The sequence below is a fragment of the Balaenoptera acutorostrata genome, chromosome 14, assembly GCF_949987535.1.
Source record: "Balaenoptera acutorostrata chromosome 14, mBalAcu1.1, whole genome shotgun sequence".
In the NCBI taxonomy this organism is placed as follows: Eukaryota; Metazoa; Chordata; class Mammalia; order Artiodactyla; family Balaenopteridae; genus Balaenoptera; species Balaenoptera acutorostrata.
Window position 1 is genome coordinate 82,828,767 of NC_080077.1, and position 277,572 is coordinate 83,106,338.

The 277,572-nt window shown below is 39.6% G+C and overlaps 1 protein-coding gene across 2 annotated transcripts; it reads right to left on the bottom strand.

Annotated features, from left to right (window-relative positions):
• Positions 1-110,708: 110,708 nt before the first annotated feature.
• On the bottom strand, positions 110,709-240,795 carry CD109 (CD109 molecule). Of its 2 annotated transcripts, XM_057528034.1 has the most exons (33): positions 240,465-240,795; positions 238,991-239,163; positions 220,530-220,558; positions 212,779-213,009; positions 206,285-206,410; positions 179,735-179,774; positions 177,134-177,218; positions 172,329-172,425; positions 171,915-172,056; positions 171,118-171,227; positions 168,722-168,946; positions 167,796-167,897; positions 167,648-167,710; positions 166,024-166,200; positions 162,360-162,512; positions 150,931-151,005; positions 150,322-150,379; positions 146,692-146,821; positions 145,304-145,421; positions 143,446-143,559; positions 141,833-142,051; positions 140,960-141,104; positions 138,322-138,498; positions 129,075-129,156; positions 126,732-126,960; positions 126,011-126,176; positions 124,332-124,522; positions 123,685-123,840; positions 122,615-122,680; positions 119,481-119,623; positions 115,268-115,415; positions 113,162-113,264; positions 110,709-111,181 (listed from the first exon to the last, which is right to left on the bottom strand). In XM_057528034.1, exons 1-33 carry the CDS (start codon positions 240,536-240,538, stop codon positions 111,006-111,008), a joined length of 4,323 nt encoding a protein of 1,440 aa, XP_057384017.1. In that variant the 5' UTR covers positions 240,539-240,795; the 3' UTR covers positions 110,709-111,005. The 2 variants fall into 2 exon arrangements, with proteins under 2 accessions (XP_057384017.1, XP_007166705.2); XM_007166643.2 differs by lacking the exons at positions 220,530-220,558; positions 240,465-240,795 and having other exon boundaries at positions 238,991-239,123.
• Between the last annotated feature and the right edge of the window lie 36,777 nt (positions 240,796-277,572).

Below are 277,572 nucleotides of genomic sequence, written 5' to 3' on the forward strand. Positions count from 1 at the left end.
TTATTTATACCATACTGGGAGATCTAGGTTCCCCTGTTCCTGATCAGGCTTTTCCAGGTTCTTCCAGTAGGGAACAGTGCATTTTATTGCCTCAAAGTCATAATATACAAAGGTTGTTGTCAGCAAATATTTGTTTAAGAGCTACTTGTTCTACATGCTGGGTATACTAGAGAAGGAGACACACAATCCCCCTGTCCTGAAAGAGCTTACATTTTAGTGGGGTAGATAGACAAGTGAACAAACTATTACAATGGTCTATTAAATGCTATGATGAGGGAATAAAAAGAGGACTAAAATAAACACATGGAATATCAGGTAAGGCTTTATAGAACAAGTTCAATGCAGGCTGACACCTGAGGATGAAAAGGAGAAATAGGAACTGGACAGCCAAAAGGGTAAGGCAGAAATAAGACAGTGCCTAAAACGCCAGCAGTGAGTGTTATCACAATGAATAAAGGGCAGAAAATGATAGAAAAAATCAATAAAACTAAAACCTGCTCCTTTGAGAAGATAAACAAAATTGATAAACATTTAGCCAGAACCATCTAGAAAAAAAGGGAGAGGACACAAATCAATAAAATAAAACATGAAAAAGGAGAAGTAACAGCTGACACCAGAGAAATAACAAAGGATCATACAAGACTACTACAAGCAGCTCTATGCCAATAAAATGGACAACCTGAAAGAAATGGGCAAATTCTTAGAAAGGTACAACCTTCCAAGACTGAATCAGGAAGAAATAGAAAATATGAACAGACCAATCACAAGCAATGAAATTGAAACTGTGATTAAAAATCTTCCAACAAATAAAAGTCCAGGACCAAATGGCTTCACAGGTGAAGTCTATCAAATATTTAGAGAAGAGCTAACACCCATCCTTCTCAAACTCTTCCAAAAAATTGCAGAGGAAGAAACACTCCCAAGTTCATTCTACAAGGCCACCATCATCCTGATACCAAAACCAGACAAAGATACTACAAAGAAAGAAAATTACAGACCAATATCACTGATGAACAAAGATGCAAAAATCCTCAACAAAATACTAGCAAACAGAATCCAACAACACATTAAAAGGATCATACAACATGATCAAGTGAGATTTATCCCAGGAATGCAAATATTCTTTAACATACACAAATCAATCAACATGATACACCACATCAACAAATTGAAGAATAAAAGCCGTATGATCATCTAAATAGATGCAGAAAAAGCTTTTGACAAAATTCGACACCTATTTATGATAAAAACTCTCCAAAAAGTGTGCATAGAGGGAACATACCTCAACATAATAAAGGCCATATATGACAAACCTACAGCTAGCATCATACTCAACAGTGAAAAGCTGAAATCATTTCCTCTAAGATCAGGAACAAGACAAGGATGTCTACTCTCACTGCTTTTATTCAACATAGTTTTGGAAGTCCTAGCTAGAGCAATCAGAGAAGAAAAAGAAATAAAAGGAATACAAATTGGAAAAGAAGAAGTAAAATTGTCACTGTTTGCAGACAACATGATACTATACATAGAAAATCCTAACGATGCCACCAGAAAACTACTAGAGCTAATCAATGAATTTGGTAAAGTTGCAGGATACAAAACTAATGCACAGAAATCTCTTGCACTCTTATACACTAACAACGAAAGATCAGAAAGAGAGATTAAGGAAACAATCTCATTTACCATTGCAACAAAAAGAATAAAATGCCTAGGAATAAACCTACCTAAAGAGGCAAAATACCTGTACTCAGAAAACTATAAAATACTGATGAAAGAAATCAAAGATGACATAAACAGATGGAGAGCTATACCATGTTCCTGGATTAGAAGAATCAATATTGTGAAAATGGCTGTACTACCCAAAGCAATCCACAGATTCAATGCAATCCCTATCAAATTACCAATGGCATTTTTCACAGAATTAAAACCAAAAAATGTACAATTTGTATGGAAACACAAAAGACCCTGAATAGCCAAAGCAATCTTGAGAAAGAAAAACGGAGCTGGAGGAATCAGGCTCCCTGACTTCAGACTATGCTACAAAGCTACAGTAATCAAGACGGTATGGTACTGGCACAAAAACTGAAATATAGATTAATGAAACAGGATAGAAAGCCCAGAGATAAACTCACACACCTATGGTCACTTAATCTTTGACAAAGGAGGCAAAAATATACAATGGAGAAAAGACAGTCTCTTCAATAAGTGATGCTGGGAAAACAGCTACATGTAAAAGAATGAAATTAAAACACTCCTTAACACCATATACACAAATAAACTCAAAATGGATTAAAGACCTAAACGTAAGGCCGGACACTATAGAGCTCTTAGAGGAAAATCTAGGCAGAACACTCTTTGACATAAATTGCAGCAAGATCTTTTTTGACCCATCTCCTAGAGTAATGAAAATAAAAGCAAAAATAAACAAATGGGTCCTAATTAAACTTAAAAGCTTTTGCACAACAAAGGAAACCTTAAACAAGATGAAAAGACAATCCTCAGAATGGGAGAAAATATCTGCAAATGAAGCAACTGACAAGGGATTAATCTCCAAAATATACAAACAGCTCATGCAGCTCATTAACAAAAAACAAACAAACAACCCAATCAAAAAATGGGCAAAAGACTTAAATAGACGTTTCTCCAAAGAAGATATACAGATGGCCAAGAGGCACATGAAAAATGTTCAACATCACTAATTATTAGAGAAATGCAATTCAAAACTACAATGAGGTATCACCTAACACCGGTCAGAATGGTCATAATCAAAAAGTCTACAAACAATAAATGCTGGAGAGGTTGTGGAGAAAAGGGAACCCTCTTACACTCTTGGTGGGAAAGTAGATTGATACAGCTACTATGGAGAACAATATGGAGGTTCCTTAATAAACTAAAAATAGAACTATCATATGACCCAACAATCCCACTCCTGGGCATATACCCATCATCAGTGTAGGAGAGTTCTTGTTGTTCCACATCTTTGCCAACATTTGGTATGGTCAGTCTTTTTTTTTTTTTTTTTTTTTTAATTTTAGCCATTGTAATAAAGGTGTGGTGATTTTAATTTGTGGTTTTAATTTACATTTCCCTAACAACTAATAATGTTGAACATCTTATCATGTTCTTCTTTATCATTCATAGATCATCTTTGGTGATGTGTCTGTTCAAGTATTTTTGTCTTTTATTGGATTGTTTTCTTATTATTGTCTCAATAGTTTTAAAAAATATGTATTTGGAACATAAGTCTTTCATAAGATATGTAATATGAAAACATTTCTCCTAGTCTGGGGCTTTTCTTGTTATTTGCTTCACAATGTCTTTTGGGGTGAGGGAGAGGTAAGAAGGAGGGTTCTTTTGGGGAGCAATGGATATGTTCACTATCTTGATTATTGTGATAATCTCACAGGAGTATAATATGTCAAACCTCATCAAATTGTATACTTTAAACGTGCAATTTTATATGTAAATTCTACCTCAATAAAGCCATTAAAAATAAAAAGAAGAAAAAACTCAGTCGCCCACTGTGCTAAGACTTTCTGATAAGCTGACAAGAAAAGTCAGAAAGTCTTATGAGATCATCACCTACATTGGAACTGGTCATCTAAATAAATTGACCCCCCAAATATGAGCAGAAAGTGCAAGAACAAGCCAGGCCAAAAAAGCGGTTTTAAGTAGAGTGATCATATATCCCAGTTTGCCAAGGACAGTTCCAATTTTCACCTATTGTCTGGCATAATTATTAATTAAATGCCCTTTCATTCTCAAAAGTGTCCTGATTTGGAAACAACCAATTATAAAGTCACTCTACTCTCAGGCAATCTAGGAAGTTGTGATCACCGTCCCAGGTAGTTAAGGCAGAAAACCAAACTGAAAATCACCCAGCTAACTGTTTCAAAAAGAATTTCAAATTTGGTTTCAGGGCATCTAGGAAGATCTGTTAACCAAAATAAAATTTGATTTCCAAAATACAAATAAAATTTAAAAAGCAAGACATAGTTAGACTTTAAATGAAAAATCAAAATATGAACAAAAGGCTCAACATCCATTTCAAGGACCCATAGCATGTACAATCAGTCATTTAGCAACCACAAACTGTCAGAGACTGAGCTGACTGCTGGGAAAACATATGAATGAGAAGCATGGGCACATAGGATGGCTGTAAAGCAGACAACCTTTATTCTTTTTTTTAAATTGTATTTTATTGGAGTATAGTTGATTTACAATGTTGTGTTAGCTTCAGGTGTACAGCAAAGTGAATGTTATACATATCCATATATCCACTCTTTTTTAGATTATTTTCCCCATATAGGTCATTACAAAGCACTTAGTAGAATTCCCTGTGCTATACAGTATGTCATTATTAGTTATCTATTTTGTATATAGTAGTGTGTATATGTCAATCCTAATCTTCCAATTTATCCCTCCCCCCACCCCTTACCTCCTGGTAGCCATAAGTTTGTTTTCTACATCTGTAACTCTATTTCTGTTTTGTAGATAAGTTCATTTGTACCCTTTTTTTTTTTTAGATTCCACATGTAAGCGACATCATATGCTATTTGTTGTTCTCTGTCTGACTTCACTCAGTCTGACAATCTTTTAGTCCATCCATGTTGCTGCAAATGACATTATTTTGTTCTTTTTTATGGCTGAGTAATATTCCATTATATATATGTATCACATCTTCCTTATCCATTCCTCTGTTGATGGACATTTAGGTTGCTTCCATGTCCTGGCTATTGTAAATGGTGTTGCAACGAACATTGGGGTGCATAGTGGCTGTACCAGAAATGTAAAAGAATGAAATTAGAACATTCCCTAGCACCATAGACAATCTTTAAAAGACATGCAGAGATTGGGCCAGCTAGATCTAATGGTGAGATTATTTTTTTCCATTTTTAAAATTAGGTTGTCCATCTGTTTCACATTGATTGTAGCTTTTGTTATTGAAGCATACATACAATATTGGTTTCAGGTGTACAACATAGTGGTTCAACATTTATATATATTATGAAATGATCTCCACAATAAGTCTAGTTACCAACTCTCACCATACAGAGTAATTATTCCCTATGTTGTACATTATATCCCCATGGCTTATTTATTGTATGACTGCAAGGTTGTACTTCATAATCCCCTTCATCTATTAATATTTTGTCCATTCCCCCATCCCCCTTCCCTCTGGCAACCACCAGTTTGTTCTCTGTATCTATCAGTCTGTTTCTGTTTGAGTTTTTAGTTTCTACATATAAGTGAAATCATATGGCATTTGTCTTCTTTTGACTTCTTTCCCTTAGCATAATACCCTCCAGGTCCATCCATGTTATCACAAATGCAAGATTTCATTCTTTTTTATGGCTGAGTAATATTCCATTATATGTATACCGGATCTTCTTTACCCATTCATCTTTTGATGGACACTTAGGTTGCTTCCATATCTTGACTACCATAAAAAATGCTGTGATGAACAAAGGAGTGCAGATATCTCTTCAAATACATGTTTTTGTTTTCTTCAGAATAATACCCAGAAGAGGAATTGCTGGATCATATAGTAATTCTATTTTTAATTTTTGAGAAATCTCCATACCATTTTCCATAATGGTTGTACCAATTTACTAAGAGTGCATGAGAATTTCCTTTTTTCTACAACCTCACCAACACTTATTATTTGTTGTCTTTTTTGATAACAGCCATTCTGACAGGTGTGAAATAATATCTCATTGTGCTTTTGATTTATTTTTCCCTGATAATTAGTGATATTGAGCATATTTTTTCTTTTTCTTTTTTGACTTATAACAAAAACTTATTTATTCTCTCACAGTTCTGGAGGTCAGAACGCTGAAATCAAGACATTGGTAGGGTCATACTCCCTCTGGACTCCATTCCTTGCCTCTCCCACCTTCTGGTGGTTGCTGGCTTCCTTGCCTTGTCACATCACTCCAATCTCTTCTTCCATCTTCTATCACTTTTAAGGAACTTTCATTGAATTTAGGGCCCCCCTGAATAACCCAGCCTGATATCATCTCAAGATACTTAAATCAATTACATCAGTAAATAAGGTAACATTTACAGATTCCAAGGGGTAGGATGCAAACATACCTCTTGGCAGGGGACAATCATTCAACCCATTACAGAGAGCATTCCATTCAGAGGATCTCTGGAAGAAAACACAACTTTTTAAATTAAAGTATAATTGACCTACAACACTGTTTTAGATCCAGGTGTACAGCACAGTGATTCATATGTTTGTACATTACAAAATGATCACCATGATAAGTCTAGTTACCATCTGTCACCAAACAAAGATGTTAAAGTAATATTGACTGTATTCCCCATGTTATACACTTCATCTGTGTGACATTTATTTTATAACTGGAACTCTGTACCTCTTAACCTCCCTCACCTATTTCACTGATCCCAACATCCCCCTCCCCTCTGGCAACCACGTGTTTGTTTTCTGTATCTATAAATCTGTTTCTGTCTTGTTATATTAGTTCATGTGTTTTGTTTATTAGTTTTCACATATAAGTGAAATCTTATAGTATTTGTTTTCTCTGTCTGACTTATTTCATTTAGCATAATACCCTCTAGGTCCATCCATATTGTCACAAATGGCAAGATTTTATTCTTTTTATGGCTGAATAATATTCCATTTATATTTGTATAAAGAGTGGTATATATAAATGTATGTATGTATGTATATATATATATATATATATATATATATATATATATATATACCACTATTTTTTATCCATTCATCTAACAATGAACATAGGTTGTTTCCATATCTTGGCTATTGTAAATAATGTTGCAAAGAAATAGGGGTACACATATAAAAACATAAACTTAGTGTTTTTATTTTCTTTGGAAAAATCCCCAGAAGTAGAATTGCTGCTTCATATGGTAGTTCTGTTTTTAATTATCTGAGGAACTTCCATACAGTTTTCCATAGTGGCTGCACCAATTTACATTTCCACCAAATGTGTACTAGTGATCCCTTTTCTCCACATCTTCACCAACACTTGTCACTTGTAGTTTTTTTGATAATAGCCATCTGACAGCTATGAGGTGATATTTCATTGTGCTTTTGATTCGCATTTCCCGGATGATTAGTGATATTGAGCATTTTTTCATGTGTCTGTTGGTCATTTGTATGTTTTTTTTGGAAATATGTCTATTCAGGTCCTCTGCTCATTTTTTAATCAAGTTGTTTGTTGTTTTGATATTGAGTTGTATGAGTTCTTCATATATTTGGGATATTAACCCCTTACCTGATATATCATTTGCAAATTTCTTCTCCCATTCAGTAGGCTGTCTTTTCATTATGTTGATAGTTTCCTTCACTATTCAAAAGCTTTTTAGTTTGATGTACTCCCATTTGTTTATTTTCGGTTTTGTTTCTCTTGCCTAAGGAGATAGATCCAAAGAAATTATTGCTAAGAACAAAGTCAAGGAGCACACTGCCCACTGCCCATGTTTCCTTCTGGGAGTTTGGTGGATTCAGGTCTTACATTTAATTCTTTTATGTATTTTGAGTTTATTTTTGTATATGGTGTGGTAAAGAAGTTAGATTATTTTGCATGTAGCTGTCCAGTTTTCCCAACACCATTTTTTGAAGATGTTTTCTTTTCCCCTTGTATACTCTTGCCTACTTTGCCATAGATTAATTGACCATATCAGTATGGGTTTATTTCTGGGCTCTCTATTTTGATCCACTGATCTATGTGTCTGTTTTTGTGCCAGTACCATATTGTTTTGATTATTGTCACTTTGTAATATAGATTTGTAATAGATTTCTGTATATTAATTTTGTATCCCACAACTATACTAATACATTAGTTCTAATAGCTTTTGTGTTTATACTTTAGGGTTTTCTATATAGAGCATCATGTCATCTGCAAACAGTTTTACTTCTTCATTTTCAATTTGGATTCCTTTTATTTCTTTTCCTTGTGCAATTGCTGTGGCTAAGAATTCCAATACTATGTTGAATAAAAGTGGTGAGAGTGATCATCCTTGTCTTGTTCCTGAGCTTAGAGGAAATGCTTTCAGCTTTTCACTATTGAGTCTGATGCTAGCTGTGGGCTTGTCATATATGGCCTTTGTTATGTTGAGATATGTTCCCTCTATAACCACTTCCTGGAGAGTTTTTATAATAAATGGATGTTGAATTTTGTCACAGGCTTTTTCTGCATCTATTGAGATGATTATATGATTTTTATTCTTCAATTTGTTAATGTGGTGCATCACATGGATTTATTTGTGGATACTGAACCATGTTTGCATCACTGGGATAAATCCCAGTGGGGTATAATCTTTTTCATTTATTGTTGACTTTGGTTTGGTAATATTTTGCTGAGTATTTTTGTATCTGTGTTCATTAGTCACATTGGCCTGCATTTTTCTTTTTTTGCGGTGTCTTTGTCTGGTTTTGGTATCAGGATGTTGCTGGCCTTGTAGAATGAGTTCAGAAGTGTTTCTTTCTCTTTAATTTTTGGAGTAGTCTGAGAGAGAGACATGTTAACTCTTCTTTAAATGTATGGTAGAATTTACCTGTGAAGCCATCTGGTCCTAGACTTTTATTTTCTGGGAGGATTTTTTAATTATTGATTCAATTTCATTACTGGTAATTGGTCTGCTCATATTTTTTATTTCTTCCTGATTCAGTCTTGGGAGTTTGTACATTTCTAGGAATTTATCTATTTATTCTAGGTTGTTCATTTTATTGGAGTATAATTGTTTGTAGTAATGTCTTATGATGCTTTTGTATTTCTGTGGTGTCAGTTGTAACTTCTCTTTTTTCATTTCTGATTTTTTTTTATTTGCGCCCTCTTTTTTTTTTTATGAGTCTGGCTAAAGGTTTATCAATTTTGTTTATCTTCTAAAAGAACGAGCTTAGTTTCATTGATCTTTTCTACTGATTTTTTAGTCTCTATTTCATTTATTTCTGCTCTGATCTTTATTACTTCTTTCCTTCTACTAACTTTGAGTTTTGTTTGTTCTTCTTCTAGTTCTTTTAGGTTTAAGGTTAGGTTGTTTATTTGATGTTTTCCTTGTTTTCTGAAGTATGCTTGTATTGCTATAAAATTCCCTCCTAGAACTGCTTTTGCTGTGTTCTATAAATTTTGGATCATTGTGTTTCTGATTTCATTTGTCTCCAGATAATTTTTGATTCCCTCTTTGATTTCTTCAGTGACCCATTGGTTGTTTAGTAGCATATTGTTTAACCTCCACATGTTTGTTTGGTTTTAGGCTTTTTCTTTCTGCAGTTTTTTCTTGTAGTTGATTCTAGTCTCACAGTGTTGTGGTCAGAAAAGATGTTTGATATAATTTCAATCTTCTTAAATTTATTGAGCTTTGTTTTGTGGCCTAGCATGGCTAGGAGTATATCCTGGAGTATGTTCCATGTGCACTTGAAAAATGTGTGTTCTCCTGTTTGGGGTTGGAATGTTCTATTTATATCTAACATGTCATTTAAGGATGGTGTTTCCTTATTGATTTTCTGCCTGGATGATCTGTCCATTGATGTATGTGGGTTGTTAAAGTCCCTACTTTGTTACTGTCAGTTTTTCCCTTTATATCAGTTAATATTTGTTTAGGTGCTCCTATATTGGGTGCATATATATTTACAATTGTTATATCTTCTTCTTGGATTACTCTTTTTATCATTATGTAATGTCCTTCTTTGTCTCTTGTTACAGTCTGTGTGTTAAAATCTATTTTGTCTGATGTAAGTATTGCTTTCCCAAGTTTCTTTTCATTTCCGTTTGCATGGACTATCTTTTTCCGTCTCCTCATTTTCAGTTTGTGTGTGTCTTTAGATCAGAAGTGAATCTCTTGTAGCATCATGTATATGGGTCTTGTTTTTTCATCCATTCAACCATCCTATGTCTTTTGATTAAAGTATTTAGTCCATTTACACTTAAAGTAATTATTGATAGGTATGTACTTATTGTCATTTTGTTGTTTTCTGGTTGTTTCTGTAGTTCTTCTCTGTTTCTTTCTTCTTCTCTTGCTCTTTTCTCTTGTGATCTGAAGACTGTTTTTAGTGCTATGTTTGGGTCCTTTCTCTTTTATTTTTTATGTATTTATGAAAAGGTTTTGTTTGTGGTTACCATGAGGTTCATATATACCAACCTATGTATATAGCTGTCTATTTTGATGATTCCTTAAGTTTGACATTCTAAAAGTCCTAAATTTTTATTCCACCTGCCACATTTTATGTTCTTGATGTCATATTTTATATCTTTTTATTTTGTGTATCCCTTAACTACTTATTTTAGATATAGATGATTTTACTACTTTTTACTTTTAACCTTCCTTCTAGCTTTATAAGTGGTTAATCCACTACATTTGTTATATGTTTGCCATTACCAGTGAGATCTTTTCTCTCATAATTTTCTTATTTCTAGTTGTGGCCTTTTTTTCACTTGGAGAGGTCTCTTTAACATTTCTTGAAAGGCTGGTTCAGTGATGATGAATTCCTTCAGCTTTTGACTTGTATATAAAATTCTTTATCTCTTCTTTAAATCTGAATGATAATCTTGCCAGGTAGAGTATTCTTGGTGGTGGGGGTTTTTTCCCTTTCATCACTTTGAATGTATTGTGCCACTCCCTTCTGTCCTGCAGTGTTTCTGCTGAAGAGTCGTATGGGACTTCCCTTGTATGTTTTTCTCTTGCTGCTATTAAGATTTTCTCTTTGTCTTTAACTTTTGACATTTTAATTATAATAGGTCCTGATGTGGATCTCTTTGGGTTCAATCTGTTTGGGAATCTCTGTGCTTCCTGGACCTGGGTGTCTGTTTCCTTCCCCAGGTTAGGGAAGTTTTCAGCTATTATTTCTTCAGATAAATTCTCTGCCTCTTTCTCTCTCTCTTTTTTTTCTGGGACCCCTATAATGCAAATGTCAGTATACCTGATGCTGTCCAAGAGGTTCCTTAAACTATCCTCATTTTTCTTAATTCTTTTTTCTTTTGTCTGTTCAGCTTGGATGATTTTCACTCCTCTGTCTTCCAGATCACTGTTCTGTTCTTCTGTATCATCTAATCTACTGTTGATTCTCTCTAGTGTATTTTTCATTTCAATTATTGTATTAGTCAGCTCTGATTGGATCTTTTTTTATGTTTCTAGTTCTTTGTTGATGTTCTCACTGTGTTCATCCAGAGTTATGTGAGAGTCTTTATGATCATTACCATGAATTCTTTATTGGGTAGATTGCTTATCTCTATTTCATTTAGTTTTTTTTCTGAGGCTTTGTCTTGTTCTTTGATTTGGAACATATTCCTCTGTTTCCTCATTTTGCCTAATTCTCTGTGGGTTTTTTGTTTTTTGTTTGTATTAAATATGTTCATTACATCTCCCTATCTTGGAGAAGTGGCGTTATGTGTCCTATGGGGCCCAGAAGCACACTCCCTTCTGGCCACCAGAGGCAGATGTTTCAGGGGTCTTTCTGTGTGGGCTGCATGCACCTTTCTGTTGTGGAGGTCCTGACTGCTGTCAGCATGTTGGAATGCAGGGCTGGCCCCTGGCCTGGCTGATTGCAAGGTCTGGCTTTGTGCTCTTGCTGCAGGTGTGCTGCAGGGGCAGGGAAAGCCCCTGGCACAGCTGGTTTTTAATCCCAGGGGCATGTGACTACTGGGGGCTAACTTGTTGGCGAGCAGAGCCCCAGCGCAGCTGGCTGAGAGTCCCAGTGTCACATGACCACTGGTGAGTGGTATAGGCCCCCAGCCTGACTGACTAGCCCAATGGCATGCAACTGCTACAGGTGTACTGGTAAGTGGGGTAAGCCCTGGCATGGCTGGGTATGAGGCCTGGTGGTGTGCAAGTGCTGCAAGCATGCTGGTAGATGGGACAAGCCCCCAGCACTAATACTCTAGAGGGAGGATTCCAAAATAACACCCACCAGCACCTGTGTGAGCATGGTAGAATGAGATCACAGAAATGGCTGCCTCCATTGTCTCAGTCACTATGAGGAGTCCCAACTGCCTCCTGCCCCTCCAGGAGGGCGTCCAAGTCAACAAGTAGGTCTGTGTCAGTGCCTTTCAAACTGCTGGCTCTGCACTGGAACTCAGAGCAAGTGAGTTTTTGCCCTTTAGGAGTGGAGCCTCAGTTTCCTACAGCCATTCGGCTCTCCCAAGCATAAGCCCTTCCAGTGTTCAAAGTCAGCTGTTTTGAGGGCTTCTCTTCCTAGTGCAGAAGCCTCAGGCTGAAGAGCACAATATGGGGATTGGACTCCTCACCCTTAGGAGGACCTCAGTGGTTATTATTTCCTCCTGCATGTGGGTCACTACCCCCAGGGTGTGGGTACTGACTAGACCATGTCTCTGCCCCTCATTTCATTGTGACTCCTTTTTTATATCTTTAGTTGTGGAAAATCTTTTCTGCTAGTCATCAGGTTGTTCTCAGAGATAATTGCTCTATAAGTAGTTGTGGTTTGCCTGTGAGAGGAGGTGAGGTCAGGATCTTCCTACTCTGCCATCTTGATCTAATTGTGAGATTCTTTCCAATGGTGTCAAAAAGTCTTGAGGGCCAGGGTGGAAAATGGTGCAAGAATTTTGAGTTCATTGCCTTCCATTTCTTTCAAGGATCTATTTTGTTTTGGCAATATCAGACACTAAGTAAATATTTACTAAAGAACAAATTGCTTAATTAATTTTCACTCAATGTATTTTCCTCCAATGACTCCTTAGGCTAAATTAACAGGTTTTCGCCAAAGGCCAGCTTTGGTTGCTGCCAGAACAAAACCTCTTTAGTAGGTCTATGTACAAATGCAGTAATAATTACAATCACTTGTTTGTTTTATTCTACTAAATAAATATCCTCAGATACGGGGAAAATTTTTAAATACATTATACATTGAAAAGGTAGAAATTAAATGCATAAAATATAACCAATTATTGTGGTTAATTTACTGGATATGATTGGGTGGGACCAAATCAATAATCCTGGGCTTTGGTCTCTTCATATCCATCAAAAATTCCTAACAGCTGAAGAGGTGCTGCCCTTGGGTAAGCAGATCACAAAGTTGTACAACGTATGTGTTGTTCATTTCTGTTCTTACGATAGTCAAAATTTGTCTGATGAGGAGAGTTTAGTCATTATGTCAAATTTTCTTAATTTCAAAATTAATTTTCTAAAATTTCAAAAGGCTTATTTATCCAGCTATTGTTAGAGACTTTCATTTTCCGCTAACTAGACAAGATATGGTTGCTAATGTTGGTGACAACAAACATAAACCTTGTAATCAGCCCATTTATAGTAATATCTGTTCAGTAGCTTTTTAAATATAACACATATAAATTCTAAGTGATAGTCTGAATGCCATAAATTAATTGGTGAATTAGTTAATTCACCGTAAGTGTCATTTATAGTGATGGGGAATTCCGTGACTCTATGGAAACTATGGGAGCCCGCACAGTTGAATTGGTCTCATTTATTTCACTTAATTTAGAGGTGCAGGTAGAGCTTTCAGAGCTCTCTCTGAATCTTATTAACATCCCTAGGAGACTGACATATGAAAAATGTAGCCAAGAAAGATGAAAATACATATAACTAAGGTTCCGGGAATCTCACCAGGCTTGTCAAGATGTGCAAACACTGTCACACTTTTCTGACTTCTTTAGGAGGTGAGCACACAGGTGGAATGGAGAGTTCTCTGACAGGGTTCATGATCATCTCAAACTTTCACAGGTCTAATGCATGTGCTGACAAACATGAGACAAGGTTTCCCAAGCTGTCTCAAACAGCCCTTAGACACTTAGAGACAAAACTGTATTTCACTCTATTGTTTTGAAAGGTAATAATTCAAAATAAACTTTAACCTGCAGGTTTCTTATAAGAACTTATATAATTTCTCCATTTCTCTGAATAATGCATTTCTGTTCATTATAAATTAGTTGAATTCCCATGGCAGATCAGGACACCATTTATGGTTTCAGAAAATTAGGGGGAATAAAAGGTCAAACTAGAGTTAAACGTGGTAGTGGAAAAATATCTGGCTGGTATATTTCATGGAATGTTTTGCAATCGCTTTTAAAATCTCTGGAAAGCTAATGCTGAAGAACTTTATAGAAATTAAGGAGTTATTGGCAAAGCCTGTTGACTGAGACAGCTCAGTGGAAATATACCAATCCCCAAAAATAATAATTCAGGCTCTCCCTCTTCTTTCTCTAACAGTCGCCTGCCATCTAGTGGATGTATTACAGTGTCATCATGAATTGCTTTCTTTGAAAAGAATGAACAGTACTCACTGGAATAAAGTAATAATTTTTAAAAAATAAGAACAGGGGCAGGAGCTTGTACTACTACCCATCCCCCCAGAATAAACCATATATGAAGGAAAGACTTAAAAGATCCATGGTGGAGTCCTTTCTTACCAAGACTTTTGAAAAACAGATTATTTTTGTGCTGGACTAGTCAAAAACCAATCACACTAAATCAAGGCAAAACTAAAGTAAGTTAAAAGAGAATTGCTCTTTTTCATACTTTCTTTGCATGTTATTTTTGTGCTAATTCAATAAATAAATTTATTTTTCTTCAGCATACTATAATATTAACACTTGTGCCAAAAATCATGGAATCAATAATTATTTATAGAGCACCTCCAAAGATCTACACCATGGGAAGCACAGAAAAAGGAAGAGATGTAAGCCCAGCTCTTACGTTTACAGTCCAGTCAGGGAGAGAAAAATAACCCAAATGCAACAGTTAGCAACTGTGCTAACTTATGTGGCCCAAAGGAAGGAGAGATCAGTGAGAACAGGAGAAACTGGGGAAAGTTTGTAATGAGACTTTAGGTGTATTTTGAATATAATTTGGAAACAAGTGATCAAATCCCTGGGGCTGGAGACAATGAAGAAATTTTTTTTGTAGGAATGGGGATTTACATCTTAAAATAAGGGGAAGGAAAATGGATCTTAATGATATAGACTCATGGAAGTGACCCACCGATCTGGGCCATTTTGTACACTGATCAAATATCACCTGAGCAAAATTTGCAACATCGTGAAGATCTTTATGAAAAAGTTAAATTATATTGCTACTACCATCTGAGTCATTAGACCCTTCCTTATTTGCCCTCAGTTTAGCAACAACTGGCTAATCGTAAATGGAACTAAATTCCTGTAATTGGACTCGAAGAACACTCCTGCAAGCCTTCCTATCAACCAAAGAGAGGTTCCTGATTGTCAGACTCTTGAAACGTCTGGGAAGGGAAACACAAGTTTATAGAGCCCGGTGCATTCATGAACTCCCTACTCATCCCTCCCAGGGTTCCCTCTGCCAAAGGATGGGGCTAAGCTGCCCTTTGGAGACTCAGGCTGCTCCCTGGAGGGCACCCTAACCAAGGGCCACCAACTATTCTTTCATTCCCCATAAAATGGATTTTGTTACTATAAACTACTGTTCATCTCATTTTAACATGAATTTTAGCATACCTTATATTTTAAAGGAATTCTTGATCCTAGAGTTTAATTTTTCTGTTCTCACCCACCTATTCTTTGACTTTGGGGTCCCTTCTTATTTATAGGACCTAAATAATAATAATTAAAATTACCATTTTGTGTCCACTGTATACTTCTTACGTATGCTCTTTTAATTATGAAATAAATTTTCCTAAACATAAATTAGGACTTTTATTAATGAAAACCCTATAAGATTATTGTTGTCTCACTTTTGTAGATAAGAAAACTGATGTTCAGAGAGACTATGCAAATGGCGCAAAATTACACAGAGAGAAACAAGGTAGGGATTTTATTTTAGATCTTTCTGATTTCAAATCTTGCATGTGTGTGTTGTTTATTTTATGGACTCGACTGCTTCCTACTAAAGAATATATTCTAAAGTAATATTTGATCTTTTGACCTTCCTCTGTTGGAGCTGTAGTCTCTAGATACATTTCCTCACAAGTCATAAGCCTTGATTTAATCAGATGTATTAGATAAGGAAAAAGACCTTTTAGGTCAGGGAGTACAACTTCCTGCAAAGAATAGGATTTTTCCCTATAAAGCGTTTATTGCTCCAAACACATTTATAATAAATATCACATTTTCCTATTGCACACCCCCCATGAAGTCATCTTGCCAGTATCCAAGATTGTCTCATAAAGACTATCAAATATTTCCCATCTCCCATCTCAAGCCTCTTGCCTCTATAGTTTCCCATCCTCCAACTTCCCTACTTACCAGATGGAAATGTTCTGTCATTTCTACTCAGGAGAATCATTTCTTCAGTGGTTAAGCTGTCACTTGACTCCAGAGGAGGGACAAAGTTAACAGAGACTCTGTCACCAGTGAAGACTTTGACAAAGAACAAAGTGACCTGAACCCAAACCTGAGGAGAGGCTTGGTATCCTCAGGAGCTCTGTTAGCACTCACGTTTCTGGCAAGCACTTGCTCCTAAAGATTTTTAAGAAAGAGGAGTAGGGAAGGGCCCATGTGAGTACTCTGGTCCTCAAGAAATTACTGGCTGGCCCATTGAAATAGTGTAAGTCATTCCTAAGGAAAGAAGGAATTCCTAAGGACAAGGATTCTTAAGGAGAAGAAAGTTCTGGTTCCCTTTGGGTGTCTCCCAAACATTAAAAGAACATTTCACTGGGCCACAGAATCAAGAATTACCCTGAAAGTCAACCTGTACCATGTCCCAAGCAACTTCTTCCAGATCGAGGGTAGTTCAAGGTTCTTCTAGGAAGTGAACCCAAAAGTCAGAGAAACAGATTCTACCACTGGCTTTTCCTAATTAAGCAAAAGATTTACAAAAAGATATCGGATATTTAGAAGACTGAATTAAAACTTTCAATCATGTTAAATACACACTTCAATTTGAGAGGGCTACTAGGTCAACTTGGGGGGTTGATGGCTTTGGTGATACTGGTCTGTATGGAGACAAACCGGAGCACAGAAGGCAGAGGCTGTTACCTCTGCCATGGTGCAGGGAACATCCAGGAAAAGCAGGTACCCTGTCTACTAATGATCTAGTTTGCAATTAAGAAAAGTTAAAATGTTTTTTTGAAATATAACTCTGGCAGGGGTTAAGGGGTAAGGTAGGGAGAACCCACAATTGAAACCTGCCATAGTGGGTGCTACTGAAAATCTGTAAAGAAACAGCTTTACAGAGTCACACAACCCCTAATTTCACAGAGTCACAGAGTCACACAACCCCTAATTTCAAATACTAACTCTGCTACTTATGACCCAGGAGAAGTAACTTAACCTTTCAGAACCTCAGTTTCCCTATCTGAAAACTGGAATTTTGTGAGGATATCCCAGAAATAATGTCTGGAAGGACCTAGCACACTGCTCAGTGCATTCTACTTGCTCAATCAATGGAACCTACAGAAATAGAGGGGCTGTTAGATTTATGGCCATAACTAATTGTCCATTGACCAAAACAGAAGCAGTATCTAAAAGTGTTAAGCTAGTAAAGCAGAGCCTTTTTGCTCCATCTTCACCAACCAAACCCCCCTTCCGACACTCCAGAGGCTGCTTGCTATCTCACTCATCTATTGACCCCAGAATCACATCAAATAGGGCATTCCAATCTTCTCATGCACAAGGTCAGCTCCAAATCCCTAAAAGGTACCGCAGATGCCACCAGACCTCCTATTGTACAAGTTGTTAAAGCCTCAGCAGGCAAAAACCACCAAGGACAAGACTGTGGTCTGACAAACTCAGACTTATTTAATAGATGCAGCAAGGAGGTGCATTCCAGAGCTACCATGGAACAACAGCACTGCTCAACAAGACGGAGGGAAGAGAGAAGTCTTTTGTAAAGCTTGACTTCTGTGAAAAGAGAACCTAAGGGAAGTAGGGACCAGCTCTGGGTTAGTTGCTGTTTCTGGGACAAGATTAGGGAAAATGGGTAACTAAGGACCGGATGCAGTCATGAAGCAAGGTCGGCTTAGCAATTAAATATCCCAAGTAATAGATGGGTATAGAAAGCAGGTCTGGGGGCATGATTCATAAAAGGCAGTCACTCAAAGACAGGGTCACGGCAGCACATGACAGCTGTTGTAGGACCTTGGGAGCTGATTTATCTGGGTGTGCCTTCCCAGCCTAATGAATGGCAGGGCTGCTTTTCCCTTTTTCACTCTGAGACAGTTTTCACTCTTTCAGTCCTGGATAGATCTTTCCTCTTTTGAAGTTGTCCCTAGAAACTGTGAGTGGGGTTGCTGAGAATCCTCTACTATTTCTGCAGCTTTTCGGTAAGTCTAAAACTATTCTAAAATAAAGTTTATTGAAAAAAACAAAAAGTGGACTCTACACAAGCCCTGATAATGCTTATTCATCTTCCCACAAGCACTGCATCACAGGGATGTAACTCCAAGTCATGTTTTAATGCCTAAAATTCTTGATTCTTCCTCATTTTCAGCCAAAATCTGCTTTGTTCCAAAGCTTCCCTTCCAAGGTCCCAGACAGATCTCTGTGAAGCTACAAGTTTACCTTTTTTTCCAGGATAGTTTTTTTTAAATATTATAGTTTTACCCCTAAGACTCTTCTCCAAAGTAAATCTCTGCCTCAACCCCCTCCTCCCCAATCTCTGGTTTCACATCAAGTGCCCAGTGATCCTCTTGGAAGAGGCACCCTTTGGACAGAGCCCTCCGGTGTGGCCAGACCCCGTCGGTCTGGGCGTCCCTGGCGGTAGTAAGGGCTGTGCCCATATCACCCATCTCAGCAATGGCTCGTGCTGTTGACTCATATTGCACTTGTGGAACTAAAATCCCCTATGTCTTCCCTGTAGGAACGGGGGTCAAGCCAGCCGTCCTCTCCACCTTCCTAAAGTCACATAGTTTAAGCCAACATAGAACTTTACTGGTAATATACATCTTGTAAGTTTCTCCTACCTGTCAACACTGCAACAAAAGAGAAGAGGACTAAGAATGAGAAATTCTGGGTGCAGATTCTAGTTGTCTAACTACCTGCATAACATTAAGCAAGTCATTCTATTCCTCGGGGTCTTGTTTCTTTGCTCATAGAACAAATGTGTTGCCATCAGACAACCTCTAAGATCTCTTCATGTCTCCTCAAGTCCTTATATATTAGGATCAGTCTATTTTACTATGTTTCATCTTCATTTTACTGATGAAGAAACTGACTCAGGGGATCGATTAACTTGCCCAAAATGGTATAGTTGCAGGATTCTAGCAAGAACTGTCAGGGTCTAAATCCTGTGCCCTTTCCCCTGCTCAAAACAGCCTCCCCTTGACCTTGTTCAGTTCTCTTGCATTGTTGATCTCTCCTCTGCTTCAGCACACAAGGCTACCAAGAACCTTCTTAGTCTGGGGAAAAACTGTCTGCCCCTTGGTAACCTGCGCTGGCTCTCCCATCCTGTTTCTCCCCTTCACCACCCACCTGCCTAAGAAGCCATCTGTACCCTTGTTTGCATCTCCCCATTCACTTGTTTCTTCATCCCTTGAAAATCAGGTTCTTTTTTCTTACACACACTGAAACTGGTCTCTTAGCAGGAGACCCAGTATCCGGTCATTATCACCATTGACCTCTCTGGCCCCATTTCCTTCTCTCCAGAGTTTCTTAAGGTTTTTGTTTGAACTCTTCCTTTTAGAAATCTTCAACTATCATCTCTACACAAATGGCGCCAAAATCTGCACAACTAGCTCAGACCTTCAGACATATATGACAGGATCATTTACTGTGATACTAACTCCCTGTGTTTCCCTCTTTCTGCTACTCCAAATGGGCAGTGTGGCCCTTAGAGATCCCACAGAGGATTTTGCTGTGTGGAAATCTGAAGGCCCTACTCAGTCCAAATTCTGTCCAATGACTGTAGGCAGCCCTGGGGTAGCCTTTGTCCAAAGCACTATTAATAGCTAAAAAGTCATAAAGCAGGTAAAAGCCCACAGTGATATTTAGCAGGAAGTCAGAGAGCTAGCAGGTATTTTGCCAATCTCTCATAAAAGTACAAAAATATTCTCTTTTCAGCTAGAAGAAGAGCAAGTGATGATAAAGTTTAAGAGGAGGTCTGGTTACCTAGATGTGTAAATAAGTATGGTTTGTTTTAGGGCCAAGAACATTTTTTAAAATCCTTGTCCTTTTGCATGTCATGGAAACAGTCAAAACAATCCGTATGACAACTTTTTACTGCAAACAAGAATGTGCTGTACACATCGCTGAAACAAAACAGAAACAGCAAGGCTAAAGTGAGAAGAGAGCTCAACAAAGGATTCAAAACGTGTAAAAAAAAGAAGAAAAATCCACTTCATTCAAAGATGTACTTGTGAATGCTATTTAAACGTCTTTCAGTGTTTTGTGAAACAGATGGGAACTTTACTTGGCGTGAGGGTTTAGATATAATATGAAACTGAAGGACCAAGCTTAGAAACCCAGAAATCCCACCACAACAATTTACTCCACCCCTCAAAATTGATAGTCAATAAAAAGCTAAATTTAGACTTTTTAAGAGACCACATCAATTTAATTTTATAGTACTATAAAAGCTAAATATTAAAATATTCTATAAATTCTCACATAAGGCCCAGAACATTTTAAAGATCTTCTCTTTTATATTTTCTAGAATATCCATGCCTGTGGAAGACAAAAGTTTAGTTTAAGATCTGTACTAAATGCAGCAGTGTAATAGCTTTTTTTTAGTTAGGTCACGTACGGATTATTTAAGGACAGTTTCATATTTCATTTCACTTGAATTCAATTTTTCGCTGGGAAAGCACGTTCGTGGTAAGGGTGACATCATCAGTGAAGCACTTCCGGTGTCTCCCTGCTGGCAGAACGCTTCCTGCCGGAAGTGGGCCTTGTTTTCCAGTCATGGGAGTGCATTTCAGGATGTCACATTGAAGGGAGTGTGGTGTGAATATGAAAATATTTTTTAGCAAACCAAATTACATCAGACCTAGTAGAAATTACAAAATTTGACTCTGCCCATCCTGGGGAGAGAAAAAGTTGTGAGAGGTGGTAAATTCAGGTTAGGAAAGTAAGAAAGAATTTGTGATGTATGCATTCAAGCAGGGAGCAGGTGGAAACATTCAGAAACTACAAGTGGTCCCTGATATCCATTTTTCCCTTCTTCCAAGTAACCTATTTTTAGCTATGCACGTGGCCACAGTGAATAAACATTACGTTTCCAGGAAGCTGTAGGTGGCTGTGTGACCCTTAAGCTCTACCCAATGAGACTGATGTAGAAGTTCCTGTGACAGCTTTCAGGAATGTTAGTTAAGAAACAACTGGTATTAGCCCAATTCTGCTGTTGGAAGTTGCAGGTTTTCGGTGTCAGATCTCCATCTATACTATGAGCACAAAAAGCACACCCTCCAGCTGGCAGAACAAAAACCTAGAGGTCTCAGACTTGAGGATTTTGTGGAGCAGAGCTGCCATACCTGCCCTCGAAGGATGGATCTGTCTCCTAGGGCTGCCGTAACACATGACCACAAATTGGGTGGCTTAAAACAGCAGACATTTATGCTTTCACAGTTCTTGAGGCTAGAAGATGGAATTCTGTGTGTCACCAGAGCCACGCTCCCTCCAGAGCCTCTAGGAGAGAATCCTCCCTTGCCTCTTCCTAGCTTCCGGTGGTCGCTGGTGTCGGGAAAATGTAATTAAAAACAAAATCTCCTCCCAACCCAGAAAATGCCTCTATAAAGCAGAAGAGAAAGAAACAATTTTATTATTAATTAAGCATTAAGCCAGAATGTGAGGCCCATTACCAGCAATCCACTAAGAAACTGCAGAGACAGACACAAATCTCACCCTTTATAGAGCCAAGCAGATACAACCCATTCCATACATGTTCTCAAGATAAACAATGACTAGTCCTCAACTAAAAGGACTTAACAACTCCACCTGTCACACACAGTTCATCCTAGGTTCACCTGGTAACTAGGGTGGCCATCTCTGTTTGTTAATTGACTTTATCTGAAGGAAATTTAAACGTCTCATGTCCTTATGGCAAGAGTGAGGGGCCTGCAGAAGTTAGGCTCCCAAGGAAACTGGGAGGCAGGGATGTTATCTTCCTTAATGATTGTATTTCAAGTCCTTGAGAAAGACATTCCTGGGGGTGGAAGGGGGGGACTTATTTAGCTTTTAAAGAGATTTACATACATTTGGAAGAGTTAGAAAAAGAATTTATACTTAATAGCTTTCTGTAGTAAGTAAGAAAAGGGAAGAATGAGGAGTCTCTTTCCTTAGTTTCAAAGGAAGCTTTGTTTCTAATCTGTGTTTCCCTTACACTGGGCAGTCCTTGGCTTTCCTTGTCCTGTAGATGCATCTCTCCCGTCTCTGTCTCCATCATCTCACGCCATTCTCCTTGTGTGTCTTTGTGTCCAAAATTCCCAATTAAGACACACGCTAATCCAGGATGACCTCATCTTAACTTGGTTATGTATGCAAAGACCCTATTTCCAAATAATGTTGTATTCAAAGGGGTCAGGGCAAGGGGATTAGGACTTCAACATATCTTTGGGGGAGGGGATTTACACAATTTGAGCCACAGAAATGGCCCACCTGAAAAACTGTATGTTGGAGAAAAATGTCTGACTTGGGGTTTTTGTTACGCACAGCCAAGTAGTTCTCAGTTCTGAAAGAATCTGGTGACAAATTAAAGACTCCCAACATCCTCCAGTGAATCAGTGACCTCTCCCACGGGGGTGTGGGGAGCACTCTGGAAGGTGCCCTGGCCACCTCCTGTGTCTCTTATCCTTTACCATCTCAACCTCCACCCGGTTACCCTTCAAACACCAGATTGATTGTAACCTTGAGGTGGTGTCTACATTTTATCTCTTCATCTAGCTTATACCTAAAACTGTTTAAAAGGAAAGATAAAACCTTTTAATTTTTTAATTAAAGTGAAAGACCTAACAGACATATGCCAATTGTGGTAATGCTTTAAAGCAAATGAGTTTCAGTCAAAATGCAATCAAACTATCAATCAACAGATAAAAATTACTGACGTTAAATCCTTGGCTCCTTTTTCTAGGAAGGAGCAAGTGTTGAGAGCAGGAACGTTTTTTATAGGTTATATCTGGAATAATATGATTAAAGTAATTTTTGAAAAGATAAAATGGAAAATTGATTTAAACTTCTAAAATATTTAAATATTTAGAATTTATTACTAGACCAACTAGTGAAATCCCGAACATGCCATGACAACAAAACGAAAAGCCCTTTTGTTTTGGCCTTGTGGTAATTCCAAACTGCTCGAGACAGAGGTCATCTACAGCAAGAACTGGGAGAGGACACATCTGAGCTGAGCTCAGTTGATTAAGAAAATCCTTTTTAAGACCCAAAGTTTTCAAGAAAAAGAATCTCAGAAATCTAGATTTGCACTGAGTTGAACACCACCTGTGTAAGGTCCAAAGGGGTACAAGTAATAAAATCTGACGACTCTTCTCTATCCCAAATGCCCAGGGATTGTTAGCAAGCAGGTAGCTGGTGAACAATCCCTGAGCAGTAACACACAACACACGCTGTGGCAGAGATTCTGAAACTAGATGCACCCCAGGCAATGTTAACAAATCTGCCAAACACATTGTGAATGCTTTCCAAATATTTGATATTTAAGCAAATAATACAAAAGCAGCCATATTTATATACAGCTATGTAAGTCTGGTATTACTACCAATTCTTTATAACTGGAATATCAGTGAAATACTGGAATACAAGTACTTAAGCCAAGATCACTCACAGCTTCTGCAAATTCTAAGCATCACTTACGTTTAATCCTTTCTTGGGTGAAAAACAAAGGAATATCATTTGTTTTGTCTCATGTGAGAAGTAAGTGCATTGGAAGAACATAAACTTTCCTATCACCTGTAGGTCATTTATTCATTCAACAAAGATTTATTGAGCACTAACAATGTCCCAGGCAATGTGCTGTGCAACTGGAGATTCTAGACATGAATAAGAGACAAACTTATTTTTTGCTTGGGTAATATTTCAGGAACATCCATCTTCACTTCTTGGTCAGGAAACAAGGCTATGTGGCATCCTGGAGGTCATTATCCTGAAGGAATTCAGTACTTAGAGGGCCCTCCCAACCTCTCTGCTCCCTGACCTCTTCTTTTTTCATAACTTTCATTTCCACCCTCCTTCTCCCATTTCTTCCCGTGGCCCTGCCTGGTACCCTGTCTTCACCTAGCCCTTCCCCAGCCCTAAGATGTTACATTTCAGGGCACTGCTCTCTTGTCCACCTTGCTCTGTCATTCCCTTTTTCCTGCTGAGCTTATTCTTCAGCCTAAATGAGTCTTCCAATGTGGCTTATTCCTTCACTTTCTATTTTTCTTCCCTGTTTATTATAACCGTCACTTAAAACATGCTTTTACTAAAAGCCAAACTCTCTTCCTATTTTGCCTTTCTAAAATTACTCCAACTCTGGGCCAATCCAGCTGTTCCTCCTCTTGGCTCCATATACAAGTTGCTAAGTGCCATTGGATAAAAAGATTTCACAAACTATGAGATGAACTAATTTGAACACCTACTTATTTATGGCCTAGAACCCCAGTTGGATTTTCAATGCTGACAGAGAATTCTCCATCCTTGAGAGGCTTCTTCCCATATTCCATTCTGAGGCTGTTCCATATCTTCATCAGTTTTTTCAAGTATTCAGTCCTGCTGCCTCTCCCTCCTTTCTTGGGTGGATGGCCTTAACTACTTCACCAGAAAAATGAGTCACTGACACAAGCTGCTATGAGTGGGTTTTCTGACTCTATCTGAGTTGATACTTATACATAGGCAGGAGCAGATTGGAAGAATGTCCTAGTCCCTAACTTTGCTCTGCCTGGCCAGTGTTCGGGGTAAGAAATTTATCTCTCCACATTGATCTGCCCATTTTTCCCTCTCATTTCCATACAATTGTCTTTCCTCCTGTTTGCAGTGAATCTCTCTGCTCTATTCTTTACCCCGACCTCTTACCCTTCTTTAAGAACCCTATGACATTTAGACAATCTTATACTTCTTTCTCACTTCTGCATTCTTCTCCTCAGCCTGTACCCACAACCAAGCTTATTCCATGTTAAAGACCGTCCCCTTGACCCCAAATCTTCCTCTATCTACAGTCCCTCTGCTCCTTCTCTTTCTTAGACAATTTTTTAAAAAGAGCAACCAGGAAGCACACACACCTAAACACACACCTACACACACAAACATGTACACACACACACAAACATATATCTCCATGAGACAGCAAGCAAGAAAGAACAGCCTAATAGATCCAGTGAATTGAAATGTAACTAAGAATATAATCCTGAATTTCAACAAAAAATCACTGAATTGAACTGGATTTTCTTGGAAGAGTCTGAATAAGCTTTCCACAATTAGTGGCAATTTATCTGAGCAGCTAGTTAATTGCATTCTGCAATTTTTGTGCTCAAATGTAACAGGGTGCGTAGCTAAATTTATATCCAATAAATAAGAAAAGCATGTGTCAAATTAAAAGTTCCTTACAGAGGAAACTGAAGAGATAAATCGAAACCTGTGGCTCTACCAGACGGGATTCCAAACCATGGAGTCACAACGCCTCAAGTATTTTACTATAAATCTAAGTATATTAAATTAGATGAACAATTAGATTATTAAAGTTTTTTAAGCCCGAATCATAAAGAAGTGATCAAATTATAAGAAAAAAAACATAAGAAAATAGAATTTTAAAATTCATCCCCCTACCTAGCAGCACATGTATTATGTTGGCTTACTCTCAGTCAGCTCACTGACAGAGGTGGATGAGACCACGTTTCTAAATTACAGTGGGTTACCTTCCACTTTATAGCACAAGCATGCATGGAAACTGTGAATAACAACGCGAATCTGCCAAAGTCAGGAACGATGTCAGAAATGCAGACAAAGGAGAGAGTAATAAGGTCTGATTAGCAAGGGAAAACTTCATAAAGGACAGAGAAACCAGGCTGAATCTTGAAGGAAAGGCTTAGGATAGTTCTGAAACAGCCAACACACCACACAGAAAGAATTAAAATCAAGGATGTCATCTAGCTGTAGGGCAATATTCATGTAAATAAGTGAAAAATAATAAATAATATTGGATATCATTGACATTTTAATACCTACCTCGGTTCTACAGACGTTAAATTAAAAAATTTAAAAAGCAAAGAGAGAGAAAAGCAGGGTAGCTGCATGCAATGCAGAAAAGCTCTAATTCTAATAGAATTTATAGGAGGGAGTTTATTCAATTAAAAGTCCTAGAGTATGAAAATCTTAAAATAGGAACCAAGTCAAAATATTACTCCTATATCTATTCTTAAATTTTTTTATATGGGAGTAAAGTATGTCTATAATGGGAAAAGAAGAAAATTTTCCTATGTGAGGCCTCTTACTTTGTGTATCATACCCCAAGGGAATATTGCAAATGCTAGTGCTTAAAACTTTTTAAATGAACCAAGATTATTGCTTGCAAATGCATTATGGAGACAGCTCTGGCACTAGGTGGGAAGATGAAACCAGATAATCTAGTGTGGGTCTTTTCCTTTTCCAAAAATGATGGGTCTGTAAAGTGGGTGAATCATTTTTAAATATACTTTTTTTAAAAATAGTGGAGATGAGAAGAATGAAAGTAGATGTTATGCTATGAGAGTGCAGCTGAATTTGAGAGGTACACAAGGGACAATTACACTCCAATAAAAGCCAAGAGGCCATAACTATTTTTTTTTTCTTTTTGCTTGGGAAAGAAAAAAATGAAGATATCTAAAGGCAGTTCTGGTTTACATGCTGTCTGCTAACATCTCAGCTGGGGTGGAGACAGGAGGGATGCAGGTTTGGGGGAAGATAAAACCATGAAGAACATAGGAAACAAAAGAAAAATTCAGGGATGTTCCTATTGTCAATAACTGCTTAGATAAGTGGATTTAACAGAAAGTAAATGTTCTAAAGCTTGTGGTGAAAATGAATACAGTACGATAAACGTAAGTAAGCCTTTTGTATTTGAACTTGGTCCATGTGGGTATTCGTGGTTGAACTATTTTAAAGCTGGCATTCTAACAACAGAAGTCCCAAGACCGACCGGAAAGAGGCTCAGTGGATATTGCAGCCCTTATCCTCTTGAAATGACTCTAAGACCAAGGTGTTTTGTTTGTTTGGGTTTGATTTTCCACTACTTGCCTCTTCCTCAGAAAGATGGTATAAATTATGGGCAGCAACACAACTTTTGAAGCATGATTTGCTGGAAACTATACTCTATCACAGAAGATAGCCGATTATTTTATTGCGTAACCCTGAATCAGCTTCAACTCTAACGGCTCCCTTACTTGAGTATTTAACACCAAGGCAGGGCTAGCTGCCAGCGGAAGTAGCTTGCCCTCCCAGGTCTAAGGTGACTAATCATTCCTTGCTTGAAGCTCAAGTAATGCCTCCCCTAGGGCAGATGTCTTGCAAAGGGGTGTCCATTCTTAACAAGACCCACCGTAACTATCTCTTGTTCCCATTAGACCCATAAGTTGGGTCATAACTCATCATGTTCCAGAGAGGGAAAGACAAAGTTTGACCCCAGAAGGAAATAGCTTACATACCAAAAGATTGCAGATTTTTACTAATATATACATACATATGAACCTGAGACCAAAGAGAACAGACTATAATATTGAATCAGTCTGAATTTATTGATACAAGTACACTTACCTGAGATTTGGGGTTCAGTGCTGTAACTTATGCTGGAAGTGACTCCAAATGTTTACTTGGTTCTTGGCTAAATCTCTTTTTTCCAGCTACCACAATCACAATGTCAATCATCACAGTTAAGGTCTGAGTCAAAGGCTTCTTCATGGACAATGTCCAATGATTCTTCTGAATTGCTTCTGACCATCACAGTTGGTCAACCCAGAGAAGACACCTGGTTGATTCCTCCTGATTTTGTCAAAGTAACATCTTGCCACTCCCTTAATACATTATTTTACCAACTGATGAGCAAAAGAGTTTAAGAATAAATCATGGGTGGCATATTATACCATTCTTTTTTATATATAAATTTATTTATTTATTTTTGGCTGAGTTGGGTTTTCGTTGCTGTGTGCAGGCTTTCTCTAGTTGTGGCGAGCGGGGGCTACACTTCATTGCGGTGCGCAGGCTTCTCATTGCTGTGGCTTCTCTTGTTGAGGAGGACGGGCTCTAAGTAACTAGGGGAAAATAGATGCTTCACAGAGGAGTAAGGGAAAAAATATGATCAAGAACATAGCAGAGGGAGTAACTCTATCTTTTCACTTATAAATGTCTCACAATTATTGAGAACCTCATCAAAATTTGAATACCCAAATACAAAGAAATGTTATTTTTTTAAGTCACTCATCTAATGCCAGATGGTTCATTTGAATTGGACTGAAAGAGTACTACAAGCCTAACTTCCACTAAAAATTGTATGATTTTATTAGTAAAGTCATTCCACTTCTTACAGACTCAGTTTCCTCCACTCTCTAAATGAGGAAAGTTAGGCTAGATCAGTGGCTCTTAAACTTTTGGGGGACATCAACTTATCTGAGAATCTGATGAAAGCTATGGACTCTTCTCCCAGAAAAATAGACCTAGAAAATTTTGCATACCACTTCAGGGATTCTCAGACTCTTTGAAACTCATCCATGGTCCTTCAGATGGTCCGTGAACTGATGGTTTTAAGCCCATGGACTAGATCCTAGACCTCTCCAAAGGTCCATATAATCCTTAAGTTTTATGGATTTTTCTATATCAGGTCAGGAAGATAAGACAGAAGGAAAATGATTTGAGAAGACTGTCATGGTTATCTTTGATGTTTCCCAATAGACTGAGCTGACAAAGATTTTCCCAGTCCTAGGACACATACTCTTTCCCAAGTGCCTAAGATGAGATCAGCTTCTTGGAGTTATCAACTTGCTGGCAGGCACACAGAACACGAGGGCTGGAGATGCAGGCTCGCTGGGACTGACAGTGGAACAAGGCTGCTTGCCATTGCCTCCCTTGTCTGTGAAAAAGCTGGGGTGAACCCCAAGGGGAAAGCAGAATGCTAATATTTCCAAATTTCAGGACAGAAACAGGAAACTTTAATAAAGCTCAGGTTTGACTCAGCTCTTCCTACATCATTCATTTGGAAGGCTCTTTCTCCATCTCCACTCTCTGACTCTCCTGACTCCAATTTGTAGACCTCCTGGTCCCCATCTGTTTCTGAATTGCCTTCTGCATGGACAGACAATGCCAAAATATAATGGTAACACTTTCCTCTCATGAAAAACAGGCATAGTTCTGATCAAAAAGAAATGCTAACAACTCTAGAGAGTGTTATTCAGAAAACAGAAAGAGCATCAGTTTTGTTTTGTTTTTTTACTATGTAATCAGTATTTTATTAAATACAATAGCATTAATAACACTTGAAAAATAACAGTATACAAAGGAGTTGGGAATGTAATTTAATCAGGCTGCAGAAAATGCTTGGGCACATGTGAATTAAAAATTGGGCTCCTCATGAGATGGTACTTATGAGAATTTGACCCATCAGTTAGGGACTAGAAGAGCATCAGTTTTATATTTAATTTAAACTTGAAAATTACAGGCTTAATTATTTTGCTTTGCCACAATAAATGTATGTAATTTTAGGAGCTCTGTTTTTAAGTGTAAGTAAGTTGTACAAAATAGTTGACAGTGACGATGTTGGGCTTCAGAAGACCTGAGTTTCAAGTCGTTCCATTAATTATTTGTGACTTTATAACTTAAAGTCTCAAGAATGTGATAAATTTCCTCCGAATTATTTTCCACCCCCAAAAATCCTATGATTTGGTCAGCATTTCTCAAAATATAGTTTGGGAAACACTGGCCCTCAAGATATTTCTTCAAAATAAAAAATGTAGTATCTAAATAACTTTGGGAGATCCTGTAAAACTCTCCCCATCTTCATCTTATCCCTTAAAGATTCCTTATACATGTGAACATATTAAAAGTCATGAGAAATTTTATAAAGAAGGAAGAGAGGATAAACATGCTTAGCTTTGTTTGGTTCACCATTTCCTAAATGAATTTGGCCTAAGAAGCCTTTCACTAAACTCTACCTTTTGATGGTCCATGGAACATACGTTGAAAAACATTGTTCAATATATTAGCAAATATGTTGATAGTACAAAATTATTCTCAAGAAAGTGAAGTTGTTCAAAGTTGGAAGGAGGTAGACATTTATATATAATGTGTAAATAAATGGGAAAAGATCTAGCATTTTTTGAACCAAAGTCAGTGTTAATCAAGTTAAAGTGTCTCAAGTGGATACCTTGATGAAGTATTAAACTATTAATTGGGATCACACACACCTGAAACTGGAAGGACTGGCTGGGAGGGGAGGAGCATTTCTATGAGAAAACCAGCCACCTTCTACTCTGCGGTTAGCAGTTAGCTAAGCTCTGTGGTTTGACTGACCCCTTGCACATAATACCTTCAGACCATATAAAGCCAGATGCAAGTAAGTCAGACTTTCTAAACTCAGTAAAAGCCTTAGCAGGTATTAGTTTCCTAGGTCTACTGTAACAAAATGCCACAAACTGGGTGAATTAAAACAACAGAAATTTATTGTCACAATTCTGGATGCTAGAAGTCTAAATCCAGGTGTTGATAGGGCCATGCTCCCTCTGAAACCAGTAGGGGAACATTAAATGCCTGCCCCTAGCTTCTGGTGGTTTGACAGCAATCTTTGAGGTTTCTTGGCTTGTAGATCCATTACTCCAATCCTCCAGCTTCACATGGTGATCTCTCTGTGTCTCTTTCTTCACAAGGCTGTAAGGACATATTGAATAAGGGACCCATCTTACTCCCATATGACCTCATCTTTAATTATATTTACAACAATTCTATTACCAAATGGGTTTACATTCTAAGATATGGGGGTTAAGACTTCAATATATCTTTTGGGGACACACAATTCAATCTATAACAAGACTCTAGGACTTGCTCATAAAGGTCTTAGATCTTCTTATGAAAGGTTTTCCCAAGACCTCTAGTCTTTTACTTATGGTATTTATTGTCTTCTAAGCCTATTTATATATAATTATATTGCAAGTTATTGACTTAGACTCTCATCTAGATTATGATGCACCTTAAATTCTACTGATTGTGAGAGCAACTAAGTTTATCACCTTTTTGTTCACTAAGCAATAAAGCACCTTATATTTTCCATATTGACTTTCTACACCTAGAAATTATGAAGAGACTTGAAGGGAGTAGCAAGAAAGGGCATGGAATGCCTTTGCTTTTGCTATGCACTTAAGTAACCATCTTCTGAATTATATTAAACTGGGAATGTTCGGATGAGAGATAAAGCTTGTGCTGCAAAGCCTCAATAAGGACCCAAAGAGAAGAGAAAAATTCAAAAAACTTTCTAAACCTGTGATTTTATGCTTAGTCACAGGATGTAAACATCTAGCTTATGATAGCCAACATTACTGAAATGAACAATTGAGCACAGAGCATCAGGACAGGAACAATTACCACAGAGCAAACGCAGCACTGCCATCGCCCTTTTGCTCTGAATGCACTTTTGCCATTTGTTTTAATCTTGTATTGCTGCATAACAAATCACCACAAACTTTGTGGCTAAAAGCAACACAAGTGTCTCATCTCACAGTTTCTGTTGGTCAGGAATCCAGGAATCACATAGCTGTATTCTTTGCTCAGGGTTTCACTAGGTTGAAATCAAGATGTCAGCCAGGGCTACAGTTCTCACCTACAGGATCCTCTTCTAAACTCATTAGTTGTTGGCAGAATTCATTTCCTTATAGTTGTAGGGTTGATAGCCCAATTTTCTGATAGCTGTTAGCTAAGGATGATTCCCACCTCCCAGAGTTCACCCCGTTCCTCACCATGTGACCACCATTGACACTTCACAACATAGATGTTTACTTCTTCCAAGCCATTCAGAGCACTTCTCTCTGACTCCCTACTCTTTAGCCAGTCAAAGAAAACCCTCTGCTTTTACTGGGCTCACATGATTAGGTCAGACCCACTCAGCATAGTCTTCCTTTTGCCATATAACATAACATCATCTTGAGTATGATATCGCATAACACTCAGAGGCTCCACCCACACTCAGAGGGGAGGGGGCACACCTCTTTTAATTATACTTTGCAGATGCTGTATTTTTTACAAATTGAGGATTTGTGGCCATCCTGCATCAAGCAAGTCTATTGGCACCATTTTTCTAACAGCATTTGCTCACTTTATGTCTCTGTGTCACATTTTGGTAATTCTCACAGTATTTCAAACTTTTTCGTTATTATTTTATTTGTTATGGCATCTGTGGTCAGTGATTTTTGGTGTTACTATTGTCATAAGTTTTGGGGTACCATGAACCACACCCGTACAAAATGGTGAACTTAATTGGTAAATGTTGTGTGTTCTGACTGCTTCACCAACTGGCCATTCCTTCATCTCTCTCCCTCTCCTCAGGCCTCCCTCTTCCCTAAGACACAGTAAAATTGAAATTAAGTTAATTAATAACCCTACAATAGCCTCTGAGTGTTCAAGTGAAAGAAAAATCCCATATTTCTTACTTTAAATCAAAACCTAGAAAAGATTAAGCTTAGTGAGGAAGGCAGGTCAAAAACTGAGATGGACAGAAAGCTAGGCCTCTCATGCCAAACAGACAACTTGTGGATACACAGGAAAAGTTCTTGAAGGAAATTAAAAGTTCTACTCCAGTGAACTCATGAATGATAAGAAAGCAAAACAGCCTTCTTGCTGATATGGAGAAAGTTTTAGTGGTCTGGGTAGAAGATCAAACCAGCCACAACATTCCCTTAAGCTGAAGCCAAAACTAGTGCAATGCCCTAATTCTCTCCAATTCTGTGAAGGCTGAGAGAGATTAGGAAGCTGCAGAAGAAAAGTTTAAAGCTAGCAGAGGTTGGTTCATGAGGTTTAAGGAAAGAAGCCATCTCCATAACACAAAAATGCAAGGTGAAGCAGCAAGTGTTGACGTAGAAGCTACAGCAAATTATCCAGAAGATCTAGCTAAGATTATTAATGGTGGCTACACTAAGCAACAGATTTTCAATGTAAATGAAACAGCCTTCTATTGGAAGAAGATGCCAACTAGGACTCTCATAGCTAGAGAGGAGAAGTCAATGCCTGGCTTCAAAACTTCAAAGGACAGGCTGACTCTCTGATTAGGGGTTAATGCAGCTGGTGACCTTAACTTGAAGCCAATGCTCATTTACCATTCCAAAAATCCTAGGGCCCTTAATTATGCTAAATCTACTCTACCTATGCTCTATAAATGAACACAAAGCCTAGATGACAGCACATCTGTTTACAACATGGTTTACTGAATATTTTAGCTCACTGTTGACACCTACTGCTCACAGAAAAAGACTTCTTTCAAAATATTACTGCTCATTGACAATGCACTTAACCCCAAGAATTCTGACAGAGATATACAGTGAGATTAATGTTGTTACCAGGCCTGTGAACTCAAATCCATTCTGCAGCCCATGAATCAAGAAGTAATTTCCTAGATAGCCTCATCCATCAGAGGGCAGACAGCAGAAGCAAGAAGAACTACAATCCTGCAGCCCGTGGAACAAAAACCACATACACAGAAAGATAGACAAGATGAAAAGGCAGAGGACTATGTACCAGATTGAGGAACAAGATAACACCCCAGGAAAACAACCAAATGAAGTGGAGATAGGCAACCTTCCAGAAAAAGAATTCAGAATAATGATAGTGAAGATGATCCAGGACCTCGGAAAAAGAATGGAGGCAAAGATCAAGAAGATGCAAGAAATGTTTAACAAAGACCTAGAAGAATTAAAGAACAAACAAACAGAGATAAACAATACAATAACTGAAATGAAACCTACACTAGAAGGAATCAATAGCAGAAGAACTGAGGCAGAAGAACGGATACGTGACCTGGAAGACAGAATGGTGGAATTCACTGCTGCGGAATAGAATAAAGATCAATAAAACTAAAAGCTGGTTCTTTGAGAAGATAAACAAAATTGATAAACACTTAGCCAGACTCATCAAGAAAAAAAGGGAGAAGACTCAAATCAATAGAATTAGAAATGAAAAAGGAGAAGTAACACCTGACACTGCAGAAATACAAAAGATCATGAGAGATTACTACAAGCAACTCTATGCCAATAAAATGGACAACCTGGAAGAAATGGACAAATTCTTAGAAATGCACAACCTGCCAAGACTGAACCAGGAAGAAATAGAAAATATGAACAGACCAATCACAAGCACTGAAATTGAAACTGTGATTAAAAATCTTCCAACAAACAAAAGCCCAGGACCAGATGGCTTCACAGGCAAATTCTACCAAACATTTAGAGAAGAGTTAACACCTATCCTTCTCAAACTCTTCCAAAATATTGCAAAGGGAGGAACACTCCCAAACTCATTCTACAAGGCCACCATCACCCTGATACCAAAACCAGACAAAGATGTCACAAAGAAAGAAAACTACAGGCCAATATCACTGATGAACATAAATGCAAAAATCCTCAACAAAATACTAGAAAACAGAATCCAACAGCACATTAAAAGGATCATACACCATGATCAAGTGGGGTTTATTCCAGAAATGCAAGGATTCTTCAATATATGCAAATCAATCAACGTGATACACTATATTAACAAATTGAAGGAGAAAAACCATATGATCATCTCAATAGATGCAGAGAAAGCTTTCGACAAAATTCAACACCCATTTATGATAAAAGCCGTGCAGAAAGTAGGCATAGAGGGAACTTTCCTCAACATAATAAAGGCCATATATGACAAACCCACAGCCAATATCGTCCTCAATAGTGAAAAACTGAAACCATTTCCACTAAGATCAGGAACTAGACAAGGTTGCCCACTCTCACCACTATTATTCAACATACTTTTGGAAGTTTTAGCCACAGCAATCAGAGAAGAAAAAGAAATAAAAGGAATCCAAATTGGAAAAGAAAAAGTAAAGCTGTCACTGTTTGCAGATGACATGATACTATACATAGAGAATCCTAAAGATGCTACCAGAAAACTGCTAGAGCTAATCAATGAATTTGGTAAAGTAGCAGGATACAAAATGAATGCACAGAAATCTCTTACATTCCTATACACTAATGATGAAAAATCTGAAAGTGAAATTAAGAAAACACACCCATTTACCACTGCAACAAAAAGAATAAAATATCTAGGAATAAACCTACCTAAGGAGACAAAAGAACTGTATGCAGAAAATTATAGGACACTGATGAAATAAATTAAAGATGATACAAATAGATGGAGAGATATACCATGTTCTTGGATTGGAAGAATCAATATTGTGAAAATGACTCTACTACCCAAAGCAATCTACATATTCAATGCAATCCCTATCAAACTACCACTGGCATTTTTCACAGAACTAGAACAAAAAAATTCACAATTTGTATGGAAACACAAAAGACCCCGAATAGCCAAAGCAATCTTGAGAATGAAAAATGGAGCTGGAGGAATCAGGCTCCCTGACTTCAGACTATACTACAAAGCTACAGTAATCAAGACAGTATGATACTGGCACCAAAACAGAAACATAGATCAATGGAACTGGATAGAAAGCCCAGAGATAAACCCATACACATATGGTCACCTTATCTTTGATAAAGGAGGCAAGCATATACAGTGGAGAAAAGACAGCCTCTTCAATAAGTGGTGCTGGGAGAACTGGACAGGTACATGTAAAAGTATGAAATTAGAACACTCCCTAACACCATACACAAAAATAAACTCAAAATGGATTAAAGACCTAAATGTAAGGCCAGACACTATCAAACTCTTAGAGGAAAACATAGGCAGAACATTCTTTGACATAAATCACAGCATGATCCTTTTTGACCCAGCCCCTAGAGAAATGGAAATAAAAACAAAAAAAAAACAAATGGGACCTAATGAAACTTAAAAGCTTTTGCACTGCAATGGAAACCATAAACAAGACCAAAAGACAACCCTCGGAATGGGAGAAAATATTTGCAAATGAAGCAACTGACAAAGGATTAATCTCCAAAATTTACAAGCAGCTCATTCAGCTCAATAACAAAAAAACAAACAACCCAATCCAAAAATGGGCAGAAGACCTAAATAGACATTTCTCCAAAGAAGATATACAGATTGCCAACAAACACATGAAACAATGCTCAACATCATTAATCATTAGAGAAATGCAAATCAAAACAACAATGAGATATCATCTCACACCGGTCAGAATGGCCATCATCAAAAAATCTAGAAACAATAAACGCTGGAGAGGGTGTGGAGAAAAGGGAACCCTCTTGCACTGTTGGTGGGAATGTAAATTGATACAGCCACTATGGAGAACAGTATGGAGGTTCCTTAAAAAACTAAAAATAGAACTACCATACGACCCAGCAATCCCACTACTGGGCATATACCCAGAGAAAACCATAATTCAAAAAGATTCATGTACCAAAATGTTCATTGCAGCTCTATTTTCAATAGCCAGGACATGGAAACAACCTAAGTGTCCATCATCGGATGAATGGATAAAGAAGATGCGGCACATATATACAATGGAATATTACTCAGCCATAAAAAGAAACGAAATGGAGTTATTTGTAGTGAGGTGGATGAAGTTAGAGTCTGTCACACAGAGTGAAGTAAGTCAGAAAGAGAAAAACAAATACAGTATGCTAACACATATATATGGAATCTAAGGAAGAAAAAAAAAAAGGTCATGAAGAACCTAATGGCAAGATGGGAATAAAGATACAGACCTACTAGAGAATGGACTTGAGGATATGGGGAGGGGGAAAGGTAAGATGTGACAAAGTGAGAGAGTGGCATGGACATATATACACTACCAAACGTAAAATAGATTGCTAGTGGGAAGCAACTGCATAGCACAGGGAGATCAGCTCTGTGTTTTGTGACCACCTAGAGAGGTGGGATAGGGAGGGTGGGAGGGAGGGAGATGCAAGAGGGAAGAGATATGGGAACATATGTATATGTAAAACTGATTCACTTTGTTATAAAGCAGAAACTAACACACCATTGTAAAGCAATTATACTCCAATAAAGATGTTACAAAAAAATCATCATGTGACTCACTTTATTGCAGTACTCACTTTATTATGGTGGTCTGGCCCTGAACCTGAAGTACCTCTGAGGTAAGGCTGTACAAGAATGAGGGTCATGGAAGGGAGGGTCTTCTTAGAATTCCGCCTACCATGTCATTCAAGGTTTCTTTTTTGTGTATCTTGGACACTTTTATGGCTTTGGTGGTACTTTATTTTAGAAGTATAGACAATGTTTTTAAAAAGTATCAGAAGCCATAAATTCATCAGCAAGGAAGTGTACAAAATGTTTCTAAAACTAACATGTTTTAGTTGTTTACAATTATCTGGAAATCTATCATTAGGCTGGTGCTCTTTTTGCTGGTCTTTGTCTAAAATATAACTTGGGGAGAGGGAATATTTTCAGAGAAATAGGTTCTGTTAAGTTCTATAACCCAGCAAAAGTAAGAGTAGGAGAGTAGGGAGAATGTTGGTTTTAAATATTTTTTTAACTTTTGCATAAATTTAAATAGAAGAGAAAGCCAATCATCATGAGATTAAGAACAGCTAGAGTAACATAAAAAGAGTTTAAAATGACAGGAAACAATATTTTATGCATGTACACATTATCTATGATAAATTTCTTATATCTAAGAATAAATATTTGTTATTTACAGTGAGCTTCTATACTATCTCTTGATCCATGAAATCCCACCACCAAAGTTCTCAGCTAAATGGACTTTGCATTCTGCTAGTTCAAAATTCCATCTTCCAGACTCTAGACCCCTTCCTCCCACCCGAGGCCCTGGCATTCACAAAAGTTGAAAGTAGAAGTTTACCAGTCCTAGGACTCAAAACCAATGAGCACAAGCCCTGTAATTTGGACTTTGAAACAAACATCTCACATCAGAGTCAGAAAAAGTATTAGGTGCTGCAAAAGACAAATGTTGGCAAGGATGTGGAGAAAAGGGAACTCTTGTACACTGTTGGTGGGAATGTAAATTGGTGTAACCACTGTGGAAAACAGTATGGAGTTTTCTTAAAAAACTAAAAATAGAACTACTATATGACCCAGCAATTCCACTCTTGGGTATTTATCAAAAAAAAAAAAAATGAAAACACTAATTCGAAAAGATACATGCACCTCAATATTCATAGCAGCACTATTACAATACACAAGATATGGAAGCAATCTAAGTGTCCATCGACATATGAATGAATAAAGAAAATGTGGTATATTACACAATAAAATATTACTGAGCCATAAAAAGAATGAAATTTTGCCATTTGCAGCAACATGAATGGACTTGGAGGGCATTATGCTAAGAGAAATGAGTCAGACAGAGAAAGACATATAATGTATGATATCATTTATATGTGGAATCTAAAACATACAACAAACTAGTGAATATAACAAAAAAGAAACAGACTCACAGATATAGAGAACAAACTAGTGGTTATCAGTGGGGAGAGGGAAGGGGGAGGGGCAAAATAGGGAGAGGGGATTAAGAGGCACAAGCTATTATGTATAAAGTAAATAAGCAACAAGGATATATAGTACAACACAGGGATTATACTCAATATTGTATGACTATTAAAGGAATATAACCTTTAAAAATTTGAATCACTCTGTTGTACACCAGAAATTCATATAATATTGTGCATCAACCATACCATACCATAAAAAAAAAAGCATTAGGTGCTGCATACCAAGTTCTGAAAACATATCAGAAGAAAATACAATTCCTCCTATTAATAAAGATGATACAAATAAATATGCTTTATTATGTATTTTAACATTACATTTTGTTTATGTCAGCAGTTGCTATGTGATTAAAACAAGGTTTTGGAACACCATTCTGATTTGCATTTTTCTGAGACAGAGGTTCTAGAATACGGACCAAAACATTTTCCCACAAAACCAGTCTTACCTACAAGTACAGTGGGGTATCCAAAGGAGAAGTGAAAATATGGTGAAAAGGTAAAAGTTCATGTATTTGGACTTGTGTTGGCTAGCTGACATTTTATTTGTGATAAAAACTTACTAAGCGGGCTTCCCTGGTGGTGCAGTGGTTGAGAATCTGCCTGCTAATGCAGGGGACACGGGTTCGAGCCCTGGTCTGGGAAGATCCCACAAGCCGCGGAGCAACTAGGCCCGTGAGCCACAACTACTGAGCCTGCGTGTCTGGAGCCTGTGCTCCGCAACAAGAGAGGCCACGGTAGTGAGAGGCCCGCGCACCGCGATGAAGAGTGGCCCCCACTTGCCGCAACTAGAGAAAGCCCTAGCACAGAAACGAAGACCCAATCAATCAATCAATCAATCAATAAATCTTAAAAAATTAAAAATAAAAATAAATTTAAAAAAAACTAAGCATGTTAAATCAAGATGGGGATTGAAGGAAACATGCTTTAATTTACTTATTAGATAGACTTGGTTTCATTTGGAATCTATTTGGCTGCAGTTAATAGAATACACAATTCATGGTGGCTTAAAGTGTAAGGATATTTACTATTTACCCTACACCTCATTGGCCAAAAGTGGCTCCCACTCCAACCAAGCTGCTTAAATTTCATCCATTTTTAAATGTATTTCCTAGATGTTATTTTGGGAAAATTTAAAAAGGTGGAGGTTTTGCTACTAAATATCACCGGCAAATTGAGGCTTCTTGTTCGTTCTAAGAGAATGAATAGGGGTCCCCACCTGCCTGAATGATTGACTTTTCACAGATTGAAAAGAGGTTGGCTTCTTGAATTTGCTCCCAAACATTTACTCCCTATGCTCTGAACAGCTTTTAATGGAGGCAGGACTATGGGAAAAGAAACTGCAAGATAGCCCTGGTTCCTGCCAAGAGTTAATCTAGGACAAGCTGCTGGCTCCATCCTCCAAATCAACTCTAGAGAAATTATAGATGCTTGAGGGGAACACAGATTGCACCAATTAATAACAAATAAAAAAATAAGAAAACCCAGAGACTGAAGCCCAACATAAACTGACTTGTGTGAGGGTTGGGTAGCTGAAGCCCAGGGGCCAGTAGTGAAAGAATTGGCAGGAGGAAAGCCTTTTAAATTCTGCTCTTGCCTTACCCCAATTTGTCTTGAGAGACTCTGAGCAATCGCTGAGGCCATTTGTGATCACCAAGAGGAAATATCAGAGCAGCACACAAACCCAGATGGGGTAAAGAAGTTTGGAAAAAAGATAGCACCACGCATCCTAAATTCTTCAAAGGACTATAATCCAGAAGGCTGTCTCCTCTGATGCTGCTTCTCCCCAAGGGCTTCAAGATAAGTCCCTGACTAGACAGTGGGTAAGAGGATGGAGCAAGCAAGAATTATCAGCGAGGGCTCTGTAGTTCCTGGGCTCCTCCCCTCCCCTCTCCTTAGTCTGCTGCTACTGGCACTGACTAGGGACTTACCCTCATCCCCTCCCCAACATTCATTACCATAAAGAACAGCTGGTTGCCCCAGAGGAGCAAGAACACACAGGCTGAAATGGAAAACAAAGCATCTGAGGAGTATAACATCTATTTTTTTAAGTGAACAAACTGGAAAGGGATCTTCTTCTACCACTCGAAGAAGAATTACTGAAACAAACAAATCAAGATTTTAAATTAGGCATGATAGATATTCTTTAGGAGATAAAGGAAGAGTAAAATGAAACAAGGACAGAAAAAAAAAATTTAAACAGCCCAATGGAAATATTAGACATGAAGATAAAGTAGTCAAAATAAAGAACATAGTGGATTGGGGTAATAGGAGGCAAATACTTTAAAGATGAATTATAAGAAAACTTAGTTAAGGCAATCTCCCAAAAAGGATAAAATGGGAAAAACTGAGACAAGAAAGGCTAAAGTAGAAGTAGCAACATCCACATAAAGAGTCTTAAAAGGAAATGAAATTTTAAAATGATAAGATTAGAACTTCCAATTTTTAATTGGAAGAAATAATGGAGATAAATGTCTCAGTATTAAAGAAAGGTGAAAGACCTCATATTGAAAGGGCCAATTCTGCGCAAACAGGAGAAACCAGAAAACCACACATTGATATGTAAATGAAATTAGGATATTAAAAACAGATAAAACTTTTAGAGAGTCCAGAAAGAGCAGATCACCTATAAAAGAGGAAGATTCATATTGACATCAAATTTCTCAGTAGAAGCAAATAGTAATGTCATTTCTTAAAGTATTGGAGCAAAAGATTTGAACCTGGAATTTTATATTGTCAAAATGTCATTCAAAATATTTTAGTATTGGTTTTCCTGTTTCCATGTCAGCATCTTGGTGGCATAATACATCCCTCCTTTTTGTCCCCCTTCTTAACAACTAATTCTGCATCCATCCATGAATAAAAGTACATCTGTGGTAGTTGTAGGATACAGCACCTTGTGGCAAGAGACCCAGGAGGAGTCTTGCTCACCTGTGCATCAGGTAATAAGCAGACTGACCCCAGTCGGGACTGCATGTGGAACCAGCAGGAGCTTGTAAACTAACCAGAGCCTCTCTTAGTCATGGCCAGGAAAAACGAGAAGAGTGGTGATTTGGGTAGACACCCCTAGATGAGAGAGCTTTTGTAGAAGTCCAGCCTTCACGAGGGGAGATACCACCATTCCACTGGAGAAAAAAATATATGTGAGTTTGGATGCATTGGAGAGAGAAAAAGGAACTTTGCCAGTGCTTCCCCTCTCCCAAGGCAGTGCAGTGTGGGGCTGAACTAACCAGAGGAACCCCACCCTACAGGAGAAAGGGAGAGTGGGGACTGAGTGTGCAGCTACCCAGCTGTGCAGGACAATGTTGGGAGAAACCTATTTCTCTCTCCCAGCAGCATCCAGAGTATTGAGGTGGGAACTCCATAATGAAGGGGAGGGAGGAGATCAGGAAAGGGTCAGATAAGAATGTCAAAAGGCATTAAAAGGACACGGTTTCTGCTAACTCCAGCGGGAAACTCACCCACAAGCCACTGAGCGAACCTCACACAAGGATCCCCCTACCTAACCTGTGGGCATCCCTGATGACCCAAGTGCTAAAACCACACCTCCTTCCCCACTGTTCTGCCAGCTCCTTGTGCGGCTCCTGAGTACAAAGGCCATAGTGAGTTCCAGTAAACAGGGAGTCCTTTCTGGAAACAGGCCAAGATCTGTGGGCAAGGGAGAATCCACAAGCTTGAGATATAGTGCCCTGTTCTAGAATACAAAAGAGAGGTTTACAGCATCAGCCTGGAAAGTTGTAAGAACCAGAGAAAACATACATGCCTAAGAATTCTGCCACAGGAGAGAGAAGACGTACAGAGCAAATGTATCCATGCAAGGTTGGAGAAAGTCCCAGATACAAGAAGGACCAATGAAAAATATCTTCCACCCAAAGACAGCAAGTAAAGATTTGAGGAGGTATCTGCTGCTTCAAATGAGAAGACACCCATGCAAAACTCCAAGGAACATGAAGAAATGAGGAAACATATCATCACCAAAAGATAACAATAATCCTCTAGTAACTGAATTCAGAGCTGTGGAGTTTTGAGATTTAGTTGATAAAGAATTAAAATAGCTGTTTTAAAGGAACTCAAAGAGCTATAAGAAAACACAAAGACAAAGAAATCAGAGAAGCAATCCATGAACAAAATGAGAAATTTCACAAAGAGATAGAAATCATTTTTTAAAAGAACCAAGCAGAAATTTTGGAGCTTAAAAATTCAGTGAATAAAATTTTTAAATGCAACAGAAATAATCTATAGCAGAATCAATCAAACAGAAGATAGAATCAGTGAGCTGGAGGATAGAAACTTTGAAATAACCCAGGCAGAGAAAAACAAAGAAAAAAGAATGAAAAAGAGCAAAGAAAGTCGATATGATCCCATAAAAGGTACAAATATTTGAGTAGTTGGAATTCCACAAAAAGAAGAGGGGGAGAAGGGCACAGTGAGTCTATTTAATGAAATAATACCTGAGAACTTCCCAAACCTGGGGAGAGCTATGGATGTCAGTGTTCATGAAGCTAATAGATCACCCCATTATTTCAATGAAAAGCTACCTTCTTGGGCTTCCCTGGTGGCACAGTGGTTAAGAATCTGCCTACCAATGCAGGGGACATGGGTTCGAGCCCTGGTCTGGGAAGATCCCACATGCCGCGGAACACCTAAGCCCATGCACCACAACTACTGAGGCTGCGCTCTAGAGCCTGCGAGCCACAACTACTGAGCCAATGTGCCACAACTACTAAAGCCTGCCCACCTAGAGCCTGTGCTCCACAATAAGAGAAGCCACCACAATGAGAAGACTGAGCACCTCAACGAAGAGTAGCCCCCACTCACCGCAACTAGAGAAAACCCACACGCAGAACAAAGACACAACACAGCCAAAAATAAATAAATTAAATAATTTTTTTAAACTACCTTTTCCAGTACATATGATAATGAAACTGTTAAAATCAAACACAAAGAGAGAATCCTAAAAGAAGCAAGAGAATAAAAGACTGTAAACTACCAAGGAACTCCCATTAGGCTATCAGCAGATTTCTCAGCAGAAAACCTACAAGCCAGGAAAGAGTAGAATAATATATTCAAAGTGTTGAAAGAAAAAATTGCCAACCAAGAATACTCTATCTGGCAAAGTTATCCTTTAGATATGAAGGAGAAATAAAGACTTCCTCAGACAAACAAAAGTTGAGTGGGTTCATCACCTCAAGACATGCCTTGAAAGAAATGCCAAAAGGAATTCTTCAAGCAGAAATGAAGATATGTTAATTAGTAACATGAAAACATACAAAAATGTAACACAAACTTATGAAGGTAAATACACAGTCAGATTCACAAAATTCTAATTCTGTAATTTGTTGGTGTGTTAACGTTAAACTATAGTGTAAAAGTTAAAGGAAAAGTATTAAAAATAACTATAACTACTATAAGTTGTTACCAAATTAACAATATAAAAAGACAAATTGTGACATCAGAAACGTAAAAGGGGAGAAGTAAAAAGGTAGAGCTTTTGTATGTGATCAAAGATAAGTTGCTTTTAGCTTAAAAGGGACTGTTTTATCTATGTTTCATGTAAGCCTCATGGTAACCACAAATTTAAAATCTATAGTAGATTTACAAAAGATAAAGAGAGGAATCAGAGCATACCACCATGGAGAATCACCAATTTACAAAGGTAGGGAGAAGCAGAGGAAACAAAAAACAATGGAACTACAAAACAGCCAGAAAGCAATGAATAAGATGGCATTAGTAAGTTCTTACATATCAATAATTACTCTAAATGTAAATGAACTGGATTCACCAATCAAAGGGCAGGGGGTGGTTGGGTGGATTAAAAAACAAGATCCAACTTATATGTTGTCTAAAAGAGACTCACTTCAGTTTTAAGGAAAACAAAGTCTTAAAGTTGAAGGATGGAAAAAGATATTCCATGCAAGTGGAAACCAAAAGAAAGCAGGGGTAGCTATAATTAAATCAGACAAAATATATGTTAAACAAAAAATAGGAACAAGAGACAAAGAAGATCATTATCTAATAAATAATTCATCAATAAGATAAAACAATAGTAAATATATATGCACCTAACTTGGAGAACCTTAATATATTGTATATTAAGCAAAATACTAACAGACCTGAAGGGAGAAATAAACAATAATACGATAACAGTAGGGAACTTCAATACCTCACTTTCTTCAATAGATAGATCATCTAGACAGAAAATCAACAAGGAAACATTGGACTTAAACTATACCTTAGACCAAATGGACATAACAGACATGTACAGAACATTCCATCCAACAACAGAAAAATATATATTCTTCTTAAATGCACCAGGGACATTCTCCAGGATGCATTATATGATAGGCTACAAAACAAGTTTTAGCAAATTCAAGAAAGTTGAAATCATACCAAGTATATTTTCCAACCACAATGGTATGAACCTAGAAATCAACAAGAAGAAAGCTGGAAATTTTTCAAGCATGTGGAAACTAAACAACACACTCCTAACAACAAGTGGATGAAAGAAGATATCTAAAAGGAAATCGAAAATATATCAAAACAAATGAAAATGGAAACAACACACAAAAACCTATGGAATGTTTAAAAAGTTCTTAGAATCTCATAAGATAAATACATATATTAAGAAAATAGAAATATCTCAAATAAACGGCCTAACTTTGCACTCAAAGAACTAGAAAAATGAGAAGAAAATGAAGACCAAAGTTAGCAGAGGGAAGGAATTAACAAAGATGAGAGAGGAAGTTAATAAAATAGAGACCAGAAAAACAATAGATAAGATCAACTAAACTAAGAGCTGGGTTTTTGTAAAAGATAAAATTGACAAAACTTTAGCTAGAATAGCTAAGAAATAAAGAGAGAAAGCTCAAATAAATAAAATCAGAAATGAAAGATACCATAGAAATATATAGGATCATAGGTGTCTACTATAAATAATTATATTCCAATAAGTTGGATAATCTGAAAGAAATGGATAAATTCCTAGAAACATACAACCTAACAAGACTGAATCATGAAGAAATAAAAAATCTAGACAGACCAATAACAAGTAAGGAGATTGAATCAGTGATCATTTATCTCCAAACACAGAAAAGCCCAGGACAAGACGGCTTCACTGGTGAATTCTACAAAACATTTAAAGACGAATTAATACCAATCCTTCTCAAACTCTTCCAAAATTTGAACCAATCTCAATTTGAACCAAAATTTGAACCAATCTCAGTTTGAACCATTCTCACTCCCAAACTCATTTTATGAAGTCAGCATTACCCTGATATGAATGCCAGTTAAAGACACTACAAGACAAGAAAACTACAGACCAGTAAACCCTGATTAATATAGATGCAAAAATTCTTAACAAGATATTGACAAACAGAATTCAACAGCACATTAAAGGGATTATACACTATGATCAAGAGAGATTCATTCCTGAGATGCAAGGATTGTTCAACATATGTAAATCAATAAGTGTGATATACCACATTAACAAAATGAAGGATAAAAATCACATAATCATCTCAATAAATGCAGAAAAAGCGTCTGACAAAATTCAACATCCTTTCATGATAAAAACCCTCAACAAATTGGGTATAGAAGGAACATACCTCAGCATAATAAAAGCCATATACGATAAGCACACAGCTAACATTATACTCAACATTGAAAGTTTGAAACCTTTTCCTCTGAGATCAAGAACAACTCGAGGTGGCCTATTCTCACAACTCTTATCCAACATTGGACTGAAAGTCCTGGGCAGAGCAATCAGGCAAGGAAAAGGAATAAAATGCATCCAAATCAGAAAGAAAGAAGTGAAATTGCCTTTGTTTGCAGATGACATAATCTTATTTATAGAAAACCCTAAAACTCAACCCCAAAAAAGTGTTAGAACTAAAAAAAATTCAGTAAGTTGTATACTTCAAAATCAACCTACAAAACTCAGTTGCATTTCTACACACTAACAATAAACTATCTGAAAAAGAAACCAAGAAAACATCTCATTACAACAGCATCAAAAACAATATAATTCTAAGAATAAAATTAAAAACACTAATTTGAAAAGATACATACACCCCAGTCTTCATAGCAGCATTATTTCCAATAGCCAAGATATGGAAACAACCTAAGTGTCCACTTACAGAAGAAAGGATAAAGAAAATGGGAGATATGTATATATGTGAAATATTATTTATCCATAAAAAAAGAGAAAATCTTGCCATTTGTGACAACATGGATGAACCTTGAGGGCATTTTGCTTAGTGAAATGTCAGACAGAAAGAGAAATACTGTATGATCTCACTTGTATGTGAAATCTTAAAAAGTTGAACTCACAGACAAAATAGATTGGTGGTTGTCAGAGGGTTGGGGTTGGGAGAAATGGAGAGTTGTTGATCAAACTTTCACTTATAAGATGAATAAGTTCTGAGAATCTATCATTGGTACAGCACGGTGACTATCATTAACAATAATGTACTGTATGCTTGAAAGTTGCCAAGAGTAAATCTTAAATGTTCTCACCACACAACACACAAAAAGGTAACTATGTGAGGTGATGGATGTAAAAGTATCCTTCTTCTGGTAATCATTTCAAAAAATAAATGTGTCAAATCATCATGTTGTATATTTAAACTTATACAATAATATTTATCAGTTATATCTCAATAAAGTTGGAAAAACCAAACAAGACAAAATCATTCAATATAAGTTTTCGTGGGGCCCTTAAATTTTCTAGGTCAGTGGTTTATCCCCCTAGATTGTCTTAGTTACTTCCATTGGTTGTAGCTGTGTTTTAGTGACATGAAGCTATATATTTCTTTTTTTGCACTGTTTTACCTGGTTTTGAATTTTTAAAAAATTGTTTACACTCTTTTACTATTTTCTGGAACAACTTGTATTAATGCAGAATTTAATAATTCACTGAAAGTTTGGTATAACTGACATACTCTATTTGGGCTTGTTTTTTCTTTCCCTTTTTTTTTTTTTTTTTTTTTTTTGAGACATGGAGGAGTGGGGCAGAAGGAACATCTTTGACTATATTTTCAGATTCTTTAATTTAATGCTCTTTGGTTTATTCCAGTTTTCTATTTCTTCTTGAACCTATTTTGACATCTTGAATTTTTCTAGCAATTTAACATTTTTATCTAGGTTCTCAAGTATATTAATATATAATTGTTCATAAAATTTTTTATTTTCTAAATTTCCAAAGTTTCTATAGTTTCCATTTTTCATTCTGGATTTTATTTGCATAACTTTTTTTTCTTAAGTCTTGCTAGAAGTTGGTCAACCTTACTAATCTGCTTACAGAATCAGCTTTTGGTTTTATTACTTTTCTCATTATTTAATATTTGTTCTCTATTTTACTGATTTTTATTGCTGTCTTTATTATTTCTTTCTTTCTTGCTCCTTTAAGTTTACTCTGTGACTCTTTCCTGAACGTCTTGAGTCAAATGGTTCACCGATTTATTTTTAATCTTTTTTTGTTTCCTAATAAATGCATTTAAAGTTAAATTTCCTTTTAACTGTTTTAATTATATCTCACAGAGTTTGAAAACAGGGTTTTCATTATCAATCAATTCTAAATATTTCTTGATTTTCTCTTTAATGCAAGGATAATTTGGTAACATATATTTCCAAACAGATGAGATTTTAAAATAACTATTTGTTTGTTATTAATCTCTAATTTTATGTTATTACGCTAGAAGATTCAGTATGTAGAATATTGATACTGTGGAATGTGTTCAATATTCCATTATGGCTGAATATAAGATTTAACTTTTTAAATGTTTATTGTATACTTGTAAATGTTGAATATTCTCTATTAGGTGCAAAGTTCTCTATGTATCTAACAGCTGGAGCTTATTATTTATATTGTTTAGGTCATAGATATTACTGCATATTTTTTCCCTGCTTGACATGTAAACTTCTGAGAGGATCTGTTAAAATCTACAGTTAAAATTGCTGATTAGTCAATTTCTCCTTATAGTACACTCATTTGTTGATTGACATATTTCTCGATTATTCTAGGGGTCTTTTATAAGTAACATTCTTCTTTGTCCCTTGTGATAGTTTTATCTTACATTTTAAGTCAGTTTTTTTTTTGACTCCACATATCATACAGTATTTGTTTTTCTCTAACTCACTTATTTCACTTAGCATAATGTCCTCAAGGTCCATCCATGTTGTCACAAGTGGCAAGATTTCCTTCTTTTTCAAGGTTGAATAATATTCCATTGTGTGTATATATATATATATATATATATATATATATATATATATATACCACTTCTCCTTTATCCATTCATCCACTGTTGGATGCTTAGCTTGTTTCTGTGTATTGGCTATTGTGAATAATGCTGCAATAAACAAGGGAGTTAAGATATCTTTTCAATTTTTCATTTCTTTTGGATATATACCCAGAAGTGGGATTGCTCGATCATGTGGTAGTTTATTTTTAATTTCTTTTTGTGGAAACTCTAACTGTTTTCCACAGTGGCTCAATCAATTCACATTCCCACCAACAGTGCACAAGTTTTACCTTTTCTCCACATTCTTGCCAACACTTGTTGTCTCTTGTCTTTTTGATGATAGCCATTCTAACAGGTGTGTGGTTATATCTCTTTGTGGTTTTATTTACATTTACCTGATGATTAGTGATGCTGAGCACCTTTTCATGTACCTGTTGGCTGTTTATCTTCTTTGGAAAAAAGTTTATTCAGATTCTTTGCCCATTTTTTACCTGAATTGTTTGGGGTTTTTTCCTATTGATTTGTAATTCTTTATATACTTTGTATATTAACCCCTATCACATATATGGTTTGCAAATATTTTCACCTTTTTATTTTTTTGATTTTTTTCTTCTGCTGTGCAGGAACATTTTAGATTGATGTAATTCCATTTGTTTATTTTTGCTTTTGTTGCTCATGCTGTTGGTGGCATATCCCAAAAACCATCACCAACACCAAATTTAAGTAGCTTTTTCCCTATTTTCCTCTAGGAGTTTTTATGGTATCAAGCCTTATGTTTAAGTCTCTAATCCATTTGATTAATTTTTGTGAGTGGTGTAAGACAGGGGTCTGATTTCATTTTATTGCATGTAGCTGTCCAATTTTCCCAACCCACTTTATTGAAGAGATTGTCCTTTCACCGGTGAGTATTCTTGGTTCCCTTGTCAAATATTAATTAACTGTATATGTAGGGATTATTTCTGGGCTCTTTATTCTACTTAATTGGTGTATGTGTCTGTTTTTATGCCAGGACCATACTGTTTTAATTACTATAGCTTTGTAATATAGCTTGAAATCAGCCACTGGCTGTGCTCCATTTCAGTGAGGTTTTTGTCCAGGCTCCCTGGCCAGGCAAGGCCTCCAGCTATACCCCATGGTTGGATGGGGCTGGAGGCTGTGCTTCATCTTTGAGTGGGGTTGCTGTTCAGGCTCCCTGGTCAGATAGGGGCACAGGCTGTGCCCTGGAATTGGCCATTGTCACGGGCTGGGCTACATCTCTGGGTGTGCTCAGCAATCAAGTAGGGCTGTAGGCTGGGCTCTATAGCTGGGCAATACTACAGGCTTTGTTCCAAGGCTACTCGGTCACTATTCAATTTCCCTGGTCAGGCATGGCCAGAGTTTATGCTCTGCAGTTGGGCAGAGTTGCTGACTAGGTTTTCTGCCTGAGTGGGGCTGTAGGATAGGCTCCATGGCTGCCAGAATCTCTGGCCAGCCTTTCCGGTCAGATGGGACTGGAGACTATGCTCAGCAGTTGGGTGGGGCTGCTGACTTACTACCCTGTACAAATGGGGTCATAGAATGGGCTCTACAGCCAGTATGACCCATTGGCTGAGAGCCCAAACAAGCAGACCTGCTGAATCAAGCTCCTTGGACAGACAGGGCCACTATCTCAGCTCTGCAGATGGGCAGAGCCACTGACAGGGATCTATGCTAAGGCACCACTGCAAGCAGGAACATAATCTACCAAGATCTGTAGGCTGATTGCTATAGGCCCCTCCTCACTTCTTTATCTCTGTCTAATCTCCAGTGGTCCAGCCCCACCAGTTCCCTCAGTGGTCCCTGTGAGGCCAGACCCAAGTGAGTTTCCCAGAAAGCATGCAGGGGAAACTGGATGTCCACTTTAGGATCCTTTTACCCTCAGAGGAACCACAAGCCCAGGGAGGGCTTCTCCATGTGGAGCTGTTCCATCCTGCAGGAGGAACAATGCAGTCAAAGTGAAAATGCTCCTATTACCCTTCTAATGCAGGCCTTGGTCTCTGTGGTCCATGGTACTTCAGTCTCATCCCTAGGCTCTGGGATTTTCACAAAGGTGTCTTGGGCATGGACAGTTGCTAGTTCATCTTTCTGTGAAGGAGACTGAAGTTGAAAACCACCTATTCTACCATTTTGCTGAAGTCCTATGCTTTGCTAATTTAAGAATATCATAAAATTATTGAAAATACCAGTAGCCATTCATATCTGTAGGCAAATCATACAGCTATATTGTTGTGATTTGATGGACATTGAAATAACATGATATAAGAAATATCACCTCAACAACTGTGTAATTCTAGGTAAGTGCAATAACTAATTTTAAGCATTTTATTACACAGAAGGATAGCATACAGCTAACATATATAAGTGAAAGGATTGGTTTGTTGCACTCATTCCACTTATTCCAACACCATCCATTTTCCATGGGGTAAAATCCAAGGAAAAGAAATGTGGAAGGGCAATTGAGAGGTGTAGGCTTTGTTCCCAGCAAGACTGGATATTACAGCAAGGTCAGCAGTCCTGACTAGGTCCCTGGAGTGACAATCCTGTTGCCTTTGCTGTAGACGGACCCTGCTCATGTTCCAGAAATATTAATCCACTAAAACGCATTCATCACCTTCTACCAAAATAGCTCCTGGGGGCCAAGATGTGCTTAATGTGAGGACTTTTTTTTTATCCTAGTCAGTCTGAGTAATTCTGGTTTTTAAGGAAAAGAGAAGGCAGTTTTCTAAGAAGTCATTCCATAACAAAGAAGCTTTATAAGTCCCTTCACTCTATCCAGAAAAAAAAGTGGAGCCTGTACTTAGATTAAGTATCAGACCACATCCTGTGTCACATGGAGTGGTATGGAGTAATGCTTGATCACTGGCACCGAATGGTAACTCTTTGGAAAAGAGTCTTATTCATTTGTACTTTTGGGGGGGAGTAATTAAAAATCTAATGAAGGTAATTCTTCAAGAAAGAAGGCCAAAACCAATCTATCCTGCCAGGCACACAAAGATGAATTTCTCATCCACCCTCTACCCACCCTCTAGACACACATACACACACACACACACACATATACACACACACACACACACACACACACACACACACTAGACCACAGAGGCTGTACCAGAGCATGCTGCTGGCACAGTCCCAAAGCCACACAGCACAGAGCCCAGAAGGCACCAAGGTTTGGGACTGCCAAACCACATCTCAGGACTTTCTAGTTTATTCTCCAGTTTCTTTCTGCCTTTCAGGTAGAGGCCAAGGGAAGAGCACTCTTTAGTTGGATGATGGTTCTCACTAGGAGCACCATTGCCAGGACAAACCAACTCTACCCCTCACCTGGGTAGGAAAAAAGTATATTTTTCCCTAAAGCTTATAAGGAGTTTGTGTTCCCTTGTAAAAAGATGAGGCAAGAATTAGAAAATCCTAATAAAATGAATCAATGGCAATCTTAAACCATTGTAAACCGATTTCATTCTCATTTCCTCAAATTTGGTTTTATAAAGATCAATACAATTTTTACATAAATCTTAAAATCCATACATTTATATGGCAGGAAGAAGTCCAAATCAGGACATTTTATAAATAAGTAAGCTGCAGGAAGACTCATAAGAAGTTCCCGTTTTGGGGGGCAGAGCCAGGACTTGAACCCACATGTTCTAACCACCAGTCCAGAATTTTTCCCACTCAACTACTTTGCTTTTCTGATAATGATGCATATGCATATTTTGAAGATAAGTTTTTAAAGAAAATCTCATTAAAGTCATCCTGTTTTAATTCACAAACAAATAATTTTGTTGAGCAATTAGAACACATCTGTGTCTCCCTATAAAACCATCTATGGTGTTTACAGATTTACTTAAATAAACACAGAGGAATAAATGAAATTAACTAATCAGAATTTCCTGCCTGGGATTTGTACTGTATAAGCCAATTTTTTGTCTTTTATTCAGAGAAAAATCATTTTAATGCTTATTAACATTTAGAAGCATAAGAAAGATGAAAATTTATTTTCTTATATGGTAAAGGTAATATGTTATAGAGAAAGTAGAAAAGACCTGTTATCTAATCAAATTGATTACCTATGTCCAGAGACCTTCCATCTAAGTTAGACATCATATCACGTCTTCATTTGTCATGTTGCTGTCACAATCCACAATGATGCCACTGTAAATGTTTTTTCAACTACTCTGTTCACTAAGCATTGTCATTGTTTTGTTTATTCATTGTGGTGGATTTAAAAAGAGGAGGGGTAAAATATCTGCATCTATAAATGAAGCATTAGCCTTCCACTATCTTCTACTTCAAATTCTTCTGTTAGCAAACTTACCACACCTAGTGTCAGTGCCAAGATAATAAACAGATAAAAGGAAAGCAATGGCCTGTGGCTGGAAAGGAGAGCAGAAACAATGTATTCTTTGACTTAGAGGCAGGAGTTCTGATTAAAACAAATGATTTTTTTTGAATCTTCTAGGGCTTGAATCTTCTAGGGTGGCACAGTGGTTGAGAATCTGCCTGCCAATGCAGGGAACACGGGTTCAAGCCCTGGTCTGGGAAATTCTCACATGCCACGGAGCAACTAGGCCCGTGAGCCACAGCTACTGAACCTGCACGTCTGGAGCCTGTGCTCGGCAACAAGAGAGGCCGCGATAGTGAGAGGCCCGCGCACCGCGAGGAAGAGTGGCCCCCACTTGCCGCAACTAGAGAAAGCCCTCGCACAGAAACAAAGACTCAACACACCCAAAAATAAATAAATAAATTTATTTTAAAAAAAATAATAAAATCTTCTAGTTTAGCACAAATTTCCCAGTATGCTTAGATTAGCCAACTTATGTCATCAACTAGAATCTAAATTAAAGGAAAATTCCCGTATTGACTAGACAGTTGTCTATTCAATAATGAAAGCTGTTGGAAATTGCCTCCTATCTCATATTCCCTGTAAGCTCTTCCTATAAATAACTGAGCTATAATCAGCTCATCAATTGATGTGCTTCACAATGGCTTAAAAGGATGTCTTATTTTTTCTAAAGAAATGTTTCAACATGTCTGTTTATATGCACGTACCATACTCTCTCTACTCTTTCTTGTTTCCTCTTACAAAGAGCTCACAGAATTAGAGAGACCCCTTGAGACCATCAGTCCTCCAACTATGCCACTTGACTGTTGAGAAAACTGAGATAAAGGAGTCTTAAACCTGGTCCTTTTTTTGTTCCCTGATGTTGTATTGCTTTTACCCATTCTCATAACCACAATAATTTGTGGTCATCCAGCAGTAACGTAATAGGAACCATAATAAAAAATAGGTCAAGTTTCATTACCCTACAAAAAAATTATACTTAAGCAGTTCCAGCTCTTAACCATATGCTCCAATTCTAAATAAATATTTAATAATAAAATTTTAAATGCACAAAATATTTGGATGTCTCCTTATAGCTAATTGAGATTGCATGTAATTCATTTGTTTATTTATTCAACCACCACTTTTTGAGTACTAGGTATTGTTCTAGGAGTTGACAACCTTACTATGAACAAGAAAGTAGAACACTGAGGTAAGTAAATTAATAAAGGAATTTGTATCATTTCAGCTAATGACAAAGACCGCATAGAAATAAAGTAACAATGCAACAGAAAGGGATTGCTTCAGAGATGTGGAAGAGAGAAGTAGCTGTGGGGGGCAGGGAAGGGCTGGGCAGTGCAGGCGGAGCAAGGGTGGGAGCCGGGCCAGAGCCAGAGCCAGGGCTGGAGTCATGGTCTCAGCCAGAGCAGGTTGCACAGCATGTCAGGAGGTGAGCACATCCAAGCTTGCAGCATGCGGGAACTTCCCTGACCATGCATCAAACTTGTGGACCCTGCAGTGGAAGTGCAGAGTCTTAATCACTGAACCACCAGGAAACTCCCTTAAAACACTTTTTATTCAGGTATAAATACATTACATAAAAGTGCACAGACCAGTCCTTCCCATCAGGAAGCTTGCACAACCCTCCTAGATAGCCTCAGCCACCAGAGGACACACAGCAGAAGCAAGAATATCTACAATCCTGCAGCCTGTGGAACGAAAACCACATTCACAGAAAGACAGACAAAATGAAAAGGCAGAGGGCTATGTACAAGATGAAGGAACAAGATAAAACCCAAGAAAAACAACTAAATGGAGTGGAGATAGGCAACCTTCCAGAAAAAGAATTCAGAATAATGAGAGTGAAGATGATCCAGGACCTCGGAAAAAGAATGGAGACAAAGATCGAGAAGATGCAAGAAATGTTTAACAAAGACCTAGAAGAATTAAAGAACAAACAAACAGAGACGAACAATACAATAACTGAAATGAAGAATACACTAGAAGGAATCAATAGCAGAATAACTGAGGCAGAAGAACAGATAAGGGACCTGGAAGAGAGAATGGTGGAATTCACTGCCACAGAACAGAATAAAGAAAAAAGAATGAAAAGAAATGAAGACAGCCTAAGAGACCTCTGGGACAACATTAAACACACCAACATTCGCATTATAAGGGTCCCAGAAGGAGAAAAGAGAGAGAAAGGACCCGAGAATATATTTGAAGAGATTATAGTCGAAAACTTCCCTAACGTGGGAAAGGAAATAGCCACCCAAGTCCAGGAACCTCAGAGAGTCCCAGGGAGGATAAACCCAAGGAGAAACAGGCAGAGACACATAGTAATCAAACTGACAAAAATCAAAGAAAAGTTATTAAAAGCAATAAGGGAAAAATGACAAATAACATACAAGGGAACTCCCATAAGGCTAACAGCTGATTTCTCAGCAGAAACTCTACAGTCCAGGAGGGAGTGGCACGATATATTTAAAGTGATGAAAAGGAAGAACCTACAACCAAGATTACTCTACCCAGCAAGGATCTCATTCAGATTCGACAGAGAAATCAAAAGCTTTACAGACAAGAAAAAGCTAAGAGAATTCAGTACCACCAAAACAGCTCTACAACAAATGTTAAAGGAACTTCTCTAAGTGGGAAACACAAGAGAAGAAAAGGACCTACAAAAACAAACCCAAACAATTAAGAAAATGGTAATAGGCCTCAACTTAATAAAGACCATATATGACAAGCCCACAGCAAGCATCATACTCAATGGTGAAAAACTGAAAACATTTCCATGAACATCAGAAACAAGACAAGGATGTCCACTCTAGTCACATTTATTCAACATAGTTTTAGAAGTCCTAGCCACAGCAATCAGAGAAGAAAAAGAAATAAAAATTGGAAGAGAAGAAGTAAAACTGTCACTGTTTTCTGATGACATGATACTATACATAGAAAATCCTAAAGATGTCACCAGAAAACTACTAGAACTAATCAATGAATTTGGTAAGGTTGCAGGATACAAAATTAATGCACAGAAATTCTGTCATTCCTATACACCAACAACAAAAAATCAGAAAGAGAAATTAAAGAAACACTCCCATTTACCATTGCAACAAAAAGAATAAAATACCTAGGAATAAACCTGTCTAAGGAGGTAAAAGACTTATACTCAGAAAACTATAAAACACAATGAAAGAAATCAAAGATGACATAAACAGATGGAGAGATATACCATGTTCTTGGATTGGAAGAATCAGTATTGTGAAAATGACTATACTACCCAAAGCAATCTACAGATTCAATGTAATCCCTATCAAATTACCAATGGCATTTTTTACAAAACTAGAACAAAAAATTTTTTAATTTGTATGGAGACACAAAAGACCCTGAATAGCCAAAGCAATCTTGAAAAAGAAAAACAGAGCTGGAGGAATCAGACTCCCTGACTTCAGACTATACTACAAAGCTACAGTAATCAAGACAATATGGTACTGTCACAAAAACAGAAATATAGATCAATGGAACAAGACAGAATGCCCAAAGATAAACCCACACACCTATGGTCAGCTAATCTATGACAAAGGAGGCAAGGATATACAATGAAGAAAACACAGTCTCTTCAATAAGTGGTGCTGGGAAAACTGGATAGCTACATGTAAAAGAATGAAATTAGAACACTCCCTAACACCGTACACAAAAATAAACTCAAAATGTATTAAAGACCTAAATGTAAGACCAGACACTATAAAACTCTTAGAGGAAAACATAGGAAGAACATATGTTTGACATAAATCACAGCAAGATCTTTTGTGACCCACCTCCTAGAGTAACGGAAATAAAAACAAAAATAAACAAATGGGACCTAATGAAACTTAAAAGCTTTTGCACAGCAAAGGAAACTGTAAACAAGGCAGAAAGACAACCCTCAGAATGGGAGAAAATATTTGCAAACGAATCAACGGACAAAGGATTAATCTCCAAAATATATAAACAGCTCATGCAGCTCAATATTAAAAAAACAAACAACCCAATCAAAAAATGATCAGAAGACCTAAATAGACATTTCTCCAAAGAAGACATACAGATGGCCAAGAGACCAATGAAAAGCTGCTCAATATCACTAATTATTAGAGAAATGCAAATCAAAACTGCAATGAGGTATCACCTCACACCAGTTAGAATGGGCATCATCAGAAAATCTACAAACAACAAATACTGGAGAGGGTATGGAGAAAAGGGAACCTTCTTGCACTGTTGGTGGGAATGTAAATTGGTGCAGCCACTGTGAAGAACAGTATGGAAGTTCCTTACAAAACTAAAAATAGAATTACCATATGACCCAGCAATCCTACTCCTGGGCATATACCCAGAGAAAACCATAATTCAAAAACACACATGCACCCCAATGTTCATTGCAGCACTATTTACAAAAGCCAGGTCATGGAAGCAACCTAAATGCCCATCGACAGATGAATGGATAAAGAAGGTGTGGGGGCTTCCCTGGTGATGCAGTGGTTGAGAGTCTGCCTGCCAATGCAGGGGACACGGGTTTGAGCCCTGGTCTGGGAAGATCCCACATGCCGCAGAGCAACTAGGCCCATGAGCCACAATTACTGAGCCTGCGTGTCTGGAGCCTGTGCTCCGCAACAAGAGAGGCCACGATGGTGAGAGGCCCGCGCACCGCGATGAAGAGTGGCCCCGGCTCGCCACAACTGGAGAGGGCCTTCGCACAGAAACAAAGACCCAACACAGCCATAAATAAATAAATAAATAAATAAAATTTAAAAAAAAAAAAGAAGATGCAGCACATATATACGATGAAATATTACTCAGCCACAAAAAGGAACAAAATTGAGTTATTTATAGAGACGTGGATGGATCTAGAGACTGTCATACAGAGTGAGGTAAGTCCAAAAGAGAAAAACAAATATCGTATATTACTGCATATATGTGGAATCTAGAAAAACGGTACAGATGAACCGGTTTGCAGGGTAAAGATAGAGACACAGATGTAGAGAACAAACGTATGGACACCAAGGGAGAAAGCGAGGGTGGGGGGGGGGTGGTGGGATGAATTGGGAGATTGGGATTGACATGTATACACTAATATGTATAAAAAAGACAACTAATAAGAACCTGCTGTATAAATAAATTAATTAATAAAATAAAACTCAAAAAAAAAAAAAGAGATGTAGAGGATGGGACAACCTTAGATTGAATGGACAGGGAAAGCCTTTCAGAGAAATGACATTGAGCCCAGAGCTGAATGACAAAATGCAGGCAAGATGAGCATTCCAGCAGAGGCAGCAGGGCAGAGTGACCTGTGAGATGGTACACATGCCCTTCTCTCTAAGAAGCTCTTCTCCAAACAGCTGAATGTGAGGCAAACTCTCTACCTCCAGGCCTGCTTCTGAGCAAACTTAGATGTAGGCAAAATTTGTCTTGGGAGTCTGAAGTCCTTCTACCCATCCTTCTGTTCCCTCTTTACCCTTTATTGATGCCTAAGGTTGTATCCCCAAATCACTCATCGTCACCATCCTCTTCCCACCACCCAGCAAGCCCTGCAGGTAAAGTTATATTACTATGCAGGGCTTTGCAAACTACTCCACTGAAAACCCCACTGCAGAGGGGCATGAACTCATGCACATGGGGCTCTGCATGTGCTTGATCTGTGCTGTATCCATCAAGGCATAGATGGAAAACACGATTAACAGATCAGACTCTGCAGAAATGTAGAGTCTGACTAGGAAGACTCAATGCACAAATAACCATGAGAGAATCCTCAAGAAGGTGTGCCTTAACCGTGTGGTAGAGACCAGCTACGTGGTTAAGTCACATTAATGGGATCTCCTAAAAAGGAAACATCACCACGGATACACAGTGGCGGTATGAACTTAGACACATTAATTTGACCATGTGTTTTTCAGTTGTGCCTTCCTTCCTCAAAGATGAGAATCACATCTAATGTGTCCCTATAACTTTAAGCTCCTCTTAGCATTTTAAACATCCTGGTTGCTCTTATTTCTTACTAACTAAATAATTTTGAGAAAAATTCTAACTTGCCATCGTAAAGGTTATCCAAGAACTTCATTAGTTTCATATAAGAGCCATAATTGATCTTATTATCTCATTATCATTATTATCCCATTTTACAGAGATGGGAACTAAAGCTTAGAGAAATCTGGTGATGGCCCAAGATAAAGGGCAGACTCAGATTTTGTTCTGAGCTTGTTTTTCACACCAAACTGAAGCATGACTTATTGCAATTTATCTTTCTAGGTATAATATATGCAGTGTTAGTTAGCATAACATCAGATAACCTTTAAAAGCAGTTGTTAAGGGTGAGTTGGGGAAAATACATTATAAGATCGAACCAAGAAGAATTAGAATGAGACCTCAGAGGCAGAGAGTCAGAGCTACAAAGACTTGCAGACAGCATACACAGCTTATAACGCAGCCTGAAGAGGCCGATTTTATAATTTTCCAACTTACTTTAAAGCATTATTGAAATTATCAACGATACCAACTGAAGGGTTACCAAACAAGGTTACAATGGGTTGTGTAACCACTAGCAAGACACTTAATTGCCTCCAGAGTTTCATTATAGAATGCGCAAGGTGGACTGATCGATCACTGAATTCAATTTTAGCTCCATAATTGTATGATCAATCAGTTTAGCACAACTGAATGCAAGAATGTTCCCCTTGAAAAAAAAAATGGTAGAAAATAAGTGGGAACTGCCTTTTTCAAATGCATTAAATGTACCAGAAGTTGATAAACCAATAAGTGAGCCATAAATACTTGTGATGCTAGGATTACACATGATCTACTTTTCCTTCTCTTTCTTCTTATTCTTTCTCTTCATAATTTTCTTTGTTTTCTATATTTTAATAATAGAACATTACTTTTATAATACAAACGCGTTTTTAAAAATACAGGCTTCGTTGTTGAGTACGTGTGGCAATAAGGGTAAGACCCCTCCCCCACAAGATCCATTGTTCTTTGAGCCTCATGAAAGCCCAGAGTTACGGGAGGTGCCCACTTTTACCAGGAAGGCTGTTCACCTCAAGTCCAATTTCCTCTCTGGCTTTTTAAGACAAGCTCGCAGTTTGCACAATTTCAAAGCTATCTGAGTTATTTCTGCTTAAAAAAAAAAAAAACATATTGGAAAACGCAATAATTAATAAACATGGGGGTAAAAGGTTTACACAGAAAGCATTAAGTGAAACTATCAAAACTGGCTGGTTGGGGAGGGGGTTGAGGAGGAAGAGAAGCTTATGGTGTCATTGCTTTCCCTGCAAGAGGTCAAGGGCTCCGAACAGCCCAATGTGAACCATGTGAACTGAGCGCTCCAAGCAGAGCATTTAAACTTGTTTACAAGTGCCTGGTAAGGAACAGGACTTTGAAAGAGCCTTTGATGAAACTTGGCTTGCCTTTCTCAGGTCTGAGAGAGTGGCATCTGGGGCTTGTTTACACGGATTGGGATAAGGAGCTATTTACATTTCAAATACATATTTGCTTTTGAGAGAATCAACTTCAGATGGTTTGGAGGTTTTATCTGGAGACCTAGCCAAAGAAGCACTCCCGTCCCTCAGTTTTGACTATCACAAGACAGTGGTGTTTCCTTAGGTGTCCCAGGGTCCTAATGTCCCAGGGTCACACAAGGCACCAAATATCATGCAAGGGACAGTTGCACACAACCAAGAATTGTTCCATCCAAAATGCCAATGTCCTGAGTAAAATAAACCAGTCACAAAAAGACAAATACTTATGATTCCACTTATATGAGATGCCTAGAGTAGTTAAATCCATAGAGACAGAAAGCAGAATGGTGGTTGCCAGATGGTAAGAATACAGAAGAATACGGAATTATTATTTAATAGATACAGAGTTTAAGTTTTGCAGGATGACTAGTTCTGGAGGTAGACAGTGGTGACAGTTGTACAACCATGTAAATGTATTTAATACCATTGAGCTGTACACTTAGAAATGGTTAAGATGGTAAATTTATGCTACATGTATTTTACCGCAATTAAAAATAATTGTTAAAAATGCAGTGCCACCTCCAACTGAGATACATTAAATCCCAGCCCAATCCTGAATCTGCCAAATTGAACGTCAAAGCCAAAGAAGAGGCTCCGTTCTCTTGATCACTCAGCACTGACCAGGGGTAGAGTTCTAGCAGCTCACCCCATGCAGGACCCAGGGCCAAAGAGGCTAACATCCCATGAATTACAAACAATAACGATCCAGTGCAACTCACATCCTGTGAGATATTTGAAGAGACTTCATTCCATTTGGTTTAAGAACTCAGAGAACACCTCATTTGGTTCCAAATGTGATGGCCTGTATAAAAATTCTTTTTAAATTGTAAAACAGTATATAAATAAGGTATTGTACTTCTTATTCAGTACAGACTCTCTATCCTGTTCCTCGGAATTAAGACATTCTACCATGAACAGAATTGGAAGGGCTTTATCTAGAAGGGCCTAAGTTTCTCAGGACACAGTAGTTACTGTACATTAAGGAGGAGAAAACACATTCACTTTGAATGATAGCATGCACTATCAAAAATGTAGACCTTTACACATTAGTAAGGAAAATATGACATGCCTACAGGAAAAATGGGAAGGTACTTGAACAAGCAATTTCTAAAGATATACTACTGGGCATACAAATGTATGGAAATGTGTTCAATTTCAGTGGTAATCCAAAAAGTGCTAATTAAATAATTAAGATATTTAGGTTTACTGACAAGATTAGAAATGATGTCACTGGACTAGTGGCCTTCTTCTTCCCTTCTTGAGATGAAAACAGAGAATAAGCTCGTTGACTAAGAAAAGTCTCTGTTGAAACTGTCGTCTCACAGATGACCTTTGTATCCGCAAAAAAAGAGACAGAAAAAAGCATGTAGATACTTTCTTATTCCTGCAGTCCCTAAAGTATGTTGATCTGGAGACAGGAATAAATATAATACTATTCTGCACACAAAGACAAAACAGCCTGCAAATTATAAGACAAAAAAACAATTTTATCTTCTTTAGGAGTTTAGACTATCCAGTGCCTGAGAATTAAAGCTTAACATTGGGAGATACGTGAGTACTTGCTGGGTTTCACAGGAGTAATGGGGAGAAAATCAGGCCACTGCCCATCCACCGTCCATCACAAAGGACGCAAGGCTGGAGAAAGGGTCTCCCCACCCACCCTTAACCCACTGAGAGAGACTTGTGCTCCAAACCTTCTCGGGAAGAAGGCCTTAACCTCTTTCTAACTACTTGCACTTTGAACTTTAGAGAAAGTCTTACAAAGTACATTATTTTACTTTCCCCTTCTTTTGATTAAATTCCCTTTTTCAAATTGCCTGGGTCCTTTAATAAAGTTGCAAATAGCTAGTTTGGTAGGGTTTGGGGAGACTGAGGCACAGGATATACAAAAACGGTCTCCACTGAAGGCTTTGGGGGTTAGGTATGGGGGTCAGCAGCCGGTCAAGGGGATCGTGTCCTAAAGGTCCAGCCAATGGCAGACCATAGGGAGGCCCCACTGACACTGCAAATTTCCTCTTGGCAGGGACTAGATCCACTTCATTTCCTGTACCTTCTTCAGAGTTAGACCCAAAGCCTTATCTGTAAGCATGGCTCAGTTCTTCCTCAGGCCCACTTTGATGGTAACTATGAAGTGACATTTTCCTTTAAATAACGTAAAAAACGAATTTTGTTTTCCTCCAGATGTTTCCCTTCTAACTAGGACTTTAGTAAATCATGTTATTAACAAAAAAACTCAGTGATGGAGGCAGAGTCAAGATGGTGGTGTGGGAAGATGCAGAGTTGGCGTCTCCCCACAACTAGGGTGCCTGCCAGCCACTGGTGGGGGACTCTAACGCCCAAGGAGACGGGAGGAACCCCAAAGTGAACCGGTAGGGCATAGGGGGACTGAGAGGGAGGAGAAATGGAGGTCAGACAGGATCGGCACCCCAAGGCCAGGGAGATCAGGAGAGGCAGGTGGGAGGGACTCTCTGGGAAGGGCGGGAGAGGGGCAGAGGGTGATCGCCTGGCCCACTCAGGCTGGGGAGCCTGCTGAGCTCCCAAGCTGGTACCCCCACACCCCAAAGCCCTATCCGGGCCACATAGGTACTGGGGGCATAGGAGGGAGGCAGGGGAGATCAGGAGAGGCAGGCAGGAGGGACCCTCCAGGAGGAGTGGGAAAGGAGTGGAGGGTGATTGTCCCACCCACTCCAGCCCAGGGAACCTGCTGAGCTCCCAGGCTGATCCCCTGCCCTCCAAAGCCACCTCCAGGCTGCATGGGTCCTTGGGGGCATAAGTGGGAGTCTGGGGAGATCAAGAGAGGAAGGAGGGAGGGGGCCTCCCAGACCAGAGGAGCAGGAGAGGAGAGGAGGGCATTTGTCCCGCCCACTTGAGCCCAGGAAGCCTGCTGGGCTCCCAGGTGAGGTCCCCTGCCCTCTGAGACCAGAGGCGGAAGGCACACCTGGGCCCCTTCTGTTCCTTGAGCCTAAGCCTCACCCCCCACAGCCCCCAGGGCCTTTTCCAGCCCTGTGGGTCATGAGCATTGGCCCCACACACTGCCCAAATCTTGCCCTTGCTTAGGCCCTGCCCTCCACAGCCAAGGCCTTCCCCCTCCTTTTTATTCTTTTCTTTTCCCTCCTCCTCTCTTTTTTACTATTGTGGTACTCACGTACCTTCTGGCTGTTGATTCATCTATATATTTTTTTTATATTCATCCTAACATATCTGTTAGTTTCCTAGTCTAATTTTATTTTTTACTTTGTTATTGTTCTCCTTTTTCTTTTTCTTTTTCTTTTCTTTTTTTTTTTTTTTTGCCACCCCAGGCAGCTTGTGGGATCTTGGTTCACGAGCCCAGGATCGAGCCAAAGCTCCTGCAGTGGGAACCCCAAGTCCGAACCACTGGACTAATAGAGAACCTCAGACCCCAGGGAATATTCATCAGAGTGAGGTCTCACGTCGTTCCTCATCTCAGCACCAAGACCCAGCTCTACCTAATAAGCTACAAATGCCAGTGTTGGAAGCCCCAGGCCAAACAACCAGTAAGACAGGAGCCCAATCCTCCTCATTAAAAAAAAAAAAAAAGAGATGGCAAAAATATATATCACAGATGAAGGAACAAGGTAAAAATCTACAAGACCAAATAAATGAAGAGGGAATAGGCAATCTACCTGAAAAAGAATTCAGAGTAATGATAGTAAAGATGATCCAGAATGTTGGAAATAGAATGGAGGCACGAATTCAGAACATACAAGAAATGTTTAACAAAGATCTAGAGGAACTAAAGAACAAACAAACAGAGATGAACAACACAATAACTGAAACGAAAAATATGCCACAAGGAATCAATAACAGAATAACTGAGGCAGAGGAACAGATAAGTGACCTGGAAGACAAAATGGTGGAAATAACTGCTGAGGAGCAGAATAAAGTAAAAAGAATCATAAGAATTGAAGACAATCTCAGAGACCTCTGGGACAACACTAAATGCACCAACATTCGACTTATAGGGGTCCCAGAAGAAGAAGAGAAAAAGAAAGGGTCTGAGAAAATATTTGAAGAGATTATAGTGGAAAACTTCCCTAACATGGGAAGGGAAATAGTCACCCAAGTCCAGGAAGCACAGAGTCCCATACAGGATAAACCTTAGGAAAAACACACCAAGACACATATCAATCAAACTAATAAAAATTAAATTCAAAGAAAAAATATTAAAAGCAGCAAGGGAAAAACAAAAAATAACATACAAAGGAATCCCCATAAGGTTATCAGCTGATTTTTCAACAGAAACTCTGAAGGCCAGAAGGGAGTGGAAGGATATAGTTAAAGTGATGAAAGAGAAAAACCTACAACCAAGATTACTCTACCCAGCAAGGATCTCATTCAGATTCGATGGAGAAGTCAAAAGCTTTTCAGACAAGCAAAAGCTAACAGAATTCAGCACCACCAAACCAGCTTTACAACAAATGCTAAAGAAACTTCTCTAAGTGGGAAACACAAGAAAAGAAAAAGACCCACAAAAACAAACCTAAAACAATTAAGAAAATGGTAATAAGAACATACATATCAATAATAACCTTGAATGTAAATGGATTAAATGCCCCAACCAAAAGACACAGCCTGGCTGACTGGATACAAAAACAAGAACCATATATATGCTGTCTACAAGAGACCCACTTCAGACCTAGGGACACACACAGACTGAAAATGAGGGGATAGAAAAAGATATTCCATGCAAATGGAAATCAATAGAAAGCTGGAGTAGCAATACTCGTATCAGATAAAATAGACTTTAAAATAAAGACTGTTACAAGAGATAAGGAGGGACACTACATAATGATCAAAGGATCAATCCAAGAAGATATAACAATTATAAATGATTATGCACCCAAACATAGGAGCACCTCAATACATAACACAAGTTCTAACAACCATGAAAAGAGAAATTGGCAGTAACACAATAATAGTAGGGGATTTTAACACCCCACTTACACCAATGGACAGATCATCCAAACAGAAAATAAATAAGGGAACACAAGCTTTAAATGACACAATAGGCCAGAGAGATCTAATTGATATTTATAGAACATTCCAACCAAAAGTGGCAGAATACACTTTCTCCTCAAGTGCACATGGAATATTCTCCAGGATAGATCACAACTTGGGTCACATATCAAGCCTCGGAAAATTTAAGAAAATTGAAATCATACCAAGTGTCTTTTCTGACCACAACGCTATGACATGGAAAATCAATTACAGGAAAAAAAACTGTAAAAAACACAAATACATGGAGGTTAAACAGTACACTACTAAATAACCAATAGATCACTGAAGAAATCAAAGAACAAATTAAAAAAATACATAGAAAAAAATGACAATGAAAACACAACGACCCAAAACCTATGGGATACAGCAAAAGCAGTTCTAAGAGGGCAGTTTACAGCAATACAATCTCACCTCAAGAAACAAAAAAAATCTCAAACAATCTAACCCTACACTTAAAACAACTAGAACAAAGAAAACCCAATCAGTAAAAAGAAAGAAATCATAAGGATCAGAGCAGAAATAAATGAAATAGAAACAAAGAAAACAATTGCAAAGATCAATAAAATTAAAAGCTGGTTCTTTGAGAAGATAAACAAAATTGATAAACCTTTAGCCAGACTCATTAAGAAAAAAAGGGAGAGGATGCAAATCAATAAAATTAGAAATGAAAAATAGGAAATCACAACTGACACTGCAGAAATACAAAGGATTATAAGAGACTACTACAAACAACTATATGCCAATAAAATGGACAACCACAAAGAAATGGTCAAATTCTTGGAAAGGTACAATTTTCCAAGACTGAACCAGGAAGATTTAGAAAATATAAACAAACCTATCACAAGTAATGAATTTAAACCATAATTTAAAATCTACCAACAAACAGAAGTCCAGGACCAGATGGCTTCACAGGTGACTTTTATCAAATATTTAGAGTAGAACTAACACCCACCTTTCTCAAACTCTTCAAAAAAATTGCAGAAGGAGAAACACTCCCAAATTCATTCTACGAAACCAACATCACCCTGATACCAAAACCAGAAAAAGATATCACAAAAAAAGAAAATTTTAGACCAATATCACTGATGAACATAGATGCAAAAATCCTCAGCAATATACTAGCAAACAAATCCAACAGCACATTAAAATAATCATACACCATGATCAAGCGGGATTTATCCCAGAGATGCAAGGATTCTTCAACATATGCAAGTCACTCAAGGTAATACACCACATTAACAAACTAAGGAATAAAAACCACATGATCATTTCAATAGATGCAGAAAAAGCTTTTGACGGAATTCAACACCATTTATGATAAAACTCTCCAGAGAGTGGGCAAAAAGGGAAACTACCTCAACATAATAAAGGCCATATATGACAAATCCACAGCAAACATCATTCTCAATGGTGAAAAACTGAAACCATTTCCTCTAAGATCAGGAACAAGACAAGGATATTCACTCTTGCCACTATTATTCAACATAGTTTTGGAAGTCCTAGTCACAGCCATCAGAGAAGAAAAATAAATAAAAGGAATCCAAATTGGAAAAGAAGAAGTAAAACTGTCACTGTTTGCAGATGACATGATACTATACATAGATAATCCTAAAGATGACACCAGAAAACTACTAGAGCTCATCAATGAATTTGGTGAAGTTGCAGGTTTCAAAATTAATGCACAGAATTCGCTTGCATTCCTATACACTAACAACGAAAGATCAGAAAGAGAAACTAAGGAAACAATCCCATTCACCATTGCAACAAAAAGAATAAAATACCTAGGAATAAACCTACCTGAGTAGGTAAAAGACCTGTACTCATAAAATGATAAGACATTGATTAAAGAAATCAAAGATGACACAAACAGATGGAGAGATATACCATGTTCTTGGATTGGATGTATCAATATTGTGAAAATGACTATACTACCCAAAACAATCTACAGATTCGATGCAATCCCTATCAAATCAGCAATGGCATTTTTTACAGAACTAGAACAAAAAAAATCTTAAAATCTGTATGGAGACACAAAAGACCCTGAATAGACAAAGCAATCTTGAAAAAGAAAAACGGAGCTGGAGGAATCAGACTCCCTGACTTCAGACTATACTACAAAGGTACAGTCATCAAGACAATATGGTACTGGCACAAAAACAGAAACATAGATCAATGGAACAAGATAGAAAGCCCAGAGATAAACCCACGCCACTATGGTCAACTAATCTATGACAAAGGAGGCAAGGATATACAATGGAGAAAAGACAGTCTCTTCAATAAGTGGTGCTGGGAAAACTGGACAGCTACATGTAAAAGAATGAAATTAGAACACTCCCTAACACCATACACAAAAATAAACTCCAAATGGATTAAAGACTTATATGTAAGGCCAGACACTATAAAACTCTTAGAGGAAAACATAGGCAGAACATATATTTGACATAAATCACAGCAAGATCTTTTGTGACCCACCTCCTAGAGTAATGGAAATAAAAACAAAAATAAACAAATGGGACTTAATTAAACTTAAAAGCTTTTGCACTGCAAAGAAAATCATAAACAAGACAAAAAGACAACCCTTAGAACGGGAGAAAATATTTACAAATGAAACAACAGACAAAGGATTAATCTCCAAAATATACAAACAGCTCATGGAGCTCAGTATCAAAAAAACAAAAATTCCAGTTAAGAAATGGGCAGAAGACCTAAATACACATTTCACCAAGAAAGACATACAGATGGCCAAGAGGCTCATGAAAAGATGCTCAACAACACTAATTATTAGAGAAATGCAAATGGAATATTACTCAGCCATAAAAAGAAACGAAACTGAGTTATTTGTAGTGAGGTGGATGGACCTAGTGTCTGTCATACAGAGTGAAGTAAGTCAGAAAGAGAAAAACAAACACTGTATGCTAATGCATATATATGGAATCTAAAAAAAAAAATGGTACTGATGAACCTAGTTGCAGGGCAGGATTGAAGAGGTAGACATAGAAAATGGACTTGAGGCTGTGGGGTGGGAGGGTGAAGTTGGGGAGAAGTGAGAGTAACATCGTCATATATACAGTACCAAATGTAAAATAGTTGACTGGTGGGAAGCAGCTGCATAGCACAGGGAGATCAGCTCGGTGCTTTGCGATGACCTAGATGGGTGGGATAGGAAGGATGGGAGGGAGACGCAAGAGGGAGGGGATATGGGGACATGTGTATGCATATGGCTGATTCACTTTGTTGTGAAACAGAATCTAACACAGTATAGTGAAGCAATTATACTCCAATAAAGATCTATTAAAAAAAATAAATACTCAGTGGTGAGTTACAAATGGCCCTGCATACAGAAGTGGGAAAATCCCTTGAGACAAAAACATCCCGTCCCCATTTCTTCTGGAGTGAATTGCATGCTGCCCAGTTTCGGCCAAGATACTCCACAGCACTTATGGATTGTAAGGCTGCAATTCATTAGGAGATGGCTGGGAATTTATGTCTATCTGGATGCTGGTCAGGTTCTAAAAGCCAAGTGCTGACAGTGGGTGAGACACTTCATGCCCAGCTCTCCTGGAATGAAAGAAAACAGCTGTGTCGAAAGAAAACAGGTGGACATCATTAACATGATAGCCAAATATTCACTGGACAAAAAGTAACTTCTCTCCTTTCACAGGAGGCAGGAGATGAGTCCGGCAGGGAATGCTCTGTAAATTAGGGCTTAGAAATTTGGAGAAATTGCAAAATTCTCTTCATTACTACAACCTCTCTAAATTCCACAAGACCATTTAACAATGACACATCTAGTGGCTTCGGTGTCATCTGGTTTTGAGAAATACATGGAATCCCCTGATGTAATACTTTCCTTTATTTAAAATGTTAGCTATTTGTCAAGAGTGCTGTCTTAGCACCAGATGTCTAGAATTACCTTTAGGATGGATCATATCTCAGGCCAGGAGGGCATCATTCAACTACTGAGAGGGAAAACAGACACGCATTCCAATGCTGTACATCAGAATAGCTCAGGCATGCTAACAATCTTCCATGACATCTGTTATAACCACTCCACTGTCACCTAATAAATGTTTCTCCTTTGACCCCCTAGGCAATGTGCCCTAACCCCATCAACAGCCATTAGGGCAGAGAGAAGGGGATGAAGAGTATTCCAAAGTCTACAATCACAACTGCTCTGCAGGATACTTGGGTCCCACTGAGCCTGGCACCTATCCATTCTAATTACTGAAAATGTCTCAAAAATATGTCCTTTGTCCCTGCCACCTCTCTGGCCAGCATTATTGGAATAGCCTCCAAAAAGTTCTGTATCCACTCTAAATCAAGCCACATATGGCCTTTGCCTTTATTTGTAAAAAGAAAAAAAATTTACACAGTTCATTTTGACACTCTCCAGCTCAATAATAAATAATGTATTAACTAATTAATTAAATAGACAGTAACAATAAAAACGCTACTTATAAAGTCCAAGTGCCTCACCACAATACCCAATTGAGCCCCAGCCTTTGTCTCCTAAATGCCTGCCCACAAGATACTAGGGTTGGAGCACCGCACAGAACTCACTTCAATGCAGCTGAACACAGACACAGTTTGGCCTGGACAGCGTGAGGTGGGATTGGGTCTCTTTAGGCACTGGTGGGCTATTGCCTCAGTAAAGGTGAGGGTCTTCAGCAAACCTGGCCTTGAGCAAAATGAGGGGCGAATAAGGAGCAGCCTGAATAGGGCTGTGAGCCACTTGGACAAGAATGTGGGGCTTCCAGTTTGAATCAAAAGCGAGATACGGGGATGGGCTGAGCCAAATGAGAGGTGAGCCCTCAGAGGCAACCTCAAGACCAACTGCCGAACTTAACCTTAAACTTGTGCATCTGAGGGAACCTGCAGTGGGACGAGGGGTTTGTGCCACAGGTGTGTCAGCAGGAGCCAGTGAGCCTCAAAGGCAGGATGGCGTGAGGATTCAGCAGTAGGTTAGAATCGATTCTCACCCAGTGCTTTAGCCTGTTGTGTATCTCAGCCAGGTCTGCAAGGCAGCAGAGTTCTACGTGTGCTGCTGAGAACTCTCGATTTCTAGATCTAAGCCTTTAGTGCCAGAACTAAGTAAGCAGCCTTGAACTGGCTGCACAGGATGTCATTTTGCATTTCGAAGAAGGGAGCTGTAGCATGACCAACCACAGTTTGTCAATATGTCTGCAGTCACCCACTAGCAAGGGCTAGCAAGTGGAATTTGAACGTAATTACACATGAGAAAGAAGCCTTCCCCAGGAGGCGGATTTTACAGGCTTAAGTAATTCTGCATGAAGAGGTAGTGGAAACAGCCCCTGGAGCACAGGACCAAAATGTTTGCACACAAGAGAAGGTGGCGGGGCTGCCACCACTGAAAATTCCTAAACTTTGCAAGAAGACAGCAATATCTTAGGTACCACTTTCTACGAGTGCAAATAAGATGGATTTTTTTCCCTCCAACAAACCTGGTGAGAAATTTCTCCCAGTTGACCTTATGTTCATTCATTGCTGTTCCTGGACAGCTGGTATTAGTTGGTATCCTGGAGAAACTAAAACCAAGTTTTTGTTACTGTTGTTTGGTTGGTTGGTTAGTTGGTATTGTTTTGTTTTGTTTTATCTATACTCCTTGCATCAGATACTATTCGGTTTCTGCCACGACCTTTGTCCATACTGCCCACTGGGTTCTGAGAACAAAATTTTGCCTAGGTTACTTGCTGAAGTTGTTAGGAGCAGCGCTATAAGGCTGTGTTGACCCCTTGGACTCGTTTTGAAAGGGAGATTTGTCAAAGAGTTGGCATAGGATTTTCTGAAGCCCTGAACCAACTGTACTCATTCATGTGAGTGACACATAAGGTCTAGGTGTCTACGCAGGGGCCAAGAACCTCTGAGATGGAGTAAAATGAGAAATGGGAAGGACTGTAGTTTCTTTATACTTTTAACTCACAAAGCCAAGAGTATCTAATTTTGGACTTTAATGTCTTTTGATATGGGTCTTTAATTTCAGGGAATTTTATAATTGCAGGAGTTTAAATTCAGATTTTGGACATCTCTATATGGTTGTGGAAAGAACAAAATTAATACCTGCTTTAGAGGCAAAGGATTTATGCTGGGCTTTATTATTGGATTTATTTAAAAGTCTTATTTAATCCCCCTGAAAGCTCGATAGATGATGGTGGACCACACAGCTGGATATAAGTTAGAATGGGAATAAGAAGAGGAAATGATTTGCACCCTTGGACACCAAGTTGTCTGCTTATTTAGTTAATATATTTTTAACCCACTTCTGTACCTTCTGGGTCAAAATGTTATATTGCCCACCAGTGGTCCCAGAATAAAACCTAAAAGAGCAGCAGTTGGTCATAAGGGGTGGCTATGTGAAGGTGGGATTAGGACTGCCCTGAAAGACAGCAGACTGTCTCAGTTAAGGGGGATAGATATGCCCCCAGTGGACCCTGAGCTCAATGGCTAAGCCCACTAATGAAGAGAACACAAAGCAAAGGGATGCTAGAAGGAGCATTTCTTCCATACTCTTGTTTCCTCCCAGGTGGAGGGAGTACCACTGGGCGGACACTTCTGACCCCTCGCTGCCCCTTCCATCTCTCAAAGCAAGGGAGATGCAGTGACTTACAGCAGCTTGGGAGAGCATGCCCAGCTCAGTCCTTTCCTCTTCCTAAAACATAAGCCATCTGTGGACATCATCCATTGTGCTAGTCCTACAGGAATCAGTTAGCAGAGCTTTTGGCTCTCACAGTAAACTAGAATCTGGAATGTAGCCGTTATCGGAAATGGAGATGCAATCTTGGTTCGTCCTCTATTTCTGTTCGTTCAGCACTGAGGCAGGGAGGAGGCAGCACTATTTATTGAGATTCCCACAACCTCTCTAACACAGCCTGCCTGCTAAAGCCACGCTTGTTGTTGATTCCACTCTCATTTTCCAGTTCTTCAAGATCCAACAGCCCCATAAATCCCTCCCTAAATAGCCCTACCCCCAGTACCCTGCCTAACTGTCGCTCCAGCATTCGTATTAATGCAGACCTATTTCACATGGCTTTATCTTATTTTCCCAGGATGTCTAGTTCCTGAGCAACTGAAATCCAGCTTACATTTATTTGTAATTCCTCTATCTTTGTGGCACCCAACATAATGGATGCATGTTGAAAGTACGTGATCAATTATTTTCAAATAAATGAGTACTGTCTTTGCAATTCTCTGACATCTAAACCATGCTGAGAGGTTTCCTTTCTATTTGAACAGAATACAGTAATTTCGGAAATCTGAATGTTTGGGCTACAAAAGGCAGAATTTCTTAGGAGTGTATTGCTCTTTGTAATATGTATAAATTGTGTGTGGAAAATCAAAGCCATTATATATTTCTACAAACTGAACTTCAGAAAAATGTTGGTGTTCATTAAGTACTTGTCAACTGAGCACCTACTATATGCCTAGCCCCATTCTAAGTAAAGGGGACACAAAGAAGACAATTAGAGCCTGGTTCTCAGGGAGATCACCCTTGAGATGAATGATCTCTCAAAGTGCGGTCCAAAGAGGTCTCATCAGAATGCCCTGCTGTTGAGGACGCAGACTCCCAGGTCTCAGGCGCTACTGGATCAGGATTTCTGTGAGGAGGCCCAGTAACCTCTTACTAACTGAGTTCCCCAGGGTTCTCAGGCACACAGAGAACCCCTGCCAAAGACCGAGACAGAGACAAGTAAGTGCTGTGACTGAGTGGTGAGTGCAGTACTGATCTAGACTGCTCTTGAGGGGAAGCAGAGGATCTTCTGGAGGAAAGTGATGTCTGAGCAGAGGTTGATAATGCACGATGAGTTAATTGAACGACAGAAGGGGGGAAGTAGTTCCGGCAATCAGTAGAGTTTTGTTTTGTTTTTTAATTTTAGTCTGCAATGGTTCCTACTCAGAATAAATTCACGCAACAGGACATTGTTGCTGGGATTGTTGTGACTGTTCCATTTAATTCTCACAACAACCCCTCAACACAAGCAGAGCTAATATTTTAAAACCTATTTTATACATAAAGAAACAGAAGTGAATAGTTTGTGTGCTGTCATACACCTGAAAAAATGCCAAAGCTGGGGTGGTAACAGAACTACCACTGTTCTGATCTCAATACCTGTGACTTGTATTTCTCCATGGCATGCTATCCCTTACTGAATTTATACCAACTTCAAAATACACATTACCATCCAATCTCCCCTTCCCATTAAGGATCCAAAGGGATTTATACATGCTAGGTTATCTTCGATGTCCACCCAAGCACTAAAATTCCACAGATCTGTGAAAAATTTAAACCTTGTTAAAGTAAGAGTTAAGGTCACCACTAACAGATTCCTTCATGAGACACTGCCCTTAGTTTTCAAGCATGTGTTTATTTTCAGGCAAAAGCCATGGTCGAATTGGGAAACACCAGCTGGAAAAAACATCAAACATTAATGTTATGATTCAAATAAGAATGCAAAGATAAAAGGAAAAGGCCACCATGACTGAATAGTGTGACATGACAGGATGTCATATGAATATTATTCAAATACCTGTACATTTTTAAAAGGAAACTTGTAGAATTGGTTCTGGTTTTGGAATCATTTGTTGGAATTAAGACACAGCCTTTCTTATCTTGACCTTTTTCAATCTGACAAATGAATAGTGTAGAAGACACACCCAGGTCTGTCTTTCAAAGAGCATTGATATTTGCTTCAGGTGTGAATATTTTTAATTTGTGTTCACTTTTAATTTTTAATAATTTTATTTGTTTCCATAAAGTGATCTTAAGATTGGGGGTGGGAGGAAGAAAGCAGGATAAGGCATATCATTCAATATGCTTTCAACTTAGGTAACTAAAAACTTTGGCTCAATTGATTCAATCAATAACGAATTTATTATCTCACATAGTAAAAGTCAAAATACAAAATAGGTCCAGGACTGATTGATTTAACAGCTCACTGGCACCATAAAGGTTCAGGTTCTTTCCCCTTTTTTTGCTCAGCTATCTTCAGCAAATTCACCTCATCCACAAGCAAATGGAAACCACAGTTTCTAGTCGTTATATTTTTATCACAGTGGCCAGACACAGACAGGAAATTGTTTCTTCTCATTTTATCAATAGGTTAAACTTTTCCCAGAAGCCCTCCCCAGACACCCTCTCATCTCACTGGCCAGAATTGTGTCCGATCCCATGCCTACAGCAATCACTAGAAAGAGGAAAGAGACCTCTGTGATTGCCTTTGACTGACGGTTCTCCCTTGAGACTACGGCTACCCACCTCCTCATCACGCCCTCTTCTACCCCTCCCCCATCCCCTGCTAACAAAGGGCAGCTAGAAATGTTTGGGAACATTTTTAGCCATCATAGTGAAAGGAGGTGCTTTGGAATTTAGACAATGAAGATCAGGGATGTTAAATGCCCTGCAATGCATGAAATAGTCCCACAAAATAAAGAATGAACCTACCAAAAATGCCTAAAGTATCCTCCTCCCAACTTTGAAAATCACCAGCATTGACCCCTGGGCTGGATACGGGTCCTGCCCCTTCCGAGGCGCATAGCCCTGTGGTGGATGGATCCTGGAAGGAAATCAGTGTTCTGCTAGGCGGGCAGCACTCTTAGCTCTTGTTTTGCAGTGAGACCATTAAGAGAAGGAGAATACTGGAAGCAAATTCAAGATACACTTTCTTCCTGAGCTCTTAGATTCACACATCATGTCTTACACAGTTTTTACATGACTTTAGAACAATCGGCACTTCAGACGTGGTACAATGTTCTAATCAAATGAAATGATGGAAGGAAGATACTTTCAGCATCTTCAGTAGGTTAATTCTCTATTTTGTGGGACTATTTCATGCACTGCAGGCCACTTAACATCCCTGATCTTCATTGTTTAAATTCCGGAGCATCTCCCATCCCAATGACAGCTTAAAAATGCTTCTTCACACTTAGTTCCTCCTGTTTTGTCTAGAATGATAATTACCAGTGCCCTGCTTAGTTGTGAAACAGCAAGTTATGCTCATACCTGAATTGCTACAAGGGAAGTATATATTTATCCATGAGTGCCAACATTTTTCCATTAAAAGCAACAAAGCACTGTGAGGGTTGGCTGTGGAATTTGGAATACACCTGCACTCATGACTGACCATAGGGGCTGGGCTGAACGGAAGCAGTAGGGTGGGAAAGCTACACCTGGCTGGCAGAACTAACAAATCTTGTTCTGATTTATGGCGTGGGAGAACAGGTCCGAAACTCTGCCAATTCTCTTTGTTTTCCTTTTCTGCAACTGTTCTGTCTCTTGAACTGAGCCCTGGGTTATACTGATGAAAGATTCCACTTTATGAAAATGAAATCATGTTGTCTTTAAATATTTGAAATCTGGTCATGATTAGAGATAAGACATTTCTCTATAGCTCCAATGAATTGGACCAGGATAAGTGGGTAAAAGCTATAAGGAGATCATTTTCTAGCAGTCAGAGTTTTCTAAAGATGGAATGATAAGCCTTAGGTAAGAATGAGGATGTAGGTTTGGCAATCTCTGTAAGACACAGTTAAAGAATTTTGGACTAGATGATCTTTAAGGTGCTAGGGGCCTTCTGGCCCAGTGATTAAGTGGCTTAATGAAAAACTTGCTTTGGGGAACCAATTCTCACTTCCCACTGCCTGGTCCTATACTTCACAGTGGATTTCATCAGAGTTCTTCAGTCTGAATCCAAAAGATAATGCTAATTTATATCACCTTAAAGAACTAGTACAAAGATAGAAATAGACCCACAGACATAGAAAGCAAACTTAATGGCTACCAAAGGGGAAGGGGGGGATAAATTAGGAGTTTGGGATTAACATATACACACTACTATATATAAAATAGATAACCAACAAGGGCCTACTGTGCAGCACAGGGAACTATACTCAATATTTTGTAATAACCTATAAGGGAAAAGAATCTGAAAAAGAATATAATTATGTGTATATGTGTGTGTGTGTGTGTGTGTGTGTGCATATATATATATATATATATATATATATATATATATATATATAACTGAATCACTGTGCTGTACACCTGAAACTAACACAACTTTATAAATCAACTATACTTCAATAAAATAATAAAATGGGCTTCCCTGGTGGCGCAGTGGTTGAGAATCTGCCTGCCAATGCAGGGGACACGGGTTCGAGCCCTGGTCTGGGAAGATCCCACATGCCGCGGAGCAACTGGGCCCGTGAGCCACAACTACTGAGCCTGAGCGTCTGGAGCCTCTGCTCCGCAACAAGAGAGGCCGCGATAGTGAGAGGCCCACGCACCGCGATGAAGAGTGGCCCCCACTCGCCGCAACTGGAGAAAGCCCTCACACAGAAACGAAGACCCGACACAGCCAAAAATAAACATAATAAATAAATAATAAATAAAAATTAAAAAATAATAATAATAATAATAAATAAAATAAAATAAAATAATAAAATAAAGAACAAGGACATTGTAGTAGAACTGAAAATTTTTTAGCTGTATAAAGAGAAAGGGGGTGCTTAGAATGTCTTGCTCGTATTTAACTAGTGCTCAAGCAACTTTCACTATTACATGATAAATACACAACTGAATAATATGTTAAGAAAACTTTTCACAAATCAAATCCAAATTTGTTCAAATACTCTGTCTAGTGCAGACTTTGGGAACCCATCCAAAAATCTTCTGAATCACATGCAGTTCCAAAGTGTCTGTCTTTTACAATCTTCAGTAATTTTTGGCAACTCTGGTCAATTATTAAAAGCATCACCTCATATATTTGGAACACTCCAGTAGAAAGTTAGATATTTCACATTTCAATATATCCTTCTGTCCTATATACACATAGATGTGTAGATATATGTGATATTTCTTCTAAAATGATTAAGTGACTTTTTAGTGCTCCAGTTAGAAAAATATGACATAAAAATCATGCTTATCTGGGATAGTTTTACTAACTACTCACAAACTGATTTATCCCTTTTCTGTTTAAGAGGAATAGATCTTAAATAATATTCTCTTTCCTAAGTACTCACACATCACAGAAGAAAAAAATAATAAGTGTCTTCAGGAAAAGTAGGTGAGATTCATGTTACCAAGGCCAAGTATTTATTATTTAGTGAAACCGACAAATATTTTTAGATACCAACTTACTTGATCAACACTTCAACTATAAAAAATATACCTAAAAGTTTCATCTATTTCAAAAAATGGCATTTGTCAAAAAAGTTTCAACTTTAATAAAAATCTGTTACATAATGCTTCAAAAATACTCCTACTGAATTCATGATTTAGAAAGAAATCAAAAATAAAATAAACCAGTCACAAAAAGACAAAAACTATATGATTCCACTTACATGAGGTACCAAGAGCAGTCATATTCATAGAGGCAGAGACTAGAATGGTGGTTTCCAGGGGCTGGAGGAATAGCGGAATGAGTAGCTCTTGTTTAATGGATAGTTTCAGTCTCGCAAAATGAAAAGAGTTCTGGAGATTGGTTGCACAACAATGTGAATGTACTCAACACTACTCAACTGTATACTTAAAAATGTTTAAAATGGTAAATATTATGTGTATTTTACCACAATTAATAATTTATAAATTTAAAAAAAGAAAGAAATCCATTTCTAACCCTGTCTGCTGAAAAGGTCTAGAAGCCAAGCCACCCCAGTCAGGGCACACCTGACACCAGATCTTGTTTTCTAAATGCCATTTCCAACTAAAAGGAGAGAGGCTGATTCCAGGGAAAGTGATAAGTTGAATCTGAAATATATTATTGTGCCAGCAAGCAAGGTAGGGCTCAAAAACTGATGAGAACATATCAGAAGGACACAGGAGCCAGCCTAACAGGGTCCCCAGTGCCCAAACTTTCAATAATTTTAGCACCAACATGAATCATGAAAGCCATGGATTATAGCACATTAAATAAAAACAATCCATGACTTCATACCAATACCAAAACAAACAACAAATTAATGAAGAGACTATATTCTTTAAAGTAGAAAGCCAACTAACAAATGTACAGGGAATAATAGAGCTAGAATGTTACTTTTTTGCAATCTTTAACCCAACAGTTGGTTCAAGCAAGAACCATCACTGGATGCTAAAATCATTGGTTGCAACTTTGTGTGGAACAGATTACTTGCACAATTTTAAAATATCTCCCCACAGACAATTTATTAATTGCAAAGGGAGCAAATTATAATTTAATAATGGAGAAATCTGGAAGATACCACCCTAACCTAATGATCAAATATCATTAATAATAAACCATAATGGAAAAGAATCTGAAAAAGAATATATATATTGTATATATGTAAAACTGAATCACTTTGCTGTACACCAGAAACTAACACATTTTTTTCATAATGAAGAGCATAGTTTTATTTCATTTTGTTTTACTTAAGAACAACTGTTCCCATCACCAGAATAATTTTTATTATGATTTTTAATAGATATTTATAAATCAACTATACTTCAATAAATAAATAAATAAATAAAATAAATCTGGAAAAAATAATAATATGACAAGCTGACATTAGGTACTTCCTGTATAATGCAGTGAGGACACAGCACCATTTACATAGTAGTACCCCTGCAAAAGATGCATAACCTGAATAAAAATGCAGGTCAGACAAACCCAAATTGAGGGATATTCTGCAAAATCACCTGCCTGTCTTCTCCTGAAATGTCAGTCATAAATGACCAAAAATACCCAAAAAAGCAGAAAATATTCCACATTAAAGGAGATATGGCATGCTATAAATGATAATACTGACACAGTGGCAAATTTTGAATAAGGGCTATATTTAGATAATATAATGATTTTAACTTTTCTTAATTTGATTATACTTATTTTTTTAGAACTATCGTTGACTTTAGGGGGAAGTACAGAATGAAGACTGAGATTTAAAAGATTGATAAAGCTTCAAATTGTTTTCATTTAATTCAATGCACAAGTTCTATTTTGAATAATTGTAGGGAAATGACTTTTGTTCTGAAAATTTTCCCCAGCTTTTCTGAGGTATGATTGACAAATAAAAATTATATAGATTTAAAATGAAATGATTACATACATATATATACATTGTGAAATAATTATATAATCAAGATAATTAACACCTCCATCACCTCACATAGTTACTGTTATTTTTTGTGGTGAGAACATTTGAGACATTCAGCAAATTTCAAGTCTACAATACATTCTGTTAGGAAATTTTTTTAAAAATTAAGATATCTAACAGGAAAAAAAAACAAGAAAATAACAGAATTAAGTACATTCTCTTTCTCTCTTTCTTTCTTTCTTTCTCTCTTTCTTTTTTCTTTCTTTCTTTCTTTCGTCAGTCTACATCATTGTTTCTCAAATGGTGATTATGGTTATGTAAAGAATTCCTTGTTCTGGGAATTCCCTGGTGGTCCAGTGGTTAGGACTCCATGCTCTCCCTGTTGAGGGTCTGGCTGTGCACAGCGCGGCCAAAAAAAAAAAAAGAACTCCTTGTTCTTAAGAGGCCAAGAAAATATGTAAACATAAAACATATACATACATACGTATTGAGAGAAGAGAGAAAGAAAATGGGTGAAATGTTAACAAATGGTGAATTTACAATGAAGGGTATGCATGAATTCATTGTTCTATTCTTGCAAGGTTTGAAATTTTTTCAAAATAAGAAGTTTGAAAGTCTAAAATCTGATAACAAAGTCACAAGGCTTGATGCAAGGCTCAAGCTGCTCATTTCTAAACTATGACTTCAAAATCAGTACAACTTCAGGTGGACTTTCTAAGAGCACTTTAAGAATATGATCACCGCTTCTTGTTACTTTTTAATTATTAAAAGTTTACCTTGATAAAATAACTATAACATTATTATTTAGAGCAAATACTATATAATCTTTAGGCTGTCCTTCCATATAAAAATTCAAATTTTATAGTTCCAGTTTTGTGGAACCCCAGTTATACCTGTGACGTGAGCTAACTAACTAATGGTTTTCGATTACATTCATGCTGTTAAATTTCAGGAAATATGACAGAAACAAAAGTATATCTAAATAAAGAGAAAGAGATACTACAGATTCCATAATGTCCTGAAAACTTAACTCCAAAGGGCATTCTATATAATAACTACACGTGATGTTATACGTGCCAAAAGAAAATTCAGGTAATCACCCAACTCTTTCAAAAAGACTAAGCACTGGAGTCACAAACTTAGTTCAGTGTTCTGCCCAGGGTATGCCCTCCACATGTGTGCACCAGGGCTTCTCCACCTCAGCACTATGGACGTTTGGGGCCAGATAATTCTTTGCTGTGGAGGACTATTTTATACGCTATAGGATGTTTAGCAGCACCCCTGGCCTCCACCCACTAGATGCCAGTAGCACAAACCCTCCACCCTTCCTAGTTATGACAACCAAAAACATCTCCAGGCATTGCCAAGTGTCCACTGGGAAGGAAGACAAAAAATCACTATATTTGAGAACTAATGATATAGACTGACTACAGAAAAAGAAAAGAGAGACAAAAGTTTGTTTGCTAATTCTCGACGATTTTCTTGGTTTTACCTACTAAACATCCTGATTTTTTTTTTTAAGGAATTCCTTTTTTTTTTTTTTAATTTATTTATTTTTAGCTGTGTTGGGTCTTCATTTCTGTGCGAGGGCTTTCTCTAGTTGCGGCAAGCGGGGGCCACTCTTCATCGCGGTGCGCGGGCCTCTCACTATCGCGGCCTCTCTTGTTGCGGAGCACAGGCTCCAGACGCGCAGGCTCAGTAATTGTGGCTCACGGGCTTAGTTGCTCCGCGGCATGTGGGATCTTCCCGGACCAGGGCTCGAACCCGTGTCCCCTGCATTGGCAGGCAGACTCTCAACCACTGCGCCACCAGGGCAACCCCATCCTGATTTTCTAAAATTTCAAAACACAATGTATTGCAGACTTGAAATTTGCCAAGAGAGTATATCTCAAGTGTTCTCACCACAAAAGAAAAAAAAAGTAGTAACTATGTGAGGCAATGGTATGTTTTGTTTTGTTTATGGTTCTTTTTTTTAACATCTTTCTTGGAGTATAATTGCTTTACGATGTTGTGTTAGTTTCTGCTGTATAACAAAGTGAATCAGCTATACGTATACATATATCCCCATATCACCTCCCTCTTGAGCCTCCCTCCCACCCTCCCTATCCCACCCCTCTAGGTGACCACAAAGCACTGAGCTGATCTCCCTGTGCTATGCGGCTGCTTCCCACTAGCTACAGGGGATGGTATGTTAATTAGCTTGACTGTGTAATCATTTCATAATGTGTATGCATATGAAAACATCACCTTAAATATATACCATTGTACACCTTTAAATATATACACTTATCACTTTAAATGTACATATATTTGTCACAGGTTTTTTTTTTTTGGAGTAAATACATTTATTGATACCCATTTTATATAGTTCAATGAAATAATCTATAAATATAAAAGCATTTTTTTTTTTGGATATCACCATGGTCCATGTAAATACTCAACAGTCAGAATCGTCTGCAGGAAGCACTCCAAGTCACACGGTTAGGTTTACAGACCTGAATATACATATTTCATTAAACAGTGGCACTTATGTACTCAAGTGGTCCAGTGGCTTTGGAATATATGACTACTGGGCATGTGGAGTAAAAATAACGTGTAAGTTTAAGTCAATGGAAAAGGGTATCAACCTTCTGTCACAGTTTTTGTTTATCAACCATACCTCAATAAATCTGGGGGAAATTTTTCAGAACAAAAGTCAGATTTCTACAATTATTCAAAGTAGAATTTGTACATTGAAGTAAATGAAAACAATTTGAAGCTTTACAATCTTCCTAAAGTCCAGCCCTCGTTCCATACTTCCCCTAATCAAAATTCAACAGTAATTTCTACCAAAATAACTTTAAAATCCCAGCCTTGTATTTGAGACTCAACACAATTTCATACCAACCTAACTCTCTAGGCTTATCCTGAAAAGCACCTACTTGATCAAATCATCCTAGAAGGGGCACTCAGGTGTCATATTCAATCCCAAATCCCCAAACCAGTAACTTTGCCCCCTGAAATGGTATTTCTTCTCCTTTGGGTTGTGTAGGTAGCCCTGCAATTCCAGCAAGGGATAAAAATAATTACAGAGATGGTGAAGAAATTAATCACATAGTATTAATTTGGAGAGGTGGATTAAGCACAGGTATTCATAAGTTTTGTAACCATTGTATTACTTTGTGTATATCTCATTATTTAAAGATTTTTTTAAAATACCAAACATGATCTGATACACCTAGTATGTGAAAATTTTAAGTTTGGTTTACAATATTTATTAGATACTTATAAACCTACTGTAAATTTATATTTATAAGATAGCTTGTGCTTTTTAAACGTATATCTTGCACATGGAAATTGTAGCATGTGCTATTTAGAAAGGGATATCTCATTTGGGAAATGGGACTGAAAGATTCCCTTTCCTAGGTAATAGAAATGGAAATATTTGCTCTAAAGTGGAAGACATTCTTTAATTTTGGCTTATTCTACTACAGAGTTTCTCATAATTGAAATGTGTATAGCAAATTTTATTCCTTACTTTTTCCACATAAAAAGTAAAGAAACTTCATTAAGTAAATGGGTAATAAAATTAGAATTAATGCACTCCAGGCAAAACATTTTATTTTACTTGCATTGGAGCACTAATTTCATTTCCAAAGTTCCAATTATTGAGAATAATTCACAATATTTCCCACTCTGATATCATTCACAAGCTCTGGGAACTAAAGAAGACAAATATAAATTTGACAAAGACTCTTTCCTGGAACTTGAAAAACATACATTCAGTACAATAAGAGGAGACATAAGGGACTTTCCTGGTGGTGCAGTGGTTAAGAATCCGCCTGCCAATGCAGGGGACACGGGTTCGAGCCCTGGTCCAGGAAGATCCCACATGCCACAGAGCAACTAAGCCCGTGTGCCACAACTACTGAGCCCACGAGCCACAACCACTGAAGCCCACGCGCCTAGAGCCCGTGCTCCACAACTAGAAAAGCCACGATAATGATAAGCCTGTGAAGCGCAACGAAGAGTAGCCCCCGCTCACCTCAATTAGAGAAAGCCCAAGCACAGCAACAAAGACCCAATGCAGCAAAAAATAAATAAATTTATTTTTAAAAAAACAGAATCATCTTATTAAAAAAAAAAAGAGACACAGCTGGACAAGAATGAGATCAATTCAATGAGATACAATGTGTGAGAGAATGTAGATAAGTTTAAAAGAATGTGACACCATATTATATCATTTTAAAAACATGTATATGATTTCTCCCTTAACTATTCTGATATAACTGAATTTCCTCATCTGGAAAGTGCATAATGGTCAGTACCCTAATGGACATTGACTTGCATATTATGGAAATTGCTCTTCATAAAAAATTTAAATAATCAAATGTAGAATTTGGAAAATATACACTTGATTATGTTTGCCTTGATAACAACCTATGCACCTTTTTTCTCCTTAATACATGGAACTAGGAGGCACGTTACTTGTCTCCAGAAACAATATCTAGAAGCAGTATGATTTGTCATAATTACTATAGGATTGTAACCATGCTTTAAAAGGTAAGTATTCTATTTCCAGCATTTCAAAGGCTCATCTTATGACCCTGGTTGAATAGTTCTATATTTGGTTGTAATAAGGTGTGAGCTCACTAACCTCTTCAATCATCTACAACATCTCACAATCTTATACAAGGCAAAATGAACACTTAGGGCAAACTTGAAGGAGAAGACGAATAACAAGGAGAAGCATAAGAGAAGGGCAGAGTTGGAAAAGGAAAGGGGAAGTCCCATGCATGTTTTGTGGATTCTTTTATGGTAACACCTGGAAGAATCCACTGCTTCAGGGCATCTCTGCCCAGCCCCTGTCTCCACCCACCACGCCACTTTGATACTACCCATTAATGCATTTTATTGAGCACTTCGTTTTAGATAATATTCCGGCAGGTACCAACTATAAAGGAAACAAACCCTCATCTAAGCCTCACTGTCACACCACCTCCCTTAGGATGTCACTCCTTGGTGGGCCAAATGCTATCGTTATCTAAACATTTCCAATCTCATATGGAAAACATAACCTCCCTTATTCATACCTGCTTCCAACTTCTGCTCATATCCTGAATGTAAGGTACATCCATAGATTTCCTATATCTTCTTTATAATTCCAGCTTACAGAAGCCTTAATGGAAATGAAGACTGTTGCCCTGTCACATTCATATTAACCTTAAAAGCCCAGAAACCCACCTAGTCTGCTAAGTAAACTCTAGTTGATTGGTGGTAGGTAGAAGGAAAAAAGCACAGTAGAGTCAGTGGATTGGCAAGTCCAAATAAAAGTCACAGGGAAGAATATGGAAAGCATTTGAGCCAAGAGTTTTAGAGATGGAAACACCAAATAACAATACTAGATTCAAAAACAAAATCAGAAATACACATACGACTACAGCAGAGATCTCCAGAGCACCCTAAGGGTGACTGTGAAAGGCAATGGCAGCTAATTCACATCAGTTCTGCATTCCATGTGTTGTCATTCGTGCAGATCTCACAGGTGTCTTTGCTTAGGTAGAATCCACCATAAAGAAATTGTTTGGTATTCTGATATTATTCATTCTCCTCACATTTCTTGCTCATGAAAGCCAACCTTCTATGATTGTAATTTCACCAAGCTAAAGTTCTTGCCTCCCAGATTCATTGCTGGAAATTATAAGGCTAGTCACTTCTCCTTCAGCATATCACCCAAAACCAACTAGGAGAATGAAGAACAGAGAGTTAAGCTCCACTTTTAATAAAATTCAGAGACTTTTATAATTCCAAAACATAGTACGTGAGAATGGGCTGCCAAATACATTGCAAGCCAGAGGTATGGGAAGACACCCAGCGACGAAGTATTTAGCTAAAGATCTCAAACAAGGCTGTCAGAGCACAGGTCTCCAGGGCCAGTAGGACAACCTGAGAGGGTGTGAAACCTGTGTCCAGGAGGAACAGGGAAGGTAGGGGTAAACCAGGAATTACTCACATTTTTAGGAAGCTTTCAAAAAGTAAGGCAGAACAGAGTACATTATGGACAGTGTGTCCACAAGAAATGGATTTGACAAAACTGTGACTAGAACACAGGAGAGAACCAAGAAATCCACTCTCTAGCATCTCCCTCGTTCTTCCTCTTCAGTGAAGTCCTGGTTTATATCTCCTCTGTTTGGGAGAACAGCCAACTGTCTAGAATCTCTTGGTCTCAGAGATTTGAGAAGGGACATATTGGCCCATGTCTGCCCAATGAGCTGTGAAAGCAAAGACATGTTGTGTGAAACTTGGCTGTTCCCACTATCACTTGAATGGGGGCTGGGGTGTTGGCAGGGAGAAGGGGGCAAAGGCAAGGGTTACCAAAGAAAGGGAAGTACTGTGAGCTGGGCAGTCGACCACGGGGATGTGTACCACAAGTCCACACACATATGTAGCTCTTTCTGCTTCTTCAACTTCCTCTTTTTTTCTCCCCGCCCCTTGCTCCTACTGACACCCACTTACTTCAAGACTCTCATACCTGCCATGCTCTCTGACCCATCATACATGCCTTAAGAAAATGCTTTATGTTGGGGATGAATTTACCCGTCTCAGACCTCTTTTACCAAGGGTCCTGCCTCACTCTCTGCAACTAGAAGCAACTTGTTTGGCTATTACAACACAGTAAGTTAATACACGGTCCTTCTGGGAAGACCTTTCAGAGGACTTTCTGGATATAACACTTTATTTCTCTATGCCATTAACAAGTATTTAAGGTAGACAGTTTTCTACACCCCTCAAATCGTGCCATGTGGAAAAAGTGACATCAGCAAGCGAGTTTGACAAACAATTCATAAGGATACTTGTAGGGCCAAAATTGTATAAATTTAAAATTATATACGTACAGATAATTTTTACTGAAAATATCTGTCATAGTGCTATATAAATTCCATTACTAAAGTGAAAGAATAAGACTTCAAAGTAGTAAAACATGTATTATTAAGTTAACTACAAAAAAAAATGGTTTCCATAGAAAAAGAAACTAAAACAATACAAATCGCACAGAGGACAGAGTTTGAGCAAATCAAAGCCAGATGATGAGAGCTAAATACTAAAGAAAGAAAGAATGGCACACAGATAGCTCAAGAGCAGAACAGAATTAGCAAAACAAAATTCAGGAACACAGAGGCCAAATTTATCCTGCTCCCAAATTTTCAGGAAAGCTAACTAGTTGGAAAGATGTCCACCCTGAACCGCAAACCAGCCAACTAGGGCACTGATATAACTCAGTGGCGAAGAATGTGGGCACTGGAGTCATAGTGTTGGCTTTGAAGAAGCTCTATAACATTGGGAAATTACACAGTAACCCTAAATTCATCTTTAAACCCAGGACAATAATAGTACATTTGATTGCTGGGTGGATTAAGAGGTAATACGTGTAAAGCACTTGCTTTACATTTAGTTAAGTACTAAATAATATTTCAATAAACATTAGCTGTATGACTTGAAAATAGTATTCATTAGTCAAATTTAGGAAATGACACTCCAGTTCACATTATTCTTGAGTACGTACCAGAGTGATTTTTTCATTAAACTCCAGTTTTTACTATGGATTGCTCTCCCAAACAAGAGTAAATTCCATGTATGTGATCACACCAGAACCTGAGGGATTGTGAATAAAATCTGCAGGATTTAATCTAGGTCCGTAGGGCTCTGTGGAAGTCAGGTGAATGCTAGCAGGGGGCAGGGTTGTGTAGAGGTTAGGAGCCCACACTCTGGAACCAGGTTACTAGAATGTGAGCTAGGCTCTCCACCTACTCTCATGTGATGTGTACTTAACCTCATTTTGTCAGGGTCTTCATCTGTAGATTGCACCTATCTTACAAGGCATATGGAAGGATCACCTGCCGTAAAACGTGAAGAATTAAGAGCAACGCTGACACACGGTAGGCGAGTGATCGATGTTAACTGCTGCTCAGAGACATGGGCTGCCCCAGGCAGCTCCCTGCTGGAGCGAGGCCAGGAGCTCGGACAGTGCTACACAATGGTTTTCCTTTTCACAGGAACACGTGACGTCAATAATCTGTGATGACTCAGTGATCGTCATCAACATCTTGGCGTCTCTTTCCCAGGAGATAAAGTGCGCTGGGGAGGAGAAAATGGAATGTCTAGATATTTCTGTTCAATGCCCCTTTGTTTGGAACTGAGATGACATCCTTTGTTCACGTCTGACTAACATTAAAGGGGACTTTGCCTTTCAGTGTACCGTACAAAGAGAAAGGGTAACGATTTGATGTCTCACACACACACACACACACACACACACTCACACGCACTCCTCTGAAGCACTCACCTTGTCACACCCTCGGGCTTGGCTGTGGGGCTAGCAGGAGAATCTTTCTATGACTGGTCCTTCACCCAATGACCCACACAGCTCGGGGTCCCAGAGTCCTTGAAAATACTCCTCTTTCCACACAGGGCTGCAGACTATGCAGTTAATGTCTAATATCGTTTAGCACTGTCTTGGGGAGAAAATAAAGAGCTAGTAGAAACCTTTAGTGACTGATCTCTGTTTCCCAGTACCCTGCAACTTCTGTCTCATTGCAGAGGAACACTTGGCCAAAAAAGTGGGATCCTCCCTACTTGGGGCAGCGTCAAAACAACCTGGACTCAGGAAACCGGAGTTTTAGCCCTCACACCGACTTCAACCCTGTGACTCTGGGAGCTTCACTTAATCTCTCAGAACCAGTTTTTGGTTTCCTCACCTGAAAACAGTTGGGTGAGGCAGTCAATTCTGAGTTGATAGTAAATAAAGATAAATCACCTAAATGATCTTCTCGGCCTAATAACTGAGAGATTTGAGAGAACTTTGTCAAGGGCGAAGCTTTGAGGGTAGCTCTCTTTAGCATTTTGTGTGGGAAGGAAACCCCACTGTCCCCTCTTTCCTCATGTCCTATTCTGAGTGAGAGAACTCCATCAGCCTTCTCAGTGGCAATGAACAAGGACCCTGGTGGGGAGGGTGGGCTAGTCCTGTGACCCTGACATTCAAATTCCTGCTTTCAGTGCCTCGTCTATGAAGGTTACCACTTCCACACGGCCTCACAGGGAGGCATGGTTCTCACCTGAAAGTTTAACTCTTCCTTAAATTCCCTTCAACTGAAATAAGGCCAAAACTTTTATAAACCACTAATATCTAAGAGAGAACAGGAGGAGAATAAATGGGCAACTAGATACTCCAGTTTATGTGGTATAATTCACCCATCTTCAGCCCCCTTCCTGCCTCCCAGCCTTCCCCTCAAGCATGTCCAAACACCCCCAAGTCCAGCCCAGGAGAACACCACCCAAAGAAAGGCAGGAGTTCCCTCCCACACCTCCTGATTTCTGTCTTGCTGTCTGAGGACCCACAACTTGCCCAGATTACGGCCCAGGGGATGACTGCCACCTTTGAAGAGACGCAACCCCCCTCTAGGACTTTCTTCACCAGGAAAATTGTCTCACAGACAAGCATGCACTTTAGGGAAAGGAAGAAGAGAAGGGGTGGTCCCCTTAGAGGGAAGGTCCCTCCATTACCATATCAGACCCAGTAATGCACTTCCCTATTAGACGATCCTCCCAGACGAGGATTCTCATAAGACATTTTTATACAGATAAGCTAGTCCAGGATGAAGAAGAGCATGGCAGGGTCTGGTGCCCTAAGCAAAGACAGGCTCTGAGAAGCCCACCAGGCAACCAAACCTCCACTAGCAAGTCCATTTTGCTGTCTTTTCAGTTATATTTGTTCTTCTCCAACGGTGATTATAAAAGAAGAAACATTGAAAGGAAAAAATATACTTCAAGCACAAAGCAAACTAGGCAGGAAAAGATCATAATAAATATACGTTAGAGGATTAATGGAGACCCTTTCATTCCATTAGGAGATTAAAATTCCACAAATTCTAGGTCAAGCTTTACTTATGGTAACAGTATCTCTTTCTGAACTGTCAAAAGGTTAATGAGCTCTCAGGTTTTGAAAATCAGGATTTACTTTTATAAAATCAAAAAGGAGCTCCCGCTCTGGATATGCTTTTTACTCTAAAACCAAAAAAATTTTATGCATAAATTATGCACATACCAAAATAAGCATCCTTCTATGGTGATAGAAGTAAGAAGAATATTTTAATAACTTGATTATCCGTTTGCACAGAAAGGAGAAAAAGCTCTCAGATCTCATTTCATTTTCAGCACATAAAAGGCATTTTTTAATTAGGCAGCAATTTGGGGGAGGTTTCCCTTTGCTCCGATCCTCTTCTGCCCCCTAGTGGCAGCATATTTTATGTAAATTTTTTCCAGCTTTACGGAGGCACTGATAAATACAAACTGCATGTATTTGAGGCAGCGGTCCCCAAACTTTTTGGGACCAGGGACAGGCTTCGTGCAAGACAGTTTTTCCACGGACGGGATGGTCGGGGGGTAGCAGCGAATGACGCTTCACTCCCTCACCTGCTGTTCACCTCCCGCTGTGCGGCCCGGTTCCTAACACGTCACGGACCGGTACCGGTCCTCGGCCCCAGGGGTTGGGGACCCCTGATTTAAGGTGTGCAATCTGATGATTTGATATATGTATACATTGTGAAGTAATTACCATAGCCAACTTCATAGAGTTACCTTCTTTTTTTTTTGGTGTGGTGGGAACACAAGATCTACTGTCTTAGCAAACATCAAGTATACAGTACAGTATTAACTATAGTCACCGTGCTGTATATTAGATTCCCAGAAATTATTTACCTTACAACTGAAAGGTTGTACCCTTTGACATCTCCCCATTTTCCCACCCCCAGCCCTTGGTAACCACTGTTCCACTCTCTGGTGCTATGAGGTTTGGGGGTTTTTTTTGTTTGGTTTGTTTTGTTTTTTGCCTTTAGGAATATTTGATTGTTATATTTCCACCATTAGAGTAACTCTATTGTATTTTATACCTATTATAAACCTTACAATCAACTTGATAAACACATTTGACTGTGTGATAAACTGCCTGGTTATTTCAGAATTTAAATATTGTGTATTAACTTACAACAGCTCTACCCAAAATACTTTCCCTGGAAAACCACCAGAGAGAAATATTCTATGAAAAGGACATTAATGTGCTGGTCTAAAAGTTTGGAAAGTAGAGAATATCATGTCCTTCTTCTAGAATTCAAAATATGCATTACCATGTTAAAGATCCATTCCACAGTAGTGACAGTTTTTGTGATTTTCTAAACTTTGCCATTAAACACTTTTTTCACATTAGACCTGCTGGCATTCTGTAAATTCACCTTGGGAAGTGTTGGCATGTAGGCATTGTTCTCAACCCATTGTTTTCTGCTGAGAATGGCTAAAAATTTCCTTCCTTGTTATTCTTCTTCCTTTATCACACTTATTATTCCCCATCATATTGACTTCAGTTATTTCATTGATTATATCATGTTGGCAAGGTGATGTACACTCCAACCTAAGACTCCAGCAGGTTCTCAAGACCAAATCTTGGAACACTGTTCAGCAGTAAGAGGGAATGAACATTGATACACATGACAACTTGGATGGTCTTAAGGGCATTATGCTGAATGGAAAAAAGAAACCTCAAAAGGCCACATACTGTATGATTCCATTTGTATTACACTCTCAAGATGACAATTATAGAGATAGTTGCCAGGGACTAAGGGAGGAGAAAAAGGCTGTGACAGTAAAGCAGTGGGGAGAGTTCCTTCGTGGTGATGAAAGGGACTTGTATTTTGATTATAATAATGGTTATTCAGTTCTACATGTCTTAGTCCCTTTGGGCTGCTCTAACAAAATACCACTGATTGGGTGACTTATAAACAGCAAACATTTATTTTTCATAGTTCTGGAGGCTGGGAGGTCCAAGATCAAGGAACCTGTAGATTTGGTGGCTGGTAAGAGCCTGCTTCCTGGTTCATAGATGGCAGGTTTTTCTCTGTAACTTCACGGGGGGATGAGGGTAAGGGAGCTCTCTCGGACTTTTGAGATAAGGACACTAATCCCATTCATAAGGGCTCTGTCCTCCAGTCTAATCACCTCCCACAGGTCCCACCTCCAAATACCTTGGGGGTTAGGTTTCATCACAGGAATCCTGCGGGGACAAATTCAGACCATATACGTGCGATAAGATGTCCTAGAATTATACACAAAGACATATAACAAAATGAATGCATGTGAAACGATCATGAAAACAAAGTCTGTACCCGAGTTAATTGTGTTGTGCCCATTAGCGTTCTGGCTTCCAAAGTGCACTATAGTCACTTAACATGTTACCACAGGGGAAGCAAGGGGAGGGGCATATAGGACCTCTGTGTACTATTTTACAACTTCTTGTGAGTCTATCATTATTTCAAAATTAAAAGGTTTTTTTAATCAAATCCTGTGGTCCACACCAAGGAGTTTGCTATATGAATTCTGTAGGAGAGCAGAATTTGACGCCCCAAAATATGTCTCTTTGGCATATTAATTATTTTAAGCTGGTTATTTTCTAAGAAACAGTAAACATGGAGAAGACTCTGATAATGGAGTATAAGTTACCCTTTTGTAAGAAACGTTTACATTTATTTGTAAGGGTATCATCCTCTATACCAGAAAGAGGTGGATGACCAAATCTCTAGAAATGCTTATCAATGGAGAAAGCAACTGACTTAAATCTGTATAACAACTTTACCCTTGTTTACTGTGCTTTTCCTGGTCACCTCCCATAGCTGTCCCCACCCTCAACATCCTCTTTTGTCTCTAGCTGAGGATGGTATTTAAGGTGAGGGCTTCAGCACTTTTGATGAGTTAGTGAGTCTTCCTGGGTCTCTCCCATGTACACACGCCATTAAACTTTTGTTTCACTTTCTCCTATTAATCTGTTTCATGTCAATATAATTCTTAGACCAGACAGAAGAACCTAGAATGGTAGAGGAAAATTTCTTCCTCCCCAGAAATTCCTTTGGAGTTTTCTAAGTTCCTCTAGATTACAAACAAAAGCAAAAGCAAGAGCAGAGTATTGTATAGGAAAAATTAGGTAATGTATTGTTATTCTTTGCATTGGCAGATTAGTTGAGGGCCATAACTGTATGTTGTTTCTCTTCACTGAGAATTCAATGAGATAAAATGACCCAAGTGGAATACTTGACAAACACACACACACACACACACACACACTTTCTCTTTCTCCAGTCTTTCTTCTTTGTCTCAATAAATGCCTCTGCTTCATCTCCTAGATATTTTAATTTTTATTTTTTTGTTGAAGTACAGTTGATTTACAATGTTTCAGGTGTACAACAAAGTGATCCAGATATATATATATGTAATATTTTTTTTTCAGATTCTTTTCTGTTATAGGCTATTACAAGATATTGAATAAAGTTCCCTGTGCTATACAGTAGCTCCTTGTTGTTTATTTATTTTGTATATAGTAGTGTGTATATGTTAATCCCAAACTCCTAACTTACCTCCTCCATCCTAGTTTTTGACTCATCTTTTCCTCACTTCCCACATTCAATCTATTCTGAAGTCTTCCTGATAATGTCTCCAAAATACCTCAAGTCTGCATTTTAAAAATATACAGAGGGAAATAAGAATTCAAAGGATACTGAGACAATGTATTTGACAGGTAGGAGAAAAATCAGGAGGGTGCACAGACACAGAGGTTGAAGCAAAAATAAGATTCAGAAAGAGAGTGGTCAATAGTATCAAATGCTACTAAGATGTCAGGAAGAGAGGAAGGAGACCGTCCTTTAGACACAGAGAAAAAGAAGGTATCTGACAACTTTCTTTAGAGTGGCTTTGATAGAGTAAGTCCAGGCTTCAGTGGTTTGAAGGACGAACAAGAAGTAAGGAAGTATAGATAGTAAATATAGAAAATTCTATCAAAAAGTTTGTCTATGAAGGGAGAAGAGACAGTAATAGCTGACAGGGAAACAGAGTTTTGCATATGTGGAAGACTCAAGATTTTTAAAAATTCTCCTAGTAAGGAGTCATAATTACTATTCTTTCACAATCGCTTTTATTTTATAATTATTTTAATACTCCAGAAGTATATTTAGTTATTCATAACTCTGAAAATGTCATTTGAAAGTAAACTAGACTTTCCAAGATGGTGGAGGAGTAGGAGGAGGTGGAGTTCATCTCTCCCCACAAACGCATCAAGAAGACATCTACAAATGGAACAATTCCCACAGAGCACCTGCTGAACACTAGCAGAGGACCTCAGACACCTAGAAGGACAAGAAAGATACCCACATAACTGGGTCAAATGAAAGAAAGAAGAAGGGAAAAGGAAGAGGAGAGGAAGCGGGACAGAACTTGCACCCCCAGCGGGGAGCTGAAGGTGAGGAGAGGGTCCCGCATGTGGGAAAGCCCCCTCACCAGTGGGGAAATCAGCTGGGACAGAAGGGGAGTTTCAGGGGATCACAGGAGACCTCAGCAACCAGTCTGTGGCAGGCAGGACAGAGAGGGACCTCCAAAGATGGTCCGTGCCACAGCCCTGCATGCCCCAGCCCTGCATGCCCCAGCCTGAAATGGGTGTCCGCCAGTGCAGACGGGGTCTGAGTGCTGGAACGTGGGGTTTAGAGAGCAAACCCAGGGAGGGGACTGATGTTGACTGTGAGGAGACAGCCTGAGGGGATGGGAGCGAGGAGCTCCACAACCGGGATTGCTCATGGAGGAAGCCCAGACTGCCACAGAAGCAAAGCTCCATTGTTGAGTGGCACACAAAGAGTGGGGTCGCCATTGCAGCCTCTCTCCTTTATGCGCCAGCCCCTGCCTCCACGGGCACAAGGGAGGGCTCCCACTAGAGCCAGCTCACATGCCCCTGCCATCACCTCCTCTGCCCCCCACAACCCCCAACCTGGGCAACCCACTCGCACCGATTGCCACCTGATGGACTCGTGCATTCCAATCGCTACCACAGCACCCTCCTGCCTGGGTGGCCCACTGGCCTCGATCACCACCATGGCTTCTACCTGCCTGATGGGCTCAGGTGTTCTGGTGACCTCTAGAACAGACTCTGGTGGGAGGAACACACATATAGGTGGGGCTGAAACCACAGCTGAGCCCCAGGGGTGGTGTGACTAAGGAAGAAGAGCTGAAATCTCTCCTCACGGCTGGCAAGCCTCAGAGTTACACCTCCGCTGAAATCTTCCTAAATTCAGCACCTGCAAAACATCTGAAAGGACAAGTGCTCCTTTAGCTGGGACGGGTCTGGCTTTAGCAGCTGTGGGTTTTGTGGGCATGTACGCATGGGGGTGGGGCCAGGCCAGAGTCTGAGCTGCCTCCACAGCTCCCACAGTAGGTCCACGTGCATGACTGCTGCAGTCCTGGGACGTGACCTCAGTGGATCTGCACTGGTGGCCTGGTGAAAACAACACCTGAGAGTCACCAGCACCAATTGCCAGCATACCCACAGTTAAGGTGGGACCAAGAGCAGAGCCAACAACAGTGTACTTTGTGAGCCCACAAAATGGTTGAAAGGGAACACAACAGAGCACATTCACAGGTGAACATCTCCAGAGGAAGAATACTCAGTGGCTTCTCTCCCAGTGGGAGTACCCCAATCCCACATACCTCACATCAGAGATCAGAAACACAGCTAAGAAACAGATCTGGAGGCCTCTACTCCAACAACTAGGGAGCAGACCCTGCCCCTGACAGGGCAGTGACAACCACAGAACAAAGGGGAAGCCCTGCTCAATATCCAGGCAGGCTCTGATCACCACAAGAGCAATCAAACTCCCTATCAAGAAGATAATGCCACAAGCCTCTGGACCAACATCACCCAGCAGGGGGCAGACACCAGAAGCAAGAGGAACTATGGTCCTTCAGCCTATGGAAAGGAGACCACAAACACAGTAAGTTAGACAAAATGAGGCAACAAAGAAATATGTTGCAGACAAAGGAGCAAGATAAAAACCTACAAGAACAACTAAATGAAGAGGAGATAGGCAACTTAACTGAAAAAGAATTTGGAGTAATAATAGTAAAGATGATCCAAGATCTTGTAAAAAGAATGGAGGCACAGATTGAAAAGGTAAAAGAAATGTTAAACAAAGATCTAGAAGAACTAAAGAACAAAAAACCAGAGATGAACAATACAATAACTGAAATGAAAAATACACTACAAGGAATCAATCGCAGAATAAGTGAGGCAGAAGAACAGATAAGTAACCTAGAAGACAGAATGGTGGAATTCACTGCCACAGGAAGGAATAAAGAGAAAAGAATGAAAAGAAATGAGGGCAGTCTCAGAGACTTCTGGGACAACATGAAAGGCACCAACATTCCAATTATAGGGTTCCCAGAAGAAGAAGAAAAAGAGAAAGGGCCTGAGAAAATATTTGAAGAGATTATAGTCTAAAACTTCCCTAACATGAAAAGGAAATAGTCACCCAAGTCCAGCAAGTGCAGAGAGTCCCATACAGGATAAACCCAAGGAGAAACATGCTGAGACACATATTAATCAAACTAACAAAAATTAATTACAAAGAAAATTATTAAAAGCAACAAGGGGAAAGCAACAAATAACATACAAGGGATTCCCCATAAGGTTATCAGCTGATTTTTCAGCAGAAACTCTGCAGGCCAGAAGGGAGTGGCATAATATATTTAAAACGATGAAAGGGAAAAACCTACAACCAAGAATACTCTACCCAGTGAGACTCTCATTCAGACACAACAGATAAATTAAAAGCTTTACAGACAAGCAAAAGATAAGAAAATTCAGCACCACCAGAACACCTTTGCAACAAATGCTAAAGGAACTTCTCTAGGCAGGGGGGAAAAAAGAGGCCACAACTAGAAACAAGAAAATCACTATTGGGAAAGCTCACTGGTAAAGGCAAACATACAGTAAAAGCAGGAAATCATCCATACACAAATATGATATCAAAACCAGCAACTGTGAAAAGAGGAGAGTACAAATGCAGGAAATGGGAATTACATGTGAAATTAAGAGACCAGCAACTTAAAACAAGCTTGTATATATATAGACTGCTTTATGAAAATCTCATGGGAAATGCAAACCAAAAAACTACACTAGATACACACACAGAAAATGCAACCCACACACAACACTAAAGATGGTCATCAAAGCACAAGAGGAGAGAACAAAAGAGGAAGGGAAGAAAAAAGATCTACAAAAAAAAAAAATTAAGAAAATGGCAATATGAACTTACATATGTATAATTACCTCAAATGTAAATGGATTAAATGCTCCAATCAAAAGACACAGACTGGCTGAATGGATATAAAAACAAGACACATATAAATGCTGTCTACAAGAGACCCACATCAGACCTAGGGACACATATAGACTGAAAGTGAGGGGATGGAAAAAGATATTCCATGCAGATGGAAATCAAAAGAAAGCTGGAGTAACAATACTCATATCAGACAAAATAGACTTTAAAATAAAGACTGTTACAAGAGACAAGGAAGGACACTACATACTGATCACGGGATCAATCCAAGAAGAAGATATAACAATTATAAATATATATGCAACCAACATAGGAGCACCTCAATATATAAGGCAAATGCTAACAGTCATAAAAGGGGAAATCGACATTAACACAATAAGAGTAGGGGACTTTAACACCCCACTTACACCAATGGACAGATCATCCAAACAGAAAATTAAAAAGGAAACACAAGCCTTAAATGACACACTAGACCAGATGGACTTAATTGATATCTATAGGACATTCCATCCAAAAGCAGCAGAATACACTTTCTTCTCAAGTGCACATGGAACATCCTCCTGGATAGATCACATCTTGGGTCACAAATCAAGCCTTGGTAAATTTAAGAAAATTGAAATCATATCAAGCAACTTTTCCAACAACAGCACTACGAGATTAGAAATCAATTACAGGAAAAAACTGTAAAAAACACAAACACACGGAGGCTAAACAATATGTTACTAAATAACCAATGGATCACTAAAGAAATCAAAGAGGAAATCATAAAATACCTAGAGACAAATGACAATGAAAACACGACAATCCAAAACCTATGGGATGCAGCAAAAGCAGTTCTAAGAGGGAAGTTTGTAGCTATACAAGCCTACCTCAAGAAACAAGAAAAATCTCAAACGAACAATCTAACCTTACACCTAAAGGAACTAGAGAAAGAAGATCAAACAAAACCCAAAGTTAGTAGAAGGAAAGAAATCATAAAAATCAGAGCACAAATAAATGAAATAGAAACAAAGAAAAAAATAGCAAAGATCAACAACACTAAAAGCTGGTTCTTTGAGAAGATAAACAAAATTGATAAACCATTAGCCAGACTCATCAAGAAAAAGAGGGAGAGAACTCAAATCAATAAAGTTAGAAATGAAAAAGGAGAAGTTACAACAGACACCACAGAAATACAAAGCATCCTAAGAAACTACTACAAGCAACTCTATGCCAATAAAATGGACAACCTGGAAGAAACGGACAAATTCTTAGAAAGGTATAACCTTCCAAGACTGAACCAGGAAGAAATAGAAAATATGAACAGACCAATCACAAGTAATGAAATTGAAACTGTGATTAAAAATCTTCCAACAAATAAAAGTCCAGGGCCAGATGGCCTTCTCTAAATTCTATCAAACATTTAGAGAAGAGTTAACACTTATCCTTCTGAAACTCTTCCAAAAACTTGCAGAGGGAAGAACACTCCCAAGCTCATTCTATGAGGCCACCATAACCCTGATACCAAAACCAGACAAAGATATCCCAAAAAAAGAAAACTACAGGCCAATATCACTGATGAACACAGATGCAAAAATCCTCAAAAAAATACTAGCAAACTGAATCCAACAACACATTAAAAGGATCATACACCATGATCAAGTGGGATTTATCCTAGGGATGCAAAGATTCTTCAGTATACACAAATCAATCAATGTGATACACATTAACACACGAAGAATAAAAACCATATGATCATCTCATTAGATGCAGAAAAAGCTTTTGACAGCATTCAACACGCATTTATGATTAAAACGTCTCCAGAAAGTGAGCATAGAGGGAACCTACCTCAACATAATAAAGGCCATATACAACAAACCCATAGCAAATATCATTCTCAACGGTGAAAAACTGAAACCATTTCCTCTAAAATCAGGAGCAAAACAAGGATCTCCACTCTCGCCACTATAATTCAACATAGTTCTGGAAGTCCTAGCCATGGCAAGCAGAGAAGAAATATAAATAAAAGGAATCCAAATTGGAAAAGAAGAAGTAAAACTGTCACTCTTTGCAGATGACATTATACTCTACACAGAAAACCCTTAAAATGCTACCAGAAACTACTAGACCTCATCAATGAATTTGGTAAAGTTGCAGGATACAAAATTAATACACAGAAATGTCTTGCATTTCTATACACTAACAATGAAAGATCAGAAAGAGAAATCAAGGAAACAATCCCATTTACCATCACATCAAAAAGAATAAAATACCTAGGAATAAACCTGCCTAAGGAAACAAAAGACCTGGACTCAGAAAAGTATAAGATACTGATGAAAGAAATCAAAGATGACACAAACAGATGGAGAGATATAAAATATTCTTGGATTGGAAGAATCAATATTGTGAAAATGACTATACTACCCAAAGCAATCTTCAGATTCAATGCAATCCCTATCAAATTACCAATGACATTTTTCACAGAATTAGAACAAAAATTTTACAATTTGTATGGAAACACAAAAGACCACGAATAGCCCAACCAATCTTGAGAAAGAAAAATGGAGATAGAGGAATCAGGCTCCCCAACTTCACACTATACTACAAAGCTACAGTCATCAAAACAGTATCATACTGGCACAAAAACAGAAATATAGCTCAAATGGAACAGGATGAAAGTCCAGAGATAAACCCACGTACCTATGTTCACCTAATCTATAACAAAGGAGGCAAGAATATACAATGGAAAAAAGACAGTCTCTTCAATAAGTGGTGCTGGGAAAACTGGACAGCTACATGTAAACAAATGAAATTAGAACACTCCCTAACACCATACACAAAAATAAACTCAAAATGGATTAAAGGCCCAAATGTAAGGCCAGATACTATAAAACTTTTTGAGGAAAACATAGGCAGAACACTCTTTGACATAAACCGCAGCAAGATCTTTTTCAATCCATCTCCTAGAGTAATGAAAATAAAAACAAAAATAAACAAATGGGATATAATTAAACTTAAAAGGTTTTGCACAGCAAAGGAAACCATAAACAAAACAAAAAGACAACTCTCAGAATGGGAGAAAATATTTGCAAATGAAGCAACCAACAAGGGATTAATCTCCAAAATATACAAACAGCTTACGGAGCTCAATATCAAAAAAGCAAACAACCCAATCAAAAAATGGGTGGATGATCTAAATAGATATTTCTCCAAAGAAGGCATACAGATGACTAAAAAGCACATGGAAAGCTACTCTACATCACTAATTATTAGAGAAATGCAAATCAAAACTACAATGAGGTATCACCTCACACTGGTCAGAATGGTCATCACCAAAAAATCTACAAACAATAAATGCTGGAGAGGGTGTGGAGTAAAAGGAGCCCTCTTGCAGTGTTGGTGGGAATGTAAATTGATACAGCCACTATGGAGAACAGTACGAAGGTTCCTTAAAAAACTAAAAATAGAACTACCATATGACCCAGTAATCCCAGTACTGGGCATATACCCAGAGAAAAACATAATTCAAAAAGACACATGCACCCCAATGTTCACTGCAGCACTATTTACAATAGCCAGGACATAGAAGCAATCTAAATGTCCATCAGCAGAGGAATGGATAAAGAAGATGTGGTACATATATACAATGGAATATTACTCGACCATAAAAAGGAATGAAATTGGGTCTTTTGTAGAGACATGGATGGACCTAGAGACTGTCATACAGAATGAAGTAAGTCAGAAAGAGAAAAACAAATATCATATATTAACTCATATATGTGGAATCTGAAAAAAATGGTATAGATGATCTTATTTACAAAGGAGAAATAGAGACACAGACATAGAGAACAAATGTATGGATACCAAGGGGGAAAGGGAGTGGGTGGGATGAACTGGGAGATTGGGATTGATATATATACACTACTGATACTTTGTATAAAATAGACAACTAATGAGAACCTACTGTATAACACAGGGAGCTCTACTCAGTGCTCTGTGGTGACCTAAATGGGAAGGAAATTCAAAAACTAAGGGGATATATGTATACGTATAGCTGAATCACTTTGCTGTACAATAGAAACTAACACAATATTGTAAAGCAACTATATTCCAGTAAAAAAATTCTTAAAAAGAGTAAAAATAAAATATCTGCAGTGTTTGGGAATCAGCTGAAATTCTCCACATCCCCTAACTGAAATTTAATAAGGGACACAACGTTTATGCTCAGAACAATTCCATATTTCTCCATCTCCTGCATTTCTTTCTTTCCAACCATTCCCCCTTTACTTCCTCTAACTCAAGTCCTATATCTTTCATGTGGAGACATTCTTAATTGCAGGTAGTTCAAATTCTATCATTCAGTTAAACATTTCTGAATACTTAGCGAGTTAAAAGTAGTGTTAGGGGCTGTGAGAGATAAAGCATGAGTGTGATATGCGTGTAATTAGTATCTGTGATATTGTTGTTTAGAAGAATGCCAGGTCCTTTAGTACATAACTTTATTAGCATTATTTTCTTATTATTTACAAGTCTACAGTTCAGAGCCTACAGAATACACTGGGTACATCAGTCAGATAGCATTTACCATAAATATGGAGACAGAGAGAGAGAGAGAGAAAGTCTATGGTATAGGATGAAAGTGTTGGCTTACAATGTGGTATGTGAATCAAGACCAACACCAATAAAAACAATTAGTTCAAGTGCAAGGCAATATAATTAAAGGCTAAATTGTACAGTGAGACGCTAAATCGGGAATGGTAAATTCCCAGCTCAGATGACACCACCTGGCCCTGCCTCACCTATGCAGACATTCACCACTGATTCTAGCTCTTGTGCCCAGTGGGTCCAGAAGTGGTCTCAAAATCCCTGGCAGTCATTATCAAATGATTGCAGCTGGTATTCAAGAGGCACTCTATCTGTCATCACTGCCTCGAATGGACAGTGTCTCCAGTACCCCTCCCCCCACTGGGAATGAAGGCTTTGGGGCAGGGATGCTGAGAGCAGAGGGTAACTGTGGGCGCTTAACCATCAGTGTTCGGTCCACAGCCTGGTACTGAATGCCTGGTACTTACCAGGCAGAAGTCCCAATTTTCCTCTTGACCTGTGGAGGTTAAAAAAAAAAAAAAAGAAGTTGTAGAACTTGTACACAGCTCTTAACCTTTCTGGGGAGTTGTATTAGTTTCTTAGGACGGCCATATCAAAGTACCACAAACTGGGTGACTTAAAACAACAGTAAAATATTGTCTCACAGTTCTGAAGGCTGGGAGTCTGAATCCAAAGTGTCAAAAAGACCCTGCTCACCTCTGAAACCAGTAGACGAACACTTCCTTGCCTCTTTCCGGCTTCTAGACTGTTGGCAATCTTCGGCATTCCTAGGCTTGCAGCCGCGTAACTCAAATCTCTGCCCTTGTCATTACGTGACGTTCTCCCTATGTACCTCTGTCTTCACGTAGCTATCTTCTTATTATGCAACAACCCTATTTCCAAATAAGGTCACATTCTAAAGTACCGAGGGTTAGGACGTCCACATATCTTTTGTGGAACATGATTCAATCTGTAACAGGGGCTCAACTAGAAAACCACTTAACCCCTACTATTTTTACCAATTTAAAAAGTGTCGGCCCCTAATGATCATGAGCTTTGCTTAACAACTCCAGGGACTATGTAGTCACCAGCATCTGAGTTAGGGATGTTCTATTTGATTCCCCTTGATATTGTGCCAAAGTCTACCCACTTGTAACAATTCTGCAACATGAGCTTGCAGCTGGCAGCCTCTGGGAAATTGGAAGAACAGTGTCAGAGTCTACATGGTTTCTTTCACCAACTATGCGTCCCCCGCATCCCTTCATCTTTCATCCTGACACCCTTGTGGTTGCTCTGCCCCATATGGACTCCAGTTGGTCTTCCTTCTTAAACTGTGACATTAGTAACCAGGCAAAACACCCTGAAACATGCAGGCTCTACTGAAGCAAATCACCTCCCTTGTTGAGAAACTGGAGGCATTTCTTCTCTCTTGTCACTGACTCATACTTTGTTTAGCCATCAGGTCTTTTTCACATGTTCTGCCAGTTAATGTCTCCCTCATCCTGAACTCATGCCGTTGTCTAAACTTCGAGAAGACTGAGATAACATAAAAGGGAATAAAAGCCAACTACCAATCAGAGCAGAGAATCTTCCAAAGTCCTCTCATCACTCCTCCACCCTGGGGACGTGATCTCAGAGCAGAACAGACAGAAGAGAGAAAGCTCTGGCTGCCAGCTCACGGGAGACAGAGAGGAAGCTGAAGGCAAAAGGAGAGATACAGCACTTGCTAATTCCTGAGGGGGAGTCACTGACAGACAAAGTGGAGATGATGGGAACTTCAGAATGGAGAACAGAGATGAAAGACTGCAGAAGAAGAGGGAGATGGCCTAAAGAGAGCCTTGGGGATCCAGCCACGTGTCGCTCCGCCAGCACAGGAAGTGTCCTCGTGGGGACAATGCAAAGTTCTGGGAGGTGGTGCCTCTCCTTCCTGTACAGCCTGATGGGGCAACGTACCTAGATCAAGGGGCACAATTCCCCCATATCTGAATCTCCATAATCTGGATTCAACACTGGTAACCTTGAATACATTGTTACTTGAACCTTCTTCGAGGCCCCATTTTGAATCGCCTTAGCAGAAATGATGACCAAGCAGGAGCAGAAAGGAGAAGAGAACCCATCAATCCCAGCCAAGCACCCACTCCGGTCCACTGTGAGCATCAGAAATGACGTCAGAGCAGGCTGTGGGCTTCAGAGGGACCCACCCAGAGGCCACAACTCGGCTGGAGAATTCTCTTCCCTCCTACCCTAAGTTATGCACGTAAATACAGCCAAAGCTATCCACTGACACATACAGATGTAGAGTCACAACCATAACTTATTAAGCACCTCATACGTACCAGATATTGCAAAACCTGCCCAAGATCACACTCTTGGTACAGGTGCTGGGGTCTCTGGGAATGCAATAAATAGCACCCTCCATCGCCATTTGGTGGGGCAAAAGTCAGCAATGAAGGAACCAAACTATCCACTCTATCCCTGATAAAGTTCAAGTTGGAGGACACAGCTTGGTGCAAGAATCGAGTGGACTTGCCCAAGGAAGACCATTTCTGGCTGGACTTCCTCCCCCATCCCAGGCAGGACTGGGCCCTGCAAGACGTGGTCAGCACAAGGGAACCAAGCAGGGTGTCCGTGTGGGACCCCAGATGGAGGAGCGATGGGCTGCATCCACTGTGGCCGGTGCACTCTTCCTAACATGACAGATCAGAAAGATCTCTGTCTCCTTTGGGGTGGAGTGAGTTTAGGGAAAGAGAGAACCTGAGAACATCTAGGGAAAATTCCACCCCACGAACACCAGAGGGGAAGAGGGTCTCCCCTCTGACAAGAGGCAAAGTCAAGATTGGAACCCAGGTCCACCTGGCACCAAAGCCCATGCTCTTACCCACTGTGTATCTATATCTGATTGTGTCTAGCAAACTACTTGCAGGGAGGGCTACCAGGATTCCATTTTGCTTGAAGATTTGGGGGAGATGAGAGAAAGAGATTGTGTATGTCAGAAGGAAGGTACATTGGGAGGACAGTACAGTGTCTGTACCTCACGGCGTGCAGCCCAGCCGCCTGGACTTAGGTTTGAGCCAGAGAGTGAGAAAGAGAGGCAGCTACAAGCAGACATTGAAAGAACAGCTTCCAGTGAACGCTTTGTGAGCTCTGTGGCACAAGCAGACCCTCTCTGTCCAAGGGACAAAGTATAGACCAGAGTCAGGGGGAAAAACTCCCCACTTCAGTGTGGAAATGAGTGTAGCTTTGGAGCAATGAGGGCTCCAGAGAACACAGCTCCACTTTGGTTCAGTGACAGAAGTGGCAGGGGCAGTGGAGGCGTGCTGGGCACCAGGGCCGACACCACCGTGCTCACAGCCCCTGAACTGCAGAGAAGACGGCAACTCCAGGTGTACCAGTTAAGAAGAAGTTGGCTGAATATCATAGAATTAACTTACTTTAAAATTTGTGTATTGGTTTTCTATTGCTGTGCAGCCAATTACCACAAACTTAGTGGCTTCAAACAGCATACGTTTGTTCTCAGCTTCTGTGGGTCAAGAGTCTGGGCACGTAGCGGGACTCACTGTCTCGTCTCACATGGCTATAATCAAAGCATCAGCTGGGGTTGCAATCTCTACTAAGGCTCAACTGGAGAAGGATCCACTTCTGTGTGCAGAACTCAGGTCCTTACAGCTATAGGGGCTCCATTCTCTTGCTGGCTGGAGGCTGGAGGCTGCCCTCAGCTCCTAAAAGGTGCTCTCAGTTCCTTGGTGTCTGGGCCTCCCACCATCACAGCCCACAACATGGCAGCTCACATCTTCAGAAAAGGCAGGAGAGACTCCAGCTAAAGAGGCGCTACCGTCTCAGACACATCCTGTCACCTTTGTCATATTCTGTTGGCTTGAAGCAAGTCACAAGTCACATTCACACTAAAGGGTAGAAGATCCACAATGGCATGAAAACCACTACATATTCCAGTGGTTCCCAGACTGAAATGATCATCAGTCAGGGGGAGTTCAACAATCAGATTCAGAACCTAATCCTACACCTTCTGAATTAGGATTTCCTAGAAGACCAAGGTTTTTTTGTTAAACCAACTCCTTTAGGGGAGTCTGATAACCATCCGAGTTTGGAAACTACTATTATAGACATTTTTTTAAAAATAGTTACTACATCTTTCCCCAGTCTCCAACCTAAGTTTCCTAGGGTTGCGGTAACAGATTTATTTGTTAATCTCAATATCTGCCCAGTGATTCCAATGACTTTTTGTTTAAGGATGTCATTAAATTCATCATATTAAATTCATTGACATTACCAGGTGATGGAGAAGTGCCCAGCAGCATTTAGCTCAGGAGTTTCACAACCTCGGAACTATTGATACTTTGCCCCTGTTGATACTTGGCCTTTGCTGTGGGTGTGCACTGCAGGACGTCTAGCAGAATCCTTGGTCTCTACCCACTAGATGCCAGTAGCACTACCTCCAGCTGTGACAACGAAAGCTACCTCCAATCACTGCCAAGTGTCACCCGGGGTCAAAATCAGCCCCAATTGAGAAGCACCATACTATCTTTAACGTTTCACAGAAGCTCAGAAAGTTCATGGCAGGAAAAGTGTTAACACTGAGTAGAATATCAAGAAAATATACCTGAAAGGTTAGGCTGTGGTTACAAGAGTCCATGCCTCCATTTTCCTGGGTACACATACTGTGCATTCTATATTTCTGTACAATTTCCAGAAGTTGAGTGAGCCCTCACCTCACGTTTTTTATTTGTGTATCATTTACCTCTCTACCAACCCCACTCCAACACCAAACACAAAGAATGAGGAAGGAGGGACTTCCCTGGTGGTCCAGTGGTTAAGACTCTGTGCTGCCAATGCAGGGGACGTGGGTTCAATCCCTGGTCGGGGAACTAAGATCCCACATGACACGTGGCCAAAAGATAAAAATAATAATAATAATAGGGGAGATAATAGGTGTGGCATATATGGAAACTCTGTAGTATTTTCATAACATTTCTGTAAATCTAAATCTATTCTGAAATTTAAAGTTTCTTTTAAAAAAACAAAAATGAGGCAGCGGCTGGTGGTCAAGCTTCTCTCCTCTCAGTCATATCAAACTCTTTAACACAATAATCCCTCCTCAAACCTACCTTCAGACATCCCATGCCTCACCATTAAATAGGTTTAGGTAAAGGAGATGTGCTACAGATGTGATTTAAGCTAAAATAAAAACAACACTGGTAGTAATAGATGGAAATTTTCATTTTTATTGATAAACCATGATTTCCTATTGAATAGATCATCAAGTACAATTAACAACAACACTCTAACATTTAAAATTTAAACATTCAGAATCACCCTGTTTCAATATACAAAGCTTTAGTTTCTGGGAAAATGATGTTTTATTTCAACAGTATCCTTCTTATATGCAAAACAGCTACTCAAAATAGAAGATTTATGAGTAAAATCTTATAAAGCTTCCTGTGTACAAAAGAAATCAACTCTACTGTATCAATTGCACCTTAGTAAAAATCCAAAACATAAAGGCTTGAAGGACCAGAATAGAGCCACATTCTATTAAATCTATCAAAGACAAATCTTAATGATCTATAAATGGAACATGGAACTATCCTCTACCACGGATTCAATACCCTGGCAGAAGAGTGGTAAACCGTGGCCTCATGACAACATGGACAGAATTATTCTTAAATATGTAGTAACATATATATCAATATCATCCCTATTACAAAGACACACATACCAATGTGTAAGTGTCCTGTGAAGTGCAAAACTCGGAAATCATCTAGGAAATATCTGTTTTCCTGTATTACAACCACTGAAATGAAATGGCAACATTTTAGTGAATGATTCAACGTGGCACTGTTTTTTGATGAGGCACATGAAAACACACCTCAATGGCTAGAAATAGTTTTGAAACAAGCCTACTCACAACCGATATATACTTAATTAAAAATGTATATTTACTGCTTAGTTTCCTAAAGAAAGTAGTATAACAGTTCTCTATTCAAAGTAGTGATAAAAAAAAATTGCACCTCAAATTACTCCCAATGCAACTTAGGATATTTAACATTAACACGAATATCATTTGAATAGATGATAGGAAATTTTTAAGTTCTTAAAGATGCTATGCTTTAGTGGAATTTGAAAAAAAAATCAGAATATTCTTCTGTCTAACAGAAGTCTCTACTGAGAGTACATAAAGTTCTGAAGCTTATCCAAGAGTGAGTCCACTTACTGTAAGTGTCTCAAATTTTAAAAGTGCAAGTAAATGATGCAGCCAAGAAGAGGTAATGGCACCTGGACCCACGGGAGCCACTTGATGAACACCAAATTAAGTACTGTCCTTATGTGAAGGAACCTTGTCAAGGAGGTATTTACAACATATTTTTATAGAAAACAGTATTAAACTTCAATCAAGCAAATTAGAAAACGTGAGGCTGTTAAAAAGAACTCCAGATTACATGCTGGAAGGCTAATAAAATGGCTCCTTTAAAGAATGACAAAGAAACATCATAGTTCCAATTTCTTACAATGTCATAGGACAGCCAGAAATGTTGAATGATATCAAATTGAATTATATCAAAATAATTGAATTGTATCAAAATAAAGATAACTAGCATTATATTGCCAGAATATTTATAACTAAATTTAACGTAAAAAGAAATTACAGTTAAATACAACTTTTTAAAAAAATAATTACACCCAGACTCCAAAAAAAATGGGAGCAGGGAAAATTACGCTATGTACAATTCTGAAAATTCCCACGTGTGGAATACAGCATTGCATATGTAAGTAACAAACTGTTAGGCAATAAGCGTATATCTGGATTTTATATTAACACAATGCTCCACAGATTATAATATAACCAAAATACTAAACCAAAGATATTATTGTTAGAATATTTTTAAAAACATAAAGTATAATAGGACCACACAATAAAAGGAAGCATTTCATTGACCCAGCGTATTTTAATGGGCTTCAACTTCTTTTTTAGAATTATAACTGAAGGCAATAAGATGGTGAAACCAAATATAATAGCGTTGTTTTGTCCTTGAATTATGTGGCAAGTCAAAACTGGAAGTCACACATGCTGGTGTCTTAATGAGGTCCCCACTCAGTGGAAAAGAAGTGGGGACTTTAAATTAGTTCATATCAGAAAATGAAATTGATGGCATTCTAAAGGAAAAGTTTCAACATCAGCAAACTTAAAGGTAAAAAGAGATTTTTAGTATTATTACTCGTAGCATGTGAAGAAAAGAAGAGTCGATACTGTCAATTATTACTACTATGTGTCCTCCTTTCCCCCTAATGCCCGTGGCTTTTTGGTCCCTTTTAATCCAAGTGCACTGCTGCAGCAGAGCCAGCGCTCTGAAAGGCGTGACAGAGGAGGACGCCCGCGTCCCCAGTGCCCCACGCACCTTCAGCTGCGCTGACTGACCCTCTTCCCCTTCCTTCTTCTCCTCTTCCTCCTCTTCTTCCTCAATCTCCTCTTCCTCCTCATTTTTAATACATTTATAATAAAAAGAGATGCATTGCAATATGAGTTACAAGGTGAATTTTTAACCTGAAAATCTGAAATAATTCACAAAAACTATTAGAGTTCTAGTTTTTAAATGAGGAAATATGGTTTTTAAAAAGCTACAAACATGGTTTAAAAAAGCTACAAACTGTCTTCCAATGGCTTTCCATTCTGTAGTTTCCTAAAATACTACACTAGAAGTCCGGTAGGAACAGAATATAAGCTACAGAATATAAACTATTTACGGTTAGTCCGAGGCTCTCTGGGCAGCGAGGGGGTATCCTTTGCCAATACTGTCCTCCAACTTCGTTCTAAGATACTTGCATCTCCAAACAAGTCCTAGGCGTATAAAAGCCGAAACCCCGCACAGGAAAGCCCAAACCCAAGTGCCTTTTTCAGATCAGATTGTTTCAAAGGTGTAACACAATGAAAAACTTTTCCCCACTTGAAAGTAAATACAAGAAAATTATGTGTTTGATATTTAACTGCTCTCTCTCCATAGACCACCCTCTGAGGATCTATTTTCTACATTTAGGTCTCAAGCTTTAAAAATCTGAACGTTAGTAATTCCTACCTTTGTGTCCAAAATATCCATAAGCATTCCATGAACATCCACTCCACTGTAATTTAAGTTTACTAAAATAAAAACATTCTTTTAAAAATTGACTTTAAAATATATTATTTGCATATTTTATTTTTGGATTTATTTTTAAACAGTTGAAAATACTGCAATGCAGCTTCTTTGGAGCCCATGACGATTACGTTTCTACATCCCCTTGAGAGAAATGCCGAGTTCAGGAGTGAAATTAAACCAATTTTTAGATTTAGTAAAAGATCTTTAAATTTTTTGGATATATCTAAAATATTTCAATGTATTTCAAGTGAAAAGAAGAAGGGAAGGAAAGGCAGGATGAAAAAAAGGTGAGAAAAGAGGAAAAACAGGGAAGGGGGAAGAAAGGAATCTTTCCTTAAAATTTCACCCAGATAAATGAATATTATCCTTCCGAATACAGGGTAGCCAATGACCCAGGTGCTCAAAATTCAAGAATCTTCTATAAGATTCAGAGCAAGTGTTAGATGTCACTGGACAGCTGGTGGTCTGACACTCAGACACCTGAATCTAGAAGGTTCCACAGGACCCTGCTCAACACCGTACAGTACTTCATATCTCTCTGATCCCCGTCAAACCCCAGCTTCTTTCCCAGACCATGGGGAGGTCCAGTTCTGCTACATCTCATATAAGATTTTGTTGTGACCCTGGCTTAGCAACCCCCATGACTCACATGTGCCTCCTGGTCTAGGATCTTCTGGTCCAAGTCACGTAAGGCACGTGTTGCAATGCCCTCTGACCCCCAGCCTGAACAGAGCCCACATGCGGGGCTTAGGACGCAGAGGAGGGCACCCAGGGCCCCTCTGGGCACTTCCCAGCAACCTCAACCTCTGAGCCGCCAGCAGCATAGCGAAGCCGGTCTCTCTCTGCTTCTCTCCAGAGGGAAAACAGAGGAAGAGTAAGGGCTGGGGTATGTGACTACACCTGGTGTGGAACAACACCATTTCCCTTTAAAAAAAAAAAAATCACCACCTCCATCCTAAAGAAAGAAGTTATATCTGATTAAGGATGTACTGAGACCACTGGGGTGGGTGGTGTAGGTGGAGGGTTAGGGTGGATACAGAAGGGACAGAACAAGCTCCGCCTGCAGGTTTGTTTCCTCCCAGTTCCCAGGAAATCCATCGTTAATACTAAAGCAGACACTGATGTATAGCAGTGCTTAAGAACCCAGGCTCATTTCCTCTAGAAAATGAAAAGAATCATCTAAAATAACACATTTATTCTGGAGAAAATAAGACCTCCAAAAGAATCCTAAGAGATTTTAAGAGGGGGAAATAAAAGAATACAGCTGCAAGAATTCTGGTTTTTTGTTCCACACAGAAGTCAGGGGAAGAAATCTATGCAGCTACACATACAAGGACCGGTTGTACACCCCCATCCCATCCCATAAAAAGAAAAACATTGATTTTCAAAATAGAGGCGATATTTGCTTATGAAAACACGACAATCACACGTGACTTCTGGAAATGAAAGTGTTACGCGGAGTCTTTAAAAAGATAAATCACAGCCAACACGGCAAAGAGAACAGAAGCGTGAAGCAGACAAGGAGGCAGGCGTTAGGGTGAGGAAGGGAGGCCGAGGCCGCGCTGTCACAGGGGCCGCAGGTGTGTGCGTCCCCGCAGAGGTCACAGGAGGACAGTTGTGCTCTGGAGTTGTAGCTTCTCACCGATTGCCGCCCTGTTCAAAGAAGCAGATGTCGGTTTACATGCCTCCTTTGTTTAGAAACATTTACTTTGCCAAAACTTAAGAGCATTTCAATACACTTTTCTGAGTTTTCCGTTCTTCACATAATTTTATTTTTCTTTACAAGAAACAACTGAAATACTCAAGAGGGGCCCAAACGACCAAGTCCAAGAGAGAAACAATGCTTTGAGTCCAGTTTCTGTACCTCCAGCAGCTGGCCAGCATTAAAAGAGAGAAAATAGACCACAGCTGCATGCCGCAGTTCAACCGCAACCTGAAACGCTTCCTGGAACAGGAAAGACTGTAAATTGAGGGTGTTTTAACCTCCTTGAGAGTTTATTTTAGGGTGACATTTTCTATGCATTCAAGTAAGGTTCTACTCATTGGAACTACTGAAGAGAAATATTTACCATGGACTTCATTTAAAAATGCAAAAGTATGAAGAGAACTCTGCCTGTGTGATGCCTTGGTTCAGTGTTTTGAAACGTTAAGCACAGTCTCTAAAACTATTCAACTTGGGTAAATTTTATAGTACAAGCTAATATTTTTAAAAAACTATATAAAGCACCAATAGCACTACAGTAACCTTACTATAAAGCATAAATGATTTTTATTTTTACAATTTTTAAAAACTTTCTATTTTCAAATTTCTTCACAATTTTTCATTGACTTTTTTAATATTTTAAGTATGCTTTCTAACTCTAGGGTTCTTCAAAATGGGTTGGTTGCTTTATTCTGATCTTTCCCATGTTTTCATTTTAAATGCACCCCCTCATACATAAGTTGTTTTTCACAAAAAAATCTCAGAGACTGAATCTTTTTTGCTTTTCAAATGTTTAAAATGTTCTCCATACACCTAAGAAACATCAACTGGAGAATGTTTCAACAATCATGTCACGAAGTTGGATAACTAGGTACTGTCACTGAGTCTCCACAGTGGATCTCATCCTTCCACCAGAAAAAAAGTGCTGCATCCGTGTGTCCCCAGAATGTCCCACAAGAACTGGGGGTAAACTCCAACAGGAGGCGCAAGATGAGAGGACCTGGCTTGTTGACTTAGAAGGAGAGAGAGCTGGTGCTACCGTCGTCTTGCATGAATACTCCACCAAACACTCCCAACCACGAGGACAGGTTCCTCGTACTTTACAGTGTAATTATCTACAACCACCTAGGACATGAACATGTTCACGATTCTCATGTGTTCTAATGACTCTGAGCGCCAGGAGTGCTTATTCAGGATGAATGTGATGACACGTAGAAACATTAGCCTGAAGATCACACGCCGACAAAAAGTCACTCCGTGATTGAACGGACATTCGTCCTGATCAACTTAGATGATCTCCAGACTAGATCTCTACTTTCACATCCTAAATTTCTAACATTTTATAAAGTAAGAAATTACCAGTAAAGTCAAAGAAGCTCAAGTTATTTTCCAAACAGACTACAGTTTTCTTGAAATGATAAAAAAAATCTGTTACAATAAATAAATTTTAGCAAAACAGGACTCCCTCAGTGAAGAAACAGCTAAACCCAGTTGAGGCTCGTCCACTGCGGACGCTGTTCATTTCTCTCCTGAAGAAACCCCGTTTTAAAACCAGAACCCGATAGAGTGGGTGCTTGGAATAGGAGCAGAACCTTGGAAATTGAACATAAATGGACTCTCTGCGTCACTTTTTCTTTGTAAAGTTTGTAGCTGGGAGTTAAAAACCTAAAACATTATGAGCAAAAACATCACTTTTTAATATATGCTAAATGCTATCACGTGATTTTTTTTTTGTAAATTATCAATTGTCTTTGTTTAAATGTAAAGCTCACCTCCTGCTCCACCACCTCCTTCACTACCCCCAACAACACCCGCCCCCCACAAAGTCAATCCAGCAGAAGACCACTCTGAATGAAGGAATGAATGAATGAGTGAATGAATGAATGCCTGGCGTAACTCCCAAAGTATCACGAACCCCAGGACACACTTACTTGGTTCATAGTAATCCATTATGGACACTGAAGCATCTTGTGTATTTGACACTCTAAAGTTTCTCACAGAAGGAATATCAACACAAAATTGGGTTTCATTTACCTTGAAAAATACAAAAGACTTTTAAAGGTGTGGCAAATTATGTGTTCAAGAGAAAGTAAAAGACATTTCTTTCTCTTATCCTTTTATCAAACAGCTATAGAAATGAACATTTAGGGAGCATTTCTACACACCCGGTACTGGGGTAAGCACTTTATAGAAATTACATCATTTATCTTGTAAAACAGTCCTTGCACGATTGGTAGGTATTGTTCTTACTTCCATTTTACTGAAACAGATACTGAGAATTGGAGTGGTTAAGTAAGCAGGAGCCCAGAAGTGCATGCCCCTGGCCCTGGTGCTTCACCAAAATCCCCCGTCTCAGCTTTGCACCCCATCCTGGTTGCTGCTACTGACTCACACCAGCCCCCTTCTCTGGAGAATCACCCTCAGCTCACGGAAGCCACCTCATCCAGTAAGTGAAGTAACCTCAGAGTGCGGGGTGCAGCCCACAACCAATAACTGACTGATATGGGTACAAAAGGCCAGCCTCCTTGCCTCCAGGGGTACAAAAGGCCAGCCTCCTTGCCTCCAGGGGTACAAAAGGCCAGCCTCCTTGCCTCCAGGGGTACAAAAGACCAGCCTCCTTGCCTCCAGGGGTACAAAAGGCCAGCCTCCTTGCCTCCAGGGGTACAAAAGGCCAGCCTCCTTGCCTCCAGGGGTACAAAAGGCCAGCCTCCTTGCCTCCAGGAGCACAAAAGGCCAACCTCCCTGCCTCCAGTGGTACAAAAGGCCAGTCTCCTTGCCTCCATGGGTACAAAAGGCTAGTCTCCTTGCCTCCAGGAAGGACACTTAAAGCCAATTTGGCCAATTATACTGGTTAAGGAATCTGAAATTGATAAATTCCTTTAAACATTTCATTACATACCAATTAGCAGTAAGTGAAAAGACAAATTAGTCAGTCAAAATGTAATGGACACTCAAATTAAAATAACCGTGAACAAGAACATCACAGATACAGGACAAACTCCAAACCTAATTACATTATTTTAAAAAACCTTTAATGTATTTTTCAAACCCCAAATTAGGCCCATGGCTATCAAGCAGTATTTAATATATGAAAATCACTGAATAGCAAAAGAATCTAGAAACTTTGAATTAGTTTTAACAGCTTTTTAACCAAAGTGGTTTTTGAAGTCTTAAAACAAAGAGAACATTAAGGAACTAGCTTTTCAAAAGTAGATTCACTGCTAAAGCAATATAATTGATTCACACTTGGCAAAACTGGAATAAGAAACATACGTATTCCCCCCATGTAACATGAAATCCTAAGAACACTTAGAACTCAATTTCGATTCCACATATGAATTTCATATGGATGTCAGAAGAATAAACTTACATGCCAGCAGTTTTGAGACATAACAAGTAGAGTCTTAAATTCCACACTAACCTTTCTCTCACATATTTTATGCACCTTATTCTTGGATCAGTAGCTTTCATACAGTAATGGGAAGAGTACATGAAAATTATATAATAATTTTGTGTAAAGACCAAACCTCTGAGAATATTCTATGATTTAAGCACCTAACTTTTCAATGCAGGAATATTAACCCTTTTGGGATACATTAAAAGCCTTTTTTTATGAAAGCATTTTGAAACATGTAATTAAAGCTTTCACCGTCAGCATTTTTTTTTCATCAGCAGCATTTAAACAAATATGTTTAGCAATTCCCTGAAGCAAAGGAGTTCTCCAGTGGACATCTGGACTGCATTTTGGAAATTACATCACAGCAATTTCTATATGTTGAACATCTGGTATGAAATAATAATTTTGTTATCAAGACTTCCATCAGGCTCACCATTAATAGTAATTCTCCTTAAACTAATTTTATAATAATGTCTTTTTGGTGAGGACAACAGATAGTTGCCGTGTGAAAGTTGTTCAGGGACACAAAAAGCCAAAATAATGACGTAAAGAAAATGTTTAAAGTAAAGGTAATTTTGAACACAATAAATAGTGGCTTTGTCCGTGGTTACCAACGTGAAACTTAGGTTTTACTACTTACAGAGTCTAAGTAGAGGTGGAGTTTTCCATGGTCGTGTTCTACTTTTTTCACGGTCTCACTCAGGGAAATGGCATCTGAGGACACGGTAAAACCACTGAGGAGGTTAATTTCCATAAGGGCCATGCCACTTCTAGCTGGGCCCAGAAACCTAAATCAAAGAGGAGAGGATAGAAGAAAACCCTTTAGGAAAAACCTAAAGCTGTTGGCAAACTATCTTCATATAAAAATTAAAACTGCCAAGTGTTATTCCAAACATTTACTGTTTCATTGAAATAAAAAATTACTGTAGAAAACTGTAAAAAGGTAACCCTTTCCTTACAGGTCTGAAATTCTTATAACTTTCAACCACACGAGGAATAGAACAACGGGTCCATTTGTTAGTCAGCATGGAATGCCTGCAATGCAGCAGACTTGGGCCCCTGGGTTGTAAGGAAGGCAAACTTTGCCCCTTCGATGGGCAAATCTGTTTTCCAGTGGTTGATACCAAACCACATTGCATTTTTCATTTTCCCAAAAGTTGATGGCACTAAGCTCTCCAACTCAAAGCTAGGAACCGAAAAAGAGGCATCACTTGACCACTTAGCAGGAGACAGCGGCCAAGTCTTCAACAACCTTTTCTTCATCTGGTTTTAGAAAAAAGAAGACCAGTAGGCAAGGTCCTTCCCTTTCTTCTCCCACACACTTGGAGCACATTTTGTGTTTTCTTTAGCCACCTCGGGAGAATGACAAGCCTCGGAAAGTTTTATTACGCTGCTCGTTCTCTAACCCTGTTGTACACGTCGTGAATATCAAAGCATCTGGGCACCAACAACATTTTGTCTCCTTTAAAATAATTATTTTTCTAAAATCAATAGATGGCAAGAGCTTTTTGTTTGGATCTGAAACAGCCCAATGTCATTATGGAGAGGAGTTTGTCTCCAACGTGAAAGTGTCTTAGCATCATTAGTTCCTCTTGTCCTTTAAACGGCAAAAGCAAGAAGGGCGCGTAGAAAATCTTGCTTTTTAAAGCAGCCAACTGATGCCTGCCAAACGTGATTGAAAAGCCACACAGTACAAGTGCTGACTGCAGTGGGTTCGGTGATCCCAGGCAGCTGAAACCATCTGCTGGTGAGGCACTCAGCCAGAAGAGACGCTACAGAAAACCAATACGGGCATTAAAACTAGAGGGGTTTTAGAGATGAGAAAAACAGCCAACCTGCTTAGATATGATGACTTCAGTGCCTCATCAGAAGTGCTTTGGTTGACCTGGTCTTTCCACCAGCCAGGGGCAGAATGTGTTAAATTACCATGCCACAGAGAAACCTTTTCTGAGGTGAGTAAGGGCTTGGACCCTACTGATGAGAATAAAGTGCCTGAAACACCAGCTCTTCTTTTTATAAAGTGCCACTGAAAGAATTCATTTAAAATGTATTTTGTATTTCATAGCAGATTTTTCTCAGAAAACTAGTAGCAACATCTAAATCCTTTTTATAAAGCCCCCAACCCTGACATTAAAACACTTCCCTTCTCCAGGTCCTCCAAAAAAAAGAAAGAAAGAAAAAGATATAGATGTCCTCTACCTAGCAAAGTCTATTGCCTGTCTGATTTCCTGATGCTGGATTAAGATTTGGAATCCTGCATCTTTACATGAGCCCCTATAAACAGTGAAACCCCATTATGGTCTGAATCTCAGCTTCACCTCATTTTCCTCCTCTGTGTCTTTACCTGACCTCCCTAAGAGGTAAAATCCCTCTCATTGCTCCATAAGGCTATTCTTCTTTGCCCTTTTCAAAAGTAGAATTTTAGACCTGCTATAAGCAGCTCTTTGCAGGAAATCACCCTCATGAGGAAACCCCTTTTCCTGTCACTTCAGCAAAGCTATGTTGTAACTAACCTTAAACCAGGAACCCCCATGCTCTTCTCATCTCCAGCCCAAGCACACTTTTCAAATCTTTTGATCACACAATACCTTGCCTAACCTGTTGGTTCTTTCTGTAGATCAAAAAAGTAGAAATGAAGAATAAGTAATTAACAGATGACCAGATCTCTTCCCCAGCTTTCCCTTTAGTAATCTTATGAACAAACTGTGTGAACAAGATAACATGTAAAGAAAGATCACAAGAGGTCCAGAAGCCTGCAAACGGGGGGTGGGGGGGCGGCGATGGCAATGGCTCTGACTCCCATCTCAATGATCAACTGAGATTACTCCCTTTTTTCCCTTTAAAAACTGTCACAGCTGGACTGAATCTTCAGAGTTGATCTCAGGACATGAGTCCACCTTCTCCCCAGATTGCCGGCTTTTCTGGTTAAAGCATCTTTCGTTTCTACCAACAACTGCCTCTCAGTTATTGACTTTCGAGCGGCAAGCAGCCAGACTTCAGTTTGGTAACATTGTTTTCAGGATTTATTTTTATTAATTTCTGTCTCCTCTTCCAAATAGTAAGTTCTGTGAAGACAGGGCTGTGCCTTTTTGGCTAACCATTATATTCCAAATCCTAACACTGTGCCTGGCACATAATGGAGACTAAACCAATATTTACTGAGGGAATGAATGACTGAAGGAGTAAATGAGAAAAGCAGGCATAATAATAGCACTTACTTTATAGAGTAATTCTAAGGATTAAATGAGACATGTGTGCAAGTCATTGATACAATGCCTGGCATGTAAGTTTGTGATAAATGTAGGTGGTTGTTGTTTAAATAATAATAACTTGATGTTGTTATTCTGGAACAGAGCCCAGCTGCAATCTTAGTAAAGTATAATGGGAGTCCTACTTTCTTCTCAGCTGAAAAGGAAGCTACTGCAGAGATTCTGATATCCCCAAGCTGCTGGTTCAAAATGCCCAAACAGGTGAGGAAGGGGGCAAACACATTGACAATTTATACCAAAATCAGGAACAGGAAGGCCCTGGGACTTCCCTGGTGGTCCAGCGGGTAAGACTCCACACTCCCAATGCAGGGGGCCCAGGTTCAATCCCTGGTCGGGGAACTAGATCCCACATGCATGCCGCGACTAAGCGTCCGCATGCCACAACTAAGAAGTTCACATGCTGCAACCAAGAAGTCCGCATGCTGCAACTAAGAGCCCACATGCCTCAAAGAAGATCCCTCATGCCACAACTAAGACCTGGTGCGGCCAAAATAAATAAATAAATAATATTTTTAAAAATACTTTCAAAAAACAGAAAGGAACAAGAAGGCCCAAGATAGTAGGGATGGTAGCAGTAATGGAGGAGACTGGGTTCAGGCAATGGCTAAGAAGGTTGACCATCTGGAGGAACACCTACAGATGACCTTGAGAGGATGTGGCAGCTCAGGACCACATCAGTGACCTCCAGCCCAACAGCCCAAGGTCAACCAGACGCTACGGGATATTTAGAAAGGGCAGGCAGCAGCTCCTCAATATCAGTGCATCTTGCAGTAACACCCAGCTTAACACCAAATCAGGCAGAACTAAGAGGGGAGATTGACAAGGAAGAAATTTTAGTCTCTTGATTCAAGAACTTTCTGAAGGACTTGTTCTCAAACTTACGTGTGCATTAGAATAGGCAAGAAAGCTGGAGGCGGCTTCACAGACCCTGAATCTATGAAGTCAGTAGTCTTGAAACGGATACCCTTTTCTTATCACTTAACAAGATCCTCAGATGCTCTGGACACAGATCAGATTTAATAGTCACCTTATTAAGTACTCCCAGAAGCTGTTAAGTGCCTAATTATCCAATGCAAGGATCTTCTAAACTGGAATATTTTCACTGTGTCTAGAAAAAAACTATGCTCTTCATTGAACTTGCACACTCTTATGAGGTTTTGAGTTAAGTGCAAAAAACTAAAGGTTAAATATGAACCTGGAATAATTACTTAACAGAAAAATGACCAATAAAAAGAAATAATCAATTTTGGAGTATTAAACATGATTCGTTAAAGTTTTTATAAATTAAACCTGAGTTTTATTAAACTTTTATATTCAAACTTGTTATAAATACAAGGAAAACTTGTAAATAATTTGGGCATGTTGAGAAATGCTTAAATATAATTAGCAGTATTTCTAGTTTGTAATCTGAAGTGTAATGCATAACTGAAATCTTTGTTAAATGTAACTCCTTATATTGATATAGTTTGATAACTATAGAGTTATATTGAATATAATTAAATATATAAACGATATATATTTAATTAAATCTTCAAATCTATTTTTTTAAGGAGAAGGAGAAAAAGGAGGGACTTAGATACCAACCTTGTGCACACATTCAAATTCAAGTGATTGATATCATCTTTATCATCTTTTACAGCAACGTCTAAATCAAAGGCTTCTTGATCTTGAATAGATCTTTGGATTATGGAAGATCTGGAATCTTTCACATTATAGATAACATTAAGCTGTAATAAATAACAAATAAGCATAAATAATAAGTTACTAGCAATAAATTGCCTTCATTATGTATCCTAAATATTAGGTAATGATTCTCTTTGGGATAAACCCAACTAGATTGGTAATCTTCAACCTAAAAAAAAATTAGTTTTACTAGCTAACGAAGTATCATTAACAAATATAATTATAAAAGTTTATAAACAATGATGTTTAAAATTGAGAAAATTGTTAGGTAATATTCCAAGTATCATAGACCATCATGGACAATATTCATGTGTATTTTTTTTTTCAAATAATGTAAAACATTCCCTTGAGGGAAAAAGTTAAACTATTGCCAAGTTTCCTGAAAGCATCCACTAATTTCTAAGCTCTGCTGCCCAACTGGAGTTATTTTTCACAAACTGGAACTATCAGTAACATACATCAAAATGTTTTCACCCAAGAGCCTTGGTGGAACAAAAACCTATTCAACTGCTAAGGCTTCTTTTTCGATCACACAATGTTGCTCAAAGAGGATGAAATAAATGATGGATTTCAAGTCAACTGGGTCTTTTTCAGCATATACTCTGTGCCCACCACCAATGTGAATGGCGCTGCGGGGACCCTGAGGAGGCGTAAGGACCAGTATTTTCCTCAAAGGTACCCTAAGATCAGAAGCTTGGAAATGTCCTCTAAATTTCCTAGGCCTGCCTCATGTCAAGTTGAATCGGGATCTATTTAAATTCTTTACCCCTTCCACTTTTTTTGATACTAAGGTTCATAAACCTTACTATTACTATGTAATATTGTATTTTCTTTTGCTAATACTTAAATCTCACACACACACACACACACACACACACACACACATACACACACATGCCCCTCCGACCTAAACGTGTAGTACCCACTGTGGATTTACATACTTTAAAAAAAAAATCCTCTCTCTAAGCCTTCATCTTTCAAACCTAAGAGTTCCAACTTTTTATTCTGCCACACCTACATCATATAATCCTTCCTCCCCTTGATCATTCTGGAATATCTCAGTCTGGACATTCTCCAACTTTTTCTTAAACTACAATTAAAAGTGTAGAGTGTTCTTGGAGCAGTTGAAGAATGGTTCCATCAATTGGAGAGATAGTCTCCGTGATTTTCATTACCCCCTTTCCCGTGGCACGCATTTTCCTTTAGAGACCAATCTCATCACAGAACAAACACGACTACTAGATTTGTCTCCTGGGTCATAATTAATATTCATCTATAACTAAGTGTTAGTTTATATTTGGTCCACAATAAAGCTCAACTGCTCACTCAGAGAACGTCAAGAAATCTTGCAGTTTATTTCCAACAGCTTTGTTTTTTATCATTTACTGCAAACCTGAGAGTTTTCCTTGCCCTCCTTTATCCAGAGCACTTACAAAAATATCAACTAAAGGAAATGTCAATACCTATTTCTGGGTGACCAGCTTTTTTGCAATTTTTTTCTCCATTACAAGAAGTACCTATTGGTCCCTACGTTTCACTTTCTGCATGTTGATGCAACATAGGACTGGTGAACATTCTGACCACTAGGTACCATATTTACTGCTGTGTCCTTCAAATCTCAAATAAAAATCATCTGACTTCAGTAATTTATCTACATTTGGTTTATCAAGAATGAGTTCCAACCAATTTGGTGGTTTAAGTACATAAAATTTTTCAATCGTATCTAAAATATCTTATGTATTTACTTTTGAATTTACTCTTCACATGAAAAGACAGCTTGGGAGTGAGAATTTTCACATGGTCTTTGTTACTAAAGACCAATACAAAGGGACTTCCCTGGTGGTCCAGTAGTTAAGACTTCGCCTTCCAATGTATGGGGGTGCGGGTTCGATCCCTGGTTGGGGAGTTAAGATCCCACATGCCTCATGGTCAAAAAACCAAAACATAAAATAGAAGCAATATTGTAACAAATTCAACAAAGACTTTAAAAAAAAGACCAATACAAATTACTCTTTTCTCTTTCTATCCTTTTCATTGAATACTGTTCTTTTTAACTGTGATTTTTCCTTGATTTTAAAAAACATTTACTGTGTTTTGAGTATCGTACAAAATAATCTTCACATTATTTCTAAGTTTCCAAATTATACCTGACCATGTGCCCTTCACATTGTGCCTTAGAAAGTACATCTGTTCTCTCAACTAGAATAGTTGTTCTGGTTTTTGAAAAAGTACTTTTTCTCTATAATAGTCTTTTTTTTTAACTTTCTCAGTAAATCTTTCAGGGTTTGTTTGGGTTTTTTTTTTCTAACCAAGCACATAATCTTTTTTAGTACTATCACATATTATTTTGCATCCCAATAACACGGTTTCAGGTCACCATGATTTTCATGTATTATTAAGCATAATAACTTCCATTCAGTATTTTACATACTATTTCCATTTTATTGTATCCCAATTACACCATAAAGGGTAGATTTCTTTAGATTTTCTTCCTAGAGCAGAGCACTGAACATATCATACTCTAATTGTTTTATTTACTATAATATAAAATTTTACAGCAAAAGGACACATTTCCTATCTTCAAGTCAATTACTTATAATACCATGTTGACCTTTATACTGTTAAATGAATATTAAGAAATGGTAAGTAAAATGCTATATGGTTATGAAGTCACAGTAGAAACTCTACCCAGCATTACAATTTTTAAGCTGTATTTTTACAAAAAAAAGGTGGGAGTTCCCAACAATTCACATGAATCATATTGGAGGATTTTAATCCTTATTTCAAAAAGCATATAATACTCAAGAAATATTATCAAACTATAGATTATCAAACTATATAGTTGCTGTCTACTCACTAGCTAGTAACATCTCTAACACTTTTTGTTAAAGATAGTGATTTATCTTGCCTAAGTCATAGAAATAAATCATTAAGAATTTTATATCATCTAAGTTAAAGATTTAGCAGTGCCCCAAACCAAAGAATTAGTATAACAAGTCCTATTTAACAAAACAAAAATAAACATTATGACATACCTGACAAATAGCAAATCCAAAACCGCTTGCAGAAATATTAACTGCAGTTGGCTGTACCACAGCAAGCTGAAGAAAGGTGAGAAAAGGTGAATAAGGTTAATTGTCCATATCTAGGTCCTTCCAACCAGCACAAGAGACCACTGTTATCCCTCACTGGGAGTGTAAGCTGTGTGCGCTGTAAAGTTCTAAGAACTTTACACGCCTCACATGTCAAAAGTTATGGGTCAACCAGATAAGGGGGGTGAAGGCAGAGGAAGTGCACATTAGTGCTGCGGACAGGTCTGCCCTTCTGTAGGGGCTGAAGCATGAAAGACAAGAAATGAAAGTCATCCCTCCCTCCTCAAGCCTCCCTCAGCCTCTAAGTCCCTGGCCTTCCTGAGAACACAGAGGCACACCATCACTGACTGGGACCAACACTACTCCTTCTTTTTCCTTTGCCATCACCCCTCTCCCTCAGGTTCTAGCCTTAAAGTTACCACTTTCACCCATTACCCTCAACTTCCTACAAGGTTAACCAAGGGAATAAAGTTAGGGTCTAGCATAGTCCTTTACTCCATTTTAAAGAAAGAGTTCTACTACTGGTTCTACCAATTCACTTAAGAGGACATGTGGTGCAGCCTAAAGGAACATGGTCTTCGAAATCATGGGTTCAAATCCTAGCTCTACTCTTACTAGCACCATGATCTTGGGAGAGTTAGCTAAACTCTCTTAGCCTCAGTTTTATAATATGTACAGTGGGGATAAAGGTACTTGGTCTGAGAAGTAAATGCAATAGCACATGTAAAGAAATCTGGCACAGGGCCTGCAAAGAATAGGAACTCCACGGGTATTCATTCCTCTCCCAGTAAGACAGGGCCCATGTTTTCTCCTTTTCCAAATCTGTCCAAAGTTCTCAAGCCCTCCTCCCTTCCCCAGCTCGGCAAATTCAACCAAGGGAGGGTACTCCTTCCCGCCAGCACAGAGCTCTGGGAACAAGTCTTTGTTGAAGTCGACAGAAAGGAAATAAAGCAGTACTCCAGCAGAAGGAATCATCTACACAGACATTCGGAGAACCACGCCCTTGTCCACACCTCAGCCGTCTGAAGGAGAAAGCGGTTCTGTGTGCTAATCACAAACTTCACAGGACTCAGTGAACCGGACCCCACCACGGTCACTTGGATATTTGTCTCTTCTATGTTCATTAGGGCTGCAAACTCAGACAGGGCCTTCAAGGCCACAATGGTGTCCTGTTGGGAAAAGAAAAAGATGTGTGCACATAAGGCTATATTAAGGCCGCCAAAGAGTAAATTTCAGTCGTGTTTAGGATGCCACTGCACACTCGTCCACCTTCCTTGGGAGTGGAACTCTCCTCGATCCACCTTTGAATCTGCTTGACCTGGAGTCCAGGGAAGACTCAGAAAACATCCGCTGACTAGAACTGAGCTCCATTTGTACCGGGTACCAGAGATGACAAATGGCTAGTGAGAGAGGGAACTAATTTATCCCATATGGGTATCAGATACGATGTTTATATCAAAGATGAGAAAAAATTAAAATTAGTAACTTAAACCTTTGATTTAAGTTACTAAATTTTTAACTGCCATGTAATTTTATGAAGTCATGAAATAAAGCAACCACATATAGCAAAAAATCTATATATATATATTTAATTTTATAAATAGTTTTACATATATATATAATTATTTTTATAAAGAAATTTAAAGCGATCATCACTCACCTGGGTAGATGCAAAACCTCCCAAGCTATTTCTCTGCCTGCTTAGCCACCTCATAATCGTGATTCCCTCAGAAATCTGATGCTGCAGAAAGTGTGAGAGCAGTGCATAGGCCGCGACTTCAATATCCAGGGAGCTTGGTTGCCAGGATTCAGAAAGTCTGGATACTGATGACACCCAGAATTGCATGCCTCCTGCGGGAGAAAAGTAGTAATGGTCTGGCCAAATACAGAAAAATAACGCTTGATACCATTAAACATTCCTACACTGGTCCAAGTTCTCCTTGACTAGCATATACATATTTCTATACATGTGTATATTGATGCCAAGCAAATATACGTATATTCACACACACACACACAAATGTGTACTTACATGTCACTTCTTAAACTATTAAAACTTATAAAATTTCATCCTTGTCCTATTACTTATATTTGAGGACATTTTGATAAAAATATTTTCCCAAGAGAAATTCCATATGTTTGGCTCAAGACCAAAAAGCTATAAATTATTTTTTTAAAAAACCATACTCTATTCCAGACCATCCCAAAATATATTAGGACATATTGGAAAGAACCCTGTTCTGGGAATCTGCCATTAACCAGCCCTAACGGGAAATACTCCTTTTTTCATTATCTGAACGTTGGTGTTATAAGTTCAAACTCCAAGACTCCAAGAAAAAATGAGGGACCCTGGCCAGCTCAACAACCTTCCTAGAGATATTCCTGCTAGCCCCCAGATGAACATCCTAGGTGGTACCCCCTCCCCATTCTCTCAGATATTACTATTTAGATGATGACTGCATTTCAGTGGAATGTGAAATAACTACCACTTAGCCAAGCAGAGAAGCAGAAATGTCAAGGACTACTTCAGCTTCGATGCAGTAATCGTCAAGTCCCCAGCACTGCAACAGGTAATAAGGATGTAGTCTAACTTACTGCTAATAATAACACACTATTTTTTACAGTCTCAGAAGTCTCTAAGCACTTTCCATAACTACCCCTTCTTGAATTAACAGAGCTTTAAATAAACTGACATGACCTAAAATGTTTCTGCCCACCCAGCCCCTCTGCCACACAGAGGCCATTTGGAAAGCAATAACACCTGTACTTTTTGTCCTGTTGTAGCCCATAAGCAGTGCCCATTCCAAAACTGTTAAAAAATCATACAGCTCACTAACAGCATTTTTTGACATTTGCATTTCTGTTAGCATTTTAATTCACATTTTCGAACACCTGCGACGTGGTAAGCCCTGCACATTATCTCATTTAATCCTCACAGCAACCCTAAAGCAGGTGTTACTCCCACTTTACAGACAGGGAAACTGAAGCTCCTAAAGGTAAGTAACAGAACCAGAATTTGAGCCCAAGTCTCTCCAAAAACCAAGGCCTTAATGATCACTCAAGGCCACCAAACCAGAAATGGCATCAGACGATTCAAAGGGTAACTGACACATGGCAGAATATATCTAAAAGAAGGAAAAACCCAAGGCCCCAAAGTTCTCTAGAAAACTCTTGGGGAGAGTAGCAGCAGGATGGCCACGTCAACCCTTCCTGATCTTACTTGCATCTCATTTTCATCCCATTCAGAAGATATAAATGTAATCAACCTCGCACCTGGTGTACAAACCTTTCTCACATCATTTACACATTTCATAATGCAGAACGGGTTGCACACATTACCTTCTCGCTCTGCTCTCCAAGTCAGCATATTCAAAGCGTCCTTGGCTTTAGGGCTTCTCACAGATGATAGCGCATAAGTTACAAGAGCCAGGGTGTAATTGTCTGAAATTCCTCTATCGAATTCAGACTCCAAAAAGTTGATAGACTCCTGCACATCGATATTAGGCTGGAAAGAAAAAATATATATTTTACTATTCAAGATAACATGTCACCAACATATTTAAATAAAAAGTATTTTCAAACATTCATTCAAAAACAATTTCAGTGTCTATTAAGCACCTGACTTTGTCCTAGGCAATGGGAATCACCCCTGATCACTGACATTTAATGATCTGCCATGTATTTTAAAAATAACATTGCTTTTCAGGTTCTACAAGCAAATAGGCACCATTCCATAGAGGGAATAAAAAATAAGAAGTGGAGCTTTTGCTCGTGTTTCTCCCACTGACTATCACGAACTAAGATGAGGGCATAAGATATAGCCTGAGAAAGATACTTCTCTTATATGACCTCAGGTGTTGAAGCTCTAAATTGAGGGGAAAGTTTATATTCTCAGCTTTTGGAATGTGGCCACAAATGCAAAGCAAAAGAGTACTCAAATTCGAGACTTCAAATGTGATGGAATATTGCAAAATCCTTTAAGTTTCCAGACATGTATTTGACCCATCAAGACCTACCTTACTTGTGATTTTCCACCCATTATTTATTAAAGATTAAATACCTGATACTTTTTATATCCCAGGAGAGAAGTCACAATATAAGCCGTAAGAGTTACTGGACTTTTATTGCCACCTTGAAGCTCACTGTGGATCACTCTTCCTGGCTCCCAAAATTCACCATTGGATTTTTGATGTCCTTTGAGCCAAGTATATGTTCTGTGTAACACATTCTGATCAATATCTATGTAAGGATCAGCTTCAAGGAAACATCTTAAAACAAAAGCTGACAACCTTGGTGAAAAGGGGGGGAAAATTACATAAAATACAGTTTATATAGTCCTCCAAATTACACTGAGCAAGAAAACACCAACAATAACAACCCTTTTCCCCCATCAGAAGATTCACCAAAGGGCCAATCACTGAAGAAAGAGCAAAAGGAAGAAAGATGACAAAAAGACAACAAAGTGAACAACTCAGCTGGGCCAGTGGGCACGGTTTCCCCTTGCGTGTGGCTGGGAAATTCCAGGTCAACTCACAAAAGAGCAGAGTTGGTAAAGAACTTGGGAATCATCTAATCCCGCCTCTTGATTTTAAAGGCTGAGAATTCGAAACTCAGAGAGAGTTAAATAAACTGTCCAAGGTTATTCACCTTTGGACTGTTCCGGGTATTTACCAAGGAAGATCTCATCACACACTTAGCTCAACCTTAAAGCAGTGGATGAAGTATGTTTAGTTCACAATCAAACTGTCGTGATTTGAGTAGAAGAAATGGATATTTTCTCTCCTATTGACCAGGAATCAGCAAATTACAGCCTGTAGGCCAAATCTGTCTGCACCAAACACAGCCCACAGTCTGTTTATATGTGCCTCTCCCCACTGCACAGTCCCCAATCTCCACCTAAGAACAGTTTTTAAACGGAGAAAGATAGTGAGGGTGGGGACTTCCCTGGTGGCGCAGTGGTTAAGAATCTGCTTGCCAATGAAAGGGACATGGGTTCGATCCCTGGCCCAGGAAGATCCCACATGCCGCGGAGCAACTAAGCCCGTGAGCCACAACTACTGAGCCCATGTGCCACAGCTACTGAAGCCCACATGCCTAGAGCCCGTGCTCCGCAACAAGAGAAGCCACCGCAATGAGAAGCCCACGCACCGCAACGAAGAGTAGCCCCAGCTCGCCACAACTAGAGAAAGCCTGCGTGCAGCAACGAAGACCCAATGCAGCCAAAAATAAACAAATACATTTATTTAAAAAAAAAAAAAGAAAGAAAGAAAGCGAGGGTGGAGGGAAAAAGGAAAAATATGCAACAGAGGCTCTATGGGGCCTGCAATGCCTAGCATATTTACTATCTGACCCTTTAAAGAAAAAGTATGTCAATGTCTGCTACAGAACACTAAATACTGAGGTGAAAAGAACATCAAGCAATAAAACACTGAAGCCTTTCTATTTATGGATCTACATCCTGACTCGTGCCAAAAGAAAATCTGAAGCAGATCTGTTTCATCCTATAAAAGATTTAGTGTAGCAAACGTTACTAATATTCAATACGATGCAGTTCTCTTTCACTTTGGGTATGCAGAAGAATTCACTTCCTTGCCCGCCTGAAGTTAGGCATGGCCATGGGGCCAGCTCCGGTCATGGTAAAGTGATAAGAAATCTTATACCGGGCTGAAGCTTCTAACTGCCACTGCTGCATACTCCAGCCTTCTGTCCCCAGGCTGCAGCAAGCCTAGAGGCTCAGGGTGAGTTGGTGGCCGAAACAAAGACTGCAGAGCCCCCTGCTGAGACACAGTGGAAACGCAGCATGAGCACAACCTTTGTTAATAAACCACTGAGATTTAGAGGGTTGTTACCACGGCCCACCTTATCTAACCCTACTGATACAATTAGCCAATCTTTTTCTGAGTGAAAAGTGAACTTGAAGATAGTACAAGGAGAGAGTAATCATCCAAAATCAGCCATATGGAGATTTCATTCTGGAGGAAACTCTGGAGGTTCATTACTTAACCTCATCACTGTTTTTTCACAAAAAATAACCTTAAAGAAACTACATTGACTGTATTAATACAAAATTAGTGTTGATTGTGTCTGATTAAAAAAAGACCTATGTCACAATACTCTGTATTTCTAACCAATTTTTCTTACCAGCTGCACCATCATCATATTTTATTGCTGCTTTTCCCACCAAAAAAGAGGGGGATTTATGACTTATCTTTTCTAAATAAAAACATCTGATATACTAGCATTTTAAAACCATATTTTAAAAGGAGAATCTCTTTTAAAGCCAGGCTATGGAAAAAGCAGCCTCCAAGCTGATACAGAGACACATCTGTCAATTTCATGGCCATCGTGACTAGTGAGAGCCCATTCGGTGACATGGATTTGTTCCGTTAGCAGAAACACTTACCAAGTGCTCCCAGAAGGGTCATCATTCCCAAAAGCACTGAAAGAGCCATCTTCTCTCCGATAGAGAAGTTCTCTCTGGTAACCTGAAGACACCAAAATAGACAGATAATCAATGTAATCAAGTTGCAATGAACGGAAGTTTCTAATCATGACTTCATATTGAGGAAACATGGGCAGAGAATGGGAAAGAAGACATGAAATCAACTCATGCTGAGTATTTTCTATATTACGTGCTGTGGGAGATTAAGAACATCAGGACTTTTCAAGTAGAATGCATAAAATAAGAACCGCGATAGCCCCAAATTGGAATAAAGTCAGAAGAACACCATCACACAGACAACAATTCTATCCATTCAAAAGCAAGTAAATTAAAAAGCGGAGTATTTAACTCTGTAGTGTTAACTACAATGGTTTCAATGCTTAGTCATCTAAAATTGTTTGCTACCTAAGAAAAATACTAGCTACAGTATCATAATTAAAGTTTAAAGCTAAAACGAGAAGTAAAAATACTTTCCATTCTTAGACCACCAGCAGAAGGGAGAAAATTGCTAAATAATCTAAGACAGTAGCTCTAGAATTTTTTGGTCATGACCAACTGAGGTAAACCCCCAAACTGACTGGTCTGCCCAAACGTCAACTCCAAGTTCTCACTAAATAAAAAGAACATGGTGGTGGTAATGAAGTCTCAGTATAGAACTAAATTGGGGAGGGCTTATGGCTCATAGATCTGCTTTAATAAAAGCAGATGTTTCATATTTGCAAATAAATGGTTGCAAATAGAGGCAGATGTTTCATATTTGCAGAGCAATGCATGCAGGTCTCAAAGTCCAGTGACTGAGGAATCATAGGCCAAACACTGAAAGAGTCACCAGACAAGCCCAACAAATCAACTCGCTAAAAATGATATTAGCCATAATTTATCATTAAAAAGTAAGCATAAGCAGGAACCAAAAACATTTCCAACTCAAGGCTTTATCAGTGATTCTCTGATAACCAAGAATTCTTCCTGAAAACTACAGGATTCTACTATAGGAGGGGAGGGCACATAGAATGAACCCAGCAGCATGGTCATGTAGTGCCTGGCAACCATAATCACTGGTAAAATGTTGAATTCCATGCCCAATAAACTCTAGTAACAAAAAAATTTTACTTTATGAATACCACATTTTAGAAGCATCAGTAACTGTAATTAATTATTCACATTTGACTAAAAAAATATGAGCATTAGTCATTTAAAAGTCATTAATTTGCTCTTGCCAGGTCCCAAACTTTTCTCATTGAGCCTTTCCACAAGAAACCCCAGCCAGATCTGAGTATCTGATTTAAGCTACAGTAAGACAAAATGCATAAAAGACAAGACACTGTTTCACGGTGATCTGTAAGACCTATGGTAAAAGAGATGTAAACAGGATTTAAGTGATGAGAGAATTTTCTTAATTTGAAGAAGGGAGCGTTAGGTTATACTCTTTATGTTTTAAACTGAAATATTACAGCATGGTAACTAACCAGCCAACTTTTATCCAACTGTGACTAGGTGTCAGGAACTGGTCAAAGCCCTTTTCAGGTATTAACTCAGGTAATTCCACAACTCTATGATGTAGAGGCTATTATTATCCACTTTTTAGAGATGAAGAGACCTGAACTTAGAATATATCATGTGCAAGGTCACACAGCTCATACGTACTGAAGTTAGGCACTAGCCAAGGTCCATCTGTCTCCAAAGCTGCTGCTTCCTACTAATTCATAGAGCTCTTTCAATGATTAATATATGAAAAGTCCTTCGCACAGTACCTTTTACATTCTCTCAGTAAACAACAGATATCGCTCTGTAACACAGGTGTAGAAAAAGACTTTCTAACCACCAAATTTTTAAGAAAAAATAACTGACTACAAAAAAATTGTTTCAAACTTTTCCAAGGCAAAGCACTATAAGCAAAGTTGAAAAACAGATGACAAATTAAAGGAAAATATTTGCAACATATAAGATGGATAAATGGCTAATCTTCCTAATATTAATACTATATAAGTCTATGTATATGTTTTTATATATTAATACTATATATCTTTACATATAGATTATATAAAGAATTTTTTTAATTTAGAGGAAAAGATAAAAACTCCTATAGAGAAAAAATGGACAAAAGACAAATACAGACATTTCACAAAAAACAAAGAGAGAAAGACAGACCTTAAGACAGGAAAAAATGTTCAACTTCATAATAGGTGAAATGCAAATTAAAACTACATATTGAGATACCATTTCTTACCCATCACTTTAGCAAATATTCAAAAGCTTGACCATTCATCCTGTTGGGGAGACTGTAAAGAAACCAGTACTCATCCATTGCTAGAGGGAATTCCAAATGGTACAACTCCTGTGCAGTAGAATGTCTATACCTTTTGACCCAGTAATCCTACTTCTAAGGATATATCTGAAGATGTACCTCCAACAACACAAAAATATATGTGCAGAAGACTATTGATTGAAGCATTATTTGTAATTGCAAAAACATTGGAAACTACCTAAATGCCACCAAATTGGAGACGGGTTGAATAAACTGTGGTACATGTGTACAATGGCATACTATGCAGCTGTGGAAAAGAATGAGGACTCTCTCTGAGCTGATGAAGAGCCATTTCCTGAATATACTGTTAAGTGAAAAAGGCAAAGTCTAAAATAGCACACATAGTGTACTACCTTTTGTGTAAGAAAAAGAGACAATAAAAAAACATATGTTAATTTCTGCTAAGGGAGAAAAAGCAAGAGAGAGACAGAGAAGCTAAACAAGAAAGTAACGCAGAACGTTACCCCCAGAGGGTAGGGAGAAGGGATCCGAGAGGGAAAGATACCCCTTTGCATACACCCTTTAGAATAAGTTTGACTTTGGGAAGCATGTTAATGTTTTACATATTCAAAAAGTAAAATAAACAAGAATGGAAAAAAATTAAATGACAGGCACTATTAACACAACCTTAGTTCACTCTAACATGTTTTAGTTAACGTTGAAAGAAACGCAACATATAATCTCTTCCTTTGTCAGAGCTGGTCAAGGATCACAGAGAAGCAGAGTAATTTTCTAATGTTCACAAAGGAAGTGAGCAAAAGAGGCCAAGACATTCTCCTTCAATTTCCAATTCAGGAGTACATCTACCAGGTAGCAGAGTTTACCTGTGAACTCAATCTGATAGAGGAGGAAGGGAAGGGAAGGCAAGGGGAGGGAAGGGAAGCTCCAGGTCCCTCCATCACTAGAGGAGGTGCATCTGTGGGAAGATGGACCAACCTCCGGTGAGGACCAAGTGCCTCCAAGGCCCTGAATCACATCAACAATGGCAGTTCCAAGTATGAGTTATTGTAAAACCTTCAGAGAGATGAGCTCATGGAGATGAGATCAGTGTTTATGGAAATTACCCCTCAGGTGGCTGTCCTCCAAGAATTGCCATTAATGTCAACAATTAGCACAGTTCTTCCACCAGGAGGAGCGAGCCCAGAGGAGGAGGAGGACTTGCAGACACAGTCTCCAGGTATGGAGTGCATTTCCAGAGCTGGTTTAGATGAAACTGAAAATCCAAACCTCCAGCTCTGCTCCCTGGGCAAAACAGGAGGGAACCCAAACCATGTCGGTCTCCTGTGAGGCGTCCTTCCTTGTCTTAAGCCAGACATGCATCATTAGAGAACCCTCGGCTGTGTGCCCTCCAAGTCACCCAGTTCCATAAGAGAAGCAGACAGCTAGCTCAGCTATCAGGTTTACTGTTAGTGCAATAATTCAGTGTTCCAGGGTAATCACCTAAATTGGAGACTTCATCATGATAGATGAGATAGGCAAAAACATGGTTTGCTCCAAAAGTTTATGAGGAAATTAGAGTACGGCCTTCAAGTTCATAGTCTTATGAATAGCCCCTGAGTTACAGAGTAACAGCATAATCAGAATTAACAGACACTTCTAAAATTTAAAATAATGATTCATGAAATGTTGTTTATAAAGGGTCAGACAAGATACATGCTTAGTGGGTCATGAATTTTCTTTGAAATAGCCATGAATGGAAAATATTTACAATTTATCATAATAAAGAGGCAAGTACCACTCATAGAAACACATAGAAAAGTAATGTTCTAAACATAATTTGACTTAGTTTACCACAAGTGTCAAAATTGCATACAAATAAATGAAGTAAAATTGGCTGCTTGTGGCTGTATCAATCACTTTCTCTGGTTAAAAGCTGATAAAAATATTCTCTGTACTAAAAGAAGAGTATTTGTTATCAACTTCCTTACTCTCTCTGACATGAAATGGAAAGTGAGAACTTCACCAATGTTTTCTTTTTTAGCATCTTCACTATTGCCTCTAGCCATTCTTGTGATGGCCAAATGCAGCATCAGAATTCTGAAACCTACTTTTTTCCTGTTTTTATTCCAATAGAGAAAATATAATGTGTTTTCAACTAAGTTTGGTCTGAGTCTTACTTGAAAAACTGAGCCACATGCACTGCAGTTTAAATATTTGAGAAAAACAGGTGGTTTAACTCTCCAATTAACAGGTCTGGGATTTTCTAGTCCTTATCAAAAACAGTTTCCATGTTATGGTTCTATTTTTCTTTTTGACAGTGAAAGACACTTCATTCAATGATGTAGCTATTGTTTTGACCAAAAAAACAATAAGTTAGGTTACTGGGCTCCTGGGCCAAGCATGATTTAAGGAAAACCATGTGCTGTTCATAACTGACATTTAAGTAATATAAATCATGACTTGTGCCAAAGCCACTTTAATTCCTTAAAAAATAAAAACAATTACAGTGTATTTGAAAAAAAAAATTTTTTTTGGCAAATGTAATAGCAAAAGAAAAAACAGAGTCTCTGAAATGAGACACTGATTTCATCATGAAAATCATTACACCGAGAAGTTTTTGTCCACTACTTTGAAATATAATTTAGTTCAGCATGTGAAAAGATACATTTTGAGGAGCTCATCGGACTGACTCCCATCAGCCATTTCACCAGCTCAGAATGTAACACGTTGAAACCTCAGGTCAGATTTCCTAGCTCATAAAAACGTGCCAAAGCCAGGGAGCAACTTCGGTGTTTAGAAACAACCATGTATCGTGGAAACACCGGAGAGATCTTCTAGACCCGATCTCCACGTTAGGATGATCACCCTAAAGCCCAAAGAAGTGAATATTGATACGAATGCATTCACCCATTCTGCACCTACTGAGGGGCCCATATGGTGATCCCATGGAGAAGGGATTCAATACAGTCCCCTCTGTCAGGGCGCTTACCTTCTTGTGCAGGAGACAGTCAGATAACCGAAAAACAAGAACATTTTAAATAATGTTAAGTGTGATGAAGAATATACAATGGAATAACTTAAGTGAGAGCTGCTGAAAGGTCAGGGAAGGCCACTTTGAGGAAAACACCACCTGGATGATGAGAAGGAACCAGCCCTGGGAAGATCTGGGGGAAGAGCATCCAGAAGGCAGGACAGGTGGAAAGGCCCTCAGCGCCATGGGGCTGAGAGCATGCCAGATGCAGGCTGACAGAGCCCTGAGGGGGCAGCTTCAGGTGAGGTGAAAGATGGGGCCTGGCATTCACTCAGGGCTTTGCAGGCCCAGGCGAGGAACCCACTGGAGAATTTAAGGAAGTGATGTGATCTTGACATTATCAAAAGATCCCTTTGATTATAAAATATGCAGAGACTGTATTGAAGGAGGGTGAGTATATTGGCAAAGGGTCTATTTAGGAAGCTGCTGGAGTAGGCAGGTCAGCAATGGCATGTCAGAGTAGATCAATCAGCCTGGGATGGAGAGAGTGGGGGAATTTCACACTTGTTTTTAGAGGTAGAACGGACAGAATTTACTTGCTGACTTTAGACCCTATCTCCCTCGTTAGATGCCACTCACTATATTACAGCTGACAGTTACTGGGCATTTACTATGTGTTAAAATACCTCCTTTAGTCTTCAAAACAGCCCTAGGAAGTGGCTACTTATTTACCCATGTCTTATAGGTGGAAAGACGAGGCTGCGGAAACCAGCCCAGAGCAGGAGGCAGGATTCAGGGCCCAGGCCTCACGGTCTCCACCGCCGGGGCTGTAACCACGGCTCTACCTCTCCCCTGGTGGGACTCGCCCACCTCACAGCTGCAGTGCTCTTCTTTCTGCCCACAAAGCTTTTTCTGCCCTCTGGCTGCTCTGTGCCTTCTGACAACCAGCAAATGTGATGAAGGCTCCCAAGCAATGCAGGGTTGCTTTGAAATTGCATTCTGGCACCTACCTCGCCAGGATGGGCCTGGGGACCAGCGCTCCTTTTAAAAAAAAAACAGATACTGAGGATTTGGACTGTTCATTTTTTAGGGCATCTACTAACCCAGAGCAAAGTGTCTAGGACAGAAACTCAAATTATTTTTAAGGCATGAATTATTGTTCCTTAAATGGTTCAAACTATAAAATTTATTCTGTCTCTTTAAAGCATTGATATTTGATTAGCCAACATTATAGTTCATAAAGCATATAAAATAGGCAATCAATGGCATTTTCTAAAATATTTTACTTTATTTTATTAAAATATCCCAAAGAATGTGTATCAAGTTATAAAGCACCAGTCTAGGTCCTACATACTCCCTACCTGAAACTAGCCAAACTAAATTTCAAATACAAGTCAGAATCTTGTCTTAAAAAGGTGCTGAATTAAATTGTGAAAATATTTTTTACTCATCTCTTTAAATATATGGCAATGTGCAAAGATCTCACCCGATTTTAGCGTGACACACACTATACCAAACAGAGCCCCTGGTACCACTGCTTAAACTTAATTATAACCAAACTTGGAAAAAGCAGCTCTTGTATTTACATAAAATATGACTGATTCACTTTAATAATCAGTAGATTTTATCAAGCAAACATAGTTCACAGTTCATGAAGACCATTCCAGGTAGAGGACATGCAAAGACGCATTATATGAAGACCATAAGTACCTGGAAATCACAGGGGAAATATCTTAGTATATAAGTACCATTTTTCTTGAAAAATTAATAACATATGTTTTCTACGTATATGATAAAACATTTGATTTTTTACCATTCAAATAAATTAATAGCTAAACTGAAAAAAAAATGACTGATTCACAAACATACACAGAAAGGAGAATAATTTTTAATGGGCAGCTCAGTATAGAAAGTACCAATTGCTAGATCTTTGAGAATTTCCTAGAGGACTTAAGGACCTGGGCCTGAGATGTCATAAATGCCTGCAGGGCCTGGCTCTAATCTGAGGGAAACTATACCACTATCTCCTACACAGCAGAACTCCGGTCACACCCAGCCCTGATCCCAACGCTGGCCTCCCTTAAGTGTGGCCTCCCACACAGCAGGCGAGTCCTGACTCACAGCTCCCTTACTTGCACTCAGCCCTCGTCTGCCAGCCTAGCCCAGGGGGCACTCAGGACACTGACTGCAGCTCAGCCCCTTGGACCCAACATCTTACAGCTCCCTCTGGTCTAACCTGACACCCAGATGCTAACCTCTGGTTTCTCCTTCCCTACGGGACCCATGGTCCTCTCCTACTATTTTATCAGAACACCCATTGAGACCTCTTGCACTTTGGTCATACTGAAGCATCTTGGCCCAATTCCTGCCCCTCCTGCATCCTCTCCTATTGCTTCCAACAACCTAAGAACGTTGCAAATTAACGCTATCTCATGGCATTCTGACCATGAACTACAGTCAGACCACCAGGGGAACCATGGGTAAGTTATTTAGCCTCCCTGTGCCTCAGTTTCCTCATCTGCAAAAGGGAAATAATAACAGTACACCTACCTCCAAGGGTTTTTGTGAGAATTAAATGAAAACATTTGTAAAACAAATAGAGTTAGTTATTATCATTATTACATAGAATTTAGTTTAGGATAAACATGTCTCTACATAATGAGGGAACCTAGAAAAAAAGTCCACGTTAAAATAATGTCTTTACTAAGCTTTCGAATTCTTAACTGTGGAAAAGTTAGCCAAACCACTAACAGCTTGCCTCTATTGGCATTTAACCCATTCATTGTAAAAAAAATAAATTTAAAAAAAATTAAAAGTTAGGGTGGAAAGTGTTGATTCAATTTGTAGATTATACTGAACAAGCATTTTCTTATTATTTTGCCTGAACCATTCTAATCTTCATCAGTTTGATGGACAGCAAGTCCCCCAGACTGTGCAGAATGATGAACTCAGCTACACAGAGATCTTGCTAGAGGTCCCCTAATGGAAGCACAAAGCTTCCAAACTGCGACGCACAAAGCACAGACTGTGACTTTGGGTGGCTGGCTTTTGCAATATTCGAGGAAATCAAGTCTACATCATTATTATTCAAAATGCCTCACAACTGTCCATTTTCTCCTAAGTATGGACACAAATAGAGCATGGACTCTGGGGCCAGAGAGTGAGTTCAAATCCCAGCTCTGCCATCACTTGTTATGTGACCCTAGCAAGTTAGGTAACTTTTCTGTGCCTGAGTTGCTTCGTCTGTAAAAATAGGAAGATGATAGTCATACTGATTGTGACCAGTAAGTGAGATATTATGCAAGGTGCTTAGAACACTGCCTGCCACATAGTAAGCGTAAACCGATGTTATCTGTTGTTATTAGCAACTTGTAGACACAGAGCCTGGTGTCTGCAAACAGAATCAGCCTCTACAGGAGCAAGGGCAGAGTTGTCACCGGTGTGGCGTTTCCCGAGTGGCCAGCAGGGGCCCCCATACACACCCTTCTCTCCTAACCCCCCAACTACTTGAAATGTTAAATGCGCTGAGGAGGTCCCCACCACAGGAAGCCTCGTGTGTTTACCAGTGGCCTTTCTCCACTGAACAGGGACTTCCCTGGGAGGAAAGGCCTGACTTCCTGCTTCCTCAGCACTGGAACTGACCCTGGCCCTAAGAGGTGCTCTAGAAATGTGGAATGAATACTCATTCCTTCAGATCTTTAAGTGGCTTTAAATTTCCAATCCCTTATGAAGGTACAAACCCCTCCAGGAACAAACTCCTTAACAAACATCTTAGCAGCCATCAGTGAGCCCTGAGCTGAGGACGAGTGGTGGCAGCGTCCCACTGCCCACACTTCTAGCACATTCCACACCATCCAGTGCCACAATCACAGAGCAAAGACAAAATCTGTCTATTTTGAAATATGGTATAGAGTCAACTCGGACCGAAAAAAAAAAAAAAGAAAAGAATAAATGTATTTTTACACATAAAAGTGTGTTTCTAAAATGCTTACCTTGTCTCATAAATGAAAGGGCTTTTTCTTTTAAATTCTCAGTCAGTTGTTTCTTTTTAGTCAGGTAATCCAAAACGTAAATATTTGGAGCAAAATTTATCATGTTCTGTTCGCCACAGCCATAAGGCATTCGAATCAGTGAGGTTAAGCCACTGATGGAAGAACCAAGAATATCTCCTGAAAGCACAAGATATTCATGACATGCAGCAAATCCTCAGTAACTGTACCTCCTGGTGGCAAAGAGATGTCCACTGAGAGCAGAAAGCATCTGACACTGAAGCAATATGACTATTCCACTGCGTGGAACATAGTATTTATAGAAACTTTACATCAAGCTTTTAGGAAGACTGGTCAAATAAATGACAATACAGTGGTACTGAACTTGTAGATTATGTGACAAATTAGGAGACTTTTAGCTCAAAGATACAGCACATATAAGCAAAAACCAAGTTTAAAATAAAATTTCTGAACAAAAATGTCAGGAATTGCATTAGGAAACCATCATTCTTACATGGGAAAGAAATGTTTTATTCTTAATATTCTTCACGTAAATAGAACTTTATTTTGATTTCCTTACTAATACACTACAAATTCTTGAGAAATGATGTTTTTCAGGGCAGGGTTGTGGTATTTTTCAATGTGCTCTATCTATCAACAACAAAGTAGAACTAACAAGTATAAGCGTTTCAATAAATCTCAGGATCAAAAGGATTAAAAATATTCTTCAAAGTTAGTAATATAAAGTTAAACAAAACACATGCTTACCCACATTCCTCTAACCACAGTCTAACACCATAACTCAAGAAAATAAGTAAGAATTTAGAAATGTAAAGGCTGAGTTCTAATTCTGACCTCACTATGGTTGAACTGTATAGAGAAGAATATTGGTCAATGTGGTTTATTTTAGAAACTTACACCATTCCAAGTCCAAACACCTAGTAAAAATCTGCTCCAAAAAAAACGAATCCAAAAAAGAGGGGAAGATCTTCAGGTAGGTAGGCTACAGCCATGCTAGCGTATGATGTCTCAAACTTTAGATATTAACACAGAGAGATAAATACCACTGCAGGTTATGTTTTTTATTTTTATTACTACTGCAGGGTATGTTTTTAATATTCAAAGTGAACATAAACTTAGACTCTCAAAATCCAAAGAAGCAAGCTAATATTCACACATCTGGGCTACCAAATAGGTTTTTTTAAAATATATAAATCCCATATAAAAATAACACTTGAAAAACCATTATTTAAATCAAGCTTGAAAATTAAACCTCAGAGCACTTCAATAACAACAGCAGACTCATTCCAACATAAGGAGCGATGGTACACACTTAAACTTCAAGGCTTCTTCCCTCCGTGCGTGTGTGCATGTGTACCACATCATCTCCCAGCATCCTGGCACTGTGGGAGGTTCTTAGGCAGAATGTATTCCCCTAAATAGAAAGCTTATTTAATTCTTTTTAAGAATTATATCTAAGTCTCCCAAAAAAGTCCTCTCTAGGGGAACTGGTTGTTTGAGGTTATAATAAAAAGCATTACACTTGCAGGGGAGATTTAAAAGAACCTCTGAAAAAGTGCCTTAGGTCCTGACACCTCAAAGATCTAAACTATTGGGTTGGCCAAAAAGTTTCGTTACATCTTACGGAAAAACCCTAACGAACCTTTTGACCAACCCGATAGTTAGATGTCATTCATCTAAATATTTCTTTCAGTTATTTGCAAAGCACAACCACATAAATAAACCATCTGTGTGGAAGCTCTGTCTAATAGTTGAAAGGACTTTGGGGTTACCAGAAGGTACCTAGGAGAGGGTGACTAAGTCGGTGGGTAGCTTCAAACTGTAAAGGGTACTTGTGTCTGCACAGGGAACTGCTAGAGGCAGTGGTCCTCAACCTCTGGTTACCAGAAGCACTCGTGGAAGCTTTTCAAAACATACATGCCCTAGCCACAGCCCAAGAGATTCTGACTGAGTAGCTCGAGAGTGGATCCCAGATATTTGTGTATTTCCAAAGCTCCACAGAAGGGATATTCACCAGTGGTCGAGAGCCACAGAGGCAGGATAACCATACGAGAGTGTGGTCTGGCTACTCGAAAGAGTGGTCTGCACAGCGGAAGCACCGGCATCGCCTGGGAGCTTGTTAGAAATGCAGAATCCAAGGCCCCGCCCCAGGCCTCCCAAGCCAGGATCTGCCTTCACACAAGCTCCCCAGGTGATTCACATGCACCTTGAAGACTGAGAAGAACTGGTCCAGGACATACATCTTACCTGCCTTCCTACCGTAATCAGTGGTCGGCACCAGCTAAAAACTTTTTGTAACTTCTTCTCATTAGGATTAAATAAGAAAATACACCTAAATATGGACCTACTTATAACACAGGGAACTATATTCAATATCTTGTAATAAACTATAAACTATCTTGTAATAAACTACTCTTTTTCAGAAAAGAATCTGAAAGAGAATATATATACATGTATGTATAACTGAAGCACTTTGCTGTACACCTGAAACAATGTAAATCAACTATACTTCAATTTGAAAAAGTAATTAAAAAAAGAAGAGATACCTACAAATAAATGAAAAATATATAGTATCATATACAAATAAACCAGTAGTGATGGTGATATAGTCTGTTCTTACCAATTGCAGTGATCTGAACTCTCTCACTGCCACTCACTATATGAGGAGGAAAGGAGAAACTCAAAGTTTTCAGGGTAGTTTGTAGCTTGCTGTCGGTCAGGTCTAATAAGATGGATTGTGAATATGATTTTTCTATTCCTTCAGCCTGTTGATAAAAAGGAACATGATTAACATGGTCCCTACTCATCTGTTTACAGAGAACTATATGCAGATAATAAGTCAATCATCTGGCCTGTATATGGTTAGATAAGTACCTACAGTGTCTTGATTATTGCTTCAAATCTGTTAACAAATGTTTCCTTTCTAGTTAAATTAGTCAAAACATTTCATAGAATGGCAATGGAAATGATAAAGGAGAAGATGAGAAACCCTCTGAGGTAGGTCCTTTTATTATCCAAAGACAGAGGTTAAGTACCTTGTGCAAAGGCACCCTTGACAAAGGTGGGATGAAACCCAGAGCTGTCTTACTCCAGAACACAAGTGCTTATCTACTGTGCTGAGTTGTCTTTTTGTGCATACTGTCTTCTCTGAAAAAACCTACAAAACCTCTTCTACCTGTACTGAGGAATTCCAAAATTCAAAATCTACTTATCAACTTGGCATGATTTAATAGGATCCCAATGCCACACAGACTGTAAATGTAACTTGCCTTATAGTCATACTATAAATTTAAAGAAGACGTTGGCAATTACCTTTAAAAACATACGTGATATATTTTTACATTCAGATGAGAAAACCATTAGGCATTACCAGGAGGGTGGAGAAGATGACCTACTCCGTCTTGAAAACAAATTTAACCAAGAGAAAAACCACCTTCTGTTTCCTTTTCAATTATATATTTCCATTCTATTTATTTAGACTTCAAGTATTTACCTTCACTAAAATCCTCTGGGTGACAGCATCGGAAGCAGCAGGTGAAACAGCTGTGACTGTGATGGGCATTTCCCCCAGATGTGTTGGCCTGACCGGGAAAAGAACAGTTGCCCCATCCTCACTGGGAACCAGAACCGTCTGCTGGTGTCCTGTGGCATTTATTTCATTCGAAGCCATTAGAATATCAAACGCGTCACTTTTCTCAATGATTACCTTAACCTAGAAGAAAAAAATCATCACAGCTTTTGTATAATAAATTGCTCCCCAGTAAAATGTTGCTCTAAGTGCGGTTAAATCTATGAGGCCCGACACTAGAGAAAAATGAGACAGAAAGGTTCAGCCAAGGGGAGGGTGAAAGGGTGTCAGGAAAAACCTAGTTTCTTTCCTATGCTTTCTCCATCTACCTCAAGACATGTGGGGAAATGGCATTCTTCAGTTCCATTTCTAACATTAAACTCCCACTAACATTAAATTCTCTCATTTTCCGAAGTCTGAGTGAAAGGAGGTACCCAAAAAGGTTATTTCATGTCATGGTACTGCCACCAGCCTGACTCATCTATGTCATCCTGGGACACTAGTCCCATCAGAAAAGCCTGAGGCAAACAGGATGAAATGTTATTACATTCATGGAGAGTCTCTGCTAAAATTATTCCAAGAAAAGTATGACTCAGACACTAGTCCTGAAACACATGTCGGTTGTAAACTTTCATAAAATATGTCAAAGTTGCCAGGCTCATCAAGAATCGCATTCCTCTGGGTCTTAGATTTTATGAATTGTTTTCCCATTTATTTTCTCATCTGTTTCTCAAAATATTTCCTACCTGACAGATGAGTAAACTGCAATTAAGTTATTTGCTGGTAAGTGGAGGAGCTGGACATTGAATGTGGACCTTCTGACTTTTGCTCTCTACACTGGACCATGTTGACAAGATTAAAAAGTAAAATTAGAAAATAAGAAACAGTTTACTCTCTAGACATAGTGCTTAAAGAGGTTATGGCATTTTCAGGTAATAAGGTTAATCACAATCCCTACCTACTCCGGGAGGAAAAATCATTTCGTTTACACTACTGTAGGCACAGGACAAACAGTGGGCCTACCCCTGCCTTACAGGGAACTGACTAGCTAAGGAGACACCGGGCCATGACTCAAAAGACAAAGCCTTGAAAACAGAATATAAACACAGGCACAACAGCATGGGTGAGATTCCTCAGGAAAGACACCTTAGTTTCAAACCGGGTCTTGAAAGGAATAAATTCTTGCCACCTGCCGTGGGCACAGAACAGCAGTGAGAAGCGGAGACACATTCTAGATGTGGGAGGAGAGTAGGGCAAAAATGCAGGGGAGGTGGGGCAGGAAAGAGAAAGATATGCCACAGAGACGAAGTTGCATGACTAAAGCAGAGAACCCATGCTAGAAATTAAGGCAAGGATGCTTGGACATGCTAGCAATATCCTTCGACATTAACAAGCAGAAGAAATTGTGGGCCAAGTCTGGCTATTTTCAATCTCCCAGAAATGTATAGAATGCTTAGATGCCCAAACACTACATAACCCAATCTCCGCATGTTTTCTTCATTTTTTTCCTGAATTGTAAATGATGATTAGTATATTACCTCAGTGACATCTTTCAAATAATTGAATATGGTTACTTCCAAAGCAAATTCTTCACCTCTGACAACAGAGTAGGGAAGATTCAAAAAAATGAAAAACGGTTGGAAGGATTGGAGCTGAAAAGAAGACAATGAATACAGATTTTATTCAAGTCCAAGTGCTTCACACTTTACGCAATTAAAAGCAAATCTCACAAAACCTGTGACGCTTATAACTAACTTCACATAGAAATGTCCACTTGCCTACCCACAGAAAGCACACAGCAACCTACCCCAAACGAACGGGGGCACGTTGATCTGATTTATGTTATTTAACACAGTAACCACTACATTTTATGAAATGGCTACTAGGAACCAGGGACATTACACAAATTATTTCATTTAGTCATTACACCTACGTAGGCAGGTGTTATGATCATGTTTTACAGAAAAGAAATCTGAAGCTCAGACATCTCTGTAACCGGTACAAGATCACACTGCTGCAAAGTGTAGGAGCCAGAACTGGATCCCAGCGTGTCTGAGGCCACAACTAAGTCTCTCTTCTTCTACTCTGCCATGTTGGTTCTACCATTCTTCTTCTAAAGCCACTGGCCAAATGAAACAGCATCTGTTTTGGACTCATGTGAAAAGTCTAAATGATGTTTTGCCTGCTACCCTGTAACATATACATACACATACTTGTGCTTCCTCATTGGTCACTCAACTCTGATAGCACTGCCCAAGCTTCTCACTGGCAGCAGTTAATCCCCTCCTAGAGGTTTATTTGGACATTTGTGGAAGTGTCAGACTGTCACAATAGTGTGCTCTTGGCACTTAGTGGGTGAAGGTCTGTGCACTCAGGACAGTCCCAGACAAGGAAGAATTGTTCCGTGTCCCTCATGATTCTTGACTGTTCCTTCATGTAGATAAAGTACCTGCTTAAAATGACCTGGGCTTACAACCTAATTCCAACGTATATATAAACCCAAAACATCTGTCAGTATACAACTATTTTGTAAATCAAGAGGAAACTACACTTTGTTTTGTAACTCTTTCAAAACTTGTTCACTATTTCAAAACTTTACATCACCTCAGGCAGCACCACTCAAGGTTTTTGAGTTGCTAAAACAATACACGTATATCAAACTGCATGTGCAGCTGTTACACATAGGGTGATTCTATGCACGGTGTAAATATTCAAATATGGTACTATGCCTTCTAGTGTAACTAGGCCTGGCCACTTACATACTGAAAAGTATATTATTTTATTATACAGTACTTTCCTTTTATTTCTCCTCACTATTTCACTTAGGGCATCTTATTGATTTTTTTTTAAATTGAGTGTGTAGGTATATTATATTTTCTATGCATTTCATTTTGCATAGATGGTAGAGGGACAAAAAGAATAGCTGTTATAAAAAGCTGGCTTCAGGTATGACAGAGGTGAAAGCTACTGGTCTAAGACCAGTCACGGCCATTACATTCCTCTTGTCAGTGAAGGGTTTAGGAAGCGACATGAGATGAAATTTGATCTAAGAGATGTGAAGGAATGTTTGCTAGGGGACATTTTGAGAAGTTCTGCTTGTCCTTAAAGAGGGATGCACGGAAATATTCTCTCTCTTCTGGCCTTTGGAAGTGGTTGGACTCAGTCAATAATAAACTTTCTATCCAAATCTTAATACAGAGCTAGCATATTTAGCAGTTTAATACAGCTCACATTCTAAAGTGTAAAACAGATGAAAAAACAAAAAGGAAACGCCAAGGAATCTCTAAACTGTGATCAACATCATCAGCAATCACTTTTTTAAAATCCATTGAGGAGCTGACACTTTCTTTGGTTCGTGGCACTTTACCATTTATCAGCAGCCCTTTAATATACTACCTCCACTGGAGTAGTTGTGAGTCCAAGACCTAAATCCTCAGAGATCACAAAAGCAGTTGCAACCCAAGAAGTGATAGAATCAGGTACAGTAACTTCAAATTCTTGGGAAGTCCTGGAACTGAAGTCAAGATAAACATAAAAGTCACCAAACCGAGAACTGACACATTTCAAAATTGGCCAACATAACCTGAAACCATGTTTTGGAAGAATTTTAATTTTCCAAATCATTTACATATCTAAATTGTTTTAAAGATTTAAGCATAAGGGGCTTCCCTGGTGGCGCAGTGGTTGAGAATCTGCCTGCTAATGCAGGGGACACGGGTTCGAGCCCTGGTCTGGGAAGATCCCACATGCCACGGAGCAGCTGGGCCCGTGAGCCACAACTACTGAGCCTGCGCGTCTGGAGCCTGTGCCCCGCAGCGGGAGAGGCCGCGACAGTGAGAGGCCCGCGCACCGCGATGAAGAGTGGTCCCCGCACCGCGATGAAGAGTGGCCCCCACTTGCCGTAACCAGAGAAAGCCCTCGCACGAACCGAAGACCCAACACAGCCAAAAATAAATATAAAAAATAAATAAATAAATAAATAAAGTAGCTATAAAAAAAAAAAAAAAAAAAAAAGATTTAAGCATAAAACAGTAGACCCCAAGTTCTCAAGGAATAGGTCATAATAAGGTCATAACACTGCAGACTGATCCATATTCCAATAAAATCTTTCTACAATGTTTATATCTTCAGAATAAACATGATTTTTCATAAGTTTTGTATAGATAATACACTTTTTCAAATTTAACTCCAATTTGTTTATCTCAATATGCATAAAAGTTTCCCTCTGTATCCTAGTCTATGCTGTTGTTTTCTGAGGTTTGACTTGTGTCTTATTTCAAGTTTCTGTAAATAGTTGACTCACAATATGTGTAGATTTCATGATTTACCTGCTCAGTCATCACACCAGGTAGCACAGAGTTTGTCAGCTAAGCTGAATTCCTTTCAACGTCCACACCCCTTCTTCCTGTGGCTCACAGGGATGTTTTATGAGGAGCCACAAGGCAGAGGGAATAATCATGAGCGCTTCCCATCTCAAGGCAACAAAGGAATTCTCAGCAATCTTTCCCCAATGAGAACCACAAGACTTCAGGGAAGTTAAAATCACCCTTCATTAGAAAAATGGCCAGTCTTCTCCATGATGGTACTCTCACTGCCACAATTCACATGCAGCTTTATTAAGTACTATATTTAAATACAATAAATATCATTCTAAAAAAAACTCTTGGTCCATTTAGTTCTTTATCACTCTATGTTTGTACTTAAACATCAGAAACAGGGCAAAACTTACTTAAAACTAAGGCCAAACACAATATATATGAGCAAAGAACTTTATAAAAGTTTACCCCATGCTGGTGTCTAGCCAAATCCAAGTCTCTGGAAAATGCTTTCTGACACGTGGACTGCTACCCAAAGAAAAGTCATGAAAATCTACCAAGTATCCTTCATTTTCCTCCAAAAACGCTATACGGTCATCTAAAAATAAACATAGACAACTGTTAGGAAAACGCCACTGTAGAGAATGTTCATAAATCTAGTCCACAGAATCACAGCACCTCTCAGCTGACGGGCCTTTAGAGTTTGTCTTGTCCAATCCTCTCGTTTTACAGAGGCACCTGAGACCCACAGAAGTCACGTGACTTACCCTAGCCACATGGCCACTATGGCAGAGCCAGAAAAAAAAAAAAAAAAAAAAGTTTGATGGCCCTACAACCAATACCTGAAAAACTACTTAGAGTTCAGCTGCTAAAAAATAACTTAAATCACATTTTTAAAGTTATCTCCAATTCTGCTCTTCTCCTCTTCTTAGATTCCTAGTGCTGATTGCCTTTGGCTACACCATCCACAAGATGCTAAAATCATCCAGTTTATTAGCTTTTTTCTTATAAAAGAGGCATGCTGACATATAGACACACCTGTCTCTATTCTTTCAACTTTTCTGTAAGCCTAAAATTATTTCAAAAAAAATTATACTGTAGAAGGTACCAAAGATACCAAGATGAATGTGATGAGCTCCACCCATTGTCTATAGAGGAGGCAGACAAATACATGCTAAGAGTGACAGCGCACATAGGCCAAATGCCCACCATGCAGAGAACAGGTGATTTTACAGCCTCTGCACGGTGGACAGGGTATGGCTAGAGGAGAAAACCCATTCTGCGCTGTCTTCTGCATTCCATTTCCTTACGCCTCCAGATAAAGAGTATCTCACACAAGAGAAAAAAAAATAAGCCAAGTACAAAGGCATGTCTGGAATATGACAATGCGTATTAGGGAAGAGTGGCATGAAATGAGAACAGAACAAATGCTTGGGTCCAGATTTTAAAGTATCAGTTATCCCACGCTGAAGGATTTGAACTTGATCTTTTAAGTAATGATGGCCTACTGAAGGTTTTAAAACAAATTAGAAGCACAATCTAACCCATGTTTTATAATGGTAACTCTGGTCTCAGTGTGAACAGTGGTTTAGAGCTGGGGCAATGAGGCAGGAGAAACAGGGGGCTCCTGTGGCACCCAAGGAGGCATGCTGATGAGCGAGAGGAGAGGAAGGACAGCCTTGAGAAACGACCCTGCTCTGCCTCTCAGCTGGATGACCTCTGTGTGCACCCACGGCAGGCTGTACCTCCCATCACAGCCCTCAGCCTACTCCTCTGTGTGCTGGCTTGCCCCAGTAGACCAAGCTGGAATCTCCATTGCCTCCTACATGCCAGGCATGCAATTAATATCATCTACTAAATAATGAATGAACAAACTGGATCTGAGGGATAAGACAATAGGTAATTGCAGACTTGTGAGTGCCAAACATGTGCTACGCACTTTACATCCTTTTGGATGTAACCTCCTAACAACCCTGTAATATAGGTAATATTATTATTCCTATAATTCAGGGAGAAACCTGAGGTTTAGGGAGCTTAATGAATTTTCTCAGGGTCATAAAGCTAGAATTCAAAGTCAGAAGTATTTAATGCCAAGTTCCTTTCTTAACCACTATGCTGTTCCACATCTGACAGAGAGAGAGGAAAGAATTAAGGATGAGTTCCAGGTTTCTGATGCGGACATATGGGTAGATGATAATTTCATTAACAGAGATATGGAATCATATCAACTCAAGAGCTCATATATCAGTCAAATCATATTAGGGAAAAGTGATGGTTTGTGACATATCAAATTTAAGGTAATTTTTGGGGCATCAGGGTGCATAAACAGGGGTAAGATAAACAGTCAGGGTGTTCCAGAGTTGAGTTTAATGGGAAAGATGTCATGCAAGGACAAGGGACTAGGGAAGAATTCTACCAAATTGACTGACCATGTTGTTCAAGTACTAGGGGCAAATAGGGGCAGAAGGAGCCAGTGACCCAGAATAACCAGGAGAAGCCAAGACCAAAGAAGACATTTAACAGAATTAGGGGAGTGAGGGCACATGCAAGGTAGGAGGACAGGCACTTGAAATGTTAGGGGTAGGGCAGTGGTCGGGTGATGACGTGACCTTATGACTACTGTTGCCACAGTGGTGATCACGGGACAGTGCCCATTAGATGGGCCACCCACATGGACATTCAAATCCCTCACAAAGGAGTAAGACTGAATCTTCCGTGAGAGTCATCAATGTATACAGAGGGAAAGGGAAAGTAGGTGACTGAATGTTGATTAAAGGATCTGTAATTGAAATTTTTTGAGCTTCAAATGATAAGGGGCTCTTAACTGAGGATTGTTGAACAATGGTCTTGAAGTAGCTGAGAAAACACTGAACCCTATGCACCTACTGACCCTGAACCAGAAAAGAGGAAGAGAAATTAATGTCAATCACTTGAAGGTTTCTAGCAACATAATATGCTAGTAAGAGTATCAGGTTTCTTCTGTTACAGTGAAAAGGTAGAAGGGTCTCAGAAAAGGTAAAGATTACAATAAGTATTACAAACAATAGAATGAGTATTACAGTGTGCACCAGGATTCGATAAGCAAACATCAACAAAGATGGGTAAAAGCTGAGACTGACAGAGAGAGAATGGAAAAGCATAGATTGGTCTGGAAGGCTGCCTAGGATAGATTATATGAAGAAAGCTAAATGTGCCACGTGTCTTTAATACATAGAGATCATAATGATTTCATAAAATCTTTAAGACTATAAAATTATTCTTATAACTTCAGGACAGAGGGTCAGGTGTCCTGTGGTGTCAAGAAACAACCCAAAGCTGGAGAGCCTGGGGCTTAGTGTGGACTAACTGGGAACACGTGACAGAAACAGGGAATTCATGGATAGAAACTATGATAGTTCTGTGGCCTTTCAAGATGATTTCGTATGATTTTACCTGAAAGAAAAGAGAACAACTTCTAGAATTAATCAGTCTCATTTATACATTTCCTTCAGTCAAAATGTTTTATGACTTCTTCCTAAAAGCACACTTCTTTTAATTAGTTGGGTGGTCAACTCTATTTAGCAATCCAGGGAACTAGGATGTACAGATGTGACTCTGCCCGCGAAGAACTCAGATTGAGGAGACAAGTGCGTGCGTGCGTGTGTATGTGTATGTGTGTGTGTGTGTGTCTTGACAGCACACTTTATGACATCTGGGCTATTTTCTAGGTGAACAATGAAAAGCTAGAGAACAAAAATGTTTCAAAAATACATTGCCCCTTTTAACTGATTCCAAAATAACACCACAGTTTACAACACAAATTGGAGGCATAAGATCTTCCAATATGTCCAAAAATATAACCATGTCAAAAAATTACAGAGAGCAAATGGAAAGCATTCATTACAAAGATCTAGACAGGAGGTGAAAAACACTCCATGTCATGGTCCAGATGTACTTTCAAGTACATTAAACTGCAAACACTGTAGGATAAGAGAACAGAAAATGAAAATTACAATATTCATGTTCAACCAGAAAGTATTCATACTTACATAAGTAACTATAAACACTTGAGATGAAAGACTTAATTACTTTAAAAGCACTTTGCCAGATTTCACTTACAAACATCAATGAAATCCTTCACAAGGTTTGCATCTGTCAACACCCAGAGGCCACACTCCTAGAAAGAATAATTTTAATTTTCTTTTAAATAAAACTTTAAATGTCCTCTAAATTGTCAGACTCCCATACTCCTAACTCACTCTTGCTCATTTGTTTTTGTGTAGCATGTGAAAGTAGTTCCCTTTTTTTTTTAACTCTTGCTCATTTTTGAGAGTTTAGGTACATACATGAGTATATATTCTCTCTCATACCCAGACACAGATACACACACACACACACACACACACACACACACACACACACACACACACTCTCACATGAAGAAAGAGACATTTCAAGGTCAAGGGAAGTGATATAAAAGAAAGAAATTATAATGACAAATTCCATTATTTCTCTAATGGTGAATTTATTCATTTGCTTTTAAAACTAGAAGGATGACTATCTTTCCATTTCAAATTACACTTATATAACACACTTAATAAAAGGTTAAATTAAATAAATTTAATAAGAGGTTAACCTTTCAAAATTTAGATAATTAATTCTGAAGTTAACTTTGCAGCAGTAAAATATATTAATATCTTTTCGAATTATATAGCAAACTAAACATACCTGAAAGACTGCAAAAGAATTCATGAACATGCCTAAATAATATCCTGTGTTATAAAGTTCCAGTTCATGGACCACCTAAGGAAAGATAAAATATACGGAATGAATGCATTCATATCAACCTGTTCTGCCCTCTCAACAGTTCTGATATATACCTTAGATAAGAGACAGCCCATATGCTTATCAAATTTGAAAATGACACAAATGGAGGAATAATGCATATGTAAATGTCATGTTCATAATTCAATCAGCCAAAATTACATTTCTTTTTTAAACTTATTTTTATTCTGTTCAGCAATCCAGAATGCCTAAGAAGTGTGGGCTTGTTGACAAGACCAACACGTAGAGATCAGCATTAAAAATGACTCATATTTTTGACAAAGATAAATGGGTTCAATTTAATGGCTAATATAAGTTCTAAAAAAATGTCAGTTAGGGACTTCCCTAGTGGCACAGTGGTTAAGAATCCACCTGCCAGGGGCTTCCCTGGTGACGCAGTGGTTGAGAATCTGCCTGCCAATGCAGGGGACATGGGTTCGAGCCCTGGTCTGGGAAGATCCCACATGCCACGGAGCAACTAGGCCCGTGAGCCACAATTTACTGAGCCTGCGCATCTGGAGCCTGTGCTCCGCAACAAGAGAGGCCACGACAGTGAGAGGCCCACGCACCGTGATGAAGAGTGGCCCCCACTTGCCGCAACTGGAGGAAGCCCTCGCACAGAAACGAAGACCCAACACAGCCATAAATAAATAAACCCCCCCAAAAAAAATAAGTTAAAAAAAAAACTACCTCTTTAAAAAAAAAAAAAAGAATCCACCTGCCAATGCAGGGGACACAGGTTCGAGCCTTGGTCCAGGAAGATCCCACATGCCATGGAGCACCTAAGCCCGTGTGCCACAGCTACTGAGCCTGCACTCTAGAGCCCACAAGTCACAACTACTGAGCCCGCGAGCCACAACTACCGAAGCCTGCGCACCTAGAGCCCGTGCTCTGCCACAAGAGAAGCCACCACAATGAGAAGCCCACGCACCACAACGAAGAGCAGCCCCCACTTGCTGCAACTAGAGAAACCCCACACACAGCAACGAAGACCCAACTCAGCCAAAAATAAATAAATAAATTTATTTTTTTTTAAAAAGTCAGTTAACTAAATTCTTTAAAATAACACAAAGAGACAATTCACAAAAGCGGAAACACAAATTATGAATAAGCAGAAAAATATTCAACCTTATCGATAATCAAAGTGATGCAAATTACATCAATGAGATAGCTCTTCAATAACGAGATATTTGCATGTATCCCATAAGCAATGCTATTTTTTAAGAACCGTACTCATTGCTAGCAAGAGTGAGTGAAATACACTAAAAGAGTAAAACTGGTACATATAAACACAGAATTAGAATATGACCCAGCAATTCCAATCCTACATATATACCCAAAAGAACTGAAACAGGGACTCAAAGAGATATGTGTACACCAGTGTTCATTGCAGCATTAGTTACAATAGCCAAAAGGTAGAAACAACCTAAGCATCATCAATAGAAGAATAAACAAACTAAATGTGGCATATATATACAATGGAATATTATTCAGCCATGAGAAGAAATAAAGTTCTGATACATGCTACAGCATGGATGCACCTTGAAAACATTGTGCTCAGTGAAATAAGGCAAACACAAAAGGACAAATATTGTATGATTCCACTTATATGAAATATCTAGAATAAGCAAATTCAGAAAATCAGAAGTAGATTAGAGGTTACCAGGGTTGTTAACGGAAGGGGGTAATGGAAAGTTATTGCTTCATGGTCACAGAGTCTCTGTTTAGAGTGGTGAAAATTTTGGAAATAGACAGTTATGATGGTTGTACAATATTATGAATGTAATTAATGCCACTGAACTGTACTTCTGAAAATGGTTAAAGAGGCAAATTTTATGTTATATATATTTTACTATGGTAAAAAAAAGTTAAGATATTACACGCTTTTTGGCAACTATTTTGATACATTTCCCTTATTTACATTAGCACTAAGACTGACAAACTAAGACAAAGACAGGGAAAAAATTACTAAAGGTTCTAAGTGTAAGTTTAAAAACACACCAAGTTTAAAATTAAACACCCAAACCACTGCTTCTGCTATACTAACAACACCACTGCTACATCCATGTTAAGTAAACATGGTGCTAGAACAGGTACAAAGAAGAAAACAACGGAATGAGAAAACAGAAAATTTCATAATATCTCAACAAGCTAGCCAATATAGTTAGCTCAACTATAGACAACGGAGCCAGAGCCAGATAGGATGGAGAGAAAAGGTTTTCGTTCCATAACTCCAACTCTGCCACAGAACACCAATATGTGCAAGATGTCCTTCTGCTGACACTCAGGTGTGAATCAATGGAATTATCTAGGAAGAAGCATCTCTTGCATAAAGAAGTCCTCCTTTTCTCACTGGCTCAGTGAAAGGCACTGTCAAAGCTGCAGCAAGGAAAGTCTGGTATCTGAAAATTAGTTCTGGAAGATCTAGGATCTAAGGCATTCAAGAGTCTCTGGGCATCACCTATAAATTTAACAAGAATGAAAGCAACCAAAACAGTCTATTATCATAGGCTCTTGACTCCCTCCTCCAGAGCCAAATCTGGAGAAACAATAAAAGCAAGCAAGAAACTTGGATGAGTAGAACAAGAAAGCCCTCAGAAGAGGGAAGGGTATCTCAATTTGGAGTGCTGGAGGAAGCAGATGGCAGAAAGCTGCTACAAGCAGCAGTCAGATGACGGTTGGAGGGAGGTTTTTAAATTCTGCTAGTGCTTCTCTTCAGAAGGTAGCCTCAGGACAATCATTCCTTGCAATTTCACTGCCAAAACCAGCAGCCAGCAGGCAGGCAGTGTGGCCAGGATAATACAACGTGAGCACCTCTGCCTTCTGGTGTGAGAGGGCGAGGAAACGTGAACAGACCCCTGGCCTTCAAGCACTCACTCTTCCTCCTCTACTCCTCCAAACCCTCAGGGCTGGGGTCATCACCTCAAGAGACCGCCTCTTCCTGGGCTGCTTTTCCCTAAGAGCTTAAAAGTGAACCGTTGAGTGGAAGGGGACAGCACACAGGGAGGATCAAGAGTAGTTCTCGAGTCCCTGAAGCTCAACCTCTCGCCTCTCTTTAAACTCACAAGACATACACAGATTGGAGCTTGGTGTTCAGCCTTCCCCAACAGACATTATCAGAGTAGCAGCCAAATCAACTAGCCATCCAACGAGTATAATTTCCATAAAAGACATCCAACTGGACAACATACAACATGTGAAGCAGAATACTGAAAAGTCAGCTCAAGAATTTAAAATAAACATAGTAAATATAGGTAAGGTAAAATATTAGCAATATAAAACAAGAAAAAATATAAGAACCAAATGAAAATAATAGACATTAAAAAGTATAACAGCTGATATAAAAGTAGGATATCCATCAAAGTAGGATAGATACAGCTGATGAATAATCAGTGAGCAGAAAGAGTCAATTGAGGAACTCTCCCAAAGAAATAAATAAAAGACAAAAGAGACAAAAAACATAAAACAAAAAGCTGAGATATGGAGAAAAAAAGTAGAAGTGCCAATCTCTGAAAAGGAGAAGAAATGGAGAGAAGAGAACTATAGGAAGAAATAATGGATGTAAATTTCCAGAATCAAAAAATGAAGGGAGAGTATATATTGAAAGGGCAATTCCTCATGACAAAGAACGAAAATTCTGTACAACAGCAACATGATCTGGCCAGGGTTGGGGAAGGAGGTGCAGACAGGGAGACACAAAAAGAATGCATAAGAATATGAGAGCACACTAAAATGCTTGCCTTCTCAGATGAAGATACAAATATTGATAATCTTAAGAAATCAATAAGGATAAATAAATATAAGCACAATTCATGAGTTAAGGGCATCTATCATGGAAATAAAAATAGAATGTATAACTTCCAAAACCACAGGAAGAAGAACAAAAAGAAACAAAAAGGAAGTAGTCTAAATTTTAAAATATGAAATAAAAAAGCAGAAATAAGTCTTAATTAGAGCAAGGACTAATTTGTAAATGGGTTAAATAAGCTTATTAAAAGACACTATCAGATTAGATTAAAAAAACAAAAGCAAAATATAATAATATGCTATCTACAAGATATAGGTAAAACAAAAACTTACAAAAGGTTGAAAATAAAAGGATGGAAAAATATACCAGCCAAGTATATTTGAATCAAAAGAAAGCTGGGATAGCAATCTTAATATCTGACAAAATTTAATGTAAATGTACAGCGAGATATAGAGACAGAGACAAAGAGAGCACGTGTGTGTGTGTATTTGTGTGTGTACACATATACATGGAAGGAAAAATGAAATAATATATTTATTAAGATATTTAGCAAGCTGTAAAATGAAGGATGCTATATGCAGTTAAATCAAACGCAAAATGCTACAGACTTTTTAGAATATAATGTGAATATAAGTGAAGGCAAGAGAAAAAAAGTGACCAATTGGTTTTAAAGGAGTTTTCTTAAAAAAGGAATGAGAAAAATTTGCTGGATAGACTGAAGAAAAATGTATAATGTTTCTCAAATGGATTGATTTTACAACAAGATGACCAAATTAGCCTATACATATATATCTTTCTTCCTGATGTGTTGTTAATCACTGTAGTTAATCAGTCAATGGATGTAGGTTATACAGTCTAGATTTCACTGACAAGGACATATAAAGAACTTACAGAGATTGGTTAAAAATGGCAGAGTAGAAGGACGTGCGCTCACTCCCTCTTGTGAGAGCACCAGAATCACAAGTAACTGCTGAACAATCATTGACAGGAAGACACTGGAACTCACCCCACATCCAAAGACAAAGGAGAAGCCACAATGAGACAGTAGGAGGGGCACAATCACAATAAAATCAAATCCCATAACTGCTGGGTGGGTGACTCACAAACTGGAGAACAATTATATCACAGAAGTCCACCCACTGGAGTGAAGGTTCTGAGCCCCACGTTGGGCTTCACAACCTGGGGATCCGGCAATGGGAGGAGGAATTCCCAGAGAATCAGACTTTGAAGGTTAGTGGGATTTGATTGCAGGACTTCAACAGGACTGGGGGAAACAGAGACTCCACTCTTGGAGGGCACACACAAAGTAGTGTGCACATGGGGACCCAGGAGAAGGAGCAGTGACCCCATAGGAGACTGAACCAGACCTACCTGCTAGTGTTGGAGGGTCTCCTGCAGAGGCTGGGGGGTGGCTGTGGCTCACCGCAGGGACAAGGACACTGGCAGCAGAAGTTCTGGGAAGTACTCCTTTGCAAGAATCCTCCGGGAGTCCACCATTAACCCCACCAAAGAGCCTGTAGCCTCCAGTGCTGGGTCACCCAGACCAAACAACCAATGGGGAGGAAACTCAGCCCCACCCATTAGCAGACAAGTGGGTTAAAGTTTTACTGAGCTCTGCCCAATAGAGCAACACTGAGCTCTAGCTACCACCAGACGCTACCATCAGGAAGTTTGCACAACCCTCTTAGATAGCCTCATCCACCAGAGGGCAGACAGTAGAAGCAAGAAGAACTACAATCTTGCAGCCTGTCAGGAAGAACTACAATCCTGCAGCTTGTGGAACAAAAACCATATTCACAGAAAGACAGACAAAATGAAAAGAAAGAGGACAGTGTACCAGATGAAGGAACAAGATAAAACCCCAGAAAAACAACTAAATGAAGTGGAGATAGGCAACCTTCCAGAAAGAATTCAGAATAATGATAGTGAAGATGATCCAGGACCTCAGAAAAAGAATAGAGGCAAAGATCGAGAAGATGCAAGAAATGTTTAACAAAGACCTAGAAGAATTAAAGAACAAACACCTAGAAGAATTAAAGAACAAACAAACATAGATAAACAATACAAAAACTGAATTGAAAAATGCACTAGAAGGAATCAATAGCAGAATAACTGAGGCAGAAGAACAGAAAAGTGACCTGGAAGACAGAATGGTGGAATTCACTGGGGCAGAACAGAATAAAGAAAAAAGAATGAAAAGAAATGAAGACAGCCTAGGAGACCTCTGAGACAACATTAAACACACCATCATTCACGTTATACAGGTCCCAGAAGGAGAAGAGAGAGAGAAAGGACCCAAGAAAATATTTGAAGAGAGTTATAGTCAAAAAATTCCCTAACATGGGAAAGGAAATAGCCACCCAAGTCCAGGAAGCGCAGAGATTCCCAGGCAGGGTAAACCCAAGAAGAAACATGTCAAGACACAGGGTAATCAAATTGACAAAAATCAAAGACAAAGAAAAGTTATTAAAAGCAACAAGGGAAAAATGACAAATAACATACAAGAGAACTCCCATAAGGTTAACAGCTTATTTCTCAGCAGAAACTCTACAATCCAGAAGGGAGTGGCATGATATATTTAAAGTGATGAAAGGGAAGGACCTACAACCAAGACTACTCTACCCAGCAAGGATCTCATTCAGAATCGATGGAGAAATCAAAAGCTTTACAGACAAGCAAAAGCTAAGAGAATTCAGCACCACCAAACCAGCTCTACAACAAATGCTAAAGGAACAACAAATGCTAAAGGAACTTCTCTAAGTGGGAAACACAAGAGAAGAAAAGGACTGACAAAAACAAACCCAAAACAATTAAGAAAATGGTCATAGGAACATACATATCAATAATTACCTTAAATGTAAATGGATTACATGTTCCAACCAAAAGACACAGGCTCCTAAATGGATACAAAAACAAGACCCTTATATATGCTGTCTATAAGAGACCCACTTCAAACCTAGGGATACATACAGACTGAAAGTGAGGGGATAGGAAAAGATATTCCATGCAAATGGAAATCACAAGAAAGCTAGAGTACCAATACTCATACCAGACAAAATAGACTTTAAAATAAAGAATGTTACAAGAGACAAGGAAGGACACTACATAATGATCAAGGGATCAATCCAAGAAGAAGATATAACAATTATAAATATATATGCACCCAACATAGGAGCACCTCAATACATAAGGCAAATGCTAACAGCTATAAAAGAGGAAATCAACAGTAACACAGTAATAGTGGGGGATTTTAACACCTCACTTACACCAATGGGCAGATCATCCAGACAGAAAGTTAATAAGGAAATACAAGCTCTAAATGACACAACAGACCAGATAGATTTAATTGATATTTATAGGACATTTGATCTGAAAACAGCAGATTACACTTTCTTCTCAAGTGCACACAGAACATTCTCCAGGATAGATCACATCTTGAGTCTCAAATCAAGCCTCGGTAAATTTAAGAAAATTGAAATCATATAAAGCATCTTTTCCAACCACAACGCTATGAGATTAGAAATAAATTACAGGGGAAAAAATGTAAAAAACAAAACACATGAAAGCTAAACAATACGTAACTAAATAAGCAAGAGATCACTGAAGAAGTCAAAGAGGAAATCAAAAAATACCTAGAAACAAATAACAATGAAAACACTATGATGCAAAACCTATGGGAGGCAGCAAAAGCAGTTCTAAGAGGCAAGTTTACAGCTATACAAGCCTACCTCAAGAAACAAGAAAAATCTCAAATAAACAATCTAACCTTACACCTAAAGGAACTAGAGAAAGAAGAACAAACAAAACCCAAAGTTAGTAGAAGGAAAGAAATCATAAAGATCAGAGCACAAATAAATGAAATAAAAACAAAGAAAACAATAGCAAAGATCAATAAAACTAAAAGCTTGTTCTTTGAGAAGATAAACAAAATTGATAAACCTTTTAGCCAGACTCATCAAGAAAAAGAGGGAGAGGACTCAAATCAAAAAATCAGAAATGAAAAAGGAGAAGTTACAACAGACACTGCAGCAATACAAAGCATCCTAAGAGACTACTAAAGGCAACTCTATGACAATAAAATGGACAACCTGGAAGAAATGGACAAATTCTTAGAAAGGTATAACCTTCCAAGACTGAACCAGGAAGAAATAGAGATATGAACAGACCAATCACAAGTAATGAAATTGAAACTGTGATTAAAAATCTTCCAGCAAACAAAAGTCCAGGACCAGATGGCTTCACAGGCGAATTTTATCAAACATTTAGAGACAAGTTAACACCCATCTTTCTCAAACTCTTCCAAAAACTTGCAGAGGAAAGAAATAGAAGAAAAAAATATTGCAGAGGAAGGAACACCCCCAAACTCATTCTACGAGGCCACCATCACCTTGATACCAAACCAGACAAAGATACCACAAAAAAAGAAAATTACAGACCACTATCACTCATGAATATAGATGCAAAAATCCTCAACAAAATACTAGTAAACAGGATCCAACAACACATTAAGAGGATTATACACCATGATCAAGTGGGATTTATCCCAGGGATGCAAGGATTCTTCCATATATGCCAATCAATCAATGTGATACACCATATTAACAAACTGAAAAATAAAAACCATATGATCATCTCAATAGATGCAGAAAAGCTTTTAACAAAATTCAACACCCATTTATGATAAAAAAAAAACTCTCCAGGAAGTGGGCATAGAGGGAACCTACCTCAACATAATAAAGGCCATATATGACAGACCCACAGCAAACATCATTCTCAATGGTGAAAAACTGAAAGCATTTCCTCTAAGATCAGGAACAAGACAAGGATGTCCACTCTCACCACTATTACTCAACATAGTTTTGGAAGTCCTAGCCACAGCAATCAGAGAAGAAAAAGAAATAAAAGGAATCCAAATTGGAAAAGAAGAAGTAAAACTGTCACTGTTTGCAGATGACATGATACTATACATAGAGAATCTTAAAGATGCCACCAGAAAACTACTAGAGCTCATCAGTGAATCTGGTAAAGTTGCAGTATACAAAATTAATGCACAGAAATCTCTTGCATTCCTATACACTAACAACGAAAGATCAGAAAGAGAAATTAAGGAAACAATCCCATTCACCATTGCAACAAAAAGAATAAAATACCTAGGAATAAACCTACCTGAGGAGGTAAAAGACCTGTACTCAGAAAACTTTAAGACACTGATGAAAGAAATCAAAGATTACACAAACAGATGGAGAGATACACCATGCTGTTGGATTGGAAGAATAAATATTGTGAAAATGACTATACTACCCAAAGCAATCTACAGATTCAGTGCAATCCCTATCAAATTACCGATGGCATTTTTTACAGAACTAGAAAAAAAAATCTTAAAATTTGTATGGAGACACAAAAGACCCCGAATAGCCAAAGCAATCTTGAGAGAAGAAAATGGAGCTGGAGGAATCAGACTCCCTGACTTCAGGCTATACTACAAAGCTACAGTAATCAAGACAGTATGGTACTGGCACAAAACCAGAAATATAGATCAATGGAACAGGATAGAAAGCACAGAGATAAACCCACACACCTATGGTCAACTAATCTATGACAAAGGAGGCAAGGATATACAACGGAGAAAAGACAGTCTCTTCAATAAGTGGTGCTGGGAAAACTGGACAGCTACATGTAAAAGAATGAAACTAGACCACTCCCTAACACCATACACAAAAATATACTCAAAATAGATTAAAGCCCTAAATGTAAGACCGGACACTATGAGACTCTTAGAGGAAAACATAGGAAGAACACTCTTTGACATAAGTCACAGCAAGACTTTTTTGACCCACCTCCTAGAGTAATGGAAATATAAAAATAAACAAATGGGACCTAATGAAACTTAAAAGCTTTTGCACAGCAAAGGAAACTATAAACAAGATGAAAAGACAACCCTGAGAATGGGAGAAAATATTTGCAAATGAATCAATGGACAAAGGATTAATCTCCAAAATATATAAACAGCTCATGTAGCTACATATTAAAAAAAAACAAACAACCCAATCAAAAAATGGGCAGAAGACCTAAATAGACATTTCTCCAAAGAAGACATACAGATGGCCAAGAGGCACATGAAAAGCTGCTCAACATCACTAATTATTAGAGAAATGCAAATCAAAACTACAATGAGGTATCACCTCACACCAGTTAGAACGGGCATCATCAGAAAATCTACAAACAACAAATGCTGGAGAGGGTGTGGAGAAAAGGGAACCCTCTTGCACTGTTGGTGGGAATGTAAATTGATATAGCCACTATGGAGAACAGTATGGAGGTTCCTAATAAACTAAAAATAGAATTACCATATGACCCAGCAATCCCACTCCTGGGCATATACCTAGAGAAAACAGTAATTCAAAAAGACACATGCTGGGAGGGAGACACAAGAGGGAGGAGATATGGGGACATATGTATACATATAGCTGATTCACTTTGTAATACAGCAGAAACTAACACAACATTGTAAAGAAATTATACTCCAATAAAGATGTTAAAAAAAAAAGACACATGCACCCCAATGTTCATTGCAGCACTATTTACAATAGCCAGGTCATAAAAGCAACCTAAATGCCCATCGACAGACGAATGGATAAAGAAGATGTGGTACATGTATACAATGGAATATTAGCCACAAAAAGGAACGAAATTGGATCATTTGTAGAGACATGGATGGACCTAGAGACTGTCATACAGAGTTAAGTAAGTTAGAAGGAGAAAAACAAATGTCATATATTAACGCATATACGTGGAATCTAGAAAAATGGTACAGATGAACCGGTTTGCAAGGCAGAAATAGAGACACAGATGTAGAGAACAAACATGTGGACACCAAGTGGGGAAAGCAGGGGGTTGGGGAGGGAGGGATGAATTGGGAGATTAGGATTGACATATATACACTAATATGTATAAAATAGATAACTAATAAGGACCTGCTTTATTTATAAAATAGATAACTAATAAGGACCTGCTTTATTTATAAAAATAAAATAAAATTCAAAACAAAAGAGCTTACAAATAAAAATGAAATGACTAACGAATAGGTGATTAGTTTATATAACACTAGATGTTCATATATTTCTTGGTTTGTAAGTTTTCTGCAGGTTAACATGATTTTTCACTCCCTCAATATACTGCAAATTCCTGATTCAATGGGGACTGTAATTACTTATAACCATTATGTACAACCAAAATAGAAAGTACTACATAATTACCTAAAGCTCTCTCCAATGTCATTCAGAATTGTGCAAGTCCATTTCCTAGTACTTTCTCAAGAGTCTTCAGTTAAAATACAGTATGAAAATGAGGGAAGACTCTAAGTGGCATTTCTCATGTAAGACAGCAAAGACACTTGACCACGATAGCCTCTTTCCAACATTAACAACTGGAACGCAGATCCTTTTCATTCAGAAGCTTTACTGATTACTGACTTACACTTGAAAAGGAACTCATGAAATTTCCTTTAGATACCTGAAGTAACAATAAAGTTTCTTTTTTTCTCTTTTAATGTGTATTTTTGTAATGAAAAAATAGCTAAACTCACATTTTCCATTGTAATATCGTTTGAGACATTCATCAGATTCACACTTTTGTCGACAGCTACAATCCCAACTATTGAGTCTGGCTGCGTCACAGAGATCCTGAGAGAGACTCTCTCAGATGGTTCAGCATTGGCTTTACTCCAAAATAGCTGTATCTAAGAAAGGGAGAAAACAGGATTGATACATTACACTTTTTCAAAGCATTTCTTACGTCTTACCAATAGCAGATGAATGACAAAATCTAGCAAAGATTCTACATTTGCCTTGGCTCGGGGACCATTCTAAAACCATACACAAGCCTTCTCCAGGGAAAGGAGTGAAAAGAAACCTCAGCCCCACAGTGTTCGCCAGTCATGGAACCTCTCACTGAGGCATAAATCAGAGTCTTCCTTCACTTCTCTACCCTTTCTCCACCTCCCACCCCACAGCCCCCAGCCGGTGCTGAAGACGAGACACTGTCTGATGTACATGAAGAGGGCCAGTATCCAAGAGGGGGGACAGGAAAGAGGAAAGAAACTGCCGGTGCCTTCACACTGGCCACCTGGACTCAGAAGTCAGTGCGTGCAAGTCAGAGCCCCGGGGCCTCCCAGAACCGGCTGCACTGGGCAGGGGTGTCTTTCCCCAGGACGAGGCCATCAGACCAACACAGTCAGGCCCCACGCTCTGTGCCTCTGCGGCTGCCTGAACTTCCTCTGTCATTACACTCAGCAAAGCACAGTCCTACCCGTACTTCTTTTTTTTTTTTTTTTAACATCTTTATTGGAGTATAATTGCTTTACAATGGTGTGTTAGTTTCTGCTTTACAACAAAGTGAATCAGTTATACATATACATATGTTCCCATATCCCCTCCCTCTTGCATCTCCCTCCCTCCCAACCTATCCCACCCCTTTAGGTGGTCACAAAGCACAGAGCTGATCTCCCTGTGCTATGCGGTTGCTTCCCACTAGCTATCTATTTTACGTTTGGTAGTGTATATATGTCCATGCCACTCTCTCACTTTGTCCCAGCTTACCCTTCCCCCTCCCCATATCCTCAAGTCCGTTCTCTAGTAGGGCTGTGTCTTTATTCCCGTCTTGCCACTAGGTTCTTCATGACCTTTTTTTTTTTTCCTTTAGATTCCATATATATGTGTTAGCATACTGTATTTGTTTTTCTCTTTCTGACTTACTTCACTCTGTACGACAGACTCTAGGTCCATCCACCTCACTACAAATAACTCCATTTCATTTCTTTTTATGGCTGAGTAATATTCCATTGTATATATGTGCCACACCTTCTTTATCCATTCATCCGATGATGGACTTCTTAAAGAGCATCAATCCTCTCATCCCGGCTGAACCCAACGGCTATGTTCTAAGGCCTCTTCCTCCTAGGAATGTTCATCCTGCCCAGCTCTGTTTCAACAATCCCGTGCCCCAGTGACTGTACCACCTGATCAAGATGGCCTTAATGTCCCCCTCAGCTTGCCTGAACTTTAGAAACAGGCTTCTTCCTGACATTAAGCACCCAATTTCCCTTTTCTTAAAAAAATTGCAATTGTTAATGTTTTCTCTGTCCCTTTGAGATGTAAATCTTCTCCCGGCTTCCTGCCAGTTTCACCAGCAGCAATGTCTCTCTCAAAGACCTGGGAGTCATCCTTTTGAAGTGTAATCATCAAGAAAGAGTCCTGACTGTTCTCCCAGTCTCTGTGGATGAATAGAAGCCTAACTTATATAAACTCCAGTTACCAAACACAGATGGCCTAATCACACTGACCAACCCCTCCCCCAGGGTCTTCCAGTACTTTTCCATTAACTCACACCAGTGCTTAAAAGCCCTCCTGCCTTTTGTTTCAGTGGAGTTGAGTTCAGTCTCTCTCCCCTATTGCAAATGTCTTGAACAAAGTCTTCCTTGCCTGTTTAACTTGTCCAATGCCATCTTTCTTTCACATGCCTCTTGAGCCATTGTATCTAGTTGACTCTTCTCCACTTATACCTTAAACAAGGGGTAAGGAGGAGTATCGTATGCAAACTTTGCACTTCTCATTCTTTACTCTGCACGTCATGACCCCATGGCTCCAACCTGCACTTCTGTGTGGATGATTTCTAAAACTACATCTCTTGCCCCTTCCACATCTCATTCATTTATTCCACAGTCATTACTGAACATCAACAAAGATTCATTAATGTTCTTGTGTTGAAACATAGTTTATCTCCAAATATGCAGTTTCTTGCAGAGTAAATGTGGTAAACATTATCATATAAAAATTGAAGACTTATCTTTGCAAACACAACTGAAACTACTTTCTTATCTCTCATATCTAAGAAATTTCTTGGAAGTTATTTATACGGTCTGCTTCCTCAAAGCCTTTCACACGGCAACGTTTTTTTAGAACCTGCTCTCCCTTTCAGAGATCTGTGCCTCCACGTTTAAGCCTTACTCCTACTTTAAAATTCACCTTTCTCAGGGGATTAATGGAGTCACTGGAAGTCAAAAATTGTGCCCTGAAACTGACAGAATACAGCACTGTCTTTTAAAATATTCTTTTCATAAGACAGAAGATAGAAGTTTGTATCATGTTTTGACAGTCAAAGTTAGTTAACAGTTCTCTATAAAAAAGGCATGGATAACAACTGTTACTTCTTAAAATTTTAACAAATCAAGGGGGAAAATGCTACCAGAAGAACTGCACTCTGCAAATCACTACTTTAAAATAATGATTATCGGGGACTTCCCTGGTGGTGCAGTGGATAAGACTCTGCGCTCCCAATGCAGGGGGCCCGGGTTCGATCCCTGGTCAGGGAACTAGATCCCACACGCATGCTGCAACTAAGAGTTCGCATGCCACAACTAAGGAGCCCACGTGCTGCAACTAAGAAGCCAGTGAGCCACAACTAACGAGCCCTGGAGCTGCAACCAAGGAGCCCACCTGCCACAACTAAGACCCAGCGCAACCAAATAAATAAATAAATATTAATAATAATAATAATAATGATTATTTTGCTTCAGAGGTCCTGAGACGGCAGCAGCCTTTAGTGAGAACAATGGCTCATTTTAATACGTATGAGATAATTGAACTCCACCTGTCAATCTTACAATCTGGTTACTTCTCAGAGTTGGGGCCAAGGAGTGTTTCCTCCACAAGCTATACACCTTAGTTTATAAAAATCACTGCTGTGTGTGGAGACAAAACTCCACAGAGATCTCCACATGCAAAGCAGCCAAGCTCATTGTAAATTTGTCCTGGGTGAGTTTCCAGACTGATGAAATGGATAAACCAAAGCCCAGCTCTCCTTCCACATTTAACTGCAGATGCCTCACTCCCTCCTACACCCCTCACTTCACTCCCACACAAATAGCAACACCACACGTATATTGCCATTGGAATTCCATGGCAGAGCAATATTGACTCCACCATTTGGGAAATCCTGAAAGAGCTTGGATTTGAATTAAAGACTTAAAGCCAAGAACCATGACTTACAAAGAAGACGCACAGCGTCCAATAATTCCACAGGTGAAAATAGATACACAGTAATTAAATATGAAGAGGTTTATCCATAGTTCTAGAAATGAATATAAATGTCTAACCCATTTGGTTTCATGACACTTTTCTAAAGAAATATTACATTTCTCAGACTTTACTAATATGAAGTTTTCTTTTAAACATCATTACCTTAAATCTTACCTTATTTTTAAAAACAAGCTGAACAGGAACTTTCAGAACATCATTTATAATTTCCCCATCATCTTCAATATAATACACAATAATACAGGCTTTTGGAGCCCAAGAATTTTCTGGTGTTAAGGAAAAAGTTGTTGAATTTTGCTTGCCTACGGCCACTAACTGTCCCCTGGACACTACCTGAAAAGAAGAATACATGAGTTTTATTTTATGCTAAAGCTAGTGAGAATCTCAATGGCAGCTATGTTTATCACAATTTTAAGCAAACATACAAATTCTTGACTTAAAGCAACTTCAAATCCTTTTTGAACACACACACAAAAATAAATCTCCCTGACCAACACAGAGAGTACACGTTGGTAATTAGAAAAGGATAAGATAAAGCAACCATAATTGAGCCAACAGCAGCTTGATGGTCAAGAATCTATTTCTGAGTGGAAGGAATGCAGAGCACCACTGAGAGAGCTGGATTAGCAAAACTACAATTTATGGGGAGCATTTTTATTTGTTTTTGTTTTCCATATGTTTTATAATTTTCTGTAATGAACATATGTGGCTTATCTCATAGAATTTTAAATTTTAAACATAATGCAAGATTTCATTATTCATCTTAAACTGGAAATGCAAATACAGGTGAAGAAAGAAAAAAAGTTTGATTTCAATATAAAAAGGACAGCTTAAAAAGGTGTGAGGCTGATTTGTAGCAACATGGATGGACCTAGTACGATAATATACCAAGTGAAGTAAGTCAGAAAGAGAAATTCAAATACCATAGGATATCACTTATATGTGGAATCTAAAATATGACACAAATGAACATATCTACAAAACATAAACAGACTCACAGACACAGAGAACAGACTTGTGGCTGTCAGTGGGGAGGGTAGAGGAGGGATGAATTGGGATTAGCAGATGCAAAGTATATATATATAGGATGGATAAACAACAGTGTCCTACTATATAGCACGGGGAACTATATTCAATGTCCTATAATAATCCATTGTGGAAAAGGAAAAAAATGTAAAATTTTGCAAAGTAAATTTATATACAACCTAGACATAGAAAACTCTGTCAGAGGGACTTCCCTGGTGGCGCAGTGGTTAAGAATCTGCCTGCCAATCCAGGGGACACGGGTTCAAGCCCTGGTCTGGGAAGATTTCACATGCTGCGGAGCTACTAAGCCCATGCGCCACAACTACTGAGCCTGCGCTCTAGAGCCTGTGAGCCACAACTACTGAGCCTGTGTGCCACAACTACTGAAGCCCGCATGCCTAGAGCCCGTGCTCTGCAACAAGAGAAGCCACCGCAGTGAGAAGCCCGCGCACAGCAACGAAGAGTAGTCCCCACTTGCCGCAACTAGAGAAAGCCCGTGCGCAGCAACGAAGACCCAATGCAGCCAAAAGTAAAAATAAATAAATTTATAAAAGAAAAAAAAGAAAACTCTGTAAGAACGTATATAAATATTACATACTGTGCATGTATAACATACAATACATTAAAATATAATAGTTTCTTTTAAGTGTGAGGCTGAATTTTAAAAATCAGTAAGTTCAGTTTAAAATTAAGGTAGACATTGTTTCAAACGATTCTACAATAGATCATAAATTTAGATTCTGTAAGAGATTACCATATAGCTAAACTCCTTCAACTCCTTGTTGCCACTAAGCACCAACTCAAAAGGTGATCCCACCTAGAAAAAAAATACTTTAATTAATATATACATTATCAGTGGCAAGACAGTCCAATTATAATTAACAAGTGATTGTAATCATTACCTTTATATTTTCATCTCTTGTTTTTAGCTGGATGTACGTTTTACTAGGAGACTTAAACATATCATGAACTGCCATGCTACTCACGGTATCAAGAAAAGAGGCCTATAACAAAAGAAAAGGCAACCATAAAGTTTCATCTTTAGAAACACCTTGTTAAAGGATGTTACCTGCTGGACAATCACTGAAAGATAAATTCACTTTCACTATTCTTCACGCAGGAAACAATACATTCCCCAGACATTGGATCTTCATCATTTTACAGCTTACACTATAAAGAAAGTGATAGCTGTAAACATGTAAAATGGTCTTCATCATCATAATCTAAGAGGAAAAAAGTACAGTCCTAACTTATTTCCAAAACAAAGGTGTATTATCAGGAAACACGGTGAGAAGAAAGAAGGAAGTGGAAAAGGAATCCTTTCCTCTCCCCACAATACAGAACTCAACTATAAGCAAGAAATCATATCAGCTCACTCAGTCTACCACTGGTGAGAGAAAAACTCAGAGGCCACACTGTGACAGGGCTGAGTGACCACGAGAAAGGGAGCGGGAACGGCTGGGGGTCTCAGTACAGCAAAGGAGTGTAAAGGTAAAAAATATATTCCCCTTTGATCGCAGCTCCTGCCAAAACACCATTTCAAATGATGGAAAATCACCTAGACTGGGAGTTTGGGGGTTTCTCCATCATATCTTCGGATCACTATTTTCCTTTGCTCTTCAAAATGAATTTACAATGAAGCATTCAGTCTAATTCTCAGCTACTGTCATTAAATCACTTTTTAACCCTTTCCCCCATTCTTTTAAAATAAAAATATGTGTCCACTTCCTGTGTACCAAAGTGACCTCCCAACGGGTGGAGTGCCTACCACAAGATGACAATTTTAAGGTTGCTGCAGTAACATAATGATGGTGGAAACAGATGGTACCTTCAACTGTAGCTCGCTGGAATCGTCCAGGATTGGGAATTCAATCTTGAAGATTCCATTTGGGGGGACAGTATGATTTATGATCTGGACAGCCCCTATTTCCTGATTTCCACCACCCCATCTACTCCAGTACTCGGTATAGTTTCTCTGCGTCACCATTATGACTACATTATTTCTTCTTTCTTCAGGAGTCAGTTGATTGCCATCAGAACGGGTTACCTTCACCTAATTGTCAAAAGAAAACATTTTGAAATCAGGTAAACAAGAGAAGCAAAGGATTCAAGTTTAGTTGAATCCAGTTTCCATCTGTGCTGTTCCCATGAAACTGAACTCTCAAAAATCATCGGCAGCCCCCTAACTTCCAGGTTCAGTGGTCTCTCTCTCTCTAGGCGGCCTCCCCTCCCGTCTGGCTGTTATGGCTCCTCTTACCTTCCACGGCTCCACAATAACCTCTTTCACTGCATACCCCTCTTCCTACATCCTCTCAGTGTCCTTTTTTATCCCCCTTCCCTCTCCCTAAATGTGGGAATTTGTCAAAGTCTCATTATCATTTACCCTCAAAGGTCTCGGCACTCCTGCTGCCATCCTGACCTGGTTCTGGAGCTCATACTCAATACCTCCAACCCCCTGCAGGAAACTTCTACTTGTACATCCCTGTCATCTCAAATTCAGTACATCTAAAAGTGAGAAACCATCTCGCCTTTCCTATTTTTGCTAATACCACAATTCCGTCAGACTTAACATCTCTGAATTTCCCTTCCCTCTCCCCACCTTCCAAATCCAATGCACACCAAGTCTTACAACTCTTACATGCTCTCCACCCACAGTCAGCAGTGCAAGCCTCCTGCTGGCCTCATGGCTGGGCTGCTGCCCTCCTCCTGCACCCAGACCCCCCCCCCCAAGTCCCCCTGGAACGCTGCTTTCGCCACACCCCTCCCACATTCATAAGGCACCAAGATCTTCGCTGCTTAGAGCACATGAGACACGGAGGACCCTCTGCAATCCCCAAGCTTCGCCTCCTGCTTTCTCTCTGACTGCTCCTGGACACGAGTTCTCTGCTGTCACTGCCCCGGTCCAGTCGCTGTCACCTGAAGGCACCCTGGCTTGCCAACCAAAGCTCTCGCCTTGTGTAGATGTCTCAGTTCATCTTGTTCCCCACCCACACGTCCAAACACTGAAAATGCTGCTGATCTTGTAACAAATAGCCTAAGTCTTCCACTTCTCCATAAAGCATCCCTGAATGACCCCCCATCCCTATCCTACAGGCAGCTCCTCCTCCCTGAACTCTTTTTGTTTCCCTCTATTCATTTGGAAGTTACCATTTGCAGATTCCTGGGGGTTTTCTTAACTACCTTTTCAAACTGTCTAAATTATAAGCTTATTAAAATCAGAAGCTATCTAAAACTTTTTTTTCTCACTAGATCACTGGTTTATTGTAAAAAGATATTGAGCAAGATGGAAGAGATGCTTAGGGCAAAGTACCAGCACAGGGCCCTCTCTGAGCGCAGCCCTGCCCCCAAATCTCCACATAGTCACCAACATAGAAACTCTAAAACTTCTCTTGATCTATTCAACAAGAAGTGACCCTCCTTTCTTTAAAGCAGGGGCCAGAAGACTATGGCAGGAAGGGAGGCCAAATCCAGTCTCTTTGGAAGTAAGTTTTTATTGGAACGTGACCACCCTCGCTTCGTTACCAAGGGGTTGTGGCCGCTTTCATGCTACAATGTCAGAGTCACACAGTTGTGACTGAGACCATATGGCCCTCAAAGCTAAAAATATATACTATCTAGCCCTCTGCAGAAACAGTTTGCCAACACCTGTTTTAAATCCCTACAGAAATGTGTTCATGACACTGATTTAGCCTGCCTTGAATTACAGTTATGTGTATATTTTCTTGTCACCATCACAAACACTGTACCTCCAGGGCAGAGACTGGGTCCTTCTTAGGTCTGTAAGCCCCATGTATTCACTCAGTCACTAAATGTTAATTCCGTATTCTCTCAAAAAATTGAGTAGATTAGTTGATACTTTTTAATGCTACATCTTTGCTAGGACTAAAAGCAGTCATTATAAAAATCAAATTGAAATTGAAATTTTTTGACTACCATCTAATTCCTTCGATTAATTTATAAAAACTTCAGTGTCACAATTCAAATCTAACTTGAATTACTTATTAAACATATTTTGAGGAAAAATTTTTTGGAAACTACTTTTTTAAATAAATTAGATAAAGGTCATTTGGAAACAATTCTGTGTGCCTCATATATCTAAAGAGGAAAAGTAATCTACCTACTTTGGGCTTAAATTTTTTGAAAAGCATTGAAAGTACTATTTCCCATTCTGTTTCACTAAACTGAACTTACTGCTTTACACCATTAATAAATATGCCAACTTACAGTGGCTGTGAAGTTGAGAGATGGTTTTAAGACAGTAGCATAATCAAAAATTTCAATGATGTAATCGTGTTGCTTGAAAAATACATTGGAGCTTGCATTTCTTGAGATACCTGTTTTGGAAATTGCACCATTTAGAAAGTAAAAGTAATATATTACCAACAGCTTCTATCCACCAAATCTCTCCATCTGAGCTACTTCCCAAAGGGGTTAGGATATCAGGACACAGAAGCCTCTTTGGCTCGGCCACAAAGAGGACCACACATGTCCCCTGTGGATCCCTTCTGAGCACCATTAGTGTCCCCCAATCAATGACATGTGCACCAGAGATCAGGCCACTGATCTCAGAACAGTCTTTTTGCACTTTCCGGGATTGGTGAAAGCCATTAAAAAATAGCAACCGAAAGATCCAAGTAATGAACCTTTATTTTATTATTAAAAGAGAAAACTGTCTAGGAGCAGGTGAGATTTCATAAGATGTTATTTAAAAAAATAAAAGGAGGATGGTTAGTCAGCTGAAAAGGTAGCCCTTCCATGTAGTTTTCAGGTTGAAAAAAAAAATAGAGATGGAAAAAATTATAAATACCTATCACAGGTGGTTCAAGTACATCCTTTCAAAGAACATAAGTTTCCCCTTCATTACGAAAACATTCTGCAAGTTACACTAATAGTCATGACAATCTCAGCATTAACTAGCATCCTTAGGCAACGGTGCCCTCAAATGAACGTACCAATTATAATAAGAGATGACAGAGCAGCACAACATAAATAGCTTTACCTTCACTTCAAAGTCTACAAACCTGTAAGTGATTCTGTCACTGTGGCTAAAATTTCTACCGGCCCAGGAGAAGACAGATTCACGTGTTCAGAAAGGCCATCCGAAAAATCCATTACCTTTTTCATCTCTTCATCGTGAAAAGAGAAGTTTGCAGATCCATTTATCTGTTTTGTTAAAAAATTTTCAATTTCATTCTTCACTTTAGCACTTCAAATTTTAGAAATAAAACCCAAACTAAGTCACAACAATACAATGGTTCTCTTTCCACTTTAATCATTTTTTTAAAAAAGGGTAGATTCTCATTTGTTCAATGATAGAAAGCTCTTGATTTTCTTATGCTCAACTTTTGGTTAATTCAGTATAAAATCTTATTTCTAGAGAAAGTACACTTACAGTTTTTCCCCATTACAAGTTATAAGATATCTGCAAAAGTTACCTTAAATGTTTTTGTAATATTTTTCTTCACACCCCAAAAGGATAAAGGTAAAAATGTAAGTGTTAGGTCTCCTTTCACTGGCTTCCCATATGTATACCTGAAAAATAATACACGAGGCCTAACTTAAAAGAATTATATTAAAAACATACTCTTACTACAAATTTCTAAAACTAAAACATAGTTAGGAATGTGCTTAATAAATGGTGATCCTTGATATTAAGTCTCCAAAATGAGAAGACTTTTAACTACAATACCTCAAAAACAGTTCATAATACACACTTTACCCAGCCTCTGGAGACTCCAGAGAAAATCTGATCATAATTGGAAGTGACAGTTTCCCGTCAAAAGATTTTTAAAAGATTATGAAAACCTTTTATTCTTAGAAATCCAGACTGGCCCATTAATTGCATGCCCAGGAGACTTTGTAGCCTTTGAATATTTTTAAATGTTAGCTGAAATTGCATTCGCCGTGGCCCATTGCTGTATGTTCCAATATTAACCATCAGGGTTTATGAGATCAAACATGCCAGGGCACCAAATGTGCTCATGGCTATTAAAAATTCGCTTTTTGAAAGAAAATTTAAAATAAAAGTAATCTGCTTATCCATAGCACCGAAATTATATTCCTGAACCAAATCTCTCTCTGCGGACTTGCCTTCTATGTATTAATTGTATCCCCTCTCATGATGGGATAGTCTCTTCATGTAAAGGAGAGGCAATCTTTGGTAAACCATTTTACTGTCAGAAAGCCTTTTTTAAATACGTTTCCTGGATCCCTTCCATCTCTATTGTGAAATGCTCAACCAAACATGGAAGTTAATTTTGCTTTGTGCTCTATAAATCTGACAGTAAACTCCTGCTTCCATTGAATCCCTTAGTTGAACACAGAAAACAGCCCCTAGTGTGGATCAATGCATTCCTTCAGGATACAAATAACAGTATCTTTGAGCTCTTCTGCAGAACTAAAACCCCCAGCAAATGGAAGATGTTAAGTTCTTGATGAAGCACGCGTCATTCCAGAGAAGGTCACAGTTTGCCCATCATCACCTGATGCCAGGTGATCCCCGCATTGAATGAATGCAAGCCCTGCATGCCCCCTGATCCTTATCTGCAACCCCACCCCTTGACTATAAAACTCCTCACAAACGCCCCTGGGTTCGGACACACAGTTCTGAGGGCATTAGCCCACTGTGACCCCCTTTGCCTGGCAAAGCAATAAAGCTATTCTTTTTTACTTCACCCGTAACTCTGTCTCCGAGAATTAATTCGGTGTCGGGGCACAGAGGCCAGATTCGGCTTCACTATTGCACACTTAATAGACTACAATCTAGTATAAACATAACTTCTATACACATTGGGAAACCGAAAAAATTTCACGTGACTCTCTTTATTGCAATATTTTCTTTATGGCAGTGGTCTGGGACTGAACCCACAATCTCCGAGGTATGCCTGTAGTATGAGAACTAGCCAGGTCTGAGAACTTTAACTGGCAACAATTGTCTCGCTACCTACAACAGACAAACCAAACGCTAAGATGGGCTTTCTGATGTGTCTAGGCTAACGTCCCCAGTCACTTAATCAAACACTCTAGGTGTCAAGGTGAAGGTACTTCATAGGTGTGATTAAAGTCTGTAGCCGGTTGATTTTAAGTAAAGGAGATTATCCTAGATCATCTGATCAGTCTGACCTAAGCAGTTGAAAAGCCTTAATACAGAGGTGAGAATTCCCTACAGAGGAAGAAATTCTGCCTGTGGACAGAAACGCCAGCCCGTACCTGAGAGCTCTCTAGCTGCCCTTCCTGACAACCTGCCCTACAGATTTTGGATTTGCCTAGTTAGTCCTCCCAGTCAAATAAGCCAACTCCTTGCAGTAAATCTCTTAATATATGTCTCCTGCTGCTTCTACTTCTCTGGTTATACCTCGACTGATACACATACTAAAGAAAATGATGAGGACACAACGTGTTGAGCGCTAAAGAACTGCCTGGGGACCGTCACAATCGCCGTGTCATTCTCAGCCATTAGCGTCTCAAAGGGGGTCCACAAATGAGCATCAGGATGAAACTGCAGGGTTCTTACTGGGCTGGTGGGAAGAGGCAGTCAATGCTGCTGCTTCAGGGGATACACACCCCCTGAAAACGTACAATAAATTTCCTAGACAGTTACCAGAGTTTAAGAACCACTGTTTTAACTGGTTGTGTTAAATCCCTGGCACACCCCAGAAAACTAAAAACAGAAAAAAAGAAGGTACCCACTTTCAACCTAATCCATGTGGACATTGATGGTTTATGCGGATTTGAAGTCACTAAGTTTTATAAGCGTTAGTCAAAGAACTCGAGATGAGAAAACCATAGGTCAAAAAGAGTCATGTACCAAAATGTTCATTGCAGCTCTATGTACAATAGCCAGGACATGGAAGCAACCTAAGTGTCCATCGACAGATGAATGGATGAAGAAGATGTGGTACATATATACAACGGAATATTACTCAGCCATAAAAAGAAATGAAATGGAGGTATTTGTAGTGAGGTGGATGGAGTTAGAGTCTGTCATACAGAGTGAAGTAAGTCAGAAAGAGAAAAACAAATACAGTATGCTAACACATATATATGGAATCTAAGGGGGAAAAAAAAAAAAAAAAGGCCATGAAGAACCTAGCGGCAAGACGGGAATAAAGACACAGACCTACTAGAGAATGGACTTGGGGATATGGGGAGGGGGTGGGGTGAGATGTGACAGGGTAAGAGAGTGTCATGGACATATATACACTACCAAATGTAAAATAGATAGCTAGTGGGAAGCAGCCGCATAGCACAGGGAGATCAGCTCGGTGCTTTGTGACCACCTAGAGGGGTGGGATGGGGAGGGTGGGAGGGAGGGAGATGCAAGAGGGAAGAGAAATGGGAACATATTGTATATGTATAACTGATTCACTTTGTTATAAAGCAGATGCTAACACACTATTGTAAGGCAATTATACTTCAATAAAGATGTTTAAAAAAAAAAAAAAAAACTCAAGATAAAACGCAGACAGAATGCTTGACCTTCAGCTAAGATCAAGGGCAGGATAATAATTATGACAAAGCGGGCATTTATGTGTTTTCCAAACCGTAAATTCAGCCCCAGAACCCAAATTCACAGTGTAAGCTACCTCTTAGTTGAACTAGCTTGGTATACAAATCGTAGACACATTTTTGCCTTTATGTCACGTGGGTGTCACATGATTTGTTTGCCAAAACAATCTAAAGCAGGAGTCCTCAGACGTTTTGGTGCGGGGACTCACTGCCCATCGACTGCCACTGCCACAAACCCTCACCAGGAGAGGAATATTGTGATGAGTGGTGAGATGGGGTCCAGTTTTTACCAGCTATTACAAATAAATTCTGAAGCTAAATAAATTTCACAAACCAAAGCACAGATATTGACACATCAAAAACAAATGCTGGGACTTCCCTGGTGGCACAGTGGTTAAGAATCCGCCTGTCAATGCAGGGGACATGGGTTCGAGCCCTGGTCTGGGAAGATCCCACATGCCATGGAGCAACTAAGCCCGTGCACCACAGCTACTGAGCCTGCGCTCTGGAGCCCGCGAGCCACAACTACTGAGCCCATGTGCCACAGCTACTGAAGCCCGCGTGCCTAGAGCCCGTGCTCCGCAACAAGAGAAGCCACCACAATGGGAAGCCCGCACACCGCAACAAAGAGTAGCCCCCGCTCGCCACAACTAGAGAAAGCCCGCGTGCAGCAACGAAGACCCAATGCAGACAATAAATAAATAAATAAAATTAAAATAAATAGATAAAATAAATGCTACAAGGCACACCCATCCTGGGGAAGGAAAGGCAAGCACCTCTTCATAAGGGCTGCGGAGGTCATGGGGAGTGTGCTGAGGTTTTCTGGGACCCAGAGCAAGACCTTCTCTGGTCTGGAAGAGGTGCAAGTGACACCAAGGAGGGACAGCTGAGCAGGGAAAGGGCACCGCGATGCTCTATCAGGTCCTGGCCCCCTTAGAGGATTAGGTCAGCACCCAGCCCGCAGGCTGCTCTCCTGAGGAGGCCTAGTCACCCAGGCCAACTCCAACCCACTGACAGGTCCCGGCCGACGAGGGACGTGTGTCACAGGTGTCACCCCATCCAAGTCCTCACAAACCCCTGGGGATGGGGAGGGACACAAAATTTTTTAAAAATTTTAAATGCTACAAGAAATTGGTCCTGGAATTACTTGAGGGCAATCCCAGCCCATACGTTTGAGAGCCAGTGGTCTGGAACTCTGAAGACGCTTTTTGCCTCAGCAAAACAAAATGCTGTGATGTTCGAGCCATTGGATCAAAATCATGAAAGCCACTAGACAGCAGTTACACGGGGCGGGGCTGGAAGTCCCTGTGTCCAAATGCTGAAACGGATGATGAATGTGGATCACTGACTCATCTGTTAATTGCAATAAGGCAACCAAACCCCTCCCCCAAGTCTCACCCTCCATTATTGACCGTTGAATGAGGAATAAATAAAGATAAAGCTTTTTTTCAATCTGGCACAATCTATCAGGTAAATCCCTTGACCAGTCTTGGAAAGACACTAGCCTGTGGGGAATATTTTAGGACTGGATCAGCTTGGAAACAGAGACATGGGTGCAAAGACCTGTGCAGACATGTTCCGTGCTTAATTATTTATTATAAACAGTTGTTTCCTGCCCCCTGGGGTATTTTAATAAGCAACATATTGTGCTAATGTTCTGGAGTATATAATGAGCCCTTTGTCATACAGTTTCATAACAGTTTATAGTCATAGAAAGCAATATGATACTTACTTTGCTGTGACGGTACCATTTAAACTCACAGAATTTAAAGAACAGTATAATGGTGTCTGCAAAGCGACTTCAAATTTTGGTAATACTGGAAAAGAAAAGCAAGGATATTTTAAACAATCCATTTACCTCTCATTTTACAACTTTACAAACTAGAGAACAGAACTGCTCTAAAGGAGTTGATAAATGGTACCATTTGAACTTAGATTCACTAGGCTCCAAATACACATTAACACATAGATAAAAGTACTTCATTCCACTCAAAATCAGAAACCCTACAAGGCTGGTAACTAGACAGCGATGGGGGTGGTGGAGTTGCTATGGACACTCGGGTCTGTGAAGCCTCCCACCGGTAGAATCTAAATTGTATCCAGAACCCTAGATGCAAAGCCATCTGAGTGCTAGAAGGCCAGGGTTTTCACTCACCTGTCACCCACCAGTGTGCACTTACTGCTTGTTAAAACACTTCCATATCACTTGGTAAATAGCGACTTCTGAGCAGCCCCTTCCCTAGGACTTTTTTCCAATTTGGTTACTAAAAGCACATCCTGAGACCCTAAGACTCTCTTTTTTCTTCAGGGTGACACACATGCAGTCACAGAGAATCCACGTCCTTTGAGACCATCAAAGGTAAATGCGGTGACAGTCTAACGCAATGGATTACTACAAAGTTGTGTCCTAGGATTTCTAGTTAATAACTAAGATATGGCTACAAAGTAATGATGCTTTTCTTGTGCAACAGGTACTGGTTCCTGAAGGTAATCCCAAAATTAGAAACCCCTACTTTGGTTGGCTTTATATAATTAGGCTATGAAACATTTTATAAATAGTAATATTATTTAATATAAAGCACCTCACTGGAGTAAAAAAAATTTCGTTTCCTTCCAATCTATAGAAATATTCCTCTTTTCTAACTTCACTGACCAATGAAATAGATCCATCTTGTAACAAGGCATCTCACCATTCAGTTAACGCAAGAGAAGAATCAAGACGACCAATAAGTCAGCAGAACAGGACAGACCTCCAGCTCCAGGCTAAAGACCCTTGGAGTCCCAAGATGATCTGAGGCCCGAGACCACTCCAGGACTCTGACCCTCCTCCAAGGTCCTGGTCACTCAGAGGTGGAATTTCTTTAGACCAAGGAAATTAAAATGTCCCCTCCTCAAACATCACAAGGTGGCAATCAATTGCCCCTCCACTACATATCCCCTTCAACAACATATAGCCCCCCAGCACTGCCTCTATGTGAAATAAAAACAGCCTATAAAATCCTCAGCTACCTCTGATTTATTCCTCCAGATCGGGGCTGTCCAAAAGAAACAAAACGTGAGCCACATGGTGTAGTTTTAAATTTCTAGTAGCCACATTTAAAAAGGAAAAAGAAGCAGGTGAAATTAATTTTTGTAATATTTTACCTAAAGCCATATATCCAAGATATTATCATTTCAACATGTAATCAATATAAATAATTATTATTAATGAGCTATTTTTCTTTCTTTTTTTTATACCGTCTTCAAAATTTGGCATTCTACGTGCTTAGGGCACACCTCCATTTAGACCAGCCACATTTCAAGTGCTCAGCAGCCAACGTGGTGAGTGACCCCTGAACCGGACAACGCAGTTCCAGATCGGGGCTCCGTAAACAATGCCCAGCAGGAGCTAAGAATGGGTTTTGCATTTCCAATTGGTTGGAAACAATCAAAAGAAGACTATTTCACGACATGGGAAAATTACATGAAATCCAAATTTCCACGTCCATAAATAAAACTGCTTTGGCTCACAACCACTTTCACTTACATATTGTCTATGGCTGCTTCGTGCTACAACAGCAAAGCTGAGTAGGTAAGACAGAGCCGTATGGCCCACAGAGCATAAAGTTTTACTATCTGGCGATTAACAGGAAAAAGCTTTGCTGCCCCCTCTTCTAGTTGATCATGAGGTTGAGCTGTGACAATGCGGTATGAGATGCATGGACCGGAGCTACAAAGGTGCAAGCAAACGACTTTCCAGAATTTCTATTGCCTGAATGAGACACAATCTCAAAAAGTAACACAAATCAGACGAAAAAGCTTGTGTACAACCTCAACACAGCTGTTCAGAGCACAACTAACAGTGGGGTCCTACACCTTCACTCTCCGATTTCCTTCCTCTCCATCCACCAACACAACACTTGAGTCGCACATTGCTTACATCTACGTGTTTCCAAATGCGATATTACAAATGTGGCACCTGCAGGAAGAGGATTTACTCAAGTTAAACCCTGTCTTCCCCAGTGCTGACCAAGTGAAAGATATGGGAAACGACTGTGGTTATGCTTTAAACATAACACCGTACAAAATTTTAAATATGTTATGATCACAACAAAGTAGAAAAACAGAATAACTATACATATGAAGAGCAGGATAATGGCACTACAGCCAATCTTGTTCCTACTTTACTCTTTATAAAGAAAAAATGTTCAGACCTATAGGAAATACTAGGATTTTACCTGGTAAAAATCCATTGGGATTTTTACTTTAAATAATACATCTCTTAGAAATTTCTCTTATCTCTGTGGAAAGTAATAAATGTGTTTTCCTTCAAAATAAGTTGAAGAACTCTTACCATATTCTGAAACCTGAAATGACTGATAGTATGTCTGGTCCTATTGGGAAGAAGAAAAAAAAGATGAGTTCTTATTTAATTACTTTGCTTGCTTACTTACCTCACAAAAACATTTAGAAAACATTTTTAATTACATTTATAATTATTTAACGAACAAAACAATTTATTTTAACTTTGTAGAAGTTTATTTTTAGTTATCTGCACATGAAGTCTGTGAATTTCATGAGTTTTTCTTCACAATCCACTAACATAAAAAGGTGACCTGTCTCTCTGCAGGTCATTGAAACAAACCGCTTAACCTGACTTCCCTCATTTGTAAAATGAAAACAAGATTAAATTAGATAATTTAGGAGTTTATCAAGCAAGGATAACGCATGTCAAACTAACAGGAAATGACTTCAAATTTGGTTTGTCTATCCCTATCAAAGCAAACCAATGAAGAATATATAAAATAGTCAAGGATGCAAAATCATCATGGACCAACACCCTTTATCTTCCTAATTCCTTGAAGTATTTTCTACTGTAACCCTTAAATCAGTACACTCTACCCTGTTTTAACAGATATTGTTAATTATTTCCTTTTCCAGGATCAACAAGAAAACGTGTGGCCTAGAATATCTTTTTTTTCCAACTCCTCATATTTCTATTTCTCCGTTCCTAATCATAGGTAACACATTAAACAGAACCACTTCAAGATAGCTAAGAAATTCCACCAATGAAATGTGTATTCCAATTCTGATTCCCTAAGTTTATCAAAGCAAATAGACAGATGCAGCTACAAGATATTTGCTTTTTTAAAAATCATATTTGTTTAACCTAAAGTAACTGTACATCACCTAAACTAACACGATAGTATAAATCAACTATACCTCAATAAAAAATAAATAAAATTTTAATAAATAAATAAACTGTACACAAGCAAATTATTTTTTAATCCTAAAAGAAGGATACAGTTCATTTCAAAGTATAAGACAAATATAACTACTTATATGCCAACAAAATAATTGTCTAAAACTTGGCTTCAGTGTTGTCATTTAAAATAGATCCCAAAGAAATTGTGTTGATCAGTCTTTAAGAATCTCCACATTTTCACTTAAAATGTTTTCATGTCATATAAAGGAATGTTATAAATTACATGTCTTTGATTCATTTATAAGTTCTGATTTGTCATCCTCAAAAATCAAATCAAGAAGGCAATCTACCTTTAATACCTGTTTTACTGATAACATAAGAATTCTAGTCTTGGGACTTCCCTGGTGGTCCAGTGGTTAAGAATCCGCCTTCCAATGCATGGGACGCAGGTTCAATTCCTGGTTGGGGAGCTAAGATCCCACATGCCACAGGGCAAGTAAGCCCATGCACCGCAACTACTGAGCCCGCGTGCTCAGGAGCCCGCGCATGACAACAAAAAGATGCCGCAACTAAGACCCGACGCAACCCAATAAATAAATCAATAAAAATAAAATAAATATTAAAGAAAAGAATTCTAGTCCTTAAATTACTTTTTGCTTTACGACTGAGGTAAAGCACAGGTAAGGCTGTGGAATAAGCGATGTAACAACGATGATGTCTGTTCGTCAAGTTAAGTTCATATAGCAAACCCCAAGTGAGTACTGCATATAAAACACCATGTGAGGCTCTGTCAAGGTTAACTACAGTCCTCAGCATCAGAAGTTCAGTCTAGAGATGGAGCAGACATAGTCCAGTGCAACACTGCACGGCTGACGGTGCCCTGGAGTTCCATGCACTGTGTTTCTGCTCTCACTCTCCCCTGTGCTTGACTTACACACACTTCCACCTCTGCCCATCTTCCGAGACTTGGCTCAAATATTACTGTTTCTCTGGATCCCCAATCGAAAAGTAATCTCTATGCCTGCATGCACTTTAGTCCTTCCTTCTTTGTCACTTTTCACCCTGCATCCTGAATATTTAGGTACATGGCTTATCTTGCTGCAAGTTCTTTGAGAGCCAGGTCCCTGTTATACCACGTTTTTATCCTTCATAGTTTATCCCTTGAGTTGTCAACCTAACAGACTGCCTGATACCAAAAAAGTTCTCAAATAACATGTATTAGATTGAATAAAAAGTGCTAGCTTCGACAAACGTGGAAAATCAACTAATTGGTTTGGGCCTCCTTTAAACAGCCTTGAAACCAACTTTTAGGCAATTATTTAACAAACAAGTAGTTACATTAGTTTACATTTGAAATAAATTCTCCCTTCCTGCTTCCTGCATTACCAGTCATCCCTGACAATTCCTGGATTTTCCATCTCTCTGGTTGTCTCCTCCCCTTCATTCAGTCTGTAAACACTGTCACATCTTCCGTTCTCCTGGTACTCTTAAGTATCTTTCTGACTTGTTGCCTTAACGGTCCTTTCTTTCTGATCTTGAAATGTTGGCCCTTCCCATCCTGAACCCAATGCTCTTGGTAAGTGAGCTCATCAACTCTCACGGTGTTAACTGTCATCTCTACGCTAAACACTCCTAAACCTTTATCTCTGGCCATCCCTCAAGCTGGAGATTCAGACTCAAATCCACCTTCGGCACACCTCCACCTGCATGTTCTACAGAAGATCCTGGACTCCTTTATCTGGGTTTAGCCTCCACCAGGGACCTTTTCTTGATCGCCTCTCCCCGTGCTGGGTTAGATGCCCCTTCTCTCCCATAATACCCTGTGTATAACTCTATCACTTTACTTAACACAGTATACTATAATTATCTGCTTTGTGCCCATCACCGGAAACAGACTATGAAGTCATTGGGGACACAGCACCTAATTCAGCATGCTTTCAAGGTTTGTTGAATGACTGTATGTATTAATGAATGAACGCATTGAATTTTGTCCCCAGGCTGGTTCTGATACCGGGGGCTCATCAGATTAGCCTCAGTTATTGTACAGCATTTCCTGCAAGAAACTGAAATAACCTTCAGACTACCCTGAGGAGGCACAGCCATTTGTCAAGTGACCCATGGAGTAACCTTAACTCTCTGCCCTGCATTTAGAAGGAATATGAACGTCAGGGAGTGGAAGAAGTCAGCCATCATGGAAAACTGAAGAAAAAGTGGGAGAAAAGCGCTTCTTTTCACTGTCATTTAAATTGTTCCAATAAATCAAGAAATCATCATGTAACTGAATGCTGACAGTGTGCTTTGTACCAGATGAGGTTTTCCCAGGGTGTTTGTAAGTGGTAAAATGCAAATCTAGAAATAAATGATTTTACTGTCCAAGGGGTTTGGAAAGCAGAAATGAGTTTTGTCATTTTCAGCATGTGGTCATTAGGCAATCAGGCCATACCAATTTTCACAGTAAGTTTAGTTTTTTTCATAAAATATTTTTACAAAATATATAATCAAGAATGTAGAAGAGGGACTTCCCTGGAGGTCCAGTGGTTAAGACTTTGCCTTCCAGTGCAGGGGGTGTGGGCTCGATCCCTGGTCGGGGAGCTAAGATCCCACATGCCTCTCGGCCAAAAAAAATACCAAAACATAAAACAGAAGCAAAATTGTAACAAATTCAATAAAGACTTAAAAAAAAAAAAAGGTAGAAGATACTGAAATATTTTAAATTAATAATAATTCAGAGAAGTAGCAGCCCTTTATGCCACAGATAAACACAAAAACACTGATACTGAGTACTTTCATTAGTCTAGAACAGAGATCTGCAAACTTTTTCTATAAAGGGCCAGGCAGTAAATATTTTAGGCTTTGCAAGCCATATGGTCCCTGTCACAACTTCTCAACTCTGCCGGTGCAACACAAAACAGCCAGAGACAACACAAACAAACGAGACCAATTGTGTGCCAACAAAACTTTATTTACAAAAACAGGTGTTGGGCTGTATTTGGTCTTTAGGCCAGGGTTTGCTGACCCCTGGTCTAAAAAATAAAATTGATTTCCATATTCTTCTATGTTAGTTCTAGCTGAACTAAATTTGACTAAATCAAATTAAAAACATGAAGCAAAAAACAACCCCAGACCTTTTGTAGGAAGTACAAGTTCCATTTACTAAACAACTTTCCTTCACTTTCAAAGAAACAATCTACTTCAAAATGAGTTTTTAATATTTATTCTAGCTCGTCAAATACAGCTTGTGCTCATTCACTCTGGCAGCAACTGGAGAGAGAGGCTGACCTGAAAGCTTAAATACGTGGGCAGCATGTCTTCTAAGCAAACACCTTTCCAGACAAAAGAATACATAACTCATCAACATCTTCAGAGCTCTGCTTTCCTTAATATGGTCGCTGCTCCGGGGGAAAACACTCCGTTAGGACACCTGCTCTTCAGCACATATCTTCACTCTCTATCTGTATTACATGTAAGCCCACCTCAATTAGATTCCTAAACAACTTCTAAAGCAGAATGGAAAAGGAGAACGAGGAGGTGCTCTCGGTAAGCTCTGTAACTTCTTTATTCCCTTATCCCTAAGTCAGTGGTTCATCGTGATGGTGTATGTTATGGAAATCGATCACATGAAAGGGGAAAGACAGAAACACACTATTCTTACCTTCCTAAGAAATACACTATGACTACAGTGCAAATTGCAGATGTGAATTACTACAACCTTCTATTCCAGTTACACATTTGCCTTCTCTAACCATGAAGCCATCCAACTCTTGAGAGGGTTTCTATTTTTAACAAACTTCAAAAAATATTGCACACTACATGACCACTTAAAACCGTACATTTTTTTTTAAAGGCAGGTCAGCTTCTTTCAGCTCTTGCTGCTGGAATAAAAAAAAAAAAATTCCAGAAACAGAATTCAAGGGCTGGATGCATTCTTTGTGTTTGCACATTTATGTTCATTTATGATCATTTTAACTTTGTAAAACTCTGCTTTAACATTGATCTCCGGTGTCTGGATTTATTTTGTATTTAAAGATCAAGAAAGGCACTGAATTTTTAAAATCCAAACATAACAAGTTGTTAAAATGGAACGATTTAAGACTCAGTTTTGGCTCTGTCCCCCAAGACAACAGAGGCCAAGTACAGCCACGTTCCCAAGCCAGGTGCAAGACTAGCAGCAGGGGGCTTCCCTGGTGGCGCAGTGGTTGAGAATCCGCCTGCCATAGGGGACACGGGTTCGAGCCCTGGTCTGGGAAGATCCCACATGCCACGGAGCGACTAGGCCCGTGAGCCACAACTACTGAGCCTGCGCGTCTGGAGCCTGTGTTCCGCAACAAGAGAGGCCGCGATAGTGACAGGCCCGCGCACCGCGATGAAGAGTGACCCCCGCTCACCGCAACTAGAGAAAGCCCTCGCACAGAAACGAAGACCCAACACAGTCATAAATAAATAAATAAATAAAATTAAAAAAAAAAAAAAAAGACTAGCAGCAGGACCTGCAAAGGAGGTCTCCAAAATCTGGTTTTGCAACTCCTTTTTTTTTTTAATTTTTGAATTTTATTTTATTTATTATTTTATACAGCAGGTTCTTATTAGTCATCCATTTTATACACATCAGTGTATACATGTCAATCCCAATCTCCCAATTCATCCCACCACCACCACCACCCACCCACCACTTTCCCCCCTTGGTGTCCATACGTTTGTTCTCTACATCTGTGTCTCTACTTCTGCCCTGCAAACCGGTTCATCTGCACCTTTTTTCTAGGTTCCACATATATGTGTTAATATACGATATTTGTTTTGTTTTTCCCTTTCTGACTTACTTCACTCTGTATGACAGTCTCTAGATTCATCCACATCTTTACAAATGACCCAATTTCATTCCTTTTTATGACTGAGTAATATTCCATTGTATATATGTACCACACCTTCTTTATCTATTCATCTGTCAATGGGCATTTAGGTTGCTTCCATGATCTGGCTATTGTAAATAGTGCTGCAGTGAATATTTGGGTGCATGTGTCTTTTTGAATTATGGTTTTCTCTGGGTATATACCCAGTAGTTTGGATTGCTGGATCATATGGTAATTCTATTTTTAGGTTTTTAAGGAACCTCCATACTGTTCTCCATAGTGGCTGTATCAATTAACATTCCCACCAACAGTGCAAGAGGGTTCCCTTTTCTCCACACCGTCTCCAGCATTTGCTATCTGTAGATTTTCTGATGATGCCCATTCTAACTGGTGTGAGGTGATACCTCATTGTAGTTTTGATTTGAATTTCTCTAATAATTAGTGATGTTGAGCAGCTTTTCATGTGCTTCTTGGCCATCTGTATGTCTTCTTTGGAGAAATGTCTATTTAGGTCTTCTGCCCATTTTTGGATTGGGTTGTTTATTTTTTTAATATTGAGCTGCATGAGCTGTTTATATATTTTGGAGATTAATCCTTTGTCAGTTGATTCGTTTGCAAATATTTTCTCCCATTCTGAGGGTTTTCTTTTTGTCTTGTTTATGGTTTCCTTTGCTGTGCAAAAGCTTTGAACTTTCAATAGGTCCCATTTGTTTATTTTTGTTTTTATTTCCATTACTCTAGGAGGTGGGTCAAAAAGGATCTTGCTGTGATTAATGTCAAATAGTGTTCTTCCTATGTTTTCCTCTAAGAGTTTTATAGTGTCCGGTCTTACATTTAGGTCTCTCATGCATTTTGAGTTTCTTTTTGTGTATGGTGTTAGGGAGTGTTCTAATTTCATTCCTTTACATGTAGCTGTCCAGCTTTCCCAGCACCACTTATTGAAGAGACTGTCTTTTCTCAATTGTATATCCTTGCCTCCTGTGCCATAGATTAGTTGACCATAGGTGTGTGGGTTTATCTCTGGGTTTTCTATCATGTCCCATTGATCTGTGTTTCTGTTTTTGTGACAGTACCATATTGTCTTGATTACTGTAGATTTGTAGTATAGTCTGAAGTCAGGGAGTCTGATTCCTCCAGCTCCGTTTTTCCCCTCAAGACTGCTTTTGCTATTCAGGGTCTTTTGTGTCTCCATACAAATTTTAAGATTTTTTTGTTCTAGTTCCATAAAAAATGCCATTGGTAATTTGATAGGGATTGCATTGAATCTGTAGATTGTTTTGGGTAGTATAGTCATTTTCACAATATTGATTCTTCCAATCCAAGAACATGGTGTATCTCTCCATCTGTTGCTATCATCTTTAATTTCTTTCATCAGTGTCTTATAGTTTTCTGCATACAGGTCTTTTGTCGCCCTAGGTAGATTTATTCCTAGGTATTTTATTCTTTTTGTTGCAGTGGTAAATGGGAGTGTTTCCTTAATTTCTCTTTCAGATTTTTCATCTTTAGTGTATAGGAATGTAAGAGATTTCTGTGCATTAATTTTGTATCCGGCAACTTTACCGAATTCATTGATTAGCTCTAGTAGTTTTCTGGTGGCATCTTTAGGATTCTCTATGTATAGTATCATGTCACCTGCAAACAGTGACAGTTTTACTTCTTCTTTTCCAATTTGCATTCCTTTTATTTCTTTTTCTTCACTGACTGCCGTGGCTAGGACTTCCAAAACAATGTTGAATAATAGTGGTGAGAGTGGACATCCTTGTCTTGTTCCTGATCTTAGAGGAAATGCTTTCAGTTTTTCACCATTGAGAATGATGTTTGCTGTGGGTTTCTCGCATATGGCCTTTATTATGTTGACGTAGCTTCCCTCTATGCCCACTTTCTGGTTTTTATCATAAATGGGTGTTGAATTTTGTCAAAAGATTTTTCTGCATCTATTGAGATGATCATATGGCTTTTCTTCTTCAATTTGTTAATATGGTGTATCACATTGATTGATATGCATATATTGATGAATCCTTGCATCCCTGGGATAAATCCCACTTGATCATGGTGTATGATCCTTTTAATGTGTTGTTGGATTCTGCTTGCTAGTATTTTGTTGAGGATTTTTGCATCTATATTCATCAGTGATATTGGTCTGTAATTTTCTTTTTTTGTAGTGTCTTTGTCTGGTTTGGTATCAGGGTGATGGTGGCCTCATAGAATGAGTTTGGGAGTGTTCCTTCCTCTGCAATGTTTTTGGAAGAGTTTGAGAAGGATGGGTGTTAGCTCTTCTCTAAATGTTTGATAGAATTCACCTGTGAAGCCATCTGGTCCTGGACTTTTGTTTGCTGGAAGATTTTTAATCACAGTTTCAATTTCATTACTTGTGATTGGTCTGTTCATATTTTCTGTTTCTTCCTGGTTCAGTCTTGGAAGGTTATACCTTTCTAAGAATTTGTCCATTTCTTCCAGGTTGTCCATTTTATTGGCATAGAGTTGCTTGTAGTAGTCTCTTAGGATGCTTTGTATTGCTGTGGTGTCTGTTGTAACTTCTCCATTTTCATTTCTAATTTTATTGATTTGAGTCCTCTCCCTCTTTTTCTTGATGAGTCTGGCTAATGGTTTATCAATTTTGTTTATCTTCTCAAAGAACCTGCTTTTAGTTTTATTGATCTTTGCTATTGTTCTCTTTGTTTCTATTTCATTTATTTCTGCTCTGATATTTATGATTTCTTTCCTTCTGCTAACTTTGGGTTTTGTTTGTTCCTCTTTCTCTAGTTTCTTTAGGTGTAAGGTTAGATTGTTTATTTGAGATTTTTCTTGTTTCTTGAGGTAGGCTTGTATAGCTATAAACTTGCCTCTTAGAACTGCTTTTGCTGCATCCCGTAGGTTTTGGGTTGTTGTGTTTTCACTGTCATTTGTTTCTATGTATTTCTTTATTTCCTGTTTGATTTCTTGAGTGATTTCTTGGTTATTTAGTAGTGCACTGTTTAGTGTCCATGTGTTTGTGTTTTTTACAGTTTTTTTCCTGTAATGGATTTCTAATCTCAGAGTGTTGTTGTTGGAAAAGTTGCTTGATATGATTTCAATTTTCTTAAATTTCCCAAGGCTTGATTTGTGACCCAGGATGTGATCTATCCAGGAGAATGTTCCATGTGCACTTGAGAAAAAAGTGTATTCTGCTGCTTTCAGGTAGAATGTCCTATAAATATCAATTAAGTCTACCTGGTCTATTGTGTCATTTAAAGCTTCTGTTTCCTTATTTATTTTCTGTCTGGATGATCTGTCCATTGGTGTAAGTGGGATGTTAAAGTCCCCCACGATTATTGTGTTACTATCAATTTCCCCTTTTATGTCTGTTAGCATTTGCCTTATGTATTGAGGTGCTCCTATGTTATAATTGTCATATCTTCTTCTTGGATTAATCCCTTGATCATTATGTAGTGTCCTTCCTTGTCTCTTATAACATTCTTTATTTTAAAGTCTATTTTATCTGATATGAGTATAGCTACTCCAGCTTTCTTCTGATTTCCATTTGCATGGAATATCTTTTTCCATCCCCTCACTTTCAGTCTGTGTGTGTCCCTAGGTCTGAAGTGGGTCTCTTGTAGACAGCATATATATGGGTCTTGTTTTTGTATCCCTTCAGCCAGTCTGTGTCTTTTGGTTGGAGCATTTAATCCATTCAAGTTTAAGGTAATTATCGATATGTATGTTCCTATGACCATTTTCTTAATTGTTTTGGGTTTGTTTTTGTAGGTCCTTTTCTTCTCTTGTGTCTCCCACTTAGAGAAGTTCCTTTAGCATTTGTTGTAGAGCTGGTTTGGTGGTGCTGAGTTCTCTTAGCTTTTGCTTGTCTGTAAAGCTTTTGATTTCTCCATCGAATCTGAATGAGATCCTTGCTGGGTAGAGTAATCTTGGCTATAGGTTCTTCCCTTTCATCACTTTAAGTATATCATGCCACTCCCTTCTGCCTTGTAGAGTTGCTGCTGAGAAATCAGCTGTTAACCTTATGGGGGTTCCCTTGTATGTTATTTGTCGTTTTTCCCTTGCTGCTTTCAATAATTTTTCTTTGTCTTTAATTTTTGTCAATTTGATTACTATGTGTCTCAGTGTGTTTCTCCTTGGGTTTATCCTGTATGGGACTCACTGCACTTCCTGTACTTGGGTGGCTATTTCCTTTCCCATGTTAGGGAAGTTTTCGACTATAATCTCTTCAAATATTTTCTCGGGTCCTTTCTCTCTTCTCCTACTGGGACCCCTATAATGCGAATGTTGTTGCGTTTAATGTTGTCCCAGAGGTCTCTTAGGCTGTCTTCATTTCTTTTCATTCTTTTTTCTTTATTCTGTTCCACAGCAGTTGCTACCAGCATTCCTAGGCTTGTGGCTACATCAGTCTTCAAGGCCAGCATCTTTAACTCTCTGCTCCATCTTCACATCACCTTCTCCTCCGTGTATCAGCAAGTAACTTCTGGTTTTGCAACTCTTAACCAAAAGAAAATACGCTAGAAAAGAATTTTAGGAGAAAGCTTTTGATGTGCTAGGAGTCACACACACCCCAGCCCCAGGGATCAGGTGGGAGTTGCTTGCCCCTCACTTCAAGCCTAGGGAAAATGGCTTCAATTGGACAATCCAGAGAGCTGGATGTGTGTCCCCAGGAGCAACCTCAAGCTATAGTGGGCAGGCACTTGACACACCTGAAAAACCTAGAGAGAAAAATACTGCTGCTGACCTGCTGCATGGAAGGCTGAGCCAAGACAGGATGCTGTGCTGAGTTTCAGGGAGCAAAGAACACATGAGCTTTTTCCCTCAACCAAATGTGCAAAAAAAAGAGAGCCAGCATGAGGCTGTCTTCTATCCTAATCAAAACCAGCCTCCAGAGGCATAAGGCAACCCCAGGAGATGCAACTGGAGGTGTACTGTAGACGCCCAGGAGCTGAAGACGGAGCTGGAGGAAAGAGCCAGCTGGAGGAGAGAGAGTCAAAAGCATCAAAGACACTTTGGATGAGAGACTTCCCAGCAATGGTAGGGGTGCTCCAAAGAACCCACAAAAGAGCTCTAAGAAGGAAAGGTGTTCGTTTTAAATGCCTGCCAAGCCCAGAGAGCTCTGAGGTCAGCTGACGACAGTATTATTTTAAACCATATTAAACATTTTTGTAGAATAAATATTGGAAAATTCATATGTCTCAGCCTTATACATCAAGTAAGAGGGTTTTCTGGGGTTTTTTAACATCTTTATTGGAGTATAATTGCTTTACAATGGTGTGTTAGTTTCTGCTGTATAACAAAGTGAATCAGCTATACATATACACATATCCCCATATCTCCTCCCTCTTGCATCTCCCTCCCACCCTCCCTATCCCACCCCTCTAGGTGGACACAAAGCACCGAGCTGATCTCCCTGTGCTATGCGGCTGCTTCCCACTAGCTATCTATTCTCATTTGGTAGTGTATATATGTCAATGCTACTCTCTCACTTTGTCCCAGCTTACCCTTCCCCCTCTCCGTGTCCTCAGGTCCATTCTCTATGTCTGCGTCTTTATTCCTGTCCTACCCCTAGGTTCTTCAGAACCATTTTTTTCTTTTTTTTTTTTTTATTTTTTAGATTCCATATATATGTGTTGGCATATGGTATTTGTTTTTCTCTTTCTGACTTACTTCACTCTGTATGACAGACTCTAGGTCCATCCACCTCACCACAAATAACTCAATTTTGTTTCTTTTTATGGCTGAGTAATATTCCACTGCATATACATGCCACATCTTCTTTATCCATTCATCTGTTGATGGACACTTAGATTGCTTCCATGTCCTGGCTATTGTAAATAGAGCTGCAATGAACATTGTGGTACATGACTCTTTTTGAATTATGGTTTTCTCAGGGTATATACCCAGTAGTGATGTAAGAGTTTTTACCCCTCGCCTCTCTTCCCTCTACCCAATTCAATCCTGCAGGAGTGCAATACAGCCTCCTGAGTCGGGGACAGGCAGCCAGACCAGAGAAGACCCAAGCTGAGAGAAGGGGGCACTTAATTTTATTAGGCTGGACATATTAATTACTGAATGCAGACTTTTGCATGCATACATGTAACCAAAAATGACAGGACCTCTTATTACCAAAGAATAACCATAAAAGTGGTGGGATTTGCCCTCCACTTCAGGCACTGTTTACATCTGTCATTTCTCTAATATTCATCTGTTGATGCTTTTGTGACTTACTAGTTTTTAAGTTCTTTGCTAATTTTCCGATAAAAATCAAAGGGGGAAAAAATAGGATATTACATGACTACTGTTCCATAGGTATTAAGGCTAAGCTTAGGAACATTAGTAGGGATCTGAATAAAGCTAAAAATATAGAACTCTCCTGTTGTATGTTAGGTGGGAAGAAACAACAGTCAGTAGACATCTAAAGATGATAAGACACAAACCCTACTTTCAAGGTGCTTACAGTCAGGGAAGGCTCCATGTAAGAATGCAAAGAGCTCTAGAATGAAGAGTCACAAGACTGTGGATAAGTCATTTCAGCTCTGGATTCCAGTTCCCTCAGCTGTAAAGTAAGGGATTTGGATCAGAGAACTTGTAAGCCTCTTACACCTTTAAAATTCCATGCGGCAACTAGATGGAGGTGGAGGGACTATACTACTTGGATGGGGTGAGGGGGTGGGGGTACTGAGGCTCGGAGCTGGGGGACAGAGCTGCAGAGCTGGCAGCAGGCACTGCGGGCCAGGGACCTTGAAACCCCGTCCCCCTAGAACAGAGTTCCCTTTCTGAGTTTATGATTAACCTCTCTCTCCAAAACTTTATTCCCTTTCTTGTCCCCTCTGACCTCAATCCTGTGCTAGCTGAATGCCAACCAACCAGAGTCAGGTGACTAAGATCACTGTTGCCTATGACATCCTTAATGCACTAAAATCGCTGCTGTAGAGATCATCATTAACGTACAAACTCAGGCTGTTTCTCCAGGGCAAGATGAGCCTACAGACCCCCAAGCCATGGACCACCTGGCCAGAGAACTGTAAATCAGAGACTTCCTGACCCTCAAAACTACAAATAAAGAAATGTCACAAGATGATGATTAAGCTCGGCGTCTTTGTTCTTTTCCTTTAAAAACACCCCAACTCACAGACCAGGTTGGAGTGGACCTGACACTTGTTCCCCACTCCCTTGCTTGGCACCCTGAAATAAACCCCTACTCTGCTGCAAATACTGGCTGTCAGAGTTTGGCTTTCTGCACCTGAGCCTGAGCTCGGTAACAAAGTCGTCGAAGAGAAAATTGGAGGAGTTTGTGGGTCAAGCTGTGGAGGGTACTGGACATCTGGCTAATGTGTTAGATTTCATCTGTAGACAGTGGGAGGCTCTAGTAACTTTTATTTCACTCTGAATGTCAATGTTATAAATTTCATACCAGACTTCTGAGGACAGAGAAAGCAAACATGTATGTGAGTGATTCTCTCAAATTATAAAAGATATAAAAATGATACTTTCATTATTTCCCACTGATTATGAAAGCAATGCATGGTCAATGTAAAAACACCCAAACATTATTCAGTAGAAAGAATGACATGTTTATGATAAACTCCCAAACAAAAGAAATCATCGATATTTGTTGTCTTATTATTGATTTTTGCAGAAAGTTTTTAGGCAGTAATATGACATGATTAAAGTAGTATTTTAGGGAGATCACAGCATGTGGGGTGATTAAAGGGAAAGGAACTGAAGTCAGGGAGACTCCCAGGGGCTCGCAGCTGTTTACCAAATACATGACTACCTTCTATGTTAGGTCATAATGGTCCAGTCTGAGGGTAACAGGGGACTGCTTTAGGGGGCAACAAAAACTAAAGAGGGATGGATGAATTCAAGAGACACTTTAAAGGAAGAAGTATTAGGTTCAGTGACTGACTGGGTCATGATTGGGGCAAAGGAGAAAGAGGGGTAAAAGGTTTAAGTTAATTAAGTAAGGAGGCCATTGGACTGATGGGGCTCTCACGCCGTGGGTGCCCTATGTAAACAAACCAGGATCTAAGCCTGTGAATGCCTCATGGTTATGAAATCAAAATGCTAAGGACAACCAATCAGATACAGTCACCTAGGCTTTAAGCTATGGTCAATCTATGATTTCCTTTCTTTGCTTCCGTCTTTTCTCTATAAAGTCTCTCCTTCACCTCTTGTCTGAGGGGACTGTCCAACCACTTCCAGTTTGGCACTGCCAATTCCAATTGATTTCTGCTCAAATAAACTCAAATTTTTTAATATGCTTCAGTTTATCTTTTGAGATTTTGAGATTTCAAGCGTGGTCTTTGGGAGACTGTAAGGTTTTTGAGAAAGCAGGAGAAAGGAGAAGCCCGTGAACAGGTCAAGGTTTTGGTCTTAGATATGAAGAATTATATCTTTTCTGTAAAAGAAAAGGATAAGCGTGAGATGGGTGCAGGCAAGGTAGATATGTAAATGTGGCAGAGAAATTTAAAGAAACTCCTATCTGATGACATCTGTTTTCTTTACAAAGTAGAAAGGGAGATTATCTACTGAGAGTGAGGAGAGAGAAACCAGAATCTCCCCATAAGATAGCATTTTCCTGAATCCCTTCCCTCATTAGAAAGAATCACAAATATTCTGGTACCCGTCAAGACTGGAACTAAACATCCGAAGAACTGAAGTTGTTCTATACCCGATAATTACTCATAGTGATAGGACTTGGGAAGAATGGATCTAACCAACAACCAAGACACAGACTATTGTCTGTGACACAGAGCTCCAGGTGGAAGGATCCTGGTCCAGGCATCCTATGCCACGAGCATGTTCACACCCTAAGAAGTTTCACCATTTGCAGTACCAAATACATTATGCTGTACAAGGGACAAACTGGTCTCCTTAGTAGAAAAGTACGAACTAGAAGCATGCTCTCTTTAAAAACAAACAAAAATCACTCATTTAACCCTCTCTGTTCCTACCGAAAGTGCAAAGAACTGAGGTCTTCAAAGACATGCAACATGACCAGCTTTCTTGGGCACCAAACTCAAGCAAGAGGAAAAAGCAGAAGTGTAGCTACTGCTTTGTACTGAATGGGAAAGGCACACCCTTGAGGCAAAATAATTCCATTTGCTGCTCACTTCTCCTTTTCTTACTCCACCCAGCACCTCAGTACTCATTTCAGGCTCCACCTTGGTACCCAGTGCTGCCGCCAGCAACTGGCGTCCAGTGAGTTACAACTCTCCCCTATGTCACTGACAAGTAAGCATCATACAGGACTACACACACATCACATGAGTATCAATTTGCTGCCTTTGAGGTTGTACAATAATAAGATACAATCATTGGGTACACTGCATAAAGGGTATCCAGGACTTCTCTGTACTTTCTGTGAATCTACCTCAAATAAAAAGTTCTTTTAAAAATTAATCTTGGGCTTCCCTGGTGGCGCAGTGGTTGAGAATCTGCCTGCTAATGCAGGGGACACGGGTTCGAGCCCTGGCCTGGGAAGATCCCACATGCCGCAGAGCGGCTGGGCCCGTGAGCCACAACTGCTGAGCCTGCGCGTCTGGAGCCTGTGCTCCGCAACGAGAGAGGCCCGCGCATCGCGATGAAGAGTGGCCCCCGCTTGCCACAACTGGAGAAAGCCCTCGCACAGAAACGAAGACCCAACACAGCCAAAATCAATCAATCAATCAATCAATCAAACATACGCATCTGATTCAAGATCCTCATTAAAAAAAAAAAAAATTAATCTTCTTTGCTGTGCAAAAGCTTTTAAGTTTCACTAGGTCCCATTTGTTTATTTTTGTTTTTATTTCCATTTCTCTAGGAGCTGGGTCAATGTAAATTGATACAGCCACTATGGAGAACAGTATGGAGGTTCCTTAAAAAACTAAAAAGAGAACTACCATACAACCTAGCAATCCCACTACTGGGCATATACCCTGAGAAAACCATAATTCAAAAAGAGTCATATACCAAAATGTTCATTGCAGCTCTATTTACAATAGCCAGGACGTGGAAGCAACCTAAGTGTCCATCATCGGATGAATGGATAAAGAAGATGTGGTACATATATACAATGGAATATTACTCGGCCATAAAAAGAAAGGTAATTGAGTTATTTGTAGTGAGGTGGATGGAGTTAGAGTCTGTCATACAGAGTGAAGTAAGTCAGAAAGAGAAAAACAAATACCGTATGCTAACACATATATATGGAATCTAAGGAAAAAAAAAAAAAAGGTCATGAAGAACCTAGTGGTAAGATGGGAATAAAGACACAGACCTACTAGAGAATGGACTTGAGGATATGGGGAGGGGGAAGGGTAAGCTGTGACAAAGTGAGAGAGTGGCATGGACATATATACACTACCAAACATAAAATAGATAGCTAGTGGGAAGCAACCGCATAGCACAGGGAGATCAGCTCAGTGCTTTGTGACCACCTAGAGGGGTGGGATAGGGAGGGTGGGAGGGAGGGAGACGCAAGAGGGAAGAGATACGGGAATATATGTATATGTATAACTGATTCACTTTGTTATGAAGCAGAAACTAACACACCATTGTAAAGCAATTATACTCCAATAAATATGTTAAAAAAAAAATTCATCTTCCTACAGATTCACAGACATAGAAAGCAAATTTATTGTTACCGAAGGGGAAAATGGGGGGGGGGGGGGATAAATTAGGAGTTCATGATTAACACATACACACTACTATATATAAAATAGATAAACAACAAGGACCTACTATATAGCACAGGGAAATATATTCAATATTTTGTAAAAGCCTATAATGGAAAAGAACTTGAAAAAATGGATATATATGTATACATAACTGAATCACTGTGCTGACACCTGAAAAAAATACAGCATCGTAAATCAACTATACTTCAATTTAAAAAAAGAGATGCAAGTCTAAAAAAAAAATTAAAATCATAGAACTAAAAAAAAACAATCTTATGGCTCATAATACCAAGATTATACAGTCTGCTAGGTGACAGCAAGCTAATCCTTAATAAATACACTAATGGATACTACATAGTTCCCTACCAGGCAACCTAATCCTTAATAAATACACTAATGGATACCACATAGTTCCCTACCAGGCAACGCATATGCTGTAACACGAGTCTCCTAGGCTCAAACCCTCAATTCAAAGTCCTGGCTGTTGTGTTCAGAATCTGAGACACTTTGAAAACAATGCAATGTATGAGGGAGTGACACGTGTGGCACCCGAAAATCATGTGACAGAGGTGGGCATCCTCCCCACCAATGCATCCAGACAGCCCTGTTGACATCTATGTTCAACCAAAAAAGTGACTGTCTTAAAACAGCAATTGCAGCACATATTAAATAATTTAATGTTATAGAGCTGAAAAGTATCAGGAAATCTAGCTTGTAGCCCTGACCCTACCCTAACACCACCTGAGCCCAACCAGGTCACTAAGATTCTTCCTCCGTCAAAGGAGGAGATGGGTCTGGGTTACCTCTAAGATCCTCTCCAGCAACAAAACCCTGTGAGATGTGCTGACGGACTTCTCAGACTCCACATTTCACTGATGATCAGGACACGCTAAAATCCGATCCCAAAGTTTTCTCACTGAAGAGAGGGGTCGGTAAGGGACATGTGAAAGGAAGGGCATCCCTAGGGTAGCTTCTGGAGAGAAAGAGCAAGACAAGGAACTCCTGACATAAATTAGCTTGGAGCCAGAATTTAATTAAATGCACACCCCCAGGGACTGACAATTAGCAGATCAAACGACCTAATAAAGTCACAGGAATAAAATACGGCACAAAACATGTGCGTGCATCTTGAATCTCACAAGAGACCAGGATATTCAGTTGTTGACTGAAATCTTTTTTAATCTTTAAAATCAGAAAGTCCAGAATATTAATCCAAAAGGCCTGTTTCCTACTGGCTCACAGGTGCACCAAGTACACAACTATATATTGCACATATTCTCAAAATGAAAATATATGAACATATCTCTATTAAGTTGTAGTCTCATATAGAAGACTGGGGCTATAGGTCAGAGAGCATCACAAAGGATAATGACCAGTAGCAACAGTCTAGGAGAAACCGTTCAATCACTCCGTTCACTCATTCTTTCATCCCACAAGCATAAATGAGTTCCTACAACAGGACAGAATAAATGTGGAAATTAATCACACAGAACTCTTGTCTTATGGATGCAACCCAAGTGCCCAGCAACAGATGACTGGCTTAAGAAGATGTGATACGTGTGTGTGTGTGTGTGTGTGTGTGTGTGTGTGTGTATGTATATATATATGTATATATATATATAATGGAATACTACTTAGCTGTAAAAAAGAACGAAATTTTGCCATTTTCAGTAACGTGGATGGACCTAGAGAATATTATGCTTAGTGAACTAGGCCAGAGAAAGATAAATACTGTGATATCACTCGTATGTGGAATCTAAAAAATAATACAAATGAATCTATATACAAAACAGAAATACACTCACAGACATAGAAAACAAACTTATGGTTACCAAAGGGGAAAGGTGGAGGGGGGAGGGATAAATTAGGAGTATGGGATTAACAGACACAAACTACTATACACAAAATAGACAAGCAACAAGAATTTACCGTATATCACAGGAAATTTTACCCAATATCTTGTAATAACCTATAATGGAATATAATCTGAAAAAAAGACAAATCACTATGCTGCACACCTGAAATTAACACAATATTATAAATAAACTCTACTTCAATTAAAAAAAAAGAACTTGAGTTTTCAAGGAACTCACAGTCTAATAAGTAAGGCAGTCATATTCTGTAAAGCTACACTGATCACGGTTTGGAAAGATGAAACAAATTCTGGAAATTGATGGTGGTGATGTTTGTACAACCATGTGAATGGACTTGATGCTACTGAACTACACACTTAAAAATGGCTAAGACGGGGCTTCCCTGGTGGCGCAGTGGTTGAGAATCTGCCTGCCGATGCAGGGGACACGGGTTCGAGCCCTGGTCTGGGAAGATCCCACATGCCGCGGAGCAACTAGGCCCGTGAGCCACAACTACCGAGCCTGCACGTCTGGAGCCTGTGCTCTGCAACAAGAGAGGCCGTGACAGTGAGAGGCCCGCACACCGCGATGAAGAGTGACCCCCGCTCGCCACAACTAGAGAAAGCCCTCACACAGAAACGAAGACCCAACACAGCCAAAAATAAATAAATAAATAAATAAATAAATAAATAAAAACAGAACTCTGCCTATGCTATTCCCCTGCTGAAAAATCACCAATGAGATAAAGTTCAAGTTCCATAGCATGACACAAAAAGTCTAAAAAAAAAAAAAAATGGCTAAGATGGTAAATTTCATGTATACCTTACCACACCAAAAAAGGAGAAAGAAAAGCCTACACGGATCAATAAGTGCTGTAGAGGTGCTGGGTAGAAGGACCTAGGGAAGAACGGAGAATGAAGTGCTAGCCTCCACCAGTTGACATGCTCTAAAAAATCAAAATTCTAAGACTAACTCCTCCTTCCTTTTTTCACTGCACATGCAAGCAAGAACTTAAGGTCTTTGCCCCAAAAAGCAGCCTTCTTTCAAGCAGAGGCTAGCAAAAGGATTTTGGAAGCCACATCCACGTTCCAGAGAGGATACACTGTTTGCTGACCTGTCACAGGTGGGTCTATGCTCTGTCCAGCTGTCGTCACCAGCCAGGGGATCACCAGATGCCACTTGTGGAGCGTTCCAAGCTCAAGAGCTGTCCAAACGAATGTGTGCTCTTTTGCAAAGGACAGTGGCTTCAGAAAAACCCTGACAGCAGAAGCAAACTGACCAGGGAACAGCTAAGCAGAAAGATAAGGAGAGGCAGAAAGGCTATAAAAGGCCACGCAGCGCCCCTCTACCTGACGTTCCACAACAACTAGCTCAGGAGAAAGGAGGTATTGTTACAAACAAAGGAACAATTCAGTGCAGACTGCCTCTGAACTACACAACAATTTTACACCCACAAACTAGCACACAGGGCTCCAAAAAAGTGATCTCGGGCCTCGGGGCTATCGCGCTTTCTACCTTCTATTTCTTGTCTGCCCGCCCAACACTGGCCTAAGATCAAAACAAGGGCTGAGAAACTGCAGTCAGATGCAACCAGAAGAGACTAAGAGGTCGTCTGGTTCAGGGGTTCCTACGCAGGCTGTGTATCCAAATCTCCAGGAAAGCTGCTGTAAAAAAATTGAGACCGTGACCCCAAATCTGCTTTAGGAAGTCTAGGCTGCCAGAGGGCCGTGCGGAGCTACTCACCTAGAGGAAGTAGCTCCGTCTCACCACCAGGGAGTTCCAAGAACAAATCGGGGGCGTGCCTTTTCCACTACCCACCACCACCTCTCACTGGAAGAGACAGAACCCGAAGATGCCTAGCTGTGGGCACACAGCAGCACTTCTCCAAACGTGGTCCTGAAAACAAATAGGATCTCCTAGAGCGCGCTAAGGTAAAATGCAAACTCCTAGATCGCTGCCTGCGAAACTGACTTGCCGTCTGGGGGCGGGGCTCTGGGCTGCGCAACTTGAACGAGAGCTGCCGTCGGCGGGTTCCCAGGCACACGGGTGCTTGCGAAGCACAGCTAAGTTCCAGCAGCGGGAGCTGTACCAGCCACTCTGGGAGGAAAGACACGCTGTCTGCTCCCAAGGAAGGAAGGTGCAGGGCTGCGATATCCAGAAGCAGGGCTCTCTCAGTGCTCTTCCTTCGGGTCCTCAGAGGAATGTGACACCCATGCTTCAGTCGCCCAGAGACCTGAAACTCTGGGCCAGCCGAGGCTGCCCAAGGGAGAGGGCAGTGCGGTAAGGTCCCTCCTGCCTCCTGGGAGCGTGGTGCTCAGACACCAGCGCCAGCCTCTCTTTTAAAGAACCTCTAAATCTGCCTTCTAGTAACCTGGAATACTATTTATAATCAAAGATGCCAGAAACTTTGCAACTATGTCCGGAATCTACATACAACAGAAGATGCGTCAGCCTTAAAAAGGAAGGAAATTCTGACGTGTGCTATAACCTGGATGAGCCTTGAAGACATTAAACTAAGTGGAATAAAGTCACAAAAAGACACACACTCTATGAGTCCACTTATGTGAGGTACTTAGAGTAGTCAAAATCATAGAGACAAGTAGAACGATGGGTGCAGGGGACGTGAGGGCAGGGCTGGGAGGAGGGAAATGGGCAGTTATTGTTTCATAGGTATAGAGTTTCGGTTTTGCAAGATGAAAAGAGTTCTGGAGACCGATGGTGCACAACATTGTTGCAAAACATTGTGAATGTATTTAATACCACTGAACTGTACACTTAAAAATAGTTAAGACAGTACATCTTCTGTTATGTATATTTTACCACAATTTTAAAAATAGGGAGAAAAAAAAAAAAACATTTGCAACTATTTGGGAGAACCAAGGACACCAGTCAAGAGATAAGGCAACTAGAGAAATACTACAAAAAACAAAAATACAAGCGATGCCTGACTTTTAAAACAAATCATCTTCCCAAGGTGTATTTGTAAGATGATTATCAACTTAGAGCACATTTCCCCACTTGACCTATAATGTACATGATGTAAAACACGTGTCTGTGGAGGGGTGTTATGGCTAAAATAAACCCCTTCCCTCTGCGGGGAGGGTCTGGTGCTCCAGGAACTTAAGGGAGAACTGATGGAAAAGGGCCTGGAGACGTGGAAGGGACCAAAGTGTGGGAGAGCCGGCAGGGACGGTGATTGTTCCCAAAGCAGCAAAGAACAAGTCCCATCCGATGCAATCATATAGATTAAGTATATGCATAAATAGCACACAAAAAAGTCAGCATTCTTACTAAATTTTACTAACTTTAAGAGGGCTTAAAAATAATAATCATCAAGACTTGCTTTAGGGCTTCCCTGGTGGCGCAGTGGTTGAGAATCTGCCTGCCAATGCAGGGGATACGGGTTCGAGCCCTGTTCTGGGAAGATCCCACATGCCGCGGAGCAACTAGGCCCGTGAGCCACAATTACTGAGCCTGCGCGTCTGGAGCCTGTGCTCCGGAACGGGAGAGGCTGCGATAGTGAGAGGCCCGCGCACCGCGATGAAGAGTGGCCCCCGCTTGCCACAACTAGAGAAAGCCCTCGCACAGAAACAAAGACCCAACACAGCCAAAAATAAATTAATTAATTAATTAATTTTTTTTAAAAAAGACTTACTTTATAATAATGCCACTCTGATTATCTGCATGTCACTACAAATCAAAGCTCTGGTAAGTCCTGTATACATTGTCCTTCAGTAGTAATACTAAAATCAGGCCATATTTTTTCTAGAGACAAAATTGGATTTCAAAACAGTCTCCTGAAAATAATTATTTTCCCCTTCCTAAAATTTATACTAAGAATGGTCACTGCCTTGGGAAAATAAAAATATGGTCTATAATGGTGGATTGTTTAAATAATAAATATATTTCCTCCATAATAATTATTCACAGCTAAAAGGAAAAGAGTTTACTAATAAGCAATATAGAGTCCTTGAATGCTGTGTTGGAGTCAAGGAAAAATAAACCAGAGACCAAGGCTAGATCCAGTTTGCTTCTCATAACATTTCTTTAACTATACTGACCTCTGGTGGCCATTGGAGGAGTTTTTTGTTTTTTGGGGGGTTTTTTTTGTTTTTTTTTTAATAACGGGGCTTATTTTTCCCTTAGTTGTGTGCCTTAACATTGTATCACCTAGGGGGGATCTTTTCACAATGTATATGTATATTAAATCATCACATTGTACACTTTAAATATCTTACAATTTTATTTCTCAATTATACCTCAATAAAACTGGAAGGAAAAAACATGATATCGCCACTAATAAGTTCCCGATCAATATGCCCGTCTTCAAAAAGGTAAAGATGTTTATAGAATGTGGAAAAGGGGACATTATATTTAGTTCAAGACCAATGACTATGATATAGCTTTCACGCATTCATTGAACAAGTACTGACTTCTACCTTGTGCGAAGAACCGTGCTAAGTCTCCAAGACACAGGGGAACAAGACTCTGCCTACAGAGCTCATACAGACTCTGCCTATCGGGTCCTGCCAATCAAGTGACAGGAATGGACCAAGAGAAGCACGGCGTGCTACGCAAACGTCCAGAGGCGCTAGGCCATCAAAGATAATGCCTGAGGACAAAAGCAAGGAGCTAGAAAAACAGCAGAAAAACAGCGTTCCAGGCAGAGGAAGCAGTCCGCGGGGAAGGCTATGGGACAGGACAGACTGGCCAGTTTAAGGAACTTAAGGAGTAATACATCTAAAGCATAGAGTTCAAGGGTAAGGGTGGCCCTTAACGAGGCCAAAGAGGTGGGCAAGGACCAGATTTGGTGAATGTTTTTTAATTTTTCAAGCACTTGAATTTCCTTAAGAGCATTTATCTTTTTTTCCTATTAAAGCAATAGGACAGGTCAAGTCCGCAAACTACTACCTGAGAAATCCGGTAATTCTTTCACCCTACAGTCTCACACCTCCAGCCTTTCTCCACTATTCTAGTCTCCTCTCTCCCCTGGTACATACTCTGTGTGCCACTCACTGAACAGAGGAATCCCTCAGAGGCTGCTACCCGCAAGGCTGAGACTGGGTTGCTGTGCAGAGGTGGCCTCGGAATGGACCAGCGATGGACATCGGACCCAGTGACCCATCCGCGGGCTGCCCGCCACCCATGCAGAGGCTTGCCTGTAGTACTCCGAGGAGATGGTTATTAGGCTGAGCCAGTGCGCTCAGTCCAGATCTGGACCAGAGGACATCCTAGAGGTCAGAGAGAAGCGAGGGGAACGGGGCCGACCACAAGGACAGAGGAAGCCGCTGGCCCCAAAGCACAGGCGCGCATGCTGAGAACAGACCATCTTTACCCCCAGGGGGCCTGAGTGAGACTCGCTCCTTGGAGGCACCTGATGGGCCTCACTGACTGAGCGCCTCACAAGTCCTCTGCTGTTGCACTACCTCGTGTTCTTCTGTCACCCTTGTGTCACTTAACTTTGTCATATTAGTCATCTCCCCACAGTAGTCTTTGAAGACAGAGATCAGGTGTTAGGCTTCCTGGTATCATATCACAGCGCTATAAGCCCTCAACACATATTTGATGGAGGATGGTAGATGGATGGATGGACGGGGGGATGGATGAATGGATAGATGGATGAATGGACAAACAGCTGATTCGTGGGGAAATGATAATGAAACCAAAACGTGGGAACAGAGAATAAAGTCCTAACTCCTTAAAACTCACAACATGCCTCCTAATCTGCAGCTCCCAGCATCCTCGACATGTGTCAGTCCCTCCGTTCTCCCCAGTCCCCAGACCCCGGGGCCCTCCTCCACCTTCCCTGCCTCGACACAGACCCTCCTCTCTCCTACGTCTCACAAACACCTACTCTGTCCTCCTTTTCTACAAGCTCCAATGTCTGGTCCAAGCAGCGTTCATCACCCCCCGCTCTCAGTGCCCGTAACTCCTCACACGCTTTCTCATTTCCTCTGTGGCACAAACTCTCCACGAGCCCAGCGCGCTCCTTATCTTCATGCAGACGCTCAAAAAACATGTGCTAAGGGGACCTAGCTCTGCTTTTAAAATGTGGCCCCCAAAAATGCTAACTAAAGGAAAATTTTTTCATTTTTAATTTATTAGGTACTTGGTACTTTTATCTCACCTCAGGCCACCTGCTAATGAATGACTATTCCTTCTAATAAAGTGGCTCTCGAAGGAGGAGGGAGAGGGCATTTTTCGAAGGGGACATTTGGTGACATCTGGAGACATCTCTGTTTGTCACGACTTGGAGGGAGGGGATGGCTGCAACTGGCATTTAGTGAGTAAAGGTCAGAGATGTTGCTAAACGTCCCACAGTGCACAGGACATCCCCGCAACAATGAATTTTTTACCGTAATGTCAAAAGTGAGAAGCCCTGTTCTAATAGAATTTTTAAAGCTCTTATTTGTGAATTTATATACATTTTAATAAATTCCAAAGAAAACAATTAGAACATATTCAGTGAATCTTCAAACACCACAGAGTGATGCACCAGAGAAAACCCGAGGCGGAGACACGGAGGGCGTTCTAGTGCCCCTGCCCTGTTAGATCTCAGAGCCATGGGACTTGGCAGCAAATACGGGAAGTAAGCGGGGGAGCTGGGCAGAAAGAAGCATTGGGGAGCAGAAGATTGCGGTAGCTGTTAAGGTCACTAGAGTTTTGTTTTTGTTTTTGCTTTTGCTTTTAACATCTTTCTTGGAGTATAATTGCTTTACAATACTGTGCTAGTTTCTACCGTACAACAAAGTGAATCAGCTATACATATACCTATATCCCCATATCCCCTCCCTCTTGCGTCTCCCTCCCACCCTCCCTATCCCACCCCTCTAGGTGGTCACAAAGCACCGAGCTGATCTCCCTGTGCTATGCAGCTGCTTCCCACTAGCCATCTATTTTACATTTGGTAGTGTATATATGTCCATGCCACTCTCTCACTTCATCCCAGCTTACCCTTCCCCCTCCCCGTGTCCTCAAGTCCATTCTCTACGTCTGTGTCTTTATTCCTGTCCTGCCCCTAGGTTCGTCAGAACCTTTTTTTTTTTTTTAGATTCCATATATATGTGTTAGCATATGGTATTTGTTTCTCTCTTTCTGACTTACTTCACTCTGTATGACAGACTCTAGGTCCATCCACCTCACTACAAATAACTCCATTTCGTTCCTTTTTATGGCTGAGTAATATTCCATTGTATATATGTGTCACATCTTCTTTATCCATTCGTCTGTCGATGGACACTTAGGTTGCTTCCATGTCCTGGCTATTGTAAATAGTGCTGCAATGAACATTAGGGTACATGTATCTTTTTGAATTATGGTTTTCTCTGGGTATATGCCCAGTAGTGGGATTGCTGGGTCATATGGTAGTTCTATTTTTAGTTTTTCAAGGAACTTCCATACTGTTCTCCATAGTGGCTGTATCAATTTACATTCCCACCAACAGTGCAAGAGGGTTCTCTTTTCTCCACACCCTCTCCATCATTTATTGTTTGTAGATTTTTTGATCATGGCCATTCTGACCAGTGTGAGGTGGTACCTCATTGTAGTTTTGATTTGCGTTTCTCTAATGATTAGTGATTTTGAGCATCCTTTCATGTGTTTGTTGGCTGCATGAGCTGCTTGTATATTTGGGAGATGAATCCTCTGTCCGTTGATTCGTTTGCAAATATTTTCTCCCATTCTGAGGGTTGTGTTTTCATCTTATTTATGGTTTCCTTTGCTGTGCAAAAGCTTTTAAGTTTCATTAGGTCCCACTTGTTTATTTTTGTCTTTATTTCCATTACTCTAGGACGTGGGCCAAAAAGGATCTTGCTGTAATTTATGTCATAGAGTGTTCTGCCTATGTTTTCCTGTAAGAGTTTTATAGTGTCTGGCCTTATGAAATTAGAACACTCCCTAACACCATATACAAAAATAAACTCAAAATGGATTAAAAACCTAAAGTTTTTAAAACAAAGATAAAGTAGGTTAGACCAATCTCTCATCAGAAGTCATTACTCTGAGACATAAGATTTGCCAAATAATAGCTATGTATTCATTACTTAGTTTTAAAATACTCAATGTGTGCAATAACTAAATACAGTAAATATTTAATCAGCTTTATACTAAAATGTGAAATGTCTTAACCTTCAAACATTACATTATGTAAAAAGACAACAATGATTAAAACTCTAATATGTTATAACACAGGCTAACCCATTGGTAACAATAGTAAATTAAAAATAAAACCACTTAAATTATCTAGATACTCAGATTAATGTTTTTCTCTTCACTAAATAAATGACTTCAGAGATATTTTCCCCACCGGACCTATTTAAAACATTTTAACATTCCCCCCCAAAATGTATTTATACTCACATTCACTTGAACTTGGATGGACCAGTCACCAAGTATTGGATGGGAAGATAATTGGAAAGTTTTGGAAACGACTCCAAGATCACTTTGTTCTGACAACCACTGTTGGATCAAATTTGACTTGGGATCCTACAATGAAAACCATATGCATGTTAACGATATAAAGACCCCCATGTGACGCAGATCCGACCTGGTTACGGATACGGCCCTGCAGTGCTCCCGGGCACATGCAAAATGTGGGACAGAGGGAGCTCTTGGAAAATGTCAGCTCTATACTACCAAAGAAGACGAATAAAAATTACTTCTTTTCTCATATTCTCCTGAGAACGCCTTTATTCTGCTCTACCTTTTAAATCTTGGCACGTACTTCCTTCTACATGAAACACTACGCCACGTACCTCACCAAACCTGCGCTGCTGCTGGTGTTGTTGCTGAGAGGAAACCCCACTGCAGGGATAACGGGCCCCTGTATTAAAGGCACTCTGCCTTCTCACCACCACTCACACGTCCTTCAGTCACTAGGATTCTCCTCCAGAGTAGGATGATCCTCCCATTACAGCTGAGAAAACGGGCGCCCAGAGAGGTTAGGTAAGCCCTCAACCACAAACAGCTGGTCCGATATCACAGCACCAACACGTGACGGAACTCAGGATTCAAACGCACGTGTCTTTCGATTCGACAAAAGCGGTGTCACGGGGGTGCTTAACCAAGGGGATGCGTGAAGAACACCGGAGTCTTCCCAGGCTCTCCCAGAGCACGCTCCCTCCATCCAATCCCATCCCAGCCCTGCCAACTCTGCCCCTTTAACATCTCACATCCAGCCACCGTTTTCTAACTATCGCAACTAACCTCTCTCCTCCAGTCTTGCCCCTCCGATATGTCTTCCCCACCGCCAGACACAAACCTGGGGCTGAGGCAAAGGGGTTGCAACACCAGGCACAGTTCCTGGCAAATTACAAGCAATGAGCAAACGCTCGCTATGACCAGTGTATCAGACCACCGGGTGACGATGACTTCTGTTCGCCAACAGAATGAGATCTACACTCCTCTGCGTAGTTTACAAGGCTTAGGAAGCTGACCCCATCTACATTTCTACGCACGTCTTCCTCCAGACATACAGACTTGTTTGCAATTCACCCCAAACGCCCACGCACCTACGCCTCTACCGTTGCTGCATGGGAGGCCCTTCCTTCTTTGTCCACATGGTGAAATAAGCTCCAACTTCCTGCCTTCTACACATGCCTCCAAGAGGCAGGAGTGACCACTCCCTGGAGAAACCCCAGTGCGCCCAGAGATTACCCCCCTGACATGTACTACTGTTTAAGGTTCTCATTTGTTATCTGGGTTTTTTGGTGTCTTTTGTCACTGTTACTTTTTGGTTTTGGTGTTTCTTTGTTCCCTGGATTATGAACTCCGGGATCAAATTTTTTCCCTGATTCTTTTTTTTTTTTTTTTTGAATTTTATTTTATTTATTTTTTTATATAGCAGGTTCTTATTAGTTATCCATTTTATACATATTAGTGTATACATGTCAATCCCAATCTCCCAGTTCATCACACCACCATCCCTGATTCCTAATCTCTATCCTCTGACTCAAGGTAGCGGGTTGGCCTGGTTTTTAGAAGGCAGAGGAAACCTCCCTCCGCGAGCAGGGAAGAGTGTGTAAGTCGGGGTAAGTACAATGCTGAGAACTGAGTAGGAAGTGGTCTAGGAAGGCAGAAACTAATTGTTAAAACCAAAGACCAGGGGGCTTCCCTGGTGGTGCAGTGGTTAAGAATCCGCCTGCCAATGCAGGGGACACGGGTTCGATCCCTGGTCCGGGAAGATCCTACATGCCGCGGAGCAACTAAGCCTGCGAGCCACAATGACTGAGCCTGTGCTCTAGAGCCTGCACGCCACAACTACTGAGCCTGTGAGCCACAACTACTGAAACCTGCGCGTCTAAAGCCCGTGCTCCGCAACAAGAGAAGCCACCGCAATGAGAAGCCCGCGCACCACAACAAAAAGTAGCCCCCGCTCGTCGCAACTAGAGAAAGTCTGTGAGCAGCAATGAAGACCCAACACAGCCAAAAATAAATAAATTAATTTAAAAAAAAAAAAAAGCCAAAGACCACAAGCGGGTCAAGAATAAGCAGGTCACCATCCTTGACAAGCCCTGGGGCAGGCACTGCAGTCAGAGCTGGCTCTCCTGCCCCTGTCAAGACTGGGATGGTTACGGAGCTCAAAGGATCAAAAACAAATGAAGAAATACAAAGAGCTAATAAATATATGCTGTCTAATTATGAAGGGAACGCAAAGGAAAACAATGAAAGGCCATTTTTCTTCCATCACACTGACAAAAATAAAAAATGATAATAATAATTCCCAGCATCGCTTAAAATGTAGGGAAAGAAATGCACATAGTCCGCCGATGTATTATTTTGGTGAAGGTACACATTTCTCCCACAGCCCTACAAACAAAGGAAATCCAAACTGAAGTCTTTGATGACCTGGAGGATCTGCAGGGCTGGGAGTGAATGAGATAAATCCCTCGTTTCCCAAGCCTGTCTTGGACCTGGGCCTATCACCCGCAAGGAAGAGACAGAGAATGTAGAAATGCCAGAAGTCCTTCCAGAGCCCATGAGGATTTGCACAGGTGACGCATGGTGGTGGCATGACAGCGGAGCCCAGCATTTGCACGTGGTCGCCTCCTACTGGGATGCACACAGGACAGCCACGTGTGATGTGAACGGTGCCCCTGTCACAGCCGGAACAGCCACGTGGCTGGTGACACCAGGAAAGTGGCCCCTCGCGCTCTTCGAGTCACCTCTGCACGGCCTGGGCTCTCCATCAGGTGCCTGTGTCCGCCATCTCGAGCAATAAGCTCCCTGGTTGGAGAAGGCAAATATTTCTGCCCGTCCCCAGAGTCCTGGATTACGCACCAGGTGTGTGCCTAGCACGTAGAATTAAAGACATCAGATCACTTAAACGAGGTACCACCACTCGCTGCTCCAGGCCAGAGTGTCAGAGCGCAGTCACAGGGCGGACCCCCAGCTAGCCGCTGGGCCCACAAGGTCGCTCACCTGTACCAGGAGCAACAACTTCTCAGGAAGGGCAGCCAGCGTAGAAAACAGCGTGCCACCTGCCGTCACAGCGTTGGAGACACTTATTTCCGTAGTGTAAGGACAGACCGGCTGCAGGAAGCCAGAATCAGGGGAAGAGGTTTATTCCACCATAGAAAGGTCCCCGAAGCCCCTTTGCTTCCTGAGAAGGTCAGTTATTGGGTCAGGGAAAACACCCGATGATCCCCAAAAAAGCACTGAACATGCCTGAACATGCTATGACGGTCCATATTTTAGCTACATCCTACAGTCAGTCATTCTTGGCTGGGCAAGATGGGCCCCAGAAAGCTGGCCTCCTGTAGTTCCCAGATGCCTTCCCCACACTTGCCTGCAGGTGGTGCTGTGCTAGAGAGTACAACTTCGTGCAAGTCAGGGGCTCCCGTTAACACTACAGTCCCACTTTGCCCTGGGAAGTTTTTCTAAGAAACCACCTGTCCCATACTGAAAGATGCAGAAAAAGAAAACATCAGAGCCTGGTGAACCCTGGCCCAAACGACTGTTTTCAGATGGAGGAGCGCAGGGTGAGGGCGTTCACATCAATGCTCTGACCCATGAGTACTGTGGTGAGTATTGCACCCACATGTGCAAACACTCACTGGTCCCAAACACAGTGGGTTCCGGGTAGAACTCTCCCGCCCTGGCCAAGGGGACCACCCATCAGCCAGGCCAGCGGGATCCCTCAGGACCAGGAACAGCAAGAGGAAGGGCTCTCTGTGCACTTCTGGGAAAGCCAAATGTGACAGGCGGAGTCCAAAATCGGAGAGGAGAGCCCAAAGAATCCACAAATCACAATCAGCAGGGTTCGTTCTGGGTCAACGCTTACAACAGACAATTTATCCAGGGCTGATTTTTACTCGCCTGAGACAGAAAGAGGCAGATCGATTGTAAACAGCCAGACACAGGCAGACGTTCACTTCTAAACCCTCCATTTACACATAGCATTTAGTAAGTTCTCAGTATTTGTGGATAAATGATGAAGGGCAGTATGAATGGCGTCCATAAACTGCTCAGAGAGTTACATGAATTTAGAAATGCTATTCACTATGGCGACCTGCTTTATTCCAACACGGCAAAGGCAGACATTCACAGAGCTGCTAACTCTGAAATAACACCAGTTCCATTCAAGAAACATGCCAACCAATGTGATATTTGCTATAAACACATCTTGGCTTGAAGTTATATGTATACATGTTTGTTTGCTTGATTTTTGTTTGTGTGTTTGTTTAGTTCATAACAACAGAAAAAACTAAGAAGAATAGGAAGATACTGAAATAAAAAGCCTAAATTTGCCTTCCATTCTGTTATTCCTCAGAACATTTTTTTTCCTGTTCCAGATTTTTTTTTAACATCTTTATTGGAGTATAATTGCTTTATAATGGTGTGTTAGTTTCTGCTGTATAACAAAGTGAATCAGCTATACATATACCTACATCCCCATATCTCCTCCCTCTTGCATCTCCCTCCCACCCTCCCTATCCCACCCCTCTAGGTGGTCACAAAGCACCGAGCTGATCTCCCTGGGCTATGCGGCTGCTTCCCACTAGCTATCTATTTTACATGTGGTAGTGCATGTATGTCCATGCCACTCTCTCACTTCGTCCCAGCTTACCCTTCCCCCTCCTCGTGTCCTCAAGTCCATTCTCTACATCTGCATCTTTATTCCTGTCCTGCCCCTAGGTTCGTCAGAACCTTTTTTTTTTTTTAGATTCCATATATATGTGTGTTAAAATACAGTATTTGTTTTTCTCTTTCTGACTTACTTCACTCTGTATGACAGACTCTAGGTCCATCCACCTCACTACAAATAACTCAATTTCGTTTCTTTTTATGGCTGAGTAATATTCCATTGTATATATGTGCCACATTTTTTTTTAACATCTTTCTTGGAGTATAATTGCTTTACAATGGTGTGTTAGTTTCTGCTGTATAACAAAGTGACTCCGCTATACATATACATACATCCCCATATCTCTTCCCTCTTGCATCTCCTTCCCTTCCACCCTCCCTACCCCACCCCTCTAGGTGGTCACAAAGTGCCGAGCTGATCTCCCTGTGCTATTCGGTTGCTTCCCACCAGCCATCTATTTTACATTTGGTAGTGTATGTATGTCCATGCCAACCAATGTCCTGGGACTGAGGGGATTTTCCAGTACTAAAATCAAGAGAGTCCCAGTAAACTGGGGTGAGCTGGTCACCCTATTTCTATGTCACTGGTCAAAGGTCTAATACTCTCTTCAGCTTAAACGTAGAAAACCAGGTCCAGCCAGATGTCAGTTGCCTCCAGCTTGGCCCTCACTGGAAGCACTCAGTCTGCCAACCTTGCTGCCTCCAGAGCCCAGAGTACTCAGGCAGAGGAGGCCAAAAGGTTTCCTGCCAGAGGGGCTCCCAGTACAACAATAGCTAATGTTTAGGAGCATGTTCTATGTGCCAGGCACAGTTCTAAATGCTTTACCTGAATCATATCACATAATCCTCACAAAAACCTGTACAAGATATTATTATTTTTACACATTTTACAAATAAGGAAACCGAGGCTCAGAGAGGTTGATTAATTTCCTTGAGGTCACAGAGCTAGCACCTGTTCTTCTTAGAGCAGAGAGTGATCCTTTTAAAATGTTAACTCAGATCACATCATGCCTCTCCTCAGAATTCTCCAGTGAATTTTCATTTCACTCACAGTAAAATCCAAAGTCCACATCATAGCCAAGAAGATCCTGTATAGCCCCTCATCCAGCTGACCTTCCTGTACCTAACCTTATCTCCTAATATTTGTCCCCTCACTTCCTGGGCAACAGTGCACTGCAAGCTTGTTCCCCCAATGCACCTAACAAGTTCCCACCTCAGGGCCTTTGCATATGCTAGTCCCTCTGTTTGTAGAGGCTCATTCTTTTATTTCCTATAGGTCTCTGTTCAAATAGGACTTCTCTAACAACCCTATAGAAAACAGCAAGCACAAACTCTCTCTCTCTCTCTCTCTCTCTCTCTCTCTCTCTCACTCACACACACACACACACACACACACTCTCTCTCTCACTCTTTTTTTATGTATCTGTGTGTTTATATATTGTCTGTCCACTACCCACTGGAATAAAAAGTCGATGTAAGCAGGGACTCACCTTCTGTATCGAGGACACAGAAGTTTAATAAATGTTTGACAAATGAATTAATCAATGAAGAAGCCAGGACCGGAACCTAAGCAGGCTTGACTCTGGAGCCTGAGCTCTTAACCCAGTGCTGTACCATCCCCCTTCCTAGAGAAACCATCCCACTTTGGGAGGGAAGCTTAGCCACGTGAATCCTAAGACATCCCAGTACCAACAATGTGAGCAGAACTTCCAAGAGAGCTTCAGTGAGACGGCTTTGAACCCCCAGCTTTATTTCTGTCTGGCACTCACCTTAATTAGAATGTTTAAAGAGGTTTTGTAAGGCTTAAAATCTGAGAAGAGTGTAACAACACGAAACTTCACTTCTTGCTTTGGTTTATACAGGGGCTTGTCTGTTTGAATGAAGACAGTCATTCTCTTGGTCTCAAATGATAAGCGCGTACTATTCGAGAATAAAATCTCATCCTGGGCACGTCCAGTGACACGGAGCTCATAAATCTCATCACCACTGTTCAGAGGTAGCTGGGGGAAAAAAGACATCAGATGTATCAAGGTCTCATTGTTTCACCTCAAAAGCGTTTTTAACTCTAAGTGAGAATTGAAATTTTAAATACATAGTATTACCAAAAGTAATCGCGATGTTGAAACATGCGTCCCTCCTAACCACCAAAATTAAACAATTTGTTGTCTCTCTTTCGACATCCTGGAGTTTGCTCTCCAGTTAAACCGCAGGGTTCCTGGACGGCAGGAACCACGTCCCACAGCTCTGTCAGCAGTCACCTTGTCACTTCCTACCCCGAGTCCAAACTCTTCCACACTGACAGTCACTGTGGGTCACGATACCCTTCTCCGTGTCTCGCCCTGTCTGCAGCAGTCCACGGGTGAAAGGCACACTTGCACAGGCTTTGTTTTCTCTCCGGGACCTCTCACCTGTTCTAGGACGCACTCTCTTCCTGTGTCTCGTGCATCGCGTCACAGTCCTGGGAAGTTTGATGGTACCGTTATTTTACTGTTTCTATCACTAGTGGAAATCCTACCTTCTAGCACGAACAGACCGGAAGTCACACTCAGCCTACACGCACCGTGTCATTCTACCTCACAACAATCCTTCCGCTGGGTGCTCTAATACCCGTTTACAAACCGGGAACCTGGGGCTTGGAAGAGTAAAGGAAGTTGCTCCAGGTCGCTGGCTGAGAATCAAACCCGGGATGAACTATATGCTACTCTAACAAGAGCCTGCATGTGGTGGTTTTAAAATATGTCCAAAATTTGTCTGACCCTCCTCCCTTCAAAAGTCAGAGCCCCACTCCTGGGCATATACCCAGAGAAAACCATGATTCACAAAGACACACGCACCCCAGTGTTCACTGCAGCACTATTTACAAGAGCCAGGTCAGGGAGGCAACCTAAGTGTCCATCGACAGACGAATGGATAAAGAAGGTGTGGCACATATATACAATGGAATATTACTCAGCCATAAAAAGGAACGAAATTGAGTCATTTGTAGAGATGTGCATGGACCTAGAGACTGTCATACAGAGTGAAGTAAGTCAGAAAGAGAAAAACAAATATCGTATATTAACACATACATGTGGAATCTGAAAAAATTGGTATGGACGATCTTATTTACGAAGCAGAAATAGAGACAGATGTAGAGAACAAATGTATGGATACCAAGGGGGAAAGGAGGGGGCGGGTGGGATGAATTGGGAGATGGGGATTGACATATATACACTATTGATACTATGTATAAAATAGATAACCAATGAGAACCCACTGTGCAGCACAGGAAACTCTACTCAATGCTCTGTGGTGACCTAAATAGGAAGGAAATCTAAAAAAGGGGATATATGCATACGTACAGCTGATTCACTTTGCTGTACAGTAGAAACTAACACAACATTGTAAAGCAACTGTACTCCAGTAAAAATTAATTAAAAAAAAAAAAAAAAGGTAGAGCCTCATTTCCCAGTGACTTGCCTCTCAAGAGTAAAATGAGGCTGTGTCATTAACAGGATAGGGGAGCTGGGGTGTTACTGACCAGGCTTGCCATTGTCACCAGGAGAGGCCCCAGGTGTGTGTGCAGCTGAGGTCTCCCACTGCAGGCTGCACCCAACACCGTGCTAGATGAGAACGCCTCCATCCCTTGCATGGTAGAACTTTCTGCGGTTCCTCAGTAGCAAGAGAACCGATGCTGGTACAGAGAGGCCACCTTGGCACCTGCTTTGCAAAGCTGGAGAGATTCATACTCCCAATAACCCCCTCCTGCCCCTGGGCCTTCAAAGAGCTGATCCTTTTGACTTCCCTCACGCCTGTGCCAATACTAAGTTGTCTGAATAATAATGAGCATTTACGGAGAGCGCTCTGTGTGCCAGCCACTTTCCTAAACACTTTAGATTTTGTGTTCCTGTTAATGCCTCAGCTGGGCCAGCTGAGTGGCATTTGGGGCCTGGTGGGCAGACTCCTGTGGCTTGGAAGTTCAGGGGTTGAACCCCTCCTAGGAAGAAGGCTACAGAGTAAAGCATGGGAGCATTCAGGAGGGTCTCCACTCACAGTCTGGGTGCCCCAAACACACAGGGCACCTTAAATGGGGGTGGAGCGAAAGTATACTGGGTGAAACACATGAGTTCCTAGAAAATTCCCTAGGAAGGCATCACATTGGAGACAGTCCAGCTGGAGACGTAACTAGCATTAACAGGATAGCTTCTGCCTGTTCTCTCTTTCTTGCATTCCTGGCTCTGGGGGAAGTCAGCTGCCATGTGATAAGGACACTCAAGAGGCCTGTGAGAGGCCCACGGGGGGAGGAACAGAAGCCAATAGTCACCACCCACCTGCCAGCCGCGTGAAGAGAGACCTTACTGAGGACCCCCAGGCCTGGTGAAGCCTTCAGATGACGGCAGCTCTGCCATCGGCAGCTCAGAACTGCTCAACTACATGCCTCCCAAATTCCTGACCCACAGAAACTGTGGGAAATAATACAAGTTTATGGTTGTTTCACACCAGACTTTGGGGATAACAGGTTACACAACAATCGATAACTAGCACACCTGAATTTTAGTTCATTTTCATATTCATAAACCTGAGATTCTGAAACTAATGTTCTGCCTCCTTTTTGCAAATAAGCGTGGTCCACAGAGAGCTCCAAGGAGATTTTCCAGAAAGAGCAGCCACCAAAAAGCCAGCAATATGGATAAGAATATGAAGGAAACGTAACAAACCACCAATACAGTGGTCAGCAGGAAATAGGGAGAAAAGTACCAGTGTTTGCAATTTACTTGGAAATGCATTTTAAAAATAAGATCAATTAATGCACGGAGAGATCAGTAGATGCATAAATATGTGATTGAGCAAGTATGGTAAAATGGTAACAGTAGATTCTAAGTGGTGGTTATAGGAGTGTTCCCTATGAAACTCTTTCAGGTTTTTTGGATATTTGATACTTTCATAGTAAACTGTTAGGAGAAACAATCAGTAGTATCACCTTCAAATGACCTCTAGTACTGATTTTTGCTTTCCTTTAATAAATAAACATTGACTGAGCACTTCAGAGCTCCAGGTTGTTCTAGGTGCTTGGGATTCAACAAGAACCAAAGACGTACGCCCTAGAGGGCTCAGAATCTAGCCTGGAACTTGCATCCTTATATTCTATTCTCTCAAGTGATGCTTCAGGCCTCAGATTCTCTTAAACGGAGTCCTGAATACTGTAAGCAGGAAAATATATATGCCAGGAACCCGCATATCATTTGCTTGTATAGAGCACAGATTTATAAATAGTTCATGCTTAAAAAGTATATTAGATGGAATTTCTCTCTATGATTTGGATATAGTTTGATCATTTTTAGTGGCACAGAGGCCCCAGAACAGAGAGTAGATTGAAGACTGACGTCAAATTAATGATGCAGAGGTCTGAAACTAAAGAGACCTATTAACCACGAGGAGGTCAAAGAGTTAGAATATTAGAATTAACACAAAAGTGTCCAAAACATTTTACTCTGTCCTCTACTCCATCCTCCTTCGGGGAGTTGACACAAGAGGAGATGGTACTGACTATCTTTCTGTTCCTTTCCGTTACCCTAATTCTCCCTGTTAGAAACCCCACCTCTCCCTATGTAAAATTTAGGTGATTTGGGATCCTCAAAGCCTCGGTGCTAATCCTAGAGCTGGAAAGTCTAGGATGACAGTATGGAGTTGTCAGAGTGGACCTCGTGTGCCCCTATGAACGATGAGCCATCACTGCACCGCTTAGGGTGTCACCATGGACGCTGGCTGTCAGTAGAGACCTTGGTCATCCACTGGTAACAGTAGAGGGACACAATGAGAAGGAGACTGGAGAAAATACTGGGGATGTTAAGCAATCTTTATGAAAGATTCTCTCTGTGCCAGACCTGCAGTGGGTTGTAACCTGCTTCCCACAGTGGAGAGGACCCAGAAGGTAATATAAGCTCCTGAATCTCTGCTGGTAAATTGCTTCCCACCTTCTTGGGGGACACAATGACCAAAAAGGATTCCCAGAATTGGTAATAAAGGGGTTCCCTAATAAGAGACTTCCTCATCTCTTATACAAGAACCAATTATTTACCCACAGAGATTTTGGATCCTACATGTTGAACTGAGGTCACAGGGCTGGGAAAAGACGTAGTTCCCATATACAGACACTGTCTGGCAGCAGAATTAGAGTCTGGGGGTATACAATACCCAGGGCTTAGATCAACAAAATATCAACGAGCATCTGAGTTGAGCATGGTTGATTCTCAGTTATGCTAAGTCTATTTTGTGTATACATAAACGCAAACTCTCCAGGTAGATGATAGAGGCATGCTCAAAAAGGTTCTTGATGAACAATAAATGGATTCCTTATTCTAATCTGGGCCGTCTAAAACCATCTCGCCTTCTCTGAAAGATCAACTGTCTTAAGAAAACAAACAACACAATAGTATTTATCTTACTTTATTTCACTAATAACTCCAGTTACCAAAAGTAATGGTAATTTGAAATAACTTTCAAAATAAAACTGAGAAATTTAAGATGATAGTTTCTATTTTAAAATATATTAGTAATTAAACTTTAAAAGCATTCTAATTTTATTAGGAGGTTTGGATTAACATATATACACTACTATACATAAAATAGACTATCCACGAGGACCTACTGCATAGGACAGGGAACTATACTCAGTATTCTGTAATAACCTATATGGGAAAAGAATCTAAAAAAGAATAGATATATGTATATGTATAACTGATTCACGTTGCTGTACACCTAAAACTAACACAACATTGTAAATCAACTATATTCCAATATAAAATTTAAAAAAAATTTTTAGGCATGCTAATTTTAAAAACCACTCCCTCGTTTTAAGTTGGATTTATTTACAAAGAGAATAAAAAGAAACTTTTTCTAGCACTTTTTGTACACACAATAATCTTTATGTTAAGCGTAAATTCTGTTTTTTATTTACTTCTTATTGAAGGCTGATTTTACTGTATCAAAAACGAAAAAATGATCTAGTCAGATATTAAAAATACATTTGTTTTAACGCAGCCAATATATTCATATTTTATAGCAAAACTTCATGAGGACCTTAAAAAATAATTTAAAATATTACATCTACAAGCATGCAAGAGCACTTGGAAAGATGGGTCTATTTTAATTGAACACTCGTAAAAATGCAGAACCTTCTATTTTTGCCAAGCATTATCAAATTTTCCCAGACACTTTATGACTAAGCCTTTAAAATTTTGCTTTACTAAAAAGGGATCTAGTCCTAAATATAACTCCTGGTAAATCTTTCAATAAATAATTGCTATATCTACATACAATAGAAATGGCATAATATTAAAGACAAATATAGGATGTTGGGATTAGTATTTCACATGGTTAAGACTTTAAAGACTAATAGTAGCCAAATTCGTAGCTAATTGGGACAAGTACAGCTTATAGGCACATTATTGGAATCAGTCCGAGTGCCCTCGTCTGCCCACATGCCGGCTCCTTCCAGACTTGCTACACTCTGGGCCTTGCCACTGCGGACGTCTTTGAGGAAAGCAGACAGTTATTATGCATTGAGTTGTGATTCCTGAACTGAAATCTCACCCCCTTCTGCTATCAGACAATTATATTACACAGGATTTATTTTAATCTTCTCATTGTAATACTTTTTCAACAGAGTTATGGACACAGACACCGGGGGGCCAGCACCTAATGTCTGAGGTCACATTAATGCAGCCTAATGTCTTATTGTCACTAAGATTGGGTTTTTTCCCCACGTCTGCCTGCTTAGGCCTTCCCTCCCCCCAACCCCACTTTCTATTATTACAACAGTATATTTCTTAGTAAGGTAAGCACAAACATAATAATAAGTTAAGAAACAGGGACTTCCCTGGTGGTCCAGTGGCTAAGACTCCATGCTCCCAATGCAAGGGGACTGGGTTTGATCCCTGGTCACGGAACTAGATCCCCACATGCCACAACTAAAGATCCCACACGCCACAACTAAAGATCCCACATGCCACAACTAAAAGATCCCACGCTGGGACTTCCCTGGTGGTCCAGTGGTAAAGAATCCGCCTTCCAATGCAGGGGATGCAGGTTCAATCCCTGGCCAGGGATCCCACATGCCACGGGGCAACTAAGCCCGTGTGCCACAACTAGAGAGAGAAAACCCACAAGCCACAACTAGAGAGAAGCCCGTGTACTGCAACAAAAGATCCTGCATGCCACAATGAAGATCCTGCGTGCTGCAACTAAGACCCAATGCAGCCGAAAATTTTTTAAAGATTAAATAAATAAATAAAATAAATGTCAAAAAATAAAATAAAAAGACACTGGAAGAACACAGTTAATTTTTTTTTAAATAAAAAATAAATAAAAGATCCCGCATGCCACAGCTAGGACCCAACGCAGCCAAGCAAATAAATCAATATTTTTTAAAAATAGGTAAGAAACATAATAGCTATGGAATATAAGTAATTTTTGTAAAGGACAGTTTGGGAGCACTATATACTCTAAGAACCCCCCCAAAATGAATGTGGTTTCTGAATGTGCTTGATAAGTAACCTTCAAGAGTTAACGGGGAACCTGGCTCATCGGGAAATGTCAACCTTACATAAGTGTGTAATCTGTCAGGGTCAAAGTCATCAGTCACCTAGTCCCAGAAAAGTACACCAAATTGTCCTCTTGGTGGATGCTATGTTCTATTCGACTGTATATTAAATGTGTGAACCTCCAAAACAGAACAGTAATAAAAGCACAAACTTCCAAATGAAAGCTATGAGAAGCAGGACTAGTTCACAAACAATATTTAATAAACAGGTTTTATGACTCTCTCAACAAAATAATAACCCTTTCCACTTCTGTAGCAGATGCTACAGCACGTTCACATCTCATTTCACCTCCAGGATAGCCCCTATGAAATAGACTATACCTTTATCCCCTCCTCCAGGACCGGGACCATGGTGAGGGGAGACAGGCACTTGCCTCAAGTGCAAATTTAAGAGCGTGCCAAAAAAACTCAGTAATCAACAGTTAAAATTTTTTAATATTTTAAATAGTTTTAAATAGCAAAAGTGATGCAAAAATTAAATTATGAAACAAAAAAATCAAAATTTTAAACAAAGACAGGGTCACTATCAATTACTGTTGTTTTATTTTGCCTCAGGGTACAATTCCGCTCAGTGAAGCACTGCCCTTTTCCAGGACAAAGAAACTGGGACGGAGCATTAAGTACACACCCAAGACTGTAAGTCTCCTTAAGGCAGAAGCAGGACCCAACCCTCCCAGGTACCTATGCTAACAGCCCAAGCCAGTCCCCCTCAGTGAAGTTCTCCATTTTACGAGAGGAAAATCTCCACTGTGAGTTTGAAGAGGCTAATATCCAATCTCCCTGAAGTAATATTAATCTTAAACAATCTGAACTTGGAACTGAACTCAATCACACTCGCAAGGAATGTAAATCAATATAAAAGCCAATAAAATACTAATTCATTTATTTCACTGACGCAATGTATATTTCTGAAAGCAAATTTTTTAAATAAATACTTACTGATGGAAGAATAAGTGTCTTGAAAGAGCCTAAAAGGAAAACAGGGAAGAAAACGGTCATAATTTAAATATAGTGATATAATACAAAACTTGTTAAGACTCTCTTAATAGTCTTTCAGATGTAGAGGGAATCAAACTTACAGAATCACAAACTTATTTAGCCAAACCAAAACAATTTTATTAAATCCCAGAACACCTGAGAGATTATTACATATCCTTGTGCCAGAGAATTAAGACTTAAAAGGCTATCCGTGGGTAAACCTCTCCCAACAAATTAGTTACGTTCTGCTTCTCTTTTCCATTCGTATGTTGCTGCTGTTCCTGTTGCTGTTTTAAGGCTGCACATGTTTGAGGGACACTTCATACAGTGTACAGAGGGAAGCTGAGGTTCATTTCTAAGGTTCATTTCTCATACACTCATGATCAAGGGAAAAAAAGGAAGGCATTAGTCACGCCAGGGGTGAGCTGGGACTCATAACTGACCATTAGTATTAAAATGATGCAGGCTTTTTTCATGTAAGTTCCTAAACAAAGACTGCTAATTTAACTCATGCCAATTTCTCATCAACTCTATTTATTGCAAGGGAAAAAATGTTTCAAGTTAAAAATAAAAGAGTACTTATTCAAAGTTCCCATTTGAGGGACATGAATTCAGAGGTGGTGACAGGCCCTCTGTTCCTTCATTCATTTAAGAAACACTTATAAGGGTACCACAGTGAACAAGACACACATGGTCCCTCTCCACCTGGAGGCCACATGTGCCCACCCCAGGGGAACAGACGGGTACAGTATGGAGCGAGGGTTAAGCAAGTGGCCTCTGCAATCAGACCACATAGGTTCTATCCCAAATCAGCCACGTAATAGTCCTGTCCTTGAACATGTTACCTGATTCTCCAGGTTCAATTTTTTCATCCACAAAATGAAGACAATCACACAAGGTGGCTGTAAGGAATAAGTATGCCAATCCCTGTAAAGGGTACAGAACAGTGGCTGGCATGTAGGAAACACTTGATAAACATGGCATTACACTGCCAGAAAGCCTGAAGGTCACCCACTGGCATGTCAGTGTGCCTCTGTGGCAGTGGGCTTCAGATGTTTATGATGGAGCACTCAATCAATACAAATATTTGGTGCATGTTACCATGTCAAGTTAGATTTATAAAGTTATATACATGCACTTTCTCAACCAAAATATAAATATTAGAAAACCCGACTTTCTTAGTTTTTCTCAATAAAATAATGGAAATAAAAGTTAGTATATTTTCTACCTACCCCCTTATAAATGGTCTTGTGACTCCCAGATGTGTGCACCCTACTTTGACCACTGCCCCAGTGGGCCTCAGTGAAATACAAGTATGTTCTCAGGAGCAGATAAGCAACTCATCAAAGTCACTTATCACACAGCACAGATCAGTTTATCTAGTAGCTGTCACCATAGGAAGCAAGGAACAGGACTCTTCAATAATTAGGACACCGGACGAAGAATGTCTTGAAAAGGTGAAGGAGGAACAATTGAACAGATATAGTCCACACAGAACGGCTGCAATAGAGGGAGAGTGGGGGGCACTTCAGAGGGGCCACGGGAGGCACCTAGAGGAAATGATGCAGAGTCTAGGGCTGTAGGATAAGGAAAAAGGAGCCAGGTGAGAATGGAGGGGACCAGTTTCCAGGCAGAGCAGCAACAAGTGCAAAGGCATGGAGCCTACTGAAGAGAAGAGCTGGGTGAGACACGACCAGAGTCAGGAGAGGCAGTAGAGATGAGGCTGGACCAGACCACAAAAGGCCTTTTAGACAGGCGAGCCCTCACCAGAATGTTCTGGGTCGCACTGTTACCCCCGCATTCTGATTGATTTGTCCTGGATCTTTTTTGGTTTAGCAAAATATTAATATGAGATGGGTTTAACCTGCACAAGATTTAACTTTGAAATTGTATTATCATGCTTTGAGAACATCTCCATTTGTGGGAAGAAACTTCTGTTCATTAAGTTCTTGCTTTTAGTGGGAGAGGCATATTCTATACTGAATTGAAGGGAAATTGAGAAGCCCCATAATGCTGCAGCAACTAAACTTGATGAAACACTCAAAAGAACCATAAATAGAGACAACTAACAAGTTCTGTCTTGTAAAAATATTTGTTGAGAAGAGGCAAAGGCAGACCCTGCAAAATATTTGGGCTGAAACACATAAACAGTTCAATATGGGAAAAAATTGAAATTGAGAATATCCTCCACACATCAGAATTTTCTCTGATTTTACCAGGTAGCTCAGCACATGTGAAGAGAGTGTTTTCCCAACTAAAAATATTATGGTCACTGTATACCAACAATGAACAAGTGGAATCTGAAGTTAAATTACAAGGTCCACTTACATTAGCACCAAAAAAATGAAATAGGCGTACATCTAACAAGATGTGTACAAGATCTAGATGAGGAAAACTACAAAACTCTGATAAGTGAAATCAAAGAGCTAAATAAATGGAGAGATAGTCAATGTTCATAAATAGAGAAACTTAGTTGTCAAGACGTCAGTTCTTCGCAACTTGATCTTTAGATTCAATGCAGTCCTAAATCCTAATCAAAATCCCAGCAAGTTATTTCATGGATGTCAACAAACTGATTCTAAAGTTTACCTGGAGAAGCAAAAGACCCAGAATAGCTAACGTAATACTGAAGGAGAACGAAGTTGGAAGAATAATGCTACCTGACTTCAAGACTTACTATAAAGCTACAGTAATCAAGACCATGTGATACTGGCAAAAGAATAGACAAATATATCAATGGAACAGAATAGACAGCTCAGAAATAGACCCTATAAATACTGTCAACTGATCTCTGACAGGCAGAACACAGGGGATTTTAGGGCAGTGAAAATACTCTGTATGATATTATGATGATGGACATATGTCATTACACGTTCATCAAAACCCACAGAATTCACACCACCAAGAGTGAACCCTCGCGTAAACTAGGAACTTTGGGTGATTATGATGCATCATTGCAGGTTCATCCTTGGTAAAAAAAAAAAAAAAAAAGTGCCATTCTTGTGAGTGATGTTGATAACAGGGAAGGTTATCCATGCATGTGGACAGGGAAAATATGGGAAATCTGAAAAAAATATTTTTAATTATTTGAACGTTCAAGTTGAACATTATTATGATAATGGTCAGATAACTTGAACATTCAAATAAATAATGGATTATAACCTACTGAATAAAATAAGAGTATGAGTTTGTGCTGATATATAATTTAATAGATGACTAAATGAAGGAGAAGAAAAAGTTTTTCTTTTTACAATTTTTAATTTATTTTACTGAAGTATAGTTGATTTACAATGTTGTGTTAGTTTCTGCTGTACAGCAAACATTCATTTCTACATATATATATATATATATATTCAGAAAAAGTTATTCTTTACCATAGAATTCCAATAAATAAATGTATAAGGAATCATGGAATTAGAAAATTTCACAACAATAATGGTAATAACTGATTCAGGCGAATAATCATCAAACTTGTGTGTACGAGTGGAGTGAGCGTGACTCATAAGAAATAATAAACCATTGTTGTTTGAAGGTACTAAGTGTTGGGAGGTTCATTCACAGCAATAGATAACTGGAACACGTTTGAAATAAAAAAGATTAACTAGCAATATTAAGTATTATTATCCTTATCTTACAAATGAGAACCTGAGTCACAGAGATATTAAGTGACTTCCCCAGGGTCACACAGGAAAGAAGTAACGGAGCTAAGATTCTAAGCCACTGCCTCTCAATAGAAGAACGGCAGCTGTACTTTTGTTCTTGCATTCTACCCACCTTTGATTATTATAAAAGTTGCACAGCCTGTGTATAGCCTCTTTGTGTATGTTGACACCCTTATTGCCTCAGTCACACAGGTTCAAGATCGCAATCCTCTTGGACTCCCGGCTCTCCTCGGCTCTATGTTAGTCATCACCAGAACCTAGATCCTTCTTCCATAATGTTTCTCCCAGCCCTCACTCAGTTACGCTATAGGCGCTGCAATGGTGGAGCTAATTGAAACAATACGTGTTATACAAGAACTTCTGGAAAGGATATAAAAACTAGAAAATTTCTTAACTCTTTTTATCAGTTCTTCACACTACACCGTTTTCATACGTTTGAAGCTAATTTCAAGATCGGAAAAACCCATCTTCAAAGGAAACAAGAACCACACGTGTCCAAGGTCGGGTTCCCTGGGAAGCCGACTCTGAGACGGTGATTCAAGCGCAGGGCGTGCGCCTGGGACCAGCACCTAGAGAAGGGGAGGGATGCAGAGACGGGACTGGGGAGGAGGAGGGGAAGAGCCTCAACACAGGCTCACGCCGCGTCCACGGGGCGCCCTCAGAAGCAGCGCTGACCCCCGAGAGGTGTCCTGAGTTGGGGGGAGGGGCTGGACCTCCACCCAAGGAGGAGTTCCCCTGGGACAGGGTGAGTGTCCCTAGTGGTGCAGCCCCCAGGAAGCTGGCTTGGAGGGCGGCGGGCTGCAACCTTCCCAGCAGCTTCAGGGAGTGAGTCTTCATCCCCGACAGGCTGGTTCCGGGTGGTACATCATGGTACCCACCACAACGTCCCACAGTGGGATAGAATCAGAAATACTAACCCGCAGGGAGCTGGGCCCCAGCACAACAGCACCCTTGGTTATTGACAGTCACTGATCTTTCGTGACTTTAGGATAAACCATCGGGGTTGACAATTTTGTCAGCCCAGTGACTGGAGGAAACAATGTGCTTCCTTTGGGCCTGACACACTGGCTACCTCCCATCACCGGCAATCTCACAAAGACTAAAGACTGCGTGTGTGTGTGTGTGCGTGTGCGTGTGTCTGTGTGTGTGTCTGTGTGCCTGTGTGTGTGGTCTGTGTGTGTGTGTCTGTCTCTGCGTGTCTGTGTGTCTGTGTGTGTGTCTGGTGTGTGCCTGTGTGTCTGTCTGTGTGTGTCTGTGTGTGTGTGTCTGTGTGTGTCTGTGTGTCTCTGTGTGTGTCTGTGTGTGTGTCTGTGTGTGTGTGTCTGTGTGTGTCTGTCTCTGTGTGTGTCTGTGTGTGTCTGTGTCTGTGTGTCTGTGTGTGTGTGTCTGTGTGTGTGTCTGTGTGTCTGTGTGTGTGTTGGGGAAGGGGGCATAATTTATTTTCATCTAAGTGACACTAAGCAAGGAGAAAGTAAAAAACAGCTTTGAGTCTACAATCCAAATACACCTAGTAGGTTGATCAACTGGAGGGCAAGCATTTCAGCGATTCTAAGCCAGCCACCCAGATGTGAAGTGCAGGAAACCCCATTCACAGAACTTCTGTTTTTAATGGGACTCTTCACAGAGTCAAAGCTTTGAGGGGTTTTCTCATTAAAGAGAAATTGGAAGAGGGGGCAGACTGCATGCCTGGGTCTCACTGCTCTGACATGTGACCGTGTCCATCACAGACCCAAGAAATACACAGCTGCCCCCAGAAGCTGGGGTGCAGGAGCAGAGAGGCCCCGACCCACCCCTAATTCTTGCTGGATTCAGGGAGTGACTCAAAGGATGTACAGAGATCCAATTTAAAGTCCGCTCACTTGTCTCATGCGTCCTTATTAAAAGGTCGACTTGAAGTACTTGACATTTTTTTGCAACTTGTTGTCTTCCCTCTAAATTTACAAGGGCAGCTTCGAATTTCCTAGGCACTTAGTAAGTCTTATTTGAACGTCCTAACGTTCTAGCAGTAATTTACGGCACCAAAATATAAAATCGGGGGCAGGGTGGTAGGAGTGCAGATGAGAAATAGTCATCTCTTTCTCTGTGGTTGCTAGGTTGAGGATGAAATAGATTGTATTTGCAAACGGTTGTGAACATTTTTTCTCCCTTTTGCCGGAGCTCCGGGCTCTATGCAGACAAGGGAAATAGTCACCACCTCTTAAAATACTGCACGGCATTCTTAATCGCTGACTAAAGATGCCCTCTGTTCTGTGAAGTCCTCCTCAACGTTACTGCAGATATCTCTGTAAAACTCAGATCATTTTTGTGTATAACCAGAGAAAGTGGATCTTAAAATTCCTGCAGTGCTTTCTCCTTCCCAATGCCACCAAAGCCACTCAAAAGAAACCTTGTTTTAAAGCTTCACACTTGGCACAGGCCTGAGAGCTGGCCATCATTTGATTTACAAATAGAGTCAAAGCTATTTTTAAGTTGTGTAATAAGCATACACAAAAACTAACCTTTCCTTAACTTTTTAAATACACTCCATAATGCCATATGCTGCCTCTTCTGACATCTGTGTTCACCAGACAGCTCTGCAGAAAATCCCTGAAGGGAAGGAGAGTGTGTAATTGGAAATCCAACTAGGTCCAGAAATATTCTCTATCGGGGAAAAAAAGAATTTTCCACCATATATGTGCCTGGCTTAGTATTTCCCGGTTAATTACTTTTGGCAGCTCTCTGCTGTTCAGTAATGTACAATAATGAACTTAAGGAAATCACTTTTGCAGCTAAAAGTTTTGACCTCTTTACCAAGTTATTAAATATTCTTTCATCAATACCCTCATTATTCAGCATTTTCTTTGATCACAGATGGACAAAGTGGGAAATGGGGTTTCCACCACAGATCCATGGAAGACAAAACCTTAAAATATGTTTCTGCTTCGTGGTTTAATGTCACTTTTAAGCCAAGGAACTCTTCAGTGAATTCAATCTATACAGAAAACACAAGTATTTCAAACAAAACAAAACAAAAAAATTTCCTTTGGTCCCTACATACTCCTTTAATTTTTTTCTCTCCTGCTTCCCCTTGCTTACAAATATCTCAATAAATAACAGTCTCATAAATAACGTTTTGTTCCATTTAGACCACTGAGTATAAAATAGGTCAAATGAAAACCCACTAAAAGTAAAATAAATAAAATGGTACAATATAAACTAAATGTTAGGTTCTACACAAATGAAAAACCAATCAAGCCAGGCTCTGGGCTGCTAAATGTACATGGCATTTATTATGGCAGGGTCAGTAATCTGCAGCCCACAGGCCAAGTCTGGCCCATGCCTGTTTTTGTACAGTTCATGAACTAAAAATGGTTTTAAATAGCTGGGAAAAATAAAAAGAATAATATTTTGTGACACGTGGAAATTATACGAACTCCAAATTCAGGGTCCAAAGATAAATTTCTGTCGGTGCACAAACACGCTCCTTTGTTATGCAACATCTATGGCTGCTTTCATGCTACAATGGCCAAATAGCTGCAACCAAGACCACAGGCCAGCAAAACCTACCGTGTCGACCATCTGACCCTTTATGGAAACAGTTTAGCGACCCCTATGGTATGGTGTTCTTTTTGGGAAGACATCTTCCTTCCTCAAGGGATGAGGAGTAAGGTTGAAGGCCCACTCCAGTCAGAATCAAAGAGCCATCAACAGAGACACATGGCATTAAAAAAAAAAAAGCTAAAACACACACACACACACACACACACACACACACACACCCCTAGCCTCATGCCACAGGCTTGTGCTCAGGAGGGAGGCATCAGGGCTAATGTCTGATGCTGGGAGATGCTTTGGTACCACATAGCTGACATTCCCAAGTGTTTACTGTGTGCCAGGCACCATGGTAAACGTCCTAAAGCAGCACACTACAAAAAGGAAAAAGAATAAAAATTTTTTTAAAAAAGGAAAAAGAAATGGGTGAAATTAATTTTAATAACATTTTACTTAATCCCATATATCTAAAATATTACCATTAAATTTGTAATCAATATAAAAAAATTATTGAGTTTTGCCACATTTTTTTGGCACTAAAAGTATTCAAAATCCAGCGTGTATTTTATACTCACGGCCCATCTTAATATGTACGAGCCACACTTCAAGTGCTCAAAATCCACAGGTGGCTGGTGGTTACCATATTGGACAGTGCAGCTCTAAAGCACTGTCTCGTTTAATCCTCACAACAGTGTTCTGAGGTAGGTACTGTTCTTGTTGCTTTTATGCAGATGAAGAAACTGAGACTAGATGAGATGAACGACCTGCCCAAGGCCACACAGGTAGTAAGAAGTAGTGCTAAGGGCCCATTTCCAACGTGGCCCCTGCGTCTCCCAAACTGTACAGGACAGACCCAGCTAATTCCTTCTAAAATATCAGTCCAAAGAAACCTCACCCTCCCTCCTGTCACGCTTCCGTAGCGTTGGTATCTGGACACACCCACTCTTCCATATCTTCTCTTATCCGTGTTGTCATTGCCTCCAGCGCCTACGTAGCCCTCCCGGTGACCATGAGTCTTCAACGCAATAGGCTCACTTGCAGCATTCATTCCACACTCCCCGGTCCAGTGCACGGCAGACATAGCTAATCCGACCACTCTCTATTTCAGTAAACCCAGACTTGACTTGAAACCATCAACACAGCACTCCAAGCAGCCTCTACAATCAACTTGAGTTGGCACGTGAAACGAAATCTGCTTGGCTTCCTTGTGAGAAGCATAAGGACAGGACCTTTGTGTGGTCACCAAGCATTTACGCCACCAATATTGTGCCACGTACAATTTGGTGCCCGATGAATGTCTGGAATTCGCGAAATAGTAAATGCCCTGTCTTACCTATATTCCTGAGGACATTTAACACGTATTTCAGTGAAATTTAAATTTATAATGCTAAATCATTTCTGCCAGCTACGTTTTCAGAAACGTAAACTCCTAACATTGTCCTGCCAAAAGAAGCTACCAGGTGCTCTTAAAACACCTCCCTCCCTGTTTATTTCCAAGCGCTTTACCACTCTGGTTTTCAGATTTTAATTCATGCATCACTTCTTCAGAACTAAAGACCCACAGACCTGCCCACCACCTCCCTACTCCACTGCCTCCACCAATTCTTCTTTGATCAGTTTCACCCTCACTCTTGCAAGGGAAGAAAGTCAGGTCGTGGGGTTCTCCTAAGGGAAGTGAAGACTAGAAGGGACAGAGGACCACCACAATTTCCACTCCTCCAGTTCTGTCACTGTACCTTTGGTATGAGGTCCTCTTAGCCCAGACCAAGATGTGATGAGTTACAACTCCACTTCTTATTCACACTTACAACCACAGTGATAATAAAATGCCTCTACCTCATCCCCTCAAGCTTCAAGTGAGGCATACGTCCACCATGAACAGCCCCTTTCTCTTCTCCGTTCTCCTGTGCGCCCTCCCCTGATGCCAGTACGGGTGTCAGCCCTTGCATCCCAATAGCCCACAATCCAGCAGGGACCCAGGTTAGTGCAGCACCAGGAAATATCTCCAGTTCTGTTTCTTTCCCCAGTGAGCCACTACTTTTAACGTTTATCCCAACTTCCTACAAAGAGATGACAAATCTGCACAATTTAGAGGAAACTATAGCAAGGTTTTCTAAAATCATATTGCAATTTTATTCATCTCAAGTTCAGACTTCAAAATATTTCTTTCTCTTCTGTTTCTTCTTACATCAAAGGAAAAAGTACTTTTTCACGATAATCCACTCACCCGTGCTCTCGATCCTGATTCTTTTCTTACCCTGAATTATCCACCCCTCCCCTTTGCATCAACCCTTTTACCTCTCTACTGTGTTTTTTAAGAGACAATCTGCGTCTCTCCTTTCAACCGTGAAACGTCTACAGAGTGGTCTACTGCAAAGGTGATATTTGAATCAAAACCTGAAGCAGCTGAGTCGTGAAGACATCTGGCAGAGTGCATTAGAGGTAGACAGATGAGTAAATGCAAAGGCCCTGAGATGGGAGCATGCTTGGTGTGTTGTAGGACCTGCACGAAGTCCAGAGAGGCTGGGGAGTGAGGTGGGAGTCCTGTGAAACGACATCAGAGGGAGCTAGATTGCATAGGGTTCACAGGCCATTGGAAGGCCATTGGCTGATACTGAGATGGGGAGTGACAAAATCTGGCCTATGTTTTCTGGGCACTGGATTGAGAATAGACTATAGAGCCATAAGTGTAGGGAGAAAAAAAAAAAAAGATAACCTAGGAGGCAGTAATTTTTTTAAAAAAAGAGTGGTCTAGGGGCTTCCCTGGTGGCGCAGTGGTTGAGAATCTGCCTGCTAATGCAGGAGACACGGGTTCGAGCCCTGGTCTGGGAGGATCCCACATGCCGCGGAGCGGCTGGGCCCGTGAGCCACAGCTGCTGAGCCTGTGCGTCTGGAGCCTGTGCTCCGCAACAAGAGAGGCCACGATAGTGAGAGGCCCGCGCACCGCGATGAAGAGTGGCCCCCGCACCGCTATGAAGAGTGGCCCCCACTTGCCGCAACTAGAGAAAGCCCTCGCACGAACCGAAGACCCAGCACAGCCAAAAATAAATAAATAAATAAATAAATAAATAAATAAATAAATAAAAATTTAAAAAAAAAAAAAAGAGTGGTCTACACATTCTGATTATATTTCCTCACCACCTATTTATTACTGAAAACTTGGCTCCCAACAATCAACTTAAAACCATTCAATTGAGGATCTCCAATGCCCTTTTTCCTGTCCTCCTCTTCTCTGACGTTCTGGGACACTTCATACTGTTAAAACCTAACTTCTCGGTCTTCTTCCTTCCCTTGGCTTCTGAGACATCTCAGCATCTCCAATCCATCCCTGTTCTGGCTGCTCATGTCCAGCCGTTTCATTGACTTCTTTCCCTCCTCCCAAGCTCCTGTCATCAGGCTTGTTCTTTCCATAGGCGCTGCCTCCTGTACATCCCATGCCTTCCCACCAAGACTTCGAATACTGTCTGCCTCTATGAAAACAACGCCTTCAACTCTATCCCTACTTACAATTTCAAACTTATCTGCTGCGCATCTCCACCTGGGTGTCTCCCCACACTTACAGCTAAAGCAGAATGTAACATCTTTTCAGAAAACACACACACACGAAGCTCTGTCTCCTTCTCATGCCTGCCACTCCCAGCCCTGGGCTCTTTCCTCTGGCACACACTTCCCTTCTCTCATATGTGAAGTAACTGTTCCCACAAAATGCCAAATACATCAGCAGAGCTGGAACACTCATGAATGGACATCTGTACAGCTCTGGGTGTAAAAGGTAACAGTACCAGGCACAGGGTCACACAAAAGAAGCACTATTTACCAACCACACTGAAGTTTCGACACAAACAAGAAATAACAACTCTCCAGCCTCTGCACTTTTAATATTCTACTTATCCTTCTGCAACCTCTGAACCTTCTCTAATGCCTTCCTTCCTCTTCTGTCCCACCCCCCCATTCATTCATGTGTCACATACTGCAAATAATCAATAAATAATAAATTAACAGGGGGAAACGTCATTCGGGAAACAAGGAGTTCCAGCATTGTAAATCCTTCTTAACAACATAATGGATCAAACAGCAACCCCGCCCAGATTCTTACAGGATCTGATTTCTGCTCCCACCACAAGCCCTCAGTGACTCATTCCCCGTTAGAAGAGCGGCAGTACATGTTTAGCTTGGAGTTTAAAGAATCAGTCTGTTCACTTTCAACTTCACTCCATCACTGATTGATAATCAAACCCCAAGACCTGTTTCTCCACTGCTTTAAATTAACACCAACGTTTAGGGCTAGGGGCCACTTGAAAGGCAAATACAGAAATCTGGGCGGGACCTTCAGCTGCCTTGAATCATCACAGACTTGCAAAGGCTTGCCTCTCACCCTCAGGTTTTCCAGTACTTGGTCGGAACAATCCATGAGAATCCTTCTAACTGAAGGGCAGTTATTCTCACTTTAACGCAGCTGAGAATCACTTGTGATGACTGCTTAAAATAAAGTTTAGATTCCCAGACCTTACCCATGTCTTGAGAGGGTGACCATGAATCTGCATTTTGAATAAGTATGACTCACATTTTGAGAAACACAGCAACAGATTTTAGTTTTAGAAAAGATCTGAGGTGCCTAGCCCCACTCCCACCCCTTGCAGAACCATGAGTCCATAAAGAACAACTCCACCTTGAGCTGAAATAAGAAACTGGCACAAAAATGCAGGTAAGCATTTCTAAACTCCTTAGTTAGCCTTATTTTCTTCCATATCAGATAAAGCAACATTCGCAAATATATCGTAAGTCTCACACAGAGCTCCCCATATGTTCGGAGAGTTTCCTAGAGTATAATGGAAGTAGCATTCGGCTGCAAATGTGGGTGCCTGTGATGTGTTTCCAGCTCTACCACCAACAGGCGTTTCACCCTGGGCAAGTCACCAGACACCACCCCTCACTCTCCCCAGCCATAAACTAGGTGATTGATTTGGCTTATCTCTGAGACCCCCTCCAGCTCCAAAATTCTACGAAGCCCAAACTAAATTAGGAGGAGAGCTGGCATTGCAACTTGCAACTCTTAGATCCAGATTAGATTTCATGAGACCCAGCTCTGAACTACCACAAGCAAACGAGAAAATGATTTTCAAGGAAAACTGATACCACACTGCATCAGTATCCCAAAGTAAAGCAAACAAAAAATATTTCATGCTCTTCCAGGCAGTGGAAAACCTTCAACTTCAGAACCGTCAGTACCAACAGAACCAACTTCACATTCAGGCTGTACCATTTAATGTGTTATCCCAGGAAAACTATTCTCTCTTAGCCTCAGTTTTCTCACCTCTAAAATAAAGATAATAGTGCCTTCCTCCAAGGGTTATTGAAGTTAAAAATTGTGCATAGGGCTTCCCTGGTGGCGCAGTGGTTGAGAATCCACCTGCCAATGCAGGGGACACGGGTTCGAGCCCTGGTCTGGGAAGATCCCACATGCCACGGAGCAACTGGGCCCGTGAGCCACAACTACTGAGCCTGCGCGTCTGGAGCCTGTGCTCCGCCAACAAGAGAGGCCGCGACAGTGAGAGGCCCGCGCACCGGGATGAAGAGTGGCCCCCGCTCGCCGCAACCAGAGAAAAGCCCTCGCACAGAAACGAAGACCCAACACAGCCATAAAATAAATAAATAAATAAATAAAAATTTAAAAGAAAATTGTGCATAAAGTCCCTGGCACTATAAGGAAACTCAATATTTAATATGTTACGTTGCTTCCCATCCCCTCCTAGTGAGGTACCTTTTACAGAGTCCCCAGTTCAAGATCATCCCAACAGGTGACTAAGAATCGCCTCTGACATAACTGCTGCCGTCATCTTCTAATGACAGTAGGTACCAATTTCTTGAGTAAGTCCTATGTGTTTAAGTGCTTTAAACGTTACCTCATTATACCCTCACATTAACCGTATAATTATACAAAGCGGAAACCACTGCGCTTCAGATGATAAAACTGAAGCCTGGTGAGAAGGTGACAGCCCACAGACACACAACCACTGATGGAAGGGCATCAGGTAGCCTGGCTTCAGAGCCCACGCTCATCGTGACTACACTCTGGTCCTTTATCCTCAGGTCCCACCTTCTTACTAATATATATTACACACAATACCAAAGACATGGGAAAGAAGAACCCACACCCTTTAAAAATAATTCTCATGTCACTGAAAGTTCAAAATGAGCTCTACTGGCACAGCTGCCTGTGAAAGCCTTCCCTGGGAGACCTGCACACATAACATACTAATTCATCTACGCTCATGAAAACCAGGGTTACTGATTTTGATCTACAAGCCATGAAACGTCTGCTCAGGAGCTTTGTTTCCACCAGAAAGCCATCCAAACTGAATTGGATGAGTTTTTTAAGTTCTTCAGCTAATATTTCAAATTATAAAATATTGACTTCCCATCCTTACTGAATCAAGATAGAAAATAAAGTACCCCATAGTCAATGAGAGAGAGATAAAAAGACAATAAAGACAAAGAAGAGGGCTACCCTGGTGGCGCAGTGGTTGAGAATCTGCCTGCCAATGCAGGGAACATGGGTTCGAGCCCTGGTCTGGGAAGATCCCACATGCTGCGGAGCAACTAGGCCCGTGAGCCACAACTACTGAGCCTGCGCGTCTGGAGCCTGTGCTCCGCAACAAGAGAGGCCGCGATAGTGAGAGGCCCGCGCACCGCGATGAAGAGTGGCCCCCACTTGCCGCAACTAGAGAAAGCCCTCGCACAGAAACGAAGACCCAACACAGCCATAAATAAATAAATAAATAAATAAATAAAATTTAAAAAAAAAAAGACAAAGAAGAATGTTTCATTCTTAAAGAATAGAAGGTAAACACCCCATTAGCTCTCCAAGATTTTAGGGCAAGAAGAAAAGGCAAGTTATTAAAGGATACAGACATACACATAGAGTTCACCTCACCCGAACCCTTCAGTGGGAAGATGGAAGCAGGCTCGGCACCATAAATAAATAAGCAGAGCCTCCAGGTCAGGAGATGCCCTGCCTTGCACCCAAGTTTGCAGTCGAGATTTCCTGTTTAGGTATTTTCTTTTTTTTTTTTTTTTTTTTTTTTTTTGCTGGGGCGGGGGGGGAGAAATTTTATTTTTTTTTAATATTATATTGAAATGCAAATCAAAACTACAATGAGGTATCACCTCACACCAGCCAGAATGGCCATCATCAAAAAATATATTGAAGTATTGTTGATTAACAATGTTGTGTTAGTTTCAGGTGTACAGCAAAGTGATTCAGTTATACATATACAGGTATCTATTCTTTTTCAAGTTCTTTTCCCACTTAAGTTATTACAGAATATTGAGCAGAGTTCCCTGTGCTATCAAAAAGCCTACAAGCAATAAATGCTGGAGAGGGTGTGGAGAAAAGGGAACCTTCCGACACTGCTGGCGGGAATGTAAATTGGTGCGGCTACTATGGAGAACAGTGTGGAGGTTCCTTAGGTTTTTATCTTACATCAGGTATATGTGAAACCAGCGACAATGAATTCATTAGTGGAGGAAAGGGGTGTATTCTTTATTATTTGAAGTAAATTTCATTCAGGAAAAACAATGAAAGTTTCCAAATGAACATTTCAAATTGTAAAAAGAGATCGGGAAATAAAGCAGAAATTATGGTTTCCAGGATATCAGAAATAATTCAATTCCTTCACACGCTTTAAAAGATGAGAAGAGGGCTTCCCCGGTGGCGCAGTGGTTGAGAATCTGCCTGCCAATGCAGGGGACACGGGTTCGAGCCCTGGTCTGGGAAGATCCCACATGCCACGGAGCAACTGGGCCTATGAGCCACAATTACTGAGCCTGCGCGTCTGGAGCCTGTGCTCCGCAACAAGAGAGGCCGCGACGGTGGGAGGCCCGCGCACCGCGATGAGGAGTGGCCCCTGCTCGCCGCAACTGGAGAAAGCCCTCGCACAGAAACGAAGACCCAACACAGCCATAAATAAATAAATAAATAAATAAAGAACTCAAAAAAAAAAAAGATGAGAAGATAGTTCTCATGTATGACCTGTGAATTCAAATGTTCTTCACTTTTTTTCTTGATTTGGCATGGAACTCCAGGGCAACATCACAGTAAAGGAAGAGGTAAAAGCCAGGAAGGTAAGAAATAAGGAGGGGACAGACTCACTCTCCAACCGACAGACAGACTGACTTGATTTCAAACGCCAATAGATGCTCTATCTTCTCTCCTCTGGTAATTGCTACCTGCTGAATTTTATCCATTATATTTACTTAACTAACGCTTTTGTACAACAAAAGATAAGATTAGGAACCTAGTTCTATTCACCATAGAGGATGATGATAGTGGTATTCGTAACAATAAGTACACTTCAATATCTGAATCTCACCACTAAAAAACGCATTAATATACCCTTAGAGAACTCCTCAAAGTGTATTAGAAACACTTTTTCTCAAGGGCTGTTGTTCACCAAAAAATACATAAATAAAAATAATTGATCCCCAATAAATATAAAATTAATATATTTAAAAATGAATAAACTAACTGTAATGCAATCCATGCTACTGGCCTCAAGGGTGGAAATGTAAACAAAATTTTTCCCATATCTGCCAAACAAATAAATGAACTTTTCCTTGAGGACAGCCATACTTTTCTGCCTTTATTAAGGTATATGCTGCAATTCAAATGCTTTAGCTATTACTATTTCTGACACAAATTAAGCTAGAAATGCATTCTGGTTATGGTGAAACACCACCCTGCCCCAGGAATTTCTAAGAACAGCAGGACTGCTAGAAACAGCCACTCAGAAACAATCCCCCTCCTTACCCAGCTCTGCTAGCAGGCAGAGCTTTATTAAAACCAATCTTTCCTTGGCAGGACCTCTTGGAGTCCATCATAAGAAAATGATGAAATAATCAGACCTAAAATGTATTTATGTGCTTGTGTTTATGTGGCAAGGAAAAAATGAATCCTAGGAAGATCCAGACCCCACTAATTTAGAAAGTCCTCCTTTATCTACATATTGTTACACCTGGAGAAATCAGATAAAGCAAAGGATGTAAAGACAGGGAGGGAGAAATGTCTTGGTCCTTAAGTCCTAACTTTACAGGAAGCATCTGCTCTGAGAACAATGACTCATAGCCCCTGATAACAAAGTTAACATTCTCCTTTGAAAGAGGGAGAATGGTTGCAATGGTATTTTCAATGAAACTATATGTCAACTGCGTCCAAAACAGCCCCTGAAAGTAGCGCATTTTCTTCTCTTTCTTTTTCAAAGATCCATTAAGCTCCCAGGATAGTGTTGTCCGACCCACTTTAGCCTTACCCAAAAGCATGACAAACTTTCCTCCCAAAGGAAAAATCTAAGAATAAAGTTTAAAACCAAGCCACAGTAACAAGCACCTCAGTGTTCCTACTATTTGTAGAAAAAAGAAACAAGACTGACGAAGGAGACTGCCTAAAAGACAACGTAGGAGAAATTCTAGAATAAGCACACGCAAATGTCCGAGCAAAGCCCAAATATTTATCAAGATCATCCTTGTTATTCTGGACCTTTGCATTGTAGTAAAACTGTCACACTAGTAGAGCCAAAATGATAATTCTTAATGAATAAATAATGAATGTGGAACTACCTTAAGTGTTGTCTGCTGTGACTTAGTATTTCAATATTTTCTTTAGCCATTATCACAAGACCAAGATTCATTCATTTTCAGAATAAATAGTTCAATAATAAAAGTAAGAGATCTGCCCCCATGTAAAAAGGAAATGATGTTTCCTGCATCTTCTTCTTCAATAGTATTCCTATTTACAATATTAACAGCTACTGTTTATTGAGTGCCTAATAGGTACTAGATACTGATTTTAACTTTATAACTGCCCTGGGAAGTACGTTATCCCCGTTTTATAGATGAGGAAATTGAGGCTCAGAGTATTTAAGTAACCTGCCCAAGATCACACAGCTAGTGCTAAGACTCAATCTCAGATCTTAAGCGCTAACTGCATTGCTTCTCCAGGGAAACAAGGCCTCCCGCTTTCCTGACACTACTCCTATGAAAGACAAAGTGGCCTGGCCGCTGCACACATCACCTCATCCTGACTCCAAAATTACCCATCCAGTCAGTCAACTTCCCAATGCAGAAAGAACCTCCGATGTAGATAAACTTTGATTTTATCTCATTTCATGATGGTGTTAATTTCTCTATGCTGGTAAAGGATAAACATTTATATAATGAGCTACTGTGGAAACACATCCACCCTTCATTTTGTGCCCTTAAATGATTCTTTTAAAAGATAACTCATGTTATAGGAAGTTATGCCTCAATTTCTGGCCTCTGACTAAACATCTAAACATGCTTCTAGTTAACAGTGTTTATACTTGGGTGGTAGGATTACAGGTAGGATTTTGGTTTATTCCCTTTACTTCCAGTATTTGCCAGGTTGCTAGCACTGAGTATATATTACTCTCTCAATTAGAAAAAATTAAATGTTCATTTTAATGTGAAAGAAAGTTTACCTAGTTAACTATTTACCCCCCAAATTATTCTGCCCTTAGTATTGAAAAAGAAGACATTCACTGACCCAATTTAATCCAGGGCCTGGTTAGAACTCAAATTTAAAACAAGATATGTGGGTTCTTTTACAAATGGCTCCGACTTCTTTTACATTATTTTTCTTTTTTTTCCTGTTACTTAAAAAACTAAAAAATATTCCATAAAACTAGATTTTAACTTTAGTTCTTCTTTTCCTACCCACAGGCCTACTTAGTAAAATCCTCTGCACCCAATAAATATGGTCATACCTGGTTTGTATAAACCATACATAAATATGGTTTTGTGTCAGACTGTTAACTACGCCCATTTCCTCTTCTGGGCACACACTGTCCTACACGCCCAGCCTCCTGTGCAGCTAAACGTGGCCATCAGAGGAGGGAGGAATGATACGAGCCACGTCCAGGCCTGGCCCGTAAAGACCTCCCACAGGAGACACTCCACTCTCTTCCCCTGCAGATTGGAAGCCACGTACTGATGACGACAGAGCCACAAAGGGGAAGGAACCCGGACCTCACAATCTCCACCTGGAAGAGCATCCCAGGAACATCATTTTGGACTCCACATGAGTAAGAAACAAAAGTGTATTGTGTAAGCCACTGAAAATGGGGGGCTTCTCCACTACGTTACATAGCACGTGGCTTTATTAACATACTCCAATTATTACTGCAGATGAGTAAGACTCTGCTGTTATCTTACCTTTTTCAAAGACTCCTTCTGCTTCCAGGACAGAGACGGCAAGGTTCCCTGCTATCTTGACCAGCTCCGCCTTCACAGTGACCTGTGAGGGGCTGTGTTCCAGAAGCTCCACCCCAATGGTCACATTTCCTCCTGGTCTGATGATCCCAGGGGCTGTCACCAGAAACCTGGGCCTAAAGAGTTCCCAACAGCAAGGGAAAAACAAAGCTTCTTACCCTCACATCTCCATTCTTTTGAGATCCTCAAATTTCACAGAGAGTGAGATAGACCCCGCCAGTTGCAAATGTTCCAATTAATATTGCCTCACTGCTCCATTTAGCAACTGCGCTGAAATGCTATTGAAACAACAATAATCCCCATAAATCCATTTTTTATCCAGTTTTATTGAGATATCATCGATTTGACTTTCATGCATCATGAGATGATCACAGTTAAGTTTAGTGGACATCTATCATCTCCTATAGATACGAAATTAAAGAAATAGAAAAAAGACATATTTTTCCTTGTGGTCAGAACTTGAAGGATTTACTCTCTTCTTAACTTTCATATATAATATACAGCAGTGTTAATTATATTCATCACGTTTTATTGATACATTCCCATAAATCAATTTTAATGCGGTCATCCATGTACTGTTAGAGGACCGGCCTATGTTATTATTTCCATTTTATAAACCACAAATAGCACAGGAGGGCTTACACTGGGACATGCAGAAGTTATTGGCAAAGTATCAATAAAAGCCTGTAAACTTCTCCTTTACAGAAGACATCATCCCAGCGTAATTTTTTTTTCTTGGCTTAAAGACACACACACACACACACACACACATACACACACAGACACGGATTTTACTTGTTTCTTATTGAAACCTTTATGTTTGGGCATCTACCCAAGAAAACATCATCTAATCAACACCACTGATTAAAATATACCATCTGAAATTAAACTATCAGTGGTGACATTTCCAGGTAGAGCAGAGCATAAAAATCGCTGAAACAGCACTTTCTCTGCCCAAGCTAGGAATTAGGGCTCAAGGGCAAAAACCTTTGGGGGGAAGCGGGGGAGTGCTTTCCACTACTTAGGTGTCTCACTCGTTATCTTCCCACAAAGTCTGCACCCAAACCCATACTTCAGCCACCTCGGCCACACCTTGTCATTGCCAAGTTGAGGCATCTTGTTTAGAAAATATATACATATATATGTCTTTAAAAGAAGAAGGCACATTATTGGGGAGCAAAAAGTTGAGAAAAATGCAGAGGCAACGTGGACTAAAAATAAAATGCTGTCTTTAGAAAGCAGTTACGGCCAGAGACGCTTAAAACAACCTCGCGGGTGGAGAAAGCAACTGTCCCGCGAAGAACCGAGGGGAGGCGATGCATGATCAAATCTCCAGGCCGGGGTCCGGCTGGGGATCGCCGCCCCACGCCCGCCGCCCCGCGCCCGCCGCCCCGCGCCCGCCGCCCCGCGCTCCTACCCGGGGGCGGCGGCCAGCGCCGCGCTCCACACGCAGAAGAGGCGGGCGGCGGCCCCGAGCCGCGGGCCCCGCATCTCGGCGGCGTCTGCCCGGCGACCGCGGGCTCCGGAGGAAATTCGCGGGCAGCGCGGGGTGTGGCCTTCCACCTCCTCCCGGATCTCCCCGACTCCAGGCTTAGCAGTTTGCACTGGGCGCGCCTGCGAGCGGAGCGAGGGCTCTACATCGAGCCGGGACGCGGCGGCTCCGCCCCTCCCGCCGCATCGCCATGGCGCTGCTCGGCGCCCCGGGCAGCACCGCAAACCCGGCCGCCCGGCTCCTCGGGCGGTTTACGCTGGCGCTCCACCGCCCGTGCCCGGGGTGCATGGACAGGCCTGTCCCCGTACGGAGACATTCATAGCAACCTTGTGAGGTGGAAAAAAATCGGTCATTGTCCTCCAGACCATGAGTCAGAATTTTAGAGAAACGGCAAACACGCACACACACGCGCGCCAAACACGGGTGTATTTTCTGGTAGTTGTTCAATATATACGAATGAATAGGCACAAGAGAAAAACTTCTTTCCCTTGAAACAAAAACTCAAGTATATCGTTTGCCTCTCCAGGAAAATGTGGTTTCCCCGTTTAAAAAAAGAAGAGGAAGAAAATTCTGGCACATGCGAAAGTTAGGTGTTGCTCCTTAGGACTCTGAGAAACAACTATGGGGGGAGATGCTTTATACCGTGGGCTATCGCTGAACACTTCTGCTACAGAAGGTATTCATTAGCACTGTGAAGCCTGGAGCCGTTTGTGTAAACACGTTAGAATTAGGGTGGCTCTCCTATCCTTAGGAAAACCAGTGGCCCAGGGTGCCCAGCAGTTGCTGAGCTCCAGCTCCTGCGTCCCGGCTTGTCTGTAGCTCCTTCCCCGCTGCTTGGTGCTGTCACCATGTTCAGATGACTCAGGTTTCACCATGGCTACACCATAAAAGCAGGGAACTGCCAGCAACTGTTGGAAAACAGGCACATTCAGTCCCTAACAACTTAAAGTTTCTAATTCATGGAGAAAAGTTTTGGATGGTCACTTTTTTTTTTTTAATCAAAGTTCTTTTTTTTTAACATCTTTATTGGAGTATAATTGCTTTACAATGGTGTGTTAGTTTCTGCTTTATAACAAAGTGAATCCGTTATACATATACATATGTTCCCATATCTCTTCCCTCTTGCGTCTCCCTCCCTCCCATCCTCCCTATCCCACCCCTCTAGGTGGTCACAAAGCACGGAGCTGATCTCCCTGTGCTATGCGGCTGCTTCCCACTAGCTATCTATTTTACGTTTGGTAGTGTATATATGTCCATGCCACTCTCTCACTTTGTCACAGCTTACCCTTCCCCCTCCCCATATCCTTAAGTCCATTCTCTAGTAGGTCTGTGTCTTTATTCCCGTCTTACCCCTAGGTTCTTCATGACCTTTTTTTTTTCTTAGATTCCATATATATGTGTTAGCATATGGTATTTGTTTTTCTCTTTCTGACTTACTTCACTCTGTGTGACAGACTCTACGGGGCAAAATGCAAAAGGAAAGAGGTCAGCCAAGGGTGTCTCCTCACAAAGCTATGTGCTAAATAAGGGGGAAAGTAGCACCTAGACCAACTGTGGTTTTGGAGTCCAGGAACTTGCTTTCCTCCCTTTCCTGTTCCACCCTTTTTCACCCTGCTGAACAGCTAGCAGAGGTCCCTATGTCCTCCTGTCTCCTCCGCACTCCTATCTTTAGTGGCCAACTTCCTGTGTAGACAGGGCTTGGGTAAAGTGAAAAGTGTCCAAGTGGGTCCTTGGGTACATATCCTGTCCCTGACACAGCTGTTACTGCCTGTCTGGTCTCCTCACCTCTGTTGTTCAGGGTCAAGTGTGGGCTCTGTCAAAGTCTAAATCAGTGCTTCTCCAACTCTAATGTGTATGAGAATCACAGTGAAATGCAGACGCTGATTCAGCAGGTCTGGGATAGGGACTGAAATTCTGCCTCATTTCAACATACTGTGGGCCACAGAGGGTCTACAGGTAAACTCTCTCTTTGATGAGAAAAGGAAGTTGGAAACCTGGAGAAAATTCTTTCCAAGCTTCACTTCATAAGATGGATCAATAAGTTCAGGTTTATTCTAGAGGGAGGAAAATGTAAAAAGGACTCCAAAAGATTAGTTGATAATGTTGCATGCCAAGAAGTCTTCTAGAAAGGTTTAGAACCACCTAGTTGTTTTGTAAAATGAAGCCTGTGCAGATTTTAAATTGATGCAACCTCCCTGTTTAGGCCTTCCTTCTCGCAATACACAAGAAAAACTTAACCATGCAGAAATCTGGCCATGTGGATTTGCACAGAGATGAGGCACAGAGTAGCTACTCAGTAAAACTCCTTAAAAGGATTAATAAAAAATGTTCTTCCTAGATTTTTTTTTTAAGTAAGAAAAACTTAAAGTTGTCTGATAGTAACAATAAGAGATGGGGTTAAATAAATTATGGTATGCCTATGCAACAGAATACTGTGAAGCAATTTAAAATTATGTTCTTGAATTGGAGACTTTATTATTTTGTTTGTTTTGGAGACTATTTAATTACCTAAAGATAAATATTCCTGATATGCTGTTGGGGGGGGGGCTCTTTTATAAAACAGAATTTAAATGATTCCATTTTTATAAAAATAAATTGTGTTCATGTATACAAATGCATTATAGATATATGCACTGAAGGAAAACTTGAAGGGTATTCAGCAAAATGTTTTCAGTATCCAGGTAATTACCTGGATTTGCCAAGTTTTCTACAGTGAACATATATATATATATATATAATTTTTCTTTTAAAAAGAAAACAATAAAAATGATATTGTTTTAGCAAGTAGTCTTTAAGGGAGCATCTTAGAAACTCTTTGGAATAAAATTCATGAGTTTTGATACAGAAAAATTATATATGTTCCCCCTATGAAAACTGAATGGCCTTTGGCATAAGAACCCTACACTGTTCCCATGTCTCTCCTGGACATGTCTTAGGGTGTGGTTCATTGAGAAAAGCAGAATCAGAAGACAGATCCTATGCGATTGTGGGAGCAGCCATTGACTCTGGACCTAATGTTGAGTCTAAGTCACTCTAAGACAGCCAGGGCAGAAAAGCTACACGTGGACCAGCACAAGGAAGCATGAGAGCAAGCTGGAACCCATGCCTCTATTAACACCTCCAACTCGGACGTCATGGGTAACCTGCAGGAGAAGCCGGCTGCGTATGCACGTAGCCCACAATTCAGAAAAGCTCGAGGAGGAGATCCCCTGAGAACTGGAGGGGATACGGGACCCACTGCTGCCCCACACCCACAAGTCAGCTAGCACAGCAGCAGCAATCTGGGCTAGTGGCCAGCGCCTAGAGCCCTGCACTGACCTTCAGAGAGTGAAAAATAGGACTTCGGCTTCACTGCTGGCTTCCAAACTCATATAAAGTATCTCTTGTGGCCAACAGCAACTCATAACCATACAGGGAGGGGAATTCTAGGAAATTTAGCTTCATCTTAGATAAGTCGGCCCAGTACAAAGCTACCGAAGTCCATGCCTCATCAACTAGGCCTCTGTATATAGCCCTTTTAACCATCCTTAACTTCAACAAAAAACAGAAACATCATGCTTTCCCCCAACATGAAGCAATTAGCCCTCATCTAACGGAAAACAAACTTACCCTCTCTGCAAAAGAGTATACAAAATCCCTCAACTAGGGGCTTCCCTGGTGGCGCAGTGGTTGAGAGTCTGCCTGCCAATCCAGGGGACACAGGTTCGAGCCCTGATCTGGGAAGATCCCACATGCCGCGGAGCAACTGGGCCCGTGAGCCACAACTACTGAGCCTGCGCGCCTGGAGCCTGTGCTCCGCAACAGGAGAGGCCGCGATAGTGAGAGGCCCGCGCACCGCGATGAAGAGTGGCCCCTGCTTGCTGCAACTAGAGAAAGCCCTCGCACAGAAACGAAGACCTAACACAGCCAAAAATAAATAAATTAATTAATTAATTTTAAAAAAAAAAAAGAAATCCCTCAACTATCTTTGAATGTTATTCGTGCCTCATTTCCACCCTCTGTTCTCAGATCAGTGAGGCTGGTCTTGGGAGAAGCATTGAGAGAAACATTACTTACTGATTTACAGCATAATCCATACCCTCAAGTCTGTTGTTTGATTTTTTACACATTCAAACTGTATAAAATTTCAGAAATATTATGTATGAAATGAACGTCTACTTAAATTCATCATCTATTTGAGACCTATTTAGACAGAGTCCTGCACAGAACACCAGAATCTTTGTTACCCAGAGCAGAGGAGGAAACCCCTGTCCACTGGAAGACAAGGAATGATACCGAAATTAACTAGGAATAATAATAACAAGGCTTGTCCTTAACTTTCTATATGAGTGCCCAAAATTTAAAATGAGAATTCTCTGTCCAACCAAATTATCAAACAAGAATGAAGAGAGAATTAAAATGTTTTCAGAAATGGAATGGCTCGGAAACTTTGCCTTCAACAAACTCTTTTTAGGAAGTTACTTTTGGAGGACGTATTTAGCAAACCAATGAAATAATCCAAGAAAAAGGAAGATATGAGATTCAGGAAGAAGTATCTATAACCCCAGAGAGCAATGAAGAGAGAAGTTCCAACAGGAAGAATTCCAGGAATAAGGCCTCAAGGGGAAAATAATATTCCATTGTATATACGTGTCACATCTTCTTTATCCATTCGTCTGTCGATGGACATTGAGGTCATTTCCATGTCCTGGCTATTGTAAATAGAGCTGCAGTGGAACATTGTAGTACATGTGTCTTTTTGAATTATGGTTTTCTCAGGGTATATACCCAGTAGTGGGATTGCTGGGTCATATGGTAGTTCTATTTTTAGTTTTTTAAGGAGACTCCATACTGTCCTCCACAGTGGCTGTATCAATTTACATTCCCACCAGCAGTGCAAGAGGGTTACCTTAGCTCCACACCCTCTCCAGCTTTATTGTTTCTAGATTTTGTGATAATGGCCATTCTGACCAGTGTGAGGTGACACCTCATTGTAGTTTTGATTTGCATTTCTCTAATAATTAGTGGTGTTGAGCATTCTTTCATGTGCCTCTTGACCATATGTATGTCTTCTTTGGAAAAATGTCTGTTTAGGTCTTCTGCCCATTTTTGGATTGGGTTGCTTGTTTTTTTGATATTGGGCTATCTGAGCTGCTTGTGTATTTTAGAGATTAATCCTTTGTCAGTTGCTTTGCTTTGTCAGTTTGCAAATATTTTCTCCCATTCTGAGGGTTGTCTTTTCATCTTGTTTATGGTTTCCTTTGCTGTGCAAAAGCTTTTAAGTTTCATTAAGTCCCATTTGTTTATTTTTGTTTTTATTTCCATTACTCTAGGAGGTGGGTCAAAAAGGATCTTGCTGCAATTTATGTCATAGTGTGTTCTGCCTGTGTTTTCCTCTAAGAGTTTTATACTGTCTGGCCTTACATTTAGGTCTTTAATCCATCTTGAGTTTATTTTTTGTGTATGGTGTGAGGGAGTGTTCTAATTTCACTCTTTTACATGTAGGTATACAGTTTTCCCAGCACCACTTATTGAAGAGACCGTCTTTTCTCCATTTTATATTCTTGCCTCCTTTTTCATAGATTAGATGACCACAGATGTGTGGGTTTATCTCTGGGCTTTCTATCCTGTTCCATTGATCTATATTTCTGTTTTAGTGCCAGTACCATACTATCTTGATTACTGTAGCTTTGTAGTACAGTATGAAGTCTGGGAGCCAGATTCCTCCAGCTCCATTTTTTCTTTCTCAAGATTGCTTTGGCTATTCGGGGTATTTTGTGTTTCCATACAAATTATAAAATTTTTGTTCTAATTCTGTGGAAAATGCCATTGGTAATTTGATAGGGATTGCATTGAATCTGTAGATTGCTTTGGGTAGTATAGTCATTTTCACAATATTTATTCTTCCAGTCCAACAACACAGTATATCTCTCCATCTGATTGTGTCATCTTTGATTTCTTTCATCAGTGTTTTATAATTTTCTGAGTACAGGTCTTTTGCCTCCTTAAGTAGGTTTATTCCTAGGTATTTTATTCTTTTTGTTGCAATTGTAAATGGTGTTTCCTTAACTTCTGTTTCTGATCTTTTGTTGTTAGTGTATAGGAATGCAAGAGATTTCTGTGCATTAATTTTGAATCTTGCAACTTTACCAGATTCATAGATTAGTTCTAGTAGCTTTCTGGTGGCACCTTTAAGATTTTCTATTTATAGTATCATGTCATCAGCAAACAGTAATGGTTTTACTTCTTCTTTTCCAATTTGTACTTCTTTTATTTCTTTTTCTTCTCTGCTTGCCGTGGCTAGCTCCAGAACTATGTTGAATAATAGTGGAGAGAATGGACATCCTTGTCTTGTTCCTGATCTTAGAGGAAATGCTTTCAGTTTTTCACCATTGAAAATGACGCTTGCTGTGGGTTTGTCGTATATGGCCTTTATTTTGTTGAGGTAGGTTCCTTCTATGCACACTTTCTGGAGAGATTTTATCATAAATGGGTGTTGAATTTTGTCAAACTCTTTTTCTGCATCTATTCAGATGATCATATGGATTTTATTCTTTAGTTTGTTAATATGGTGTATCACATTGATTGACTTGTGTATATACTGGGATAAATCCCACTTGATTATGGTGTATGATCCTTTTAATGTGTTGTTGGATTCTGTTTGCTAGTATTTTGTTGAGGATTTTTGCATCTATATTCATCAGTGATATTGGTCTGTAATTTTCTTTTTTTGTAGTGTCTTTGTCTGGTTTTGGTATCAGGGTGATGATGGCCTTGTAGAATGAGTTTGGGAGTGTTCCTTCCTCTGCAATCTTTTGGAAGAGTTTGAGAAGGATGGGTGTTAGCTCTTCTCTAAATGTTTGATAGAATTCACCTGTGAAGCCATCTGGTCCTGGACTTTTGTTTGTTGGAAGATTTTTAATTACAGTTTCAATTTCATTACTTGTGGTTTGTCTGTTTATACTTTGTATTTCTTCCTGGTTCAATTTGTCCATTTCTTCCAGGTTGTCCATTTTATTGGCATATAGTTGCTTGTAGTAGGCTCTTATGATCCTTTGTATTTCTGTGCTGTCGGTTGTAATTTCTCCTTTTTCATTTCTAATTTTATTGATTTGAATCACTTTTTTCTTCATGAGTCTGGCTAAGGGTTTATCAATTTTGTTTATCTTCTCAAAGAACTAACTTTTAGTTGTATTGATCTTTGCTATTGTTTTCTTCATTTCTATTTCATTTATTTCTGTTCTGATCTTTATGACTTCTTTCCTTCTACTAACTTTGGGTTTCCATTGTTGTTCTTCTTCTTCTTTCTCTAGTTGCTTTAGGTATAATGTTAGATTGTTTATTTGAGATTTTTCTTGTTTCTTGAGGTGAGATTGAATTGCTATAAACTTCCCTCTTAGAACTGCTTTTGCTGTGTCTCATAGGTTTTGGGTTGTTGTGTTTTCACTGTCATTTGTTTCTATGTATTTCTTTATTTCCTGTTTGATTTCTTGAGTGATTTCTTGGTTACTTAGTAGTGCACTGTTTAGCGTCCACGTGTTTGTGTTTTTTACAGTTTTTTTCCTGTAATGGATTTCTAATCTCATAGTGTTGTTGTTGGAAAAGTTGCTTGATATGATTTCAATTTTCTTAAATTTCCCAAGGCTTGATTTGTGACCCAGGATGTGATCTATCCAGGAGAATGTTCCATGTGCACTTGAGAAAAAAGTGTATTCTGCTGCTTTCAGGTAGAATGTCCTATAAATATCAGTTAAGTCTACCTGGTCTATTGTGTCATTTAAAGCTTCTGTTTCCTTATTAATTTTCTTTCTGGATGTTCTGTCCATTGGTGTAAGTGGGATGTTAAAGTCCCCCACTATTATTGTGTTACTGTCAATTTCCCCTTTTATGGCTGTTAGCATTTGCCTTATGTATTGAGGTGCTCCTATGTTGGGTGCATAAATATTTATAATTGTTATTTCTTCTTCTTGGATTGATCCCTTGATCATTATGCAGTGTTTCCCTTGTCTCTTGTAACATTCTTTATTTTAAAGTCTATTTTATCTGATATGACTATTGCTACTCCAGATTTCTTGTGATTTCCATTTACATGGAATATCTTTTTCCACCCCCTCACTTTCAGTCTGTATGCATCCCTAGGTCTGAAGTGGGTCTCTTGTAGACAGCATATATACAGGTCTTGTTTTTGTATCCATTCAGCCAGTCTGTGTCTTTTGGTTGGAGCATTTAATCCATTTACATTCAAGTTGATTATCAATATGTATGTTCCTATTACCATTGTTTTAATTGTTTTGAGTTTGTTTTGTGGCTCTTTTTCTTCTCTCGTGTTTCCCACTGAGGAGTTCCTTTAGCATTTGTTGTAAAGTTGGTTTGTGGTGCTGAATTCTCATAGCTTTTGCTTGTCTGTAAAGCTTTTGATTTCTCCGTCAAATCTGAATGAGATCCTTGCTGGATAGAGTAATCCTGGTGGTAGGTTTTTCCCTGTCATCACTTTAAATATATCCTGCCACTCCCTTCTAGCCTGCAGAGTTTTGCTGAAAAATCAGCTGATAACCTTGTGGGGATTCTGCTGTGTGTTATTTTTTGCTTTTCCCTTGCTGCTTTTAATATTTTTTCTTTGAACTTAATTTTTGTTAGTTTGATTAATATGTGTCTTGGCATGTTTCTCCTTGGGTTTATCCCATATGGGACTTTCTGTGCTTCCTGGACTTGGGTGGCTATTGCCTTTCCCATGTTAGAGAAGTTTTCGACTATAATCTCTTCAAATGTTTTCTCAGACCCTTTTTGTTTCTCTTCTTCCTCTGGGACCCCTATAATTTGAATGTTGGCACATTTAATGTTGTCCCAGAGGTCTCTGAGACAGTCCTCATTTATTTTCATTCTTTTTTCTTTATCCTGTTCCACAGCAGTGAATTCCACCATTCTGTCTTCCAGGTCACTTATCTGTTCTTCTGCCTCAGTTATTCTGCTACTGATTCCTTCTACTGTATTTTTCATTTCAGTTATTGTGTTGTTCATCACTGTTTGTTTGTTCTTTAGTTCTTCTGGGTCTTTGTTAAACATTTCTTGTATTTTCTCAATCCGTGCCTCCATTGTATTTCCGAGATTTTTGATCATCTTTACCATCATTACTCCAAATTCTTTTTCCAGTAGGTTGCTTATTTCCTCTTCATTTATTTAGTCTTTTGGGTTTTTACCTTGCTCCTTCATCTATAACATATTTTTTTGTCATCTAATTTTTTTTGATGGGTGGAGCTGTGTTCCTGTCTCACTGCTTGTTTGGCCGAAGGCATCCAGCACTAGAGTTTGCAGGCAGTTGGGTGGAGTTGGGTCTTGGTGCAGAGATGAGGAGCTCCAGGAGAGCTCACACAGATTAATATTCCCTGGGGCCTGAAGTTCTCTGCTGGTCCAGTGGCTTGGACTAGGCATTCCCACCACAGGAGCTCAGGCCCCATCCCCAGCCTTTTTTTCTTTTCCTTTGTGCTTAGTGTAGTTTCACTTGTTCACAGGGTACTGCGTGCAGAGGCCTTGACCCTGGCTCTTGAGACCGGAGTTCCTGGTGAGACATGGCTGTACCAACACTGCAGCTGGAGGACCATGTCTGAAACTATAGGTTTAAAGAGGCTTAAAAGACAACAATTAGTAGCAATGTATGAATATATTTGGCTCCTGATCCAAACAAAACCCTGGATAAAGGATTGTTCCATTTATAAACAGTTGAAATTGTGCATACTGATTGGGTATTTGATGATATTAAAGAATTTTTATTAATTCTTTAGGCTGGAGTTATACTTTTTGAAAGGGTTTTTATCTTTTAGACATACATACTGAAATAATTGTGGGTGAAATTTATGATGTCTGGGATTTGCTTCAGAAACAATACAGGAACCAATTCAGACCCATTAGGATAGCTATTATCAAATAAATAAATAAATAAACCACAGAAAATAATAAGCATTAGAAAGAGTGTGGAGAAATTGAAACTCTTGTGCATTGCTGGTTGGAATGTTAAATGGTGCAGCCATGGTGAAAAGCTGCATGACAGTCCCTCAAAAAATTAAACATAGAATTACCATATGATTCAGCAATTCCACTTTTGGGTACACACCCAAAACAATTGAAAGCAGGGACTCAAACATATATTTGTACACCCTGGTTCGTAGAAGCGTTATTCACAATAGCCAAAAGGTGAATGCAATGTAAGTGTTCCTTGATGAATTAATGGATAAACAAAATGTGACATATTTGTACAATTGGGATATTATTCAGAAAAGAAATTCTGACATGTGCTGCAACATGTTTGAACCTTGGCAGCATTATGCTAAGTGAAATAAACAAGTCACAACAGGACAAATATTGTGTGATTCCATTCATATGAGGTACCCGGAGTAGTCAAATTCATAGAGATAGAAAGTACATTTTACTGGTGGTTGCCAGGGGCTGGGGAGAGTGGGGCATGGAGATTTATTGTTTAATGGGTAGGGAGTTTCAGTTTGAGAAGATTAAAAATTTCTAGAGATGGATGTTGGTGATGGTTACACAACAGTATGAAAGTATTTAATGCCACAGGACTGTACACTTAAAAGTGGTTAAAGTGGCAAATTTTATGCTATGTATATTTTACTATAAATAATAATAAAATTCAACACCCACTTATGATAAAAACTCTCCACAAAGTGGGCATAGAGGGAACCTACCTCAACATAATAAAGGCCATATGCAGCAAACGTCATTCTCAATGGTGAAAAACTGAAAGCATTTCCTCTAAGATCAGGAACAAGATAAGGATGTCCACTCTCACCACTATTATTCAACATAGTTTTGGAAGTCCTAGCCGTGGCAATCAGAGAAGAAAAAGAAGTAAAAGGAATACAAATTGGAAAAGAAGGAGTAAAACTGTCACTGTTTGCTGATGACTTGATACTATACGTAGAAAATCTTAAAGGTGCCACTAGAAAACTACTAGAACTAATCTATGAATTTGGTAAGGTTTCAGGATACCCTTCAAGTTTTCCCTCAGGATACAAAATCAATGCACAGAAATCTCTTGCATTCCTATACACTAACAACAAAAGATCAGAAAGAGAAATTAAGGAAACAATCCCATTTACTATCTCATCAAAAAGAAAAAAATACCTAGGAATAAACCTACCTAAGGAGGCAAAAGACCTGTACTCAGAAAACTATAAAACACTGATGAAAGAAATCAAAGATGACATAAACAGTTGGAGAGATACACCATGCTCCTGGATTGGAAGAATCAATATTATGAAAATGAGGTATCACCTCACACTGGTCAGAATAGCCATCATCAAAAAATCTAGAAACAGGAGGGATTAACCAAGATGGCGGAGTAGAAGGACGTGCTCTCACTCCCTCTTGCGAGAGCACCAGAATCACAACTGGCTGCTGGACAATCATTGACAGGAAGACCCTGGACTTCACCAAGGAGGATACCCCACGTCCAAGGACAGAGGAGAAGCCACAGTGAGACGGTAGGAGGGGCGCAATCAGAGTAAAATCAAATCCCATAACTGCTGGGTGGGTGACTCACAGACTGGCGAACACTTATACCACAGAAGTCCACCCACTGGAGTGAAGGTTCTGAGCCCCACCTCAGGCTTCCCAACCTGGGGGTCCGGCAAAGGGAGGAGGAATTCCTAGAGAATCAGACTTTGAAGTCTAGTGGGAATTGATTGCAGGACTGTGACAGGACTGGGGGAAACAGAGACCCCACTCTTGGAGGGCACACACAAAGTAATGTGTGCATCGGGACCCAGGGGAAGGAGCAGTGACCCTGGGGGAGACTGAACCAGGCGTACCTGCTGGTGTTGTGGGGTCTCCTGCAGAGACAATGGTGGCTCTGTTTCACCGTGGGGATAAGGACACTGGCAGCAGAGGTCCTGGGAAGTTCTCCTTGGCGTGAGCCCTCCCAGAGTCTGCCATTAATCCCACCAAAGAGCATGGGTAGGCTCCAGTGTTGGGTTGCCTCAGGCAAAACAACCAACAGGGAGGGAACCCAGCCTCACCCATCAACAGTCAAGTGGATTAAGGTTTTACTGAGCTCTGCCCGCCACAGCAACAGTCAGCTCTACCCACCACCAGAGCCTCCCATCAAGCCTCTTAGCCTCAACCACCAGAGGGCAGACAACAGAAGCAAGAAAAACTACAATCCTGCAGCCTGTGGACCAAAAACCACAGTTACAGAAAGACAGAGAAGATGAAAAGGCAGAGGGCTATGTACCAGATGAAGGAACAAGAAAAAACCCCAGAAAAACAACTAAATGAAGTGGAGATAGGCAACCTTCCAGAAAAAGAATTCAGAATAATGATAGTGAAGATGATCCAGGACCTCGGAATAAGAATGGAGGCAAAGATTGAGAAGATGCAAGAAATGATTAACAAAGACCTAGAAGAATTAAAGAACAAACAAACAGAGATGAACAATACAATAACTGAAATGAAAACTACACTAGAAGGAATCAATAGCAGAATAACTGAGGCAGAAGAACGGATAAGTGACCTGGAAGACAGAATGGTGGAATTCACTGCTGCGGAACAGACTAAAGAAAAAAGAATGAAAAGAAATGAAGACAGCCTAAGAGACCTCTGGGACAACATTAAACGCAACAACATTCGCATTATAGGGGTCCCAGAAGGAGAAGAGAGAGAGAAAGGACCAGAGAAAATATTTGAAGAGATTATAGTCGAAAACTTCCCTAACATGGGAAAGGAAATAGCCACCCAAGTCCAGGAAGCGCAGAGAGTCCCATACAGAATAAACCCAAGGAGAAACACGCCGAGACACATAGTAATCAAAGTGGCAAAAATTAAAGACAAAGAAAAATTACTGAAAGCAGCAAGGGAAAAACGACAAATAACATACAAGGGAACCCCCATAAGGTTAACAGCTGATTTCTCAGCAGAAACTCTGCAAGCCAGAAGGGAGTGGCATGATATACTTAAAGTGATGAAAGGGAAGAACCTACAACCAAGATTACTCTACCCAGCAAGGATCTCATTTAGATTTGATGGAGAAATCAAAAGCTTTACAGACAAGCAAAAGCTAAGAGAATTCAGCACCACCAAACCAGCTCTACAACAAATGCTAAAGGAACTTCTCTAAGTGGGAAACACAAGAGAAGAAAAGGACCTACAAAAATAAACCCAAAACAATTAAGAAAATGGTCATAGGAACATACATATCGATAATTACCTTAAACGTGAATGGATTAAATGCCCCAACCAAAAGACATAGACTGGCTGAATGGATACAAAAACAAGACCCATATATATGCTGTCTACAAGAGACCCACTTCAGACCTAGGGACACATACAGACTGAAAGTGAGGGGATGGAAAAAGATATTCCATGCAAATGGAAATCAAAAGAAAGCTGGAGTAGCTATACTCATATCAGATAAAATAGACTTTAAAATAAAGAATGTTACAAGAGACAAGGAAGGACACTACATAATGATCCAGGGATCAATCCAAGAAGAAGATATAACAATTATAAATATATATGCACCCAACATAGGAGCACCTCAATACATAAGGCAACTGCTAACAGCTATAAAAGAGGAAATCGACAGTAACACAATAATAGTGGGGGACTTTAACACCTCACTTACGCCAATGGACAGATCATCCAAAATGAAAATAAATAAGGAAACAGAAGCTTTAAATGACACAATAGACCAGATAGATTTAATTGATATATATAGGACATTCCATCCAAAAACAGCAGATTACACGTTCTTCTCAAGTGCACACGGAACATTCTCCAGGATAGATCACATCTTGGGTCACAAATCAAGCCTCAGTAAATTTAAGAAAATTGAAATCATATCAAGCATCTTTTCTGACCACAACGCTATGAGATTAGAAATGAATTACAGGGAAAAAAACGTAAAAAAGACAAACACATGGAGGCTAAACAATACGTTACTAAATAACCAAGAGATCACTGAAGAAATCAAACAGGAAATAAAAAAATACCTAGAGACAAATGACAATGAAAACACGACGACCCAAAACCTATGGGATGCAGCAAAAGCGGTTCTAAGAGGGAAGTTTATAGCTATACAAGCCTACCTAAAGAAACAAGAAAAATCTCAAGTAAACAATCTAACCTTACACCTAAAGAAACTAGAGAAAGAAGAACAAACAAAACCCAAAGTTAGCAGAAGGAAAGAAATCATAAAGATCAGAGCAGAAATAAATGAAATAGAAACAAAGAAAACAATAGCAAAGATCAATAAAACTAAAAGTTGGTTCTTTGAGAAGATAAACAAAATTGATAAGCCATTAGCCAGACTCATCAAGAAAAAGAGGGAGAGGACTCAAATCAATAAAATCAGAAATGAAAAAGGAGAAGTTACAACAGACACCGCAGAAATACAAAACATCCTAAGAGACTACTACAAGCAACTTTATGCCAATAAAATGGACAACCTGGAAGAAATGGACAAATTCTTAGAAAGGTATAACCTTCCAAGACTGAATCAGGAAGAAACAGAAAATATCAACAGACCAATCACAAGTAATGAAATTGAAACTGTGATTAAAAATCTTCCAACAAACAAAAGTCCAGGACCAGATGGCTTCACAGGTGAATTCTATCAAACATTTAGAGAAGAGCTAACACCCATCCTTCTCAAACTCTTCCAAAAAATTGCAGAGGAAGGAACTCTCCCAAACTCATTCTATGAGGCCACCATCACCCTGATACCAAAACCAGACAAAGACACTACAAAAAAAGAAAATTACAGACCAATATCACTGATGAATATAGATGCAAAAATCCTCAACAAAATACTAGCAAACAGAATCCAACAACACATTAAAAGGATCATACACCACGATCAAGTGGGATTTATCCCAGGGATGCAAGGATTCTTCAATATACGCAAATCAATCAATGTGATACACCATATTAACAAATTGAAGAAGAAAAACCATATGATCATCTCAATAGATGCAGAAAAAGCTTTTGACAAAATTCAACACCCATTTCTGATAAAAACTCTCCAGAAAGTGGGCATAGAGGGAACCTACCTCAACATAATAAAGGCCATATATGACAAACCCACAGCAAACATCATTCTCAATGGTGAAAAACTGAAAGCATTTCCTCTAAGATCAGGAACGAGACAAGGATGTCCACTCTCACCACTATTATTCAACATAGTTCTGGAAGTCCTAGCCACGGCAATCAGAGAAGAAAAAGAAATAAAAGGAATACAAATTGGAAAAGAAGAAGTAAAACTGTCACTGTTTGTGGATGACATGATACTATACATAGAGAATCCTAAAACTGCCACCAGAAAACTGCTAGAGCTAATTAATGAATATGGTAAAGTTGCAGGTTACAAAATTAATGCACAGAAATCTCTTGCATTCCTATACACTAATGATGAAAAATCTGAAAGAGAAATTATGGAAACACTCCCATTTACCATTGCAACAAAAAGAATAAAATATCTAGGAATAAACCTACCTAGGGAGACAAAAGACCTGTATGCAGAAAACTATAAGACACTGATGAAAGAAATTAAAGATGATACCAACAGATGGAGAGATATACCATGTTCTTGGATTGGAAGAATCAACATTGTGAAAATGAGTATACTACCCAAAGCAATCTACAGATTCAATGCAATCCCTATCAAATTACCAATGGCATTTTTTACGGAGCTAGAACAAATCATCTTAAAATTTGTATGGAGACACAAAAGACCCCGAATAGCCAAAGCAGTCTTGAGGCAAAAAAATGGAGCTGGAGGAATCAGACTCCCTGACTTCAGACTATACTACAAAGCTACAGTAATCAAGACAATATGGTACTGGCACAAAAACAGAAACATAGATCAATGGAACAAGATAGAAAGCCCAGAGATTAACCCACGCACCTATGGTCAACTAATCTATGACAAAGGAGGCAAAGATATACAATGGAGAAAAGACAGTCTCTTCAATAAGTGGTGCTGGGAAAACTGGACAGCCACATGTAAAAGAATGAAATTAGAATACTCCCTAACACCATACACAAAAATAAACTCAAAATGGATTAGAGACCTAAATGTAAGACTGGACACTATAAAACTCTTAGAGGAAAACATAGGAAGAACACTCTTTGACATAAATCACAGCAAGATCTTTTTCGATCCACCTCCTAGGGTAATGGAAATAAAAACAGAAATAAACAAGTGGGACCTAATGAAACTTCAAAGCTTTTGCACAGCAAAGGAAACCATAAACAAGACGAAAAGACAACCCTCAGAATGGGAGAAAATATTTGCAAATGAATCAACGGACAAAGGATTAATCTCCAAAATATATAAACAGCTCATTCAGCTCAATATCAAAGAAACAAACACCCCAATCCAAAAATGGGCAGAAGACCTAAATAGACATTTCTCCAAAGAAGACATACAGACGGCCACGAAGCACATGAAAAGATGCTCAACATCACTAATTATTAGAGAAATGCAAATCAAAACTACAATGAGGTATCACCTCACTCCTGTTAGAATGGGCATCATCAGAAAATCTACAAACAACAAATGCTGGAGAGGGTGTGGAGAAAAGGGAACCCTCTTGCACTGTTGGTGGGAATGTAAATTGATACAGCCACTATGGAGAACAATATGGAGGTGCCTTAAAAAACTAAAAATAGAATTACCATATGACCCAGCAATCCCACTACTGGGCATATACCCAGAGAAAACCGTAATTCAAAAAGACACGTGCACCCGAATGTTCATTGCAGCACTATTTACAATAGCCAGGTCATGGAAGCAACCTAAATGCCCATCAACAGACGAATGGATAAAGAAGATGTGGTACATATATACAATGGAATATTACTCAGCCATAAAAAGGAACGAAATTGAGCCATTTGTTGAGAAGTGGATGGATCTAGAGACTGTCATACAGAGTGAAGTAAGTCAGAAAGAGAAAAACAAATATCGTATATTAATGCATGTATGTGGAACCTAGAAAAATGGTACAGATGAGCCAGATTGCAGGGCAGAAGTTGAGACACAGATGTAGAGAATGGACATATGGACACCAAGGGGGGAAAACTGCGATGAGGTGGGGATGGTGGTGTGCTGAATTGGGCGATTGTGATTGACATGTATACACTGATGTGTATAAAACTGATGCCTAATAAGAACCTGCAGTATAAAAAAACAAACAAAACAACTAATACTAAACTTTCATTGGGTTATTTGTATGGAAATATGTTAATATAAATGTTTCAGACATTACATGAAATTTCTAAAAATCTTATATTTGTATTTGTATGGAAATATGTATGGAAATATGTTAATATAAATGTTTCAGACATTACATGAAATTTCTAAAAATCTTATATTTGTATTTGTATGGAAATATGTATGGAAATATGTTAATATAAATGTTTCAGACATTACAGGAAACGTCTAAAAATCTTATATGTTCTGGTATAATGTTATAAGTAATAATCCTAGTTATTACTTTAAAATGTATATCTCAGAAATAACTAATTTTCTTGTCAACTGCATTATTATGAACTTTCATCAAATCTTTAACCATGGTCATGTTTAAGTCTTTTGTCATTTACAGACAGTTCTGGGTGTACTCTGATGATTTTGCAAATATGTTCCTATAAAAGGGTTTCATCTTCAAGAAATTCAGGGAAAAGACTCTGACAAGTACAGGTTTCTGGTAACTGACTGTACTGCTGAACTGAATGAATAAGCATTTTCAGAACTCTAATGAAAAACTGATGAACTCATAAAAGTGCTAACAAAAGATCAAGATGAAAAAAAAAAGAAATTAATTACATGGGACTGAGTGAACTGATGAGGATGAGTATAATTTTTGTGACTTTCTGTCTGAATTAAAAAAAAAAAATCCCACAAGGACTCAGAGGAAAAGAATATACAAATCAATTTTCACTGCAAAGTAAAGGAGCTGTTACAGTGGAGGATTACTGGACTGAATGTCAATATTATGACATAGTATAACTGTGTTTCATGTTTGGTAATTGCAATCATTGTTGCTTTTGTTGTGGTCATCCATGTACAATGCTTGGTGTCAGTCTATTTATCTCTTGTAAAAATAAAATACAGTGTGTGTGTGTGGAAAAAAAAAAAATCTAGAAACAATAAATGCTGGAGAGGGTGTGAAGAAAAGGGAACCCTCCTGCACTGTTGGTGGGAATGTAAGTTGATACAGCCACTGTGGAGAACAGTATGCAGTTTCCTTAAAAAACCTAAAATAGAGCTACCATATGACCCAGCAATCCCAGTACTGGGCATATACCCTGAGAAAACCATAATTCAAAGAGGTAAATGTGGGCTTCCCTGGTGGCGCAGTGGTTGAGAATCTGCCTGCCAATGCAGGGGACACGGGTTCGAGCCCTGGTCTGGGAAGATCCCACATGCCGTGGAGTGACTGGGCCCGTGAGCCACAACTACTGAGCTTGCGCGTCTGGAGCCTGTGCTCCGCAACAAGAGAGGCCGCAATAGTGAGAGGCCCACGCACCGCGATGAAGAGTGGCCCCCGCTTGCCACAACTAGAGAAAGCACTCGCACAGAAACAAAGACCCAACACAGCCATAAAAAATAAATTAATTAATTTAAAAAAAAAAGATACATGTACCACAATGTTCATTGCAGCACTGTTTACAATAACGAGGACATGGAAGCAACCTAAATGTCCATCGACAGATGAATGGATAAAGAAGATGTGGTACATGTATACAATGGAATATTACTCAGCCATAAAAAGGAACAAAATTGAGTCATTTGTAATGAGGCAGATGGACCTAGAGTCTGTCATACAGAGTGAAGTAAGTCAGAAAGAGAAAAACAAATATCGTACGTTAACGCATATATATGGAATCTAAAAGAACTGTACTGATGAACCTAGTGACAGGGCAGGAATAAAGACACAGACGTAGAGGACAGACTTGAGGACACAGGGGAGGAAGGGGAAGCTTGGACAAAGTGAGAGAGTAACATTAACATATATACACTCCCAAATATGAAATGGTTGGCTAGTGGGCAGCTGCTGCATAGCACGGGGAGATCAGCTCCGTGCTTTGTGACCACCTAAAGGGGTAGGATAGGGAGGGTGGGAGGGATACTCAAGAGGGAGGGGATATGGGGATATATGTATGCATATAGCTGATTCACTTTGTTGTACAGCAGAAACTAACACAACATTGTAAAGCAATTATACTCCAATAAAGATGTGAAAAAATTAAAAAAATAATAAATTGCATTATCTAATGCATTACTGATGGTATAAAAAATACAATTAATTTTTGTATGTTGATCTTGGATTCACCAACCCTGCCAAACTCTTATTAGTTCCAAGAGTTTTTCTGGAGAATCTCTTGAATTTTCTATTAAAAGTTGGTCCCCCTACACCTGAAACTAACACAACATGGTAAATCAACTATATTTCAATTAAAAAAGTTTTTTTAAGTTGGCCCTCCATATCTGCAAGTTCTGCACCCACATATTCAACCAACCACAGATTGAAAATACTGGGAAAAAATTTTCCAGAAAGTTCCAAAACACAAAACATGAATTTGCCAGGAACTGGCAACTACTTAATAGGAATTACATTGTATTTACAACTATTTACATAATATTTACATAGTATTGGGTATTGTAAGTAATCTAGAAGTGACTTAATGTATACAAGGGAGGATATACATAGGTTATATGCAAATACTATGCCATTTTATACAAGGGCATCCCCAGATTTTGATATGGGGGCGCCTGGAACCAATCCCCAATGGACACTGAGGGACAATTATAATTAGTTTCCATCAAGCAACCACAGGGACATGAAAAAGTAGAGTTTAACTGACTTGATGGTGACAACATCAGAGCCTTGAAACAGGTTGAGAATAGTATAGGCAAGAAGTTCAGGTGCTAGTAGCAGAGCCTAATCAGTAACGTGGTGATAGGACTAACAAGGCAGAGCTGGAATTCTGAGCAAGGATACGAGCTGGAACGCCCCAGGGGATGTGCTAGCACTAGAGCCACATGTAGGGTCTGAAAATGGAGCTGAGGCGGAACGGGGAAGGTAGCATGGGGTCTGGAGTAACTCAGGCGTCAGAGGCAGTAACTGAACCAGACAAGAACATCACTCCCATGGAGGTCATTTAATGCAGACAGGTTTGAGCAAAAACTAGACTTTGTCAAATGTGAAGAAACGTGGGGACAAAGTTGCTTTGTTTTGGTTGAGACACTGAGTGCCAGTAGGCACTACCACTTCAAAGCAGGAAAGAGTACAGTGAGAGAGAAGAGACCTGGATCCCCACCGGCAGTGGAGCCCTGAAAGCCAATTTAGACTGAAACTTTTTGACTTCTCATAACCACTGAAAAAGGAGGTAATTTTGTCGAGTTATGTCTCTCCAGGGACTGTAGTTAATAAACCCTTCTTTTTGTAAATTCCCATCACCACTTCTGGGTTCTTCGGTGTTTTTTGTTGTTGTTGTTTGTTTGTTTATAAATTTATTTATTTATTTTTGGCTGCTTTGGGTCTTCGTTGCTGCGCATGGGTTTTCTCTAGTTGTGGCGAACGGGGGCTATTCTTCGTTGCGGTGCGCGGGCTTCTCATTGCGGTGGCTTCTCTCTGTTGCGGAGCACGGACTCTAGGTGTGCAGGCTTCAGTAGTTGTGGCGCGTGGGCTCAGTAGTTGTGGCTCGCGGGCTCTAGAGCACAGGCTCAGTAGTTGTGTCACATGGGCTTAGTTGCTCCGCGGCATGTGGGATCTTCCCGGACCGGGGCTCGAACCCTTGTCCCCTGCATTGGCAGGCGGATTCTTAACCACTGTGCCACCAAGGAAGTCCTCTTTGGTGTTTTTTTTTTTTTTTTTTTTTTTTAAAGGATTTTCTTATTTATTTATTTATTTATTTTTGGCTGTGTTGGGTCTTCGGTTCGTGCGAGGGCTTTCTCCAGTTGCGGCAAGCGGGGGCCACTCTTCATCGCGGTGCGGGGACCGCTCTTCATCGCGGTGCGCGGGCCTTTCTCTATCGCGGCCCCTCCCGTCGCGGGGCACAGGCTCCAGACGCGCAGGCTCAGCAATTGTGGCTCACGGGCCCAGCCGCTCCGCGGCACGTGGGATCTTCCCAGACCAGGGCTCGAACCCGTGTCCCCTGCATTAGCAGGCAGATTCTCAACCACTGCGCCACCAGGGAAGCCCTGGTGTTTTTTTAATTTTCATTACAGGACTCAAAATTTTAGAGCGTGACCCCTCTGAGTTCTAGATGTCTATTTAAGAGGGCCCTAGGGTCACATCACGATAGTATGGAAATAACTCTATTACCTGGAATAGTATGCTTAGTCTTTTGTGTTTGAAGGCCTAAAAGCAGAAATGAGGAGGAATGGTAATTGGGGTGATAGGTCCATAAGGCAACAGAGGCTTGAATTCATCCAGCTTGCATTCTGAATCCAGGAAAAGCCTACTTGCCCTTCTGGCCAGAGAAGAAGCCAGACAGACATTGAGTACTGTCCAGTTTCCCAGGGCAATGTCATTCTGCATCAGCCTGCCACCTAATGGTCATAACAATTGATGCAACGTGTTACTGGTATCACCACATGATCCGAATAGTATGACCTCATCTTTTTCTGTGCTTCAGAGTAAATGCTTTCTGGGTCAAACCGAGGAGGAGAGGAAAGTAAACGTTCCTGTTACAAAGAGGCAGTGACAAAAAAATTACTGATAAAAATTCTTATGAAAAGATAAGAAATGTAATTCTTATATCTGTTATAATTAGGAGTGTACCTAAGACAAGTGTTTCAATGTCACTTGCTTAAACTTCATAGAAATGGACCATCAAAAGCCTCAGCTTACACCACAGTTAGATGATTGGCTCAGCCACATAAAACGCGAGGAAGTACGTGAGGATGAGACCGCAGGGATTTCAGGGTTACCACCCGGATTGTGAATAGCCTTGTATTCATCACTGTAGACACCACCATGAACAAAAGAATTTCCACTTCCCTCACTAAAAACTGAAGATGACCTCAGCTGAGTGCCAAGCACCACCTTGAGACAAAGGCCACCCATCCTAAAAATACCTTTCACTTGTACTCCTGGAGAACAGGTTCTCAAGGACATGAAAGCAGCACTAGGTTACTTATTCTAAGTACTTTCCATTGTACTGAGAACTTTGCTGTGAAAAGAGTTTGCCCTGGGCCAACACCACAATTCTCAGTGTAGACTTGAGTGATCTCCCAGCCTCAGTTATCTCCAGAAGCAGCAGCTGTAGAGAACACCCAGCCAACAGGCAGAACCTGGAGTAGTGCCGAGTAACAATATCAGGCCTGGCTCTAAATTTTAAGTCCTGTACATGCAAAGTCATCTATCATAGGGACCTTTCATGGCCAATTCACAGCTTCCCTTCTAGTTTATGTGCAGTCAGAAGGCATCATCAACTCAAAACTCCATGAGAATGCTAACCTCTGATGTGGAATTAGTCAGTGCTACCCTCTGATGTATTGGGGTTTTTGTTTGTTTTTACTTTTTTGTTTGTTTTGGTTTTAGACCATAAAAGGTTTTTACTTTTTGTTGACTGGAAATCGTATATTAAAATAAGCCCTCTGTAGGATAATGCCCAGTAAAAAACTGATCTCACATGTTTAGGTGCAAAAGAGTGGGAGAGGAAAATACACATTAAGGGGGCATCTCTCCTCTCCATGATCTAAGGGGGAAAGAAAGGAAGCAAATAAACATTCCTGGGACACTACAGTGCTCCAGGAATTTTGCCATCTTGTATATTACTTAAACCTTGAATAAGAACTTGTGAATTGGTCAAGATCCTCTACACCTTACCATCTATATCCTTGAGTAAATTGCTTACACCTCCAAGCCTCAAGGTCCTTGTCTGTCACATGGATATAATGCCTTGGAGGGGGGCCATAAGGATTAAATGAGAAAAAGAACCTAGCACAGAATAAACTGTAGTAGCTATAAAATTGAAGACAGCTGTTAATCCCATTCTACAGGGGATAAAAATATCAGTTGTAAATTATTGTAAGCTCACTACAACTTTTTTTAAAAAGCCAAGAAGAATACAACATTAAAAATCTACAGTTAGAGCCATATCCAGAAACTAACAGCTGTTGTTCCATTGATTACTATGGAAAATCAAATGAAATGCTAGTGAGTTTCTAAAGTCAATTTTCAGGTGACCCAGGTTGTTGTTTTTCACACATATTGAGTTTATAATGAGCTATTAGAAAGGGAAAGATTTATCTTTTCTCTGCCTTTCCCCAGATCCTGTCAGAAAGTTTTAAAGTTTGAGGAGATAATTGCTAGTGTGATCTTGTTCCCTCAGGATAGCTGAAACTATCTCCAGCAATTCCATTCAATCCCAAGTAAGGATCCAGTTATAGAAATGCAGAGTTTCCTTAGACAACACTAAAGTCCCAAGAATTTATCTGTACTAAATGCTTTGGCACTACTTTCATAACCTTTTGAACTTATGCAGGGTCTGAATTATTAAATCGCTAATTAATTAATTAATTAATATACATCAACCCTGGTTAGGAGACAGCAGACTGCACTGATTCCCTCATTTGCAACGGGGTAAAGAACTTAAGAGACCCCCTTATGTGTAGGAGTGGGTCTGAACAGCACGAGCAGGTTTGCCTAGACTGAAGGATAGTTTCCAGAAATACATCTCGATAAAAATTTGTCAATCCCCAAAAACATATATGACACGGGAAGTTTAGTGATAACAATATGCATTATGTTTTATGGTCTTCCCTAAATGAAATCCTTATTTTTTTAAGTAGTTTGTTGCTTCCAAACAAATAAAATGTGTATTTTTAAAAAACACAAGAAATCTACTCCTTAATAACTCAGTTTTCAATCTGTTATGTACATCGGTCCAAAGATCACCAACAGCACTGACAATACCTTCCACATTACCATTTAAAACACAGAAATTAAAGAGTAATAAGCCATAGGGTTGTAGACCCTTCACTTAAAAAAATTCTATTTGTCAAGAGACACTGGGCTTCCCTGGTGGCGCAGTGGTTGAGAGTCTGCCTGCCAATGCAGGGCACACGGGTTCGAGCCCTGGTCTGGGAAGATCCCACATGCTGTGGAGTAACTGGGCCCGTGAGGCACAACTACTGAGCCTGCGCGTCTGGAGCCTGTGCTCTGCAACAAGAGAGGCCGCGATAGTGAGAGGCCCGCGCACCGCGATGAAGAGTGGCCCCCGCTTGCCGCAACTAGAGAAAGCCCTCGCACAGCAACGAAGACCCAACACAGCCAAAAATAAAATATAAAAATAAATAAATAAAATTTAAAAAAAAAAGAGACATTGTTGCTTCAACGGACAGGAAATATTATGGCCAAGACATCAACTGTAAACCAGAAAGTAAGATGCTTTGATACAACCCCCTTGAATCGATTGTAAATCAGACATTTCCCTTGAGTTCTCATTATTCCTGAAGAGAGCTGCAACATGGCTTCTCCAAAATGGATACTGAGTCTAAAGCATTTTTAGAAAATTATATTTCCAAAATGTCTTTTGACATGCACTAAAAGTCCTAGAAACAGACACCATGGAAAAGAATTGAAAAGCCTTAACTCTGCATTGGCCAGAGGTTTTTTTAACCCTGTCAGTTAATATAAAATCAGATAAATTATACAAAAAGAAAACTGTCATCTGAAATGTGTGAGGGATTCCAAAAGAACATAATGCCTGTCTATCCCTTGTAGGCATTATATTTTAAAACATTAAATTGAACTGTCAGCATGTAAAATATAGTAGAATCTTAAGGTCTTTCCATCTAATAGGATCTTTTGTGTGTGTTCTCTTTCAAACATGAAGATGAAACTAAACCTCTATCAAAAAGGCATGTACTTTACACATCATGATTCTGTCAGAATGTGAAAATTCTACAACATAAATGGTCTGGTTTCTTTAACAAATAAATGGCATGGCAAGGGGAAAAAGGTATAAAACTTTTACAGATTAAAAGAGACTTGGAATGCTCAATATCATGTCATTAAGGAATTGCAAATCTAGACAACAATGAGAGAAATGTCTATTTAGATCTTCCACCAATTTTTTGATTGGGTTATTTTTTTTTATATTAAGCTGCATGAACTGTTTGTATATTTTGGAAATTAATCCCTTGTTGGTTGCTTCATTTGCAAATATTTTCTCCCATTCTGAGGGTTGTCTTTTCTTGTTGTTTATGGTTTCCTTTGCTGTGCAAAAGCTTTTAAGTTTAATTAGATCCCATTTGTTTATTTTTGTCTTTATTTTCATTACTCTAGGAGGTGGATCAAAAAGGATCTTGCTGCGGTTTATGTCAAAGAGTGTTCTGCCTATGTTTTCCTCTAAGAGTTTTATAGTAACTGGCCTTACATTTAGGTCTTTAATCCATTTTGAGTTTATTTTTGTGTATGGTGTTAGGGAGTGTTCTAATTTCATTCTTTTACATGTAGCTGTCCAGTTTTCCCAGCACCACTTATTGAAGAGGCTGTCTATTCTCCATTGTATATTCTTGCCTCCTTTGTCATAGAAGATATGATATATACACACACACACACACACACACACACACACACACAATGGAATATTACTCAGCCATAAAAAAGAACAAAATAATGCCATTTGCAACAACATGGATGGACACAGAGATTGTCATACTGAGTGAAGTAAGTCAGACACAGAAAGACAAATATCATCTGACATTGCTTATATGTGGAATCTAAAAAAAAGGGGGTACAAATGGAGTTATTTAAAAAACTGAAGTAGAGTCAAGGATGTAGAAAACAAGCTTATGGTTACCAGGGGATAAGGAGGGGGAGGGATATATTTGGAGATTGGGTTTGACATATACACACAACTATATATAAAATAGATAACTAATAAGAACCTGCTGTATAGAACAGGGAACTCTACTCAAAACTCTGTAATGACCCATATGGGAAAAGAATCTAAAAAAAAAAAAAAAGAGTAGATATATGAATATGTATAACTGATTCACTTTGCTGTACAGCAGAAACTAACAAACACAGTATTGTAAATCAACTATACTCCAGTAATAAATAAATAAATAATAAACAAACAAACAACAATGAGATATCATTACACACCTATTAGAATGACTAAACTCCAGAACACTGACACCACCGAATGCTGGGAAGGATATAGAGCAACTGGAACTCTCATTCAGTGCTGGTGAGAATGCAGAATGGTGCAGTCACCTCAGAGTATTTTCTGTTGTTCAGCGATTTCTTACAAGACTAAATATACTCTTACCATATGATCCAACAATCATGCTCTGAGGCATTTATGCAAATGAGTTAAAAACTTAAGTCCACACAAAAACCTGCACACGGGTATTACAGCAGCTTTATGCATAACTGCCAAAACCTGGACAAAACCAAGATGCCCCTCAATATGTAAATGGATAAACAAAGCCATACATTGGAATGGTATTCACCGATGAAAAGAAATGCATTATCAAGTCATGAAAAGAAAAAAAAAAGTCATGAAAAGATATGAAGTTACCTTAAATGCTTACTGCTAAGTGAAAGAAGCCATCATGAAAAGGCTACATACTCTATGATTCCAACTACATGGCATTCTAGAAAAGGGAAGACTATAGAAACAATAAAAAGATCATTTGTTGCCAAGAGTTGGGGAACAGCAAGGATGAAGAGATGCGTGGAGCGCAAGGGATTTTTAGGGCAGAGATGTTATTCTGTATGATACTATAATGGTGGATATATGACATTATAATTTGGCAAAACCCACGGAACTGTACAGTACTAACAGTGAACCCTAATGTAAACTATGAACTTTAGTTAATAGTAATACATCAGTATTATTTTTTTTTTTTTACCGCATTGGGTCTTCATTGCGGTGTGCAGGCTTCTCATTGCAGTGGCTTCTCTTGTTGTGAATCACGGGCTCTAAGCACGTGGGCTTCAGTAGTTGCGGCATGCAGGCTCAGCAGTTGTGGCGCACGGGCTTAGTTGCTCCGCGGCATGTGGGATCTTCCCGGACAAGGGCTCAAACTCGTGTCCTGTGCATTGGCAGGCAGATTCTTAACCACTGCACCACCAGGGAAGTCCCAACATCATCATTTTTTTAACCTTTTACCTGAAATGTATGAAATGATGTCTGGTAATTGGTTTAAAATAGTCTGGTGATGGCTATGGAGTAAGGGGGGACCAGGGAGATGCAAGTTAGTTGAATGGGAGATAGATGAAACAAACATGGCAAAATACTGATAATCATCAGAATCAAGTTAATTGTCAATAGTAGTTTATTATTCTATTCTCTCTACTTTCATGCATGTTTGAAATTTTTCATAAAGAAACATTTATTCTAAGGCATGTACTTTGAAATGTTTTTTAAGGATTGTGCTGATCTGTTTCCCTCATGACCAAAGGGCATAACAAAGTAGATTAGAACGTAGGCTGGGTTTTCAGTTTAGGACCACCTGCTGCACAGCCATGAAAGGGAACTGTATGGGGACGACTGAGTCTTAGCTAGGCAGTAACTAGAATTCATTTTCAAGCTTAATGTATTGGCAGTCTAATCCAAAAGTAGAGTAATTTCCTTAAACCTGCATCATAGCATTCAATTTATACATTCCCTTGCCTAAGTAATCAGAAAAAAAGCCAACAATGACTCAGACACAACTGAAGCTATCCTTGAAAGTCTCTTCCAAGCTTTACAAAGGTAGGATAGCGTTCATTTTTTTAAACCTGCATCAAAGCATTTTATTTACTCATTCCTATGCCTAAGTAATCAGAAAATGCCAATAAGGAAAACGATGACTGAAACACAATGAAAGCTCTCAGAAGTAATGAGGTCAGCAGCCAGGCGCCCTACCCCAGTCCAAACCTGCACCACTTTTGGACAGCTTGCCAAGTGTAGACTGAGTTTTGTTTTCAAAATTGTCCTTCCCGAGCCATTTGGTGTGTTTTAAGATGAAGTGTCATCAAAAATTCTTTTATCCTTGTTTTTTGGCATCCCATGTCTACCTGTCTTCTAACCCTCTTGGCGTTCCCTTTGCCAGCCGCTTGGACTTGATACAATCTGGCCTCCTTAGTGCTAACCCTATGCACTCTCTAGCACACCAATTACCCCTCATCCTCAGACCCTTCCCATTGATGGTGGGTTCAGATAATGGACCAACACCCAAGCCAAGAAAATTTTAGCACCCTGTGAATGAAGAATTACATAGGTGATCTACTGGAAAGCAGCATAGAAAGAACATGGGATTTGGAGTAAGACAGACATACGTTCTCTCTACAACCATACCACCCTGAACACCCTTGATCTTGAAAGCTGAGCCGGGTCAGGCCCAGACAGGCAACAGACACATTCTAATCTTTGTGCTTAAGCAATGTCACTCTCTCTGAGTTCAGGTTTCCTTAGTTGTGAAGTGAGAATAATGATACCTAGACCTATAGATGCTTTCAGAATTAAATAATATGCGTAAGTGCTTACCATGGTGCCTGACACGTAACAGGTACTGAGTCCCGTGTATCCTATTACATTGGATCCAAGTGGTAATGGGGGGGTTTTTACCACGTGAGTTGCAGCACACAAGCACTGTTGGCGCAGAGTTCTTTTAGGAGGTTAATAACCTTAGTTTTTGACCTTAGTCTGATCATCTCTTCTCCCTCAGATAAGTCCTCCCTACAGCTCCACCTTATAATCCCAATAAAAGACCGTGTCTTCCTATCAACTCACTGATGCTCTTCTCCACAGAAAGCATTGTATGGGGTCCACCTCTGCTGACATCACTGTGGCTTAGCTGTCAGCTTGGCTACTTGAGAGACAATAGTGTGACAATAAAACAATAGACGATTGGGTTTTTTTTTCAAATAAACACAAATTAATGTAAAAGAGAACACAAGTTTTAACAGATTGAATACCTTTTCTCCAATTCTCTATCCCTCAAAATACCTTTGGAACTTTCTTTGTAAAACTCTATTAAGAGCCATTTCTTCACTCCTTCATACAATCTCGTTATTTTATAGCCACATCTTGTAAGTTAAAACTGTGACCTACTTTGACTGCTTTCATTTATATGTAAGGGTGCCACTACATAGCATTATTAATTATGTATCTTGATGTTGGTTTTTACTTGGAGTTGGAGGGATTAATCAATCACAAAAACTCTGAGTTTCGGTTTTGCTTTAGTTGTTGTTGTTTGGATTTTTGTCCTTTGGTGCTTGCTTGTTTGTAGACAAACCAAAAGGGGTCTATTGATGGAGATTGGTATCACCTCACCAACTGATGTAACCAGTTCTGATGGAATTTTTTAAACACAGAAAGGATTAAATTTTAATATTGTGGTTTATTAGCATTCTAACTAGTGAGTTGTAAGACTGCGATTTTTATTCCTGAGGAACTCAATTAGAAAGATAAGCTCAACATAACTGCATTTTTCTTTTTACTTAAATTACTGGTACAGAAAACAACTATAAATGTGTCCTATTAAAAAGAATACCTGGGAGCTTCCCTGGTGGCGCAGTGGTTGAGAATCCGCCTGCCAATGCAGGGGACACGGGTTCGAGCCCTGGTCTGGGAAGATCCCACATTCCGCGGGGCAACTAGGCCCGTGAGCCACAACTACTGAGCCTGCGCATCTGGAGCCTGTGCTCCGCAACAAGAGAGGCCGCGATAGTGAGAGGCCCGCGCACCGCGATGAAGAGTGGCCCCCGCTTGCCACAACTAGAGAAAGCCCTCGCACAGAAACGAAGACCCAACGCTGCCATAAATAAATAAAAATAAATTTAAAAAAAAGAATACCTGGGACTTCCCTGGTGGCGCAGTGGTTAAGAATTCACCTGCCAATGCAGGGGACACTGGTTCAAGCCCTGGTCTGGGAAGATCCCACATGCCACAGAGCAACTAAGCCCGCGAGTCACAACTACTGAGTCCACAAGCCGCAACTACTGAAGCCCGCACACCTACAGCCCGTGCTCTGCAACAAGAGAAGCCACCGCAATGAGAAGCCCACGCACCTCAATGAAGAGTAGCCCCCACTTGCTGCAACTAGAGAAAGCCCACGCACAGCAACAAAGACCCAACGCAGCCAAAAAAAAAAAAAAAAAAAAAAAAAAACACTAAAAAATGAAAATTCAGCTATCCCTCTACAAAAGGATTGATCATAGCTTCTCTAAAAAGCAGCAAACTCTCATGTGTCATCTTAAATATGGTTGAATTCATATAAAACTTTTAGGAATACAACCATCAGAAAAATAAGTTGCTGCTGTGTTAATTAGCAGGTTATAGTGATGTTGTAACACTTTCTAATATCTGGATCCCATTATCTCAGATTATTTTTTCTGTTATAAAACAACAACAATTAGTTTCTAAGCCAGTACATCCTTCATTAGTCAGAAAATAGGAATGTATATGTGGAGAGAATTCTGACCAAAAGGGATTATCAGGAAGGGCTGACTCAACAGCACCGTGGCTTCACATACTAGTTAGAAGAACAGATTTGAACCTTAATCTTCTCATCTGCCTGAGTCATTCAATTTTGAGTTGCTTTGCATGCAGTTTTAGCTTATTTCTGAAGGTCATCCTGTTTCTTCTTCTTCTTGTGTGATTTTCCCAGTTGATCCACTATCTGCTTCACTGATAATTCACAACATTTGCAAAAATTGATGTAGTTTAAATTCCCTGAAGTTGAAGAGCTAAAACTACGACATATCTTCTAAATTTTTCAGTGTATTTAAATTTTACATATGGGTCTTTTCCAGGCTTTTCACAGAGGCAAAATTACTTATATCTCTTTTTTAAGTGACTGCTTTTTCAGCTTCCCTATAGCAAATCAATGAAAGGAAACTGACAAAGAAAATGCCATATAATTTATAATCAACAACTAACTTTACATATTATATACCTATCATTGAAATGACTTCCAAGACTAAGCAAAATTGTACTCAAAAGTTTTAAGATGCAAGGGTAACATAGGAGATGTAGAAAATCAAGAAAATTATGAAGAAGCACCATCCTCGGATCTGAATTCTAGAAAAGGCAATAAATCTGAATTGTAATAGTGGCTCTCACTGATCTTGGACAAATCACTTCATTCAGTTGCCATGCATTAGTTAAAACGGTTATAATTCCCACGTGTCTGTGGGTATATTACAATAATTACTCAATTGTTAGGTTGAAAAGCACTGAGGAAATTTAAACTCTGCTATAAAAATAATTGAGTGCACATTTTCACATAAACATGACAAAAAACTGTTCACATTTACCTGCCTTATTTTGTTTATATTTTGATCACTGTCTGAGGACATCTGTCAGTACAGCTGCCTGAAGGAAACAGGATATGGGAAAGTATGCCCAGACTGTTCGTTTTTGAAATTCCTTTCTAAAAATATTATCACTCATCCTCTCGAATACATTAATCATATACCACTGGCTCTCTAGAAAATATAAATTAAAAATATGTCCTCTAACTTTCATAATTGTTAGAGAAATATTTATACTTCCCTTGGACAGTAATTAAGAAATATTTCCTTCAAGGTACATTTTACTTATAAACTCCTTGGAGGCAGAAATCATGTTTATTCATCTCATACACTCTCATAGCACCCAGGACAGGCCCTCACACATAATACGAAGCTCCATAAATATTTCTTAAGCTGTTCTGTCTGCTTAGAGCTGGAATGGAAGATAAGTAAGTCAAGGTTCCTCTTCTCAAGGAATGACTCACACACTATAAACCGTCTTAGATAACACGATGTGCTATAATAAAGGTATGGACGATACACACGAAAGCAAGAAAAAGGGAGATTGTCAAGAGATCTTTAAAGAAAGGTGGCATTTTAGTCTAAGGACAAATAAGAACTCACCATGCACAAAAGAAGCAAACAAGGAAAACGTGGTGTGCAGTCCAATGTGTAAAGCACCAAGCGGGTGCAGGAAGCGTGGAAGATAGCTGGAAACTGATGCCAGTCTGTAAGGATCTCGTGTTCTCCACCAAAGAATCTGGATTTTATCTTCTAGACAAGTAGTCTCCAAAGTGGGGTGCACTCACTCCGGAGCATAAGCAAACCAATTCAGGGAAACACCAGAACATCTATTTGTATTTATATTTTCTCATCCTTTTTAATTTTGAGTGTTTGTTGAGTATAATGTGTTTATGTGTGTGTGTGTGTGTGTGTGTGTATAATTTATATAGAAAAAGACACAAGTTGGGTCTATATTCAGAATTTTTACTGATGGAGTACACAATCAAAAACGTGAAGACCCAGGCAATAAGTTACCATTGAAGGGTTTTTTAAAGGCGTAACAGTATCAGACCTATATTATGCAGAGATAGCACTAAGGTATGTGTAGATGATACTTTACCAGGGAATGGAGAAATATTTTTTCCAGCTTTGTTGAGATATTGACCTATAACTTATGTAAGCTTTTAAGGTGTACAATGTGATGATTTAACACATGTATATATTACAAAATTATACCACAGTAAGGTTAGTTAACACCTCCGTCCCCTCATATAATTGTCTCTCTGTGTGCATGAGTGTAGTGATGATATTTAAGATTTACTCTCTTAACTTTCAAATACATAATACAGTATTGTTAATTATAGTCACCGTGCTATACATTAGATCCCTTGAACTTATTGATCTTGTAACTGGGAGTTTGTACCCTTTGACTGACATCGCTCCCATTTTCCTCACCCCACCCCCAGCCCCTGGCAACAAGCATTCTACTCTCTATTTCCGAGTTCAGCTTTTTTAGATTTCACATATAAGTGAGAACACACAATATTTGTCTTTCTCTGTCTGACTTATTTTACTTAGCATAATGTCCTCAAGGTCCATCTATGTTGTCACAAAGGGCAAAATTTCCTTTTTTATATAGGTGAATAATATTTTGTCATATTTTCTTTATCCATTCATTTGTTAATGGACACTCAGTTTGTTTCCATATCTTGGCTATTGTGAATAATGCTGCAGTGAACATGGGAGTGCAGGTATTTCTTTGAGATCCTGACTCCACTTCCTTCAGATGTATATCCAGAAGTGGAACTGCTGGATCATATGGTAGTTCTATTTTTAATTTCTTGAGGAACCTCCATACTGTTTTGCATAGTGGCTGCACCAATTTACATTCCCACCAACAGTGCACAAGGGTCCCCTTTTCTCCAAAGCTTCACCAACATTTGTTAGCTTTTGTCTTTTTGGTAATAGCCATTCTAACAGGTGTGAAGTGATACCTCGTGGTTTTGATTTGCATTTCCCTGATGATTAGTGACGCTGAGCAGCTTTTCATGTACCTGTTCGGCCGTTCATATGTCTTCTTTGGAAAAGAAGTCTATTCAAGTCCTTCACCCATTTTTTAATCAGACCGTTTGGTTCTTATGCTGTTGAATTGTATGCGTTCCTTTATGTATTTTAGGATATTAACCCCTTATCAGACAGATGGTTTGCAAATATTTTCTCCCATTCTTTTTATTCTGCTGATTGTTTCTTTTGCTATGCAGAAGGCTTTTTAGTTTGATGTAGCTCCACTTATTTTTTATTTTGTTGCTTGTGCTTTGAGTGTCATATCCAAAAAATCATTGCCATGACCAATGTCAAGGAGCTTTTTTTCCTATGTTTTCTTCTAAGGGGTTTTACAATTTCAGGTCTCACATTTAAGTCTTTAATGCATTTTGAGTTGATTTTTGTAAATGATATAAGATAGAGGTCCGATTTCACACTTCTGCATGTAGTCGTCCAGTTTTCCCAACACGAGTTATTGAAGATGCTATCCTTGACCCAGTGAATATTATTGGCACCCTTGTCAAATATTAGTTGACCTTATAAGTGTGGGTATTTCTGGGCTCTCAATTCTGTTCCATTGGTCTATGTATCCATTTTTATGCCAGTACTGTTTCAATTACTATAGCTTTGTAATAAAGTTTGAAATCAGGAATTGTGATGCCTGTATTATAAGGAAAATATATTAGAGAGAAACCTTAGACTTAATAGAAATTTTCCTACCAATCCTATCCTTTTAAAATATTTTTACACTCTTTCTTAAATAATTACATTAGATCATTGTTTTAAGTTAGGCTGATCTGTGGTACTTAAAGTTTTAGTGTTTCTCCTTTGCAAAACTCTATTTTCTGAGCAAATATTTTGACTAATATTCTATATAAGTTACAAAGATAATTTGAGGAAAAAAATGATCAGTGGAATTTAACTCACAGAATTCTATGAGGAAAAGGTCTCCAAATGGTGAAATGTTTCTTCATACAAAATAATATGACACAATTTAAAGAAAATAGTTGCTAAATCCTAGAGATTCAAAACCATAAAATGACAAAGAATTCTGAAATTAATCCGAAGAAATCAACTCTCTGATGATCAACTGTCAAGTTTGGCGAAAAAAAAATAAATCAAAACATTGAAAAAAAACTCAATAACCATTATATCTCAATAATCATTATCATTTGTGATTATAATTATTTACTTTAGAGGAAAATCTGGGATAAAGAAAGGATGATTTTATAGGGCCACACTGTTCATCCAAAAATTCCTTTACCAACTTTATTTCTAAATTTAGTGATTCAAATATTTGTCTCTCCATTGAGTTTTTTAATCCCTATATATTCCTACCTACTTGAAATTCTCAGCTTGGTAGTTTCACCATGGCCAACATGATAAAGCACTGTGAAACATGATAAGAACAGTGAAAGAAACATGGTTAGGAACTTCTCAGCTCACAGAGATAAACGAGACTTGGTACCAGCTCCTAGGACACCTACAGTCACAAAAAGGAACTAAAACAGCTGCACAGCCAACTACTAACCATGTAATTCCAGATAGAATGTGATACGTGTTTTAAAAGAGGTATAAGGAAAATCAAAAGGGAGTTCCTCTACACTGTTGGTGGGAATGTAAACTGGTACAGCCACTATGGAGAACAGTATGGAGATTCCTTAAAAAACTAAAAATAGAGCTACCATATGATCCAGCAATCCCACTACTGGGCATATGTCCGGGGAAAACTATAATTTGAAAAGATACATGCATTGCAGCACTGTTTACAATAGCCAAGACATGGAAGCAACCTAAATGTCCATTGACAAATGAATGGATAAAGAAGATGTGGTATATAAATACAATTGACTACTACTCAGCCATAAAAAAAAATGAAATAATTCCATTTGCAGCAACATCGATGGACCTAGAGATTATCATACTAGGTGAAGTAAGTCAGAAAGAGAAAGATAAACATTATATGATATCACTTATATGTGAAGTCTAAAATATGACACAAGTGAAGTTAGTTACAAAACAGAAACAGACTCACAGATATAGAAAACAAATGTATCATTGCCAAAGGGGAAAGGGGGTGGGGGAGGGATAAATTGGGAGTCTGGGATTAGCAGATACAAACTGCTATATATAAAACAGATAAACAACAAGGGAACTATATTCAATATCCTTTAATAAACCATAATGGAAAAGAATATGAAAAAGAATCTGTGTGTGTGTGTGTGTGTATATAACTGAATCACTTTGCTGTACACCAGAAACTAGCACAACATTGTAAATGAACTGTATTTCAAAATAAATAAATAAATAAAGGAGTTCTTAAGATGGGTAAGCTCATTTTCCAAAACAAACTTAATAAAAATGATAATAGCTAACATATATTGAGACTACCCATCATGTACCATGATTTGCATGCATTATCTTATTTATTCCTCATAATAACCCTATGAGTTGTTTAACAATAATAGTTGTTTCTATTATTATCTTCATTTTATAGAGGAAAAAAACAGCTAGATTCTTTTGAACTAGGCACTGCTCAGAAGACACTCTTTTCCCATGCAAACACAAGATTTGGGGGAAAAAAAATAAGTCCTCACATGGTCTACAACTGTGCTGTCCAAAATGGTAGCCCAAGCCACATGTGGTCATTAAACACTTGAAATGTGACTGGCCTTAATGAAGATGTGCTGTAAGTATAAAATACACACCAGGTTTCGAAGAATTAGCACTGAAAAAAATAATGTAACATATCTTATTAAGTGTTTTATATTGATTAGATGTTGAATTGGTAAAATTTTTAGTATATTGGGTTAAAGAATGTATATTATAGAGTTAATTTCACCTTTTTTTGTTTCTTAAGTTTTTAATGAGGCTCCTAGAAAATGTTAAATTACATATATGTCTTGCATTATATTTCTATTGAACAGCACTGGTTTAGAGTGTTGTTAAAGAAAGGAATTATTAACCAAAAAATAAATAACATCAACGACAATCTTCTATGGTAGTGAGCAGGAATTAAATGCCAGATATAAGGAAGAAAAAGGTGTTATCTTACACTTTTTTAAAAAACCTTCTTGAGAAGATTATAAAAGAAAACAAAAACAAAACAAAAGTACCTCCTCTGGGCCTGGAATCAATGACAACATAGTAGCAAGAAGTACACCCAGCACCCATCTTGGCTTCTAATATCATTCACCTTGGAGAAATGGCAGGAGCAGAGACTATACAGGATGAGCTGGGACAGCTTGTAGTACCAGAAAGTAAGGTAGTGCTCAAAAAACACAGCAGGGGGCTTCCCTGGTGGTGCAGTGCTTGAGAATCCGCCTACCAGTGCAGGGAACACGGGTTCAATCCCTGGTCCGGGAAGATCCCACATGCCACAGAGCAACTAAGCTCATGCACCACAACTACTGAGCCTGTGCTCTAGAGCCCATGAGCCACAACTACTGAGCCCACATGCTGCAACTACTGAAGCCCGCGCACCTAGAGCACGTGCTCTGCAGCAAGAGAAGCCACCGCAATGAGAAGCCCGCGCACTGCAATGAAGAGTAGCCCCCGCTGGCCGCAATTAGAGAAAGCCCGCACGTAGCAACACAGATCCAACACAGCCAAAATAAATAAATTAAATAAATAAATAAATTTTTTTTAAAAACACAGCAGGGGCATATAAAAGGGGCACAGGAGCCAACTGAAAGAGCTCCCAATTACCAAAGCTGGAACAATTTGAGCAATAAAATAAATAAAGTGTTGGA

Bases quoted from the DNA above. Each gene is read 5' to 3' on its own strand.
- CD109 (XM_057528034.1), bottom strand. From the start codon at position 240,538: ATGCGGGGCCCGCGGCTCGGGGCCGCCGCCCGCCTCTTCTGCGTGTGG. The intron at 213,010-220,529 runs GTAAGTATTTAT...TTTTTCCCCCAG, and splicing joins AGACACTTATTCTTCCATCA to CTACCTCTGAACAGTGGTGA. The intron at 171,228-171,914 runs GTTTGTAGACTT...TTTCCAAAACAG, and splicing joins AGTGACAGAATCACTTACAG to GTATCTCAAGAAATGCAAGC.